Source organism: Polyodon spathula, chromosome 11, assembly GCF_017654505.1.
Source record: "Polyodon spathula isolate WHYD16114869_AA chromosome 11, ASM1765450v1, whole genome shotgun sequence".
NCBI classification, from domain to species: Eukaryota; Metazoa; Chordata; class Actinopteri; order Acipenseriformes; family Polyodontidae; genus Polyodon; species Polyodon spathula.
This window is the reverse complement of record NC_054544.1, coordinates 37,094,031-37,359,030: the sequence shown is the minus strand read 5'-3', so window position 1 is coordinate 37,359,030 and position 265,000 is coordinate 37,094,031. Positions and strand designations below refer to the sequence as shown.

The following is a 265,000-nucleotide window of genomic DNA, read 5'->3' as shown; positions in this document are numbered from 1 at the left end:
AATTTTGTATACTGTAGTTTCTCGTAAAGTGTATTCAGTGCATTCGTAATCTAGTTTTACATGTCTGGCCAGAAAATGCATATTGCTAGACAGAATACAGTTACTCCAACAAAAATCTGTTAAACAACAACAACATATTATTATTATTATCTTTCTAGCTGATGTTAAGCATTTTTACACAGGAAGCATGCAGTGTAAACCTGCCTGTATGTTCTTTTTGTCGCTATTTTTTAAAGTATTCGTCTGTTGGACAAGTAATTCATACATTTTAGAAAGGCTTGAGAATGTTACTTACTCAATATTTTAAGCAACAGTGCAGGTTGGTTTAAAAATAAATGTCATTGCCTGTTTGTGAAAATGATTTATTTTGTGCTCAGTTTCAATATGATCATGAATCTCCATTAAATTAAATAACACTATAGAAAACATAACTAACTCAGTGACTCTCTTAAACTACTATATGCTAACACAAACCAAGAGCAATTGTTGAAACGTTCCCATGGTTTCTGGAATTCAAATCCTTCAGTGTTTTATGTTACAGTCCACTCTGTTTCAGTCTAATACTAGTTACTGGATGTGTCTCTGTCAAGCTATCAGCATCTGTGAATGCTAGTTATCTTCACTGACAGAACTACTCCAGTCTAAATTGCAGGTTACCGAGATGAATGGACTTGGGAGAACCCAGCGCATCAGCCAACAACTCTTTCCCAGCCAAGTCTGTTAGATTTAATAAAGTGCTTTGAGTAGACTAAAGGCAGCTTCATATTGCAGCGAAAAGCAAATACATATGGGAGTTTCCAAAGCATCACACATCACTATATGTTGTGTAGTGGTTACGTAAAGCATTTTACTTGGTGCCGCAGAAGTTGTGCATGCAGCATCTGTCATCCTCAAATTACGACTAAAACTTGATCAAAAAAACATTACAATCAATAAATTATGATCACTTTAGTCTGCTCCTAAAATCATATTGGCTTCAGGGTAACCTTGTTTATTGTTTTATTAGGCCACTTTACAACAGACAGCCACATGAGGGACAAATTGCATATTTATTGTGGCTAAGAAGCCATGTGAACATTTTAGAAAATTAACTAAATCATATCAACAAATCAGGGAGCAGCGCATCCAGTAAAGGCACTCTGCCCAGAGTGCAGGATGCGCCCTATAGCTTGGAGATCGCTGATTGGAATCTAAGCTGTGCCACTGCTGACCACGGACATGAGTTCCCAGGGGACGGCGCACAATTGGCCAAACGCTGCCTGGGCAGGGTAGGGGTTCGGTCAGCTGGGAAGTCCTTGGTTCACCGCACACCAGTGACCCCTGTGGCTGGACGGCCGCCTGCAGGCTGGTCTGTACCCAATTCGGAACTGTGTGGTCCCACGACTCTAAGTTCTGAATATGGCTTGCAAAGCGAAAAAAGTGGACGGCCGATGGGGCTCGTTTCAGAGGACACAAGTGCTCGTCTTTGTCTCTCCCGAGTTAGTTCAGGGTTTGCAGCGGTGAGCCAGGTTGAATAACAATTCGACATTCCAAAATTGGGAGACAAATTGGAAAATAAAAAATAATTGTTAAAAAAATAAATAAATCAGGGTGCAAATTTATTTCGGTGGATTTACAACAAAAGGGTACTACTGGATCAGTAAGATCACAGTTTAGATAAAACTGTTTTCTGATAGGCTGACATCAGTACAATGTCAGTGCAAAGGAAAGGTAATATTGATAGGTTTATAAGGAAGCCTGGTTCACAGATCTAAACTTCAAAATACAGAACAACGATACATGCAGTTTGATGCAGCATTATTAAACTGGTGGGACACTCAGTGATAATGTGGTTTGCTGAGAGCTGAGCGCTGTCAGATACTGTAAGATCAGATAAGCCCAGCAGTCAGGTAAGCCCATAACATTAGATTGTCCTTCCTAACAGTGTGTGTCTGTTCAGGCTGCTAATGCAATTTGAAGTGTGTAAAAAAAGTTTGTTTATATTGTTAGATACCCAGCAGCTTAACACACAGTTAGATATAGATGTTTTTTTTTTTTTTTACCCCTACAGAGAAGACGCTAACCAAAACAGTGCAGAGCTACAGTACATCAGTTAAGTGGGTGTTGGAGTGTACAACATTTTTGGTAAACTCATGTAATCATGAAGCTAACCATGAGTAGCTATCCATGATCGCAACACAATACAAACCAGTACTTCATCAGGGAACCTTTCTTAAGCAGATTGGATTGTATACAGTAACAGTATAATGTTTAACGTTTACAGTGCTTTCACTAGGAGCTTTACCATGGTTCATCCTGTTTTGTTACCATGCGTTACTATAAATCATACACCTTGTGTTCCTGTACATTGCCATACTCATTTTATGCTTTACTTCACTGTGCTGTGCTTTTAATATGACACACTATAGGAAACAAGATCTAATTGTGATTATGTGGATTTTGTGGTGTTCAGTTTGCAATAGGAAATATATAGAACTTAAACTAGCTCACTCAACCCTGTATTTCATTTAAATTGGTTTTTAAAACAGCAATGTTTTCTCCTCCTTTTCACTTTGTAGCGATGTAGATCTGCAGCACTTCATCCATCCTCAGTGTTATCTTCGGACAGTGACTTGTAAATTGCAAGCAACACTATCAATCATGGAGAAACAGCTTGTGATTGTTAGTAAGTCATTTCCATTAAACAGCCTCAAGAGAACAACCTACAACTGGAAGCCCTTAAGCCTCAAATCCTGTCATCCACACCACACCCCCACCAACAAAAGAAAAAAAGAAAATAAATAAATAAAGCTTATAAGTTTGATTTATTAAAATATTCTGCATTATTTTTTTCTGAAAAATAACACTAAAAACTAAAATAAACTCAGGATTACATTTTAAATGTCAGATCTTCTAATGCAATACAAATTCCTATGTCACATCTCCAAAAGCTCTTTAAAAAAAACAAAAACAAAAAAAAAAAAACACTATAATGTTTATAACCCTGTTGTCTGCCTTTATCAAAGCTTGACTATATTTCAATTTTACATACAGTACAAAAATGCAAGCAGTATGTGGCTTGTTCAACTTGACTCAAATCTATAAGTTAAACCAAGACATTCAAGTGCCATACAAAAATGATAAGAACATAGACTGAACTGCAGCTTCCTATAGACTCAACTATAAAACACTGAACACCAGTTTTTTTTTTTTTCCCCAGTCGGCTCTGTCATGTGACCAAATAAGGTAATAGATTAAAGGAATTCTGCAATTTTCCAGAACCTTCTTATACCAATCAATAGATGGAAAAAGGTGTACTACATAGATTGACACTTTCAAATACTGAATACAAAGTGCAATTTATATTGCAATACATTATAGTTCCAAAATGAACTACCTATTTCTTTTACAAACACATTTTCTTATATTGTATCTTTGGCACTGACTTTTCCATTTGTGTCTCTATTAAATAGTAACCACAAATATGTATTTCTTGATCACACAAAAGAAAGACACAGCATGAACAGTTGAAACATATCACTGAATCATATTTCTTGAATCCAATGCAACATAATTTTACTGCGACAGCCTTCAGGTGCTGAATTTGTGCCACAGAATCCCATGAGCACATTTGCAGCATGTTTATTGGCTGCTGTAAAACAGTTTCCTAGCAACAACCATGACAACTATAAAATTTCAGCTTCTGTTTTGGTATTTTCTGTTGGATGTGTATATAAAAGCACAAACATTATTTCCATTAAAAAACATTTTGGCCTTGAAAGGAGCCCCATAAAACGGTTATGTTTTAAAGCACAATGTGAACACAGAACCTATTTGCCTTGTGCAAATACTGAAATACACAGTACTCCACCCTTAACATATAAATAAGCAAAGAGATGGTTCCAACAGTTTCCCCAGTACTGTTTTTTTTTTAATCTCTGTTGAGTTCAGAATGCATAACCTACATTGAGGTGTACAGAGCCCCTGGATTTTCTAAGCTTTTGATGTTCAAACCTTGGCTTGGCTTTCAATATAGCTCATAAACCCCTGGGCACACTCAGAACAGTGGGACATGCTCACAAATACTGAAGCCAAAGCTTTTTTTTTTTTTTTTTTTTTTTTTTGGAGAGCTGATATGGTAAATAATGAAATATAAGAATGCATATGATATGATGAGAGTACTCAAGTCACACGCGATTTTGTAGTAACTTTGCATGCACAGGATTATATCAGAGGTGTCAAACACTGAGCTCAGTGGTCAAATCCGTCCATCCTTTCTTCAGAGGTCAACATTACTAGCTGGGCTCCAGAACATCCTAAATGGTTGAAGGGATTGATGTAATTGAAGTTTTCTAAATGTAATTGTTTTCATGTTGGAGAGTGCAAACTTGGTCCAGATAAACTGTATTGTCTTTCTATTGGACCCTCTATATTACTGTATAAAAGAAATTCTAATTTTCAAAAACCGTTCAGAATGTGAAGAGGGGCAATTGTTTAATATATTTCTTATTCTTTTTTTATATTATTTTACCAAGTGAGCAACACATAAACCTCTAAAACATACCAACTAATAAATACAATAAACAAAGACATGTTTTTCTCGTTGTTTCTTTTCATTTCGTTTAACCAACATGTCAAAACAGTGTGGGTGTGTGCTCTTCTCTTTAAAAGTAAATGACAGGTTTGTTCCTAAATTAATATTTAAAAATGGTGGCTGTAATTACATCCGCCATTCATTAATTGAAGGGATCCCCTTGTTTAGCTGAACTGCCTCCTCAACCCCTAAGAAGTCCTTCGTGAAAAGAAAGAAACAGAAAAGGTTACAAGAACTCTTGCTAGACTACTCTGTCAACCAAATAAGCACAAACATACAACAGAGCAATATATTACAGATAATACAGATAATAGTTCAATGCAGTACTTAAGCATAGATGTTATCTATTCAAAAAAGCATGGTGACAGGCCTGGGTAGGACACAGTTTATAGTGATAGGAAATGTCCCTAATGATTAGAAGTGCTTTATAAGCTTGTAATTGATGCAGGCTTTTCTATTAACCTCTTATGCTCCAAAAGAGACTAATTGGAGGATACCTAGCTCAAACAGCCTAGCATAATAATGATTACCATTTATGAGGGACATCATGCCAATAACATTACATTATTCATCAGAGATTTGAGCTTTATCATGCATATTTGCATTTGTTTTCCTTAGCCAGACCTAATTGCACTTTTTTTTAAATCAATATCACACTACATTCACAACCAAAATAATCATTGTCTAGATTTACTTGTTCCTTCTTTCACATAGGCTGAGCCTTACATTTAAATCTGAAGTGCATTTTGGAATTCTGTAAACCCATGGGCCTGACGGCCATTTTAACAGTACCTGACAAGAACAGGATTCCCTAGCATGGTATCTAAAACATAAGCTATATCAAAAGCACACAAAACTGCTACTATGATGTTTTCAGAACCAAACAGAAAGCAGGATATTATACCATCAGTTAGGGTTATTTTTTAAATGTTCAATTCCTGTCTAATAGCCAAAAGTGTCTTTTACTAGCTTTGTCTTTACCCTGTACCCCCTGGAGCAACATGGGAATGGCTTGAATGTAGGTAATTACAGTGCAAAAGGTGTTTTGTTTGTTCAGATTCTGATTCTAAGTAGAATCTTACTTGATGTGAATGGGTAGTTTTTAAAAAGCCAAAAGAAATGCCTCACAAATTTTGTCCTGGCCATTGCAACAGAACAAATATTTACCAAAACAGTAACACTACCAAGTTAAATTAGGCCAGTTTTAATACAACTAAATGACACATCTTGAATAAGCAGCCACCTATGTTAAGGTCCACAAACGCTTAAAAACAAAAAGGCACATATGTGTTTATATCTTAGAGTATACTGAATGCTTTGGGAATGTTTAGTCACAATGTTATAGATTACAAATTGAACACAAACTGTAGTATCTGCAGAGTTATCTTCTTACTGTAAAAGCACAGGATACTTGTCATTTTTGAGGGGAAAAGAATTATATCATAGTGCTTGCAGCTTGGTGCAAAACATGGGCTAACAAGATAATTAACTATCCCTTATAAACCTCTAATTCAGCTCGTGACCTGCATTTAAAGTATAACTGCTTTCATAGATTTGAAGCACCTTTAATTTGTAAAATGAGTATAATGCTGAGTAAGCATTTGCATTTTGACTTTTTAATTGCCATCAGTGTGCTCTTCCCAGGAGCATGATGCCCCTGACCGAACCCCTTCATTGAAATGTAATACATTTTTAAACAACGATTCAACCTCCAAATTCTTCTGCATAATTGGCACTCTTACACATTTGTACTTTGCTCAAAACCTCGGCAGATCATTAGGTTTAATATTTGGCATAAGGCCAAAAGAAGACTTAGCAGACCTGTAAAGTGCATTTCATTAAACAGTTGAACGTAAACATCCTATTCTGTTTAAGGCTATGCAGACAATACTCCTTAAAGTTTTAGGAAAACATGCATCTTAATATACCATCATTATCTATAAATGTATGTCCTCTTAAGCAATTGCGGCAACATATACATAGACTTCACAAAACTTTCCTGAGACTGAAATCTATTAGCTCTGTAAATTCTGATTCTAGAACAACCACATCAAAGGACATTGGTATATTACTAATGTTAACATATTTCTAGAGCTACTCTGGCCAGCATGTGTTAAAGGTTAACAGTTCCAAAGCTCTACCATGGTCCTTATCTATAAACCAACAGAAGCAGCATAAATAATACCCCAGTAGACCTGGCTGGCTAGTCTAGTGCGATTCCTAGTGGACTTTTTAAACACCTCCAAAGCCTTTGAATTACACTCTGCTGGGTTGTTTACCAATTAGATGCCAAGAAAGGCAGACTTGGACAGATGAATTATTAAAATAAAGAAGGGAAGGCATATCTGGTATTAAAAAGACTCCAAGGAAGATAATTATTGTACTCACTGCATTTTAAATGTGCACTATACAGCACATGTGCATCAGTATTCTTTTTGCTTGCACCTGTGTGCCTGCCTTAAAGCTCTCTTATAAACAATCAATAAAGCATCTATAAATTATCATTTTTAGGACACTATGACATGCACCAGCAATGCATTGCAAAAATGGAATTGCAAAAAACTTAAGTGATAAGGCTTTTATACTGTCTAGGAACAGTTGCCTCCAAGTACGTTTGATGTGTTCTAAATATATAGCTTTTACATGACACATGTTTTGGTCTTTCCTTTAAGATTGCTGTTTTTTTATAAATCAGAATCAGCCATTTGGCTTGGTACTCTGCAGTGTTGTGCTCTTGCAGGATACAAGGGATCCCATTAAAAGTGCCTGGCAGAAAGGTCCCACCTGTCATATAATCCTTGTAAAAAAAACCTTTAAAAACACATTTATAAAGGGTTCTTAAACTGAATGTACCATACCTGATACTTTGTGCATCATGCTCACATTAGCGTGTAGTCAATATCTTTTGCCAAAAAAGATCTGTTTCCTCCATGTGTCAGAGGTAATAATACAACCCTACATGAGCCTTATACTTGGGTTCTTACAATCCACTGAGATAAACAGTAAATACAGTTACAACAGCAGGACTTTAGGCACAATATTTATTTTCCTTTGAAGGAGTGAACACTGACATTTACTAACTACAGTAACCTATAAATGAAAATGTATCCATCATTTTACTGTAGCCAATTAAATTCACAAACCTCCCTGCAACCTCATGTTGGGATTCAAAACATGCCTACACAAGTTCTTGTTCCCTTAGTACATTAACCATCATATTAACAAATGGAAATGCTTGTATGTACTAGTACATTCTGCAAATAAAACAAGTTTTTTTATTTATTTTTGTCATACCTAAATAAATGACAAAATCCGAATATATTCTCATTAGTGCTGTGCCATCAGGACCTTTGGGTATTTTCTGCTGACTAGCTGAACATGAGCAAGTGGGATGAGCATTTATTCCCTTCTTTAATCAGACGCAAATACACATGGCAGGTACAGTAGCTTACTCTACTCTCTTAAATTGAGAAAGTGATTCATTTTCCCTGAGGTCTGGTGATACTTTAACCCTTCAAGGTGCAAGGGACACATGTGACCCACAAATATAATGATGTTAACTATTTTTGCAATGAGATGCACCAAACAGGATTGGAAATGTACTGACAAGCTAGACCTTATGATACTTGAGTATGATACAACTGTATCATAAGAAGAAACTGTTAAGGCGCTCCACGTGGAGTGCAGGATGCTCCCTATAGCATGGAGATTGCAGATTCAAATCCAGGCTATGACATTACCGACTGTGACCGGGGCTTCCTAGGGGGTAGCACACAACTGGGGAGGACTTAGGTCAGCAGGGCAGTTCACCGCGCACCAGCAACCCCTGTGGCTGATAGGGCATCTGCAGTGGAGCCATTCAGATCTGTGTTGTCCTCTGGAACTATAGGTCTAGTGGCTTAGCTGTGGCTCTGCAGTACGAAAAATGACAGACTGGCAGGAACACGTTTTGGAGGACAAGTGTTTCAGCCTTCATTTCCCAAGTCGCCATGGGGGTTACAGCGGTGAACCAGGATAAAAATAATAATTGGGCATTCCAAATTGGGGAGAAGACAGGGGTAAAAACCATTGGCGACTAAAAAAAAAAAAAAAAAAAAACAGTTTGAACAACCGCTCAATTCTTTGTGCACCTTAAGGAGTTGATGGGCAAGAAATAAACCAGAGTAATCTATCTTAGAGTAACTTTTTGTTCAAATCATTTTTCAAGTTTTTATTTAAAAATCAGTCAAATGGGCTTGAAATGGGACAGGCATTTTTTAAAATGATGTCAATACACTTTGAAGTCCCAGGTGTCACGCCATAAACATTAATTATCATGTGAAAAACTAATTTTCAATACATTAAGCCTGTGCCAAGGTGATCAACACAGGTTTCACGTTATTTTTTGAGTTGCTGTAAACCAGGTAAAAGCTTACACCTATTGTCATCCTGTGCATTGGAAAATCACGTTCAGCCATCTGAGTTTCATGAGCTGTTCCTAACCACAATTCTCAAAAAGGTTCAAGGTGCACACAAAAGGAGGAATCTCTCACGTATGTCCATTAAAATCTATAGACAGAGTGCTACAGCCATGGAAATTGCACTTGATTAATTGTACATGCTTTTTTGAATCGCTGTAAAGGTTATCATATATACGCACAAAAAAACCTGCTTCGGGGCTTCTTGCATGATGTGATCTATGGCCACCAACAACTTATAAAAAATAATAATAATAATTTGCCAAAAGCAATACTGTACTGTTGGATAATTACTACATTGAGTTCAACCTTGAGAAACTCGAAAATAGTCTATAAAATCAAGGGTAGTTTCACAACATGCAATATATAGTAATCAATATATAGTAATTAAAGATCAACGTTTATGTAATTGGTTTTAACCAAGTAAGACTTAGTCATTTTAGATTTTTTTGTTGTTGTATAAAATGTTGATTTACTGTGGATATTCATTTCTCATTTGTCTCACTAGAATGATAAATGCTACTAATGAGTAGCATAATACTGTAGGTGGAAGTAGGTTAACAATGCTAGATTCCTTACAGCTGCTGCCATCTTATACAGCAGAGAACATTTGATATAGGGAGAACATCATGGAAATATAAAAAGGCTTTGGGGCAAATAAATCCACTTCATTTTTGTACAAGATTGAGGCTAGTGCGAGATTCCTTTTGCCTTAGAAAAACAGTGCGGAAGAAAATTTTTGTTCCTTGGTTTTTTCATCTTAGTAACTCTGATATCAAACATTAAGAGTAAAGATCTTAAAAACTGTAATTTTTTTTTTCTAAAATAAAGTTGCTTTTTTCTGTTGTACAGTCCATTGAGTTTTATGTTGCAGACCTGGGCCACCATTCAATTACATGTGTTAACCATTCTCTTTTGTGTAGAAGTTATATGACAGCAATTAAGTTGGAGGTGTTGTCTATATAATCCTGCAAATATGAACTCTGCATCTGGGATGGTTTCTGAAGTATAAGGTATTGAAAAAGTGGCTCTAGATTTAATACCACACATCTCTATTGGTATTGTTTAATGAGTAAGCTATTGCAGGTGGACAGCTAAACCCAAAGTTATCCTCTGCAAATGGTATATGATTACTGAGGTGATATTTGTTAATTTTAGAATAGGCCTGTTGCAGCATCACTCAATTGTTTTGCCCTTGTGGGGAAATGTAGATCAACAAGCCAAGCAAGTGTTCACTCAGCAAGATGTATGGGAGGTAAAAGTAACACAAATTAAATAATGAAAGCAAGTATCAAATATTGCATTTTAGCATCAAATAATAAATACTAGCATTAAATGTTAAAATTCATGTATCAAATGTTAAAGTTTAACATCAAATAATAAATTCATGATTGAATATTAAATGCAAGTATTGAATGTTAAATACTACCATGGAATGTTAACAACTAGCATCAAACATTAAATATGAGCTTTATAGATTCCATGTGCCTTTTATCCATTGGATATATGCTTTACTTTTTTTAACAGTCCAGTTTGTTTACATGGAACACTCTCTAAAACTGTAAGCCAACATAGGCCTGCTACATAAATGACTTAATATTCATTCTAGCCTTGGAAGTAACCACATTCTGAAAGAAAAAAAACATCTTTTTTTTTTTTTTTAAAATAGCAGCTTAAGGTAAACCACCATCCTAAATACATAAAAAAACTATTAAACTACTTCCTTTTATTAAAAAAAAAAAAAACAATACATATTTATTTACATGTGTGAATGCATGCAATGCATTTGTGGGGAGATGCACTCTGGTGTAACTAGACTGCTGCCTTTCAGAACATTTGATGAACATTCTACTTATTGCTAGAGTTTTGCACTTTGAAAGGGTAGATTGCTGCAAGCATTAACCCTGTCACACAAACAGCAGTAATATCTTTTAGTAACTGATCTAACCTCCATTTCCATTTCAGTCTATGGTACGTTTCTTTCCTCAAACAGAGGTTTGTCCTATATTACATTCCCGGACAGTAAATCATCTAGGCATCTCATTTTTCAAAATAAAACCTCTTAAGAGAGCTCAGTTTGCTGTGTTGAATGTCACAGCCCCTCAAACTGGAATGAATGTCAGAAGTCAGCTTTAAGCTTTTGTGAACAAAAGGAAACCTCGTGTGCTAAATGCTGATATGAAATAAAAGATGCATTCAAGAAGCCATCGACAGTCCACCTACTGTAACAGCTTCCATTAGGCAAAATTAATTTTTAAATGACAAAAAGATGCAAATTATTTTAATAAATGAAGAGCCTCCAATCACAAACACAAAGCTTCAACTGCACAGCTACAGTACGGAATATATACAATATAATTAAAATTGCAATTTTTAGATGGTACCTTCATTGGTTATAGCTTATACCCAGCAGTTTGTTGCAACTGTATGTTTCTTTAGCAACAGTGTGGTAGTTATTTTTATTCAGTACACGTTAATTGTAATAGATGTTGGTAAAATATACTGTATATGTCTAGTTATTGTGTTATTTTATTTTATCTTATATATCCTTAGAATTTATCACAAATTTGGTGAATTACACAGTAAACGTTTTCACTTTGGCATACAAACAATACATACTGTAAATTCCATTCCATATTCATGAAAACTTAGGGCATATTTTCAAAGCATTCACTCCAGTCTCTAGAACCAAACAACCAAGTAATATAATGCAAGTGGCAGGATTTTCAAAAGTTAGTAAATGATAACTCCAGTGTTAATCAAGAAATCAATATGTAGCATCAATTTTGGCATTTTCAAGCGGTCATTATGCCTATTTCGTTGTTAAATAATCATTCTAATGTGATTACTGAAATAATGTTTCCATCTTAACAAGCAGGGCTTCTTGCAACTATTTATTCTGCTTGTGTGGGAATTTAAAAGCAAATCCGTGTTAATTGTCATAATTTATCAGGAGTTAATCTGCACTTGAAAAAAGAGGGTTTTAATTAACGAAAGAGTATATAACTCAACTTGAAAAAGACATTTAACAAACCACGTCTGTGATGCCGACCATACAGAGAGTGTACAGCACCAGGGTTAATTTCTTAGACTACCTTGACAATATTTGCAGTTATGAAAATATTTTAGCCTTTTCTATACTTATGGTTATGAATTATACTTATTCACTTATATTAACCATTTGTAACCTTACAGAGCATTTGTAGTATTGCTAAAATAACATACTGTTATTTGCAACCAGTGAGTACCAAGAAATTATCAAAGCAACTGTAGCCTATTTGAATTCTGCACACATACATTATATGACAGCAGACCTCTACTGTTGATTTTAATTATACATCTGAAATCTTGATATAGAAAATGGCATATTCGATATTACAATAAAAGTTTCCTTAGGTGACTGCGCATTTGCTTTTAACACCTGTGTCTTATCCACAGAAGAACGAAGAACAGGCATCAAGGACACACAGTGATGCACTAGCAAGTGATCGAGATCATTGACATGGATTTTGCCTAGACGTGTTTGTAATGTTGTCAGACTCCCCCCAGACTATATGTACAATGTACATTTCCACCTTCACACGTTTGTACCCAAAATCGACTTATAATACTGTAAATGTTCAGTGGCTAATCATGTTGAGTTTATTTATCGCGGAGGCCAAACAGTAACAGAGAAAACGCATAGAGGATTTCACTGAAAAATGAATTTTAAACAAATTGTGTATTCAGTTAGGGAGTTCTATTGTAATTTTAAAAGCTTAATAAATATACAACGATGTGTTACATACAGGGTATACATGTATAATAACTAACAACTACAAACACCAATGGCTCAAAACATATGTATTTATATACGTAAATGGGTAACAGTAGTTTTCTTTTTAGCCAAAATAAAATTGCAAAGTGCACATTAAAATAGTAATATAGTAATCTGTTGCAAAATATCCCCCCAAATGAGGGTAAATGACTAAAAGGTTTTAAATTACTATATTTTTTTAATCAGTGTTACTCGATTTTTACCCACATGCAAGATAATTGTAAATCAGCATTTCATATGTGAAGGGTTATAAATAAATGTACATTCTGCTTGACAACCTCACAATTTTAAATTAAATTAAAATAGATATTCCCATCATTTTTTATTCCCATTTGGCTGCTGCTTGTTGGTGCGAAAGCCGTCTCCCTGTTCGTCGCTAGTAGTTTCCCTAACAGCGAATTATGCTTCCATTCATTTTTCTTGATTTTTCTTCATTAACATGCATGTTGATTAACAAGTTCCCTTTATCAAGTCACTGAGACAGGAAGGGATGTATATGACAAATGCGTTCATTAACGGCCTCAGACTCAATTTCAAAGCGTTAACAGATTGATTTAATTAACATATTTCATTTGAAACTCACTTGTTTGATACAATAACACTTATTTTTGAAAATCCTGCCCAAGGCAGCTTAAGCACTCTCAAAAGGTGTGTTTCACATTTAGTAATTTTTTTTTTTTTTTTTTTTTTTTTTTTTTTTTTAAATCTGTAAAAAAAAAAAAAAAAAAAAAAAATCCATGTGCTGAAAATTGCATTCTATTTTACGAAATATAAAATGGCAAGTTTACTGTCCATGAAGACAAGTACACTTCAGAAACATGCAGGTGCTTCAAGGCTTGAAACATTGCCTAAATGCCATTTAAGATCCATTGGCAATCAATTACATTTGGAAAGAAAAAAAAAAAAATCTCTACTTCTATTTATGGTATGCAAGATTCAGACAGGCAACTCAAACCCCATCAAGCTGCTTTTCACCACACAAAATGCAATCTGTCTCTTGAGATTCAATTTGAGCCCTGCAGCCACTGTACTGTGCAGTACAAGACTTCACTACCTGTCGGACCAGTGGAGGTACACACTTGGATATTCCACTGACTTGAGAGGATTAGCGAGGAACTGCTGCCAGTATCAGAGGAACAGCAAGTAGCAGACAGTTCATTTTACAAAAATTTAATGGAGCGAATGGCTCTAGCTGTTTAATACGAGTACCGTCAAGGTATCTAAGCAAAAAGTCTCAGCTGTCATTGGTGACAGGCTGAGCAGAATTATTGGTCATGCTAGGCTAGATAAAGGACTGGTGGAGTGGCGTCTGGTGTTTCTACCTGTAGACTTGGCACTTCAGCTAAAATGTCATATGAATACTAATGCTAAGGTAACCTTTGTCACTTAGATTACTGGAGTGATGAATTGGCTTGTCATACTTTAAAAAAAAAACTCAATTATTTACAAATTTAAACTAGTAGTTTAAAAGAAAGACAAGGAACACATCAAGCATACTCAGTAGCAAATAATAGATTATTATACTGCTGGCTAGCTTTCAAAAGTTATGATGTACACGTTAAAGTGTTACAGAGCACCCAGCAATGTTTACAAGAAGCACATTACATTACCTTTGCTGTGTCCCGTGTTGACTGTATATATTGACAACTCTTTTGACATGTTTATTCACTTATCATGGGTAACAAATCAACTGGACAATATTTTCAATATTTAGTCAGGAGCTTTTGCCAGGAAAGTAAAGCAAAACATGTTTTGTAAGTATCGCAGTGTATCCAGCTCATGCTGCCCCAATGCTGGTTTTCTGTTCCCACAATATACCACTCGTTTATATCAGAGCACCAGTACAGTTACAGAAGGGATCATGAACTGGTCACACTAACATATAGAAGAAAATATCACTTGGCTTGGGGTATATTCAGATATGCTATGGTTTATTCACTGTAGCTGACCTAGATGTCTGAATGTTGACAGTGGTGCAGGACAACAGAACACAATGCAATAATCATGGCTCATACGGAATTAGCAGATTACAGTTACATTTTAGTTTTCATATAAACTGTGTTAAGCAAAAGTTTCAGATTGATGCTATGGAAACTTAAAATTACACCTGAAAGACATGCATGGAAACCATATTAATTAAATAATTAGCACATAATACATTTGAACATTAATAATAAAGCCAGACGAAACATTTTTACAGTGAACACGTCCAGTTTTTTAATAAAACAATGAGCCTCATTTATGAAAAGGCACTAGATTTGGAGCTAGCGCGCATGTAAAGTAGTGAGCCTTAACGTGCATGATAAATCTAAGTTTACCACCCTATTTATTAACAGAGAACGCATTAATTTATGTGGACAGTATTTGGATAATTTACTTCGATGTGCACAATAATGTCAGAGACTTACTCGTGACCAAAGTGATATCAAAAGCCCCAGCAGTCCTGGCGTATCTTTTGGTCGGTAGCTTATTGTGAAGGTGGAGGTGGCTTACACTGACCGAAAATGACCAATGAACAGACACAGCACTCAGCAGCAGGCGACAGACAGAGGCAACGTAAAGTGAAACTTTACTGCTTACCTTTTAATTTTCATGTGTTGAAATATCAAGATAAGATGTAATATGTGCATTTTGTAATACAGAATTTTTTGAACGTTATGCAAGTACAGTTTGTACTTGCATAATGTTCAGTAGCTGCTTTACAACAGAAAAAAAGCAGCCATACCTTTGTCTCATTGCCAATCCTTTTTTTTCTCCTACACAATAGATAACATTACCATCATGCAAAAACTACCAATTTGTTTTAAAAAATATAAGCAGTATTTCTACAGATAAATAAATGAAATTTAACAGCTATGTCAAATATTGAAGCAGGTTAAATATTTATAGTCTGCTGGTAATTTAAAGTTTGCAACAACAATGCTACTACACTACTAACTATGATGACTATAACTAATAATAACAATAATGAGCTTGTTATCTGCATGTTGTGTAGTGAGTGGTATCCCACAACATCGTTTAAGTTACTTCAAAAGAATTAAAAATGTTTGTTTTATAAAATAAACAAAAAAGAATATGACCATGTACACCATTCACACTGATAAAGAATATATTAATAAGGAATATCAAAACAGCTATCTACAAAGTATTTGCTTAGGTTTATAGCCTAAAAGTTAACTTTTGTTATTTTTTAAGTTGTAGTTATTTAATATGAAAAAAAACTAGTTTCCAGCAAGTGTACTCAAACTTTTGAGCGGTACTGTATTTTTCTGTCAAATGTATCAGCTTGAAAAAGGCAATCCATGTTTCTACAGTTCTTTCTGTTTGGATCCAGCATCTAGGAAAATGTTTCAGTTGGACATATTTAACCTTCAATTGCTGCATGTAGTGGCACAGGAAAATGTGAGTTCAGAAGGGGAGGTTGAGAACAGAAACCAAAATAATTATATTTTACAGAAGAACTGAACAGAAATATGAGACAGAGTACACTGGACCTTTAACTGTAGACCACGCACAGTGATTGACACAGACTTCATTATGAAATAAATAATCCCTGAAAACAAAACCTACAGATCAATTTTGAAAAAGACAGGCCATCATCTATCATTGATTATAATTTGTGTGCAGTCATCTCTCATTTCTGTTGAACAGCTCAAACAACTGACTATTTACTTTTTATCTCACAGACATCTTTATGACTTTCTGTGTCATGTTGATGTCCTTCAATTTGCCTCTTAATCTTATCCTAAGCACCAATGCAAAGTGAATGACATTATAGCAAACCTTTCCTGAAAAGTGAAAGGCTATACCTTACACTTGAATGTGTTATACATGCTGGGATTGCAAGTGACCCAATAGACTTGAGGTTCATAGTGGAATATTATAACTGAGGATTACCCTACCTCCGACCTCACTTACTTTAACAACGAGCTACTTGGGTTATATTTTAATTATCCACAATGAAGTCCAAGCCGAAGTGGATACTTGGGATCCCACCCCTAGTTGATTGGATCTTCAGGACATTGAACAATTTTTATAACGTTATAAGTCAAAATATTTCATTTCCATCCTTACACTGCAGGTTTCTCTTTCAATACATTATTAAGTAATGTTTTTGGTAAGCTTCACACACCAGCTAGTTTAAAACAAAAAATTGGGTTTTAACTTTTCATAGCTGTTGTTGTTTTGAAGCCATGGCATGCAAAATATGATCAAAGCAGCGTTTTTAAAGTTATACACATTGTTCACAAAATCTAAAGTCATGTGTTCCAGAAAAACATTTGTTGGTGTAACTTGTTAGGTTTAACCAATACCTTTATGGTTGTGGGAACTGCCTGGAGAAATGCATGAGTCAGCCTGTGTGAATTCAACATTAGCCTTACTTCAGCACGAAGTCAAAAGAAATCAACTCACCACTGAGTTAATATGTGGTGACAATGTAGCAAAAATCTCTCTGTCCAGTCTAATATAATTTACAGCATCTACTACCGTGAGAATAACAGAGACACTCCTTTGGGGTGTGGTGGTGGGGAGGGGGTAATATCATATGAAAGTTAGGACCAACCAAACCATATTACTATGGACAGTGGATTTTACTTCATGATTGTTCAACAGCGGTTAAAAATTACATAGAATTTCGTGCAAGCAAATAAAAAAGAGAAATATTACCATTTTATATTTTGTACATCCCTATAACTGAAACGTTACACTCTCCATACTCTAGTCTTATTTAAAACATAGACACAATGGCAAATTACCACTAGTCTAGTACAGCTCTTTGAATGCTTCCATTATACATTGGTATTACAGGAAAATTTATACTGTTCCAAAGTGAATACAAAAGCGTGATACTAACAACTGTATAGTATAGAAGTATAGAATTAAACTAAAATCTGTTTTGGAATGGTCAATAAAGTATGTAGGTACTTTTTATTTGCTTTTTTTTTTTTTGAAGCTGCAATGTCAGGTCATCTTAAGCCTGTTTAAAGCTTGGCTGGAACAGCACTGTGCATTATTGTGGCTTTCCTTTTTTTTTCTTCTTTAGCCTACAAAAGGCGGCAGATGTTAAACCAGGTTTTCCAGCATCTCTTTCAATACGGGTTGCTTTAGTTTCCTTGGTGAATGCTATGCTGTAAGTGTACAGGCGACATTCAGGGCATTTCTCAGACACCAAAGTGCATTCAGCCCTTAATTTCCCCCTCATTGTGGCCTTCAGAAGTATTTTTGACCTTCATCATTAAGCTTTAGGACATGCATTTACAGAGGAAATGGATATTTTAGCCCTAAATAATTCAGACACACTTCTGCAGTGCTGGAAGATGCCTACTGTACTATGGCAGATTCATATCCTCATATTAGGCAGATCAGAAGTTTCTACCCTTTTGAAGTTTCACTGACTTAGTTATTCAAGTTATTGTGTTGGCAGAGTTTTAAAAAAGTTTGTAATCAGTTTTACAACACAGTATGCAACAACTATTGAATTACAATATAATACATGTAATTCTATATCTACAATTTCATAAATACAAAGAAAATTGGGTTGGGTAAATCAGAAATCAAAAAGCTAGATGAACTACATAAGTGAATAATAGCTGTGTTGTGGCTGCTGTATTTATAATTTGACAACATTAAGTGGGTAATAGCTTTTTGAAACTAAAGTAGAAATTATTATGTTTTTTATCATAATAGATTTGAGACAGTATGCAATTTATGATTATTTCCTTTATGTTTTGTGTGCCGAAGCAAATACTTAGTGGGCTCTGAAATATCTACATTGCACAAATTATAAATCTGCTTCTCAGCACATAAAATAGCATAACTAATACAACCTGAGCTTCCTAACAGCATCCAATTGTCAACAGACAAAACTCATTGCTTAATAATGTATTTACATCATATTAAAGGGATGTTCAAATTCTTCATAATCTTCAAATTCCTAATATTTAATGTCTTAGCCATTGGGTATCGTATTATGTGTTTTCCTTGTGATTCTCTATTGACATTTTAGCTCATATCATTATTTGCCATGATTACAAATTATTCTAGCAAACTTAAGTTTCATTGCTCTGTGGTGTGTACTTTTATCCATGAACAGGTAAAGATTCCTTGTACAGTAGCTGTATTTTACAAGTATCCCCATTGGCGTCCAATAAATTTGATTAAAACCTGATGTGGAGGGACCACAGTGTGGTATATTGATTCAAAGGTATATTCTTCTACTTTTTCTAAATCCTGGGCCACCCCATGGCAATATAATGTGTAAAATAAGTGGCTGACCCCCTTTGTTGAATGGATGAGTTGCAATACCAAGCCTATGGGCCAGGAGTAGAGCTTAGAGAAGACATTTAATCATGCATGGTGAGGTCAGTTACCTCTAAAATGGCGTAAGGGCCTGGCCTGAGGTGATCGTTGTAGGAGGATGTTTAAAAGATGTTATCAAAAACCCTTTACCCCCACCCCCCCTCCCCTTGGATTGGTTCGTGTCACCTATGTTGAGAACCACTGGGTAAATGTGATGGATTATCTACTACAACACTTCATATTAGCAGTTCATGTATCGTTTACTACAGCTGTTGTGATCACAAGTTTTTCAAGGTTCTGATCAATGTGAATTAAAGATTGCTAAATGACAGGCTTGGTTTCTTCTCACCCAAACTAAGCTGTATTAATAACCGTCAAAGTTGTTATAATAGTGGAACACACCAGTGGAGGCTTTGAGTAAATTGTTGATGCTCATAACATCGATATATATTTCAACTCCTGAGTGTGTCTAAGACTTTTGCTCAGCAGTGTGTGTGTGTGTGTGTGTGTGTGTGTGTGTGTGTGTGTGTGTGTGTGTGTGTGTGTGTGTGTATATATATATATATATATATATAATTATAAGAGAGAAAGATAAAACAACATCTGTGCACTACAACGCTTAACCCTGATGAGGTTCCGACCATATAAGGCAATTATATATTAAAACAAAAGAAAGTCTGTATGGGCTTATGCTCACTTCTCAAATCGATCCACCAACCTTGATTTATAGATTGAAGATCAAAAGACCAATTATAATAATGCAAAACTATAATACAAATTTCTCCTTCAGCAAATAGAGGGTAGAATAGACTTATTCTGAGATACTGGCTCAAATTGAATGTTTTATTTAGTCCATAAGGTTCCATAGTTTTTAAGTGTAAAAATCCAAAATGATTCTCTTAGCAATTGTTTATTTACATTACGACCTCTAATAGGAGCTGAAACTCACACATCGATAATTCCCATGTAATTCTCTCGTTAGCCAATTTTCATTTGGTGCTGATGGTTTGTACATTGAAGAGACTACTGCATCTTTAATATTTGTACCTCGTTTAAAAGCTAGGTGGAAAAGTAATACACGTTTGTAATTGTGGACCACATTCCAATAGTTTCCAATCTACATAAATAAAGGTTTGCATTGTTACCCTTGTTGTACTTTTTATTGTAATAGATTCCTTATTGTATACGGTTGACAGTAAAAGTGGGTTATAGCATCCTCTTTTCATAAATCAACAAATTCATATAATGTATGTGTAAAACCTTAATATTTAACAATAACAATCACAGTTAATTTTAGGAACCTACTATCAAAGAAACCACAGGATACATATTAGCCAGATATTTTTTTTCATAATGTCTGTTATTAAGAGCAATATAAGCACGGGTCAGGCAGTGAAATACATCACTAAAAGATGCAGAATGCAAATGTCAAATAAGCAACTGGGTTTAACAAACTTACTGCTTGCATTAAATTACAGTAAGTGCAAAAGCATATTCTTTTCTAAAGAATACAATCCAGAGATGGAATTATGAACACTTACTACTGTAAATTTTGCTGTGTGTATGTTTGGTACATATTTTTGAAAATATTGTTTTCAGTAAAGTAAAAACAACAGTTATTTGTGCTATCTAAACATTAGCTCTCAGTCATGTTGAAATAAACCTGGAGTATTATAATCTTTCAATTCATGGCTGATTTATTCAACTTTAAGTTGGGCAAAGAACACCCTGTAAAACTAGACATTCCGCTGAACAATAGACCTGTGAATGCAGTGCAACCTGCTGTGCAAATTTTCAAGGGGTTAGCACTCCCAGGTTATGTAACCTGTGTAACAACAATAAATCAATAGGGCCCTTTGGGTTATAGGTACTAATGTAGCAATCCTGAAGTTCTATTGTCGGAACTATTACAGTAACGCGCCACTACAATATTTATTTACACAGGAACTTAAATAATATGCATACTATGGAAAAAGAAAGCAGTTTCTTTAACTACTACACACATACCCAGCAGGGAGATCAGGATCTATACATGGCCTAAAGGGTTAAAGCCTTCTTAAGCTCGTTTTACATGAAAGTACTGTCTGCACGCTACACCACGCCATTTTTTTTTTTCTGATTAGGAGAATAACGGTTGCTGAAGAAATAACAAAACCATTACAACAATATTAATGAAAGGTCATTGTCAGTGGGGCTTACCCTGGGTCAAATAGAAAAGGCCGAAACCCGTCAAAAATTATCGACCACGTCCGACAGCTAGACCTGAAAGAGACAGAACAACAAAGACAGTTTGTGACAAAGCTGACACGCTGTACTCTTGGAGGAGTGAAATCAATTGTGACATTTTTCATTTATTTGTAAATGCCTCTTTGGCGGTACACTCACTCGAAACGACAGTTTAGCTCTTACAGAATAAGCGAGGTGATGGTAAAATAGAAGAATCCTGGCAGTTGCTTTAATGAGATTCCGCATTAGGGTCCCCCTCTTACACTTTCCCCTCGACAAGGAGCGCGCCCTTCACTTTCAATCTTACATCCCAGTAATTTAGAAAATGTTAACCCAATGAAAAACTAAACTAACCCTTCTTTATTCTGCATCACTCTGCCATGTTTCTTCTCCCAGATTTGATTAGTTCAGAAGGACCAGGCAGCTCCTTTTCCTATAAAATCACATGCAAATTTCAGAAAATATAAAAGTACCTCACAACCAAGACTTCCGAGCCGTTGCTTTTACAAAACACAACATAGTGAACATAAAAAACAATGCATTTCACTCAGGTGTTTCTCCCCTGCCCTCCTTCAAACTGCAATATTACACAGAGTAGATCACCAATGTAAAGCAAACAGATATTGCAGTGAAATGATACACTTCAGCCAATGTTACACACAGAGGTCAGAAGTAAAACTCTACTTGGTGCAAAACAGAATAATGGGATTGACATCCACGGTTCATCCTCTAACTTCATTAATAATAATTTAACCATATCATTGCCTATTCAAACATAAATCATACAGTGTGTTGGTATAAGGTATAGTATACATTTGTCAATGAAATATAGCTGAAAGTTCATGTTCAGTGTTTTTAATGATGCCAAAATGTTTGACTTATGTGAAAGAAATGTACAGTATGTCAATGTTTTATATACATATGCTATTGCATATGATGGGCTTTCTTAACTCTAAAATCTAAAATAATTACTATGTGGAAATTAGTGTGTATTTTACTAAGAAATGGTCACTCAAGGTCATGTGAGTGTGCATAGGTAAGGTAGGGTTGCAGACCATACTTTTTCTCTGCACTGTTTACTAATAGAGCAACTACACAGAGAGACAGAGTGCACATTCCATACAGACAACAATACTGTACAGTTAGTTTCCATGCAACCATTTTTTCTATATATAAAAAAAAACTAATTATAAGAATGCATTATCTTAAAATCTACATTTTGTATTTATTTTTTGGTCTGCAGCAACACAACCACAATATAGTCTTACTAGTTCAAATACCACTTTGAAAGCATAAAAATATTATTTTAAAAATACTGAAAAAAACTTTGCCAAATCACTTACCTGCTACCCACCTGCTTCTGTAAGATGTAGACGGCATCAATAAAACTGTTACTGTCAAAAGTAAAAGAGGGACAGTATTTAGTCATCTGCCCATTTCCGCATCCCATTAACAGTGTCTCTTCCAAAATAATACATGAAGAATGTAGGTGATGTTGTAAATTACAAGAACAATCTAAGAAAGCCTTTCAGTCTTTCCTGATACATACAGTGCTGTGAAAAAGTATTTGCCTCCTGTCTGATTATCTGCATTTTTGCACATTTTTCCCATTGAATTTGGTCAGATCTTTTTCTGGGCTGTAGTAATATATAGAGGAGTCTGAAAGAAAAAAATGACACCAAAGTTTGGTTCTTCTTTCATTTGTTTGGTGTGCAAGGTAATCAAACATGCAATTTCAGGTGTGAAAAAGTTACGAACGACTTGCCATCATTGAAGAAACCATGAATTCTGCTCTGTAGCAGAGAACTCTACAGGAGAATGTGGCCATCCGTCCGTGAGCTGAAATGAAGCACAGCTTGATCATGCAGCAAGACAATGATCCAAAACACACAAGCAAGTCTACATCAGAATGGTTGAAGAACAAGAAATTTAAAGTTTTGGAATGGCCTAGTCAAAGTCTAGACCATAACCCCATTGAGATGTTGTGGCAGGACCTGAAACGAGCAGTTTATGCTCGAAAACTCACAAATGTCACTGAGTTGAAGCAGTTCTACGTGAAGGAGTGGGCTAAAATTCCTCCATGGCGCTATGAGAGACTGATCAATAACTACAGGAAGCGTTTGGTCGCAGTTATTGCTGCTAAAGATGGCGTAACCAGTTATTGAGTCTAAGGGGACGATTACTTTTTCTCACGGGGGCATTGGGTGTTGCATAACTTTCTTTAATAAATAAATGAAATAACTAACAAAATGCTGTGTTATTTGTTCACTCACGGTCCCTTTTATCTAATATTAGATTTTGTTTGAAGATCTGATCAAATTCAGTGTCAAAAATGCAGAAAATCAGACAGGGGGCAAATACTTTTTCACAGTACTGTACCTAATAATTGGACACTAAAGGGCTGATGTAAGGATAGGCATAGTGCAAACAATTGCGGCTGCAAAATCTAAATTGGCTAGTGCCCAGGCAATTATTTTGCACTGCGGCCTATGTAGGCTTTAGAGCAATGCAAAATAATCAACATCCACAAATAATGAGCTCCAATCATGACAATGAGGGTTACAATGAGTGCCGCCTGTGCATCAGGCTATTTTGAGTGCAGCAGGCGCTGTATGAGATTTGTGGGGCACGACAATCCAACCATACAAAAAAATATGTCAGAGGAAGGGCAGCAAAGTCATCTTGACACACAGAAAAGAAAATATGTTTTCTGAGGAGGAGCTGAGAGTCCTTATGGCTGAGGTCACTCAGCTTGAAATTTTGTTATTTGGAACATCAGTTATGTTACCAAAGTGGCCATATGGTCCTGTATAGTGGAAAAAGTCAATGCTGTCAGTGTTACCAGGAAGACAGTCAACCAGATGATGAAAAGGTGAAATTCAGCTTCAGGTATAGGAATACCTGTGGAGTAAGATGATACCACCTTATCACCACATCCTCCGGCATCCCAAACAAATTTACCCTGGGTTTGAATCGGCAGGGTCTTCTCTGTCTTGCCCTTCTTCTCCAAAGGTTTTCCTGCCTGATCTCAACAAGAACCAAGTGTCGCCGCATTAGGAAGTGTACCTCTCAGCCATCATGAGGCCAATGACAGGTCTCTGAAGGTGTGTGGTTTTATGTAGCTCTTAATTACTTGCTTCCTCAATGGTTTTCACTTTGTAAGAGGAGGTGCAAAGTTGTTGGAGGGTCAGCAATTGTCCAAGTGCAAGGCAAATGTTTGCACCAGCTTAGTATTCTAGAAACCCACCCAATTTCATGCTGTTTCTCTTCATTTGAATACATTTCAATACCATTTAAATGGATAAATGATGGCAAAGTGCTAATTTGATAATGGGTGTGGAATGCCAGGTGAAACCCATTCTTTACATATGGTGCATTTTTAGTGGCCGCTAAAGTCCCACATTATGGCCGTTAAACACTGTTTTTGCATGCAAAATGCAAATTTTGGCCTCAATATGTTTTTGCAGCCACAAATCATTTTGCACGTACCCTTATATTAGCCCCTAAATGATAAGTATTTATTTCTTTATTTTTTTCAAAAGCTTCTGGGTTGCAAACAGTATAAAGGTATGGTTAAGCTAGTGATCCTTGCTGTGAAAAAAAAAAAAAATTACAAAAGGATCTGCTCACGGTGGATACTGCCATCTGGCACAGAAGCAACTATCATATTTTCTGGTGAACTCATGTAAGCTATGTTTTTTGGCTGTAAAATGTAAAAATGTACACGTATCAATGTATGCGATGATGGATAACCAGCTGTCACTATACACTTTGGTTGGCAATTCTGCAATGTGAAATTCTGATCTGATCCTTCATCTGCACATTACTAGAGGAATCCTCATTAAATGCACAAGATCCCAGGGACCTCAGGGCTCACAAAATCGCTAGCTCAATGTTCCAGCACAACCAAAAAAATCTGTCAGACAATGTGGTTTTTTTTGGCTACCTCCTCAACACGCAATCTGATTTTTTTACTCTGTAACAAGATAACGTTCTGTGCTTTAATCAAACAGCAGTTTCTCAATTGAGATTCCGCTCACAGATCATCCTGGTAAAACACGTTTAGAGGGATCAATGTTTTTCATTGGTAATGCTTGACTGATTTCCGGGGTGACGTACATGGAAACATTGCTTGTGACCAAATCCCGCAAGGATTGCCCCATGTAACACCTGACAACTCAAGCAATCTTATCTAGTCAGCGCACTGGTGGTATATGTAACAAGACTGTCTGCTCCAGTGGCACGAAGTGTAAAACGGACACTACGACAGCCAAAGTATATACATTTATATTGAAGGCTATGATTTTTTAAACAAAGTTACAGATTGGAATTACAAGCTACTGTACTCTGCTCACCAAGATTCACATGTTGGTATCTTACTGTTACCTTTATTAAATCATTAACGTTATTTCCCAAACCAGGAAAAAAAAAATAAAAAAAAAATCGAATACGGTAGTTATTATCACTCACTCAGACTTAGCACTTGTTCACATCGCTTTTTTAATTTCTTTAATATGATTAATAAAATGTACCAGTAATTTTATTTAAAATGTACTGGACAATACAGTTGCATCTATTTTGACAAGGTAAGGTCAAATTGACAAATAAAATATTGAAACATTTAAATGTTGTGGTACTATTTGTGAAGCAGGACAGAAAAGAGTGTTTGGAATAGCTGCAAATTTTACCAAACAAGATTCTGATGCAGCAAAGACGGACAATGCAGCAAGTACACTGCATATTTTGAAAAGTGCAGTATCTGTGCGATTTGTACCAGCATGTAGACTTTGTAAACAACCATAAATTAAACTGTGACAGGATGTTGCTCGTGTCACGTGTATGGGTAGTCACTGATTAAGCATACAGAAAGACACAATGGGGGTAGAGTTGAAAACGCCGGCACATGCGTGCAGGTTTTATTAATAAACAAAAAGAAAGTAAATAAAGGTGGTCATGTGACGTTACCAGCGATGGCAACGGACCGAGGACACATATAGCAAGCTGTACAAAAATGCAAAACAAAACACAGTAGAAAAACACAAATAAAAGGTGTCGTAAAAACGGCTAGCGCTACTCCTACTCCTGAGTACTCCCGCTGGAATACTCTATACTGTAGACTGTTGTTGCCTGAAACTAAGCTCGGTTCCTACCCTGCCCCAGTATACACACGACTGCCGGCAGCTGCAGTTTCTTCTTGAGTGAATGCTGGAACTGTGACCCTGGTTAACCCATGTAGTAGTCAGCAGCCTCCAGAGGGATTCCAGACCTCCGTAGAGCCGAGTCTCTTGGCCTTGCAGCAGACCCAAGCCATCTCCTGCTGACGTTTTTAAACTGACAGGCACTCGGTCAAGACCCACCCACCTGCTGATTGAGGACCAGCACAGCCAAACACTTGCTGCCCCTCCCCTCAAACAAGCCTAGCAGGCAGCAAGTCTCAGTCGAGCATCCGTCTATAAACAATAATTCAATCAAACTAATCAACTCCAAAACGATACGCAATAAACCCATTCCCACATACAAATTATACCAACACTAATTACCTATCGTGCAGGGCAATCGCCCTGCCACAGAAGCCCATTCTGTTCAAATGTTTATTTATTCATTTTGATTACAGTATGACTGTACATATAGCTTCGGTTGCACTTTATGTAGGCAATATAAACCCATTTATTTAAAAAAATATATATACTTGTTTACATCGTTTCAGTTGTACAGTTTTATATGTACATGGTATAACTGTATATACACAAATTTATTTTCAAATGTGTATTACATTTTTTTACCATTTTTTGAGAATGTGCGTCATGTAATATGTCTGTATATTAAACACATTTCTGTTCAAATATCCGTTCATTTACAATGTTTCGGTTGTGTAAATGCTTTATACGACGTTCCTGAATATCCCTACGACTTATATTCAATTGTTTGTCCTTTCATTATAATAATTACGTTGTTTTTAATATACCGGTCTAATTGACCGGCCATGGTTGTTCTAGGTAAGCCTTTAAAATGCGGTCGTTCTAGTGTTAATTTCTAACAAAAAATAAAAGATGAAAACACAAAAATAAGAAATGTCTAAATTGAAATTGAAATGACCAGTGGGGGACTTGAAACCAAAATTATTTCATAAAATGATGGTCCGTGCGGTTTCCATGATATATACCACGCCTGGGGTGGTTTAACCACCCTAGAAGTGGTATATATCATCGGAACGACACAGCCCGAAGTGGTTTATATCGCTTATAACACGGCAACCTGTCATTTCTGGGAAGAAAAATATTAACAAATAATTAAAACACATTGAAATTAAGACAAAACCAGAAACCTGTATTGTGTATATATCCGCAGTGGAATATAGTCCCAAATGTTACTTAATTTAATTCATTGTTCGCTTATTAAAAACAAATTGCACATGTTCGTTTATTGTAAATTTCTGCATAGAAAGTGCCATCTCAATAGAAACTAGAGGGCTGAGTACAACTGGATGATGGTCGGAGTTTCAAATTACACTAAGGATGTAAGGAGAGCAGCTGATAGAGACTGAAGCCGGATCTTGAAGTGAGTTTGTTAACTCGTCATGTGCAAGCATTTAGTTTAAAGTTTACACATATTCTAGTACGTTTCCATTCTTTTAGATCTGTTTTTGTTATTTGTCAGACACCCTCGCGTCCAAGTCGTGCCAGATTAAGTTGACGATCAAACCAGCCTTTACGCACCAATTTGACCGCGGTGTCAGGGGACAATACCTCAGTTTCTCGCAGATGTTTAAAAGCCAGGCTGGTAATTCGGGCGGTCTTGTCTGGCCTTGTTGTTACCTGCTTTTCTAAGAGTTTTCCTGACTGACATGAATATATTACTGCTGGTTTTAAACTCGCTGTCAGCAGAGATGTTAAAACTTCTACTGTTAAAATATGTGTTTAGTCCAGTTCAGCGTTATAAAACTGGAGACTGAATACTGGTCCTCAGTTTAACTTCATGCACTGGCATAAAATTCCATTATGATATTGAGATTTTTTTGGATTTATTTCCATAAAATGAATGTCCGTAATTTTTAACCAGTCCATACTGTAGTTTGTGTGTGTGTGTGTGTGTGTGTTTTCAATCTTTGTTTTCTTCTATTTCATTTAGCTGTTCCCCATCAACTGTTGTGTCTGTTCTTGCTGGTGCACTTATTTTATTTATTTATTTATTCAGATGGACTGCTGTCTTCACTCAGAAAGTTGGTATTGTACAAGTTATATGGACTTTCACCCCCAAATATATTAAAGGAAATACGTGAAGTGCCTTTTTAACTAATAACAAATAAAATGGCAGTTTGTCATGGAATTTAGAATGCAGTGGTGCACAGTGATTTATTCAGTGTGAAGTGGCTCATTAGTAAGCAAGCCACAGTCTACACTATATATACGCATGGTCATGTGATGTTGTTTAACCAATCTGAGGTGGTTATTTTTCCAAGCCGTGTTCTAAATAGATATATTTACCAAAATGATCAAAAAAAGAAAAAAGGATATTTTAGGTACTTAAAAAGGTAGAATAATTGATTACAAATCAGGATGTCTTGGCTGAAAATCTGTTTTTGTGGTACTGAATGGGACCAACACTTTCAAGTGCTGCAGAAAAAGAGGTGCTGTATTCATCGGAGCACTCACACAAAAATGTCTCCAGCAGCATTTCACTGAACTTGGGTCTGAGGGCGCTGTCTGATGAATTGTCAATGAGCTCTTCTAACAGCTTTGATCGGACAGAGGGTGGCAGTTTAGCTTCAGTGTAGCAGCTTCTTCCATCGTGAGTTCAGGGAAGTAAGTATTAAATTTGCTGAGAAGACCAAACAGATGTGCTGCCAGCTGTGGTTTGATTACGCCAAAGTCAATGTTTCGTTCCTGAATGAAAGAATGTAAGAGCTCAAACATGTCAGTAGTCCCCCCCACAGGCACAAACTTTCCAGAGTTCTAGTTTCCTTTTGAGTGCTTTTGAGTGTTGACGTTCCAGTACTTTTGGATTTAGGACTACATCACTGATGATGACAATACAAGCTGTTTATCCGCGGTAGTTGTGGATTTCATTACGGCTTTAGTACCAAGCAGTTCCTTAGCCTTTCACTCAAAAAATGAATGTTGCTTGTTTTTATATATTTCATGCTTGATAATTAAATGTCTCTGTAATTTGGAGGGTTTCAAACATTCATTGGACAGAATTACACACTGTGGTTGAGATATATCTCCACTTCCAGTAAAAATAAAAACAAAATTCAAGTAGCTGTCTTCGTATTTCCTCCTCGCTGTTCTTCAGCCCTTATGGTTGAACTTGTTGAAGAATGTGTTGCGTAACCTGAGAATGTGTTAATTTCTAGCAAATACCACATTACAGGCAATGTAGATATCTAAACCAAGAGATGTCCAGACTGTACATAAAGTGTTTGCAAATACATTCTTAACACTTATAAATCACAATAAATCAACTGGGGGGAAGCTACTGAAGTCATCACCAGGTGTACTGTTTTGGTGGATATCTCAATTTTGCAGCCCTCCGACACTACAATAACTTTAATCCATACAAGAAAAAAAAACTAATGGTACAACACTGCCCCACTTGAGATGCTTAGCGTGTCATTTGCATTGTGTAGGGGTCAAGTAGGTTATTTTACTGAATGAAAGACTACGGTAGACAATTTAGCCAATTTCACGATGACAAGAAAGATCATGATTTAAATATCTCATTCATCTGCACGTTTATGAAACTCTTTTACTTCAACCCAACTACCCCATTAATCAGAACAATGAACAATGTGCTACATAAGGGGCCTAAACAGTGAATGCTGCCTGTAAACTCTTAAACATTAAGAATTATAATAGGGCCAATACTCGCAGATCCATGTGCAAAATGAAACACTCTGTGCTCCTGCATTTTACATATGATCCTAAAATAGCCCAGGCCTCCGATTTGCTTATTACGTGTGAAGGAACTCCAGAATGTTAAATCAAAGCTATCATTTCCATGATTTAAGTTAACCATGAAATAAAACATAAAGTGCCTTCACCTGCAAATTGCTAAGAATAATCAGCTCCAAGGAGTGACCTTGGTTGGAGCTGTGTTAAATTGGCCAGCAATTTTTTTTTTGCAAGATATCACTGTTATTAACCCACAATTTTTCCATTTTACTGTGTCATTGATGCTTGACAGGTTATAATTTCCATTTTCTCCCTTGGGTAAACCTCACTGAAATAAAGATTATGGAGATAGAGGTGGTGAATTTTTACAAAGTGTTTCCTTTTTATTCCTCTAATGTGTGGATATAAATAAAAACAGATGCCTTTATGAACCAGTTTAGCAGTGAGGCAGAATAATGCACAATGTGCTTCAGTGCAGTCTAATTTATGACTGTGCCTATTAAAAATAATTTAAATCTTACATTTCAATTCAGTTGTGTTTAATTTGATGATTAAGGTGGCACACCCTTGAAAACAAAATAAAAAACAAGGAGCTTTTTATTTTATTGTTTGTGCTTGATCAATATCATTTTTCTTTTAAAGAAAAATGATATTGATCAAGCACAAAAAATAAAATAAAAAGTTAAGTGAATATTGCATCAGTCATAAAAGTATATGAAAAGTATGTACCCAGTGTAAACTTGTAATTTAGCTTAGCACACTCCCAAGTAAGCTTAGGAATGAAATGGGGGTCCAAGTCAGCCTGCAGAGTTAAATCCAATATAATGCACCCAAGTTCACATCAAACTATGTACCTTAACTATGTATCTTAATTGAATGAACAATATGTTATGTTACAGCTGTTTAGAGCAGCTAGACCCAAGGATAATGTAATTCAAACATATGTAATGGCTCTGGTCATACCCTAGATTTGCCAAAAAGTTTGGTCTGGTAGCTATAGTGTTTATCCACTCTTATCTAACTTTGCTAGAGCCATCACCAGTACTGTGACTGAATTAATTGAATTTTGTGAACCTTGGAACACGTATTTGCTATCCATTATTGTCACATCCTAGCATTATGCATCACTTCTCTCAAATAAACTTTTAAACATATCTCTGCTCAGGATCTACAATACAGGGTAGTAGTTTAGTGTTTTTATGCGTAAACTGCAGAGGTACAAGTTAAATAACAGTAAACATATGATATAAAAATGGCCAAGCAAAACTTGGCACAATCAGTCTACATTTTAAAACATGGAAGTATGTTAGAAAGGGGGTCAAGTTGGGGACCAACAGATGAACTCATCAAGTGGGAATCTTCTAAAGGGTGTTGAAGGAGTTAGCATTGATGTAATTTAGTTCTATCATGCAAACTTGAATCCACTGTTCCCTGCAAAATGTGTGTCACCGGCTGTCATTTCCCAACAAAGCACATAGCTCTCGCAGCCAGCCAGCATCCCTCCAAAGCCTGAAAGTCACTTCTGCCGCATGGTCCAAGAGAAAATCGATGCAATGCAAAAATCTGGAGAAGAGTCCTAAGAGATACAAAGGACTCATGACTTTGGGATTATCTGTACTGTAGATGTAACTTTCATATGCCATCTTTTTTAGATGTGTTTGGCAGTTTTAATTTACATTATGAGTAAGAGCTGGCAAGTACACACAGCTCTATTAGTTTTCACTCATTTGCTTTCCTTCCCCAAGATTGTGGATAAGGAAAAGTATGATTCCTGATTTGACTTGACAATAATAATGTGCATACATTGAAAAACAGATCGTCTTCAAAGTGCGTAACTTTGCCTGGATAAATTTTTTGTATTTAAAATAAAAACTAAAACAATAATTGTATGCAAGGTATCAAGGTCCTCTCCTCTTAAAACTGGACCACATGTGGATGCAAACAGGCCACATGCTGTTTCTAATTTCACAACCAAATGGCAAGGTCAGTGCTGACAGGCCCTTATATTGTTAAGGGACCTTTGCCTGCAGGGTTCCCACAGTTATTCCTTAGTTGCATTGCTGGGGTTATTTATTAGGTGTTTAGATATTGAACGAAAGTGAAAGGATCTGATATGAGATATACCCAAGAGCATCTCAATAAAACAAAATAAGGACACCCAGCCAGCTTTTCAGGGAGATTCGAAAGCCAACACTACTTTTCTTCATGTTGGACATCCTAGATAATCATTCCAACTTCAAACACATAAGATTTAAATGAACAATCAATCTCCACAAATGCAAATATTTTCCTGAAATGATGACTGCCAAGACTGGTACAGTAGAACATCCAAATAAAATGAAAAAATAAAGCCCTTCCAGTAGTTCTGCTTCGCTGGAAAATAGCTCCTCCTGCATTTGTGGGGTGTGACACTTACAAAAATCTGTATTTTAATGGGGGAATATCAGGGTATTTAAATAAAGGGTTTGATTTGTTTCAAACTGCTTCTACTATGTAAACAGCATAAGTAGTCCAAAAGTTGGGCTGTAAATTACTGGTATTTAAAAAAGCACCATGTCCAATAAAACAACTTCATTATAAAAATCTTATTGCTGAAAACAAACTATTCACCCTGAGCATCAACTTTAAATAGCCTACAGGCTATTAAACCAATATTTTAATTGTGAATTAAACATAAATTCTGATAAAAGCTGTCACTTTTAAAAAGCTACCAACTTCCAAAGGAGGTGCAGTCCGTCACTTATATACAGGCTACATTACAGTTAGCAGTGATTTTAACCGGATAATCTAGTGGACACCATTAGGCTGCACCATGAATTATGTAAATACCACTAGAAAGTGGATTATTTCTAGTAATCCACCAGTCCTGGGTAATGTCTCCCATGTATTCCACACACAGGTTCAACTGCCAGTCTTGCAGTTTAATCAAATACATTAATCTCTCCCTTCACTCTGACTAGTTGAGATATTTACCCTGTATATCAGAGTATACTATAAAAAGCTTATTAATTAATTTAAAAAAAAAAGTTAAGTTACATAGCTTCTATTTTTAAAAATATGTTTTGTTTTTAATTTACTCCAAAAAATGTGTAAAGACTGTCCATGCCAAGTTTCCTTCAATTTGATGCAGCTGGTTAATGTGGAAATCACTGGGTGTGTATGGCTCTCCCCCCTCTGAGAGTATAGGGTAGCAAAATGATTGTGCTTTCCATTTGTCACCCTGTATTTCCTGGATGTACAAACACTACTGTGGTTTTGTTTGTTTGTGTGTTTAAGATTATCTTCAGGCTGTACCATCTCTGAGCTGGGGCCTTTGTAAACTTCTGAGTTTACAGTGTAGAACGTGGCAGTTACTGTATAACCCATGTTATCTATATTTTAGCACATACTACATGTATTTGTTGCCTTTATGTTTACAATACAGGACATTTACAAACATGTAAATAATGTAAACTACTCCAGGAAATGTTTTTTTTAGTGCCTTGAAAGAAAACATTGTAAGGTTGAAACGGCACAACAGAAAGGTTTAAATTAGTAGTCGCTTTAATCACGACATTACTGCATATTCAGAAGTCAGAAACATCATGAAAGTGGGTGGACTTATCCCGACGAGCAAAAGTTCAAAAATGCACTCCGGCCGTAATGTAATTCAACTCCAGGCACAACAAACAACTCTAATGTCAACAAAAGATCTACTGGTACAAACGTTTTTGCAAGCCGATTTACATTTCTTTCGTTATGCAACAAGTCTCACTCGGAATGTTTAACAGAAATATGAACATGCAAAACGAACACACGTTAAAATGTTAAACCCACCCTGGCGAACTGTGATACTGTACTATTAAGGAAGGCAAACATTTGAAGTAACGATACACCGTTTCTATTAATATGTGTTTGGAAGCGGTACTGTTAAACTGTTCTTACCTTGTTCTACACAACTTGTCCCATTGTTGTACTCATCATGGTTCTTCCTGAGTTTCGCTCTGAGTGCAGTACTAAGACACACCCCGCTAAAGCTGTCAACTCAGCTCAACTCAGCTTTTTCTTTTTTTATTTATTTATTTGAGCTTCACAGCTGGTACTACCTTATTTACACATATATGCATGCGTTTTTACTTTATCTTTACACCTCTTCCTGGGCAATGTAGGGGATTAGTAGCTGTAGACTCATTTGGTCTAGCAGCAGACAGCTGATAGGGGTTGCATCCTCTCTCTCCCACAGTAGAAATAAATATACATTATAAAATGGCTTGGATAAATTAAGTTATGACATCATAGACCTATTCACTTACGTGATCTATTAATATTACTACACCTTAATAATAATAATTAAACATGAGTGACTTTCCACAAGTTAACTTTGACCTTTCAGTACGTTACACAAACCACTCAATCCACAGCATTGCTGTCCACGTAGTATCTAATGCTGGTTTCCAGGGAAATTATTTCGGTTACCGGTCATCGGTGTGCAAACAGCCTCCAAGCTTATTGGTCAGCTTGTCTTGAAAACCGCAAAACGATAGGTTACGGATATAACCCTGGTTTCCTGAAAGAGAAGACGACCACCAGCCAATACTTTTGGGATATGCCACCACAGGTCAGGATTCACTAAGCATTTTGTATCAAAGTTGCCGATAGCCCCCTCCGTGGAGTGAAGTCCTCGGTCCCGTCTCACCAAGGTAATAAATAGTCACTACACAGAGAAATCATTCTCTTTTACATCGAACCCGCGAATGCGAGTGATGCAACCTCACAAGGTTTGGTGGTTGTCTACTCTTTCAGGGATCGTTCCCTTTCAATTCGAAGACAAACACCAACCAATACTTTTGGGAAAGTATACCCAAGCCACCACGAGGGAGTATGAGTGGACAGTATATGAGGGAAGTCTCGTTACTGCCAACTAGTGTTGGTGGTGTGAGCGTGTAACCTCATTAAGGTTAACCACATTAAGCCGGTAGAACATGGTGAATGTATGCAGAGTAGGCCAGCTAGCCGCATTACAAACAACAGTAAATGAGTTGTTAGCCACACCTCTGGTAGAGTGCACGGCCACACTTCCAGGTAGGGGTAGGCCGGCATTAGTGTACGCAGTCGAGACTGTGTCCACAATCCAAGGGGGCAGTTGCTGCTTAGAGAGGGCTTGACTTTGGGTCCTTTCACTATGACAGACAAAGAGCTGGTCGTCCAATCCACATAACCTCTCAATGCCCGAACATGGCAGAGGGAACTCAATCTCCGGTCTTTCACCTACAAAAAAGGAGGGGGGTGGAAAGCCTCTAGTTCCACCGCTTGATTCAAGTAAAAAAACAATAATCACCTTAGGGAGGAAAGCAGGGTTCGTGCGCAATGATACCCTGTTTCCATTGTCCCCCATATACACATACAGCAACTGTGCGCTGACAGAGCCTGTAGCTCATTGCCCGCTTAGCTGAGGTGATGGGAAATAGAAAGGCTGTCTTCATAGAGAGATATCTCTATGAAATGTATAGGCTTAAACGGGGCCTTAGTGAGAGCTTGAGGTACCACGTCTGACTCCATTCAGGGAGGACGTCCTTCTTAGGAGGATGTAACCACCAAGCACCCTTCAGAAAACGGGTCACTAGTATATGAGCCAATGAGGACATGGCATGCAGGTATGGCTGCTAGGTACACTTTCAATGTAAATTACCCTGCTGTACTTTTTTGGCACCAAAAAGTAGAACCCCTATTCTTGAGAGGTGTGTTCTACGAGACAGATGGCTTGTTTGAAAAGTAGTGTGTCTACTTTTTGCCTGAGGGCCAAGACATTCGTTCACTGATGTAACCGTGATCCCTCAAAAGGGAGGAGGTCCTGCACGGAACGACAGTTGGTAACCGTTGTGTACGGTGACGAGCACCCAAGAGTCCAAGGTGCAGTTGTGCCAGTATTGCAGCTGGTGTTGTGTGATTGGGTAGGTCTGAGGCTGCAAGCCTTCAGGGCCTCGCTGTACTGCTGAGGTTGAGGCAAAGCCTGTCTTCGAGGCTGCCTGGGGCGGTTCTGTTGGAACTCTTCCTGAGCGCTAATGTTCTGGGGCCCCACGTCTGGCATTTTCCCTGTAATGCCTCAGGTCACCTCGTGGCGCAGCGGGGATTGGAACTGTCAGGGTTACCGTAGTAACTGCCGGACGCCATCGCCTCCCCTCTCTCATACTGGAGCACGGGAGGGGAGCATCTCGGCCACCTATCGAGATGCCTCCTATTCTTGGTGGAAGCGTTGCAATATCTCCTCTACCGCTGGCCTGAAGGTATGGCCAGGGGAGATAGGTGTGTCCAATAATTTCATGTATCTATAAGGATACTTTATGTTTCAAACTACTGTTAAAAAAAGTACTCTGTTCAAGTACATTGACATTTACTAGTCCTGAATTAGTTCTTGAATATGCTGATAAAAGTGATAGTTACGTAAAGATTTAAACAGCAATTACATTCAAAGCATTAGTAAAGGCTGCAAGCTGATTGATAGGCTCTCTGTGTACCTTCACATCTGGTTCAATGTACATTGAATAGGCTATTCTGGTCTCTGTTTTTTTGCCAAAGAAACTGGCCCATATGCCTGATGGATACAAAACGCTTCTATTTAAAGAACTTATTGTTTAAAACAGCATTTTGTTTTTTGCAGTGGAAAATGCATTTGATGTAAATAATTAATTGCTGACAGGCTTTCATATAAAATGCATACAGGTTTTGTTTTTGTTTTTTGTTTTTTTTTCTGTCACAGCCTGCAACCTTGTTCTTATTTCTGTTTTCATTTTTCTCTTTATCACTGTGAATTCCAGTCTTGATAGACTATTTTGATCAGTTTAACACAATTTTGTGGTTCAATTCCCATTACCATTTTGTGCAGTCAACAAAATATAATCAAGTGCAGAAAATACCTTTTTACTGACGAGGTCAGCCAATTGGAGCTGGGGTTAGCCATCCCTTTAAAAACTATTATTCTGGAATATTTCTATCAAAAGCCTGCAGTGGTCGATTACATCAACTCCTTTTAAGATATAAGGTGGGGAAAAGCCTAGCAATCCACTGTCCAGTAGTGCTACAGTCAGGTCATATTAATGGCTTCAACATTATATCCCCTCATGATTGACTATATGTACAATTCTAAGTTCTGTTCTTTGGCATAGATGGAGAACTCTTCACAGCTGTATAAGCGTTGTATGTCCTTTTTACAAGGTTACAGTGAGGATAGCTGAGTAACACATAGAATTGTGCTGTGTGTGTGTGCGTCCGATGTTTCTAATGACTTGGATTACATTATAGTATACAGTAATTTAAATAAAATTAAGTATTAAAATAAAACATTGGTGTGGCAAATTCAACAGCAAATTAATTATAGACAATGTTTAAGTTTTGCTGTACTGTACTATACATATCAAAGAAAATGTAATTGTAGGTATTCAACATAATTTTTAGTTAGGTGTCAATACTCAATGCTAACAGTTAGCTGTACTATAATCCAGCTGCTTTTAGTTAGTTAAATCTCCACAAAGAGATCAGGGTGGAAGGGATAGGACCTTGCTGAGTAATTCCATCAAGGCACACCGACAGCCTATTTTTAGTTTAGCAGAGTGAAAGAAGTTTTTTTTTTTTTTTTTTTTTTTTTTTTTTAATTAAATCCCCGAAGATGAATATGCCTACATTAATCTGCAACAGAAAGGTAATCCTTCAACTTGAATTTAAGGCACAGGTGTTTTATTTATTTATTTATTTATTTATTTATTTATGTATGTATGTATTTAATTATATATTTATGTTTGTATTTATTTTCATGTCAACAATGGTTTTTAGACAAACACAGGAGAATAGAGAAATGCATAGAATTGTGGGTCAGTCATTGTTATGCAATGGCATCCTCAGATTACTTTACCATGTTTAGGTGCAATGATGTTCGCAAAGGTTCAGAGTAATTTGAAAGAGCTGTAATATGTTAAATGTCCAGCTGGTGGCCTTAGTGTGTGTGCATATATATATATATATATATATATATATATATATATATATATATATATATATATATACACACACATTACCAGAGTCCTATTAATGTTCTAGAACTCTTTTGTGCCAATATAAGAAACCTGTTAAACAGCACTGTTTGCATTTCCCTTTATTCTGTAGGGACAGAACGACGGATTCTGCATTTAGTGCAGTTTTCTCCACATACGGAAGGAACTTAAAGGTCATAGTACTTTTAAATTGTATTGCTTAGTAACTCAATGCTGTTACAAGAAATCATGAGGAACAAATGATGAATGGGTCTTCTTTACTGTTAGAGTGGGTGCACAATGACACAGGAAACTAAAGTGAGCTCTGGCTAATATTTATCAAAGTGAAATAACTTGTGTCACTACCACCCTTGCTAAACAACTGGCCACTGGAGAGGTGATTTTTGAAGACCAAATGCAAAGAAGTGTGTCATTGTACCAAGAGAAGGATAACCCTGCAAAAACATGTGCTAGCCATTTATTCCACAGCATTGCAGATAATTGAATTACTTATTTTTTGGTCTATAGTCGTTTTGCCCTGGAAACGCCGGATAAAAATATATTTAATTATCACTGTGGAAAGCAACAGGAGTACCTGCTAGACTGAAAAGCAGCCTAGTTAATTGTGGAAAAGCATCTTATGTGTTTCTTGCTCATTAAGTGCTCAGTCTCTCCTTTCAAAACTTGGGCATTCAAGCTACCATTGTGAGTGCTAATTAACTGCTAACTTGGAATTGCATGATAACATTAGGCAGAAAAACAAAACATTTTTAATTTGATTGTTTTTCATGGTTTTAGAGTGGTTTCTCTTAAGAGGCATACATCAAACATGTACATACAATACTGGTTTATATGAAGCAAGAAATTGGTACTTTTATAATAAAGAATACATTAGCACAGTTGTTGAGCTTATGCAATTAAGAAAGGACGAGATTCTAATGTACTGAAGAGCTACACTAATCAGCAGAGGCAAAACAGTTCTAAAACACTGGCCAGCTGCTACTGGTATCTTAGTAACGCTATTTTTTGTAATGCTAGGTTTCTGGCTAATATGCAATAATAAAGCATATAATGATAGAAGAAGCTGACCTCATTCCAGCCATTTCAGCATGTGCAGATATACTGTAGGAGCTGAGACAGATTGAATATCAACTGGCAAAGGTTAAAGAAACACAATCAGCTCCACATACAGAATTGTGTGTATTCAGTTGTTTGATTGGTGGTTTTAAATTGTATACTTACCTGTATTTCTGAGCTCTGTTTGGAGGTGAAGTCCAGAGAGCTAAAAGAATGGGTTCTTACACTAGCTAGTTTTTCAGCTGGTACACTATAGCAATTAGTTGCTATGGGAACCCAGAAGCTTATCATTTTTTTTCTGTCTGAATGTTACCTTTCTCCAGAAAGGTGGCAGCACAAAATAATTTATTACCACAATTGATATTTTTCAATATATATATATATATATATATATATATATATATATATATATATATATATATATATATATATATATATAAAAAGATTTTCTGTATTAAACATGTTCATGAAACATCGTCTCCCACAGGGAAGCCATTGTCAAACTTGTGAATAAAGCTGAGGAGCTCAGACTTGTACTTTTCTCCTTTTTTTAGTATCAATATTTAATACTGGCATCTGGATAATAATTACTATCACTCAGAAGTAGCTTCGCACAATGTTGTTTTCTAAAGATGTTTTTCACAGAAAAAAAGAAATACCACCTGCAGAATTCAACTTTTTTTAAAAAAATGATTTCTAAATGTGTATGTATGGTTCGATATGGATTTAACCCTTTGTTGCATTTCATCCAGTATGCTGGACCGGCAATGAAAACGATTGTCTGTAAGATGTGCTTTTTCATGTTAATCATCTTTTGTGACAAAAAGATTTTGGGGTTTTTACCAATTGTAATCAGGTTAGCTGTTTTGGTTTAGCAACATATGTTTCTAAATAGTTTTCACATATTTAACATGTGACAAACCCATAGAATTTCAGATATATATTAAAGGTATTAAGACAACAATAGAATTAATGTGTCAAAATATTTTTTATTTTATTTATTTATTAACAAGAATATTTACATATTGAGACCGAGGCCTCATTTACAAGGGGATCCTGGAATCTAATTATTGTAACCTTAGAATGTGGTTCAGGGGGTAAGAGCTAGCCCTGGATTTCTCTCAATTTTTCTGATTCTCCTGATATCCTTTTTTTGTTTCCCTTGGGAGAACATACAGTATTTTCCATTGAAACAGCTGATGATGAAATAATATTTAAAACATGTGTGTGTTTATAACAGGAGTGCCACTTCTGTATCTGTATGTGTATGTCTGACCTTTCTTTTCCTGGCATTTGCTCATGCTATGTATGTGTGTGTGTGTTTGTGCGTGTGTGTGCGTGTGTGTGTGTTTGTAATGAGCAACTGCAAACGAGTTAACTGCTGTGTAAACTTGACACAATGTATTTGCTTTGTTATCGTGATTGAAATAAGTCACTACTATTGGCAGATCTGAAACAAGATATCGGTTTGGTTGCCTGAGAATGTACAAGCTTATCTAGTTTTAAACATTATAACAAATTGAAGTACTTGACTGAATGGCGTAAGAAATGATTCAGAACACTGTCAGCACTAGTTTATGAAAACCTTTTTATTTTCTTTATAGTAATTTGTGAATCTAAAACGGGGAATGTAACGCCTGTCGTTTTATAGCAATGCAACTTACTTAATGTGTTTAAAATCGGAGACCTTCTCTGTGGAAGTCCAGAGTTGCACTTGGAAATAAGGTTGATCGACACATTTGTCTTTTGGAGTTTTTCTTATTTGAAGTTTAAAGTTTTACTTAAGTGTACTTTTATGTAATGTACTAATTGATTCTGAAACAGAAAAACCAAACTTGTAAGAAATGGGCTTACTTAAAAAATCTGTAGAACAAACTATTGCTTTAAAATATCTTGGCTTTTTTTTTTTTTCTTTAGATGAGCGTTGGTTGGGATTCATGGCTGTCATTTGAGAATTTAAGCCCTGGATATATCTAATATAACTCCACAATCTGGACAATTTTTAAATAGTACAATCCATAAGTTCCTCTCATGTTAGCCATTTGTATTAGCTCTTGTTTGATGTATGAAATATGGGTTTAGATCCTATCTCATCCAATAAATCTCCTTACCTTTTTTCTGGGCCAATAAGTCAGTAAAATGAGCAAAAATGTGTACTGCTTTGACACAATACTGAAATACATACTGAGGCTGCAGCAACTTCCACTCCCCAATCTTTATTACATGGTAAATTGTTACATCAATAAAATGCAGTTCTCCAATACCATATGGTTCATATCGTCCCACAAGATAACTTATAGAGCTCTTATGGTTTCCTGTCATATACAAAACCTTTGATTTAAGACTCATCCTTCCAAACAAATCCATCCCAAGGCTTTCCCCAAATGAGCTCTATCAAAGCTCAAAAGACCTTGATGTTGCAGAAATGACACCCCTCTGTTTTAAGGTGTTTTGTTTCTTACAGTTTTAGAAACCCAATATGCAATAAATTACAATACAATACAATACTGTTTGCTTTCATATACCGGTAGCACACTTCATGCAGAGCATCCCAGGGTGCTTTTCAATAAAATCTCAAAAAAGCCATTGACCAATCAAGCCATCTTAAAAATAAGGTCACTCAAACAAATATGTTTTTAAATTTTATTTAAAAGATTTGACTGTGACAACATTCCTGCTATGACTTAGAACAGAGTTCCAAAGGCAAAGAGCAGAACAACTAAATGCACTTGCCCTAACCCTAACCCTAACACTAACCCTAACCCTAACCCACTTGCCCCTCCTGAGTTTAGATGACTTCTAGGAACTCCAAAAAGTTCAGCATTCATGATCTCAAGGTGCGACTCGGAGCATAAGATGCCATAAAGAGCCTCATAAGTAGTAAACAGAATGGTAAAATAAATCCTGAATTTAACAGGAAGCCCGTGCAGTAATTTAAGAACCAGAGTAATATGATGTGAATGACGTGTGGGAGTAACACTCTGGCTGCAGCATTTTGAACCAGTTGAATACAGTAACCTAACCGATAAATACTAAAAGCATGAACCCACATCTCAGCATCTTTATAGAACAGATCTCAATTTGGCAATGATAAAATGAGGCCATTATAACAGTGCTAATGTGGCTATCCAAAAACAGTTCTGAAACCATAGTAATTCCCAAGTTTTTTCACAGTACTAGATGGAGTCCAAAGGAGATATCAATATAGAGGGATTTAGCTAAACTGTGCCCGGAGCCCACTAATAGCACCTATGTCTTATGAGGATTTATTTGTAGGCAATTTACAACCACCAATGCCTGAATTCCACTCAGGCACTGAGATATGACAAAGACTGCCATCTCCAGTTTAGTAGGAAAATAACACTATATTTGAGTATTATCTGTATAACAGTGAAATCCAAGGTTACATTTGTTAATAACTGGTCCAACGGAAGCACATAGACACTGAAGAGTAGGGGACCAAGGATTGAATCCCAGGGAATTCCATACTTCACACCACCTGTCTCAGGTGAGTACTGACCCAAAGAGAGAAACTGGCATTGATGTAATAAATAGGAACAAACCATTTCATAGCAATGCCTGTAATGCCAATGGAATTCTGTAGTGTCACCAATAAGATCCCATGGTTAACAATGACAAAAGCAGCAGAATTATCAAGCAACACTAAAACAGAAAATTGTCCAGTTTCAGCAATCTGGAGATAGATCCTCAATAAGGCGATCTCAGTACTATGACCTGAGTGAAAGTCAGACTAAAACATTTCCAATAACCAATTTTTATTAAACTGATCCTGAAGCTGAGTTGCCACAACTTTTTCAATCAATTTTGCACCAGTGTTTTAGAAGAACAAAACATTTCTTGTTTAACACTTGGTTACACAATGTATCCTGCCTAGGTATCAGTACTGATATTTTCTTCTTAAGATTGTTCTTTCTAGGCCATGGTGTATTTTTTCAGTTCCATTGAGTCTCGATCAATCTTGTATTAGTTGGCTCCCTGGACGCATATTTTTTTTTCTTCTGTCAACCAACTGCAGTACCGCAATCTAGCAGTGCAGCACTTACTCAAACAGGACACTTCAATAAACATGCCTTCTGCTGCAGTATCAAGCTTCCTTTATCCTCAACCACCTTGGCTATTTTCTCTTCAGGTTGTATTAAATGACTGGGAGATAAGCTTCCATCTTCTGAGTTATCTTGTGGGCATGCTTTTCATTTCAAAATATACATTAAGACGTATCTCCTGGTGTATTTTTCTTTTTTTTCAGTACCATGGTGCCTTAGCTAATGGAAAACATATAAAATTGATGTTTTGATTTGATACATGGACTGTGTGTGAGGTGGTTCTTTCTTTTATTATTTATAGTACATATGCTTAGTTCGCTCCCCATCAATATCCATTACTGCTGCTCTTTAACCTGGCACCCAGAGGGCCTTTTACTCATTACATTTATATAAAAAAAAAAACGCATGTGAAAGTAAAACTACATGTCACCACTTAAATGCATTTATTGCAACTGTCGCTAACTCTTGCCTGTGTTTTACAACCTGGCCTAGAACAATTCCTTAAACATAGTGATTCAGAACTGTCAATCCTTACTGATTACCTGTAAGTGTTATAGGTTCATACAATGTCACAGATCCTACAGCTGTAAAACACAAACCTTATGGGTTTTAAGCAACAGCGTTTATTTTTATTTTATAAATTTAGTTGTCACCAATTTTTTACCCTGGTTTTTCTCCCCAATTTGATATGCCCAATTAGTATCTGTATCCTTGGCTCACCGCTCGCAACCCCCCTGCTGACTCGGGGAATGGAGGCTGGAGCATGCGTCCTCTGAAATGTGCTCCTGCCAATCTGTCATTTTACACGCTGCAGATCCACAGCGAAGCTTCCAGACCTATAGTGTTGAAGGACTACACAGATCTGGAGGCTCCACTGCAGAACAACAGGCGCCCTATTGGCCATGGGGGGTGCTGCTGCATGGTGAGCTGTGGACCTAAGCTCTCCCTACCTGGGCAGTGCTTGGCCAATTGTGTGCTGCCCCCTAGGAACACCTGGTCACGTTCAGCTGTGACATAGCCTGAATTCGAACCTGTGATCCCCAGGAGCGCCTTTGCTGGATGCGCCACTCGGGAGCCCCCCAGTGTTTATTTTTTTAATTATCGAGGCAAAGTCATCTTAGGCGTGTTTTCTGGATCTGCTTGTAAGCACGCGAGAATCTCACGTTAAATGAGATTTAAGTATGAAGCACGTAATCAAAGTTTCTGGGAGTTATTCTGTAATCATATTGAAAACTGGAACCCGAAGAGCACACTTGGTGCCTTGTATGCAATTGCAGTATGAATGTTGCTGCCAGTGGTCACTTAGATTTAAAAGATCACTTTACTATAACAGGCATACATAAAAATAATAAAAAAAAAAAAAAAGCAAACGCGCACACCCCAATACTTAATGTTTTGAAGACAAGCCTATTTGCAGTGGTGGAACAGCAGCAGCTGTCTTTTGTGGGGTGGAGAAGACATTGAGTTAAACAAAATAAAAGAAAAAATCATTAATAAAAAATTTAGTATCTGCATTTGATTTTAAATATTCAGAACTATAAACACCCTACACAGATGCTAGAAGGTTACAAAATATATTACATTAAATATAACTGAACATTGTGTTATGTTCTACTTTTTTTTTTTTAAAGCCCTGTTACTTTTTAAATATGTTTTGTAACTTAATGTACTGTGTTTATATTACAATTGTATAAACTGTACTTTATGTTGCATTGGATTAAGGCATCAGGCAAATACCTTAATAGTAATGATAATAAAACATAACATTCACTGGTGTTGCTGTTGACTAATCAATACATTAATGTTTGTTGTATGGAAAAGTATTTCAAATGCATTTTGAATATTTAGTCAGGTATGTCCATTTGTATTTAGTTTTGGTAGTAGAAGTATTCAGATTTGCATTTAGTTTTTCAATACAAAGCAAAAATAGATTTGAATGTTGAATCTATTAAACAGTTTCAATGTTAATTTCTTAAACAGTTTGTTAACTGATAGATTAATTGAAACTGATTTTGCAGGCATTTTGCTTTTTCTAAAGGGTTTTGAATGAATGGGTTTGAAAAGTAAAATATACAGATGACCATCAAAATGAGTTGACAGGTATGGTGATTTTATGGTTCTTTTATGTTTTTGCAGATGAGAAGCTAATGGACAGCATAGCACAGTATACACGCAATGGTATACACGCAATGGCCCACTAGCTCCAGTGGCTTTTCTAAAGCTTTAATTAATGCAATGTACAAGGCTTGAAAACAACCACAACACACAAAGGTACAAGATTATAGAAATATATTAGATTTAGGAAATTAATAAAATATAACCACTGCATACGTTTTAGAAAGCCATGTTTTCACTTACCTGTATTACTGTGTTTAAGAAGCAGCGATAAAAAAAAAAAAAAAGTCATCTAATATCAACCTGGTTTAAAGTTCAAATCAGTAGTGTTGCTTACATTGCTGTACTATGGGGCTGCAGCCCAACAACTTCAGGAAAAAAAAAAAAAAAGTAATATAATATCAGTGTGTAAAATGTATTTATAAATACAATAATTATGTTGAAAGATACACACTGTTATAACATTTATAGCCGCAAGCTTTATAAATACTTAAAAGCTAGATTGTGCAGATTTACTGTGGGGTTTAATAACTTTGTTTTCCGGCACTCTCACACTGCCCCTGGTACAAACGCAGGCTGAGAAAGTGCAATTACAATACATGAACTGCATGTATAACTTGCTTTTGAAACAAAAAATATCCATTCCTCAGCAGTAATATCCATTATCTTGACAGGGTCTTAAAATGTAATTAGAAATGTCATATGGAAAGTAATAATACCCTTTTCTTCTTGAAAATATGCTTCAGGTTCTGGTGATCCAGTGGTTAGAGAAAGGGGCTAACCAGGAGATTCCCAGTTCAATCCCAGCTCAGCCACTGACTCATTGTGTGACCCAGAGCAAATCACTTAACCTCCTTGTGCTCCGTGAAAATGAGATGTAAAACCTTATTGTAAATGACTCTGCAGCAGCAGTTATGAAGCATAGTTCACCTCTAGTCTCTGTAAGTCGCTTTGGATAAAAGCACCTGCTAAACGACTAATTCATTTGTCATGAAAATGTCTAATGTTACTAAACACTCCATTGTTCTTATTATATTTAAAAATGTATTGAAAATATGGTAAAATGGTTCTTTAGAATGTTAGAAAAACACTTTAGAACCGTTTTGCTGAATAGGTAAAAGAATAAAATGGGGAAAATATGACTACATTTGAATCAGTACATAATTAAATCATAGAGAGGATCTATTATACAATAAAGCACATTTACATTTAAAATGATAGCACTCTTTAATACTGTAAAAGTTATTAACTTTTTTGGACAGAATTACAGCATATGGTTCAATATAAGCAGTGATTCAATACTTTGCAATGAGGAATAGTTCATAATCTGCAGAACAGATGGATTTACAATAACTAGGATGTTGTAATTAGTCACAAAAGGCTTGTTTGTTAAGCAGCTGTATTATCTAGTGTAGAAAATTATAGCTTTGGGTGTCTCCACATGGCAATATTCAGAAGCTTCATGCAGTTTTTTTCATGGACCACCTGGAATTCACTCCTGGAGCACAGGTCATGTACAAGTATATCTGCTGTAAATTGGCAAGGAGTTCCCTTCAAAGGTGTTAAGGTGTTGGGACAGAGATCATTTGTTACTGTTGTGACAATTACAGTACAATTATACCTTTTGAATCAGACCCTCGGTGTCTGCCTGCATGAGCAAAAAAACAAAAACAAAAGTAGAATAAGTTAATTGGGAAGCTAGACCCTTGTTGACAGGGGAGTTTTCTAATCTACCATCTACCTACCTATATGTAATCTGACAGGGTAAATCAACTGGATCAATTTTTGATCATAACCACTTACAATACTATATAAGCCTTGACAGTTTGTTTTTCCAATTATCTGCTGCCAGTGCTTATATGGTAAAGCATAGTACATCTCAGCACTAGTTCCATGATGGTTAAATATATATATATATATACCAGTAGTGGACAAAAAAATGGGAATACCTGGGTAAATGAGGGACACCAAGTATATTGAAAGCAAGGGCTTCCACACAGGTGTGGCTCATGCGTTAATTAAGTAAATAATATTCCAGCATGCTTAGGGTCATGTATAAAAATGCTGGACAGGCCTGGTTATGGCTAGCATGGCTGCAAGAGGAGACCTTAGTGACTTTGAAAGAGGGGCAATTGTTGAGGCGCGTTTGGCAGGAGCTTCAGTGACCAAGACAGCTCAACTTACTGATGTTTCACAAGCAACGATATCTAAGGTGATGTCGGCATGGAACTCCAAGGGAAAGACATCATCAGCAAAGGGCAACAGTGGGCGAAAGCGCATACCCCAGGATCGTGATATCCATGCATTAATTCAAAGTGCAAAGCAAAACAGGTGAACAACTGCAGACCAATTGACTGAAAATTTCAACAGTCCACCAAGAACTCCATAGAGCGGGATACCATAGTCTGGTTGCAGTGCACAAACCGTTCATCACACCTAGCAATGCACGTTTGCGAGTCCAATTGTGAAAAGAGCACAGGCAATTGACTACCGAGCAGTGGAGAAATGTGATATGTTCAAATCAATCATCCTTCAACATGTTCTCGACAAATGGATGAGTGCACGTGCGGCACCCACCTAAACTAGAACTCTACAGCCCGGAGTGCTTGGTTCCAACAGTGAAGGGTTCTGGTGGTTCCGTAATGTTGTGGGGTGCATTTTCCTGGCATGGTTTTGGTGTACTCATTCCCCTAGAAGACAAGGTCAATGCTAATCGCTACATAATGGTACTGAGTGAGAATCTTCTCCCAATGCTGCAGCATTTTTTTCCTGCTGGGGGGGGGGGGGGGGGGGGGGGGGCGTGTCTTCCAGGATGACAATGCCCCCATCCATTGAGAATGTGTGATCACCCGATGGTTTGACGAGCATGACACTGATGTTGTGACCTTCTCAGTCACCACATCAAGCATTTACAGGATATTCTGGAATGACGCCTGAGACAGTGTTTTCCACCTCCATCGACCAGGCATGAGTTGATTAACTTTCTCTTGGAAGAATGTGCCGCATCCCTCCTGCAGAATTCCAGAGGCTGGTAGACCCTATGCCACGGTGCATACAGGCCGTACTGGCCACACGTGGTGGCCCAATGCCCTATTTAGCTTTTTCAATGCTCTTGACACTCCATTTGGAAAACAAAACTATTTTATACTCTGTTGATTTGGTTTGTGGGTCTATATAAAAAACCCACCTTTGTGGTTTTCTTCACAGTTAATGGATCTCAACCGTTATTACACCAGTCAACAGACAGAAAATAAACTTTGCTATGTATTGTTCTTTAATTCTGGTTAACAACAACTACTTTTGTCTATATTAGAGTACAGTATGTGCATTTTGTTTTATAACTTATCACAAGGTATAGAAAAAGTAGCAAATAAGTCATCTTGGGAAATCTCACTTGTACAGGTTATTATCACAGTGTAGTAACATACCTGCATTTTGAAATATGCATTTAACAACACAATTATCAAGTTTTGCAATGTATATACTTATGATTAATCTACAGTTATGTTGCTACAGGGTTTTTAAAGAAATTGTATGCCATGATTCCCTAAAAGGTGTAATTGTTGCTGGTGAAGGTCACTGGTCTAGTGACCATTGCTGGCAACACTTGTTCTAAGTGCCATGCTGCTACAGATTTAATAGCAGTTAATTAAGGGGTTCATTATTTTTAATAAGTACTTACAAGTCACAGGTCAATGATGTGGGCCCTTGATTTTGAACCAAGTAAAAAGGCAAAGGCAAGGAACAAATCAATTTTATTAGTAGCAACTACACACAAAAAAATATATATATTTACTGATCCTAATTACAACTGTTATTTGTTAGCACTACATCTTTAAAAGCATTATTTTAAAAAATTCCTTTGGCTAAGTGTGACGGGGTACTCTCCGCCCCTGTGCATTTGCATTTAGTTTTTCTTGTATTATTGTTTGGCAGGACAAGTGAGGTGTTGTCCCGCCAGTATTCGTTTTGTATTTAGAATACCTTGTTAGAAAGCGTGACTGCTCAGCTACTGAGTATATAATTAGCTGACAGTCACGCATCCTTATTAGACCCGTGCAAAATGAGACTGAGGAGTAATCAGATAATTGATAGCCAGTTAATCCCTCGGTCACCACTACAAAAGACCTGCAGCTTTGGCTGCAATGGGTAGAGAATGGGAGTAGAGAGAGGAGGTAAAAAGAATGATCTATAGAGTAAACAATTGCTACATGTGCTAATTTAAAGTAGCACAGTACTTGTTTGTTCCGTGTTCTGTTTGTTTGTTTTGGCCCTCGTGCCTTTTATTTTGTAGAGTCTTTGTTTTGTTAAATCTTTTTGATTAATAAAGGCCATTATGACCCAGTTTTGCCCTGCAACTGCCTGTGTGTAGTGCATTCATTTCCTGGACTGACATCACCACCAAAGCCACCTGTTTACACTAGGCAATTGCTTCAAAATCAGGCCCTTTGACTGGAGCAGCCCCTTTTCTTAAAGGTTACAAGTGTAGTGTCCCATAGCTTGAAGAAAAGACAGTCCATCTGTACAAGATGCATATTATTTTGCAACTGCTGTGAAAGTGACTGCTATTTGTGTTAATTTGAATAATTTGAAGGTTTACCCCTGAAGACCCCTTCGCCCTCAACACAGGGTAGCTCTGAATCCTCTTCTCTTACCGTGCTCTCTATGAGTGCAGTTCAATAAGTTGGTATTCAGCCTGTGGTACACTGCTGTATGAAAAGGAAGACAAGTATATAAAAACTGTTTTGAAAGACAATAGCTGAAGCAAGTTAAAAAATATGACAATATTTATTAATTATATTAATACCTTTCATGAAAGCAATGGATGCCCAAACACAAACTGAGTCACTGAAGGCAAACAGGCCTTACATACAAATAAAATGAGGGCTGCTTGTTCTTCAATTAAAATGAAAAGGAAAAAAGAGAAGTCAGAACAAGACTAATAACAATGACAAAATTATTAGACATGTTGGCCAAAATCTACAAATACTTAATTGATATGGAATTATATTTCTGTCTGTGAAATGCCCTTTAAAAAGAACAACTCATATTTCAAATGAATTTCTCAGCTGAGCTTTTCTTAGTAACCAGTAGTATAAACCTTAATGCTCATTTAAATTAACTTAACTTTCTGCTGGGAAAAGAACAAAATCGAACCTGCAGTTTGCATGTGTGTGCGTGTGTGTGACCAGGATTTTTATTCATTGAACAAAATATGGGTTTGCAGTTCATAAAACAAGATATTTCAACCATTATTATTTTATTGTATTTCATTTTATTTATAAAACAGATTGAATATACAGCAATTCATTAAGGCTATAAAATGCTTGCAAAAAAAAAAAAAAAAAAAAAAAAAAAAAAAAAAAAAAAAAAAAAATTCCCGGGAAGTAGTCATAATTTCATAATGTTGGTCGAAATTTCTTTAACCTTGAAAACTTTTGTGTATGTTGTTTTATTCCGTTTGGTAATAGTTTGACTTAGCAAATCGTATAGTATATATATATATATATATAATTATATATATATATATATATATAATATATATAATATATATCTATAATCTTGTGTAATTTTTTTGAACACATTCAAACAACGACATTAATGTCGACAAATTTCTTAATTTAAAAAGTATAATTTTGTATTAGATTACATCTCTATTTCAAAACCAACGTCCAAAGTGTTTCACAAAAGTTCTGTTTTGGGTGTGTATGTGTGTGTATATATATATATATATATATATATACACACACACACAAACACACACATATACAAAGAATAATAATTACTAAATAATTCATGGAAATTAATTCACTAAATGTTACATGGAAAGTAACAAAAGCACAGCCGTGAAATGCATATTAATCAAACTATTTTGGAGCACATTTTCCACAAGAATAATTAAATCTATTTTGTTGTTTGCAGAAAAAAAAAAGTGACATCCTATAACAACTCAATACTGGAAAATTTAAAAAAAGCTAATTACTTTAAACAAATAGCACAGATGAAAAACAATTTTTACAAGCATCAAAGAGCTGTCACTGCACACAACAGCCTCTGTGACTACACGTTTCATGTTTTATCCATAAACAAAAACAGAAAAGAAAAAAAATTCTAGAGAAATTCTGGAATTCACATTGCTTAAAAGCTGTAATAAAACCCATTAGCATATGGCTGTTTTATTTTGTAATTAAAAAAGAATCACAAAAACGATAAAAAACAGTATTTTCACAGGCAAAGCTAAGAGCACAACTTCCATTATGAAAATGCTATGAAGATAAGTTGTAAAAGTTGTTTTATTTCTTTTCTTTTTTTCTTTTAAGAAAAGGCTTTTATTACAGCTCTAAAGACTAGCTGTCTTGCAAATCAACATTAACATTCTGTTTACATTTGGCACGTTGTATGATACCTTATAAAATGCAGCAGCAAAAATGACGGGGTACCATTAAATCTATATTAGTAGGCTGTAAAACATCCACAGAAATTCACAAAAATTGCACCAACTGGCATTTTAAATAATGCAAAGGGACTGTTTATTTTATTTTGCTTTTGTCTTGTTTTTTTTGTTCTTATTAGGTTTGCAACAAGAACAGTTTTTTTTCAAAGATGGTCAAAAAAGTATTTGTCAGTTGACATGCTTAATTTTCTGGCATTTGACATTCTGCTTCACAGCAAATTGTACTATGAAAATTTAAATATCTGACAATTGATATACACTGCAAGATACTGGGTACTATACAACAATACAAGGAAGAGGACATGTTTCCCACTGATTTGCAGCCTCACTTGTTACACTGTTCATCCAATGTTTTGGTACATCCATTTCATAGTAATAGCTAGCTCCACTGAAGAACAGAGTAAAGCATAAGAGGGGAAAGAAATTCCAAGTTTCACTTTATACCTTATATCACCAGTAAAGTGAAAGACACAGTTTCGTGAGCTTTGCACAACTGCCAGCATTACAGCTAATGATTTGAATAAGATTCCTCTTTGTTAATGCAACAGCTCACATAAAGCCATTATATATTCATTTGAAATGTACTTAGACACATCCATAAGTTTAAACGTTGAACACTTTGTTGCTATTCAGAAAGTTGAGCCACGTTTAATTGTACCAGTCCTGTTCAAGACTGTCTGTCATGGCCATTTTCTTCTTTTGTAGGAATTCATTATTGTGGGGGGATTAAAATGCTTTTAGTATCAATGACAAAGCATTGTGAATCATCGAATGTAAAAGGAATGCCAACTCTGCTGTAAAGTCCCATATGTTTCGCATTTTGCATTGTCTCACTTGTAAAGACAGGGATATTCAGGAAGGAAAAAGCACAGTAATAAAATGAATTAACTGGTGCAGCTTATCTATCCCTTTTCTGTACAGTATATATGAAAACAAATATATACATTTCATTAAAGACTGGACCTTTACAGGATATAAAAACAAACTCAACTTGTATGCCTTCCCTGATAGAATGAACTGAATGTGACAGTAGTAGCCTGATTTCGTTTCACACAGAGTAAGGCTCTTGTCTCAAATGGAGGGCTCTTTTAATTAAAACTGGGCACAAATGTGGCCACCCCTTTTTGGAAAACCATTAAAAAAACTTGAAATCAATTAAGGGGACCGGTTTGCTAAATAAACAAAATATACCAGAGCGGGATAGAATATTCTTTTATGGAAAACAAGTGAATAAAGCAACAGTGGAAAGGAATTAATTACACAACCAATAATCCAAATTAAAAAATAAAAATAAAAATAAAATAGAAGCTTGGAAAGCTTGAATACCACATAACCAGGCAGAAGGACAGCTGATGAAATAATAACGCAACAGGCATGATACTGTGCTCTGTTTAAACCAAAATATGACACTCATTGCATTGCATTGATCACTCAGCACTGAATTGATTGGCTTTCATTTGGCTAGATGGTTAGGCAGCAGGCTTTCAGCAAAACTCCTATCCTACCACTCTCCTATACTGCCCAATTAATAATTAAGGATTTGACTGTCACAAACAAATGTCAGATAGCCAAGTGGATCTTGCAGCTGACCTTCTGAACACCTTGTTAGTTTTGTAATGAGTGATCATCCACCAGTAGTTGCCTTGTCCTGCACAGAAACTTGGAGCAGCTTACACCTGCAGGACTGGCTGTCAAACACCAACCATACCTCTACGGGAATCAACGACCAGCATATGCCAATTCCCTTGTTTGTTTTATTACAGGTTGTCAGGGATTTCATTACTTCTTTGGGATCAGTTTGTCTTAGTAACCTACATTTAGTCAATATGTATTTCCAATTCTCATACTGTTAGTACTTTCATTCTAAATCCACCCCAAAAAAAAAAAAAAATTGGAGGAAAATAGTAAAGCACTGAAGCACTGTTTTTTTGACCCTGTGTAAAACAGTGTCATGGCATTAAATCCTTAAACTGGATGCTAGCCAGGAATATGTAGTAAGCCAGGAGGTACTTTGAGTTTTCAGATCTTAGTCTTGAACAGTGTTGGACACATGGGTGTATTTTCTCTCACTAAAAGGGTTCACTGTGTCCCTCTGGGAAGAATCAAATAGATGAAGGTAATTAATGTATCAAATATACATTCAGCCACTTACTGGCTGTATATTAACAATGGGTACTATTAAGCAATCCAGCCTTATGATCTCCATGAACGATACTATACAATATGGACATTTCAGGTGTGGTTTTGCACATGCAAGAGTACCACTTTCTTTTTTTTTATTTTTATGCTTTTACTAATTATTCTTCACTGTACATTCTTTTCTACTCAACACACTTCTACAGGAAAAAAAAATAAAAGTTTGTTATATGATCATCAGTGGTACAGATTGACAATTGATTCAAACCATGATTTAGCAAAGCAGGAGTAGAAATGGTTACTTCTATAATCCAATTGCAAAAAATTACACAAAGCAAAATCATTTAATATGGTAGGAAATAATCGCCTGGAAAATATCCTTCAAATTGATTATGACACATGTATTTTGAAATGTACCATTGTATGACCATTATATGATTACTTCTTCAATAAGCCAGAAATATTGCCTCAATAAATGGCAAAGCATAAAGTCCGTAAAAATGGTAAAATTTAATGGGGACTGTGTCTTATTCTGTACTCAGAAAGGTGCTGTACTTTCTCCTTACACTAAGCAGTGAAAGCTGTGAAACTATCCAAAATAGAAATCATTTGCATTCATCTTAAAATAATCATACAGAACATACCTCATAAAAACCAATGTAACCAATCAATGAAACACTGAAATGGCAGATCTAGCATTTCCCTGCATATGAAAAAAAATACTTTATAGCCTTGGGCAGACATAATCTTGACTAACTGCATGAAAAACAAATTGCTTTGCTACAGAAAGGTGGTCATGATTAATAGCAAAAGAGGCTATAAAAAAATTAGATGGAAAATTGGAAAGAATGTTTGGGATTTATAACAGCGAGTGTTCACCACGTCGTACCAACACACATTGTACAAAACGAGTTATTTTTAACCATGTTCACTGAAGCTATTGTGAATTACTGTAATTACTGTATTATTTTTTTAGACCCCAACACCCCCTCCCCTTTACCACCAACAACCCACCAAAACCTCTTTGTAGGTTTGAGGCAATAGACGAAGTATATTTCTTCAAAGAAATCCAATGGGGATGAAAATTACTTTAATTACGACTTAATCAGCAGAATAGCCACCAATCAGATAAATTGTCATGCGCATCGTGCTAAAAATATCCAATTCCCCTGTCCACTGGCTCTCAGTATAGACAGCACTTATGTGATGAAGCTGTATCTGCTAGAATGTCATTATCCCCTTTGTTTCGCTGGCAGATTGCAGAATTTGTGCCCAGCCAAGGCTTAAACAGCATTGGTGCTTTGTGTACATATCTAGATATGTAAATATGTTCTATACAATAACACTGTTCCAAAAAATATATTGGTGAAAAGAATCCAAGACATCTTGTGAATGTCTCCCTTGTGCATATTTTTCGACAGTTTCCTTTTTTTCAGCTTACAATTCTCTCTTTACTTGCGTCACACATGCCTAGTTTCTAAAGTTGCATTAGTTCTTGGCTTCAGAAAGTGTAGTTTACAATTCCAAGCCTCAGTAGAACATTCTTTTCATTTCACATTCAAATCACTTCAAGCAACTATTATTAGTATACTTGACAAGTGATAATGTCCACTGGAAAAGTTGGAAAAATCCTGTTCTGTTTTTCAAGTGTACCACATTAAGTATCCAGCAATTATAACAAAATATCATTCCCTTAATCTTCTTTTCGACAGTACGAAAAATCGCAGAGTTTGAAAATATCCACCAGAGGAGTAGTGCTCTTGTAGGTCTTTTTGTCTTGGCTATACCCTGGTTGTTGAATGTGAGTGGGGGTGAGGGTGAGGCAGGGTGTTGTTTTGTCCACCAGTAAAAGTGTTAAATGTATGCAGGGACTGAATCCCAGGTATGGTGTTAGGGATCATTGTGATGGTTTTGGGGGTCATTAAGGGAATATCATCTGGTGACCTTCTCATGGCCAACGTGTAGTCTGGAGGACAGGCAGTTCTCAGAACCACCTCATGTGGATGGATGGAGTCACACTCATGATCCAGATCTGTATGCTTCATTTGCAAGGACATTATCTCTTCTTCTTGTGTGTGGATGAGATCATTGGTGGGGTTGCGCTGGGGACTACATCTCCTGTGTACGTCGTGCCTCCTTTTGTCCTTTTTGTAGTACAACGCTGCAAAAGCCAGGATGTTTAAAAACAACAAAGATGCTCCAACGGCAATGGTCACACTCAGTTCCGTTGAGTAGTCCCTTTGGTCCACCAAGAAAGGACCTTCCAATTGATTCTGGCTACCTTGACTCTCTGTAGGAAAGGGTGTAGTCACAGGCCGCTTAGTTACAGGGATTTTACTTGGGGTCCTGGGTGTCACATCTGGTGGGACTTTCGTAGTGGTTGAAGTGAACTGGGTTACTTCATTCAGACTGTGTAGGTGAGGAACCAGCTCTAACCACAAGTTGACCTTGTTTGCTCTGTAGTGTTCCTTAACCCGGGGCTTAAGACCAATGTGGAGGTACAACTGGTCTTTCTGTGTATACCTGGTCCACGCAACCTCTTCAAAACGATTTGGCTTTGTGTGAATGAATTTTGTATCCTGAGGTACTGGCTGATTGGGGTCACTGGAAATTAAAAGATAGTATTGATTTAATACTTTTAATTATTAAAAACAGGTCAATTACAGTTTATTGTATAGTGCTTATAATCCCTACCCTCCTTTCACTAGGCTTTTTGTTCCTTGGGGGTGTATTGTATTGACTACACTTAAGACTGACAGACTCAATTTCCTCTCTTTGCTGTCCCTTGCCATGCTGTTTTATGATACTACATCAACACTGCTCAACGGACACCACCTTTTCAGTTGGGGGCAAAATGGTCTTATGATCCACCATGCTTTCTCAGTCAAGAGCCTTCTGTAACTGTAAACACTACAAAGCTTCAAAGTACTCTGACTGAACAATGAAAGCTGCTTCTTGGCAACTTTCCAACCCAATATGGCTTTTGCAAGACTGGCTCGAATGATATGTTTAACATACTGTATAACAATGAATATGTTGATTGCAGTAAATGAATGGCCATCATTTATTAAATTTAATGTCGGGGCAACAAGATCCAAGTAATAACTGCATGAAATGCAATAAATATAACATATTCACTGTAACTAATTCAGTTTGGATTGTAATAATGTACACTCTCATCTCACAATAAAATATAATAAAAATACAAAAACACAGCCATACCTGATAATACATATCTATAATATTAAATAATCCATTACTTTTGTCATCCTTTGTTAATGTCATGGGTTTCTGTCCCTTTTTTGACATTGTAAATATTATAAATTCAAAAAATAAATAAAAAAATAAAGTCCATTGAATAATTAAAGTTAGATTAACACATATGTGGATAATAAAATAAACACGACTGCATGAGGCCCTCTGTTACTCTGTTCTGCACATAAACAATAAACAAAATATATATGTACAGCATGATCCAACAAAACCTGCAGTTTTCAACTCACCCAGTTTTTGCAAAGTTGGTCCAGTATGTCATCACCACGGCACTCAACATGATGTCATTTTTCGAGAAATTGCAGGGAAACAGCTCTGTAGGACCAATCATTGGAAGCCCAAACACATATGGGATTTCATCTCCGTGAGCTGCGTCAGCCCAAGTGGGCACCTGATCCGTCTGGCAGTGATGGTAGAAGGCATAAAAGTAGGTAGGAGATCCAAAGCTTGAGTGAAGGTCAGCTGTTGCCACTGCTGGTGCCACCCACTGGTGGTCTGTAAACAAAGCCAACAACGTCTTCCTTCGAGTCTCTGGATTGTGCCTATCAGCCCAGTCAGTGTACATGAACTTAATGGTCTCCCTTAAGACATCTTTGCCATCAGGATACCCATACAAATCATCGACAAAACTGGAAACAGCATAGTCAAAATCCATTGCCCGAACTCCATTCTCATTGTCCACTATGAACTCTACAAACTTTAATCCCTCGCCTTGGTTGACGCCCAGCATGATGTCGTAGTTGAGAAACTCTCCTTGCTCCATCAGGATCTGGGGGTCATCTGGTATGACATCACCATCTATAACAGGGCCAAAGGCTATGTGGTATCTGGCCGGCTGGATGTCCTGGTCCACCAGTTCCTTGTAGGGCTTCTTTTGGAGACATTCCACCAAATCAACGGTGTCCATGAGGTTGCAACCCACCTTGGTGGCCAACATCCTGGCATATTTGGCCGGCTGGAAGCTGACTGCCCAGCTAGAGAGAGCAGAACCACTCTGCGCAATAGCTCTTTGAAAAAGACCTGTAGGTAAACATTGTAAGCATACGTTTCTTAAACAGTTTTGTTTAAAGCCTTTACTAAATATGACAATTACAGAACATGAAATGGCCTTTTGGGGAACACTGTGAGTATCACATGCCTAACACACTTTTAGAAAAGCAAACACATAAAATACACAAGCAAGCGATAGAGGAGGCTTTTTTAAACTGTAGCAGCACATAACAGTGGAAATACATTAAATATAGAGTATATAAGGGATGAGTTTGTGAAGTTATGGATATACTTGGGGAAAAAAAGCACTGAAACTTGGCAGGTATATATTAGACCAGTGGTTCCCAACCTTTTTCAATGCTGGCACCACCTTGGTTTTTGGATTTTATCCATGGGCCACTTGCCACTCACAACAGCATTTTGAAACAAATGTTATATGTATAAGTACATGTTGAAAGTATTTATATAAAAAACCTAACTTAATGAGAATCCCTGGGCTTGAATCTTCACCACCAGTTCATAAAGGAATGTATTCAATGTTGTTATTATATGCAGCTAATTTCTCCAAAAACTTATAATATGGAAATAATAGGGATATTCTTATATCCCTGGCAACGATGTAGCACATATTTTATATTGTTAAAAATGAAAAGTACTAAAACTGTCATTTTAAAGTTTTTTGTTTGTTTGTTTGTTTGTTTATTTTAGTCCTTCCAAATGTTTTTGCGAAGCGAAAAGGTTGGGTCAGCCAGACGGTTTTATTTTTTTTCCTGAAGCGTGAACACAAGCAGTTGAATGACCATGGATTAGAAAGACATGCATTTGTATGAACTCTAGCTGTATTTATTATTTTAATAATGCTGGCTAAAAAAGTAGAAGTCTGTAATTTTGACAAGACAAATGTGCCTTCATAATGTGTAACACTTATTTAGTTAGTAGGCCATTTGTTTCACATTAAAAAGCTGTTTCAGTTAATGGCGGCTTTGAAGGCAGTGCTTGGTATTGCATCAAAGGGAGGGGGATGTTAATAAAATAAAACAGATAAAGGGGAATAATGCAGACTACATACATATCTTACAGTTATATATAATGTGGTTAAAGCTGTTTGTTGTGTTTGTTAGTAATATATATTGTAGTTGCACAATGTGTGATAATGGAGGAGTACTGTTTTGTAAGAATTGTGTTACCGAATTTTGGGAGTTGTTTGTGGGCCACCTGGAGTTTACTCACGGATCACAGGTTGGGAACCACTGCAGTAGACCATAAGAGTATGAAAACATATCCGTTTCCCCTGGTAAATCCATGAACTGGACAAATACAGTGACTTTTGAATCACTGGTATATACAGTATATACAGTACATAATGAAAAATGCACACATTCGAATATGCTTGCATAAATTACATTATCTCATTACTCTACTTTAATAAATAAATATGTGTGTGCTATATGCATAAGCAATAATAAAGAAGATACTTAAAAAAAAATACATGTCTATTTTTTTTTCCTGTAACAAATATAAATTGCACTGCCATAAATAAATGATATATTAATTTCAAAAATACATGTAAGCCTGTGGTTTTGTAAATAAATAAAAAAACAAATACTGTAGTGCTGACTTTAAGTTGAACTTACTCCCCTATTAGAAAACATTGCATCACACAGTTAATGTATTCTATTGTAATAAAGGGCAAAAACAAACAAAGCGCATTGGCATGCTCTGAAACGTCTTGACACCTGGAGATGATCAACCTTACATTGTATGACCTCTACATATAATTACAGACAAAATACAGCAGATTTACAGCACAAATCCTTGACTCTTATTTTTCCAGTGCAAACCTATCGATCTCCATATGACAGCCCTCTTCATGAACCTTTAACAGAAACTATTTCAACGATTTAAATGAAAGCATTCTCTGATTTAACTTTTTAGAGATATTTATATGTGAAACTTTTACTTAAGTCCATATAAAACAGTCTTCTACATGAACTAAGACGACATTTCCCACAGAGGGCCGATACTGATACAGTATAAAACGTTATTTGTCATTTAATTTTCAATATTGCCAGAAAATTGCTAAGCCGTTTCAAGTAATACACCAACACTGTTCCTCTATAAAGTGGTAATTTAAACAAAAAACAAGATGTGGAAAAACTAATAATGTATGTGACAGACAAACAATGACCATGCAAACATTGGGGGGTGGGGTGCAAAAAAACAAGTTCCGAAACCCCAGAATCCACAATCCCACAATTATCTAAGGCTAACCTACTTTAAAGAGGGTGATGTGAGAAATAAAGGGGGAGGAAACAGATACTGACACAAAAAAATAATAAATACAAAGATCTGCTTGTGACCTCAATGCTTTGACAATTTTGGATCATGCATGCAAAACATCTCTTTGATGACAACAAGCGACTTCCATTCAGTTTCAGAGAAAAGATTTCTGAACCAGGCACTTGGGATTGTTTCTTCTAGAAGGTGATTAGCTTTGGAATTGAAATCTGTTGTATTATACACACATGTAGGCCTTAATGACAGTGTGTTTTCATTTTTTAGGACCACCAATGGATCTCACACCTTTTGTAACAAAGGTCCCGCTAAAGAGGGAAGGAATAATATTAGGGGCGTTCTATGCGTGTGCAGTTCAGAAGTCCACTGTAAAATATTTCTAGAAAGATCTACAGGAGAGAGCGAGAGAGAAAGAAAAAAGAAAGTTTTGCCACCCAAATGTAAACATGCAAAAACAGTAAGAAAAAAGAAAGAAAAGCAAAAATCTGGTATTATAAACCTTATCCAAATAATGTTGCTTTTTTCTGTTTTTAAATCAGCATTTAAAGATATATAAAGAGGAAATATACAGTGAGAGTGTCACATTTAACACTAATGGCAGGGGCATGCAGACACCAAAATTGTCAAAATTTGCAACCTGCATTATACCTTTGGTTGAATTGCTCCAACGGTTACCTTCAGAATAATGGGACAAAGTCAAGAGATTGACACAAGAGGCACCTGCCCCAGATCCGAAAACAGTTATTCGCAATGGGTCACCACCAAAGAATGCAATGTTTTCACTTATCCAGCGCAGAGCTTGGATTTGATCAAGAAGTCCATAGTTTCCTTTAGCAGCTTGGTCACCAGTGCTTAAAAAACCTGTAATTAAAAAAAAAAAAAAAAAAAAAAAGAAAAAACGATATGTTAAAGCAACGTCTTATTATTTCCTTTTTATATTCCTCCAAGAGATGAATAACTTCTGAATGCAATCTATGCACCGGACTGGAACTTCAATTGGAATTGGCCTCAGCTGGGTTTGGAAGTTAAAGATACAATCATCAAGATCAGTTAAGATTGGCATTCCGGTACTATCAGTTTGATGCAACTTTAGAAAGGGTATATTTGAAAAAACCTACTTACAGAAACCAATCTACATACGGTGTGCTGCAAAGATTCTAAATTAGTCTTTCATATAAGCATCTGGGTAACAATACTTCATGCTGGATGAGTCATATACCAACACAAGTATATGACAACAACCCAGAAGAATACAGTATTTGAGCAGATCCTTTTTATTTAAAATGTACCACTACTTCTATGGGCATGCCGAAATGTTTCGGGTTTCAACTGAGCTCAAAAAATTTGTGTGGAAGCAAAAATCCACTTTCAAATCGAAGGGGGTATGTGAAAACTATATAGAAATGTTTTAATGGAATAATATCTTTAAGAATTTGTTTATTATCACTATTCTTTCTTAAGAGACAATTTGAGGATATCAAAACGTAAATGTCTGAGGTCAATCAATTTGATTAAACCAGACGTTAAAACTATTCACCATAATGCTCAATGATCAGCTGCTCTGCCCTTTCTTTTGAAAACCGCACATTTTAAAACCTTTTTGAAACTTGCGTGTACAAAACACAGTGCAGTCTTTAGTTTAATATGCAAAACCAACAAGCTTGTGCTTTTAATATTTGTTTGTAATAAAACAGAAGTTATTACTTTATAAAGTAATTTTTTGTTAAGCTATGTGCTATATAATTCATGAAATCTAATTTAAGCACAGACAACTTCAGAGCTATAGCTTATGAAAAATGTTCATAGACAAAAATAAATAAAAAGGCAATCGTGTATGAATAGCATAATAAGAGTTTCTACAAAATCTCCAAATTTGTAATAGAGTTTTGCCCATTTAGTGAAAACAAATACTGGTTTTATTTATCCTTTGCAATGCCTTCGGCAACAGGGACGCATTCCATTTCTGAAAATCTCCTAATTGCAAACAGACATCACAAAAATTAATATATTTCATGTGTGTGGGTGGCATGATTGTTTTTAACCAAACATATCTAAAATGTTCTACTCCCATTACAAACAGTATTCCATTAGCCAGACTCAGAACTTAACATTAAGGGTGCTATGGGTGTAAAAGGAAAGTCATGTGTTCCCACTGATCTGTGTTCCCACTGATCAGAAAGGCAATAGTCGAGAGGTTTATAAGAAACATCTGCAGTGCCTTGAAATAATAATAATAATACAAAAAATGAAACCCAAGTATATTAGCTTGTATGAGTTATTAAGAATACACACAGGCTTTCACAGATTTTAAAGTGGTGAACATGCATCAAGGTGCAAGCCTGGTTTCTGATTACAGATAAGTAAAAAAACTGCAATAATCAGATTTACAGAAGACAGAGAAGGAAACACCTACAAATAAACTTTAGGAACAAAAATACATGGACTAACAAAATCTTACATAGGTGATTTAAGACTGGATACAATCCAATGAAGGGTGTACTGGCCTCAGCACACATATGAGGAGCTCAGCAATGAGAAATCGTGTCCAGGTATCGTCTCGACTGAGACATTCTGACTCATCTATGTCACCTGCTGCATGATGACCTGGCCAGAACAAACCTGCGCAGTCATGCCTTATCTGAGAAATTGGTAGTGTCTGTCTGTATGTGTATCCTGGCTACCGGGACCTTCAGGAAGGTAGCAGGTGATACAGTGGGGATCACCCTGTCAGCAGTTTTTATGAGGTCGCGCACCTGCCGCGCATGGTAGGTGCAATTGACTGTACCCATCTTGCTATCCGGACACCTGTTCCAGTTGTCCTGTTCTATCGGGATTCCAGTTGTATGCAGAATAGTGGGAAATTTGAATAGCTATTCCATGCCATGTAAACAGAGTATTGCGAATGAATCCATCCGTATTCTGGATCCAGTAATCCAAAAAAGTGATACCAAATACCCACTTAGTATTAGGATACTGTCGGAATACTAGCCCTTCTAGATACCTCATTCAGAAAACCAGTTTTTTTCTAGACACACGAGTCATCGTTTTATAATCTATAATATATAAGTCGAGGGCTTGTGTGCCCAACAAAGCCTTTGCAAAAACTGCACAAATATATTAGTACTTGTATGACCCCAAACTGGTTGCCGACTATGCAATATCTTCCTATTTTTTTTATTTAAGTTTTTTAGTAGATCTATATATATAAAAAAATGTATTTATTATCAATTATTTAGTTTATTTTTTATTTTAGTCACATTGAGATTAAAACGTCTTTTACGAGTGTACAAGTGAGACCTAGCCAAGCAGGCAGCAGCAAGCCAATCTGACAACAAGAACAAATACACAATAAAATACAATTAAGACATCACATTTAAACCAATATATCACATTTAAAAGTAAATACACAAAAGTAGTCAACTATTTAAAACAATTACAACTCTCAGTCACGAAATCATGCAGTTTACTCTTAAATTACAATAAAGATATCTGGGTCTGCAGCTTTAGTTTGGACTAGAACTCATTCCAGGACCATGGGGCATAATAAGCAAAGGATCCTTTACCAGCCTCAGTACGCGCATTTGGGATTTTAAAATGAATGAATGGTTACTATGGGAATCTATAAGGTATTAATTTAAATAAGTATATTCATATAATTTACAATGAATAGCCTTATATACCAGAATATACCAGTGCTTCAACCTGCGTAAAGCTAAAAAAGTCCAGCCTACCAAATGGTATAATATACAATAATGAGTATTAAATCTTGTATTTGTAACGTACCTCAATGCTGCATGATATAGTGAGTCCAGTTTACCTAAAGTTGATGGTGATGCAAACCAAAATACTGCATCACCATAATCAATATGCGGCAAAAACATACAAGCAATAAGCATCTTTCTTTGTTTCCATAATAACATAGATAACATGTTAATATCATAGTGACATTTATAGCATATCCCCATGCCCAACAGGCAAGTGTGGAAACATGCACTCACCTCTGTCCACCACAATGCCTTCCTTCTGCTCCTTTAATATGGTCCTATTAGCATATGGTAGTGCATCGGTAATTAGAAACGTGTGCACATTGCACAGAGCGCAATCAAATTTGAATTGGGCAAAAGCCCTAATTTATCTGAATATACCAATATCTGCGAGATAATATTGGTAGTTAATATTGTCGCACCGCTGGCTCATATAGTGTCGGAGTAACAGTCCACTTTGGAGTTGGGTACAATAGTACAAACGTACAATAGTACAGAACCCCAATCCCCCCTCCCTCCATCTGCACACACTGGATGGGCGGATCAGTTATGTGTTTTATAACTGTATTCATATGATGGACAGTGGTAGTGTGCTTACATATACAGTTATATGTGTTCTTCACTGCTCCACAGGCATATTGGCATCCAACGTGTACCATCAAAGTATGGAAATGAAGATTGACAGAAGGATGAAGAGGGGAGAGGGGTCCTGCCTGTTATCTGTGTGGGTGTTGACACACATCTGTAAATTAATTGTATAAATATGTCATACACCCATCTTGTGGACCATTGCTTTATTTGGCTATTCCATAGGCTGCTGTGCATTACGGGTGAGGGGTGGGAAGCTGCAGTTCGGAGAGCCAAACACCGACAGGGCACTCTTGCTGTGAAAGGCATGCTAACGTTTTCCTAAAGCCAGACCAGTGATACGATCAACCAATCAAAGACCTCTATTTTCTCTGCAGCAGTCCAAATCATAAGTTAGCTAAGGCGGGACAAACAATTCTGTAAACTGTAATTTCTGACCGTTTTTATGCAGCTGTCCAGTCTGCTGAATGTCGATGTCACTAATTGTACAGAGACTGTTCATTTATTGAGAAATCATAGTAGGCTACAATTAACATTTTAGGAGCGCATTTAGAATTAATTATTCTTCTTACAAAAAAAATCCATTCCGGCGACACTCAAAACCTTACAAACTGGGCCTAATCATGATGTTCAAATGGATGAGTAGAATGAATAACATAACACATTTCTCTGTATTGTGTATATAAAAATGCTTTTTTGATGTTTACTTTGTAGGTAAATTAACTTATTACATTTACAAATCAGAGCATGTGCTACCACAGTTGACTTTGTCATGGCACGACTTAGATATATATATAAAAAAATCATTCAGCAAAATAAAGACAGTATCCAAAGCCTTTTTTTTAATTTTACTTAAAAAACATACAGCTATGTCGGATCAGCTGGCCTTTAAAGAAACCTATATCGTATTTCCCCGTGATACAATACTGTAAGTATTCAATAAAACAGTGGCGTTATCAGTTCATTAATTTGAAAACTCGGCGCATGGTCATGTCGGCTGTCATATCAGTACATACTGTGGCGACACCAATGATAGCAGCTTGTCGAGGTAATGCCATTACTAATGGTGACTGTCCATCATTCTGCATTCCCGCTTGGCTGTTGTGTGCAGTTGCTATATTGGTAGTGAATGCGCAGGCGGTTTTGCAAGGCACAAACAGATTTCCGAATTGTTCAAAAAACTGTTATATTCCAATGTCTCACAACTGCTTTGTGCCATTTTGGAATATCTCTCATTTTGTGCCAAAGCACTATTTTTTTGCCAGGCACAAATTTAGCGAGGGGATTGCACGAAGATTGAAGATCAGGCCCATGAAGTGTATATCTCAAAGAGGCAGCAGCATTATATTTACAGCATAGCTCATACAGCATAAGTTTCACCGGCATGCAGATGCCATGATGTAGTCAACTCATCACTAACTACACGGAATTTATTTTTGCTGATAGGAACTAAATTCGTTTTTGTGCAGTGTCATGAAAGCCAGCTACAAACATATTTTTAAAGGCTAAATAACCAATTTAAAGGTCTCCCAGCCACAGAAACTTCAATCCATACACTGCTACACTTGTTCAATAGTTCACAGTTGTATAAATGGATACTGTACGATGGTATCCACAGCGTAGCAGCATGTAACACTGTAACGCAAAGATCCCTGCTTATAAATTAAACTATTACCAGCTCCCCTTGCCTTGTGGGTAATGAGTTTTAACATTACTCTACAGGAAATTGCATGTCACTGCAAAGCTGTTTGTGACTCACTAAATAGTAGGCAAGAAAATAACAAATACAGTTTATGTTTAAGAAACCTGCAAGCCACCTCAGTTAATTGCAAACAGGATCATGCCAGCTCCATCTTAAGCAATTCCACATTGGTGCTCTTCAATTAGGAAATAATAAGACTGCAAAGTAATTTATACTCATAGATTAGATGTCGTCTGTGAAAAATTACTGATTAACTCAAAGTGGGCCTCTGGAGCACCAGCAGAGACATTTAATGGCAGTCCCTATTCCCCTCAACCCTGATTTCCATTATAAAAAGGCCATTACTTTAGAATTCACCTTCTAAATCAGAAGCATGCATGTATGCGTGCGCTTACACATTTTTAAGGCCGTCTTTCAAATGGCTTGTTTTGTTGCTAACTGCAGTCTTGCTGATAATGACACTATCTAAAACGAATCAGTCATTAGTAGGAGTGCATATGGTCAGTTAAAAGCAGTTCTGCATCAATGCTACACTCAGTTACAAAAAAAGCTGTGCTGTGGAGGACAAAGCAACACATTACCTTGAGGCAAACAACTACAGCTGCAAGTAGTTCTTTTTTAAGAACAATTTGTAATCTTGTTTCTGAAATTTCATTTGTGCACAGGAAATAAATTATACAAAATTTTAGCATTGGTTATTTGAATGAATTGTATACAAATTGGCAGCTGATATCCTCTTAGTGTGAATGCCTTAATGAGTCACAGAACTATAGACTAAAACAAAACCAATATATATATATATATATATATATATATATATATATATATATGCGCGATATATCTAACATTATGTAAATCAAAGAAACTACAAAATTATATCACACACGTCTACCAGAAGCCATAATAGTAGTACAATATTTCATGTTAGAGTTTGAAATGAACACAACTCTGCTAAGAAATCTGTATTGTATCACTGCAATAAGAATAAAATAAAACATTGTTACCCTAACCCCCCCCCCCCCCCCCCCAAAATCCATGATGAAAATAAACTATGCATTGATATTTTGTTTTGTTCTGTTGCTCTAAACTAGCGTTGTCAGAAAGTATTTCAGTTATTTAAATAAACAGTGCAACGAGTGGCTTGGTTCTGTAAAAATGTGAAATGTAATATGGAAGTGTTTACCTCATGTTTTATTTTCTTACCCCTATACTGTGAATACAGCTTATTTGCAGGGAAAAAAAAAAAAAAAAAAAAATTACTAAAAGTATATTAATCATACAAGCACACTAAATACTGGCTATCATCCACCACTTGTTATTTACCTATAACTTAACCTTTTACAATGACTTGCCACCAAGAGGAATAGAAACAGTTCTACTTTTATTTCAAAGCAAGACATAAGTGCCCTTATAAGCTTTCCTATAAATAATAAAGGTGACCGTGAAGTATATACTCTACAGTACATTAGAATTGTTTTCAAAATAAAATACAATCACAAAGCTGTTTAAAAAAATCACAAAGCTGTTTACTTAATGATGAGACAAAAATAATGCACTTTCATATTTGCCAATATTTAGTTCTTTGAAAATGGAAAGTTGTTGTCCAGGCTGAATCACAAAGGCAAGAATATTTTTAGTGTGGGCTGCTCACAAATTACTTGTTTTTTTAAAAAAAAATCTAACATGCAGCTACTTGGAACACAGCCCTGAAAATAAAAGAAGTACTATTGCACGGTTATTAGCTTTGTGTTTGCTAGGTTCTGAACTTTGGAAATAAATTGCTGGTGCACAGTTGTTATCAGTTACCTATGACCTTTGAATTGCTGTATAGACAAAGACAAAACTTAATGACTACATCGCTTATTTTTATATTACTACATCAAGTTTCATATATGCATACAACTGTAGACATTAGATTTTGGTAGCATTTTAAAGAACAAAAAAATCTACATTTGTATTCACTTCCAAACAAGCTTGTTGTTTGATGATAAAATTCGTTTAAGCAATATTTTATATATATATATATATATATATATATATATATATATATATATATATATATATATATATATATATATATATACACACACACATATATATCATAATCTGCACTTAATGCTGGTGGTATGCATTCATAATCATTTAGCTTAGAGCTTGACATGAATGGTTATCCCAGAATTCCGCTTAGAGTCTGGCAACATTAAATACAATCCACGACAACATTCAATTCTCACTTCTCTTCAACAAGCTGCTATCTTATGCCTCAATAGGTAGAAAACACAGCGAGAAATTACAAGAAAAGGTCATTAATTGTTGAATAACAAGCATCTAATTTGCTAATTTACAGCCAATTAAAAACGACTAATTTACTGTTCATCTACAAGGAAACGCAAAGCATGGTTATAATGGTGACACCAGCCCTTTTTTTTATAGTTTTACTGTACTAGCGTATAAGCCCTATTTAAAAAGCGGTTCCTGTTAGTTTTATGTTGCCATCACGGCCTGCCTTTTCTAGTACATGAGAATTGGTGCTGGAAAGCAGTCTGCCAAATAAAGGTGTTTTTATGCAAATACATTTCAAAACAAACCTGTACAGGCTTAAACAAACTGAAAAACAAAAACAGCTCCTTTCAATGAAAACAAAATGCTGGTTTTGGTTAGAATTAATTTCACCCTAGTCATAGTACTAAAATTAAACATACATTAGAAGCATTTGATGTAAACTTCTTTGTCAGAAAGAATGGTAAAAAGTCAATTTGTCAAAATTATATAAAACTGTGGGTGTGATGGTAGGGTCTGAGTGCAAGGAAGGCAAATAATGGACATTATCTTATTAAAAGACTATTATAAATTAAATATTAATAATGGTCTAAGAAACAAAGATACCTTATTTATACCAAACTGGTAACGTGAATAACTAGCTCCTGCTGGCAACTTCCCCTCTGACGAATTCAAATCCTTCTTTAATGAACCCCTGTGGTTCGGAAAATGTTGTCCACAGGCAGGTATTCTGGACAGATTCACAGGGTCCCAAAAAATAATATGTTTGAAGATACATTCATCTGCATTTTAATACTTTAGCAGCAGCAGAAAGGTCAGATCATTGGAGAGTAAGTGGGAGGAAAATGCATGGAAGCTCTGTTTAAGATAGCTTTCAGAATTAATTAAGATTTACTACATTTCCTGGGTTATATTTAATGAAAACAATTCATCATACAGGTATTCATATTGTATTCTTTACCAAGGTCTCACATTTAATCAATATCACATTTGAAAAATTGTAGGATCTTGTTTTAATGATTGCAAATTTATGCTTGTAAAATGTGTGGGTACAGATAGCCCTGTGGTTACAATAAACAATTCCCTTTAATTTCATATATTTTCCAACCCTACTATACATAGAATGTATGAGTACTGGTTGACTAGCCAAATGGTCAGACCAATTTAATTACCTCAAAGGACGTCTATTATGATGATATGGTCTACAGTGCTGTAAATCATTTTGCTTAAAGTGAGGGAGGTGGGTGGTGTAGTTCATTAATTATCTTGCTTAATATAATGGGTCTGTTACCACTGAGCTCTGGGTTTGAGGGGCATTACAGGTATTTGCATAAAAGCTCCAGTTTGCCTTAATCAATCAATCAATCAAATATATTTTGTAAAGCACCTTTCATCCCAAAGCACTTCATATTACAATATTATAATATAATATACAACAAAATATCAAAAAACATCCACAAACAAATAGGGAAAAAAACCAAACACATTAACAAAAATAAGCCATCCCAATCTACAAAAAGGCCTCTGAGTGTAGATGTGTTTCAAGCTTTGATTTAAATGCATTTATTGAGTCATCTTTATGGATTTCAATGGGAAGATTGGTCCAGAATACAGGTGCATAATGACTAAAAGCTCTTCCACCACAAGAAATCAATGGGCAGGGCACTTCTGGTGGTCCAGCATGATTGGATGAAAGGAAAAGCAGCTCATGGAAAATGTCTGTCTGTACTGTCTGAGCTTATACTTGTTTTCTCCAGTCTGCTGGAGCCAATTATACTATACCAGGTGCCAGTGCCAATCAAAGTCTTTATTTCCCTTTAAATCTGCAATCTACATCTAGCAACTGTACCTGTAAGCTCCGTGAGCATCAAATTGACAGTATCATTCTGTGGTCAAATTTGGTATGACAGTCTCCGGATTTATGCAAGACTGGATACATTCAAACAGTGTACAGTCAGCAGTGATAATATTTTGACACAAACTGAATATGTATGCAGACTTCCTATTTGTACTCATATGTTACTGGTTTTAATGCCTACTCTACCAACCAACTTTAAAGGATATGTGACTAATACCACCTATGGCTTATAAAGTATATAAAGTATATGTATTGTATATGGGTAAAAAATAAAGGGAGATCAATAATCTTATAGTTGTGTACTGTACCAACACATTTGGTGGTTATTATGGTTTCACAGTGTATGAATATGACATGTCTCATTCACACACACATACTTTAATGTGGGTAATGTAACTGACAAATATATGGTAGGAATGACATTTTGAATATGTCAAAGTTGTTTTTATGTTTACCTTCAAATACTGTTCTTTCCTTTGTGTTATGCAATGTATCTGTAAATGTGTTAGACAGCAACAACAACAAAAACAACAAAAACAGCTTCACTGTATGGATGTCTTTTTTGCTTGCAGGTAAAGCACGAGCTGAAAATGAAGAATACGTACTGCGTAAGGCATTTGACTGTTGTTTTTACAGTTAATTTGCATGTGTAAGTTACATGTACTGGAACGCAATAACGCAAATGTTATTGTTTGATATATTGCATTAGGGTATTAGAGTAATCCATGATAGGATTCACTAATGTGTAGTAAATTAGAATCTTCATCAAATAATATAGAAAACCGCTATCCTAATGAAGATTATTGCCCAAGACACGGAGATATACAAATTAGGAAATAAATTAGCTAGGGGATTGGCATGACTATCTCATTTATAAGTTTATTTGTCAATATGATCTCTTTACAGGCTTTCTCAGAAAGCTTATAAACATTAACAGTCACTAGGTTCTTAATTGCATTATTTTGCACAAGTGATAATGGGGCCCTAGGGAAACAGTAAGATGAGATTCAGTACAACAAACAACGCTGAGTTTGTAAGATGCATCAGACACAAAGTCTGTGAGTGACAGATCAACATGTTATTAGGCAGTGGCCCACTTTGGGATTTAGTTTTCTGTATTCATAAAACACTTTTTTTTTTGCATTATACACTAAAAAAACCTGACTTTATTAGAAGTACTGTATACCTTTTTAAGGGAAACTGGTGACATGTTATATGTAGCTATTTTGTTAAATAATAAAATTATTTGAACACCACCTCACAGTGCATTCAATGACCAAAAAGACAGCAACAGTACAGTCACCATTTAAATGCTGTGAACAGATAGCATGAACAGAAGGTTTTATATAATGTATTTATTCATGGAAGCCTGATTCAAGTGCCCCTGACAGCAAAAGGCATTATTTATATCGTTTTATCACTTACTAAGTACTTTCAAGACGTGACACTTTTCCACAAACACAAAAAAAGCAGCATTCTTTTCGCATGAGCTGTAGTCTGAAGGCTTTGCAAATTGAAGACTACACAGCTTGCTATATTTTAAAAATGTTATCAGAAAACTAGACAGCATTCAGTGCAGATTGCCTGTTTATGTGTCTTTTTCTGTACCATTTTTCCATTGTCATTTAAAAGGGAAAGAAACATTATTTTATTTTATTTTTTTAAAGGACGCCCCTCTTTACTGGGACAAGAAACCAGGACAGCACAACTAAAAGAGCATTTTTAGTTATTATCTGCTACAGAATAGCAAGGATGAAGCCTCAGCAACCTTGTCTTAATTTTACCAAAGCACCAAAAATTCACACCATCAAGGGTCTTACCTCAAAGGCTGAAGGCTTACTGGAAAATTCAAAAACACTGCAGGCTGCTTAAAAATGTAAACAAAGCGAAACCCTGTTCAGGGACCAGCTGTCAAACTTGTCTTAATATGGTGAGATGTACAAACAGTGTGCACTGCAGTGCACAGAAAGCCACAGCTATAAAAGGGAAACACAGCATTTTTGTTATTGCTATTCTTACCATAACCACAAAAGTGGGATGCACCTTCTACAAAATACCTTTGTATTATCTGTCATAGAAATACATTCTGACCTCCAAAACAAATGCCAGCCCATAGCAAATCATTTCAGTACTGCACAAAATGTATAGCATAGCCAATCCAATTTAATCTTTCATATTCTCATCAGATAGCTGATAGTTCTTTACCTTTGATGAGACCAACCCAAATCATACTGTGTTTGCACTGTATTTGAAACTTGAATGGGCCATCTGACTTCAAGATTGGTTCTTTTGGTAAAAAAAACATAACTTTGAGCTGAGCTTTTTTTTTCCATTAATAAAAAATGATTTTTGTGTGGTTTCTGAAGAACCACAAAAAAGTCCTAAATAACCCTATATTGATAACTTGCAATATACTGTAGGAACCAAAGAAACTGCTGGAAGGATTTGGTGCCAACACAAATGATGCCAAACAAGGAAGTGTAATGAGGGTGTATTTAGCAGACGGTGTCAGATTCAGCCTGAAGTTTTCATTGAGCGTAACTGTGGAGACCTGCTAGAGCTGTTAAAACATCAAGGGTGAAGTTGTAACCTGATCATTTGCTGACGCTGCTGTGTGGTTGGAGCCTTATTTCAGCCCCCTTCTTTTATATGTGTCAATTATTTTCTCAGTGTAAGTGCACTCTGGGGACACTTAGCAAAACCACAACTACATGCTGAATATGAAAATGGAGAGATGAAGGCTATCCACAGTAGGCTAATTAACACATGTGTACTTCACATCTGAACAAACAAGTCAGCCAAGGGAAAAGCATGCAGTACGGGGCACATTGAGCAAGACGAGATGGAAAGGCAGGTTTCTATTGATCTGTAATTGATTCATGTAGCTCAGTGAATTGCAAATTAAATCCTGAACAATCACTTTTTTTTTTTTCCCTCATTTGCTGCATTGATGTGTGCATATTACCAAATCAATGCTTCTGTGGCCCTAAAGTTGAAATGAAGAAATACTGAAAGCCATTGCCCTGTCCTTATCATTTTGGTGCTGAATGTTGCATTGTACTTTTCAAGACCTAATACAATTCTTTCCTTACTCATAATTTGCTGTAAATTAGCCATTCAAGCAAATGAAAACAGGCTAATTTCTCACGAGACAGCCTAGATGGACGGTGTTACTTACGCAACATTGGCATGGTGCACAACAAAAGGCTCTGTACAAAACATTTTCGAAATGTTAATCCACATAGCATGAATAAAGTTTCAAAAATAATAATAAAATATCAATTTTGAAGTGCTTTAATATGTTCAGTAAATTACAAACATTGCTTTTTTATGTATCATAAGTAATTCTTCAGTACATATTGCCAAGGATGGCAAATTGCTTGTAGATACAAATACATGTTAACTTTAAAGTGGGGTTCAGGGGCAGGAGCAGGACCTGCTCTCCCCCTATTCTCCTGCCTATCAAAGCAATCTGCCTGTTTAAGCCACATCACAATCTATGTTCATTTTCTTGGGTTTGCTTTTTTGCCTGTATAGAGAGAAAGAGAGAGAAACAGAGAAAAAAAATTTAAAATAATTATTGTGAACGAAACTTTGTCTGTCTGACTTCCCTGATTGCAATTTCGACTACTGAACCTGTTTGACTACCCAATCCAGCTTTCAACCTTTTTTATACAACTTCCCGATTTGGCTTTGACCTAGTTTCAGCATGACTACCCGATTTGATTAATAAACAAAGGCTGGACCCCGACACCGAACATGGATTTACATACGTCGTCTTCATCCAAACCTGAGCATTCACGGAACATTTTGATACCTCCAGCGCCAGTGCCTTTGTTGCAGTCCCTGACCCAGAACTTTCCCAGCTGCGCCACTCAAAAAGGAAACGCTGTGAGAACCCCAACCCCGAGCGAATTTTCTTCAAAGACTGGTCGATATCCAAACTGCTCAAAGCCCTTTCCTACAAGGGAATCCAAATTGCATCTACTTCGAGTAGAATTGATCTATTTAATTTGCTCTGTGAGTCTCTTTCAGCCGAGCCTGCTTTTCCACCTCGTACTGCCCACTCTCGCGCTACAGCACTAACTGGACCTCAAACTGCCAGCTCTGCTCACATCATCACTCCAGCTCTGCCTGAAGCCTCAGACTCAGATCATCAGCTGCCAGTTGCTGAAGCAGCCATGTCAGAACTGCAGTCAAAAATCTTCCAGGACGTTAAACAATTTATGCAACTTTTCATAAGATTCTTTGTCAGCTATAAGCATCCGGCTGGACAACATAGATAGCTGATTTGCTTCGGGAGGAAAATCAGTTGCTGCTGCAGTTTTTTCTGTATCCACCCCTCCTTCCTCCTCAAGCATTTCAGTCTCCACCCCTCCCTGCCATAACAACACAGCAAGCCTCTGATTCAACCATCAACATACCAGAATTCAGCCTCGCATCAGCTTCTCCTCAGTCTGCAGCAGCTACTCATCGCCATGCTCTTTCCCCTCAATTACGTGGTCAAATAATTGAAGGTAAGGATGTCAATTTCGTTGTCATTCTTATTGCATCATCAGAATTCATTGATCATAGAGTTGTTGATTGTGCAGATTTATCAGTCACATTAAAATCCCAGAGCCCCCCCCCCCTCCCCCCCTTTAGCGCCTCTACCGCTCACTCAACAGCTCTGTGCCCAAAAACAGCGGTCATCCATTCATCCTCCAGACCTCCAGCTACCCTTCCCAGATTCAGAGACCACATAGTGGCCCATATTCATTCTCTTCTTCCCATCAGCAGATCCCATTAAAAAGGTGTTTACGGTCACCCCATCAATTTTTCAGGATCCAAACAAATTTGCAATCATTGTAATACTACTTCTTATACACCCTCAATGCAAATTCCACCACTCATGCAGCCACTGTCAGGATGCACACTCAAAGTCTATTTGTCCAGTCATCCCCAAATGACAATCAAAACTATTGTTAGTTTCCACCCCCATCTGTATCCCAGCTCTTGCCAACGCACTCCAGCAGCATCCCGATAAACAACTCGTCACCTATCTTATTAATGGCCTCCAGTACGGATTTTCTACAGCATCCCATCTATCTCTCATTCATCTAAAAACCTTCAATCAGCGGCTCTAGAGCCTCAAGTCGCCTTGTCCTTAATCCGAGCCGAAGTGGACAAAGGTTTCATGGTCAGCCCCTTCTCCGCTCCACCCTTTTCTTCCTTTAGAATCAATCCTATTGGAATTGTCACCCGAAAATAGCATTTAATTCTGCTGGCAGGACAAATTCTACTTCACCACTCAACTCATCTTCGGCTGCCGCAGCAGCCCAGAGATTTTCACTTCTCCGAAGTGCTCTGCTGTATTCTTCTTAACTCATATTGGGTCCCCTTCCTGTTCTATCTCCTTGACGATTTTCTCCTTATATCCCTCCCCCTCAGACCCTCTAGCTCAAGCAATTTCCAGTCTTCGAACCCTATTTTCTTCTCTAGGAGTCCCTCTTTCAGAAGATAAAACCACTGGTCCACTTTCCCAACTCAAATTTATTGGAATCACTTTAGATACAGTTAAATTCGAAACCAGCCTTCCTTCTGATAAAATCGCACGCATCTGCCATCTCATCAATAAATTTGAAGCAGCAAAATCAATCTCCAAGCACAACCTTCTATCTCTACTGGGCCATTTCAACTACGCAAACCAATCCCAAGGACTCAACAGCAACAAACCTGGGTTCCCATGTAAAAATCTCCCCAGAAGCCAGAAAAGAATCAAAATGTTGTCTACCCTATAGCAACACTGGAACAGTGTGTCACTTTTTTACCCCTCATGATTTATGTCTGTATACCGATGCTTCTTCCCTAGGATATGGAGGTGTCCAGCTCTCCTTGAAATCTACCCTATAGTCACAGCAGCACACCTGTGGGGCACTCCTGGCCTAGGAAATCAATTTTATATTTCAGCGATAATCAATCTGCTGTGCATATCATCAATAAAACAAATCCTCCTCCTCCCTCATCATGCAACTTCTCCGCCATCTCATATGTATTTCAGTGTCTTACAACTTCATAATTCAAGCTCGTCATCTCTCAGGTATTTTCAGTAATGCAGCTGATGCTTTATTTCATTTACAGATCACCAAGTTTCACAGTCTGGTTCCTTCAGCAGCTCCAATCCCAACACACGTTCCCAGTTCCATCATCTCATATTCAATTAAACGTATCGCTTTCCAATCTACTATAATCTGCAAGAGAATACATGTCATCAGCCCTCTCTCCATCTAACAGGTCCTCCCACACTACTGGCTGGTCGTCAATCTCCTCATTCTGCACCCAGAACCGAAAATCCCCCACCCCATTCAATGAAAATTGTTTTATAGCATTCATCGTCTACGCACGAGACATTCTGAATCTTTCGCCAGCATTCATAAAATCCTACATCTCAGGTATCCAATTTCATTATCGTAGCTTATCCATCCCCTTGCCAACAATTCTCTCTATCCCAGCAGTGCACCTGAGAGGAATTTCCAAGAACCTTCCCCTGTCATCTCCATCCACACTACCAATATCTACAGACATCCTTTCCCAATTAATTTCAATTTCAAGATCCCCATTTTACTGATTGTTCCTGTAATGTCATTACAAGACACTGGTTCACAACTCACCTTTCTTCTCTTATCTCCAGAACAGGTCTATCTCCCCAGTTCTATACCCTCATTGGCAGCAAAAGCCAATGTTAGTCATCACCTTATAAAGACTATGGGTCACTGGTCCTACATTCATTCTCTTCCTACAGACATCTCAGCAGCTCACCAATCAATTGCTAGTATGCCCGGAATGGGGGCACCCTTCCCACCAGGTTTCCTCCTAACACAGGGTGTTTTTAATCTCCACCGAGCGGAGGGTTGAACATAGTCCACCTTACTAACAATCTCTCTCTTTGTCCTTGTTTGTCCTTCTTTCCAGTTTTTTGTTGCACATTGGTACACTGTCTTTTGTTTGTCTTCACAGGTGTGGTCCTTGCTAGGAGCCTGTGGTCAATGCTTCTGGGGGGAGAGTGAGTCTCACTTCCCCGGCCTCGAGTCAGTCGCAGCTACTCATGCCTTCGTTCAAAGGGGGGTCCTCGCCGCAGCGAGTCAGAGGAGACCACCGGCCACACTGTTCTTTCGCAGCTTATGCGCTATTTTCTTGTCTCACTCAGAGACTATTGTTTCTCTCTCACTGTACCAGTAACAGCTGTAGTAATCTACAATCCTTAAATACTAAAAACCAAATACTAACAAACTATCTTTCAGATACCCCTGTGAGCGCACTCCAGTGTCTGGCCATGGTCTGAGGACGGCTCCTGGAGACAGGGATTCTCTTTCCTTCCTTCTTTCCAGGTTATGAACCGTTCCATCCTCTGGGGGCATAGCCCGATCGACGAGGCAGCGCCTCCAAGGCAGTGTCAGAGGATTTCTATGTTTTCAGTGGGTCCCAGAGGCCTATGGGGCCAACCTCTGCAGTACAAGGTTCTCGCGCAGGCCACTAACAGTTCAAAACAACCACTCCAGGCTACAGGCTAAGCCTCTAAATACTAACCCATATTCTTCACACAGCCCTAGCTCCCACCCCTGAGCTGAGGTTGATTGGTTTTGATCTGCCTGATAAGTTGCACAGAATCATAGCCAGGTTTGCTGCTAGCTGTGTGTTCCATTCTGGGCTACATGAACTTGGCAGTGCTGGTTCTGAATGTTGTCCCAGTGAACACCATACAATTACAAACAATCAATTAGGAATCACCAAGGAGACAACGTAACCACGACTTTATGGATAACAGGAGCCTAACTAAAATAAGTCAATGTTTACCTTGCTGCATATATAAGAATATACGTTTTTTCTATATCCAACCGCCAGTTTAAAGTCAATAGTCAATTCACTGCAATATTTTAAAGACACTTCAGCAATGCTCTTCCAGTCCTGTTCCTTATTCTCTAAGAAATGCTTGATCTGAGATCACAGACACAAAGAGCAAGGGGATTGACATTTACAAAATTGCCAAATGACTGATTAAAAAAAAGACTATTGATAAAAGGGACATTTTGAGCTCATCTGGTGTGTCATGAACGGTTCATGTGAAGAGCAGTTCATTATTAATGTAGGCTGGAGGGATGGGCATTTGAGGCATTCTGTGTTTAGGTAGGAATGCATGTTGACTAAACTATTCTGATAAGTGCTCCCTCACTCTTGCTTCCAAGCAGTTTCTGACTCACTCCTTCATTAAGAAGTGCTTGTTTTAATTTGGTGCACCAGGTGTCAAGAAACAGAGATTTTAATTATCCCCTGCAAGAGACACTTGCCACCGGTGCATCCTGTCAACAATAAAGCAGAGGCAGTCTTCCGTCATTTTGGAAGAATTATTTTGGCACAATGAAGGGACTTCATATAAGAAGTAGTGTACTTACAGTATGTTGAACCCTAATGCAATATTATATATACCTAGCTAAAACACCTTCTGTTGTTTTTGTAAATAAATCATTTGCCCGTATATACAGACAATTTTGTATTTCGCAACAGAATGGACTTCAACCAATATAGCCAGCCCTGGGACCAATATTAAATCTCAGCTTTAGCCATTGCTGGCAAATATGAAAAAGTTCTTGCTTTTGTCTATACTCTTTCAGTGTGTATTGCTTGTACATATATATTGAAAAAGAGCAGCCCTGCTTGTTCAAAATTGCAGCCAACCTCTGTTTTAAGATCAGGCTATAAAATGGCCTCCTTCCATTCCTATCATCCAGGCCTATTAGTGATTTTGAAAGGAATAACATCAAGAGACATTTCTAATTCCACTATCCACCGGATCACTGGTGGGCAAATTGCATTGTCTCTGTTTGGAGTGCACATACACCTGCTCTGAGGTTTACCGTAATAAACTTACTGTGCATTTAATGGTCTAAAGAACCTGACCAATTTAATTAATGACACTAGAAATTAAAAAAAAAGAAAGAAAAATAAGAAAGTGTGTAAAACTGCTTGATAATACGATCACAGCTATTTACATTTAATAAAATATGACCATAAAGGATTATACAGTAAACAGGTTGCATTTATGCATAGACAGGCTCCTTAATTAGGACCTCTGATTTTCGGTTTTAACCAATAAAAAACAATAAAACATCCCCAATACAAAAAAAAAAAATTGAAATTGGTGTATAGCCAATAAACACCTGAAAAACAATGGATACGGTTACTTCAATGCTTTCCAATTAAACAAAAAAATCTACTACAAAAAAACAAAAACACACTACCTTTCCAAGTGCAGTTAGGCAATGTCCCTCCTTCTGGACTTGTATCTATCATTGATTCGTTCTAAATACAGTAGATGCCGGTTATTAGCAACCCTGACAAAGACAACTTTCGGTTATTAACAACATTTTCCCAGGAACCAATCCCGTCCCATAGACTTTAATGACTTTAAGCAACCGTATGCCGCTTATTGACAACTTTATTACTAGTTGCCAGTGCTACAGAGCGCACTTGCATGATTTATGCCTATACTTCATGCAGCTTTTATAACACACTGACTTCGCAACTCCAGGCCTATTAGTGATTTTGAAAGGAATAACATCAAGAGACATTTCTAATTCCACTATCCACCGGCGTATTTTTGGCAGACTGAGGCAGAATCGTGGCTTTGAAACTGACTACGAAGCTGCACGCAAAACTGAGACGGCTTTACAGCGGGAGGTGGTACATTGTAAAAAGCATTGGCCAATTTCTTACTTTAAAATTGTGTTCTTTAGAATTGATTGTAAGTACAACACACATTTTTTTATGTTTTGCTTTACTCATTGTACAGTAAACAGGTTGCTGTATGCATAGACAGGCTCCTTATTTTAGTTTTACTCATTGTAAGGACAACTGTAGTACATCATTGTGTAGTACTATTAAGCCTACTCCTTTTTGTTTTACACACGCGTGAAGTAAACAATTCTATGCTTGCTTATTTTGTGTTTCTCGTGTTCATTTTTTAACACATTTGTAACATTTAAAACATAAACCTTTATAAATACTATATATATTATTATATATATATATATATATATATATATATATATATATATATATATCAGATATATAATTATATTATTGTTGTTCCATATAAATACACTTTAAAACAGGGGATTTTCACTTATTGGCAACTTTCAGTTAATGATAACTTTTTGCTGGGAACCGAGAGGTTGTTAATAAACGGCATCTATTGTACTTTAAACCCACCACAACTACTTACTGAGTGGCAACAAATTTCTTCCACTGGAGACTCTGCTTTTGCGAGATTTAAAACAAGATTACAATTAGACAGGATTATACAGTACAGGTTGCATTTATGCAAAGGCTGGTTTGTGGGATTTAAAATATATTGCAGTTAGATAGGGATCATCTGAAACAGAAAAATCCCAGAAAAATGAGCACGTGACCATAAGGATTTCAAAAGCAAGTACAACTTAAGTGTACAAGTAATGTCAAGTTACTATACATATTTTGACCGAAAAAAAACCAACCAAAATATTTTGGAAAGTAACCGAAAACAATAATTTCATACAGTATATAAAAAGCAAAAGCCTCGGAAAAAAACAAAAGATTTACATAAAACTTGAAAATTGCTAAAAATAAGCACTGAAAATGAAATCAATAAAAACAGAAACAAAGAAGATATAGACCAGTTATACATGTTCGCAAATATGTTTCAAGAGATTATTATGATAAAGGATGTTTGTACTGTGTGTGGTTTCTGCATATATATGTGGGTGTTTTTGAGTGTCAACGGTTCTTATATTATCTGTCTCTCTGGGATGGTGTAACCCTAATGACACAGCTGTTTCTTGGGCTGAGCCCCTAGCAGAACTTTAAATTTGTTTTTGTATGAAAACGATGGCTGATGACTTTTTAAAATCACTTTGCTTCTGTTCATTTGTTCAGCCTCACGGGTCACCCTTTCTTGGCCTGAAACACACCATGCCAATATTTTAAAGCATGCCAACAGCAATCTGAATACTGGAAGATTTGGAATTGAAATCTTTCAATGTGCCACCACCTGCTAATGGATTCCTAAGCAGGCACACCTGACACCACTATATTCCAAGCTTTTTGCTGAAGAATATATATATATATATATATATATATATATATATATATATATATATATATATAATGAACTAATTTGTCTTTTGCGAGGAATGCATTGTGGATTCATCATTTAAATTACAGAAAACTGTGCACACGCACATTTTAAAGCTGTAGTAGTCTGTAGTAAAAAGCCTTGACATTATTGCCAAATATCCCTTTAAATGCTAATCTTTACAGTACAGGTTTAGATTATGCCTGCATTTTCATCAGACTGAAGTTTCTAACTAAGAATTTCAGAAGTTCTTCCAAATATTCCAAAGAAATGACATTCCTTCCCTCTGATGCACTAACCTCAGTAATCAACACTGTAATGAGAAAAAAAACTTAATGGCTCACAAGCTGCTGAAAAAAAAGAACCTGAAGACCTGAGTGGTGTGTAATGACAGGAGAAGGGTCAGGTGTCGTGTATTTAGAAAATGTACACTCAAGCGCAGTGTCCTGTTAAAGGCCAATCTATTTGCAATGGTGCGGGTGGTTGGTTCCCTCATTCGCTTCTCAAGTGAAAATCTCTGGATCAGGGCCAGTTTCTGTAGTACACATCTGTTCTGGGGTCTTATTGGATAATTGCCAGTATTTACCAGATCGGCTAGTCACAAGATAAAACCACCCAAACCATTGCACTCATCATTTACTATAGAGCATACAGACTACTTAAGCCAAAGCCCACTATTATCAGAAGTGAGTGGCACTCATTCATATTTGCATCCAGTGCTCAAACATAATATGTCTCAGTTTACAAATTCAACAAGATGAGTAATCCAATTATATTCTCCACATATATTTTAAAGAACAGTCTGCAAGTGTTTTGGCTATTTATCAAGATCTTTTTTATTTGTGTATTTAAATAAAGAGGCTACAGCCTTTTTGCAAAACTGCATTGTCATTAACTTTTCTCTGAAGCCAACTGCTTCAGGGATGAAGGGGTATAATTTAGAATGCATTAGTTTGTCGGTACTGCACACTAGATTTGTAAGTTATATGCACAGCTATGACAACAAACTAAGATCGAGGCCTTCATCTTTGTGTATAAAATGTAAATTGGAAGTCATCAAAAAAAGAAGATAGAAATCAACAACTGTCATTGCATTTCACATCACTAAAATATTCTGCAGGCTTTGTTTGTTCGCCTTGCAGATAAGGACAGCAAACCTTTGTGGAATATATTGCAAAATGTATGTGTTTGTGCACAGAGATGCAAGCATGTTAGGGACTGCATTACAGGGATTGTAGTGTTGAAAACACACACAAACACACACTCAAAACACCCAAGATGTTCAGAAAGATGAGTCTCAGCAGCTCTAATGATTAGGAAGTTAGCCAAGCAGAGCACAATCATTACCACACAGCACACACCACCAGCATTGTCCATGACAGCAATGCTTTCAATTATCTCATCCAACATCCAGTAGGATCAAATTTCCTTGACTCAAGCTGGTGTACTAACTTGACATCAACATCCTTCAGTACACACACACACACACACATTTAAAATATTTGATTTGACAACTGCTGTACTATGAGAAGAGGCATCACAAGGGATCCCTTCTGGTAGAGGGTCATGTAAACCTCAAACTCCAGCGAAACCTCTGGATACATAAAAATGTGATCAGTCCCCAGGTCAATGTAACCTTTTGTTTATATTTGATTTACACAGAGGAGAGCAGGCCTCTGCCTTCCCAAATGCTCTTGCTTTATGCAGATTGGGCACACCTGGGAATGGCAAATGTATTTCAATGTTTTGTAAAAGGTAAACCTGTGCTTATTGCACAAAAACGAAGATGTTTAATTAGCTATAGCAAAAGCCAAAACAGATTCAGAATACAAGGGATAAAAATGCTGGGCTTATATTACAGCAGGCCAAATTCAAACTTGAAGGACCGTGTGAGACGCATGAAAAGCGTACGAGAAATATTTGTGAGTGTTTTGTTTGTTTGTTTGTTTTGTTTGTGTCTGTTTAAGTAACTGTCTGTGTTTGTTAAATCACCAGATGGCTAAACACGAATCTGGAGCTGTCGCCACAGGCCAGCACAAAACTGGATCAACACTGCACTAAGTCATGATTAACATTGTTGTCACAACTTGTTCACAAAAACAGCACATATTATATTGTAATCCACCACAAGCACTGAGAGCACTCACTTTGGACTTGTGATCGTGTGTGTGCCTAACTGTGTTTGTTTAGAACTGGTCATCAGACCATTGGATTAATAACCATTAAACAAACCATCTGACCCGTACTTTGTTGTCTGTTTGTTCTTGGGATTACTGCACCAGCACCACACCTGCTATACACCTGCTACTAATTGCCACTTTGCCACGCATGGTCAACATTTTGAACCTCCGTCGACAGATACAGGTTAACCGGTCTGAGGTCAAGGTCTGGTCTGAGGCCACCATCCTGCTTGGGCACCATGAAGAACTTGGAGTAAAACCCTTCCTTCAGGTGGAGAGTATCGTGGTGTATCATGCAAATATCACTTTTCAGCAGGACTGCCACCTCCTGAGACAATACCGCAGCATCTTGCGGGTCCGTGACTAACACTGTAATCACGCACAGAAAGGGAGGGGGACCGTGCTTGAACTGCAGAGAATAGCCGGTGTAAACAGTAGTAAGCACGGTGGTGCAGTGATGCCAATACTCCAGATGGCTTCCTGAAAAGGGGCCCTGGGCCTGTGGCAGCAAGCTGCTAGGGCTGCTGCTGGGCTTGTGGCTTAGCCTGAGGTTTTTACCTCTGCGTCCGGCAGCAGAACTTGTTTAAGATCCTGCGGCATACAGCCATGGGCCGGTTGGAAAACCACCACTGGCTGCTGCTGGGGCCTTGGGCACCAGTTTTCTGCTGGTTTGCACTCTGGTGGTGGCCTCTTGGGAAGCAGACGCACCAGCTCCTTTGTGGACTCCCATGCACGGTGAGAGAGCTGTAGCCTCTCATCTACCGCAGGATCAAAGATATGCCCTGGTGTAATGGGGGCATCTAACAGCGATGCTTTATCCACATCAGGCACGCGTGTGCCTGGGAAAAGCACAAAGAAACGGGCAAGTTGTTGAGGACCATAGACGCAGTGGTCAGCCAAGGAAACTTACTGCAGCAGATGAAAGATTTTTATAACTGTCATATACATTTTTTACAATAATTTAATATCTGCAACTTTTGTATCTCGTAAAAATTCAATTTAAATATAATTGCAAGAGCAGTATGGAAAAAGATAACTGAGTCATTAACAAGGACAAGGCTTAGTCTGCTTAGAATGCAGGATACAGTTTCCAAAAGATAACTGAGTGGTTAACAAGGACACATCATGCTTACTTCCCTTTGCAATCGGAAGATGTCCAGCAATGCCATCAGCTCAGAATTGGCAGAAAACAGTGGGACCCTGGTACACCCATCTACTGTCTGGAGAAGTCTGGTCAGAAGTGGCCTTCATGGAAGACTTTCTGCCAAAAAGCCATACCTCCAACGTGGAAACAAGGCCAAGCGACTCAACTATGCATGAAAACACAGGAACTGGGGTGCAGAAAAATGGCAGCAGGTGCTCTGGACTGATGAGTCAAAATTTGAAATATTTGGCTGTAGCAGAAGGCAGTTTGTTCGCCGAAGGGCTGGAGAGCGGTACACGAATGAGTGTCTGCAGGCAACAGTGAAGCATGGTGGAGGTTCCTTGCAAGTTTGGGGCTGCATTTCTGCAAATGGAGTTGGGGATTTGGTCAGAATTAATGGTCTCCTCAATGCTGAGAAGTACAGGCAGATACTTATCCATCATGCAATACCATCAGGGAGGCATCTGATTGGCCCCAAATTTATTCTGCAGCATGACAACGACCCCAAACATACAGCGAAAGTCATTAAGAACTATCTTCAGCGTAAAGAAGAACAAGGAGTCCTGGAAGTGATGGTATGGCCCCCACAGAGCCCTGATCTCAACATCATCGAGTCTGTCTGGGATTACATGAAGAGAGAGAAGCAACTGAGGCTGCCTAAATCCACAGAAGAACTGTGGTTAGTTCTCCAAGATGTTTGGGCCAGCCTACCTGCCGAGTTCCTTCAAAAACTGTGTGCAAGTGTACCTAGAAGAATTGATGCTGTTTTGAAGGCAAAGGGTGGTCACACCAAATATTGATTTGATGTAGATTTTTCTTCTGTTCACTCACTTTGCATTTTGTTAATTGATAAATATAAACTATTAACATGTCTATTTTTGAAAGCATTCTTACTTTACAGCATTTTTTCACACCTGCCTAAAACTTTTGCACAGTACTGTGTGTGTGTATATATATATATATATATATATATATATTATTATATAATCTATATATATATATATAATATTTGTTGCTAAACGATTTAAAAGCATACTAAAGCATATTAAAGCCTATACATAATTTACTTACACGTATGTGTTCTCTGAATTAATATTGAAAAAAAAAATCCTTTTAAAATTGTGTTATACATATTCACAGAGATAAATCAGAGTAAGGGCTAAATAAATGTCAGTTGCCATCTGGAGCGTTCTGTTTATTATGGATGTTTGTTTTTTACTGCCTTCAGTAACTCCATCCACAGTAATTTCTGAATGTTTTCATTTCAAACGGTGAAGCACTGAACTTGTGTTTTTGTACAGCAGTTTGGCATAATTATTTGCATACCAGGGTTTTCTAGTCCGGTTCCTCAAAATAGTTCCAAAAGTGGTTTTGCTTCATTCCTTTGTTTATTAAAAATACGTAACAAATTTCTGAAAAAAATGCTTGTCATTAACTTTATAATATCGTAGCGTTGGTACAATACCACGCCAGATCAACCGAGAATAAAACCCGCCTCGGTGTCAATATTTCTGTTGCACCAATTAGAAAAGCTACTTGGAGACAATAGCAAAACTCCTTCCTTTTTATAATATCCGCCCTTACTCTTGCTCCACAGCAATTGGATATACAACGGACTGATTGTATATAATAATAAATTAAGAAAAATATATACTGTGGGATAGTAAGGGTAGTTACTGACACGGGAGACAGAAAGATCTAATTGACAACACCACACAGGTGCCCAGTTCCCTTAAAATTAGAAAATAACCACCAAGGATGGGATATCGCCCCCAGGTGGTAGGATTTAACTGAGCTTATGTCAAAGCTGCCGATAGGCTGGTGCATGCACTGACGTCTAAGCCCGCCCCCTTGTCGGCTTAGAATACCCAGTGCACGCAGCATCACTTTCTCCTTTGCTTTCAGCCAGGTAGGTATAAGCATATAAGTATTTTTCTCTCTAAGACTCACTTACACCCTTGTATTACACTGTTGTACTCATTTTAGCTTTAAGTTTGGGAAGCTGGCTACTGCCCCTTCCCTGAGTTGATTCAGTGTTAGCTTGCTGAGCGATTAAAACTACATTATTTGCACTTTTCAACGCGTGCTCTTTCTAGCGTTTCTATCCGAAGTGTTGGCCTTCGTCCGCCTGTCTTTTTTACATATTAATATTTATTAATATTGTATATATTTTGGTTGTTGTTGTGTTTTTTGATCTGTTTAAAAAAAAAAAAAAAAAAGATCTTAGCAGGGGTACGCTGCGCATCCTGCCGACTAGGCCACACATTGCAGCCTCAGTCTTGGGGGGCTCCGGCCTCTTCTCCTGCCACATCGCAAAAAGCTTCTGCTTTTTCGGCAATGCAAAGGGCGGACGCAGTTGGGTTGGCGTCTTTTCCACCAGTAGAAGTTGCTTTCGCCACTCTGGTGAAGGCGCTGACACTATCAGGGTTGACAAAGGATCCTACATGCCCTAACAGGCAATGCAGTACTACAGAGGTGCACCTCAAGAAGGACTATTTGGTGGCAACAGAGGCAGTCAGGCTATCTAATGTGGCCAGCCTGTTAACTGTGTATCAGGTGGCAATTATTAAGGACCTACCAGAATGACCCTTTCGCAAGCAAGAGTTCAAAAGCCTGACAAGGTTCCCCTGTTAGATGCCCCTATTACACCGGGGCACACGTTTGGCCCAGCGGTGGAGGACATGCTCCAATGATCTGCTAAGGCCTGGGAGGCTTCTAAGCAGATGGAACAAATGTGGCCACATCAAGGTTTTCAGCCAAAACACCCACAACAACAGCAGCAGTGGCGTAGGACACCATCACACCAGCCGGCCTGCCCAAGAGGTAGAAAGCCCTCACCTGATAATACTGCAACGCACAGTCAGCCTGTTTTCACCAGACCGCAGCGGGGAGGTTGGCATCCTAGAGAAGGCGGTAGACCACATCCTCGTGGCCCCGTGCTGACCTCTCAGGACCGGCCACAGGTCAAAAAGCCCTGAGACAGCCAGGCAGCCTCCAACCCACCCCTACACCCCTCCACGGCTCCAATTCTGGCAACTATGTACCGACGACATCTGGGTACACAACCCCCCCCCCCCCCCCCCCTTTCGGGGAGTATTGGTGACTGCAATGAAGGACTTCAACCAGTTTTCAGCCCTGGGTATGGAAATTCAAGCCTTGCTGAGCAAGCACGCTATCCAGCCAGTAGACGATGCTTCGATCGAGCAAGGGTTTTACTCAAAGTACTTCCTGGTGCCCGAGAAGGACGACGGGTTCTGCCCTATCTTGGATCTGAGGCTACTGAACAAATACCTTCGGGTGTTACCATTCAGGATGCTCACATAGCCCACCATGGACTTGAAGGATGCATATTTTCTTGTCCCCATCTGTCCCGGTCAGAGGAAGTACCTGCGTTTCGCCTTTCAAGGCAAGGCATACGAGTTTCGTGTCCTTCCATTCGGCCTGTCACTCGCTCCTCTGACCTTTTTGAAGTGTATGGACGCCATTCTGGCCCCTTTGCGGGTACAGGGCATCCGACTGCTGAACTATCTGGATGACTGGCTCGTCTGTGCACAGTCAAGGGAGCAGTTGTTGGAGCACAAAGTGTGGGTCACAGACCACATTCAGCGACTGGGTCTGAAGGTGAACTCAGACAAGTCGCCTCGTGCCGAGCCAACAGACCGAGTCAGCTCACATCAATGCTCTGGAGCTCAGAGCGGTGGACCTCGCCTTGCGTGATTTCTTGCCGGTGCTTCGAGGGAAGCACGTGTTTGTGCAGTCAGACAACACAGCGGTTGTGGTGTATATCAACCGCCAGGTTGGGTTGCGGTCCCAGGGGCTTCACCAGATGGTAGCAAGGTTATTGCTGTGGGCACAACCTCGTCTAACCTCCCTCCGGGCAGTCTATTTGCCGGGCCAAGCCAATCATGCAGCGGATCTCCTCTCCAGAGGAGGTCCCCTTGCAGGCAAATGGTGCCTTTACCCTCAAGTGGTAGCGCGCATTTGGGAATGGTTCGGTAGAGCGCAGGTGGATCTCTTTGCGTCGTGAGCATCCACGCACCTGCCCGCTGTGGTTCTCAGTGAAGGACAGCACTCTAAGAGTCGACGCACTGGCGCACGAGTGGCCGCCAGGGCTCCTGTATGCCCTTCCCCCGATAACGATGCTCCACGCCTTCCAGGAGAAGGTCAGGAGTGAGTGACAGTGATTCTGGTTGCCCCTCGGTGGCCTCAGAGAATATGGTTTTCGAAACTGGTACAGCTCTTGCATGGTGGCCTCAGGGAAGTCCCTCTGCGAGCGGTCCTCTTATCCCAAGCTCAGGGGCGGCTGTGGCATCCAAGCCCCGAGCTGTTGCAGTTACAGGTATGGCACCTGAACGGGAACACCTGTCTGCCTTTGGACTGTCGACAGCGGTTATTTCGACCATTCAGAGTACGAGAGCACCCTCTACTAGGTCCCAGTATATGTACAAGTGGCAATTGTTTCAAGATTGGTGTCTGGCGGGGGGCTATGACCTAATATCGTGCTATATGGCAGTAATACTGCAGTTCCTTCAGAAGCTTTTTTTGCCACGTACGTATTGATGGGTTGTCACCAGGATGCCATTTTTTGGCATCTCAGTTCTTGAGGGGCGCAAGGGGTTTGCGACCTCCAAAACTGACCAGCTTACCATCGTGGAGCCTTGATGTGGTGCTGGAAGCCCTTACCAAGACCCCATTTGAGCCTCTCCACAATGTGGAGTTGAAGCTCCTATCTGTAAAAACCGCATTTTACTAGCTGTGGTTTCAGCTAAGAGGGTGAGTGAGTTACATGCACTATCAGTGTATCCCTCTTGTACTTGCTTCACAGGAGACTGGTCTAGGGTCTCCATGCATCCTAATCCTGCTTTCTTGCTGAAGGTTATATCCCTGTCCCATGTCAACTAGTCAGTGGAGTTGATGGCGTTCCATCCTCCCCCTTTCTTTCCCTAGAGGAAGAATTGTTACACACGCTCTGCACAGTGTTATATTGATCATACACGAGGCGTGAGGCAGACACAGAAGTTATTTGTGTGTCATAGTTCTAAGACCTTGGGGCAGGCGTTATCAAAGCAACGTCTTTCTCATTGGATAGTGGATGCTATTAAGTTAGCATATAAATCTGTAGTACACTCCGTATGGTATGTGAACCGGAGCAGTACTGGGATGGTAAGTGGTCAGTTCTCTACCGGTTTGGTGCTTTGCACAAACTGGTGTGGTAACCTTGTTCTCTGTTCGGTACAGGTACCGGGTCGGGAACGAAGGGGGTTGGTGACCTATAGGTTTACTTGGTTTGCATTACCGCAAGAAGTAGTATACAAGGATTCCGACCTGTATAAGCTTCTGGCAAAACCACACACAGGCGCTGCGAATATGACTGGGGGATGTCTGCTTATTAGAGCCCTAACAGCCTTTGTAATGGTGCTGCAAGCAGTTCCCAAGACGGCAATGTGACACTTTGGGAGAAACTGCAAGCAGTCTGACCTGAGGCACGTATCTCGGTCAACGCAGACTACTGAGCTAATATCGTTTACAAAAACAAACTTTGTAATGTTAATTTTTAACTCCAGCAGGAGCTAAACAGCCTGTGAGGACAGGACAAGTCAGCCGACTCGAGTTGCTTGGTCCCTGGGAAGGGTGCGACATGAGCCACTGGTTTCACACAGAGCACATAACAAACAAGAAGCTGTGTGCAAAAAATTAAGTGTAATTAGAAAACTAAATACAAGGTCAATATTATCACATTAATTAGTGTTAATACACAATTTCATCTGAATATGCAGATAAAAATAACAAGTACTCATCTGTCTATGTCTCTCCTGTTAGGTTTCAGTCCTCTGAAAGGAAAAATGATGCTGTGATCTGTGCGGGCAGTCGTTATATGCCCTCATAGGTGGGCATGACTGTGTCACAGGCACTGCATGCACCTTTGATGTAATTTTATTTTGGTTCAGGGTCTTTAACAAGTAAACACTCATACGGTAATGGTTACATTACATACTTGATAGAGAAGCACAGTAGCCTTCTAGTTCTGAGCAAAGGACCTAGATTAGATGTTTGACAGCAGATTGTTTTGACAGCAAAACTATCATTTTCTGTAATTCAGGCATTAGTGTCTACCCAAACTGCACAGACACATAACTGTACAATACACAATTACAGGTAAAGGGCAAGTGTCTATAGTTCTTACAGTACTTCTTTGTTATGCTATGGAACTAGTTATAATGTGGTACGGTCATCCCTTTTGCTCTGTAATGGTCTTCATAAGCATGTTAGAAGTCTTAATAAGCATGTTCTGAGGTTAAACTGTGCTTTAAAATGAGAATATACTTCTACCCTTCTCTAAACCAGTTGAATAAAATTAAATAATCAAAATAGGCTTTAATAAAATATTCCTTCATGTTTTGTGAAAAAGACTGTAATTCCACATCCCTGCCAAAAATAATAATAAAAAAAACACATTAAACATCTATCAGTAATTGACTTTTTAAAAACAACTCCATTACAATATTGAATGTCAATACTGTAAATGCAACATTGTGCCAGATAAAGTTATTCCAAAGCATCAGTTAGGCAAACATTTCAACAAAATCAGGTCTATTCAAGTGGGTTTAATTACTGCGGTTTAAATAATCTAAGAAGACCCATTATGTTTCAGCAACAATGCACATTGTGACACACTGCTGACACATTTCAATATCACACAGGAGACCAGTGAAATACTTGAACCTTTCTGAAGTTTTTGTTTTATGAGACTATAAAGTCTCAAGGACATTTTAAAAAGTCTGCAGCATCATTTAAAGGAGGAATGTCAGAAAGAGCAGAACACTGGATCATGGCAATGAAGGTTGATGTGTGTGTATATGTGTGTATGTGTGTGTGTGTGTGTGTGTGTGTGTGTGTGTGTGTGTGTGTGTGTGTGTGTGTGTGTATAGAAGTATTCACCCCCCTGCAAAGTTGGCACCCGAGCGTACGCCACAATGCTTTCAAATTAGCCTTTACATGTAGAATCTACACAAACTACTCCACTTTGATAAAGTTAAAAAATGCATATAGAATATAAATATATAAATAACAGAGAGAAACCGATTAATCTCAGTTGCATAAGTATTCAACCCCTTTGCTACTGTAGCCCTAAATCAGCTCAGGTGCAAATAATTTGTCTGAAAGGTCACAAAATTAGTGAAATAGTTTCAGCCTGTGTGTACTCAAAGTGATTTAACTTGTAGACAATTTCCCTCAGGTATATAAAGACTTTAAAGCTGCAACTCACATAGTGATCCAACAAAGCAACCATTAAGACCAAGGAGCTTTCGAAACAAGTCAGGGATAAAGTGGTAGAGAGGCACAGAGCAGGAAAAGGGTACAGAGCAGGAAAATTTCAAAGGCACTGATTATCCCTCTCAGCACCGTGAAGTCCATCATTAAGAAATGGAAGATGCATCAATTGAATCCAATTGGAAATTTATGGCGAGACTTGAAGATTGCAGTCCATTGACGATCCCCAACAAACAAATCAGAACTGGAATAATTTTCCCATGAATAGGCAAAAATTTCACCATCCTACTGTACAAAACTAGTAGAGACCTACCCAAAAAGACTCATAGTAGTAATTGCTGCAAAAGGTGCTTCTACCAAAGTACTGACTTGAGGGGCTGAATCCTTATGCAACCAGTACATTTAATTTTGTACATTTTCTTTGCAAGTTTTGCTGACATTTAACCTTCTTCTCAAATAAGTGTTCAGTTTAACCACTACAGCTTTGAATAAAAAAAGTTTGTTTGAAAGACTGTGTGCACATTATTTGTAATTCAACAAAATGTGACATTATTGGTAGGGGGTGAATACTTATATATTATATATATATATATATATATATATATATATATATATATATATATATATATATATATATATATATATATATATATAGTACCAGTCAAAAGTTTGAGTACACCTGCTTGAAACCAGGTTTTTCATGATTATGATCATTGCTTTTAACTGCATAAACTTGTCTATAAACACTTAATATTTCATTATATGATATGTGTACTTATATAAGCTGATAATCATAAGTGAATTGCATTCAAAAATTGAATTGTAAAAATTCAAAATGTAATTCTTGTCAATTTCAATGAAATGGACACCCAAAGCAAGGGATTTCAGTCTGAAGTCTAAGGCAGTTGAATGTCTGAAATGTGAAACACTGGCCTAAGTATAAAAGTTCTTTGTTAGATGTTCTCTGAGTTAGCTAGCATGTTACCTAATTAACCTTTTGTCACCAATTATTGTTAACAGGTGAGGGTCCATGATTACTATAAATATAGGTAGCATAGACACAAGTTTGTCATTCCTGAATGTAAGGGAGCAGAAAATGGCAAAATGCTCTCAGTTAATCTTTACGACAAATCTCAAGAACTTTGCAAGTGTCTGTAACTGCTGTGGCCAAGACCATCAAACGATTTGAAGAAACTGGTGCTCATGAGGACCAAACAAGGTCAGACAGGCCAAGGGTGACCTCAGAATCAGAGAACAAGTTCATTCGAGTCACAAGTCTGCGAAACCGGCGATTAACTGCCCCTGAAATACAAGTTCAGCTAAATGCTACCAGAAGTACAGATGTTTCAACATCAACTGCTCAGAGGAGATTGCGTGACGCTGGCCTAACTGGAAGAATTGCTGCAAAGAAACCATTGTTAAGAGTGCAGAACAAGAGGAAGAGACTTGCCTGGGCCAAAAAACACTGAAACTGGACATTTCAGGAGTGGAAGTTGGTCTTATGGACCGATCAGTCAAAATTTGAAATATTTGGGTCCAATTTGAGTATTTATAAGATGCAGAGAGGGTGAGCACATGAGTTCTGCATGTGTGGTTCCCACTGTTAAGCATGGAGGAGGCAGTGTTATGGTCTGGGGTTGCTTTGCTGGTTGGTGATCTTTACCAAGTCCACGGCAAGCTCAACCAGCATGGCTATCACACTTCAGAGCATTCCATCAAGAATATGGCTAGTTGGGCAGTCCTTCATTTTTCAGCAAGATAATGACCCGAAACACACCTCAAAGTTGTACAATAACTATCTGGCAAAGAAGGAAAGTGGAGGACAACTCAATCTAATGACCTGGCCTGCCCAGTCTCCAGACCTCAATCCCATAGTTTTGTACACTCAGTGTGTGTATATATATATATATATATATATATATATATATATATATATATATATATATATATATATATATATATATATATATATATATACACACACACACACCCACACTGAGTGTACAAAACATTAGGAACACCTGCTCTTTCCATGAAATAGACTGACGAGGTGAATCCAGGTGAAAGCTATGATCCCTTATTGATGTAACCTGTTAAATCCACTTAAATCAGTGTTGATGAAGGGGAGACAGGTTAAAGAAGGATTTTTAAGCCTTGACACAACTGAGACAATTGACTGTTTGTGTATGTGAGCCATTCAGAGGGTAAATGGGCAAGACAAAAGATTAAAGTGCCTTTGAACAGGATATGGTATTAGGTGCCAGACGCGCCGGTTTGAGTGTGTCAAGAACTGCAAAGCTGCTGGGCTTTTCACGCTCAACAGTTTCCTGTGTGTATCAAGGATGCTCCACCACCCAAAGGACATCCAGCCAATGACAGGCCAGTGGTCGAAAATGGCTCATTGATGAAAGAGGCCAAAGGAGGCTGACATGAATTGTGCAGAGCAACAAACAGGCTACAGTTAGTCAACTGACAGTCCAGTACAACATTGGTGCCAAAAGACCCATAAAAGAATGCACAACTCACTGTACCTTGACACGAATGGGGTATGGCAGCTGATGACCTAACAGAGTTCCACATCTTTCAGCAAAACACAAAAAACTGCAGTTTCAGTGGTCTAAGGAACGAAAACACTGGACATTGGAGGATTGGAAAAACATTGCCTGGTCTGAGGAATCCCGGTTCCTGCAGTTTCACGCTGATGGGAGGATTAGGGTATGGAAAAAACCACATGAGTACATGCAACCATCATGCTGCGTGTCAACATTGCAGGCAGGTGGTGGTGGTGTGATGGTGTGGGGTTTTCATGGCACGCATTGGGCCCCTTGATAAAAGTGGAGCAACGTTTGAATGCCACAGTATATCTGAACATCATTGCCAATCAGGTGCATCCCTTCATGGCAGCAGTGTATCCATCTGCTAATGGATTTTTTCAGCAGGATAATGCCCCATGCCACAAGGCTAGGATTGTCCAGGAATGGTTCCACGAACATGACTGTGAATTCAGCTTACTGCAGAGGCCTGCCCAGTCACCAGACCTCCATCGAATTAAGCATTTGTGGGATGAGATGGAATGAGCTATTCGGAGTAAAGATCCACTACCAGCCAACTTGACACAATTGTGGGAATCACTGGAGTCAACACGGGCCAGAATCCTGGTGGAACGCTTTCGACACCTTGTAGAGTCCATGCCCCGACGAATTGAGGCTGTTCTGAGGGGAAAAGGGGGTGCAACTCAATATTAGGAAGGTGTTCCTAATGTTTTGTACACTCAGTGTATACAGTCATGTATTTGTCCTCATTACAGTGTAATTCTGCAAATGTTGTGTTTTATATCTTTAATGCTTTTAATTGCTACTTGATTAGTCTTTAACCCACACTGTGCCATAAAAATCACACAATTGATATTATTCCACAGAACTGGTTCTTTTCTACAAATGTAATAACCAGAATCAAGACAAATGCATTACTCTTTCATAATAGCATTTTTTTGTGAGGCAGGCTTTTGGAGGTACTGATGTAATGTAAGCACAAAAACCTGTTAGAACTGTCCTTTTTTGTTCAAAATGATGGAAAAGAAACTAAACTTGATTGGGTTTGAGGAATTATCTAAAATGAGGCATACATATAGTTTACATCTGACTGCCCTCACCAAATTACACTTGTTCTGGTCTCAGATTTTGTCTTAGGCATCAAAAGTCCATTAAGAAAGAATTAAGTCATTATTCTTATGCAAAGGCATGTGCTTTCCAGGCTGAACCCACTGAACCCAGGGCTGAAAAAAGTGTCAAACCAAAACTAAAAAAGGCAGATCATAACTGTTCTTGTAAGGCCCGATGTCTTAATGGGTTTTGGTCAACCTGATTAGGCTGTGATCCTGCTAGATTTGTACCTGTCAATCTGGCAAGCCCCCTGATGCATGAAAAAAGCCAACTTAGAAATCTCAACCCAAGATCCTCTTAAAAATCACTCCAACTTGTTATTAGTGTGGCAGCTAAAGAAATACATTAAACATCAAGAAGTGCTGGTTCACGCCTAACAATCTCACACAACGAGGGCCAATTGAAAAACCGCAGGGGTATTTTCAGGCACAGCAAGGGAAGTCCAAAGTAACAGTGAGGCCTAAACAGGTTGTCATCCTTTCATCACTTTGTATAGGTGTGAGCAATGTTACTTTTAACATTAAAAAAGGCTGTATTACATAGTGACCCAGCTGACATTGAACAAATTGCAAAGGAATACAAAAAACAGGAAGGTCAAGTGCACCCTCCACAGTCCCTCTTGTATTCTGCAACAGTAATAAATTACAAGAAGAAAAGGTTCCACAATCAGCCAATTAACTCAGAAACCCTGAAAGGCTAACACAATTCCATCTCTGCAGTACTGCAGAGCCTCAGCAAGGATGTTTATTACATCACTGCTTTTCAAATGCAATGGTCTGATTCGAAAGCAGAAGCAAGTTATTTAACGATTCTGGAAGAAGACCACATTTAATTACAATGTCAAAAAACAGAAGCTCATTGCTGTATGTACAGTTTGAATTGCTTTTATCGAATATCGTCTCCACCAATATTTCAGTCCAAACAGTGTTACATGCATAATAATTTTTGTGAATGTTTTATGTCAACCAGACAATAAATACAATCATTAGAAGTAACTTTATATTATTTATTTATTTGCATTACCCCAAAACTAATTTACATTTGTGTACAGACAGAAATAATTGTGTTACCCTAACCCAGTTATTTATTAACAGAAAACAGAGAAAGGTTTGATAATTACCTCATTAATTACTCTGTATCTCCAAACAATTATTGTCTTGTTACTATTGGGGTATGCATCATACACATGGGAGGTGTCATACGCAAAAAACACTCATTATCATATAATAGACGTATCCCCCCCCAACTCAACATGACACGACCATCATGACAGTAAAAATAGACATAATGAAGAGTTCTTAACTTTGTATAAGTTAGTGATCAGCAGATGTGTCAGCCGCACGAAGAGCACAGTGTTTGGTTTTCAATAACTCTACTGTGCAGAATAAATTATTATTTTTTTTATAGGTAAATATCAGGACTTTCTTCCTATGCATCGGGACGCGGGACATTTGCTAGGAAATGGGGACTGTCCCGACAATATAGGGACTGTTGGCATGTATGCTTGGTAAAGAGCATGGAGTCAAGGCGTTGGTTGGATTTATGTCCCTGGTACAAATATTCGCTTCTGGCTTTTACTTTCTTTGACAAATTGCCTGCTGTAACTTATAAAGACGAGACTTGAAACACAACCTGAAAAGCAGCCTTGCTTTTAGCACCGGCTTTTTCCAGACCAAGACGGTTCGCAAATAAACAAGATTACAATGTAATTGACAAAAACTAGATTACAACAGTAGTTGCCTTTGCATTTTTCATGTGTTTTGAAATCTTCTCAGGTTTATCTTAGTCAAATTAGACAGTGATAAATTACTAAAAGGAGTAGATGACAAAGAAGAGGTTGAATAATATTGTACCCTCCACATGGGGATGGGCAGGTAATTTGTTAACGTTTTTCACAAGTAGGCCTGGAACTGAGAAAAAGATTATCTTTTTACCATGCATGATAAATACAGTGCAGGTCAAGAAATGGATACCAAATGTTTGGCAAGGCAAGAATAGCCATTATACTGTAATCATTGGGTAATTACCACAAGTCCCTACTCTTACAAAGACACTACTATGCAATTACATGGCAATAGCCTTGAAAAGATGTTGGTACCTACTGTAATTACGCCAACACACTCCAATGGTCTAACAGTGATGTTAATAAAGCTAATAGGAGGTAAGAAAATGGATATTCAAGCATTAGTAAACACTCCTTTTAAGAACCACCGTCTCAACCACCACCAAAAATGATTGGCATAATCATTCTAGTATTGTGTGTTGAGGGTATTGCTGGGATTAATTATCAGCAAATCTATGGAATGTGTATTGTATTTGAGGTTGTGTACTGGGGCAATGTCTTCTTTACTCTCCAGTGTGTAGGGGTATTACCTCTAGCTTCTGGTGATGAGGTTTATGGCAGGTTACCAAGAATAAACCAATCGGCTTGAGTCTTTTCAGGCCATTTTCATAGCAGTATAAGTATTTTAATAGATACTGCGAGCTTACTGCTCTCTCTGCTTCTCTTTATATTGTATAGCAGAAGACACTGAGACCAGCTTGAACAGCACAGAAGATCAACTATTACTTATAGGTTAGCTTTCAAATAACTTGTCTATTGAACTTGCATAAATGGAAACCAGACTCCTAAGTATTTGAGAGCCGACACACGAGAATGTCCTACTATAAGTATACATAGGGTGAAGAGAGGTTTTATTGTTTTCTGTTAGAGACGTAAAATTGTCACAATAACACTCTAACGAATGCTAGCTAGATGTAAAACTTCGGAACACATAAGTTCCAGACAAAATAAATAATTTTACAGCACTATTGGGACTTGGAGCTCTGTCACCGCACTGCTCTAAACAGGGAATTAAATTCAAATCAACAAAAAAAAAGATAATTTTTACAGCCCTGAGAGCCATATTTTTCACTGCAGATATCCATAGGCATGGATTTCTAATTACTTGAAATCTTTCAACTCTTGATGAACAGAACATATGTTTTGGTATTATTTACTTCCCGTGCTCCTAACAACAATGCATCAATAATTCTGTCAGAACCTTACTGAATTTTATGAGGTCACATTCCTATTTACAACCTTGTGAACTGTGAAAGCAACTCATATTTTTAATTATCCAGATAACATTTTTCTTCTTTTTTTTATTTCTAAACTGCTTGAAATTCTCAGTTATTTGTTCCTTGGGATTAGAGGTTTGAGTTTACCAGGACTGATGCTGATTGGTTCTTTAGGGCATCCTTCTTCTTGGTTATGGGGGGGAGACCGTTTTGGCTGGGTGGATGTGTATGTGTTTCTACATCCTATGAATGTGTTGTTGGGGTCTGAGAAACTGATTGGCTAAGCTGTACTTAGCTGTAAGTCTGTGTGAAATGCATTGAACCTCATGATATGAAAGGTGCTCAACAAATAAAGATTATTATTATTATTATTATTATTATTATTATTATTATTATTATTATTATTATTATTATTATTATTATTATAATTATATAGTAAGGGATTTAAAGGGTGGAGGTGGTTTGGGTCAGGCTTGGCAGAGGTAGCTGTAGGGCATTCTGCTGCATTATACCAAGGCCAAAGATTAATACATCCTAATTTTGGTTGTTTGCCTCCAACAACCCCAACCCCCCACCCCCCCTCTCAACTATGATATTTTACGATAGTTTGCTTTTTCTTGCGTGTTGCCAGTTGTGCTAAATGCATTTTTGAGGCGAATACCCAAGTACATTTTTGGTTTACCCAATGTGTTGGCAACAATAGGCTACATACGCCTCCTCATTCTGAGCATCTGTATAGTACCTTGATCTACTTTGTGTCAGTTGTCTAGGCTACTAAGTAGTCCAATTTAAAAATAAAAAAATTTAATAAAAAACGCTAAAATAATTTTTTAAATTTCAAATAATCTTTTATTCGTATTGTTCACCAATGTGTGCCGTGCAGCAGCAGCACGATTCATTTTGTGTTACCAGTAGGCTAAAGTAAAATGAAAGTATGCTAGGTTTTCATTTAGTTTTGCTGCTGTACTGTATACTGTGTAGGCTGACTGTACAGATTTTTATTTTTTACATAATGTAATGTGTAGCCTACCCGAAACACATTAGTCTTATTTCAGCGCAAAGATTTACATTTAAAATGCACTGAGCACTATAAATGCATGTGTGTGTGATTTTATTGTATTGTTTTTAAACCTGACACCTCCTTATGTCAAACAAACATGTTCGGTTTAGCGAGGGGCTACTGTATGATTATGAAAAGCTTTTTGGGGGTGAAGGTGGGGGCCCCACTATAGAATCTGATATATATATATATAATATATATATATATATATATATATATATACACCCCACAACTTCCAAATGTAAAAAATATTCTACTAATTTGTAGAAAATTAATTAAAAATAAAAACTGAAATATCTTGGTTGGAAAAGTGTCCACCCCCCTTGTAATAGCAATCCTAAAAAAGTGCATTTCAAAGCAAAGACTCAACCATGGGCACCAAGCCGCTTTCAAAAGAACTCTGGGTCAAAGTTGTTGAAAGGCACAGATGAGGGGATGGGTATAAAAAAAATATCAAAGGACTTGAATATCCTGTGGAGCACAGTCAAGACAAATATTAAGAAGTGGAAGGTGTTTCACACCACCAAGACCCTGCCTAGATCAGGCCATCCCTCCAAACTGGATAACCAAGCAAGAAGGAGACTGATCAGAGAGGCTATCAAGAGGCCAATGGCAACTTTGGAAGAGCTACAGGCTTTTATGGCCAAGACTGGTCAAAGTGTGCATGTGACAACAATATCACAAGCACTCCATACATCTGGCCTGTATGGTAGGGTGGCAAGAAGAAAGCCATTACTCAAGAAAGCCCACCTTGAATCCCTTTTAAAGTATGCAAAAAAAAACACTCAGGAGATTCTGTAGCCATGTGGCAAAGAGTTTTGTGGTCTAATGAAACTAAAATGGAACTTTTTGGCCAAAATGCAAAGCGTTATGTTTGGCGCAAACCGAACACAGCACATCACCCAAAGAACACCATTCCTACTGTGAAGCATGGTGGTGGCAGCAACATGTTATGGGGATGTTTCTCATCGGTAGGGACTGGGGCACTTGTCAGGATAGAAGGGAAAATGAATGGAGCTAAGTACAGAGAAGTCCTTGAGGAAAACCTGCTGCCCTCTGTAAGAAAGCTGAAACTGGGACGGAAGTTCACCTTTCAGCATGACAACAATCCAAAGCACACAGTCAAAGCTACACTGGAGTGGCTAAGGAACAAAAAGGTAAATGTCCTTAAGTGGCCCAGTCAGAGTTAAATCCAATCAAAAATATGTGGCATGACTTAAAGATTGCTGTCCATCAACACTCCCCAAGCAACTTGACAGAGCCTGAACAGTTTTGTAAAGAAGAATAGTCAAATATTGTCAAATCTAGGTGTGCAAAGTTGGTAGAGACTTATCCCAACAGATTCACAGTTGTAATTGCTGCCAAAGGTGCTTCCACCAAGTATTCAGGGGGAGTAACTCGGGGGGGTGGAGAATTATCCAATTATGATCTTATTTTGATTCTTGCACCCTTGTATGTATAAATGTCATCCTTTGGGCACTCTCTGCTGCAGCAAACCACAACTCAACTCTCGTTATTTATTTGAACAAAGTTGCACCACTCACAATGTATAATGCTAGCGATCTCGCTAAGAAGATGCAACAACTGTTAAAATTAGTATATTGCGGCTCTCTTCATTAACGTATTTTCTCTTAGAACTAAAATAAAATGTTTACTTTGCGAGGTGTCTCAATGACAATGTAAATTGCGGTATGTTTGTGCTGTGACTGCCCCATCTTATTACACATACCACTAAATGTTTGTCCATTACCCATGGAAAGTCCATTAGCAATGTCCCTGCCTAAACAAATATGTTAAATGAGGTGAAATATCTGAAACAAATAATCCAATTGTTATTTTTAGAGTCCGACTATAAACGTGCAAGCGCCCAGTAGTGCAGACATCAGCAGTGTACCCAGCTGTAACTGGCATTTTGCCATGGCACTGTACAGTATACCTTGGCAGCCTCTTGTACACGAGAAAACCCCCACAGCCTGCTGCATAGAATAAAAGAATGGTTATTGTTAATTTAAAATTCCACTAAATCGAGCAGAATGTATGTTTAAACAAAGTTTCTATTTCTGGAACATGGCATAATGGTTATGAATCACTGATATTTTACTAAATATACTTTAGTTTTACAGTAGCCTATACAGCAATGATGCTGTGACATCTGTGTCAAACTCTCTCTCTACTGGGAAATGTGGTGAGAACAGTGTATCAGGGCTAGTGTCTGGCCCATTTCTTCTAGATCAAGGTCTCAATTTAATTGCATATAAATTCATCACTTTACATACTGGTTCTTCAGTATATTTTAAAAAGTGTACCACATACAGATAAATTAGGGACTGTCATCACATTTGCTCCAATTGTGCACCATTAACAGAAAATGGACTAATGTAACTTTTGTATTACACATTTCAATAAAACTAATACCAGTACATAACATTCTCCTCTGAAATCATAGCTGACACCTACAAAGGCATTAACCATGGCTTTAGCTAATGTAACAGCTTCCAAATTCTTAAAACACATGCATGGTTTGCATGTATTGATACCCCTAGTAACATGCAACTTACATTTCTTTCTTGTTGCAGAAAAGGTCCACATGACACTATTTCTAACTAATCAAGGTTACTTTTACCATGTGCTCGCAGCCAGTTTACATTAGAACAAAGGAGCCCAGGCCAGGAATCCAACCCTAGGCCTCTTTGTGAAAAGCATGGTAGCTGTCTAACCAGTGGGCTCACAGCCATTGAAAATTAATTAGTACTGTAATGAGGAAACTGTTTTGAATTCACTACAGTGAAAAACACAAATAAAACAAACAAAAAAAAATGAAAAAACAAAAAAATCGGCATTCTTGCAGGCAGCTTGTTCAGCTGCCATCTGTGGGTGCCTATTACAAGTGACTACCATAACCAATTTATTGTTTCTGGGCTTTTTAATATCCTTGTCAGACAAGCTTAAAAAAACCTACTCCTGAAACAAGAATGCAAATGCAGAGCAATCTGTGCCCTGTCACTTCTCTTGTTGAGAGTCTGGAATGCCAGGGCTGGACTTGACCTTCGTGCTGTCAGCATCGTGCAGCAGTCAACAGCAGAAGCTGTAATGGACACATGGTTTTCTATTAACAGTCTTAGGCACAGTACAAGGTGAGATTAAACAATATCTGTCCCTGTTCAATATGGAAGGGATGCTCTCTCTTTTTTAAACAGTTCCCTTTTTGAAAATCCTTTCAGAGAAATCATTTTGAATGCTTAACGCTGGCGCTATACCTCAAGCTATGAGAGATTTATGCCAACCCCCAATACTGAATGTGTTTTGTAGCTGCCATATAAGATTTGTTTTAAATTGTTATTTCTAGAAAGAGGGCTGCACTGATAAAGAGGTTTAATTGTCTGTCAGCATGCCTTATGGTGTGGTGGCTTCATTTACTCCTGGCCCCCACTCCTCATTACCATTGCAATCCTCCAGGCTCTTCTGCATCTCAAGACGGGTGCTTAATTAGCAAAGCCTGGCAGAGCAGGCGAGAAAGTCAGTAAGCTTCCCTCTCCTTCTCTCTCACTGCCACCCTGACGAGTCTAATAGACTATTGATTTTCTATCTTCAAAGAGATCAGGCTCCACTTTTACCATTCAATCATGATATTAGCTGTCCATTAACTCGCACTCCCCAGCCTAACAGTTTGTTGACACCATATCATCCTGCCTCCCAGCCAATCAACACACAGGTAAAAAAAAGACTGCAATTATGTATCTCTTGGAAAAAACCCAGCCAATTATTTTCTTCTTTTTCTTTTGCAAGAAATATAAAAGATGTTTCAAGGACCTTGCTGTATCACAACAGATATTCTGAATACAGTATCATATCTTCTGTGGATTTTGAAAACCAAAGGAAGAAGACTGCATTGTTTTAACTGTTCCAGACAAAAAAAAAGTATATTTTAAAGTGCTTCTGAAATTGTAACCCTGATAAAGACTGCTTGGTGATCATGTGGTACAGTATTAAAGGGAAGAAAGGCTTTTTGACACCTGAAATCAGATGTCATGCTTCATTTTATAGCCCTGTGGCAGGCTGGCGAGTGGATAGAGGCCCAGAGACAGACTGCAGTTCAAAAAAATAACTATTTTATTATAAATAAACACAAAATGAAAGGGCACAAGGGCCAAAACAAAACAATTTAAACACAAAGAAAGACAAAAAGCAAAATTTACAAAAATAACAATCTCCAGGCTGGGCAATGCCTTCACTGGATTCAAGCTCTCCAAACAACCAAAAAAAAACCCAACCTGCTTCCTCAGCTCCCTCTCCCCAAATGAGAAGCAGAGGCCTCCTTTTATATCAGGTGGCTGGGCGCTGATTGATCGTTAATCAACCTAATCAACTAATCAACCCCAGCCACCTGAACATAATAAACCCAGGCAGGTAGGGGAATTTAACCCCATCCCTGCCAATTTAAAAAGGGCAGAGCTTTGCTCTGCCACACACCTCCCCCCATGTACAATGTACACCGGCCGCAATCGGCCAACTCCCCCCTTCCCCCCACCCCCCTCCCCCCAAGAGTCCAATTATGTCCCTTGGGTGGGCTGTTATGGTGGGTGGTGGTGGGCGGGGTTGATGTCGGAGCCCCCAAGCCTTCTTTGGTTGAGGGGGCCCCGAATCTCCAAGGTAGCACGGCGACGGCGGCCCGGCTCCCTCTGGTGGCGGAGGCGGCGGCGGCGGCGGCCCGGCTCCCTCTGGTGGCGGAGGCGAGGACGGCGGCCCGGCTCCCTCTGGTGGCGGAGGCCCGGCTCCCTCTGGTGGCGGAGGCGGCGGCGGCGGCCCGGCTCCCTCTGGTGGCGGAGGCGGCCCGGCTCCCTCTGGTGGCGGAGGCGGCGGCCCGGCTCCCTCTGGTGGCGGAGGCGGCCTCCTCCCTCTCGGGCTCTGAGCGGCGGCGGCGGCTCCTCCCTCTCGGGCTCTGAGAGCGGCGGCGGACGTTGGCTGGCTCCTCCCTCTCTGGCTCTGAGAGCGGCGACGGTGGCTCCTCCCTCTCGGGCTCTGAGAGCGGCGGCGGCTCCTCCCTCTCTGGCTCTGAGAGCGGCGGCGGCTCCTCACCCCTCTCTGGCTCTGGGAGCGACGGCGGATCCTCCTCCCTCTCTGGCTCTGGGAGCGACGCAGGCTCCTCACCCCTCTCTGGCTCTGGGAGCGACGGCGGCTCCTCCCTCTCTGGCTCTGAGAGCGGCGGCGGCTCCTCCCTCTCTGGCTCTGAGAGCGGCGGCAGCTCCTCACCCCTCTCTGGCTCTGGGAGCGACGGCGGCTCCTCCTCCCTCTCTGGCTCTGGGAGCGACGGCGGCTCCTCACCCCTCTCTGGCTCTGGGAGCGACGGCAGCTCCTCACCCCTCTCTGGCTCTGGGAGCGACGGCAGCTCCTCACCCCTCTCTGGCTCTGGGGACGACGGCAGCTCCTCACCCCTCTCTGGCTCTGGGGACGACGGCAGCTCCTCACCCCTCTCTGGCTCTGGGAGCGACGGCGGCTCCTCACCCCTCTCTGGCTCTGGGAGCGACGGCGGCTCCTCACCCCTCTCTGGCTCTGGGAGCGACGGCAGCTCCTCACCCCTCTCTGGCTCTGGGAGCGACGGCAGATCCTCCTCCCTCTCTGGCTCTGGGAGCGACGGAGGCTCCTCACCCCTCTCTGGCTCTGGGAGCGACGGCAGATCCTCCTCCCTCTCTGGCTCTGGGAGCGACGGCAGCTCCTCCTCCCTCTCTGGCTCTGGGAGCGACGGCAGCTCCTCACCCCTCTCTGGCTCTGGGAGCGACGGCAGCTCCTCACCCCTCTCTGGCTCTGGGAGCGACGGCAGCTCCTCACCCCTCTCTGGCTCTGGGAGCGACGGAGGCTCCTCACCCCTCTCTGGCTCTGGGAGCGACGGCAGCTCCTCACCCCTCTCTGGCTCTGGGAGCGACGGAGGCTCCTCACCCCTCTCTGGCTCTGGGGACGACGGCAGATCCTCACCCCTCTCTGGCTCTCGGGAAGACGGCTCACCCCTCTTTATTGGAGTGACCGGGGCATCTCCCATGTCTACCGCCAGGTAATTAACCACCATGAGGGCAACCTCTGGGAAGGACGCCGGGTGGTGTTGTTCCTCCCACTGTTCCCACCTCTCCCCATCTCGACGCCACAGCGTGTTGATAACTATGGGGAGATCGTGGACGAGGTCTGCCTCAGGGTGCATCAACCAGTCCCAGATCTCCTGGGACGGTGGTGAAGGTGGTGGTGCTGGAGGTAGTGGGGTGGCCCCTGATGCCCGGGGTGAACACTGCACCTCTTCCTGGGCCTGGTTGTAGGGGCATCCTGCCCAGTTGTGGCCGTCCTCCTCACACCGGCCACACCAGTTTGCCGGTGGCACGTCTGGGCAGGACCGGCAACGATGGTCCTCCTTCCCACACCAGGAACACCAGGGGAAGAGGCTGGCCGGGTCCTCCAGCGGTGGCTGCAGCAGCTTACATTTCTTCAGCTGCTGCTGCTTTCCTGCCTTTGCCGCTGTCTGCTCTTCTTTCCCATTTTTTTTTTTTTTTCAAAAAAAAAAAAAATTATCCCAAAAATTCCACAAAAAAAAACAAAAAATACTGCTCTGAGCCTCTAGGTGGCGCTATCCCACTGCTGACACCAAATGTGGCAGGCTGGCGAGTGGATAGAGGCCCAGAGACAGACTGCAGTTCAAAAAAATAACTATTTTATTATAAATAAACACAAAATGAAAGGGCACAAGGGCCAAAACAAAACAATTTAAACACAAAGAAAGACAAAAAGCAAAATTTACAAAAATAACAATCTCCAGGCTGGGCAATGCCTTCACTGGATTCAAGCTCTCCAAACAACCAAAAAAAAACCCAACCTGCTTCCTCAGCTCCCTCTCCCCAAATGAGAAGCAGAGGCCTCCTTTTATATCAGGTGGCTGGGCGCTGATTGATCGTTAATCAACCTAATCAACTAATCAACCCCAGCCACCTGAACATAATAAACCCAGGCAGGCAGGGGAAGTTAACCCCATCCCTGCCAATTTAAAAGGGCAGAGCTTTGCTCTTCCACAAGCCCATTTTCTGGTTTCGCTTTCATAAATATAGAGCGGTCATAGCTGTTTTTTTCCTATCATGACAATATAATTCAATTTCATTATATCAGTGTTTCTCAACCTTTTTGATGCCACATACTGGCCTGCTGTCTTCCTAAACTACTGCGGACCGCTTTAAGGACCAGGCCGTTTGCCTGTTTTTTTCTGTTTAGATTTGTGCATGTAACTTTTTAATTATAAGGGTTACATGTAAATGTAACAGAGAGCATGGTCATTTTTTTATACACATTAATAATCAGAATTTGTACATTAGAAAAAAAAAAAAAAAAGAGATGGATTCACTCACCAAACTCTCAAGAGATTTCTGTGCCTGCCTAGTAGACACAAGTTTTTCAATCCTGGGATGAATTTCAGACAAGGAAATTGAGCATCTTTCCAATGCTCAGCCTATTTTGGTATTTAGTTTTAGTTGCAGTCATTACTGAAAATTCACTTTTGCACAGGTAAGTACATGAAATGGGAGTAAGATTTTGACTGCCAGTTTACCGAGTTGTGGGTATTCTGTATTGACTTTGATCCAGAAAACAGGTATGTTTTTGAAGTTGTAACTTCAGACCCTCATCACCTGACAATTCCAGCAACTTTTCCTCCAACGATGGCAACAATGAGGTCTCTGTGTCTAGAGATGAGAATGGGTCACAAACCCATTGCTTTCCTCTCTGTGGATCAGAGTTGGAGGGGAAATACTGTCATCAATAGCCATAAATGCAAAAGATGGGAACATGTCAAAACAATCACACTCTACTCTTTCTTTCCAGACTTTGAGCTTCTTTTTAAAAGCTGTGATCTTGTCAACCATTTCAAAACACACTGGATACATTGCCCTGCATAGAAAGATTCAGCTGATTGAAGTGATCAAATATATCTGCCAGATATGCAAGCCTGGCCAGCCATTGTAAATCCTTAAAGTGTTTTGCCAGAGGAGATTTCTTTTGGGACAGAAAGGCTTCAAGTTCACATCGCAGTTTGTACACTAGGATTAATACTTTACCACGTGACAACCACCACACTTCCACGTGAAAGTGACAGTGGTCAGCCCCCATTTCTTCACACAGACCAGCAAAGATGCGAGAATTAAGTGCATCTGCTTCCACAAAATTCATAAATTTAAACTACTATACAGAGGACATCAATAATTTCTTGGCTGCCAATACATCTCTATGAATGAAGCAATGTGTTGCTTGAGCAGCCGGTGCGATTTCCCTCACTCTCGCTGCTACACCTGAATGTCTGCCTGTCATTGCAGCTGCTCCGTCAGTGCAAATTCCAGTGCAGTGGTCCCACTGGAGCCCACGTCCTGTCACATACACGCTTAGAACTCAAAATATGTCAGCACCAGTTGTATTTTGTGGCAATTCTTCACAGCACAGTACATCTTCGTGAAATGCCCCTTCACGGCACTGGAAATGTGCGTCAACTCATCCAATTGAATTGCAAACCAGCCTGACGCTTTCACCCTCTCTATCAACTGTGACTCAATATCTTCTGCAATGTCAGTAATTCTACATGAGACAGTATCATTTGAAATCCCACTGACTTTTTTGGCAGCTGTAACACCCAAGACTTCATGACAGGCATCTACTATTGAAGGCATTATTAATTCTTCACCGATTGTAAATGGTGACTTGCATTGGGCTATACAAAGGGCCAGCAGATAGGATGCTTTTAACATACCTTAATTTGCTGTTGTTGTGACGACATGCAGTAGTTTCTGTTGAGACTTCATTTAATCTTGCTTTCGTTGGAAAAATTTGACTGGCTTTACTTTTAAGTTTGGGTGTTTGGTTTCCAGGTGACAAATCATTTCTGAAGGTTTCACAGCTTTGTTGCTCAGAATCACACCACTCACATTGAGGTTTCTGGCATTCTTCATACCCACTTGGAATAAACCCATACTTTAGATAAGCGACATCATATTTTCTGTTTAAGGCCGAGTGTTTCCTCGTCTTTCCTCATCTTTTCCAACCCTTCTTCCCTTTCTTCACATTCTTTATCACATTCCTAATCTCGATTGTTTCCCTGAACTTTTACTAGTTCCGAAAAACTGATCCAAAGGCACTTGCTTTGACATATCTGAGCAAATAAAAAAATATATTTCACTTGCCGCTCCCTACTACAGTACTGTACTCAAATTCTGTTGAAAGCTTGTGCACCAACGTTTGCTAAATAAAAGACCCAGAGCAGAGCTAATGGAGTGGAACGGAAGTTTGCTATGAACAGTGAGTAACTCTATGAAATTCGGCTCACACTTATTAAATATAAATATTCTGTGTCATATATATATATATATATATATATATATATATATATATATATATATATATATATATATATATATATATATATATATTTATTTTACCTGACTGTCGTTAGCTTTCCTAAAATTTACATTAAAAAAACTCACTAACAAGGGCAAGGGTAATATCCCAGGATGCATACTGTGCAAAGAATTTGGGAAAGAGGGTGCTGACTTCATGTTTGTTAACAGTGTCAATGGGTTGTCAAGTTAGTACTATAGGTGCTCAGTGTATCCCTTTTTTGTTTCCACAATGATTTTGGATAATGTCCACAGGAATGACAATCATTGCATAGCCTTCCTCTGGGGTTGGTGTCATATCTAAGATGTTTGTCATTGTGGACACAAATAATGGACATATTAAACTCCCATAGATGTGCAGTGAGATACTTCAGCTCCCACGGGACCTGCTTCTTTATTTATTTGCCCTTTCAGAAATGTATAAATATTTGTGCCCTCTAAGACAGAAAAAATCCACATATTTTACATTTTCAGGCCACACAGTATGGATTCACAGGCTTCCTTAAATGTATTATGTATCCCCTTCATCATGATAGAGCTCCACAGCTACACTTGGTGTGCCTCCAGGGAGCAACTGCCCTTCATGTCAATGAAGAAGATGACCCACAATCCAGGGAGACGGGACACTGAGGGAAAATAGCCCCATACTCATCTAAATTTTCAAAGGATCACAGCTATGCTGACAGCCAACTCAGACCAACATTTTCAGTGCAATGAATTCCAATAAAAGCCCATTCCTTTTCAGTCTTCGTAACACCATGGATTACAAATGAATTATTCTTCAACGCGTCTCACAGTTTCAGTCGCATCATTGTTCTGTTGACAGTCTGCTGTAGATTATTCATGTTTGCCTAGTTAGGTGACCTGTAAGATCAGGTCATGGGTTACACAACTAACCTTGAATCATTACTATCCATCAGATAGCCTATTCACAATTCAAAGTCTAAAGGCTTTTTTTTTTTATTTTTAGAAAAAATTTAAAAAATGTGTTGATGTGATACTGTCAGCCAAAATAAAGGTGGATTTTTCTATATTTTTTTAACTCCTGTTTACCCACACAACTTTGCAATTTTAATGACCGTATTTCAAAAAATATGTTTTTTAAATCTATAAAAAGTAAACAATATATATTATTACTGTTTATAAACAACCAATTACTCCCACCTACACATTATCAATCTATCCATGCCAATAAAAATAGTGATTCCATTTTTCCCCCACTGCAATAGGTTGCTTTCAAAATGGATTCCTAGCCTTTATTAATGTCAGCTCAGCACATGCCTCAAGCGTTAAGCCATATTGATTTTTAAAGACAACATCCTTTTTTTCATGGACTGCTCCCATCCATTGACAACTGCCATAAAGTATGACCCTTTGGTATTGCAGTTTACAGGACAACTTAACCATAATCCAACAATATAGCTGAATGACTGACACAAATTATGTTGCATTCTAACTGGCAGAATGCATTAAATCAAGTTATGTAACAGGGGTAATTTTTCACGGTATAGATTTAGTGTGATTTTGGTCCCTGCTAGCTTACCAAGGTGGCCCATTTTATCCTAGAAGAATTTGACTGATTTTCATCTCTACAACGAACCAAACTAAAACAGTATACAATATCTTGATATACACAGGCACCTTTAATATGTAGGGTTTAACAAGATTAGATGAATATTAAAATCAATCATTCACTTTTAAAATGAACACATTCATCGTTACTGTGGAACTGTTTGTCAGGGTCATGATCTTTTTGATGGAATAATGGCTCTATTTATAATGAAGGTGATTACTTGGAAGTAGGGACACACAGGCTGTTATTAAGCAGACCGATATGTATGTCATGGAAAATGAGGAGTGCTGAGACAGTTTACTTTATTTGACTTCCTTTGGGTACAACACCAACCAAGGTCGACAATTTTCTTTTAATATATGGCAGGGAACCTTTGTGTTTGTTAACAGTTTGACATTACTTGTAGTCTATGTTCAAATCCCAGAATCGTAATAGTACAGATAACGAATCATATTTGATGACAGCACATTATGGGATCTGAAGTTTTAATTCCAGTGTTGCCAATCACTAAGCTTTTAATCATAATGGAAAACTTTTGAAAAAAAGTACAAAGGGGTGAGTCAATACATCAGTGACCTGAATCAATATATCAGTGGCGGCTTACAATGAGAAATACTTCAGAACTCAGAAATCATATGGAAAAAAACAACATCTCTCCAGACAATATATAAGAGGTAGTAACACTTTAAAACAATGGCTGAAAATTCATAATGAATTCCATCTGAATACCACAGAAATAATAGCTGAATATCTTATGCACTTCCTCTGAGTTCTGAAGTCATTCTCATTTTGAATTCAGACCTGTTAATTCATGTGGATTTCATTACCCATATTCATAATATAATTAATGCATGAATGCATGCCTTTTACACGTGATAAACATAATTTGTTACAAAGGAACATGGAATGAATACGAGTAATTAAATTCACATGAATTACCAGGACTGAATTCAAAATTAATTACTTCAGAACTCAGAGGAAGTGCATTAGATATTCAGGTGTTATTCTTGTGGTAATCAGCTGGAATTCATTATACATTTGTAGCCATTATTTTAGGAGTTACAGAAGAGGTAAGGAGTGGGATAAATTTATGAAATCAATATATCATTTTAAACTTCTCCTGCAGTATCAGCCCTATTTAGCTTGTTGAGAGACAGGCACAGAGTTCAGAAGGCAGGACAAGAGAAATAAGACACCTGTTAAGTATCTGTCCCCTACCTTGGGGAACAGAGGACACTTGTGACAAAAAAACAAACAAACAAACTGCTCAATTGGAGTGGAACAAAATCTGAATCCTTGTCCTGAATCAAATATGTTTATGAACCATGTGCTGGCCCTTCCAGTCTCTCTTTTTTTTCTACACTTTGCATGGTGAAAATATTCTTCAACCTCGCTTCACCTGAAATGTGGGATTCTGGGAGCCTCCTGCTTGTAAATACAAGCCTAAGTATTTTTTTAAGTGTTTTGCAGGACAAAAAACAATTTATGGATATAATCAGCAAGTTTACAGCTCAGCACTCTGGTTGAAAAGATAGGGTTATCACCTCTATATCAAAAGGTTGTGTGGATGCAATACAATCATATCAAAGCAACCAACAAGGCCTTGGTTATGAGATTCACAGGACAGTTGTAAATGTTCAACAGCTTTTCAGACAAGGGCAGACTACCATTTAAATTCACCTCTCAAGCTACAGTTTATGTGGACCTTGTCTAACTACAACAAAAGCCATTTTATTGGTTTTAAACTGCCCAGCTCATTTAGGAAAAATGATGGAAAGTAACTGAAAGAAACACCTTGTTTTATGTGTCTTTAAACCTTTGGGTAGCAGGACATTTTACTGTTTGAAGTAATGTTTAATTTATTCTACATTTGGGACTGTGAAATATGTACTTCTTCGAAACAGAGTAGTTACAATACATAACCTATCAGGAGACAATTAAAGCAGCTTTTGAAGGGCACACAGTTATTTAAAGTGTGTTGCTTTTTTGTAGTGGTGTTAAAACAACATTTTGTAATAAATGTAGACACATGTAAGAGAATTACATTATTAAGTGGTTTGGTTAGTATATCTAATGACTGGTGGCTGGTTTTACAATCCTGATTATCAGGTAGACTAAGGAAATCCAAGAAAGGTCAAGATCTGTAGACTCTCCCTAATACAAACTCAGGTAACATGCAGTCTGCACCACGCTACAGTAATGAACTGCATCCGGATAGCAGCTGTAGAAACCGATTTTCAACACAGGTGAACTGAAATATTACTGCAAACAATGACCTGCACATGTATAGTGGAGTGCAGGTCATCATTACAAAGTAACTTGGCTAAGAGCATATTTAAGTTACAAAAAACATTTTCCGTTTAAAACCTAAAACTTGAAAAGGCAATTGTTAGTATGGTACAGACAGAATATCAGTACTCCAAACACATTACTGGGCTAAGCTCAGTCCAGTCCCAAGTGATTTGGATTAGCGAGAGACTGTACAATGCATGAGATGACCTTATCTAAAAATGCATAGGCCTCCTCCTATCAGAACTATCATATGGTCCACTTGGAAAGTCTTCATTACCTCCTTGCTTTCACTCTAGGCTTGCTGTAAACACCATTGCTACAAACTCTAAAAGCACAATGGCCAGTCTGTTACCTATGTGAACATTGAGAATAGCACACTGATATTACAAAAGAGCTGAGTAGGCCTTGCTAATCTACTTTTGATAATAACATGTTTATCAATGGTGCTTTCTGAGAAATATGTTAAAACAAATTAATATGAAAATCCATATGGTCTTTTTTCTGCAATAACACAGACAGCATCCATACATTCTGTCTTTCTCTTATGCATCATGAATGAGGGTCGCTACACTTACAAATATCAATGGATAAATAATGCAACAGCATGGTGCCTTACAGCTGTATTTATCTACATAATATTATCAAAAATTGATGCCTGGTATCTCAACGAGATGTCTTTGTAATTATGTTGGCTACTGTAATGAAATGCCTTCAATAAAAAGCTTTCAGTGAAATTGTATTGTATAATAAATATCAAAGAACCTGCAAAAAAAATATATATCTATATATATATATATATATATATATATATATATACACACACACACACACACACACACACACACACACACACACACACACACACACACACACATATATATATATATTTTTTTTTCTATTTACCAACTATGTTTCTGAACCTTTAACATACAGTACAAAACTTTCCCTCCATAATTATTTGGTTTTGTTTTCTAGACCTTACTTTTACTGTGAATTGGAGCTGCCACGACACTGCATTAGGAACAGGTAATAGGAACCTAACTGAAATGTGTGTTGAACTTGAAACTTTAGGTGGTACCTGAACACATGGAGTGAATGTACTGCACAATGGTGTTGCAAGACCAAAATACAAATGCACATCAACCAAGAAATAAAGTAAGCATCTTCAAAAAATGACAGGCATTACTCAAAAGTTGTTGATGCTAAAACAAGGTAAAAAAAAGCCTTTGTTATAATTTCCCCTTTAACATTAAATGTAATGCCATTTTAAAGCATCTATATGCATAAAGGTTACTACCAAAATAAAGCCCCTTTCACATTGGCACACCTGGCTACCTGGGTCATAATCCTACATAGTGTGAAACTACATACCTGGGTCGTACTCGACTTAATCCAGGTCCCAGTTTCCCACCTCATGATGTGGGTCACCACGCTTTGACCGTGAAAGAACCAGTCGTAAATGCATGACAGCCGACGAAATAACAAACAGCCACGTCTGTGTGAATTCACTTCCGCAGGGAACGTTTTTATTTATTCTGTTTAGCCATATTTTTGTTGCTTGAGACACACCATGAGCCAGATTACAGCAGGGATGAAGATGAAGAGGTTCTAATCAACATTTGGGCCGACGGTTCAATCCAGAGAAGCTTGGATGGAAGCATCGGTAACAAGCTGCTTCCTGGGCATTGATACGTGCATTGTTTACTTCCATCTGTCACCCAAGTCAACCCTGCTTTATCAAAAGCAGTGTGAAATCGCGTAGCCTACCTGGTTAGAGCATGCCAGCGTGAAAGGGGCTTAAGATGCTTAGCATACTGTATCATCTCCGTTATAGATAAATACATAGATTTACAAGGTTTATGATGCTTTTATGACACATTTGATGTGATTACTAAAAGTTTTCACTTAGTATTATTTGGTATACAGCACAAGCGCTTTCATCACTTTTCACATAAAATAATACTGAAGATTGGAAAGTTAGGCATAAAATAAACTTAGTGGCTTTATTTACTGTCAGTTTAAAATAATTCATGCAACAAATAAATACGTGGCATGCATTAAAGAGAACATGGGATTTCCTGGGGCAGCCTACAGAGGTCAACATATTGTGTCTTCTCAGTGACTCATTGAGTACCCAACATTCTCAGCGACTACACAACACACTTGTGTTGAAAAACGATTCACACCTCGGTCATCCCTGCAAAGCAGCCACATTTTTAAAGGTTGCTAGTTTGACTCTTATTAGGTGTTGTTTAACTTTAAGCATAAACTTAAAACAAAGACTAGGCAAGTCATTTTTAGTACAGTACACCCTCACTACAACAAACCTGTTGGGGTCCAAGCCTTTTGTTTGTTATATTGAGGTGCTTGTTATAACGGAAGGAAAATCTAAATGAACAATAAACTGTTGGAGTAAATGAGATGAGGTTGTGAATAAAAGTAGAATTACACGTACCTATTCATCTATGCAATATTCTGCCTTTGCTTAATCCTATTCGTTAAAGAATTAAAATGCAGTACAAAAAGCAAAAATCCTGAATTGAAGCTGAACTTTATTCAAAATCAATCTGACATGAATCGTTTTAAAGTGCATCAAATCTTAATCCAACATGCATGAATCCCAAACTGAGCTTTTACTCCAAATTAACCCGAAAGAAAGTTTGACATGAAAAGTTAATCAGATCCTCATGATTTTTTTTTTTTTTTTTTAATAAGTTTTGGTTTGCCGCATGGTTGCTGAACAAGCCAAAAAACAGAGTGCTTTTTTCAACCTACTGTATATTCATGACAGAGATATGCCTGCATTACTGCTACAACTTTCAGACAATCAATATAGTTTCCAGCGTTGTTGCAACATAAAATTATTTTTGTTTTTGTTTTTTTTGTTTTAGCTGACTTTCTTACACTCTAGAAAAATATACTCCCACAAATCAAGAAACAGCAGACAGACTAAATGGTAGAGACGAGTTACATTTTGTTGTTAACCTGATGATTACTGCGCTGGAAAGCCCACAGCTTTAATATAATGAATCCCTCAAGCATGAATTCTCTTCCCAGTCTCATTGGCTCTCAACTTTCTGCTTGACCTTTTATAATCCGTGCACTGCAGAACTTTATTACTAGATTTTGGTACAAGCAGTACTTGTAACACATGAAGATGTGTTACAAGCTCGAAATACATCACCAGGACAAAGGCATAAAATATGGAATGTGTGGTGGCTTCTTAATAAACAAATGTACCACTTCAGAGTTTGTAGTCTAGGTTGCTTATACATTACGACGCATCATCCAGTTACTGTGCTTTGCATATTAGTTCAACTTCTTATTTCATATAGAATAATTCCAGGCATATAGACTTTTCAAACTTCAGAAACAATAAGTTTTACCTACATCCATGGCAGTGAAATGAGTGGAAAATCCTTCCATTGTACAGCAATATGTTCAACAACAATAACTCCATACAGCTTTATACAAACAATCTTCAGTTTAACGTTAGGTTATTACTATAACCCTGGTTCCCTGAAAGAGAATGACGACCATTACCGAATGGGAAGAGCCTTCTCTGATTGTCAATCACTGAGCATATATAAAAAAGCTGCCCAATCAGTACCGGTGTAACGCCTCTGTACCAGTGGTGGAGAAGGGGTCACTATGGCGGGGGGTGGGGCGGGGTGAGGGCCCTGGACCACGGATCTCATTCTCCCCTAGCCCAAGGAGAGAGACTCCGTTGGGGAGAGGGCTGCTCTCCTGCGTTTAGTTTGTTTAGAAAACTTTCTGCATGGAGAGCAGTCCAACTCACCCGCCAGTACTTTGGCCACATGATCTGGCCCCAAGCATCTGGCGCAGGATGAGTGTTCGTACTGCCTGGGAAGCTTCGCTGCGCACTGGTCGCACTGGTGGAACCCAGCGGAAGACCCAGTGGAGCGCACCGCCATGGGTGGGGCGTTGGTGCAGAGTTTGTCAAAAATAGTGCGGGCGGAGACAGACTGTCAAACGGCGCCGAATGTATCAGCGTCAGCGCGGAGGAAGCGCGGTCGGTGCCAAGCAGTCGATGCTGAGTCAATCGGTGTCGAGGTCGGTGCCGAGGTCGGTGCCGAGGAGAGCACTGTCGGAGCCGAGCAGTCAATCGGCACCGATAGGGAGCGTGGTCGGCGCTAAAGATGTTCTCACCGGTGCCGAGTCAATCGGATCTGGGTTCGGCATGCGAAGGGTGTCCCAAGCCGGTGCCGAATAATCAGTGTTGGCGTCGGCTCCAAAGACAAGCGCGGTCGACGTCAGGCTGGGGTAGCCGAGTCAGCTGCCGTCGCCGCGAGGGCAAGCGCAGCCTCGCTAGGACAGCCCGAGGCTTGAGAGGGGTGCGAGGCTCAAGCTGGAAGATTACTGAGGCCGAGTAAATCGGCATAGAGGACAATGCCGCAAGCCCGCGCCGTCACCCTATAGCACCACAACAGCTCAAATCACGGTAATAACTACGCAAGGTATTGGAAAAGAGAGGGCTCTTCCCATTCGGAAATCGTTGTCATTCCACTGAGGGAACTAGGACCTACATCCTATATCTGACAGAAGGGTTAAAAAAAGTTTCTCTTTGCAAAATGTTATTAAATGTTTCTTTGTCCTTGAAAATGATGTCTCCTTCTTGCTGCAGACAAGTCTCCTACATCACCTTGCCTTTTATAAAGCCTACTGTCTGATTGCGGCAAATTAACTCCTGCTTTTCAGAGTTCTTAAAATAATCAAGCAGATACAAGGCCGGCAATTACCAGCAGCTTTAACAAATTAGACTGAATATTTAATAGACCTCATTTGCAAAATCCCCTCCCGATTTTAACGGTTTTGTTCAGAAACGTCCCAGAATTATATATTCATCAAGGGCTAAATTGCACAGAGACATTGACCCCGCAAATCACGTGTTAATTGCATGTTTATGCCATTGCGTGTGTTTAATGAATTCAGAACCCTCTGCACCCGTTTTGCGCAATCCTTTTATAAATCTGCTGCTTATCGCATTTAGAAAGACAATTCAGTCAATGAAGAAATTATGGTATACATAACGGTACACTGAGGCCATGGAAAAATTTAATTACATGTGAAAAAAAGAATACTGTATTTAATGGCTAAAAAAAAAAAAAGAAGATTTAATATTTTTAAATTCCCAAGGCTCAATCCAACCTTTTTCAGCAACATCAATGATTGTACTACTGTTGAGCCTCACATACATTTTACAATGTCTTCACAATTAAATAGCTTTAACAAGCATCATCCCTACTGAAAAGTAAGAGTCTTAATGTTTCTGATATTTCTTGAGTGTGAATTTCTATCCACTGGCGCACAGTGCAAATTGTTCCTAATTGTGATTTTGTGCTGAGATTCAAACATTTGAAAGGCCAGTAATACAATATTACAACTGGAGATTGAAAGAGGGTCTTTATCTGGATGCATATGAAACAGCAGCTGCCAAGGACAAACCAAGAGAATAACCCTTATACAAAAGGGTTTGTTTTAAATGATTTGTTAGGAAAACAAAACAAAAAAAAAACATATCAACAAATAAACAATATTCTCTCTGTTAAATATTTTCCTCCTTGTCAACTATGACATGACTTTATGCATTCGTTCTTTTCATATTTCCACTTAATCATCATTCTCTGTTTTGTTTTTTCAATGATTTTTTTTTTTAATTATTATTTAAAAAGGGTGAAAATAGTTTCAAAATCACCCCTAAATATTTCCTTCAAGTAGATCTTTAGCAAAGCTCATTTTTCAAACACTCTAAGATGAGAACTCGGTGTGAAATTACTTAATTGACTTCAAATTGTAGCCAATGACAAAATAAGTATTTGTAATTATGACAGTTGCGTTGGTGGGGGAAAGATAATAGCAGCATTTGGTAGGAATGTATTAAAGCATTAATATTTTCTTCACGGTAGAGTCTTATAATTTAAAAAACATAAAAAAAAACATGATTAGGGCTTTAATTTCCATCACATTTAATCAACTGGTAATACATATTATACACAATCCCCAACAATGTAATGCTATGTGTTGCTGATTAACTTCTATCTAGCATATGCAATTCTAGATTAGCACACAACCCAAAATAAACAAACGCACATATTGAAATCAGTAATTTATTAGTTATCAAACTCGATATTGGACAATGGTGTTGACTCGTGTGATCAGTCACACCCCTAATTGAGAATTGGAAATGTAAGAAAAATGTACTAAAGACAACTGACAGACAGTACGAAACAGCTTCAGTAATCAGATACACTTTGAAAAGAAGAAAAGAAGGACATGGTCAAACAGGAAACTAAAAACCTAAACTGCTGATTAAAAAGATAATTTCATTTTATCAGAGAAGGTAATGAAACACAGAAAAAAAACAGTACAACAGAATGGCAATAGAGGACAAATGGTGACAATGGAGCCATTCATCACCAGCACTTACACTAATCACCCGTGATCGATCTGAGCTTCGGCCAAAGACTTTAATAATACCAATCCCCAGCGATTAAATTTGATTTATTTATGTATTTGATTGGATTTGATTATTAACGTCTCTAAAGCACCACAGATTTGGAAAAGATCTGTTCAGTTATCTTGCCGAAAAATACTGAAACAGAAGCCAACTTAACAAGTTATTTTCTTTCCAAATCAAAACTGAAAATTGCTCCTTTTCTAATCACATAAAAGGAATAACTAAATAGAGTAATATATTACCGAGTGTGTCCTTGGAATAAAAAAAACTATAGGAAATTAGATCACTATCAAAGGCTTTTAATTTCTTTTAATAATAAAATATTGTTTACTAGACACAATCAGCTTTATTGTAATACTTTTTTTTTATTATTTTGTTACCCCACTAAACTGTAAACATGTATTTGAAACCCATGAAATCCATGAACACCACTTGATGTATCATTGAACTCAGTCAAATCAGATCTTAAAAGTGTTGTGATTTGCATAAATATGAAGATATTAGTCTTTCCCCACTCTCCATAATTGTTTACTGAGTCCAATACTTAGGTAATTAAATTCTGAGATTTTAATAAGGCTCCAAATTACAAACACCTAAGAAATGCATTAGAGCATCAATGCACAGTCACACATCTATTCGATGGTGCGGTCATCAAATTACAGAAGGATAACAAAATGATTGGACATAATTAGATGGGAGGGAAATGGGCTCGGCCAAAAATGTCAGTCAGCGACTGTTTAATCTTGATGGATGAAAATGAAAAGATTGCAGTTTTAAAAAAGACAGATTAATCACCATCCCAGAGGAACTAAATTGATAAATTGAAGGCCCTTTTCAAATTAATTGGATAAATTGAATGTTCACCGTAATGAGTACAAAGGTTGTTGGGGTTATTCAAATACCTTTAATTATAATCAAGATTTTGAGTACACTTGTGTACACAGCTTGAGCATCCCTAAACTTCTAAAAATATCAAGAAGTATGGCTCTTCAATGTCTGCTGCAATAAGGTGTTTAATTACTGAATCTTGGCAATAAAAAAACAAGTGTATTTTCAGCAACGTATTGTAAGCCTCTTTCACACTGGCATGCTCTAGCCGGGTCAGACCCTAAGTCATGTGAACAGCTGCGTGATTTCACACTGCTTTTTGAAGAAGCAACCTGGGTGACAGAAATAAAGTAAATATGTTTATCAATGCCCCGGAAGCAGTTTGTTACAGACACTTCCATCCAAGCTTCTCTGGATTGAATTGTCAGCCCAAATGTTGATTAGAGCAAATATTTCTTCCCCTGCTGCAATCTGGCTCATGGTGTGTCTCAATTAACAAAAATATGGCTATATAGAATAAACAGAAATGTTGCTACGAAAGTGAAACCTTCACCCAGGTACAAGCCAGGTACATGGTTTCACACTAGGCTGGATTGCGACCCGAGTAACCAGAACCCGGGTTGGGTGCCAGGTAGGAGTGCCAATGTGAAAGGGGCTATGGTAGTATGGTGCCCATGATATTGCTAATTGTTACCATCATTTGTATCCTGCATCATGTGTGTAACACACTGAATCATTGTATATTTTGCTTTTGCGAATTTCCAGGAATGTTTACTTGCTTGTATATTTTGTACAGTCAATTCCCTTTCAATTTTGTGGTTATACAAAAAAACCCATCATTAAACCACCAGAACAATATAATACAACAAATATTGATTTATTCTCTTTTGCCAAGAATCAGCGCTGTACACAAACAACCTTAGATAAGCTCTACATCTATGGCCAAAAGTTTTGCATCACCTATAATTAAGATTTGAGACATAATAAAATATATGTAATAACATAATTTAGATTTTTTTTTTTTAGCATCATGCAATCAAAGAAAGTACAAAATGATATTGCAAAAGTCTACCGGAAGCCATAATAGTAGTACAGTATTTCATGTTAGATTTTGAAAAGTCACATCTTTAAATTTCTGTCAGTTTTTCTTTAAGTATATGGAAAACTACAAAGCAGTATATAATTCAGTATGTTAACGTAACATTATTCAACAGGTTTCATTCGATTGTATGAAGCAACATTAGTAAATTCTATGCATTGATGCAAAGCTTTTGGCCACAGGTTCCCACAAACAGGAATAACATGTTAGAACGTTGTAGATCTAACTTCAATTGTTAGTATTGTAGCCAGGTTTAGGGAGGTAATTTGAGGCTACATGAAATTCTTAATGAACCATGCCAACAACTGCAAGCTATGGAAGAAAAACAGCTCTGGCCTGCTGTTACATTTCTGATCACTAACAAGGAAAATAGTTATAGCCTCCCACAAAACAAACTTAAACAGTGTAATGGTTCATTCCCATCACATTATACCTCTACCTCTACAAGTCCTGTTGAATTCAGCATGTAGCCGGAGGCGCTGGAACAGTTTTTATAGTCGGGGTGCTGAAACCCATTGAATAAAACTGTATCCCCTGTATTTGATGGAATCCATGCAAAGCCAGGTGTGTTGCCGCAACTCCAGCTCCCCAAGTTCTAGCACCCTGCATGTAGCCTAATGCTGCTGAGTTGAATACACACTGTAAATATTTTATTTGGCATTTGCTGTATTATATTTTATGATGCATTACCTACTTGTTACTTCTTCCCGCAGACATGCATCATGAACCAATAGATTTTTTTTTTTAAAGTGACAATTCAATAGTCCAATGCAACTACTAACTTTGTTTAATGATAAATCTACTGAGGCAGTCGCTTTAATTTGCAAGAAACAACCTATATGCCAGGCAGAAAAAAAGCACACGTGAGAGAACCAACAATGTGTGTTTTTGTAAACAGCAATAACACATGACATAGCAAAGTCATTTTGACTTGTATTCACTGAATCTGGGGTAACAAATGTCGAGAAATTGTAACTTAATTTGAGGGAGTGGTTTTCAAGATACACAGTAGTGTTTAGCTAATCAGAATCAAAGTCTCCATTTCCTTCAGTCACAGTGTATAAAACACCAGCTGTGTATCAAAGCTGAAGCCAGTGTCTGACTGCATTTGGTCTCCTAAACCAAAATGGATGGCATAATATTTTTGTTTTGCGTAAAACAGTTTTAATGTAACAGCATTGTGATAGTATGGTTAAGACATCCCTTGTATAGTACCATTGGAATAATCATTTTAATAATATTACTAATAGATTTTAACTTTAATCTTTAAACAATACTCATTTTACTTCTCAAGTATAGGTCAGTGTTTCTACAGGCTCTGTTGTTCATTCCAACAGTGCCTCCCAGAGGTCCTATCAAACTCCAAAGCCTCAAAAAGCTGCCTAGTCTTTTTTTTCACTTCAGCTACTTCTGCTAAATCCCTACCACAAAGTCAGGGCTTTGTGATCCGTAATTACAGTTAAAAAAAGACCACTGAAAAAAATCTATAATGTGAACCCAATACCAGAATGTCAGTAATTACACTGACATTAAACAAGGAGGTTCCCCTAAAAGAATTTAGTCCAGTGGACTATTTGATAGCTTACTGCTGCTACCAGCTGTAAAAGATAGTTCTAGTGGATTAGACAAGGCAAAGCAAATAACTCTGGAGAAAGCTGATTCAGCATTGGACCTCCAGAATGAAAGCAATACAATTTCAAAAAGGTGAATTCAGGAGATGGAATAGTCTTTAGGTTGTTTAATACATATATCCAACCTTTATTATCCACTTGCTGTGCCCATTACTGATTGTTTTTGCCAAAACACAGACTATGACAAAGCACTAGATATTTAATAAAAGCTGCACCATAACATACTGCAGCTAGAACTTCCTAGCGGCCCAATTAAATCTGCAGTTTGCAGTTCATGTTTTCAGAGACTCCACTGTGTAATAGAATTTCTAATAGAATCATGGACTTTAATGAACATGGCAGAAAAAACAGAGTAACTTTGCATTAGACATGGCTATTATAAATTATGCAGATAATCGTCTTTGTTTTTAATTTTAAATGTCTCCAATTTTGCTCACCCAGCCATGTTAAAATACGTTCACAACAATACGATTATGGCGGCCGATTGTGATTAAGGTTCAAAGCCACTGTACCAGAACACATTCACAGCCATTTAAAAGTAGCTCAAGCATTAAAATTTGCATTTGCGTTGTAGAAGGTTGCGTCTGTTAATATAAAATTAATCCTTTACAAATTTATATAGACTTCTCCAAACTGTGATACAGTAATAGGCTCCTTTATGAAAGCTCATTCAATTAGATCTTTCTGGCAAGAATTCGATGTCTAGTTTGGAATAAATTATTCGGAATTACATTTGCTTTAAAGAGCAGTGAAGACGGGAAGAAAACAAAAGGCCCACACAAAATTTGCATGTCTATCCGGCCACAGACAAAGGTAGCTGTTGCTGCTTCATCAATGAAAAAAATATAAGAATGGTTCCCTGGCATTAGCTGGGGCTTTTCTCTTTTAAGTTTTAACACAAATCATGTGCACACAGACCAGCTAGTTCTGGGCAGCCTGTTCATTTTATTCATGCAGGTGTATCACCAAACACAAACAACCCTCTGTCAGTACGTACTCAGATAGGTTACAAACATGCGGCCCAATAACTCTCAGGACATGTAAAATCATCTTTGTTGTTTGTTGAGAAATCCTGATTGTATGCGTCACTTTATGTAACATGATAGCAAATATCCCTATTGTTTTTAATCAATTGCATGTGCTTTCTATAATTGCACCTTGCATCTGTCACCTGGCTACGAGAACAGCTACTAGCCGAAAAACAATCACGAAAATGAATTGTAAACTGACAATGGGAGCACTTCCGATTAACTGGCGGCAATTCAAATGGAATTATATATTGTATGGGGTTTTCTATTGAAGTCACTTGAAGAAAACATCAATTCATGCCTTAGTCATGAAGAATCATATAGTAAATGTTGCAGTAAATCCAATTAATTTAACAATTGATTAAGTAATGCCAAGATGGTGTCGATTCTTTATTAACGTGGGCCCATATTCGGGATTTAAGTTATTAAAAAAAAAAAAAAAAAAGTCTAATATTTATGAAATTAAAAGACTGCTGTAAACCTTTTAATGGTATAACACAAGCATGAAGCACTTGCGGTTAGGAGCTGGTATATTAATTGTCTTCAGGAATTTCTTCTAGTTAAAACTGTTCAATTGTTTTATTCCTTAGAGAAAATATGCCTTTGCCGTTGACATTGCTGAATAAGGCCCAGAATTTTGGAAAGAAAGCAGCATCCCAGCATGCTTTGAAACTCCCTTTTATTCACATGTCGGTTTACACCAATGAACCCAGCAGCAGTGGTAGTGAGCTACCGGCCCCTGGATGATAAAGACCAGGTGGGAAGCGACACACTTCCTAACGTTTTTGATCCCCAGCAAAGATCTGCAACTTGGCACAGCCAGGATACAAATCTGTGCTCCAAAGTGTATGATTCTGCACACCACCAAGTCCAGAAGAAAAATTATTTGGAAAAAATGAGTTTTTATGTCATTTATTTGTCACCTCTGCTGTTTCTGTGCACCAGATACAGTTGCTCTACAACAGTACACAACAGGTTTACTTTTATAATCTTGGATATAGAATGAGATGTGTTCATTAAACTGCTGTAATTGTCAAGATTTTCAGTGCTGAGACTTAAACCTTTAATTTGCTCATTAAGTCATACAGCAATTTAAGGAACCTTCATTGAGAACCTACAATTACAGCATACATTATAAATCCTTTCTTTTTCAACTGTTCTGACAACTATTAATACGTGTGTATATAGCAAGATACAGAGATACAAACATCAAGCAGTATTTCTGGCATCTCTCTTCAGATAAGTATTTCACTATCATTAGCTACTGAACAGGCACTTGCTATGTGCTTTGTACAAAGCACATAACATTTTCAAAGCTTTCTTGTCAAAGGATTCTATTCCACCTTTAATAGATTCTTTTGTTTTCAGGTCATGAATGGTATCAGATTTAAAAGTATAAAGAAAAAAAAGATAATTGTGTTGAGTATTACAACTGCAGATGCCAAAGTTCTATTGTTGTTCTTGACAGACACTTTTAGCGTCAGAAGAAAAGCAACTGAGTTATTTTATGTGTTACAAAAACTGTGTTCAAGAGTTTTCAGCAAGGCACCATTTCAGCTTTGAAGGTTATATAAGCCAGCCCAGAAAATCGTACATATGGGTAATATTATTATGAAAGAAAACATAGCAGTACATGTATTGACCTTGTGAATGTGCATATATACAGTACAGTCAGTACATAGTATCAAGAAAAAAATAACTTTTCATTTTTTCCATTCTAGTACACTGCAGTTATACCTCCTTTTAAACGCTTATTATGTTATATCTAGGGTCATTTTGCACATGTGTAAGCCAGTCTAATATTAAAACACCCTGTTAAGCGTGCATTTAGAAATGTGCCCATAGATTATGATGGCCAAACCCACTGTCCTTCATTCCTCTGGCCTTGAAACTGTATTTCTCTGTGACAAATCTATAATTACTGTGTGGTACTCTCCCTCACAGTGTAGGTCACTCGCTACAACGCTGTGAACATATCCATTGTGATACAATCAGCTAATGAAATATGACTGTGGGGGACTGTGCTTATTTACATATTTTAACTAAATAAAAGCTTGGTAAAGATAACCTTGGAGATACACTTATCAACATGGATTGAAGACCCAATTGTTCCATAAGCCATTCATTTGAAAGACGTAACATTTGCTGTACAAATAACAGAACCATGAGACACAAGCAAGCTAAAAAAATAAATAATGCAAATCATATAGACTATACCTTTACATGGTATTGAATCCAGGTTTAGATTTAAAAAGCATATCATTTACTGTGTGTACATGAATTTACAATAGCTGCATGAGGTATGCTGCATTTATCAAGGATATTAATACTGGAAGTACTCATGGATTATTGGGCTCAATATCTATTCTTCATGTGAGGGCAGATATATAAACAAGCAAAAACAATATCCTTCAGTGCTGTTTGTTCTCCAGAGTTCAAGAGAACAACAATAAAAATGATAAACAATAGCAGCTATCCGGCAATAGGTTATTGTTTATGTGAATTTGCTAGAAGAATTTCTTAGCTACTGCTTGTAGTGGAGGTTCACTTTGCTTAAAGGGACTTTATATATTTTACTAACTCACTGTAATCTTTATTTTCTTACCTGTTCAACATACTATTTTTAATTCAGTGAAAGTCTGTATTGTCTTTTCTTTTGCTTCGATCATTATTTTACATGCTTGTTAACTACTGCCTCAGAAAAGACTCCTTGAGGCTGTAAGGAAAGTGCATAAATAAATGACTTTTTTTACAAGGCTATTTTTTGTTTAAAGTGAGGTAGGGAAGCATAATTATCATAGTAGAAACAATAATAGAGATTCAAACAGAACACATACAGTTGTAAGATCAGCCAAGACATATTATTAGAAAAATGTTTTGCAAGCATCATTTTTCTAATTATTGTTTTGTTTCATTATGTTGTGCCCTGATATCTCTCTCTCTCTCTCTCTCTCTCTCTCTCTCTCTCTCTCTCTCTCTCTCGGAGGATTGTGGGAAGGGCTTGCAGAGAGGTGGAACGCCGGTGCGGTAGGACCGGGAAATTTAAAACTTTATTTATTTATCTATTTATTTATTTATTTATTTATTTATTTATTTATTTATTTTGTTTGTTTGTTTGATAGTTACTTAGTTGTTCTTTTTGTGTGTTTGTTTGTTCGTAGGTTAGTGGTGTGTGTGTGTTTGTTTGTTTGTTTGGAGGGTGTTTGGAGATCCCGTTATGGGGTCTCGTTCAGGAGGGCTGGGGGCTCTCACCCGCCGACACGGGGTCCGTTGCCTGCCTGACCCCGGGGTTTCGGTGGAGGAGTGCCTGCTGGCAGTAGGAGAGGTGGTGGGGTTTGAAAATATTATGTCGGCGTCAAGAATGAATAAAGCGCTAGTAATATTTTTAGTGGAGGTGTCTCTGGTACACAAGCTGGTAGAGGAAGGATTTACAGTGAAAGGTGAATTTGTTCAGGTTTCCCCTCTAGTAACCCCGGTTACGAAAGTTATTATTTCTAATGTGCCTCCGTTTTTAAAAAATGAGCAATTAGAAAAGAATTTAGCTCGTTTTGGTAAACTGGTGTCCCCGATTAAGGGAATCCCGCTGGGGTGCAAAAATAACAGTGTTAGGCACGTCATGTCGTTTAGAAGGCAGGCGTTTGTCTTACTAAATGATCCTAACCAAGTCATTAATGTTGCCTGGAATTTTAACGTGGAAGGGATGAATTGTGTAGTTTTTGTCAGTTCCGAAACGATGAGATGTTTTTACTGTGGAGAACAGGGACACCAGAGGAAAGCCTGCCCGAGAAAGGAGGCTAGAGCGGAGACAGGGCAGGATCAGGGCGATGCTGGCGGGGAGGAAGTCGGGGGTGTTGGGGGTGAGCGGGAGGAAGAGTCGGCTCCCCCAGCGCAGCCGCAGAGCGAGCCCGTGCTGACCGAGGAGGGGGCGATCCAGAGGGAAACCGGAGCAGAACCACCAACACCACGGCCTCGCACAAAGAGACCCAGCCGCAGCCTGTCACTGACGGGTTCGGAGGATAATACCGCTACTACTGAGAATGGTGAAGAATCATTCAAGGTAGTAGCGAAAAAGACACGAATTCAGCGGAAGGCTGCAGAGCTGCCGGATGGCAGAGCGCAGCCAGTGCAGAACTCCGAACCCGTGCAGACAGGGAGACTGCGGGCTCCAGGCGGGGCGTCAGTCCCTCCCAACGCGGAGGAAGAGAGCACAGCGCAGGGTGAGCCGGGCGCGGTGCAAGACTCTCCGCTAGCTGAATCTCAGCCGCCTGAAATAGTGCCGGCTGTAGCAGAGACCGGTGTCGGGGAGTCGGAGGGAGCTGCGGAGGAACGGATTCTCGGGGGCGAGCGAGAGGACAGCGCGGATGAGATGGAGGGGGAGCTCTCTGACTCCTCGCTTATCTCAGACATCCCTGATAGCCAACCCGTCAGTAAGAAAAAGTTATACACACTTGAGCAGGTAAATGATTTTATGATAGAAACAAAAGGGAAAAGGGGAGTAGAAATAGAGAGTTTTTTCCCTGATCTAAGGTTATTTCTCCACTCCGCTCACGTTATAACAAGGAAAGCCACAATAGAAGAATTTGATCAGCCAAAACGTTATAGATTAAAAAAAATTGTTCAGAAAATTAAAAAGGATCTTAAAAGTGGTTCAAAATCTCTTGTTTAAAAATGGCTGTGTTTTATGAAACTTCTTTTATTACTTGTTTTAGTGTGTTAGTTTTTTTAGCTATGATGGAAAGGTGCGTTTTTATTTCTTTTAATCTAAACGGCTGCAGACAGTCTTTTAAGAGGGCGCAGCTAGTCGGGTTTTTAGAGCAGAAGCAGGCGGGGGTGGTGTTTCTGCAGGAAACGCACTCGGATCAGGAGAATGAGGAGGCGTGGCGAGCGGAGTGGAAGGGGCTGTGCGTGATGAGTCACGGCGCTAGTACCAGTGCAGGAGTAGCCGTGCTTTTTAAACCCAGCCTGGGGGCAGTTTTACTAGATATAGATGAAATCGAGAAAGGGAGGATTTTAAAAGTAAGAGCTAGGCTGGGCAGTACAGTGTATGTTTTTATTAATATTTATGCCCCCAATAGAGGGGGCGAACGAATTTTATTTTTTAAGAAATTAAAGCAAGCTCTTTTTAATATTAATAATAATGATGTGGTGGTAGTAGGAGGAGATTTTAATTGTACTGTTAATTTTAATATTGATAGAAATAATGATGAACCACACCCTCAGTCCTCCAGAGAGTTGGCTGCATTGTTAGAGTCCAGTGACCTGGTTGACATATGGAGATGCCTGCACCCCAGTTCAAGACAATACACCTGGTCTCAGTATCACACAGACTGTGTATATAGAGCAAGACTAGACCGGTTTTATACTTCAAAAAACGATTTAAATAAATTTATCAAAGCAAGAATCATCCCCAGTAGTCTCTCTGACCACCACTGTCTATTAATTACAGTATTAATTCAATCAGAACCCCACAGAGCATCTTACTGGCATTTCAATGTAAAATTATTACAAGATGTAAAATTTAAGCAACAATTCAAACTTTTTTGGATAATTTGGAAAAAAGAAAAAGCACAATATAAAGATTTAAGACAGTGGTGGGACATTGGCAAAATACAAATTAAATGTTTTTGTCAACAATATACTATAAATGCAACCAGGTCACTGAACACAGCCGTGAGAGAACTGGAGTCCAAAATCCTCCTCCTAGAGGAAAGTTTAAATTCAGAATTTAAAGAACAGACCCTGGAGAACCTAAAGGAGCAGAAAATCGCGCTGGGGAGCTTGCTGAAGGAAAGAGTGAAGGGGGCGATTGTGCGTTCCAGATTCATGGAGTTGAGAGACATGGATGCCCCCACTAGTTTCTTCTTCAACCTGGAGAGGAAGAGAGCGGACAGTAGACAGCTGTGTTGTATCAGGACTCCTGGTGGGAAAGAACTGCACACCCGGGAGGAAATCAGCAGAGAGGCGGTGCGTTTTTACAAGGAACTTTATAATAAAGAACTGTGCAACATAGAGGACACTGAGCGGCTGCTCCAGGGGTTACCCAGCCTCAGTGAGAAGGAGCAGATTCAGCTGGACGCACCGCTGACCCACCAGGAGATGACCGCCGCTGTCAAGCAGCTCTCCAGCGGAAAGGTTCCCGGGATCGATGGACTGCCAGCAGAATTTTATAATAATTTCTGGGATATAATGGGGGAGGATTTGCTCCAGGTTCTGAGAGAGAGCCTCAGCCACAGGGAGCTGCCTCTTAGCTGCCGTAGGGCAGTGGTTACACTGCTGCCCAAGAAGGGAGACCTATGCCAGCTTAAAAATTGGAGACCTGTGTCAATTTTATGTTCTGATTTAAAGATTTTATCCAAAACAATCGCTAATAGATTAAAAAGTGTTATTGGAACTGTAATACATATGGATCAAACATATTGTATACCGGGTCGCTCTATTTTTGATAACTTGTTTTTTATTCGAGATTTTTTAACTGTAAGTGATATTTGTGATTTTAATGTAGGAATGGTCTCCCTGGATCAAGAGAAGGCTTTCGACAGAGTCGACCACACCTACCTCTTTCATACACTGGAAGCCTTCGGGTTCGGTCCTGGTTTTATTTCTTATATTCGGCTTTTATATTCCAACATTTTTAGTATTTTAAAGATCAACAATGGGCTGAGTCAGCCCTTCCCAGTGTGCAGGGGTATAAGGCAGGGCTGTGCCCTGTCTGGTATGCTGTATTCACTGGTTATAGAGCCCCTGCTGCACCTGCTGAGGGTCAGGCTAGCTGGATGGACAGTGCCCTCCTCGCCCTCCACACCCTCCTCTGCCACAGTGAAGGTGTCTGCCTACGCAGACGATGTGACTGTGTTTGTGAGGGGGGATGCAGATGTCCAAGCGCTGCAGCAGACTCTAAATGAGTTCCAGAGAGCATCTTCTGCCAGAGTAAACTGGGCAAAATGTGACACCTTCCTGTCAGGCGGCTGGGATGAGGGCACCCCACCTGTTAAACCTTGAGCTCTCCTGCTGGCTAACTGCCTCCCAGCTAACTGCACAGCTAGGCTGGCACTCAGAGAGGCTTGCAGAAAGACTGATGGGTGAGTTGAGGGGCAGCCTCTCCCCGCGGCTCAAGGCAGTCCTGAGGGAGGAGTTGTCCAGAGGCACAGAGCAGAGACAGCTTTCCTTATTTCCAGGGATGATCGTGTCACCAGAATGGAAATGAATGGAAAACAGATATACAAATTGTGTGTTAAAGCCACAGAGTATAGTAGGCTAAGGGGTCTGGTAGACTCTAAGTGGCGAGCTTACTTGGCTGTAGAGGAGGGGCACAGGCCGGTGTGGAGGGTGCTGTACAAACCGCCTCTCGCCAAGAGAGTGGGGGACCTGCAGTGGAAGATTCTACACTGCATTGTGTCCACAGGCAGGTTTCTCCATAGAGTGGACCCCAGCATCAGTGAGCAGTGCGCTTTTTGCTCAGCAGAGGAAACTCTCTTTCATGCCTACAGTGAGTGTGAGAGGCTGCGGCCACTTTTTAATTTACTGCAGGGAATCCTGAATAATTTAGGAGTCGTTTTTAGTAAGGAGCTTTTTATTTTTGGGGTTCTATACAATTTTAAAATGAAAAACAGGTGTGTTCTTATTAATTTTTTATTTGGACAGGCAAAATTGGCTATTTTAAAGACAAGGAAAAATCAACTCTCTGGTTCTGGACTGACTAGTTTAGTGGTTCAGTTCAGGGTGCTCGTGGTCAGCCAGATCAGAGTAGAGTTTGAGTATTTTAAACTGGTCAGTAACCTGGAGGACTTTCAGGAGAGGTGGTGTGTGGGAGACGCCTTGTGTGCTGTGAGTGAGGAGGGGGAGCTCCAGTTTTTGTTCTAATTTTATTTAATTTTTGTTTTACAGTGTTTTATTTTTGGCTTTTATCTGTTTTCAACAAAGAAAAAAAAAACACTGTTTAATATTGATTTTTTAATGATCCTTTTATTTTGTTTAAAATCTGTTTTTAAGGAGAACACGATATATTTTAGGATTTTTTAAATTTTGCTCAGGCAGTAGGAATCTTAACTTTTGTTGTGTTTTACCTTTATTTGAATTTTAATGGATTTTATTTGGAATATTTAAATAAAGGACCTTAAAAGTCTCTCTCTCTCTCTCTCTCTCTCTCTCTCTCTCTCTCTCTCTCTCTCTCTCTCGACAGAAGTATGATTCAGACAGTTAAACCACTTCATGTTATATGAAGCAGGTTTAGTGTATTTTTGTTTACCACTGTTTTTTGCCCACCTAAATCTCACAGTTCACTTCACTGTTAACATGTTTTTTACAAGAAATCCAACCAAGCACGCTTTGATGTTAAGATCAAATGAGAAAAAGCATTTAAGCAGTATGTTACGTATAATGCCCTCATGAAATCAAGTGAACTCCCACACATGGTGCTTATGAGCACTCCCCCCTCTTTAAGGAAAAATTGTTTTTCTTAGTTAATGGTGTAACACCATATACAGGATTTAGATTAATATGTGAATATGCTGCAGAAAAGTCTGTCTTAATGCTCCCTGGGCTAAAAGATCCCCATAAATTATTTTGACACAAGTACCAAGCTATTAGGATCAAAACTCAACGCAGCTACCATAGCTTTTAACCCACTTGGATCAGTGTTCTATCTCTTGTGTTCTTGAAAAGATGCTTTTTAACAGCAACTAGAAAAACAGTGACAGTGTATATTCCTGCCGAGTTTGTCATGTGTCAAGACCTAACTTGTAAGGCAAGCACCATTCTATAATCCTTTTGACAACTCTGAATATAATTTTAAAGCCAATTAAATAATTAAATCTCACAAGAAACATGTAAATAATATATACTGTGTCCTAGTAACTGTTCTCTTGGTGTAAGAGACATACATGTGTGAGCATAGCTTTTAATCTCATACTTGAATAAAAATTCCTGTTTGTTTGTTTTTTTTTGGGGGGGGGAGGTTGGGGGGGGGGTGCTGTTGGGTAATGGCTGTCAATAAAAAGAAACAAGAAAAGTGTAAATAATATATACTGTGTCCTAGTAACTGATCCCTGTGGTAACCAGGAAGAGACATACAAGTTATATACATAAAGGATGAACGTTCATAGAGTACTTCAGTTATTCCATGAATGAGGATAGCTGAATAACACATAATAATACAAAGGACTTAGAGCAGAGGTGAAAGCAAGCTGGTATGGCCTGGTACTACATAAAACATCTGTTGCTGGTATATTGTTAGAAAGTGGTACCTTGTTAGAATGCGGTACACATACAAAAACTTGACTCATGTAATGTCAGAAAGTGGTACAGTGTCAGATGTTGGTACAGGTGCAATCAATTTTGATCTGATGGGTGTTTTCCTACTGTCAAACAAAGGTACATTTACCATTAAGTTATACATCATTTTTTGAAAACTTAATCCGGAAACAATCAATTTCTCTAAAAAAAAAAAAAAAAAATCAATTCACGACGAACAAGACAAAATGAGAAGTACACCGCAAAGTTGCACAAGTAAAAAATATACAAGATGTATTGCATATGATAAATATTTGCAAACTATTTTCATAATGGTGGAACACTATGATAAATTCAATCAAAATGACTGGAAAATATGATACATTCAAAAAAAAGATGTAAAAGGCTGAAAAAAAGCATAGCGTACCATATTTGAATGGGCCCTTCCCTGCTTTCTTAGCGGAAGTTGTTAAGGCATGCGCGAGCACTGTGTACCACATTTCACCACGTATCTGAAAATAACACCACATCAAGGTAATTTTATATTTTGACTTATCAAAACAATTATTTAGGCTACATCATTTCTTCTTTGTATTTTAAGTCCTTTCCTGCCTCCCGGCTTCTTGGTTGCGGGTTCCTATTGATGTTTTTATATAATAACTTAAAGCCACTCAGGTCCCGTTCATGTGACTTAGGATGACAGAGCGATGCTCACCATGGTAACTATCGCTCTTGCAGCAAGCAACAACGAAAATAAAGGTGCTTTTAAAAAGTGAAATCTTAGTGGCCTGGATTGAAGTGAATACCTTCTAAGACAAAGGCATACGATTATTCCACTTTATTATTTGGTAGATTGATAGACTGTGATACACTGTTCCATCTAATTGCTTTTAAAAAGGAAAAATATCAAAAAGAAAAACAACCAAATGCTTCACAATCAATCACTATACAAAGTAACACCACTTTGAGTAAAAATTTCACGCATAGTTTAGTTCATATTCTGTGGAAACAAGTAGAGCAAAAACAGCCTTAATTTTTTGTCCCGGTCAGAAAAATGGTAATAGTAACAGCTGATCTCATTTTAAACAATTATAGAGTACTGCTAAAAAAATTAAGTTACTTAGACCTCTGATTGAGAAGGTTGTTAAGCTATTGAGAGAAATAACCACAACAATCCATGTACGTTAGTGGAACATTCTGTGCACATAATGTATGCAAAAGAACACATGTTTAACCCTATTTAACAGCTGAATTTGTAGAGTTACTTTAATTAGATCAATCACAGCAATTCTGCTTAGCAATGCAATTTAATTTGGAACAACGTTACTCCCGATCATTCTACTGTTGGAGCTGAATGAAAGCAAGCCACAAATATTTCAGCAACATTGAAAATAAACTCCTAACACTTCTGATATAACACAAAAGTCCTTAATTTAAATTAAGTTTTAAACTTGTAATATGTCATAAAGTGTTATCTTTCTCAATAACAACAAAAATGTGTCATGGTCTTTTTCAGCACTTCATTCCTACAGCCAAAATGAAAGTTGTTGGGCTGAGTCAGGGAAGGTCTCAGTTTCCATGGATACCTCGTTGCAGCAGAATCAGAAGATGAGAACGTGGGAGTAAGAAAAATGAGAAGAGAAAGTGTAACTGAATCTCGGGAGGCGACTTGTCACAATAATCTGCATAAGGGCGTTTCTTACTGAAGTTCAGACCATTATACAGTATAGTATATTACAGCATATTCCAGATTGTTTTTTCTATCATCAGAAAAGTAGGACACATACAAAGTTTTACAGCTTTTTCCCCAGATTCCCGAGTCTTCTAATAACCTGCAGTAAAAAATGTTGTAACCAGGTTTTTAGCACAACTGGATAAACAGTTCTGAAGAAATAATTAAAAAAATTAAGTAAAAATGCAAGTGCGACATATGTAAGTATGTTAATGTAAAACTTTGCAAACTTCTCAGTAAATAATGTTTATTATTTATTTTCTTTTTTGTGTATATAATGGGGCCTCAGGTTACCCCCAGATTCTTCCAGGTGAAAGAACTGAGAAAAACTACTTACATCATTTAAAACCCTTTTTTTCTTTTTAAAACACAGTAAGGTACGTTAAGTACGCAATTAAACACAAAAAATGCCATGTTATATGTTAAATAACCTTTTAATCCTGTTGTTAAAAAAACCTACTGGATGTTTCACTGCTGTACTGATACAATATGAACTGAGACACGACCGCTGGCCTCCTGAACTCCAGAGTCAACAGGGAATCCCAAGGGAGGGTTTACACCAGTTACAAATGTAACCAGCTTTTCAGTCTGTCATACTTAAGTGTAGAGTTGTCTAAAGGTTTAAATCAACTACTGAAGGCAAAGTAACAAGGAATACATATTAAATGGCTCTTATTTTCCTGATTGTCCACCACAAATAAATATTTAAAAAAATTATTTGCATCTTAAAAAAGCATTTGCATTTCATATTTTACCATACCACAAATGAATGCTGCAATATCAATTTGCATGAATAACTAACTATAGATAAACCCATTTCACACTACAACAGCTGTGCATAGTTTACTAATTTCCATTTTCAATCATAATGACACATATTCATATATTTGCACTTAGTTCCACCTTAAACTGGAATTAATCACATTTTCTTTGGACTAAACATGTGCACTGTCCTCAACAACCACAATTAATCTTGAAGGATAATTTTGCCCCTCTGAGGTAAGTCTCTAATTTACACTTCAAAAGATATTTTTCAGGAGGATGTTAGGCTCAAACCAACCACTACAGAAAAAAAGTATTTTTGAATGTGTAGTGTTCCCTTGGTCAAACAAACAGCATTGATGGAACTGGCCAATCCTTAACATATGTGAAGAAAGCATCGCTTTGACTAAAAGATGTTTACAGGTACTCTGTGCAGGTTTACTTTTGCTTTGCTTACCTGCGTTTTGTGAATGTTTCCCCTTTCCTCGGATTTAATGCTTAGTTTTTGATAAGAGATACAGGCATTGATAGTGTATGTCACTGTGGCAGAGCAAGAGGTCTGCTTGCAAATAGTGTGTGTGTGTGTGTGTGTGTGTGTGTGTGTGTGTGTGTGTGTGTGTGTGTTTTGGTGGTGGTTGGCAGGGATGGGGTTAATCCCTGTCCCTGCCAAAAACATGTGTTAATGTGGGCTGTTCCAAATAGAATAATTGGTGTTAATTAGGAATAGCCACATCCTTTTAAAAAGAAAGCCCAAAGCTCCATTACAGAGATGAGTTTTCTTGTGACAGACAGACAGACAGACACTATTATAGAGTAATGTATTTAAAGCTATTTTAAAGTAGCACTTTGATTTAGTGATATTCTTATATATACATATATTATATATATATATATATATATAGAGAGAGAGAGAGAGAGAGAGAGAGAGAGAGAGAGAGAGAGAGAGAGAGAGAGAGAGAGAGAGAGAGAGAGAGAGATTGGTTACGACGCTAAACTGCAGTCAGGTCAAGACCCTGGTGAGCATAACAAGCACGCAGATGAGCTTCCCTGAGACGGTTTCTGACAGTTTGTGCAGAAATTCTTCAGTTGTGCAAACCCACAGTTTTAGCTGTCTGTGTGGCTGGTCTCAGAGGATCCCGCAAGTGAAGAAGACGGACCTGGGCTGGCGTGGTTACATGTGGTCTGCGGTTGTGAGGCCGGTTGGACGTGCTGCCAAGTTCTCTAAAACAACGTTGGAGGCGGCTTATGGTAGAGAAATGAACATTCAATTCCCTGGCAACAGTTCTGATGGACATTCCTGCAGTCAGCATGGCAAGGTGCACCTGTGTAATGATCATGCTGTTTAATCAGCTTCTTGATATGCCACACCTGTCAGGTGGATGGATTATCCTGGCAATGGAGAAATGCTCACTAACAGGGATGTAAACAATTTTGAGCATAAAGTTTGAGAGAAAAGCTTTTTGTGCGTATGGAAAATTTCTGGGATCTTTTATTTCAGCTCATGAAACATGGGACCAACACTTTACATGTTGCATTTATATTTTTGTTCAGTGTAGATAGATATAGTGTGATTTTTACTTCATTATTTGTAGATGGTAGAATTTATTGTTCCTTGCAACAAGCTACAAAAGTGGTTCAATTTATTTATAAACTACATTGTAGTTTATAATGATGATTATTTTTAATATGTAGTTTTGTTTTGGTCCAGCTTTCATCCACTCCCTCTGGCCATTGGCATCCACAGTCATATGCATGTTACACACTGTGCGTACCATTGGTTCTTAATATTACAGTAATCTTGTGCGATCCTCAAATGGATATTGTATATATGAAGCAACCCGGTGTTTTGCTCTATAGCGTCTTTACGTTGTCTGTTTGTTTACGTTCTGAATGTTTCGCAGGGCTAGAGAAGGGAGAAGGGAAGACACTGCCATCAATCTGTCTGGGTCCACCAATTCTGGTCAGGCACTCAGCCACCTGATTTTACTTAGGGGGCGGGGTTTAGCTAATACCTGCCCGAGGGTTGTTGAATGCTGACAGGGGCTAAGATGAGAGGATATATAGAGAAGGGGAGTGACTACTTTGACTGAGTGTTGGCCAGGGTTGCCAGATTAGGGGGAAATGTTTTTCAAACAGGGGGCTTCAGCCTAAAATGGGGGATTTTATGTCCTCTGTAGTGAGCGCCTTAGTACTTTCCTATAGTGCTCTCATGATCTTTAAAAAATATTAATCTTGCCTTCTGACAGTGATGGCCTACTGCAATAGTCAATAGTACATGCCATAAGTCCCACCTTACGCTTGACGACTCCACCATCCACATATGCACACTCCTCCATAGCACTGAATATAGTAGAGAGATAACATGTAGATTTTGTATGGCTCTTGATTTACGGAAAATATTTTCAGAGAAATTCAGCACTATGTTATGTAGCATTTATATTATTATTATTATAAATTAATTTTGGTAGCGAAGCATTGGGATTTAAAAGAACATCCAAACAAACTTTTTTTTTTTTTTTAACAAATCAAAAAACATACAGCAGTTGCTTCATTTAAAAAAAAAATGAAATTCTACTGCATTTATGGTTTAGTTAAATTTAATAATGTCTCATAAACAATGATACAGTTTTTTCAACTACCTAAAAACAATGACAAAGTACACAAGATATACAGGAGTCATAAACGCTTTAATCATCCTTGTCTATGCTTTCTCAAGCTTGTCAGTCAGTGAAGTCAGTTTAAATATGGCTCGCAGTGGAGGGGACAACATTGCAGGAGCTTTCAGCAAACCACACATACACTCCAGAAACTCACAAGCCACATTTACAACATTTCTAGCAGTGAGGACTACCTAGAAAACGTTCTTAGTGATGCCTAATATTTTAGTTAATTACAGCAACACCAGAATTATGTTTGAATTCTAGGACGGTAAATATTCTATATGCAACTCCCCCTTTCCAATACGGGTGTTGTGTAAATAGGGGGGTCTGAAAATGGGGGGAAATTTGTTCACCAATAGGGGGATTTTATGAGTAGCATCTGTGTTGGCATATGGAGAAAAAGAGCTGATCGATAGCCCTTATGGAACAAATATATATTTTTAATATACGGTAGAAAAGTATGATCTTTATATTTTTCGTATATAGAAATTGGCCCCTTTTTTATATATTTAAAATATATGGGATATGTTCAGGTAAAAAATGACATTGACAATCTTTCCAGGACTTGTTGGTAGCATTGACTTAGGAGAGGCTACACAAGTGACAACGTTCTGAGAAGGATTGTTATTATTTTGTATTATGAATGTTATTTTAATCGTATTTATTATTAGGATTAGGGATGGGAATTTCGATTAGTTTCCTATTTGAATACACAGGCTGCAACATTTTTGTGTATTCGACTACCTAAGCGCTCATCCCTTAGGCTCACAAGAATAAAAGGCAGATGTGTGTGCACCAGCAGACAGCATAACAGTGTAAGCCGGTAAAGTTTAGCCGGGTTCAAAAAGTATATAAACAGTGTCCAAGACGAGATTTATTTGTTCAATACCCTATTTCTTTAGGCACAAGTGTTGCCTTTTCTTTACGGAATTAAAATACAGGGCGCAATGAGCAGCAATGTCACAGCGCATATTAATTCCAATTAAAGCAACAGTAGCATAATATTGCACAAACCACGAAATAATATTTTTTGCTGTCATATATTCAGAATAAAATAACACCTATCATATAGCAACCTAAATATTCTACATCTGTTTAATTCTAACAAATATATATATATATATAACCTGGCCAAAACAAAAGAAAGTACATTCCAACATTACACTAGTTTAACATTACTAACTATAACTTGCTGTCAAGTACTGACATCAGATGAATCTAAGTCAAGTTCCTTTGTTTATTCAATAACTTGTAAATAATTAAAAACAAAGTTACCTGGTTGTTTGGATTACTTTAGCACTTGCTATATAAATTATTTAATTTCAGTTCACACACTCAAAGTTCGCCGGTGCCGTGCTCCCGCAAGCTATTTCTCGACTGGCTAGCAACAGCTGCAGAAGCTGCTGTGTACAGTCATTGCAGAGGAACTCATGCATGGATCTATCTGCTAACATTAGCTGAAAACAAGGCAATAGAATTGGCAACATTTTCAAACAGAATATGATTACTATAGAATGTTGCTTTTACAAGCATTGCATAATTAATTAGGATCCTTACGTTTAATAGGCAAATAATGGGTTTAAGTCACATTTGCTTCTACTAGTAGCTAATGTATAAGGTTTTTTGTGTACTCGAACATGTAATATGCTATTCCATTTTTTTTCGTGTAATCGTGTATTTGACTAGACTGACCCACCCTTAATTAGGATTATTATAATTCAGTTTTAGCATTGCTGTGACCGTATAGTAGCGTGTTTGCTTGTGAAAGAGTCATTTGTACACATACATTTTCAAATCTTGAATACAGTATTTTCATTTTCTGACAAGCACACAAACGTGTGCATGTTTAATGGTTGAAGTAATATTGCAAGGCTTTGTTTAGCCACTTTCTTTTGAAACGTGGGCTCTCTTTGGTTACCATACACAGTTAGAAACACTGAAAATAAAAACCGTCATGAAGAAAATATATAAATATATTGGGCCAGATAAAGTTGCAACCGGGCCACACTAGCTCAGTGGCCCAAGGGGCCAGTAGTTAAAAATCTAAACGTAGAGCCTTGAAACGGCAATGAAATTCACTGGAGACTAGGAAAATGTGCACGCAATGATAGTAAACTTTTGTTGTTACTATAAATATTGCCTTTAAGATGATGTATTGCAAGAAAAGAAAAGCAGGGCCCTCAAAACAATATTTATCTCATGATGCGCAAGTACTATATTTGCTATTACATCCACATTGCTTTGCTAAGACATGAAAATGCAAATATATTCCCGCCATAATGCTTGCAGCAAAGAAACCCCATGACAATGCCACAAGTACCATCGCACGTGATTTAGCTATCTCCATAATGTGCAATCTCATTACCGTAAATTCCATGGATGATTAGAATATTGTAGACATCACCAAATGAACCACTGGAAAAGCAAAAACCATGGACCAATAAGCAGTAAAAACAAATGTATTAATGTGCAGCAGTATAGCCGAATATCTCCATGTACTGTCGGTCAATGGGGCACCGATGCTGCAAAATTGATAAAATATGAATTGTTCCAAAACTGCTGTGTCAGCAACTTGTTAATAATCCTGTTTCATTTGCAAAAGGCTTTAATCTGACACACACTCACAAACACACATATTATATTGTATATGTGTGTGTTTTACGGTTCACATGTAAAATCAGTAAATCTATAAATTAACCAGTAAATGTGTAGATTTATCAGCTCCTCAGTCAAGCTATAAAATAACCGATATATGTGTCTATTTATCAGCTCAGTAGTCAATGTGTAAAATAACTGGTATATGTGGAGATTTGAATTGCGTTTTTGACAATGTATCACTGATTAACCTTCATAATTAGTGAATGTCCCTGCTCACAGCAGCACTGGCAGTGTTAGATTCAACAAACACAGTTTGCATTAATTTAATCAATAGTGTTTATGCCAGCAATGTATCAGATGTGTTGCTTTAGGCTGCTCACAGTTGTAATTGCAATGTTTTTCATCAATCCGGTGGTGTTTTCTAAATGTGCTCTTTAAAAAGGTCCTGGTCAATCAATCATCAAGCTAACCCATCAAACCAATTACTAGTGGCTTTCAGCTTCTCAGGATGCAGTCATTAGACTTTGAAATGTGTAATAAAACAAACATGTGTCTCTTACTGGTATCAGAAAACACGAACAGATGCAAATGGACAACAACTAAAAGAAATCAATGTAAGTTGAAATTTTTTTAAAAACATTTTTTTACAAATTTTGATATGGTAACTGATAGGAAGCTGCTCTTATGCACCACCATACTTGATGCAGTTTCTTAGCAACAGTTACTTCCCATGAAATACACAAAGAGGCATACAAGAACTTCAAATGGCACCAAAATGGACATTTACAGCTTAATGGTACAGTCTTGGTACCTCATTGAACAAGCTCAATTGATCTCATTGATTCTGCGACAGTTTATAAAACTGAAAAAAATCACTATTTCTTCTCAAAAGAGTTGGTTCTACATAACAGCTTCCTGAAATAATGCAGATCCCCTCTGTGATAAGTTCAGACATCATGGGCTTGCTGACAACAGCTCAGTTGTTACTCTCCCTGTAGGCTGACAATTCAGGTTGTAGCCCTGCATCACTTTCTGATCCATTTTAAGTGATAACCAAGTATATGTAAACTTGATCTCAATCCTAACGCATGTAAAAAAAAAAAAAGAATGCAACAAAAACTACGGACCAATAATAAACTATATCATTTGTGATTTAGATACATTTGTCAATATTTCAATTATCTTCCTAAGCTACTGTTTAATCGAGGCACGGAGATACACATATATTGTACAGTACCTTTTTTATTTATGGTGTCATGAAATAAAATGTAAAATGCATTCCCCTTTTAGTATTTTAACTTTGCCTTGATAAATTGTCATCAGATTTCAATTGTCTTTTTACTTCATTCTAAACGCTTTATCCTTAACTTTGTTTATTTAAGATGTGTCTGCATAAATGAATTACATTCAATTTAAATTTTGCTGCCAGTCGACTGCCACGGCGGCTCTTCTTTGTGGAAAGCCCTCGATGTGTAAACTATTACACCCAATTGCTACCAAATAGGAATACTGTATTAAATCTAGATTAGTAAGGCTCCATTAATTTCAATGAACAGTGTGACCTTGTAAGGAATGTAGCCCACTGAAGCTACAGATAGATAAGACTACATGTATTGTAATGACTTCTAAAAAAAAAAAAAAAAAAAAAAAAAAAAAAAAAAAAAAAAAACACTTTAGATGCACAAACAGTTTGACTCAAAACACTGTGTAAAAGGCATTACATATTGTGCCAGCTGTCACTCAAGAAAAAAAAAAAGCTTAAAAAAAAAATGTTTGGATGGAATTAAGTTGAAAACACTAAGGGATGTATTCAATCTCAAAAATATATCTGGCTTTATTTCTGTGTTAAGTGGCAAGGTGACTTTTATTCAATCTAATTTTGCAATTTGTTTATAATTAGTTTTTCTAATGCATTGGCATTTCCAGGTCTCTCAGACTGATTGAATAGCACCATAGAACAGAGTATCAGCAACCCTAAAGGGTGAATTCAAACACAGTGTCTTTTTACAGTCAGAGTTGTATATCCTGTTATATAATGACTGTACAGATTTTGAATTACAGCTTATCTGACATATGTATTGGGGGAGGGGGTTAGATGCGTTTGACTAAAGAGTGTCATAGACCAGGGAAATAATGCGCTTTTATTTATTTATTTTTTTACTGTCTCCACACCTTTTCTGGGTGAGTTGTGATATTAATAAAATATAGTTTCATGTGACAAGTGCTTGACGAATCTTCATGGCCTAATGCAGGGTGATTTTAAAAGCTGCGAAGGGCTCAGTCTATTATATAGTTATATAAACAGTATGCCCAGCTATCCTTACAGTGAGTATTGGGCAGTGACAGAGACTTTTAGATATCTTGTTCCCTTTACTCAACACAAAATGCACATCTTCACTGGTTTTGAGGTAAAACATCAATTACAAACAAAATCTGGGGAAGCCCAGGTTGTTCTCTTTCTATCTCTACGACATGTCAAATGTAACATCATGGAGTGCTGCTGTAAATTATTAATGAAAGTTTGCTGTAAAAATGTACCCACAGTGGTGGCTTTCGAGCCAGCGGTTCAAAACATGTCCTCTGGCTATAAAACAAGATCTACTTGGAGCTTACTTATGGCACTTTGGTTACACTTCACACACACACATGCTGGAAAACACAGCCCGGGCCTCTGTGCTGAGAGAAAGCAGCAATATCAAAAGGAGGTCCAAAACAGTGAAGTTCAGATTGATATTTTTGATGACACTTGGCTAAAAACGGCAATACAAACACTAAGAAGTGACTTGGAGGCAACCCAACAACAATGTGATACTTAACAGCTTCCTGAAATAATGCAGATCCCCTCTGTGATCAGTTCAGACATCATGGGCTTGCTGACAACAGCTCAGTTGTTACTCTCCCTGTAGGCTGACAATTCAGGTTGTAGCCCTGCATCACTTTCTGATCCATTTTAAGTGATAACCAAGTATATGTAAACTTGATCTCAATCCTAATGCATGTAAAAAGAAAAGTATGCAACAAAAACTACGGACCAATAATAAACTATATCATTTGCAATTTAGATACATTTGTCAATATTTCAATTATCTTCCTAAGCTACTGTTTAATCATAAAGACGTAAGACAATAAAGCAAAATGATTGACATTCACTGTCATCATTTCTCATTGCAAAACTAATTTAAGTTCCTTGTGCAATTATTTTATCAGTAGCTCCAGTCTATATATATTTATTTCAACTCTAGCGTTGCTGCCAGAGTGGGTCCTGTCTGTCCCGCAGCTCATGCATGCTCCTGATCATCATTCAGGCAAGTAGTCGGCTGACAGGATTTCCGATGCTTTTCTGAAAGAGAGCCATTAACCCCTATCACATACCCGGCAGAACTGAGGTCAGGAAACTCGCAGCCCTCCAAGAATGTGTTAACAGGCAGTGCTGAGATCTGAACCCAAACGTTTCAGATACAGACGATAAGTATGTATAGTCACAGCATTTTCAGCCTGTTATTTCACCGTGCATGTTTTCCTTTCACAGCAAACCACATGGGACATACTGTAATGAGAATAAAAGGTTTTAACAGACGTAGGTGAATAGCAGCAGTGAGCTATCAAAAAATAAAGACATAAAAAATGGTGTAGACACAAACCTGGACACCAGCTAAAGAGATAAGGCTTTTGGGCAATTTCTGATCTGATGCTCTGCTCTGATAACAAACATTTACAGTATCTCTGTTTTCAGTCTGTACTACTAATAAAATAATCTCCATATCAACCCTGCCCCCAGGCCTACTGTAGGCTATTTTTTTTATTGAAGATGATGTTGATTTTGCTTTGATTTAACTTCACACTAATGCAGACTGATAAACGTGGACGTTCGTCAACTGGAAATCAATGCAACAACCCAGACTGTAGAAATTATAATACACTAAATATAACATGTGTAAAATTACAGTACCATTCTAGTTAATTCCTAAGCACAGTCGTTATTTAACACTAGAAGCCCCCCGCCAGTTATTTTGGCGATTTTTGGTTTTAAAATGTAATTTTCACCAGTCGTGTAACACATATGGGGCTGTGCAGAAAGTCTGCATGGAGAAGTGCATTATCTGTGTTGATTGTGATTAGCCTTAGACTCAAGGTAAAGGAATAGCCTTTTGTCAAATAAAAGAAAGACTTTTTTTTATAACTTCTGGTGCTGTGCGCGTCTTTAAAATATTTTTTCTAAGTTTATCTAAGTTGTTCAGCTAGGTTGTTTTGCTCATCTGATAATAAACGGATTGCTGTTGAAAAGTAAAAAATGTATTGCTATTGTTTCAGTTTAATAAATACCTATGTTGTAAAACCGCTGTATGTTCAGATATTTATTTACATTTTCTTGTTTTGATTTGTAAAATAAATGTTCATTATATGCTTCGGTTGTTCAGATCTTTATGTGACGCACTCAAAAAATAAATAAAAAACCTAATTATATCAGACTGGTTTTCCTTTTGCTACACTATTTACAGTGTTTTGAATATAGCCGACAGAAAGACTGCTGTGGGGCTTCTAGGTATGAGTATATCTCAGTAGTGAGCCACAATTACACAACAACACAACACAATATATATATAGATATATATATAATTATATATAATATGAATAATAGGTATATAATAGATATATATATATAATATATTAGTGATAGTTTGCCCTCTGGTCACCAGTGCGCGTTTTTTCTTTCTCCGAATAAATACTTCTTGGGCCCTATCTAAACAAATGTTGTTACTAACTAATAAACAAGGCAGGCTAAGCCTGTTACCTTGTCTCCAAAAACCAAATCTCAATCCAAATCGTAATCCCAGATACCTTTCCAATAGTTTGTTGTCCCCTTTTCCACAATATAAACAATAACCCGCTTGCTTTCCAACTTCCCAACCAAACTCCTACCATCACCCCCATGAAACACTGACACTCACATCCTTTTAAACATTATTTATTAATCTGCTAAATTAGTTAATTAAATTAAACTGGAGTTGGTCCCGACTCCTGTAACCACTACTGGGTCCTAATGCCGCCCCTGTATATATATATCTCACTGGGTTAATTTGAAAAGACTGAAAGGGCCAGACAATTACATTTCCACTTTGAAGACTATAATTTTCACTACAGAATTGAATTCTTAAAGGGCCTTCTGTACAGTTACCAGTGCAGCAGTTCTCAAACTTTTTCTGCCGCGCCACCTCATTTTTTTTTAGCACAAACCGCCACCGATCCATCATAAGAAGAGCAAACAAACACTGCAAATTACATTTAACCATTGTGAAAAACAAAGAAGGCCTTCTAATCACTTACAGTATTTATCATTCTTATATGGACCTTAATTTTAACAAATAGTAAACTTTTATAATAAATACTTGCTGTCTCTCAGTCTACAGTTCACAACATAAATGGTGGAACTATCAGTACTACCATGCAGTAGGGCAGTATTGCCACATGTGAAATCTTTAACAATGAAGCCCAAACGAAAATGCTTTTATTTGCTTTGAAATCATTTCAAACTGGTTAATAGACTAGCAAGCACTGGCAAAATCAACTCAGTTTTATAAGGTGCAAAACATTTTAACGTTTTGTTTTGTTTCTGGACTTTGCAATACCTGCACGATGTCTGCATTAATAGTCGTATCTACAAGGCTACAAAGTTAACAATAACAATTAACCATTTTGTTACAGATTTTCAACAAGTCTGACAAAAAATTTTGGCAATTACATAATTAAATCATTCTAAAAAAGAACACAAAAATGCTTAATATAAAAAAAAAAAAAAAAAAAAAAAAAAAAAAACAGTCTTACTAGCACCGCCTCTGCAGTTCTGATCGCATCATCAATTCCACGTTTTTTAAATCCATTGATGGAAATGTCCGGTCTAGTTTTAATGTTTTCAAGAATATTGACTCATCACTGCCATTCTCATATCTACTTAGATATCTGACACATTATTTCTCTTGTCCAGCGCTTCTTTAACCTGTGGTACTGACAGAGGGTGGGGTCGCTACGAGTACTGTATGCAACCCACTGATTGGTGGAAGTATTATTGGCACCCTAAACAAAATAGCCAATAACGACAACCAAAATTAAACCAGCTACTGAAATGTATATGCACCTGCTGCATTTTCAACTTACTGTTTCATTCATATTACAAAAAATGTAATGTGTTTGCACTTCAAAGGAGTGTTATATGAAGTCCACACTTGCAAAAAATACAAGCTTTCAAACTCTTTAGGTTGAAAGAAGTGAGGAGATGCATAATTTTTCATACTATAAGGTGTTGGGTACACAGTCTATTTTTCTTGTTCATTTTTAGCGTTTATTTTCGGAATGTATCTATTCACCCTTCATTTATAATGTGTTACTCATATACCATTACGTTGTTGTTAACAGAACCTGGCAGTGAACTACCAGCTTCATAGTTCTGGAGCGAGCGTTTCAACCACTGTACAAAACCACTGATCACCCTGGACAAGTGTATTTTTCAAGCACAAAGCCCTTCGGGTGTAAACAGATGTACATTTGGCAGTGAATGGGTTCATTCTGTCCCTGCCAATAATCACAGGTGTGCCATTCTCTAATTAAATAATTTAGTGCTAATTGGGGGAATAGCCAAACAGAAAACCCTTTTGTATGAATTAGTTTGGGGATGAGTGTTTGACCTGTGTTTTGAAAAGTCTAGCGAAGACTTGGCCCAGGCTGAACAATATGAAACATTTATTTAGGACTTTATGTATTTGTTTTGTTTGAACCTTTGTTTCTTTGTTTTGTTTGTAATTGTTTAATAAATGTGTGCAGACAGAGCTTCACAGCAATTTCCCTGTTTCATCTTGGGCCACAGCCCTATCCTGCCTCAATCCTATTGATGCCTTGTGTCCAGCATCATGATGCTGACAATGACATGATGTGGCCAATGGCTTCATTGTGGAGATGCACTGCTGTGGTTATTTAATTTCATTATTACTCTGCTGAGCTGATCCACATTTTGATAATATGCATAATAACAACATAAAATCCATACATGCAATGCATACACAGGCTTTAGAACAGATTGACTTTAACATGGCATTGATGTAAAATAACAAAAATAAGTGGAGAGTAAGAAACTTTCACTATTAACTCTACATTTTTTCTTAGCTGCCAAATGCTGTTCAACCAAGTTCTATTGCAGTTCTATTTTAAAACACTCGTATAATCAAGTAAAAGCCCACTAGGGAAATACTTGGGGAGTGTTTTTTTTATATAGAAGACTAAAATAATAAATGTACCCACAGCACAAATACCAACAGCTGTAGTACATGGGGAATGCATAAAATCTTTGGACTGCTTTATTGCCCAAACTGGAGCATTCATTATGAGCTTGCTAACAGACTACAATAAATTAGAATAATTTAATTAAGGAAGATGCTCACCATTTTCAACTTAATGCATGAAGTATTCGTTATCTATTTCTCCAATATCCGACTTGAAGGAATTCATATTTCATAAATGTACAGAATAGTAAGGAAATAAAAAAAGCTAAAGTGAATAAATCAGCATGACTTAAAACAAGAATAATGTAACAACATATATTTGAAAAATGTGTTTAAAATGTATTAGTTGTATTACACAGTGGGTGCATGTGATAGAGAGAGAAAGAGTCAATGTTGTAAATCTCCCTCCCGACCAGAAAGGGCGCTGTGTAAGGACGGTGGTATGCTGCCTCCTAGATGGACCACCTTGATAGTAGATGGAAACTGGAAGGTGACCATATTAGGAGGGGTGCTTATTACCCGGAACGACTCCATTGCAGTGTTTAAAATGTGTTATTTGTATTACACAGTGGGTGCATGTGATAGAGAGAGAAAGAGTCAATGTTGTAAATCTCCCTCCTGACCAGAAAGGGCGCTGTGTAAGGATGGTGGTATGCTGCCTCCTAGATGGACCACCTTGATAGTAGATGGAAACTGGAAGGTGACCATATTAGGAGGGGTGCTTATTACCCGGAACGACTCCATTGCAGTGTTTAAAATGTGTTATTTGTATTACACAGTGGGTGCATGTGATAGAGAGAGAAAGAGTCAATGTTGTAAATCTCCCTCCTGACCAGAAAGGGCGCTGTGTAAGGACGGTGGTATGCTGCCTCCTAGATGGACCACCTTGATAGTAGATGGAAACTGGAAGGAAACTGGAAGGTGACCATATTAGGATGGGTGCTTATTACCCGGAACGAATCCATTGCAGGCAGCCCTCTATTGGAGAAACCATGGCGACGGGTTGTTTGCAGGGAGTGTGTGAGTGTATGAGTACAAAGGGGAAGCAGCCACATCAGTACGCTGCCTTGCGCTGAAAAGTAAAACTGATTTGTTTTGAAACTCCAAAGAAGCGCAGACTATATATAGTCAGTTTTCTCCAATGTGCACAATTTATTTACATGTTGTTTGCCAGGGATACAAGCTTGTCGACCTGCTCTGGATCCAAGGTGGCGTGCTTTTTGTTTACATCGAATACACAGAGAGCGCCTGCTTACAAAGTATTTTCAAAACTGATTCGCTGGTAGTCTGGATGGGACCAGAAAATCAGATGCTAGCTAACACTTAATCAGGAAAAGAAGAGCACAGCCACTGCTTGTCTTTGGCAGAAATAGTGTTTTTGGCAAGGCAGGGCAGTTTGGTGCAGTTTCATTGACAAGCTTAAATAATGCATGGTACAAATGTATAATTATGTAATTGATTATCCAGTATTATCTTGATTATATATAATGAGGAATGGAATCGACTGTATATTACCTGGGAGAAGAGAACAATATCAAAGCTCATCACTCAAACTACCAGTCTGTCCTCTAATCCAGTCCCAAATATCTTCAATGCAAGGCAGGATGTTTTTGCTCTTCGTTACACTTAATAACCAGACAGGTCAGACACAATTTCACATCTCTGCAGATAAAATCCTCAATAAGCAGACGGCCAATATCCTTCAACAGTAGGGAGGCACAATTTATTAGACTTCCCTTGGACAGCACTCTGGATCGGGTAATTAATGCAGCAGCGCAGAGTGTTATTAATGTCATCACCATGGTTAATTCAAAACGTATTCAGTGGTCTGAAAAGTTCAGAAATTGATTCTATAGATTTTAAAGGGCATTCAATTGACGTCACAGGCTGAGCCCAAGTATAAGTTAATAGTCTTTCAATTACTCTGCTAGAGATAAGTTTAATGCACTTTAGGATTTCTATTTTGTCTTCAAAGATGTACCAGGGAGACATGCTTAGGCGCATCATAGAACTGTCTCAAGTGATAACTCTATGGGTCATTCTGGAGAAGCAGCATCACTGCAGGATTTCACCTCCCTGCTTCCCTAGCATGACATACGATAAACACGCTTCTAAAGATTGATGGACAGACTTGGGTTCTATCAGTAACTTGTTATAACTAATGTACCAAGGTTTCTTTATGTCTTATTTACATATTTTATGCCACACAAGGCTGTACACATCCTTTATAAGACATTTATAGATCTGTAATTAATTATTTTCTATACTGTAACGTGTTTCAAGCCTTTTGGATGATTGCAAAACCTTTAACGAATTTAATTAAGGGCTTCAAATGTTCAAGGATGTATTCACAGTTTGTGCTTTCGAGAAAATTGCTTTTTGATTAACACCAGTCTGTAGTCTGCCGAATATGCAACAACACTGGACAACCCTCCCCATTATTCAGCTGTTGAATAATAATGTACCATGTTGGTCCCCTAATGTAAATCTTAATTGGCATGCCCAGAGATTATCATGGTATCGCTTGGCTTATCTGAAGGTTCTTGTGTTGAATAAAATTGGAAGCGCTGGGTGTCACCATTTATCTTTCAGTGCATCTACTTGAAATGATTGGCTTTGCTTTACAGCCCTGGCATACTTTGCAAGGTGTCATATTCCCCTAAATTAACTTCTATGCACAGGCTATCCTCCAGAAGCAACACATTATCTTCCTGTTGTTATGCAATGGCCATTCTGCATGATTGTATATTCTGTTAGCCTATGTGCTCTCTTATCTAATTTGTGTTTAATAACAGCTTGTTATGCAGCATTTACTGTAGCATACAGATTTTTTCCAGTGATATCTCAAAAACCTTTTGCTGTGACCCACCATCATCTTTCTGGATTTAATTTCCATTGAAGATGATTAGCACAACCGTCATTCCTAAACACATACAGATGCCTGGAGCAAATTTAGGCATATCAGCTCTGCACCTTGTTTCATACAGACAAAGGCTTTTGTCGCTTTGATAAGGCTTTTAAACAGGGTTTAAAATTAATTCCTAATTTCTTATCCACTCTGAATGAAATGTCACTCTGTGTGTCAGAAGATGCAAGCAAGCAGCATGAGCCTATTAATTGGACAGGGATTTTGACAGGCTGGGTTAGTGCAATGCCTGAGAAGAAATCACAATTATTTCAGTTAATCAGCACTTCTAATGGTAAAAGAGTCAGCAGTGCATAGGTCAGGCCAAATACATTTCCACTTCATGGGGCTAAAATCATCTCATAACCAGCTTGTGTGGTTGGATTGTTATACATTTCATCTTGTATTCACGTTAAGGATTTCTCATTGCAGAAAAACCCCAATGGTAGCCTGTTGCCCTCCTTTGAACAGTTTAGCTCCTGAGGTGCATAGAAAATGATGCCTGTAAGAAGCATCATGGGCGGGATGCTTGATAATCTCAGGTGTATATCTTCTACAATGTTCAATCGCATTTCATATCAAGAGGTTCCTGTTCACTTTAAGATTGAATATGCAGCTAGGCTATAGGCTGCTGGGGTGATAATTTATTTCCTTTCATTCTGTTTTTACCTGCTTAGTCACATGTGTGATTCTAGCCTTATTTCAAAGATGCTAACAGACCATTAATATCATAATATTAAGGACTGAGCCACTGCACAAAACACATACTGGACAGTTTAGTGCAGTACTCATGTACATGATCACATTTTCCATCTGTTCAAAATGCATTTCAGCTAAGAGGCAGGACTAACCAACTTAACCCATTTAGCGATAGAGGGTGGCACACCAGCTACATTTGGCACACGCCTTTTCTCCTGTTGAATTTTCCTGTTGAGTTTACAAAAACTGTACTTCAATGTATAATAATTGGTTCCTAGAGGTACTGTAATTGAGAAAATGAATGCTCAAAAGTGTGCAGTATAGTAATGTTTGCTTTATGCAATATTTTAATTTTCATCTAATTAGTGACTGACCAAAAAAGCACTTGTTCACAGTAAACACTAGAGCTTACCAGCAGTGCCACTGTGCTGCACTCAAAAAGGGTCCTTTCACTTATTTTTTTTTACCTATTGCATGAGAAGGTTGAATAGGGAACAATGTATTAAAGGATGGGGACCTTTTTGGACTGCACCATGTCATGATATTCTCTGCTTTATTGACTAGTCACTAATTCGATACAAAAAAAAAAAAAATAATAATAATAAGTCAGCTTAATAAAAAAAAAGAACTGGGTGTCTTAAAAATGGTCACTCCTCACTCTAATCGTATCGGTTTACCCTAAATAAAAACCTCTTTTAAAAACTAATTTCATTAGGATACTGACAGGATTAGATTGCGAGTATAATGCTTTTGTGTTGGAAGAGGAAAGAGTAACTGTTATCAGGAATTCAACCTCAGAAAATCAAGCTCCCCTCTCTCAAGGCTAGAGTAATATCACAGTACAGCAGAGGACAACACTGCCATACACTTTCGCCCCACAGGAATACAGGAATGACAGACGCAGTTGTGTTATTCCCAGAGGCGCAAAGCCGAGGACATTATTGCACAATAAAGGTCATTTCTAAACTCAAGGGGGCACATATTTAAAACAGAATTGCTGAAGAAACAGAAATTAGAAAAAAAAAAAAGTATAACAGATTATTTTTCATTCACCGAGCTGCAACATATGCCAGCTGTGACTTCTGATCAGTGTATAAAGAACACTAGCCCTAATCACTTTTGGTCCATGAAGTTACTTACACCTTCTACTAAACCTGTCATGATGAAAACACTCAAGTTTAGATATCCATTATAAGTGGTTATATACAATCAAAAAACTTTTTTATTTATGTTATTAATGGTTATACATTATGATTGTTTATCAATATACTTTGGAAATAGTTTTTGCTATAACATGTTATAAGATTGTTATAAATTACACATACTGTATTATTACATAGTGCTGGGACGAATGTGGAATTTTCAGGCAAGTATTCAAATATTCGTTCACTTGCAAAACGTTACCAAAGCCACTATAGGAAACACTGTTGAAAAATATCCCAGAAGTAAAAGCAGCTTGTGAAGGCCCTACTGAATTGTAGCTAATTAACCACAAAAACAAAAGGTACCATACGGTAGTTATGGTTATAAAAACAAAACAAAAAAATGCATTTCAGGTAAAAACTGTACATGAAAGTAGGCAACATGCTTGTAACCTTTTAAATTGAACTGCATTTCAATAAAATAAGTGTGGAAAAAGAGGTGTTGTATATTTATTCACTGTTTTATTCTCCTATTATATTCCACATAACTCAAACTAGGATCTCAACACAAAAGATAAACAAAACACTGATTTTTATGTATAGAAATCACACATGCTAATTTAGAAACTGTCAGACAAATTCCGGTAAATCAGTATAAGGCAAAACACATATTTCTCATTTCTATGAATTGCATGATTTCAGGCAGACATAGTTTAATATGAATGAATAAATACATAAAAAATTAGTTTACTGTATTTGTTAACACTTACCATAAACTGGAAATCTCTGAATCTTTTAGTTTATTTAATTTCTAGATAACTACTTAAATTCATGAAACCTTACACCCTACATATATATATATATATATATATATATATATATATATATATATATATATATATATATATATATATATATATATATATATAAATAATAATCCTGATCTTAAATCTCATATCTCGATTGTTTTTGCTTAAGGTAAATTACTTTTTTTTTATGTGCATTCCTCCCTTCAATAAATGTTTTATATTTTGACTTCCTAGGAAGCAAAGCTCACTGAATAGTTAAAACAAGCCTACAGTTCCTTTTCAGTTTGACACCTCTTTCAAGCAGACCAGAAGCCAACACTTCTATTTTTTGTTGGAAGAGTAATTCATGTCTCAGTCTTCAAATTAAGGAAATGGTTATGCCAATTTTGTAGCACTCAATTACTGATATCCTGTAGCAACATTTATTATATTTGATTCAATTCTATTGCACCCAGCTGTGTATTTATGCTATAATTTCATGAATTTTAATCCAAGGACAGATATGATATGCCTTACACCACTAGAGGCAGAGTATCATAGGGGGCAGGTTAATGATTCCCACTTGGTGTACCTGATGTACTTTTAGTTCTGACAGGATCTGAACAGCTCCTGTGCATAATTTTATGTTTTACGTGGGGAGCTGTTGATGTGTATGTATTGGTGCACAGGGTATAATGTGGGGTAAGTAGCATGAGTGATATAAAATGTATATTTGTAGTTAGGCACAGGGATTGCACAAACACTTCACATGGAGGTAAAATCTGTATTAGTATAGGGCACGGGGAGTGCACAAAGTAGTTCAGTGCAGACTGTGCAGAGATTCAATTGAATGATTGATTAGTAATCAAGTTTCAGTACAGTTGCATAAGAGAGTCAGTGTTTCACGCACACAGGGTAGAGTGTTTGCAGTGGAGAACGGGGAAGAGAGAGAGAGAGAGAGAGAGAGAGAGAGAGAGAGAGAGAGAGAGAGAGAGAGAGAGAGAGAGAGAGAGAAAGAAAGAAATAATTAAACACCAAAGTAATAACAATTGCTACTCGTGCGGATGTCCCGCACGATACTTGTTTGGGTTTGTTTGTCTGTTTGTTTTTGCCAGCGTGCCGTTTGTTTTGTTCAGTGCTTTGTTAAATCTTTTTATTTATTGTTAAATCGGCGCATTTCATATCCCAGCACTGTTGTCTGTCTACTTCCTGGCCTGACATCACCACAAAACCATCTTGCCACAGTCTGAAATACAAATAATTGTAAACAAGAAGAATGCATTAGTAAAGATGACTGTGAAATTCTCAGCCTGTTCCAAGTTGCCCTATAAACTCTCAATTTAAACAATAGTTAGTATATTTGGCCTCCAGCTGCGTACTGTACTACGCAAATCCAAATGCTGCCCATGATATAAACCGCATTGTCAGGGTCCTACTCATCACCTAGGCTTGCTTTCTAACTGATGCTGCGGCTGCCATCAGTCTTAGAGTTTTTAATCTTGTGCCTTTCCAGCATTGTCTACAACAATCTTGTCTGAATGTTTGCCAATGTGGCTTTACTGAAGTTCCTAGATCCTTGTTCCTTGATCCCCCCCCCCCGGCAATCACTTGGAAACCTCATCTCGTTCGGTCCTTATTTACAAGAATTTAATATGCAAACAGGGTTTCAATAATTCTCTTTCAGATTCTATTAAGCCCTAAAAGTTTGTATAATTATTGCAGACAAAATAAGTTAATAACCGGTCTTAGAAATAAATACAGTCCACTGCAGTCAATTCTAGTTAGAGGAAGGGTCATAAACTTGCTGAGCTTGTCATTACTAATAGATAGGGATCTATATAGCATAAGGTTTATCCACATATATATCCAACATGCCTTTGTTGCCCCTGTCCTAAGACCTCAATATCAATAAAAAAAGGACTAGACAATCTAATATGCAGCAGCTGTAGCTATATGCCTAGATCACATGCAGCTGGATATACGTTATGCCATAAACCATAACAACAAAAAACAAGCCACGCACACAATAGCAGCAGACCTATGGAACATAAAGTGCTAGAGCAAATTAGTATCTTTCCTTAGCACTGCTGCAAATGGTGTCAGATGTCTGCTAAGCACAAGCTGCTGACATAAGTTAGACACCTTGGTGTAACTAAAAGTAAAGTAATGGTACTGCAAAATTCAGCAGCTGTGTCTTGGAATGCAAGATCAAAAAGATTGTTGTATTAAACTCTATCAATCATATAGTGCATACAAACTTTAGCATTGGGGCTACTTTTAGATACAAATGCTTTATTATAGAAAGAGCACTGCATTAATTCAATGTAAATTTGCTGAGGCATTCATTTTAGTACCATGTACCATGCATCACAGAACATGCAGAAAAATACACTGGAATTCTGGCTTAACCAGAGTTTTAACTGACCCATGCATAAAAAGACCTCAAGCTACAAGCATGTGTAAGGCATGAAGCCAGTTTGTTGCCAACAAAGAGAATATTGCGGTTTGTGTCTGAGCTATCATTAATGTAATTTACATTCACCTGCAGTTAATATAAAAACACAAAACTAAAGTCAGTAAATATCAGGCCCTTCTTATGCCCAAAATTAGTGGGTTTTCCTGAGCAGAATCAAAACAAATGTCATTTAGACACAGAGGTGCTTTCACAGCTGGAGCTACTGTCTATTATTAAGCCTTTACAACATGTATCAATGCTCCTCTCTTCCTTATTCCACAGTAAAACACAGAAACCTTTTCTGAAGAGACAGTCAGTCAAAACCAGTCAACAGAAACTGCTTTGGGTCACATGATCAGCAAGAACTCCTGTTGCCGTGGCAACAGGACTATGATAAATTAGCCTGTCTGTGCTTAAGCATTCTGCTCACACAGACGTCCTGCAAGGTGCCAGCTTTTTTTCAATTTTGCACCAATTCCTGATGGAACTTATTTGTTGGGCTCTCTGACACGTAATGTCTTTTAGAGAGAACCGGCAGCATATTATTACCCCTGTAAGGTTGGTTTAAGTGCTTTTTGCAATTTAATTAAGATTTGTCAATATATCTTGCGGGAGATTCATATTATTCATACTGGCAATACATACTCTTGTCACCCTACCTCATACCTGCAGGTCACTAAGATTAGACCACAGTAAAATAGGCTACAATGGGGAAGCAAAATAAGCATGCAAGCTGGCAAAAGGAAGTTAAATGCCTTATAAGCCTGACCGGTTCTAATTTGTGTATTGTAGTTAATGATCTGGATAAAATTGGCAAATATTGGTTTTGCTGTGAAAAAGCAGATGTCTGCCTAATAAACAAGGTTAGCATTTTCCATGCTATTTAAACTTAATTTCAGTCCACATTACTAAAATGCAACTTTCCTGTTAAAGCATTTTTGTAATTGTCATTAATGCAACTCAACCGTGTTAGCATATTTGTGCCACAAATACAAATTCATATTTACATTAAACATCATTAACACTTCCTGTAATGATGCAGCAACTCATGTCTATTATACTTCACTATACCCCTGTGTGGCAGAGCAAAGCTCTGCCCTTTTTAAATTGGCAGGGATGGGGTTAACTTCCCCTGCCTGCCTGGGTTTACATGTTCAGGTGGCTGGGGATGATTAGTTGATTAGGTTAATTAACGATCAATCAGCGTCCAGCCACCTGACATAAAAGGAGGCCTCTGCTTCTCATTTGAGAGGAGGGAGCTGAGGAAGCAGGTTAGTGGTTTTTGGTGTGTAGTGAAGGCACTGTCCAGCCTGGAAATTGTTATTTTTGTTAGTTTTGTTTTTTTGTCTTTCTTTTTGTGTTTAAATTGCTTTGTTTTGGCCCTTGTGCCCTTTTATTTTTGTGTATTTATAATAAAATAATTAACTACTAACAAAAATAACAATTTCCAGGCTGGGCAATGCCTTCACTGGATTTATCAAAATTCAAAAATCACACACCAAAAACCACCAACCTGCTTCCTCAGCTCCCTCCTCTCAAATGAGAAGCAGAGGCCTCCTTTTATGTCAGGTGGCTGGGTGCTGATTGATCGTTAATTAACCTAATCAACTAATCAACCCCAGCCACCTGAACATAATAAACCCAGGCAGGTAGGGGAAATTAACCCCATCCCTGCCAATTTAAAAAGGGCAGAGCTTTGCTCTGCCACACCCCGGAACACTCAATTCAGCACAGTTTTGTGTTTTTGCTTTTAATCATAAGGATAAATAAGTACCCATCCAAACAAATCCAATACTTTAGACCTTAAACTTCAATTAAGGTCAAGGCTGTAGGCCTCAGCAGAGTTACATATATAATATATAATTTTAAATATGTTACAGTTTTCTATACAGTGTGACAAAGTCTTTCCTGAGTAGGTGGACTTTAACACAGTTCTGTACGGGAGACAACACAAGAGTCACACACAGCAAGTCCTTTTCAAACAGGGCAGTACCTGCTTGTTTATTTTGGCACTGTTTCCAGTGAGCAGTGTCAGATAATCAAAATACAGTTCTTTGTCCACAAATCAGGTTCTCATACACAAACAGGGTTAGGGTTTCACAGTCGGCAAGGTAGTCAAAATGGTCCGAAATCACACACAAACAATATCGCTGTTTTCATGCAATTTTCTACCAGACAATTACACAGCACCAACATTTTTTTTCTCCTTCTCCTCCTTTATAGGCATTTTGTTGTGAACTGGCCCCTTTTATCCAGACCGGCCACACCCTGTGCAGGTATGCTGACCACATCCTGTGTGCTTATCCTGGATTCTGGTAAGTGTAGTCTTTTTGGGTGGACATATGGTCTCTTGTAGTCCTCCTCACTGCTACCATTTTGCGGGAGGACAGAACCCCATTAAAACCTCTGTCCTTATGTACCTCCTATTTATCACTCTGCCCCTTGGTTTGTCACAATAGGAAAAACTCACTTTTGGTTCACCACAGAAAACGAGGACTGTGCCTTACATTGTTGTTGGTGTTTTTGCATTGTAAGTCTCAAATTTTTCTTTTCATTGTTAACATCCTGACAGCTTTGTATAACTTTAAAGTCTGTCAAAGCTATTTTCACAATATCCACTCTAGGTTTAAAAAAAAAAAAAAAAAAAAAAAAAAAGTGCTCTGGCTTCTCTTTGCCATACCACATGATATTGCTGTGTTAGCTGTTTGACAATGTAGGCAATAATCCTTATACTATCAGTGCACTAGAGCTGCCATTTTGAAAAAGAGCTTTGAAACAGACCTTAATGTATAAGTGTAAAAAGTTGTCAGGATGTTAACAATGAAAAGAAAAATTACAGGTACATTATTTAAACAGTTGTAGCAACACATGGGGAAGCGTAACGCTGTACTTTTCGGAACACCACTACTTACACTTTAAGTTCTAAAAAGCCCACTTCTTTGGGAAAATAAATACCCACCATAACTGAGGTAATTAGTAGAGTTTACCTCTTATTGAATCAGCATAAAGTTTCACATTTATTAGCTTTGCGATTACAAAATCCCTTCTTAACAACAGTATTAAAGTGTCATTAGCAAAGTTTAATTCACCTGCTCATTTTGGAAATTGGTCCCCAAACTAACAATTAAGTAAAAGGCTGTTCTCATCATTCTAAAAAAAAAAAAAAAAAAAACTTACTTGTCTCTGCATTGCAAGCAAAACAAAACAGCAAGAGTTGTGCATGTATTGAGATTAACAGATTAACATGCATGGGTAGTAACTAGTACTTTAACAAATTCAAAAAGATGAAACCATTTTCAAAACCAGAAAAGAAGAAAATGATGCATGCATTGCACTGTTACATCATGTAGAAGTACAACACAAGCTATACAAAGGAAAAAAAAAACTGTATAGTGTAAACAAATAAAAACTAAAATAGCTTGTGATTTACCTGTAGAAAAGGTACAGCAGATGCAGGAATGATGGCATTGCATTTGACTGATTCTGCACAGTGTCAACTGTGTCAAATATAATTAAGAGTTAAGGAGTTAATACCCATAAGTCAGGCTTCAAACAAATACTAACCAGAAAATGTCTCTGAATACAGCAATCAGAAAGTTACTGCCCCCAATAACGAGCAAGCAGTTTAAACACACCAACAAGAATGGAGTGGACTATTCTAATCTTATTAATTCATAGAAAAGGGGAGTGCAGTCCAACTTGTGGCTCTAAATCATAATATAGCTGCTATTGAATTGTACCTTACAGCCTCAGTGGGAGCAGAGTACTGCCGTCTTCTGCTGTGCAGGGCTGGCCATGTGTTGTTTCACGGCCATAAGAGCAAGGAGGTACATATAGTACAGCACTACAGAAAGACGCATCACTGAAATTCAGGGAATATATTGTTCAATCCTTTAAATACAAGGTTTGCTATGTGTACTCTCATGTTAAAATCCTTTAGTTGTTTTTAACTTGATTTCAGTGTCCCCAGGATAACCTGCAAAGGTGTCTCTGATTGAATACCTGTGGCAGCTTTTTCTACACGCTCCAGGGAAGGAGTCAGAAATACAGATACGGTATACAATAGCGAAGCGCATACATTGCTGAGTGCTTAATTTGTTATGTTGATTTTCAATGGGTAATTAAAATGTGCCCCTTTTATGTTTGTATTTTATATAACTGTAACTTAAACATTACATATAGAAATGCACAGCTATCCTGTCACGGATGCTGTTAACACCAGCTATTAAATGGCACCGTTTGTTTTCTATTCTATACAACCATAACACACTATTGTACCCTAAATTGAAGGTGTGATTTGAATACTAAGAGCACATATTAGGGTTTTGTCCTATGTGATATAACCCCCAAATGTGTCTGTTCTCTTGCCTTATAATTCACAAGATTTTAGTCGTAGTTCAACAAAAGAATTGGTTCCTGAACACAGGCTTAAGGTCTTATAAACGGTAAAGTGTAGCTGTGTTCCTTCACATTCCCTTGAAAAACTCAATGTTGTAAGTTCTAACATGACAAGAGAACTAACCCTGTCAAACAGCTCTGCTGAGTTTGACCCAGAAGAAGGACGAATCTAATGGGTCTCGTTTTGCTTTCGGTACACTTATATCATTGAGCTCTTCATTTTCCATTACTACCTAAGAAAAGGCTGTGTCAGTGAAAAACACAGTATATAAATCCCCACCAAATCCCTTTTCTTAGAAGAAATACTCTTCTGTAATGTACTCATACTCTATTACATTGGAAAATGACAGTAGCTTTCCATTCTCTCCCCACCAAGCTTGTCAGAGCTCAGTGGAAATAAGGATCCTCAATATTATGTATACAAAACAGAAATCATATTGATCTTTATGCAAAAGATTCTATGCTTAGTTTCTTTAAACTGTATATATCATTAAAAAAAAAAAAACTCTGACCAACATTGCCAATGTTTCTGAAATAACAACAGGTTTCAGATTCCCTGCAGGGAGCCATTTATTCTTCTCAAGTTTGCTTTTTTAAATTATTTTTTGGTTTATTCCATATTTTGGCTTTTGAGAAGATTGCAGGCATCTGGCTGATGACTGCGGTGATGCATAGAGCAAGGTCAGAGGTCCACGATGGCTGCTGTGATAGGTGATGCACCTGACAGCAGCGAGCTATCTGTTTTCCCCCCCAACAACCCTCTTGTCAGGCTGCCAGCAGGCGCAGGGCTTCTCACTGATACTGCATGCTGTAAATTACCGCACCTATTACTTTTCAGCTCCTCTTCCCCTTGGCCTACTTGTTCACCGCAGAAACTAATGGCTCTGGGAGGCAAACGTTTACAGTGATGGGGGAATTTATGAAGTGTGGAAATGACGGATGAGCCCTCAATCAACAGCTACCCCTCTCCCTCGGGGTATTTGCTAATTCTTCACTAATCATTATGACATACATGTCAACGTTTGTAGTATTCAATGTTCTCCACTCTGTGCAGAGGAACCACTATCCCTGGCAACAATGTGTTTGACAGCAGGGATTACATGATGAGATATGTGACATACCAAGTTTATAACAGTTCTCTGAAACTTCTGAGCTTCAGCGCCTGATTCTAAATTGGGGTCTTATTAGAGGTATGGTATCCAAAGGTTACTCATTAGAAAAGTTTTTTTTTTTTTAAATGAACAGCCTTCTGGGAAACGTCTTCCCCTTGTAAGGGCACCTATTTTCTACACCTTTCAAAATGGTCATGACTAACTGAATGTTTCCTCAGAAGTAGCTGATGACATTTCGTTTGTAATGACAGTAAGACCATTTTCTAAAGTCTACCGTTTAACGTTTATTAAAGAGTAAGCAGCTTCAAATGGTAGAGTTGAAAGGTCACATTGTTATGATTTGAATGGAATAAGGATGGTTGTTCAGTCCCATCACCACTGGTGTAGTGGAGCTAGAACGCTGTTCCGTTCCTTTTTTTTTATATGGAATAATCTTGACTTCAGAATTAATTTAAGAATCTGTACAAATTTGTTATGTTAAATTCCTCTAATTTCGGTGCCCAGCAATCTATTTTCCTTGCTGTGTCACGGCAATAATAAGCCATGGGGAAATAAAATTAGTTTTTCTGCGCCTTACCATTTAATAAGGCTAGACACCAGGAACAAAAAAATCTGTGCCCCCTTCACAATCCAAATCTCTGAAAAGGTGCTATTTTAAATGTCACACATCTCCCACACAATTGTCTTATTCTGTCAGTCGTCCTTCTAAAGCAATGAACAGAACATTAGCAAATTCTTCTATTACTAAGTACTACTTTAAGAAGGCTAAAACATTTTGTAGTGAAAATGCTGACGAAGAAGACAGCAAAATTACATCGACTACGACTGTGGCCACAAACACAAATGAAGCTCCTCCCAGAAAAGCATGCAGTGAAGCGGCTACTCCAGTGACAGCGAACTGGGGAGATAACTCTTCAAACAAGATGTGTCTCCTTCTGAACAACAGCCAAATACCAACTGGGCTGAAGTTGTCTGATAAATGGACAACGAAGAAGAGGGATTATCCTTGGTTGTCCTGTCGTGATGGTAAGCTTGGATGTGTTATCCGTTCAAAAAAATACTTGCAGAAAGTAGATGCATGTGTAACGGGTGTGAATAGCATTGTTATTATTAGCAGTAGTCACATTGTTCTGTTTATTTAAAAAAAAAAAAAATTATATGATGTTCACGTGTTTTCTCTTGATGTTAATTACACTGATGTTAATTTTGTTAATTACCCGCTACTACTATTTAAAGCAGAGTTGCAATATTTATCAGTGCAGAGACCCTACCTGGCCTAGTATGGACATTGTAAATTTGCATGGAAACAAAGTGAATGTTAAGCTTTGATTTTGTGGCAGATCAATAAGGTACCGGTGAGCTGGGACAGGAAAAATGTGTTTCCATGTTATCCCTGTGTCTCTGATTTAGCTGCAGCAAGTTAATCAAGGAGTATTAATCAAGTCGCATTACTGTATTTGTTTTGGGAGTAGCCTTTAAGTACACATGCATTACCTGTTAATGTATTACCTCACATTCACTGTACAAATAAAACATGAATTTATAAAACATACTCATTTTTGTTCAAGAAAATCTATATTTTATTGGAGTTCCGGTACTTTAGAACTACATCACTGCCCATCACACAAAAGCTAAAAACAGCTCAAAGCCAGGTAAAGGCAGATTTTGAGGAAAAACGAGTTTTGCTCAGTACTGGTGGAATTGAACAAAGAATCAAAACACCATAAAATAGTAAGGAAAATGTACAAAAAAAATTAATACATTTTAAGTTACTTTCTTTGTAATTTCATTTGATTATTTCAATTGTGAGGCAAAGAGTGGGAAGGATCAGTATAATTACAAGTACAGCACTTTAGACACAAAATATTACATAATTTATGTTATTATTTTCCAATCAGCCTACAGTACAGTTGGCTGTTAATTTTGAAGTCTAAAATCCCTTATTGCTGAAAGAATATTACCAGCCAATTGCTAGCAAATAATAAGAACTTTTAAATGAATTATTATGTGTTCCACCCACAAATTGAAAAAAAAAAAAACAAACAAACAAAAAAACTTAACACTGACGATACCAAATAAAGAACATATTGCATGGATGGTACGTATGGCTGCATCACTGCCTACACAATTATAGATTATAGAATTATATGTATATAATTATAATGTAATTCAATATTCTGATGGCTGAGCAGTAAGTGGTCACTTTTGCTGTCAATTCAATTACAGCTTCATTAGTTACTCAAATGGAAACTTTTCTTTTATACTGAACTTTTCCTAATTCAATATTAACTAAAAATACTATTTGCAATGCAACTTGTGGAATAATGCACATTTCCTAAGAGTTGTAACAGTCGAAAAGAACGTTTCTTACTAAAGTAGGCTCATACCATTAAAATTATTACATTCCTCTCTGAAAATCTACTTTTGTGTTTGCTTTAAATTAGAGAACATTGCTGTTGTAATTCTCCATATTTTTTATGCATTCATTAAAAAAAAAAGAAAATAATTCCATTGAATTGGTGTAAGTGAATAACATATATCATATGCTATTAATTTACTGAATCTGTTATTCTAAATCTATCATTTTTAACAACTTATTTTCTATTTTTATAAAACAGATATAGTAATTAAAGCATTTCGACCACAAAGCAGCCAACCTTGGGTTTTATGAGACATAAACAGTGGTGGCTTGCCCTTCTATTTTATAGAAAGTCTTTGTTTTAAAGGAAGCTTGCCAAGTTGTGGCTGTTTGTTTCAGACAAACCGCATTTCAAGCATCTATGTGACACTGGCCTCTAAATTGAATGTCTTCCTTACACCTGGCATGTAGAACATTTTTGCCTTGTCACAAAATGTGAAGTGCTGGACAAGGTGATGAAAAACAACTTGTCTCTAGAAAAGGGGAAGACATTTGTGAAGAACAGACAGTGAGTATGTGGAGAGTCACTGGAGTACAAATTCACTAACCCTCATCACTGAGACACCTTTAAGGTGTGTACCTTTACACAAGAGATATTTAGCCATGTACAATGGACGACTGCAATGCATCCTGTGAAAAAACTGGCATGTCAAAGGAATGAAGGCAAAACTGTCCCAATATTGCAATATATTGGAAGCCCACCATTTTGCAATGTTAACCAATGGATTAATCTTACAATGCAGAGTCGAAGAGGTTCAAGTAGTCTCAGTTATGGCTAGACTTTATTTATCATTCTCTTATATTTGAAGTACAGTTGCAAGCCACAATAAATCAACCAGCAGACAGACAAAACCCTCCATCACTGCACAACTGACAAGAAATTTAACAAAGCAAATCAATTTGGGAAAAAGAACTTGGGCCTCCTACCAGTGAGACAGAGTCCATGACAACAGGTTTGAACATGTAAATGAACACGATGGAAGAGCGTGTGATGGTTCATAAATTCTAAGCTGTTTTTCCATCTGAAAAATGGCTGCTCATCACAGCCAATGGCTCTTGCTCATTTATAAGTACATGCTTTTGATGCCTATTTATAAACGTTTACATTTTGAAAATATATAAATGAGCTCCCCCGCCTTTGCAATCGCTGGTAGGCACATTCCCATCAGGAGAAGATTTTTACATTAAATTAAATCTGAGTCTGCTTCCCAGTGCCTTAGGTTTAAGTTGAATGTTTCCTTGAGTTCTCCATTTTACACTTTTAAAACATAAGGATGCTCTTAGGCCTAACAGTTTACGGGACATTACATTATTGGCTGTAAATATTTGGATTTGTTTTGTTTTTATTGGAAAAAACTGTTGCCAAATGAAACATACAGATGATGGACAAAATGCTGATTGCGGTTTTCTATATAAGATATAACCTAACCTTCAAGCACAGCATCTCTATCAAGCAGTATGCAAGCTTTTTGTGAAGTTTGAAGCACAGCTCCTAAGTGCCATAATGAAAATGTAGAATTTACAAGCTCATATCAATTCTTAGACATTTACATACGCTCAGTAAAAGTGACAATGTTTTCATCCTTTTTTTTCCCTGTTGAGTGTCACACAAGCCAGTCATCTATAAATAGGGATAATGTGCATTCTTTTAGCTGTTTGACAGGCTGCAATTACAGTTTTTCATAAAGAGCTCTCATGCTAGTCTTATAATAACTGAAGATATTTTTAACTGGAAATAATATAATAATTTCTGAGGCTAGCATTAAACAAAGGTTTTCAGGATCCACAATGGTCTAGAGATTGTAATAATAAGCATTCTTTAAATGAACTCTGCAGAAGACAATTGTTGTGTTACGTTAATTATGCTGGGGTTAATTTGTTCAAATTAATTTTCTTGTTTTAGGCTTAACATGAAAAAAGGTGAACCGAGACTTGTTTTCTTAGAGTGTGATTGCATTCTTTTTTTCCCTTTCACCTCATTAGGGTCATAATTAATCTTTAAGGTCTTGTGGCAGTGTGCCCTGCCACTGTGTGCATTTTATGCTTATATGTTACGTGTGGTGTATTAATGTTGGTGTATATGTATTGGTGCATGGCATATAATGTGGGGTTATGTAGCATGAGCGTTTTAAAATGTACATTTGTATTTAGACACTAGGATGGCACAGTCACGTCAGGTGCAGATTAAAAGGGGTATTTGTATGGAAGCACGGGAAGTGCACAAAATAGTTCACGTGCTGATGTACCGAGATTCCAATTGAATGACTGATTAGTAATCGAGTCTCTGTACATCTGCATAAAAGGGTGAATGTTTCACTCACTCAGGGTTGTGTGTTCAGGGCAAAAGAACGGGAGAGAGAGAGGAGAAAATAAATAAGTAAACATGAACAATTTCTATGAGTGCTGGAGGCCAAGCACAATACTTGTTTGTGGAGTGTCCGTCCCCTATTTGTTAGTGTCTGTTCATTTTGTTTGTCTGTTTTGGCTACTGTGCTGTTTTTATTTTACAAAGTGTTTTTGTTTTGTTCAACCTTTGATTTATAATAAACCGGCACAACAGCAAAATTCAATCCACTTACCACTCTGTTTTGGTTTAATTTCCTAGTCTGACGTCACCCCTGCAGCCATCTTATTCACAGGCCCTTATTATACCTGCAGACTTTGTGATTGCTTTAACGACTTAATTCAATTTCGTTAATGTTTCAAAAACCCACTGATCTGAGCTGAAACAAAACAGATTAGTTCCCCCAATGGAAGAGTAAGTAATGAAACATCAAAAGCGGAATCAGTAAGTTGCAGAGATTCACTGCCAAGTCTGAAGGGATCTGGGGCTAGACTGATGTCTCCATGCAGTCTGTTAAGAAAGGATCCATTCTTAAAAGTAGTGCATCCTCTGTGTTGAGAGTTGAACATTTAGATAGAGAGCGTGAGCAAAATATGTTTCACCTTGAAATCAATGAGAAAAACTGTCCATCACTTTGGAGAGTTAAAAATATACTTTCAATCGCTAGGGTAATAAACAGGGAATGTCACCTAATGAAGACAGATGCTTGTGCTGTCTGGGCTCCAAAGACTGCTGCCCCACTCCTTTTACAATGTAGCTGCGGAGAGTTTGTCTCCCTCTAGGCTTGGCCTATGGGCTGCCTTAATCTCAGAGGGAAATAGGTTTTCCACATTATTTTAGACCTGTTTCTAATGCTAATGAAATCATAAGCGATATAACCAAACCTTGAAAATAGTGGCACTGATGAGTCAAGATTTTTTTTCTTCATTAATTGAACTGTGCCACTAAGCATAATGTAACCCAACTGAACACTTTTCAGACCTATGGTCTATTTACACTACTTGCAATACACAGTTAGTTGTAGAACACAAATACATTATAATTTTCCATTCCATTCATTGAAATGATATAAACGCCAGAAGGCAGCAGGGTAAATCAATTATTCTTAATATTTCTTCTTTGATATATATATATTTTTTTTTTTAACTGGAAATGGAAAATGTTGTCAGTTCAAGTATGTAGGCCACCTCAGGCCACTTCAGCCCACATGTTAATGCTGGACAGTTTATAGAACATTCTCAAAAAGACTAGAAAAGAAGCCAGCAAGGGCCACAAAAAACACAAGGATCAGCCAACTAATATTGTTAACAAGATGGTGGTAAAAATATTCACCTTATGGTTTGAGAAAGATACAAAGACAAGCTTAAAACAGACAAGCTCAAGGCAGTTCAAAGCCAGGTAAAGGCAGATTTAGAGATAAATGATAATAGTTCAGTATTGGAGCAATTGAACCAAGATCCAAACACCACAAAATAATGAAGCAAAATATTACTGAAAGTTTTGAGATTTAAAATGCGTAGCAAAAGAGCTTGTGGGTTCCCGAGTGGAGCATCCGGTAAAAGCACTCATTCGAGTATAGGTTATTCTACTGGTGACCGTGGATGGGAGTTCCCAGGGTGCAGCACATAACTGGCCGAACGCCTCCTGGGGGAGGGGGGGGTGGGGGTGGCGGCGCTTAGGTGCGCCGAGCCTAAAATACAACTGGCTATTTCAAATTGGGAATAAAACATGGTAAAATCAATTGGTGATTACTAAATTTGGAGGCAAACAGTTTTGAGCATTCCCATCAACTGACAACATCTGCGTGTGAACATTTTTTAATTAACTCATTAAGGTATATTGCTGCAACAAAATTTGTCCCATCGCTCTCATTTCGTACCCAATACATGCTACTGCTATTTAATGGTTGTAGTAACATTGTTAGTGTCCTAGCCTGACTTGTAAATAATTTAAAAAAGGGTTTTACATCACCATAAAAGGCTCTATTAGAACCTTTTCTGACTCATTAATAACAATGCATAGATTCTGAACCTTTACAATAAACAACTGTAAAAAAAAAAAAAAAAATACATACTGTATAGCCTCATAAGAAGATAAGAAACTTTATGAACAAGGCCACTCAGCCCATCTGAGCTTATTCAGATCCTAGTACTGTAGCTAAAGGATCCTCTTAATTCTTCCTCAACAACATGACTAGGTAACCCAATCCATAACCTCACCACTCTCTGTGTGGTGAAGTGCCTCCTTCCCTTTGTAGCTTATTCCTTCAAGCTCTGGGATTAGTCTGGTTGCTCTTCATTGGATTCTTTCCAGGGCCACAATGTCCCTTTGGAACAGTGGTGACCAGAATTGGACAAAGTACTCTAAAATCTCGTTTCCATGGACAGCCTACTGGAGTGTGCTTGAATTGGCCTCAGTTCTCCCAGAACTCAAGCTGATGGACAACTCGGCTTGGTGAAAAGTTCCTTGTTTTTTCCGAGTTACCCAAGTGATGTAATTTCCACCCAGCTTGAATTCAGACTTTAGAATTCAGGCCAGTCCAAGGAGTGAAGTTGGACCAGAGAATTCGTCCCTTCTGCCCAAATTGGGCGCCAACTCGAGTAATTTAAAACCATGGAAACAAAAGTGGGGGGGGGGGGGGGAGGGGGGGGGGGGAGGGGGGGAGGACTGGGACGGGGACGGGACTTGGGCACGTACCTGAGTTCTGTGGTTCATGGAAACATGGTACAAGTGTGGTCTCACTAGTGCATTATACAACCTCATCATAGCCTCCCTGGATTTGTTCTATACACATTTAGCTATATACCCAAGCATTCTGCTTGTCTCTGATAGCTTCACTACACTGGGAAGACCTTGACTCTTCAGGACTAGAGATAAAGCCAAATAATAGTAAAGGCCAACTAATTGATACAATGTGATAAAAATAATGAAACATTTTTTTCCTTATACAAGATCATGTAACCATCTACAATCAATTACCCTCCAGAATAAATTAAGGTTGGAGCAATACACCATATACTTTACAGTAGTACTGTGTCAAACAAGTCTAGCCTTCAATCACTTTGATGGCTTCTAAAAGAGCTGCCATCTCAGTTAATCACTGTTCTCATTGCCTGTTTTGTAATTAAAGAGTTTGCTAATGGTAATTGATCAAGCCTGCTAACAATACACTTGCACAGCACACCAAAGAAGATAAAATCATTGTTATGAAAGGGACTGTAAATGGTCTCCTACTAAGAAAAACTGTCAATAATGTAATTGAAACAACCACATCAATAAACTCCAAACACACTTTGAAGTTGTGCTCGTACTTCGTTTGAAAGACTCAGCCTCTCTCTTCTGCAGCGCTGAATGCACCTTGTTGATGAACTACATTCGTGAACAAGAAAGTGATTCTGTAAAAACACGGTTTAGATTTAATTACAGGCTGTTTGTTTTTGTAACGGTTTCATAATAAGCCCATCGCTTAACATAAATATCACATGTTTAAGCTAATACATTACAGCAATTATATTATCAAACAAATGGTTTAAAATAATGCACCACACAGGGAGCACACCAGCTTTTTTTTTGTGAAACTACCATTTTATTGTTGATTACATTATGTAACAAAATTTTTTGTTCCTGGGTAGTAAGTGTTATTTCCTAATTGCTTATGCCTCAAAAATGACTACAAAAGATTTAGAAGTGAGTAGTTTTTCGAGATTTACGATTATACTGTAAATACAGTATAATCGTAAATCTCAAAAAACTACTCACTTCCAAATCTTTTGTAGTCATTTTTGTATTACTTTAGTATAAATACATGTTAATTTGGATTCATATGTTGTTTTTTTCTGACTTTATGTGAACGAAAAGAAACACATTTGCCCGTTTTCCCATTGGAAATAGTGATATTTTGAAATATCACTGTCCTGGTCACAAAAGCAAAGTTTGTGGGGAATAATAGCCATTTTCTATACTTTTGAGGCATAAGCAATTAGGAAATAACACTTACTACCCAGGAACAAAAAAAAAAAAAAAAAAATTGTTACACAGTGTTATTAGTTGTACAGAGAACTCATTTTAACAACAGGTTTAATATTGAATTTAATTTCAGGTTTCTACAGCATATACAGAAAAGTCCTGCTGTGAAGGAATTTCAGTACTCAGAGAGGCTAAATGTGCATACATATGATTTCAAATCACCTTGTTTACAATCATTTGCGTGGAGAATGGCACTTATTATAAACTGTTATATATAACTGTTATGTGTTTCTCCCACATGAAAGAGGAAATGCTGGTATATGCCTACTGGACCAGATTAATATAACCCTAATCCGGTATGATATTTTGTATTATATTTCAAACACACACAAATGTGCTTATCATATCCACACAGAGTGTACTGGGCTTTTGCAATTCCACCTCAGGGTTTTAAAACCATCATGTCACCTGGGTGGTATCTTTCAATGCTCACTTGGAGTGTCTGACTTATTTTAAGAGTTCAAAAGGTCCCCACAATAAATGAGTCGAAAAATTCCATGTTATACTGTATGCATTGAACCCAGACCGCTAAACACATTTAGCATTTAAATGTTTTGCCTTTATCATTTACTATGTACTTATTGTTGGGGTTTTTTGGCACATAATGCTCTTATTTATATAAATTTTAAAATATTCAAAACTAACAACAACTGAAAACAAAACAGGATTGCTTTTAGATAAGAATGGGAGAAAAGCAAGAAAAGAGTCGTACTTGATGTGGTGTAGCGGGACAGTGTATTATGCTTTGCGATGTGATTTTTCAGTCCCATTGGGCAGCGTATTATGTTTTGTGATGTGATTTTTCAGTCCCATCAGGCAGTGTATTATGCTTTGCGATGTGATTTTTCAGTCCCATCAGGCAGTCTGTTATGCTTTGTGATGTGATTTTTCAGTCCCATTAGGCAGTGTATTATGCTTTGTGATGTGATTTTTCAGTCCTGCCGGACAGCTTATTATGCTTTGCGATTCTATTTTACAGGATCGGACGATCGATTTCAGTCGGCTCGCAAAGTTTAAACATGTTTAATATTTTGCGACACGAATCCGGGCTTAACACAATGTAAAAAAAGTTAAAAGAACAAATAGTACCTGAGTCAATGATCTGTGCAAAAAAACCCTGCAGAAGCCCAACAGACAAAACAGTTTTAAGTCTGGCAAGTAGCCCTAAAAACAAAGAAAATTCCTGTTTTGTATGACCTTTTTGTTCTTATGTTATTATGTGGTATTATGAGTTACTACAGTAGTTTCAGAACAAAGTATGAGACTGAGCCCACTCCAGCTTTAATTAAAAGCCATACATGTTATATAATGCACAGTGCTTTGTAGATTAGATTTGCACATTTGTAATCTACTGCAGTTACAAAAACTATGAAATCCAATAAGTCACAAAAACTTACGAAAAGTGAAGATACAAAAGAAAAATCAATGATACATAGATCTGTGTGTGTGTGTGTGTGTGTGTTTAACCACTTCAATGCAATTTAACAACAATAAGGAATAACAATTATAACAAACAGTCCCGTTTCAGAATTCATCTGGCTTTGTACTAAAGGTTAATGGCTAACATTTTTAAATAGAGTCACAACCAAGAATCTGTATGCTTGGGGATTAGCTGGAGACCAACATATCCTACCAAATAACAGCTTCTCCGCTTAGCACATAATTATCACAAAAAGCAATCATAGCTCAGTTTATTAAGGAAGTTATTGACAAGTGCCTTTCTGTGCAACAATTCCCAGAAAGAAAATAACCATCCTATTACCGCAAGTAATATGCTGTCAGAAGTACATATTAAAATCCTTTTTACATGATACCTACATACAGTGATACACTGAGCCTCCTGCGAAAATAATTCTCTGAACCTTCAAGTAAATAAAACTTAAGAGTAAGTGGCGGGGTTCTGAAAAATATAGCATTACATGTCCCCATGTGTTGCTACAACTGTTTAAATAAAGTACCTGTAATTTTTCTTTTCATTGTTAATAATCAGACAACTTTTTTTACACTTACACCTTTAAAGCCTGTTTTAAAGCTCTTTTCAAAATGTCTGCTCTAGTGCACTGGGATTGATAGCTGTCCTCTAAATCACTGCAGGTAGTCATTAAAGAATGTTCTGTACCACATCATGGCTTGTTATTGTTGTGTTAGCTGTTTGACAATGTGGGCAATAATCCTTACACTATCAGTGCACTACAGCAGACATTTTGAAAAGTGTTTTTAAACAGACTTTAAAGGTATAACTGTAAAAAGTTGTCAGGGTGTTAACAATGAAAATAAAAATTACAGGTACAACACAGTTGTAGCAACACATGGGGATGTGTAACATTATATTTTTGCACCTTGACTCAAGGGAAACACAGAAACACATATGATGTGGTCAAGAAATTAAGTAAGTCAGTCATAATTTTTCAGGATTAAGAACATAAGAACATAAGAACATAAGAAAGTTTATAAACGAGAGGAGGCCATTCGGCCCATCTTGCTCGTTTGGTTGTTAGTAGCTTATTGATCCCAGAATCTCATCAAGCAGCTTCTTGAAGGATCCCAGGGTGTCAGCTTCAACAACATTACTGGGGAGTTGATTCCACACCCTCACGATTCTCTGTGTAAAAAAGTGCCTCCTATTTTCTGTTCTGAATGCCCCTTTGTTTAATCTCCATTTGTGACCCCTGGTCCTTGTTTCTTTTTTCAGGTCAAAAAAGTCCCTTGGGTCGTCATTGTCAATACCTTTTAGAATTTTGAATGCTTGAATTAGGTCGCAGCGTAGTCTTCTTTGTTCAAGACTGAACAGATTCAATTCTTTTAGCCTGTCTGCATATGACATGCCTTTTAACCCGGAATAATTCTGGTCGCTCTTCTTTGCAATCTTTCTAGAGCAAAAATACATTTTTTATAGCGAGGTGACCAGAACTGAAAACAATATTCAAGATGAGGTCTTACTAGTGCATTGTACAGTTTTAACATTACTTCCCTTGATTTAAATTCAACACTTTTCACAATGTATCCGAGCATCTTGTTAGCTTTTTCACAGATTCCTTCTCCAATTTCAGTATCTCCCATATGATATTTATAATGTACCTTTTTATTTCCGTCGTGCAGTACCTTACACTTTTCTCTATTAAATGTCATTTACAATGTGTCTGCCCAGTTCTGAATCTTGTCTAGATCATTTTGAATGACCTTTGCTGCTGCAACAATATTTGCCACTCCTCCTATTTTTGTGTCGTCTGCAAATTTAACAAGTTTGCTTACTATACCAGAATCTAAATCATTAATGTAGATTAGGAATAGAAGAGGACCTAATACTGATCCTTGTGGTACACCACTGGTTACCACAAACCATTCTGAGGTTTTTCCTCTAATCAGTACTTTCTGTTTTCTACACGTTAACCACTCCCTAATCCATGTACATGTGTTTCCTTGAATCCCTGCTGCATTGATAGGGACGATGAAAGGTACTATACGAGTTATAGTGGTGTATGTGTGATAACACCCCACAAATGTACTGAACCCAGACATAGCGGTAAGCAACAGTAGGCATTAACTACAAAATTATTTCAGTTTCCTACCAATTTCCCTGGGTAGTAAATGTTTTGAACAGAGCACACACACTTAAAGTATTTCAGAATAAGAGCTGCTAAACTACTGCTTTCGCTTCTGTTGCATTGCCAAACAGGCACTTTTTTTAGAATGATCTGCACCTACCTGAGTCATATGATATAATGGCAATGATTGGGCATTCCATGAACTCCCGCCCCGTTACACGCCAACTGTGCAATCTATTGGCTACATCATTTTTCTGGTTTGAGACATTGGAAAACATGATAGTCTGACAGGAGAAAGAACCAATAAAATGAGTGCCCGTTAGATTTTGAAATGACCAATCAATTTAGTTGTTGTCTTCACGTGATTAGAAATGCCATGCATTTTCCTGTGCTCAATGCAGTCGTGTGTGGTAGAGGACTGAATAAGAGGTTTTGCTGATCAGTGTGTCCCTCAATTAAATACATATCATTGGCAGTACTATATTGGTTTAAAGGTTTTATTAAAAGTGTTGGACATTGAGAAACTAACTGGTTGTAGACATATCAGTGAAATGGAAAATAAATAAATACATTTAGGCATGCATGATCACGGAAGGGTCTGTAAGGGAAACCTAGTCACGTGACCTGGCGTCTCTTACTATCGGCTTGTTTTAAAACTAATTTTCATCTTGTCTTTATTCCATTTTATTTTCAACTCAAAATATATTTATTCCCCCAAACCGTTTATGTGCAAGTGCTTTCTCCCAATAATTTCATTTGTAAACCAACTATTCTGGTGGTAAGATAACAAGTTACAGAAATATACAACATTTCAGTAAAAAAAAAGCACATTCACACATTTCAGGTTTTAATACAAGCTTGATGCCACAGTGTATAACAAGCTCAGTGTCTTATTATTAAACACAGTAAAACCAGGAATGGATCAAACTGCTATGTAATGGGAGTCTTATTTCCACCCCTGGGAGATGTTACTCAGCTGAATCCCAGCACCAATCCTTCATGTTCTTTCACTGAAAGATCAATCTTTCTGACCTTGGCTCAAAAGAAAGTGGTCCTCAGCTAACATGTGTCTGGTCATGTATAAAATGAACACTGCCTTATTTCCAGATACATAACAATACACCATTTAGTTTGCCTAAGCAGCCCTTAGACCCCTACATATAATTTGCCTACTTCAGATATTCAATTGCTTACTATTCCTGTGAATCCTATGTCCACCGCTGATTGATCCATATGTGTATATTCAACAACAACAAAAAAAAATAATGCAATTTGAGTTGGAAAACTGAAATAAATGCAACAAAAGCAATAACATATACTCCACAACCACTTTTAATGGCATTAATCTAAAATGCATAGGAAACAACAATTTGTTTCAATTCAATTCTTCATTATTTTAGCAGAACAATAACCCATTGTAATGTTTATATTATTTCTCAGAGGGGGGGTGGTGGCAGCACACACTCACAGTTATAGCAGTAGCACACAACAAATATGTGCAGTTGAGAAGCAAAAATTTAAAAGCAAGCTTTCAGTTAGAGGGCTTCTTATTCCTTATTTAAATGTTGCTTGTGGCATACAGCCCTTTCCAAGTATGAGGGAATGCAAAAGCTTAAAGCCTTGAGCTTTTAGCCAAGGGACTGTTTGAGAAAATAAGTAAATCTTATAGTAGAGTTTAGCATACACACAGTATCATGTGAGAACCCATGCTTATTATCATGAAGGCCTGCAGCTTATTAATTAAAACTGCATGGTCAACCGTCCTAGGCCTTGAATATGTCAACATAAACGGCCCAGTATACCGATTCGATCCAAGGCCAAGGCAATGAAATTTGAACCACTAAATGATGAAACCTTTTAAAAGCTAAAGCAATTTGCAGAGCATTTGACATTTGTTTTCTTGTTATTTCCTAAATCTCAATCGCGTACGTTAGGGCCCATGTTTTTACCTGTAGTGTCTGAATTTATGTTATCAAAGCCATCCGTCTGGGGAATCAATGGAACCGTAGAGAACGCCAGCACTTTCAAAATTCCACAAGATTGAAACATGAACCCACAATCACCAGACTGAAAAAGTATTATACCTGACTAAACTGGATTCAACTTTGTTTCATGTTTCAGCTGCAAAACCAAAGAGACCAAGGAGAAAGAATATAGTTCCTTGAAATACAGCCACAAAGTGAGGCGCTAGCTTTTCATAAATTTTGCCCTGATGATATTTAAAATATTAAAAAAATATTTTTAACAAGACAGGAAATAATCTCATATTCCCATCCATATGGAATTGTATCCATAGTTTTACCCCTCCCATCTCCTCCCTTGCAAGGGATGTGAGTCAGTCACAAAAAAAAAAAAAAAAATGAAAGGGGGAGATTTTGTCGGCATTGTATTATTTGACATTCTCTAGGGATCCCTGTCACAAGCACAATCAAAAAGCACTTTTCCTGATGAGAATAGAAGAGCTCAATCACAAAGCAGCAGCAATTTACAACTGGGCTGCTGGCACACCAGCAAGGTTACGGGGAGTAAAGGGCTGAGATATTGCGCCCGTCTAACCCATCAAGATTGTAATAATAGTGGCAGTGACCACTAGCATTTAAAATAAATAAATAAATCTTTTTTAAAGAATTGACTCATTTGCTGTGGGTAGCTTTTTCTTTGTATGTCCTTTAAAAAGAAGTGAGAAGGAGACACATCAATATGAACACGTCTTTTATATCCTTACATACAAACACAATAATGCCAACAAAAAGTTATCTGAGCAACTAACATATTGCATCACAGAAAGCTGAAAAATAGATCAAAGAACATAAACTATACCACATAAACTATACTGTTCTCACCACTAGAATTTTAGCAGTGTAAATAAACACCTGCTGTGAATATGTCCCTACATGCATGACTGAATGGATGAATGCTAATACAGTGGCATGTTTGATGCCTCTGTATTACAAAATTTAAGCTGTATTTGTTTTTATTTTTTTTTATTTTAGAATCTCCAATTATTTTAAATTTTCCCCCAATTTGGAATGCCCAATTATTATTATTTTTCTCCTTCACTGCAGCAATTTCCCAAACAGCTCAGGGACCCAAGGCTCAGTGGGTGTCCTCCAATCGCACAAGTCAGTTGGCGTCTTTTTACACGCAGGAACTTGAGAGTGGATATCCGCAAGTTAACAGCCTCTGGAGGACCAAACCAGCCCAGCAAATCGCCGGCCTGTAGAGGTCGCTGCAGAAAGGTGATGAGAAACAGACGAAGCTGGGTCCCACCTCCACAACCCCGGGAGAGCCAGAGCCAATGCTTTCCGCTACCTGCAGAGTCTCTGCGAAGACCGGCTGCCTCGCACAACCAGGATTCGACCTTGAGATCTCTGGTTTTATGACTCACGCTGCACGCCGTGCCACAATGCTTTTACCGGGTGAGCCATTCGGGGACAAGTAAGCTATATTTAAATATGTAATATGCTGTAAACACTAAGCTTGTCATTGACTGCTTAACATTTTTTAACTGTTTATCCAAAGAACAAAGCAGCCAGATGGCATTTCTATTGTTACAGTTCACCAATGGCACGCAGCATAAAACATGTGGTATGTAGTTAAAAGCTATGCTAAGGAGTCACTCAACTGCCTATAATGCTTCACCATTGGCAACAGTTTAAGACAATGTCATACAAGAAAGCAGCAGCTGCACAGAAAAAAAAGATGCATTCAATATTGTATTACCAAAAAAAACCTCTAAATGAACTCAGACAGCCTATATTTTTAAGCTATAATTTTTATTGATTGCCATAAATATCTCCCTTGTTGCAAACTACCATTGATCCCTCAGGCACATCCAGTCAATAGCTTAGTTAGGGATTCTGTTTTTCTGTTTTTAATAATTTAATTTTCGAGTTTGCGTTCTAGTAAATCGTTTTTTTTTTTTTGTTGGGGGCTTTAGCTTTTTATACACTGTATGAAATTACTGTTTTCGGTTAATTTCCAAAATTCTTGGTTGTTGTTTTCTGTGTCACAATATGTATAGTAACTTGACTGTACTTGCATATTTGTATCTTCTTTCCTTTTCTGTATTTCACAACAAAAACCTTATGGTCACAGGCATATTCTTCTGGAGTTTTTTGTGTGTTTAGGCATTAAATCAACCATATCGAACTGAAATATAGCTTTAAGTCTCAGGATCAAGAACAATGCTTCGTATTAAACTGATATCGTTTTTCTCGCAAGCAGGTTCAATCATCCAATAGAAATTTAGGAATTTGCTGCCACTCAGGAGTTGGGGGTGGGTTTAAAGTGTTCAGTATTCACTACACTGGTTATTCTTTTTTTGTAGGTTTTTTTTTTTTTTCCATGGGAAATGGGGTCAAGTCAATGTGAATGGAGTAACCCTTTCCAATGTTTTTTCCTGTGTTTATTGGATAAACACCGATTTCATTTTTTTTGGTATTGGGGTTGTTGTTATCATAGCACCAATTCAGGCACCGCAATCTTCTTTTCTCTTTCCATTTCACTGGAGCTGATGCCGCTCCCTGCAGCTAGAACAATATCACACTGAAAATCCACTTTGGTGCCATAAGGTACAGTGGTCAAAGGGAACCTCATACTAATCCTATTACCTGATCTATGAAATTAGAAGACACTTAATCTAGAAGAAGAGCTACGGCAGTTCCCAGTCACATCAGGCTTGCTTCTGACAAGTGTAAGACAGGATGTAAGGCCCTTACTGATACACCTTTGGGAACTGTGAGTAAACTTAATTAAAGTGAGTGCACTGTCATGTCTAGGAGCCAGCCTGCCTCAACCTTCAGAAAACAAAAAGAATCCAGTAATAAATAGTTGATTTGGCAGTTTAAGGACAGTAAAGTCACCCACCGCTGTCCAGAATGACACAAATAAAGCTGCAATATAATAACTCTGCAAGCTGTAAATCATGTCATTTTCAATGTGGATTGGGGGAACATGTTTTTGATCCCTATCTAGACACAGAAGATGGGTAAATGCTAGTTTGACTTAAAAGATATGTATTTATAACGGGTTAGTGGTTCAATCCCAATGAAACTCCCAAACTCCCCAGTGAGTCACTATGCTGTTGAGCAGCATGTGAATAGCGAGAGATTATTATTATTATTGAATACATTATGCATTTTTTGTTGTTGCACTAGTGGGATTAGTGTTTTTCTCTTTTTAATTTGAAAGAGGTCATTTGTCTTCTAAGATTCTTCAGCCGATGAATATTAAGGGTCAGCATAGCTATCATAATCGGCTTACAGCTGCATTTCATTTTCATTGCTTAAAAAATCTGTAATGAATCTCTCCCTTGACTGCTTGCACTCATTTTATAGCACAGTGTACAGTACAATTAATACCAAGAACACTCTTTCCCCTGTGGTCTGCTGCTGCTAAAGGACCTGCCAAGTTCCACTGATCAGTTGTGATTGTTTTTCCTCAATTAAACAATCACAAGATACACTGTAATAATAATTTGCAAAAAAGTCTTTGTTAGAAATGGGCAGTTCATCAAAACTATGCAAAGTGTATGAAAGCAACATCACATTTTGTGTGTTTTTAAACCTTTGGATCCCTTTGTTATGTGGTTTATGTCTCTTTTTACACAATTAGGTAGGTACTTGGCAGTTTTGGCTCTTATTGGTGTCCCTATTATTAGATTACACATGGGTGAGTTGTAAGAAGCATACTGCTTTTTAAGATTTGTTTTTCTTCTTTTACTTTTACATCTCGTTAGACTTTCAGACTGGTAGATGACAGGAATATAATTCAGAATGAATGAGAGGTTTTGATTGCTGTCGACCTCTACAGTAAAGGATTATGTGGTTGCACCCATTACATTTAAGACTACTGGGGCGTAGCCAGAGAACAGCATTCCAGACACACTTAGACTTAAACTTTCTTTTTGTGCACTTGTGAAAAACTTAGTGGATCAATAAAATATACACTTCAAAAATTGGTATGTTCTTTTGCATTTCAACCTAAATTAAATGCTGTTCGCTTAGTTATGTGATTTGATTGGATGGTAGTGTATATGTATAGTAAATACATATGTGAATGTGACAGAGAGCGAGAAGATCTGAACTGTAAATCTCCCTCCCGACCCAAGAGGGTGCTAAGCAGAGGTACTTGCACGCCTGTACTGAGACGGGCCGGCTTGGAGAGAGGGGTGGAAAAGCAAGTTGGCCATCTTGGTGCAGGGTGGAATGACCATATTAAGGGACAAGATTACTGTGATCAGCTGTGCTGCATCAGACAACTGGCAGGTGTGCTGAGTTGCGCTGATCATGGGGTGGAGTCTCCTGGTATATAAGGGCTGTCATTTTGCAAGTGCAGGGCTTTTGGAGGTAACACTGAACCTGGGTTGCTGAACCATTTGTTTGTTTGCTACGTGTTTTTGATTTGTTTGTTGTCAGGACCAGGGTCAGAGTGAGTCGTTACGACAAGGAGCTGCCGCTCTACTGCCAACACTTTCACCTTGGACACCACACACCCCGTTAACTGAACTGGAAACGTCAGCACCTGAGCACCTGCTCTTTCCACCACCCTGCAAGTGCACAATAGAGCTGAGAGGGACTCGCTCTATTGGGACATATGATTTGTATTGTTTTGTTGCTTTGGACTGCATTCCTGTAAATAAAACACACCCTCTACCATTGCTGGTATTAGGGTTATTTGCACCTGGACTAGTGACTCTGTGACGTCTGTTTCATCACCACACGCACCACACCGTAACAGTTTATTACTCTAGTATTTTCTTACTCTTTTTTATTATTTATTCTGAACATGTAATGGTATTTATCCAACTATCAGATGTTGGCCGACTTTAACCTGGCTTCCAATTTATTGCTGCTTAAAATGACCTACATTATAGTGCTCCCCTCATTACAAAACATTAAGCTCTTGGATCTCAGGGTCATTGTTATAATTAGAGTGTGCCTATAATTGCTGTTTTTCTTGCTTTACCATACTACTGCTTGCACAGCAGCTCAGAGGTTATCCCAAATACTCGATGTATCTCTACAACAAAGTAGGATCTTTACCTGACAGCTACAGCAAGGGATTTCTGAAGAAGTAGAAGAGGACAAGATAAATTAAGAACATAAGAACATAAGAAAATTTACAAACGAGAGGAGGCCATTCGGCCTGTCTTGCTCGTTTGGTTGTTAGTAGCTTATTGATCCCAGAATCTCATCAAGCAGCTTCTCCAAGGATCCCAGGGTGTCAGCTTCAATAACATTATTGGGTAGTTGGTTCCAGACCCTCACAATTCTCTGTGTAAAAAAGTGCCTCCTATTTTCTGTTTTAAATGCCCTTTTGTCTAATCTCCATTTGTGACCCCTGGTCCTTGTTTCTTTTTTAAGGTCGAAAAAGTCCCTTGGGTCGACATTGTCAATACCTTTTAGAATTTTGTATGCTTGAATCAGGTCGCCTCGTAGTCTTTGTTCAAGACTGAATATATTCAATTCGTCTAGCCTGTCTGCATATGATATGCCTTTTAAACCTGGAATAATTCTGGTCGCTCAAATTGTTTTGCTGAGCCCCCAACACCAGCCTACCAGTAGTATACTTAGTCACACACTGTATTTGCTGGTACAATGATAGACAAAAGGGACAGATTTTCAAATATTTACAAACACTAAGCTTTGGCTACCAAGACATTTATTAGTGTGTCCAATTATTATTTTTCTCCAAATGTTCTCCCAATTTGTAATGCCCAATCGCTTTTCCCCACCGCAGAAATTTCCAACACAGCTCAGGAGACCCGAAGGATCAGTGGGCATCCTACAATCCCATGACCAAGCCAGCTTCCATTTTTCACCCAGGAACTCAAGAGCAGATGTCAGCAAGCTACCAATCTCAGGAAGACAAAGCCAAGCCCTACAGTTGTACGCTCTGAGCTCACTGGGTGCCTGGCCAGTAGGGTTTGCTTAGCACAATGAGGAGAAACAGCCCCTGCTGGTTTTGCCCGCTAACCCACAGGAGCACCAGAGCCAATGCAACACTCCTTTAGGAGTTCCCAGCGAAGACTGGCCTACTTTGCACAGCCAGGATGCAAACTGAGCTCCTTCCAGGTAAGCCACTCTGGGACCCCACTACGATATTTATTACAAACTGTATAATTACTTAATAACCAGCCATAAAGCTTTACACAAGTAAAGGGTACACATTTTTACACTGGTTCCCAAACTTTTTTGCTTCAAGACCCCCCATGACATTAGGCATCCTGACTGAGGATCCCCACTCGAAATTTTGATTATGCAACCTTTAGTGAAAGAGGTTGTTTGTTTTTGGTAGAAGACCTCTGCTTTCATTATGTTCACTGTCATTCCTCAGACATTTGAGAAACTGCTCCATAATTACTGCGCAAAGTTGGACAATCACCTCCTTTTGTTGTATAATGGTACATGGTAATGGTCAGCTGATGTAAATGTTGCATTTGAAATAACGCCAAGCACCTAACAGCAAAGTTTGTGTAACTTGGTTGATTAATGGTCTGGGCAACACTGCTTTGTCAGGTCATTTGGGAGAGAACATTTTTGCATGTGCTATGGGCCCCCATTTGGGAACCACTGAATTATTATTAACCACTGAATTATTATTCCTAGAACCCTGAAAAAAGATCCAACTCACTTCAGTATAGTGTTGTATTCTTATAGTATGCCTCCCAGCTGCAAGTTATCATTACATTCCTTGCTTCAAATAAATATCTATAGGTGGATATGCAAGTTTACGATATAGAGTTTGCTGATGCTGTGTTTTTTTTATTGTTTTGTTTCACTTTAAATGACTTTGTCTTAAAAGCACTTGTAAACATCCTGAGTACCTTTTGATTGGAGGTGATAATCTAGAAGTGCTCTTTTGGCACTGAACCGGGGCCCGTACAGGCTTTTTACAAACGCTGAGGTTACTGTGAAATGCATGCGTTGGTCATTGCTAGTTTGTGCAATCAACGGCAAAACTGTATGCAGTCCAAGGGTAGGAATGATGAGCAATTAAGCATATTTGGTATTGTTAAATCTGTACTGATTTACTGTGCAAAGGTTTAGAGTCAATTGCTCGATACCTCTCTTCAAGTCAGAAACAGGACACTAACAACAAGCATTTAAAAATATTCATTAATGAGGCTTTAAGACGTTCTCACTTAAATGGAAAGACAATACAGATTCAGTTATAAAGATTATGTAACGGCAACATGATACCTCTCAGTTGGCAGCAACAAGAGATTGGATGCAAAGTATGCAGTTGTCTGATTCACTTTTCTCACAATACCAGAGGGTAAAATGTGGTTCCTGTAAAAGAATATGTTGTTTGATGCAGGGCTTTGAAATACTTCTCTGCATGTCACATGCTGTGACTTTCTAGACATACTGTGAACAGATGACTTGGTTTGAGGGTAAATTAACTACACTTACATCGCTGAAGGAACAGAAAGCCAAAGTCTGAGTTCATTTGCGCTGCAGCAAAAGGAAAGCCCAGCAGTGCTGTAAGTAGAGAGATTCAGTCCCCTGTTCTGACAGCTCCTCAACTTCCATAAGCACAGAATCACAAGTGAGGAGTGACCGCACTTTGCCAAGTCTTTTATGTATGGGGTTGTTGCCAATGCATTCAGATCAAGTACCTGGCAACGTATGATGTAGTGTATGTAAAGACGCGCTGATCCCGGGTAGTTAAACCAATGCCCACCTGTCAGTCGGTTCCCCAGTTTAGATTTTCAGACTTTTTTATGCATGAACAGATCACTTGAGAAAGATATTTTGCATTGCTCCACTGTGTAACCAAGCTCCTTGGCTACAAAACTGCACACTATGCTATTCTCGGATAATCTTAATCTGGTACTTCACTCAGCATTTGACTTGCAACTCAATTTCCAACTTTCCGCATTCATACATGAAAAGAAAATGCCTAAATTGCATCCTTTACTACTCACTGTCAATTTCTCTTCACTTGTTTAACCACCTGCTAAACCTTTCTATAGTGATTAAGTAAACACAGGAGCAGTATTCATAACACTGTAATAAAGGCTCTATAACATGGATCTAGCACTTCTCCTTATTTAACTGTGCTAAAAAGGTGTTCTTCATAAAAAGGTGTGATTTTTGTATTGTTTTTTAGCTCAGCCATACCTTATCATTACAACACGCTGGGAATGTTCCTTTTGTTGAATTATTTCGCTGAATGTGTGTCCTGTATGAATATCTATGGTTGATTCTCTTTAGATCATTGTGTAACTCCTCATGATCGATTCTGTGATACAAGGTGGGGAAGCACAGCCTGTGCAAGTATTCATGAATTATAAATGTTATGGTATAACATGTTATGATCATTTAATAAAGCCTTAACAAATATATTATGAATGCCTTGGTTGTGCTACCCTTGAATAAAAGTAAAACCTTAATATCTGTTTGTGACGGGGTGCCTGCCCATTTCTTAATGTATATATTATTTTGTTGTTATTGTTATGATTTATATATATATATATATATATATATATATATATATATATATATATATATATATATATATATATATATATATATATTATTATGATTTTGCTATTGTTTGTTTTGGATAGGCAGGGAGGGGGTTAAATTCCTCCCTGCCATTGAGGCCATGTGTGCTGCAAACAAGTACTATGTACTGTACACCACAATGTGAGCAAGATGTTGCATACACAGGTGCAGCTGCTGTTTAGAAAAGCATGCCATTGGTTCTTTAAAAAAAAGGATGTCAATGTACATAAATATTGTGGCCACAGATACAGTCAGAAGGTCAGGGAATCAGTCAAATTAATGCCCTGTTCACACTAGCATTTTTATACCGGTAGAGTTGTGGAACCGTACCAAAACCATATCGAAACATCTGTCCAGACTGGAGTTCTTCATACCAATACAACTGCATCTGTATGAAACTAAAAAAATAAGAGCAGGTTTCGTACAGGTACTGTTTCAATACGAGTTGGAATAGCTTAAATGGGGACATGTAAACCGCCACGGTATTGATACAGTTAAGTATCAGTTACAGTTTAAATACTTCAAACAGCTTTACATTTTATGGTGAGCTGCAGTAGCCAAAAATGCCAAAATAAGTGACAAAATAATCTCCACAAAATTAGTGATGATGACTATGAGGTAAAGCATACTGCAGAGCAGTGCTGCTCTAAAAAAAAATCCCTTATGAGGGAATCTCAAGAAGCAAAAAAAACAGAGCATGCATTCCCAAAGCCGTGATGCAACCTTGTGATTTTAAAGACGGCTAATTGCTTTCGCCTTTTTGCTCATCTCATCCTTTCACGTTCTGCTCGTCTCTTAATAATGATTGAACACCAAAACAAAATACTGTACATGGACAGGACAGCAAAACATGCTGTATTATATAACAGTGGATCCATTTCTAACAGATGTGACAGCGGTCGGTCGGTCGTCATAGAAACGAGTTCAGAACCCCAACACTGTCGATTTAAACATACATGAATGTGGACAGGTATATTGCAACTGTATTGGTACTGTAGCGGTATTGAAAAGTGAGTTAGGACAGAAAGTGGTTTATTTTATACCGAAACAAACTGTACTGGTATCGTACCGATACAGGTGGGAACAGGGCTTAAAACGATGAGATAGAATGCACACAAAAGCAAAAACAAACAAAAAACTTGGAGAACCTTAGAAACAATCCCTAGCAACAAATGTTCAACACAAGAGACCGATTGGACATCTGCAGATACCGTCCAGTTAGCTCAGATCTAATTTCTACTTTTGTTAAAGAACTGACACACTGCAATACTGAAAAAAAAGCATTGCGTGGTTACCAAAGATATGCAAAAAGTTGGTCAACTCGTGACAAAAAAAAATAAAACACTGGAAATTATTCTTTGCAAGATTGGAATATTTTATTGATTTAATTCTGTCTACTACAGTACCAGTGCGCGGCTTGAACTGTGCTTTATAAAGCCTATATGGTAATGCCTTGGTCAAAAGCAACCATTTTTCAAACAATGAAAACACTTCTAAGAAGTAACCTTTTTTATTGGGTCCATTGTGAAGAACCCTTTCTTTAAAAAAAAAAAAAAAAAAAAAAAAGACTAACCTTAGCACAACCTTTCACAAGAAGCCGAGTGGCAGATTCAATAACAAAAGCATATCTTCTGATGTGTGTTATCTTTTGAAAATCAATAAAAAAAAAAAAATAGTTCTACAAAAAAAAAAAAAAAAAATAAGAAGAAGCATATCAATGGATCCTGTTCAAAAGCAACCTTGAAAGGTCAGATCACATTTACCCTTTGCAAACACTACTCCAGCCAGAATAGCATTTACACTGAATCCACTACTTTGGACTGACACATAATAAACATCCAATGTTGCCAAACTCACAAAGCAAAAGTATGTCTTCCTACGTTGTTGAGCCATTATTATTGTTCAGGCCTCCCCTCTTTCTGGAGATCTATTCCTGTTTGCATGTGAATTGGCAGTGGATAAAGATTTATCAGCTCTCATGAGGCTGAAGCTTAGCTGTTGTTATTAATTCTTGGTTTTTTTTTCTCAGTAGCGAACTTGCATTCATAATACATGCGCAAGAATGGCCAGTGATTGATTGATTGGCTGTGGAAGCTGCAGGCATGCTATGTGTCTTGATAATCTGAAGGCATGAACAGGCTCCTCCACAGAAGTGTGTACAACTGAATAACATGAATCACTAATGTGGGGTGTCTGGCGCATAGCAAACAGCCATCAAGTGTGTTTGGTTGTTTGTCTCCCCCTGCATGTCACAGATCCCATCTTTAGCCAAAGGGGTGATGATTCTGTTCACAACATCCACAGTCACTGCACAGTGACTGAATGCTCTCCAGCAGGACACTAACTGGGCTGTAATAACTCTTTTCACTCAGCTCCTCTTACTCGTCCTAATACCAAGAGACAGACTCCGGGAGACAGAGTGAGAGAAGGCAGGTGCTGATAATTATGCATCCTGTTGGTTCCCTTCTTCACTTTTTTTTAAATTTCCCTTTTGTTCACAGCAAGCCAAATTATTAATAATTATAGTAATTAATATTTATGATCAAATATAGTAATTAATGATAAATATACTAATTACAACCTGAGGATGCAATTTGTTTGCATTTGTTTTTACAAAAACAAAATGCCCATATCCCCCCTCCCAGATTTTGCATCCATCAACATAACAAATGAGGTTCGTTAGTAATCGAAGGTTATACAAACAGTCTCTGTCTGGGGAGTGATGAGTAAATATGTTTTTCATTAGCCTGCCATTTTAGGCTTTTATGGTTTTTATCCCCACCCCCCCCTCCCAAATCTACCTCTACAACACCTGTAGCAGGACGGGTGAATATTTATATTCAACAAAGCAGCGGCTAGCAATACAATACTTCTGTACTAAGGCAAAGGTAAAATGACAAAAACCACAAATATATCAATTAGGCAGAATGGTATCACAGTGAAAACCATCTGATATTTTTGACATAACAATGGTATCTCACAAGCATGAACCATATGCTCATTAACAATACAGTGCAGTACTAAAGGTGCCACATCAGTAGTGTTCTACTGCATCAGGACCACCGTGTTCCGTGTGTCCCAGTTGTTTTTAAAGCCAGTCTTTAAATAATTCAGTGTATATTCTTTACAAAATAAATATAGGAAATACTGCATAGGATTGTTATTTTCGGGATATATTGTATGCAGAGGGCCCTCTTCACAAAAAAAATTAAATAATTAAAAAACAGTAGCTGTCTTCCTTCCAAGCAGAAAACATAATATTTTCAAGACTTGAATAAATGTAGCCAAGGTGGAAAAATCAGGCCACCTATCTGCTTAATAGTCTTGCTAAGTGGAGTGGAAAGCCATAGCTGTGTCATGTCAATTAACTCCGACTTGCAGAAGCACGTCTTGAACACGCCAGTAGAACTGTTTATAAAGTATAGTCCCCCAAAATTACTTTATGGCAAGATGGTTTAAAAAGATAGCACTACCACATATATGCCAACAGTCCTTATATGGTAGGGACAGTCCCCATTTCCTAGCAAATGTCCCGCGTCATGATGCATAGGAAGAAAGTCCCAATATTTACCCATAGAAAAAAAATAATCTATTGTGCACAGTAGAGTTAGTGAAAACCACATGCTGTGCTCTTCGTGCAGCTGACACATCTGCTGATCACTAACTTATACAAAGGTGTGTCTATTTTTCCTGTCATGATGGTCCTGTCGTGTTGAGTTGTACAGTAATTGGCAAACCAATTCCACAAAGACCACAAGAGACAGTCATTGATAATGATTTATAACTGAGCTTGTTTTGGGGGGATGGGGGGGCGACGGACTCTTCTGGCGATTTCAAGCACCTGGTATCTTGAGAAGTCTGCAACGCAGTTTCACCTGTCACCTTCACTCTGTAACAGGTAAATTAATTTACAGGGAAAGGGGTAGGCTTGAAGCTGGTGGCTAGAGGAATATATCTTTATCTGTTCTCCTGCTGCACTTTTTACTAACCATATTTGTGAAGAATTTACAGCAGTGGGTCTGCTTTAAAATACGCACATAAATGAGTCATTAGGGAACAGTATTGGACCAAGACTTAAATAAACTGTGGCCCGGTTCCAATGCACACTATAAATAATCTTCAAGAAACAAAATTTCATCATGCCTCCTGGCTATCTAATCTTGACAAAGTATGATTGTATGGAGATTTCATATCATGTTTTGTTAATAACAGGTGCATAACAACACATTAAAAATGTGAATACAGTTGTGTTTCTCTTTTTAGTTTTAGTATCTGCTTCGTGAACAGGAGGAGTGAATCATTTGGTTATAGCGGCATAGTAAAAATGTTAATATTTTTGATACCCACTTACCATCTGTTATGAAAACTCACCCACTGGAAATCACTGACCTGCAACAGCAGTGACTCATTCCGGAGAAAAAAAAACAAAAAACACTGGTCTACAAAAATTGTGTTGCGCCAAGCTAGGAAACGGTTTAATTGTGACAGCGAAAAAATATTCTTACTTGTTTATAGAAAAGTAAACTCAATAACAGCATGAAGTAAATATATTTTTACCCATGAAGAAAATCATTTCTAAGTGGTTCCTTGCAATCTGACTGTTTCTTATGTTTAGACATCCATGTATTAAATGTTAATTTAGATAAAGTATTTGTAGAAAGGTAACAACATTCTGGTTATATCACCCCTGTATGGTTTACCAGGTGTTACAAAAAAAATGGTTTCTGTGCATGGACACTCTGGGATGACACGCTACCCTTTACTTATTCATGTCTACAGTACTAATATCGAACAACCACAAAATAACAAGTCTTCTTGATTCTCACATTCTCATTTTACAGCTTGCACCAGGACCAGCAAAATGGTTGAACACAATTTGCCCTCAAACAAGTAAAACAAGGATACATCTCAGCTATTATTCTAGGGGCAAGTACAACGAATAAGACTGAGAAGCCGCCGCAATGCATTGTGTGAATTCTCTTTCTAAAATAATTGTATTTCTCTGGGGTGAATTGCAAGATGTCCAATTGCATAATAACCCGGACACCAGTAACTAATTATTTTAAATGTTTTTGTTTTCAACAAAACGCAAGTATTTGAAGGACGCATTTTAAAGTCATACGATTACTACTTCTTATTGATTAACTGCAGGTCATTGCTTAAGAGCATACCACTGAACAGATGTCCTGTTTATATCTTGAATAACAGTATCACAAAAGAGAACCATTTCCACATGCATAGGCCTCCCTGTGTTGAGGGATAAACACAATGCTACCTTTAAGACTAAAATGAGTCTCTGATGCTCACTGATGGTTCTCTGAAGATTTGGTTTCTTAAAAAAATGGCTAACAGGCTGCTCTGGGATAGTAGATAATTAATATAATGTGCATTTAAACTTGTATTTCTTCACTTGACATAGCTTATGAATAAACAGTGCTAATCCTGTTAGTTACATAACCTTTTAAGTAATGCAGCAGAAGGTGAAGAGGCATAAATTGTAATGCATAATTTCGAAGCATTATCTGCTATTATGCATTTGCCCTCTGCTTTTTACCACAAAACCAAACTCCTGAAGTTCCTTGGCTGATTGATTGTTCTTTAAAGTCTTGAAAGACACAGTGTCCTGCAACACAGCCAACTAAGCATTTCAATGCTTTGTCTTTCTTTAACTTGATACGACTTTCAATGTTAATGTTTGAACAATGTACACACTTTGGCAGAATGTAAAATTACAGAACCCTGAATCTATAGCTATCATATTAACTGTGACTCCAACAAATACGGCTATAATAACATGCAGGAAGGGGATCCAGTATTGACAACTTACCTGATCACTGCATCAATATCCATTGATCTTCAAATTTTTAAATGCAGGTGTATTCAACCAAAACAAAAACAGATCTACTTTATGACCTGCATTATAATCCTGTTCTGTGCAATTCCAAACCAGCAAAAAGTTTCAACTTGCCCTTGTCTGTAAATTACTTCAGTGAAATCCCAACAAAAATGTGAAGGTCATAACTTCTAAGGTACAAATATAAGAAACCAAGTTAAGTAGACTCAAGAACTAAGTCAACTACTGTACACGGAAATTACCTGTGCCATGCCGAGAGCAACAGTTGTAATTACCAAGTTAATTAATCCATAATTGCATGGCTATACATGCCCTATAATGTAAAGAGTAACCACAATTTGCTACAGTATCTGTATTGCATGATTAAAATTTCCAGTACAGATCAGAACTGAAAATAAATAAAAATGCCCCCTATAGATTAAATGCAGATATACATCAGTTAAATAAAGTTGCATTGTTTTTGTTGATGATTGACTCCACCCCTAAGTCAATTAAAAATTAGAAACATCTTTCAATGTTGTAAATTAACTAAAATATGTTTGGGTAATATGATAATTCACTAGGACCAGATATCCAAGTGGAAGTCAACTTTTATGTATATGGGATTTGCTATATACAGAGCCTATAGAAAGTCTACACCCCCTAGAATTTTTTGCATATTTTATTGTGTCAGTGCCTTAGAGTTTCATGCATTTAAATGAGGATTTTTTCCACTTATCTACACATCATACTCCACACTGTTAAGGGAAAAAAGTTTTATTGAGAAAAAAAGTATATATTACAAATACAAAACTAAAAGATCATAATTGGATAAGTCTCCACCCCCCTGAGTTAATACTTGGTGGAAGCACCTTTGGCAGCAATTACATTTAAGAGTCTGTTGGGATAGGTCTCTACCAATTTTGCACACCTAGATTGGGCAATATTTGACCATTCTTCTTTACAAAACTGTTCAAGCTCTGTCAAGTTCCTTGGGAAGCACTGATGGACAGCAATCTTCAAGTCATGCCTCAAATTTTCGATTGGATTTAGGACAGGGCTCTGACTGGGCCACTCAAGGACATTTACCTTTTTTTTCCTTAGCCACTCCAGTGTAGCTTTGGCTGTGTGCTTTGGGTCGTTGTCATGATAAAAGGTGAATTTCTGTCCCAGTTTCAGCTTTCTTGCAGAGGGCAGCAGGTTTTCCTCAAGGACTTCTCTGTACTTTGCTCCATTCATTTTCCCTTCTATCCAAGTGCCCCAGTCCCTGCCGATGAGAAACATCCCCATAACATGATGCTGCCACCACCATGCTTCATAGTAGGGATGGTGTTGCATTTAGGCCAAAAAGTTCCATTTTAGTTTCGTCAGACCACAAAACTTTTTGCCACATGGCTACAAAATATCCTGAGTGTTTTTTTGCATACTTCAAACGAGATTCAAGGTTCTTGCCACCCTACCATACAGGCCAGATTTGTGGAGTACTTGGGATATTGTTGTCACGTGCACACTTTGACTAGTCTTGACCATAAAAGCCTGTAGCTCCTGCAAAGTTGCCATTGGCCTCTTGATAGCCTCTCTGATCAGTCTCCTTTTTGCTCGGTCATCCAGTTTGGAGGGACGGCCTTGGTGTTGCCATACACCTTCCACTTCTTAACAATCGTCTTGACGTGCTACAAGGGATATTCAAGGCCTTTGATATTTTTTTATACCCATCCCCTGATCTGTGCCTTTCAACAACTTTGTTCCAGAGTTCTTCTGAAAGCACCTTGGTGCTCATGGCTGAGTCTTTGCTTTGAAATGCACTACCTAGCAGAGTCTACAGGAACTGCTGAATTTATCCTGAAATCATGTGAATCACTGATCAATAAGATAATCAATAAATATATTTTAATGCATTTTAATTCCAGGCTATAAGGCAACAAAGGGTGAAAATTTTGAAAGGGGGTGTAGACTTTATATAGGCACTGTAGGTGTATTAACTGGCAATTAAATATTAACCATTTTTTACATCTCTATATATTTTCACTTGGATATGTATCATGTTAAGAAAGATGTATGCTCTGAAAGAAAATGACAGTGTACATTTTGTTACTAAAAGCATGGATACATTTCAGTCTAAACTGTATCGAATTGTTTTATGTACAACAATTGACACCTTGCAGATATCAAAGTTAAGGTTATGAATGTCTTACCTAAAACACCAAGCCGGTAGTTAACAGTGATGACTATGACATTCCCATAACTCGCCAAGATGCTTCCGTCAAACATATTTCCAGTGCCTTCCATGTATGACCCTCCGTGGATAAACACCATCACTGGCTTTGGGCTGCCGCCTTCACGAATGTCTAAAAGGGAAAGAAAATTATTGAAAAAGCAAATTAAATCTGACAGGCAGTATTGAACTCTGAACTGTGCGACCTTGACCATTTGTGTAACAGTGGTTAAAGACAAATGTAACTTTAGATGTTGGTTGGTTTCTTAAGCAACATATATGCCATGCTCCTGGTTTTGGTAAAACATTAAGGGTAACTTTTAGTGTCAAGAAATTTGTTCTGCATTGTACCATACTTTTTTTATTTATTAATTCACTTGCAAAATATATAGACAGACAATTTTACAATTAACAAAATAACAAAAGGTGGTGAAATATAAGCCAAACATTTCTTTAAGTGCCATTAATTTAGTGTAGTATCACTATAACTTTGCAGGTTACTATTTAAATAGAGTAGTAATGGTATTTGTGAACAAAAAGAAAAAAATTAAAAAAGAAACTTGAATGTTGGTATTTGTAAATGTAAATAATGTACGCAGGAGCAGAAAAAGAAACTTACTCATGTGTAATATACAACAACAACAACAATAATAATAATAATAATAATAATAATAATAATAATAATAATAATAATAATTATTATTTTTAAAAAATCAAGTGGCTCATGCCTCTGTGGGGAAGAAAAGACAAGACAAACAACTAGAATGATCCTTGTAAAAGTGACAGCCTTGCATAGTCAGCAATTGAGAAATATATACTGAAAACACAACAGAAATCAGAACCTCCAAGATCACTGCTGTTGCAAGTCAAAAAAACAATCTCTCTCTCTCGCTCTTTCTCTCTCTAATTTGGTCATTATGGATGATAGAATAAAAGCTCGATTTTACCTTTCAGTTTTGAATGTGTTTTGCACTGCAGTAGGCAGTTGAATCAATAATGCTTGTGTTATTTTTAAAAGAGACGTTTCATGACCCATCTTATTGTCCTACTCTGTAGCGAAATTCAATCACAATTTAGGATGGGTGTTTTTACATTTGTGGTCTTAGGAAGCATGGCCACATAAATGTTGCATATTTGCTAACGCAAGGACGTGTTAGGGCTTATCCTTCAATGTCTAGAGGCATTCCTTAAGCTTGTAAAAAGATGCTCTTCTGTGTGCATCACACAATTGAAGGCCTTCCTTTTCAAAATGATGCTTTCTCCTTTTGAAAATGTTTTTCCTCCTTTTAAAAGTGTTACTCTGAGCTAAGCGAATTCAACATCCATGTCAAGAACATGGCTGAAATTGAGGAGCACTCATCCCTTTAATCTTTATGTCCTTCCTTTCATAAAGACACATAACTAGGTTTACAAAAGCACTTTATAAAACAGGTTTGGTCTGTTTCTATAGCAAGATATTACACAAATACAAGTGCAATTAGATGTTCAATAGTCTTAATTCTGAATTCATAGTCTTAAGAATAAAACAACCAGCCACATATATTAACAATGGCATTAAAGTTGTATAAGGGTATGAGCACCCTAATATATACAAATAAAGGGTAAATATAAACATTTTGTTTAGGAAAAATGCAAGCAAAAAGGAAATATTAAAAATAATGAATGCTAATTTAGTACAGTACTGAAAAGGATTTATGATTCAATAGTTTATTATTAACACCCTACCTCAATCAACCCTAAGCCATGCTTGCTGTCATCGTGGTTACTTTAACATGAATGTGACAATTTGTGTTAAATCATTCATTGATTGTATTTATCCCTTGTTTGTATGCAGTGTTTTCTTAATTACTTGGTACCTTGTGTTGAGATATGGAAGCAGTAATCCATTATAAATTAAATTTGGTGTAAATGCTTTGTTTAATGATGATTACTTATGCAGAAGTGCTGAAAATATTATACTTTAAAACAAGCCTTTTTTCAGTTAACATTTTACAATTACTAGTTAAGGGCTTTCAGGGCATGTATTTATTCATGTATTTTTTTTTTTTTTTCATTTAATTTTTTTGCTGGATAAACAACTGTTTAAAGACTAAATATTTGTCAGCTGCAAATAAGGCAATTTACAACCAAGCAATTGGGCTAATGTTGGTTATACTTTATTTTAGTTAACTAATGATGTTCTCCCTTTACAAAAAACAACACCAATTTGATCATTCCCAACTTTATACATATAATTGTATTCAAAATGCAATGTACAATGTTTGGATTGCTTTGTTTTTTAATTGTGTCAAGAAGCCTTATTTGTCACTGCTGCTGAGTAAACTCAGTATAAGGTGGTGGATTCATGTAGAGGAGGGTAGAGGTTTGAATCCAGCTTCCGCCACACAAGAGTAGCATTTATGAACATTTAAAAAACAAGTGAAAGTAATGTAAGTATTGTTTATAATCCCCAAAATGAAGTGATGTCAAAGTAAGGTAAGTGTTTTTAGGACTTGGGCACCTACAGGAACATGAACATAATTATTGTTGCCTTAGAAACATAAAAAAAGGGTTTTTTCACTATGCAAGAGGTGAGCTTGATGTCAGTAAAATTTGTTGTGCACTTTATAAAAAGGGATTGGTAAACCATGCAAAAAGGTGTTATATGTTGGGTAGTTAGTCATTGTTATTCATCAAAAAATTTACATTGTAGGTGGGATGCAATGTGTAAAGAAAAAAAAAAGTCAAGCAAAAACCTTAGAAAGAGATACGATAAAGTATTCTATATGACGGGTAACAATAAAACATACTTCAAAAAAAGAAAAGTGTAGGGTAACATTAAGCAAAAAAAAGACAGAACACATCCATCAAAAATGAGGTAGAAAAAAATCTTCATGTTCAAAAAAAGGACAAGAATTTTGTTTTAAAAATAAAGAAGAAAACAATTATTTGAAGGGTTCCTTGTCATGCATAGCAGTTTGGCATCAAAAAATACCTTCGTCTTCAGCCCCGTCATTATCACCTAAATCATCGTTCTGTTTCTTTGTAAGGGGACCTAGGATTAAGAACGGAGAAAATGAAGGAAACAGAGGATTCAAGAACAAACAAGACTGAAGAAGAACAGTCAAAATAGACAGAAAAGTTTTTTATAAGAAAAAAAAGAAGGAATTGTGAGATAGTCTTCCTAATTTGGCCTGATTGAGACATATTTTAGGAAACAGACAATATATTTAAATAAAAGACAAAATAACAACTAAAAATACTGTGTGAACTTTTTAAAAGCATACCCATCACACACACAAAAAAAAAAAAACCTCCTAGAGGAACCCCTACTACCTAGTTTGATATGAGTTCGAACATTGAGATTTAAGAATTTAAAATGCTGTCAGCTTTTGATTGAAAGGAAAATGGAAAGTAATTTGGAATGGTACACCATACCATTTCTCTTTGCAGCAAAGCAATCACAATTTTATACATTGTCACTCGTCCATTTTAAATTACACTGAGTTATAACTTTCCAATAACCTTTGACTACCTACTGCCATATTAAATCCATCCAGAATAAAACAGCCAAAAAAAAGAAAGAGAGGTTGTTTTTAAAATTGTACCTGGGAATAAACTATAAAAGAGCTTATTACCAGCTGTGTTGTGGCTTCAATGCATGTTCTCATTCAGTTAAATTTCAACTAATTGTTAGAAAGGTAGGCTGAACACAAATTGGAGAAATCTAGTCTTTATTCTCATTGCTTTACCTGAATAATAATAAAGAAAAACGCACATGGCCCCAACACTTTGCTTCTCAAAAGCCTGTATAATTACCATTCTGAATGTAATTGGTAGATAGATGTAATTGGTAGACAAATTGCAATGAATAAATAAATAAATAAAAGTTTTTCCCAGGCTTAGACTCCAATATGAACAAAGCAGTTGCATTAGTGACTTATTAGTGGCATGGGGTTAGGTATTTACATTTTTAATAATAATAATAATAATAATAATAATAATAATAATAATAATAATAATAATAATAATAATATAGCAGGGAGTAAGTCAAAGGTCGTGGTGAAAGATCATTGCTAATGAAACAAGATTAATTCTAAAAGATGAAGCTCAACTCATAGAGATTAAAGGTATATAATCTGCATGCAAAGGCTTTTGGGTACATTCCAGAGTAAAAGACCGTGAGACAACCAGACACACATATAAATATTGATATATTTATATATTTACTACCAGTGTGATACATGTGGTAATGTTAGTGTCTGAACAGTAATAAACATTAAAAAAAACATGCATGCACCAATAATGAAGCACAAACATGAAAAATTGGGCTCCATTCACAAAGCTTCAAAAAAGCTTATTTTATGTTATTCATGAAGTGTTCTTAATGTTCAAGAAGCCAATAACTTTAATGAATATCAACCTGCACTTTATTCTGTAAAACAGGTTTTGAAAAAGAAAAACATTCTTTAAAACAACTCAGGAGTTAACCCTTGAGAACAGGGCCCATTTGAAACACAAAAGGTGGACAAATATGAATGACAGAAGCTTTTAAAGCAGAACATGCAATTTTGTATTCAGGTTTGATTTTCAATCTGTTCCCATTGATTTAACTGCAAGCTTAACTGCCTCTAGGCTGTGCAACTACCTACAACAATCAAGTACAGACAAAACATAATTAAACTGGACATATAATAATATATTAGTAATGATCCCAACTGCAATTAACCAATTGTATTTTTTTTTTTTTCTGGGTAATAAAAAAGTACATCATTTTGGTAGCTACAACAGTGTACTGTGCTAGAAAGTTCATTGTATCAGTTCCCAAACTTATTTTGTAATTAAAGAGCTTTGAAACATTAAAATATATACCGGCACAAATTATGGAAACAAAAAATGATTTGCAGTAAGACTAGGGGTGGGGGTTGTATTGTTCATTTTTCCTTACTCTGTCCCCTTACTTACTAAACACCCTGGTATCTCTGAATAGATAATCTTATTAAAATGCTACATATTTTAATAAAATAATTTTATCAATTCAGGGATACCAAGATATTTATTGAGCAAGTAACTTGAGCGAGGTTATCCGGCAACAAACCTACCATTTCAGGCACCATTCTGCTTCTCAGATGTTCATTAAAGTATTTTGCATATGATTATATATTCAGGGATACCAAGTTATTTACTAAGTAAAGGGTCTAAGAAAGGAAAAAATAGGCACTAATATGACCACCCCCAAATTGCTCTGTAAATCATTTGTTGTTTACAAAATTTGTGTCAGTACTTTATATTTAAAAAATCCAAAACAAAATAAAGCTTCTGGTTTTGCACAGCACTACCTACTCTAAGGGTGTGCTGAAAATAACATGTCCTTTAGTATGGTGAAATAACCAAAAAAGAAATGTTTTATCTTTATTATAAACCTTTTTGCAGATCCTTTATCATTCTTCTGTAATTGCTTTAATTTTCCAACTTTATTTTCACTTTAAATCAACTGAACCTGCCATCACACTGTGCACTAGACTCACTGCTTGTGCAACAGGTATTTTGACCCTACCTGGAACATTAAACTCCCTTTGCTGTGTTGTAGGGTTGGATCCTATACCAGTGGCACTGTAGGGGAGAATGGTGTGCTAACAAAGGACAAGCCTTGATGGGCCAAACAGCTGTTTCTCATTATTATGTTCTTGTGTTCACAGCGTTGTGACGTAATAAATGGCTACCAAATTCAAAGTGAAAACAAAGTAAACAGAACATCAAGGTACTGTACTTGCATGGAGCTAATGTTCAGAAATGTTTTTAAAGCCTTCGTTATTTCTCCTTTGACATTCTATTTATACTCTAAATGGGATTTTTGCATTTACACATTGTAATGAGGTTACTAAATGTGCATTTGCAGCCAGGATCTTAAGGGAAAACATAAAATCCAATTTTTCCACAAGCCCCTACCCGTATTAATCCAATCAATGAATGTAACATAAGCTTTCAAAAAGAACTTGCATTATTTCAACTATGATTACAGATCTTATGAAGTAAAAATCTATTTTTTTAAACCTTTACCTTATTTAATTATAAAGTGGCACTTTATTCACAATATAGCAGTAATGATGAGGATTTCCTGCAGCACACATAAAGTACAGAATAAAATGTAATCACATGGATGGACAGCTGAAACTTCAAGGTGTGAGGCAACTGGGAATAATAAATTGTGATCAATAAACGTACTGAATTAATTAATCACTGAGAAAAAATATATCTGAGGATTTCTTACTATAAAAAAATACGTCTAGGGAGAAATTTCTGTAACACTTTTATTTATTTTATTTTTTTTTTTCAATTTTCATGACTTTGTGAACACCCTTGTCCAATTGCATCAATACAGATTATTCTTCCTGGGCACACACTGACTCCCACCCAGAGAAGGCAACATGAACACACTGTCATGATCTGTATATAGCCAGTTACAGGTACATTACTTTTCTGAGTACATCAATCTAAGGATGGACGAGTTTATACCAGGTAAAACTCCAACATCTCTGCCTTCTGATAAGATTATCTTTTCTCATTACTGCCTTTATGGAAACATCAAGCTACAGTTCAGAGGCCTGAAAACATGTATAAAAGAAATGAAGAGAAAGACAGGGCCATGCCTTTTCCACAGCTCTGCTATTATGAGACAAGAACTGAAGGCCCAGACACGTATAATACACTCTGGGCAATAAAGTACCACCTATCACGCTGTATTCAAACACAGCCGTGCAGTAGCTGTTTAATATCGTTTAAATTCATTCACACTTGGGGTGTTTGTAAAGTCACATTAGCTACTATACATGTGTGCTTATAGTATAATGATTAACACTTAGCTTACTAGGCTCTTTCAAATTTACATATGACCTTTTTTTCTCTCACAGACCTAAAACTGTACCTCTTTGTGTGGGAGAAGGTTTTTCATGTGTGGCAGAAACATCACAACAATTCTCTGCAGGTTTTTTTTTTTTTTAAATTGTGTGTATGTCAATGCCACAGTACACAACATGTAGATAAACACAGACATCCACTTGCTTGTACTGTGCAACAACAACAGTAGATTGGCTTATACAGCTGCACTTTTCCTATCTATCTATATATATATATATATATATAGATAGATAATAATATATATATATATATATATATATAGATATATATATATATAAACAACACACGCAAACATTATTTTGGTAATTCAATAAGAAATGATTTACAGAGCAATTGGGGGAGTGGCCATTTTATTGCCCATTTTACCTCTCTCAGACCCTTACTTAGTAAATAACTTTGTATCCTAGAATAGATAAATATATGCAAAATACTTTAATGAATGTCTGACAAGCAGAATGGTAACTTGAAATGGTACCTTTTTTCTAGGAAAGCAGTACAACTGAAGATAGGGTGTTTCTTGCCAGATAACCTCACTCAGGCCACTCAGGCTCCGTGCTCACTAAATATTTTGTATCCCTAAATAGATCAAATAATTTTATTAAAATATGCAGCAATATTTTTAAAGAGGAGACGATTATCTTTTCAGAGATACCAGGGTATTTAGTAATAAACTAACCAACCCCCAGCTTTCATTTTAATTTGAGGTTTATAACTACAGTTACAGAGTTGTATTAATGCAATTTAACACCTTGCTCTTCCTCCAAAGAACACCAACACTATTTCATGTAGAACAAGTTTTTTCCTTGGAGGCACCTCATCCAAATATTAAACCAACACCTTGCTGAGATCTGACCAGATCCGTCAATAAGGTAGTATGGCTTGCTGTGTTGAGTTTATTAATGATGCTTTTTTAAATTATATTGTACATTTCTACTTGATTTTACTTCACATTTCAGTACGGATAATAAAAGGTGATGGCAAAGGTCCTTGCTTGAATAATTCAGCAACATTGAACAGTTACGCGAAATTACCCCAAATGGTTGCTATTAAAGTCTTTGGTTGATAATTTTAATGATAAAATAGAAGCCAGACCTATAAAAAAAAAAAAAAAAAAAAAAACTATGTATTTGACATTTTCTGGTTGGGAGTCATACAAGGAGGGAGAACAGCGAGCGAATAATGCCTCAAGCTGTTATCAAATACCAATACTGAATGTCATATCAGGAAGGTTACTTTCTGAAAATCCTTTAGGAAACAAAATGTCACTGCAGTTTCTTATTTTACCTAGGTGCTCATTAGGGTGAGGGCTGACAGGTTTTGGACAATGTAACATTCCTGGGTCTTTAATTAGAGATTGCTTCCAATCTCATCTGGCTGAAAGGAGAATGTCATATGAACAGTTCACTCCTGCTTCAATGATTCACAAATGATCAGTTGGAAATGTGACGGATATAAAAGTAGATTTTACTGGAAAGTTCAGACAAGGCACTGATCTCTGAGGTAGCTTGTTTTGCTCAAAATGGTACAATGGTAGTTGTGTCTTGTATTAGACTCAAAATTACCCCTGATGTCCCATGTTTCATGACCATGATACCACAAGTATAACTATTCTCTTTATATTAAGTGAATCCTATTATTATCCAAACTAGGGTGTAGTCATACATTCAATTTAGTTCAAATGCATGTTCTACAGCTTGTGTATTATTCTTAAGTATTTTTTTTTAAGATTCCTGTGGAACTTGGATGATTCAACACTGGTAAGACCGCACTTTGAGTACTGTGTTCAATTAATAAATCACTACAAAATAGATATTGTGACTTTGGGTAGTCCAGCGAAGAACAACTAGACTTGTGATACTCCTGGGCAAAAAAGAGTTATAAAGAGGGAAACATGTTCCAATACCTATGTAATGCCTATTTTCTCAATGTCAACTATATTGGACACTGGGCAGCAAAGAGTTAATTTTTAAAGGCACAAAAAGGTCAGTCAGCTACTAGGAACCAGACTAGCAATGATGGGCATCCTCTCGTTCGTAATATTTCTTATGCTTTTACATTACAGGCTGTGGTTTGATGAAAAGCTGCACTAAACTTTATTAACATTATGTTACGTTAATGGAAAAGACAGATACTTTACTATAGTTGTTGCCCAGTTGCTTATATTTAAAAAGCCATACAGTACTGTAGTTATCATTTAAAGTGCTTTTAGACTCAGTCTCTTTGTAATGTGATGCTAGCAGATCAGACAGTAGGTTTCATTCATCCATTACTTATTCTTTCAAGTCATTCTCAGCACCATGCTGACATACAACTGTTATGTGAAAGCTGGAATTGGATTATTCAGAATGAGAAGACTGCATCACTGAGACAATGAACATTACCTTACCCTTGCCAAAACATGCATTAAGGAATGCATATAGATGAATGAAAACCTACACTACTAGAATCTTATCACAGTCATACTTGTTACACAAAATAAGGGATGATATACAGTTAGAACTGCATTTCCCACATAGGGGTTGTTTTAAGAAAGTATGCATTTATGTCATAGCCTTTGTTGAACTACAGTACTTTGAATTGTTTGATGGAACAGGTACATTTTTGGCCATATAACAGAAGTTTTGCATACAGGAGCAGACTTGGTGGCCAATAATCACTTAATCGGGGTTGGGGGGGGGAGAGTCTAGGTTGGCCAGGGTGTCCTCAGCTCACCATGCACCACCGACCCCTGTAGTCTGGCCGGGTGCCTGTGGGCTTGCCTGTTAGCTGCCTGGGAGCTGCGTTGTCCTCCTAAGCTGTAGCTCCTGGCAAACTTGCAGAGTGTAAAGAAGTGGGCAGCTGACGGCACATGCTTCAGAGGACAGCATGTGTTCATCTTCGCCACTCCTGAGTCAGCACAGGGGTGGTAGTGGTGAGCTGAGCCTAAATAACAATTGGGCATTTCAAATTGGGAGAAAACAGCAAAAAAATAATTGGCAACGACTAAATTAAAAAAAAAAAAAAAAATAAAAAAAAAAAAAAAACCCAAAGTCAATTTTGATTAAAATTTAAAAAAATTAATTTTGATCTACATTTTTACTTGCATGATGATATTTTAATAGAGGAATTTCAAAGACTTGACAATAGATCGGGTATGATCAGAACTAAGAAATGGTTCTAAACTTCAAAACCTTCCTGATAGGGAATGCAAGGAGCTGCATTTCTTTTTTTTTTTTATTATAGATTGGATGTCACATGAGTTACTGATCATATACCACAGAATGATTTAGAAAGCAACAGGGAAAAGATTATGTTCTGATTCTTTGGGCGGGGGGATTATATTAAACAAGATGTGCATTCTCAAGACACCGCTGTGATTCTGACAAGCTCTAAGGTACTGTACATTACACTTATATGCCCCAGCTTGAAATTCAGGTCAGGCTGGATGAAGTGAAAATCAATCTAAGGCAAAAGGCTTGTAATTGTCACTAATGTCTTGAGTTCTGGAGATCTGTGCCCGACTGTTTCTATACAACACAAAGCTACTTTGTAAAGGTAATCAATTCTTTATCAGGCCATTCAATTACATTGTCAGCCAAGCCAGGATAATAATTGATTGCTGTCGTTGTGAAAGTTAATGAGCATATCTCTACATTTTAAGGTTTGGGCGATTTTTTTTTTTTAAAGCAATTTTTCTTCTTTAACAGTCAACTAAACCTTTTTAGTTTAGTTTTCCAGTATGCAGCTACAGCTATGGCAAAAAAGTTTTGCATCACCCTATAGAATTAACTCGTTTTACTTCATAATGTGGAATGAAACCTGGTGAGTAATGTTATGTTAACATATTTAAATCCATTGAAATTGTAGTTTTCAATCTACTTAACAAAAAAGTCACAAAAACTGAAAAAATGACATTTAAAAATCTAACATCAAATACTGTACACTATTATGGCTTCCGGTAGACTTTTGTGATAATATTTTGTAGTTTCTTTAATTACACGATGTTAAACAAAATATATAAATTACGGTCATATGTTTGTTTGGTTTTATTTTTTTTGTATTATGTCGTAATTCTAAAATTCTAGGTGATGCAAAACTTTTGGCCAGAGCTGTAATATAGAAAAGAGTGGACTCCTTTGTAGAGCATTATTGGCACTATGCTTTAGTGCGAGAGGTCCCGGGTTCGCACCCACCCTCCGCCTGTGTGTGGATTGCCTCGCCCTGTGTGATGCGCCTGCCAGCATTAACCTATTTTATTACATTGGTGTTAACAGAGGGATGCAGGTACCCCGGCATGCACTTGTCAGACTGTAGCCTGGTGAGCAAGTCCAGGGCAGACTTGAGGCTGGCAGGGGAGAGTGTAGCGTGCACGGGGGTAGGCAGCAGCAGGGCTGGTAGGTGACATAATCACACACAGGGACATAACCCCAATATACGCCCCTTGCAGAGGACCTGGCTCCTTTGTACAGCAGTATCAGCGTTATGATTTAATGCGAGAGGTCCCGGGTTCACGCCCACTCAACGTCTGTGTGAGGATTGCCTCGCCCTGTGTGCCTGTGTTAACCTATTTTGCTACATTCTGTACAAAGGAGCCAGGTCCTCTACAAGCAGTGTATATCGGCTTATGTCCCTGTGTGTGATTAAGTCACCTACCAGCTCTGCTGCTGCCTACCCCCGTGCACGCTACAATATGAATAAAATGTGAACGCACATTGTGCCTCATATCACTGTAGCTGCCTCATGCTAACACTTCATTGCTAATGAAGAGCAGATACAGCACTTTACACAGGGGCTGGACAACTGTTTTCTGCTAATTGAATTGCTGAATATATAGCAGTTGCATCTCCCTTATAAATAATTTAGTTTGGCAGTAATAAAGGATTAATGCTCAGACACACTGTAATACAGATTATTCCACAACAACTAGCAAACAAAACCAAAGCTGAGGAAACCCATACAAATCAGCATACAAAATCCTGGTAAACTCATCTAAAAAACGAGGTGTTTCAGTAAACTCTTACATGTACATACTGTTACAAGGGAAAGCTAATGAACTTGTGTAAGCCACACATGCCTTAATTGGTATCAAAGTATAGCTAAAGTAAAACCATGAATCTGTTGTCTTCTGCCTTTTATGACTGAAAATCGCATTAGGGCCTAATAAAAAAAGACCAAATGAAAAAATGCTATAGATTTTTGCTGTTCAGTAAGCAAGTGAAACTTACTCTTTCATCAGGTAAAAATATAGAATTCTTCCTGAAAAAGCATTGACCAGCCCCATAGATACATTTAAAGTGTGACATAAAATCATTTAGCATACAGTATTGTATATTATAGATTATAGTGAAGAACACAAGGGTGACTGATCATCGATACAGGGAACATGTATGCAAAATAATTGCAACTGCAGGCTAACATAAGTCTCTGTAATGGGTGTACTGGACAGTTAGAATATGGGGAATACTGTAATGTGACACTAAACTCCTATTAACCAATAAAATGCCATAAATATGGAATCTTTAGACTAGAATTGCCTTGATTGGAAATGTCATGCTCCATTCTGCAAGCCTAAGTTAAGCAAAAAGAGGCAGTGCTTTGAAATTATTATTTCTTTGTCAGTTCACAGAGGTCTAATTGATTTTGCTCTCAACAGCGCACCCTACTGCCTGAACTTAGGTATTTTACCCTTTAACCAGTTCCTATAAAAAGACCAAGCATTTATCAGGCTGTACATTGAATAAGATACAGAAGATAATCCTTTTCTGTACACCTTTAAAAATATGGGAAACAAAATAGAATGCGTTACTAAATGCAATTATTTGAGATTGTTCTTAAAATAATTTTAAAACAATTCCAGATTGAAACTGGGATTGCTGTACCTTGCTTTACTAAACTGAATTTAAAAAGGCACAACATTATATGTGCCACACTAGTTCGTCATTTAATTTTGTTAAATTCAGATTTCATTTGTTTATTTTTCTTGAATACTGTACCTCAGGTTTAGAAGACTTGTGTGTAGATGTTTAGGTAGCACTGCGGGTACTCTAACCTTTGCGCAAAAGGTCAAAGAATGTAACACTTAGTGACGTTTTAAACCCAACAGGGCTGATTCTCTGATGGGTAACATCGATACTACCTATTTGCAGGATTCTGGTCTGACACCAGGCTAGGTTTGTTAAATGTCGAGCGCTCTGGGGTAGCCAGACTCTGGCCGAAGGCTAAATAAAATATTTGAACTCCTAAAACAAAAAGTCCCGAGAAGTTAGATATTGTGTTTGGTTTAAAAGCTTGTGTAAATGGGTGATGATTTGGAAAAGTCAACTGAGCCCATGAAAGAACCCATAGGAAACTAAAACCACATACTTTGTTCAAACAGTGTGAGACCTTTAAAATCTGTGTACTTTTTTTCCAACCATATCAAACACTCATTACTTTCACACTCTCCACTCAAAGACAGGTAAGCTCAGCGTTGCCATGCAACCCACACATTATTTTGCACAAGGCCTAATGGAATGAGCAGATGGACGCCGCATGCAGCTGTCACTCCTAAACTCTATGTCTATACCCTTACATTTTATTTTAAATAATACAAGACTTTGTGAAAATCAAGACAAATGAGTACTGTACAAAGACCAGTGGGATCAATGTGTGTCACTGTGGTTATCCTGATTCCAGTCATTCCAATTCAGTGCTTTTTAATTTCACATTAGGTACTGCAGGCTTTAGTGTCGTCCTGTATGCCAATATGTATATTTGTAACTCTTGACGAGAACAAAAATGCTTCAAGACAGGGAAGGTGTAGTATAAACTTAATTATATAAGAGGGATATCCCCGTTGAGGAAAAGTACTCACGATGAACTCTACAATAAAAAAAGAAAAAAGAGACAGAACTATTATAATGGAATAAGGCCCCCAATCTGTATAACAATTGTAATGAAACACCAACCAAATTGATTACTAGATGGTTAGAACAGCATGTGAATTGTGAGTATGTGAATTTCAACTTAAAACCAAGTCAAAATACTATGGCGATTTATGCTGGATCAACAGCCTCACAGAAGAAGTGCAATCACAGGATCAAAGAAGGTTACAATTACACTATATGAAATCTAAGCCGGTGTCTTAAATGTTGTTTTTGTTAATATTTACAGTAATAGTGTATTTTTAAAACAGAGACATTTTAATCACCCATGTGGTCTGAACAGAGCTCTTAAGTACTCCAGCGTGTAACAATCCATAACTGTAAAACATACTGTGCACCAGTAAAAAAAATAGCTCATAGAACTACTATTTCATTATGATACCAAGTTGCTCTTTAATAATACAGCAATTGTCGGCCATTATTTATGAGCTTTCTATCTATTGAATCCATGCCAAAAGCAGATACAATAGCAGTAATGCAATTGGCATTTTTCATCTCAGTTCCAGTATGTATGTGGCCACCCATACATAGTCCTCTCATCCAGAATTTTCAAATTGCCCACATTAAAAAAATAAACAGCAGTTTTCAGTATCGCCGCGGGGACTGAATACAGCAACACCTGCTTGTAAATACTGATATATTCAGGTGCCTGAATCATAGCATGAATGCAACGATCTTCTATGACAGTGGCATCACTGCTGGGCAACACTGGGCTTCATTTTGGCTATTTTACTGGATACAGCTACAGCAGTAGATGAGGTTCACAGCCCTGACCTAAATTTCATGTGATTTTAATTAATCTTGTTTTAGTTCAACTCTGAGAAAATATGAGTTTGGTGTCAGGCCAAATCACAGAAATTTAGGGCCCTAGGCCAGCTCCATACTACAGGCCCTAAATACTAAAATTGATCAAAAGATTAATGTGTACATTACTTCTCAAAGAAATGTCCAACTACAAGTTAATGTCATGACCTATAAATTAAAAACGTTTTTTATAGATATTTGTTTTATTACTTCTATTTGACTTTTTTCCATTTATTTATTTGTTATTTTATTCATTCCCAAACATTACATTCACAGGACCCTACAAAGTCATGTCCCTGGAATGTTTCTCTTTAGTAGCACTGCATGCATCTGGGATAAGCTTTTAATATATAAAACCAACTACAACTCTAGGGATCTCCAGGATAGAAAAGTGGGTGATACTAAATTGTAGCTTCAGATCCCTTTATTGCACTCAGAGCACCACTTTCAGCTCCTTGAATTACAATACAGTATATTACACAGTAATACCAAAAGTAATTAATAGGCATTGTATTGCAGTCTCATAAGGTAATATACACATACTGTAGCAGTGCTATAACATTGACCATATAATAAATAATGCCTAAATTTCATAGTAAATATCCAGTGAATATTTTATAATAATGATGTAACTCACTTTTAAAATAAACATTTCTTAACAGGATCAACCACCATGGGGTAACTCATGTATACCGGCTTCAGAGAGCTATAAAACAATTTGCACATCCTAGTTTCAGCCTTGTTCTTCTCTCATCCTTAATAAATAATTAATTTACTTTAGAAATTGCTAAGCTTTTTAGTGGTTTTTGGTCAACTTTGTATTTCTGCTATGACGTGTGTCTACTTTAATATTTATCCATGTATTTTACAGCTTTCAGGATGAACAGCCAGCAACCAGTACAAACAGCTTTCAGGATGAACAGCCAGCAACCAGCGCAAACAGCTTTCAGAATGAACAGCCAGCAACCAGCGCAAACAGCTTTCAGGATGAACAGCCAGCAACCAGCGCAAACAGCTTTCAGGATGAACAGCCAGCAACCATCGCAAACAGCTTTCAGGATGAACAGCCAGCAACCATCGCAAACAGCTTTCAGGATGAACAGCCAGCAACCAGTACAAACAGCTTTCAGGATGAACAGCCAGAGACCAGAGCAAACAGCTTTCAGGATGAACAGCCAGCAACCATCGCAAACAGCTTTCAGGATGAACAGCCAGAAACCAGCGCAAACAGCTTTCAGAATGAACAGCCAGCAACCAGCGCAAACAGCTTTCAGGATGAACAGCCAGCAACCAGCGCAAACAGCTTTCAGGATGAACAGCCAGCAACCAGCGCAAACAGCTTTCAGGATGAACAGCCAGCAACCAGCGCAAACAGCTTTCAGGATGAACAGCCAGAAACCAGCGCAAACAGCTTTCAGGATGAACAGCCAGCAACCAGCGCAAACAGCTTTCAGGATGAACAGCCAGCAACCAGCGCAAACAGCTTTCAGGATGAACAGCCAGAAACCAGCGCAAACAGCTTTCAGGATGAACAGCCAGCGACCAGTACAAACAGCTTTCAGGATGAACAGCCAGCGACCAGCGCAAACAGCTTTCAGGATGAACAGCCAGAAACCAGCGCAAACAGCTTTCAGGATGAACAGCCAGAAACCAGCGCAAACAGCTTTCAGGATGAACAGCCAGAAACCATCGCAAACAGCTTTCAGGATGAACAGCCAGCAACCAGCGCAAACAGCTTTCAGAATGAACAGCCAGCGACCAGTACAAACAGCTTTCAGGATGAACAGCCAGTGACCAGAGCAAACAGCTTTCAGGATGAACAGCCAGCAACCAGTACAAACAGCTTTCAGGATGAACAGCCAGCAACCAGCGCAAACAGCTTTCAGGATGAACAGCCAGCAACCAGAGCAAACAGCTTTCAGGATGAACAGCCAGTGACCACAGCAAACAGCTTTCAGAATGAACAGCCAGTGACCAGAGCAAACAGCTTTCAGGGCGCTACAGCTACAACTCCCCCACAGCCAGACGCCATTAATAACAGGGATGGATATAATATATCTGTTTGACAAAGCTGTCTTATACTTTTATATTGTAAATTGCGTATCACTACTTATGCATATTGTAAAACCTGTAAGTAACGAGGTCCCAGGACTGATATCACTTGCTTAGCCAAGGCAATCAAGTAATGGTTAAATCACCACAGTGTTAAATCTACAACATGCTATGAATGGGAAAAGGGAAAGATTTAGTTCAGCAGGAAACCCCTCTTTTAGTTGTTTCACTGTTGAGGAAGGATGCACCAGGTACAATAAAGCAAACATGAACAACACCTTTATAAATGGCTCTGCTTTGTAACCCTGCTACTATGACTCTTCTCTCTGAAACAGATGACATGACCTATTCTATTACTGTGGTAGCTGAAGAAGTTTGCAAAAACATTGACGGGAGTTACCAAATGTGTTGTTTCAACAGCCCTGGAAGTCTTAATTAATGTTATTAATTTATTATATTGTGTACTACAGATGTTCACTTAACAGTCAACAGTACAATCATTTAGTTTGTAAACCAAAATAATATACAGGATGGTAGAAGGAAAACTTTGTATCCTTGGCAAAATGAAACGTTATCTAAATCCTGGCTTGCACAGTGACTGCACTCTTTCATAGAGCATCTGTTTGTTAGGATCCCAAGATGAAAAACGACCTCATCAGCTTGGGGTTAAATTACTTTTTGAGATAGCTGAGGTACCTGATTTCAAAGGAAGCGGTTTGCATATCTCTATTGCTATCCACAGCATGGCGCAAGCAAAGAAGATATGTCGGCAATATTCCATAATAGTAAGCATTTTATGTGTGATTTTTATGAATTATTTCTCTGTAATTCTCTGAACTAGTGGAATTAAATGCAATTTATAATTGATGCTAATTTAACAGCATTGTTAATCGGTAACAATTCTTAATTTTTTTTTATTTTCTGTGGCAAGGGGGCGATGACTAAGCTCAGCTGATCCTTTGGGGGCGTCGTTACGAAACAGGTTGAGAAACACTGGTTTAAAGCAATCTGCTCCTCAGCAGTCGTTTCATAAAAGTAACGTGTAATGGTTGCTGGAGGGGAAATCAAATACCAGAAATGAATTCTGGCTCCAACGATCAAAGCTGCAGTTTCATTGGTTAATGACTTGAGCTAACCACTGGACTGCAAACCCTTCATTCATTGTTGCTGCGTTACGGTTGTTATGATATCTTCCTAAAGATTTGCAGCATTACTCATCCAAGATGGGCCGACAATAACAGGCCAACCAGCCAACAGGGGAAAGCAGTCCTAATTAAAAAAAGAGAATCATTTTCTAAATCGTGTAAACCGATAGGCAAACGAAGAATGAACACATTCGTATTTCTTTCCTTTTTTTCAGTGAATCTAATTATACAGTCACCTCCTTTGTAAGGTATACATTTGTTATGTTTAATTTTTTTTATGTCTCATGGCTGACACACAGAGCAGATAGAAATTGGCTGTTTTTTTTATATTAAATGAAGTGGGTTTTTTTACAGGTTTAGGTTTTGTTGTTAAAAAAATATCAAGCAACAATGTCTGAAATAGCAATTTCCAAATGAAATTGTTGGAATGTCTGAACAATTGTATGATTTTACTTCAGCTTTGAGGAAACGCTGAGCCAATTTGTCTTTTAACAACATGTTAACAAAGACCGTAAAATGTTCTTTGGAAGCTGTGTGGTCCAGTGGTTAAAGAAACAGGCTTGTAATCAGGAGGTACTCAGTTCAAATTCCAGCTCAGCCACTGACTCACTGTGTGACCCTGAGCAAGTCACTTAACCTCCTTGTGCTCCGTCTTTCGGGTGAGATGTTCTTTTAAGTGACTCTGCAGCTGATGCATCGTTCACACACCCTAGTCTCATTTCTTGTAAAGCGCTTTGTGATGGTGATCCACTATGAAAACTTATTATTATTGAATACTAATAACTTCTACAAAAACATAATGTTACTACATGCGGAGTTGCGTTGGAGAGTTATTCATTTCCTAATTCATTATTTTGCTTATCTTGCTGAAGCTAATCCCTAGAGAACCAGAATGGTTTAATCTACAGTAAGTTTCTTGAACATCAAATTACACCAGGGCTAGTTAGTATTTATTGCTTAACTTTACGTTATTTCCTTCAGTTTTCCCTTTAGCACAAGCTATAAAGAAGTACCTCTTAGAGTTGAGGGGACCGCATTCGACAGCCCCACTGACTGTGACCACCCCAAGCAAGCAGTCTGAATATAGTAAATACACTGCTGAAGATGCCAACCCCCTGTTGCTTTAATGTACTGTTCATGTGTACAGTGGTTCCAGTCTGAGCAGTGAGTAGTGTGTGTTGTACTGGTTGGTTTGTGGGAGTGGTATGATTGTAACAACCTCCTGCCAAGAATTCTGGGAAAAATGATTTCACCTTTAATATTAGGTTGTAGCATCATTTTATATTGTTAATGCTTAATTTAAGGTTAAACCAGTGTTAGTATCACAGCCTTCCAATTCAAATATAATCTTTGCTAACATTTAAGTGTGTTTACTCTTCACAGCTGACTTACACCATACTGTTTTTTAATCACCACAAGTTATTACATTCACAAAGTGTTATTTTATTTGTGTCAGCGACCTCATAAAATAAGGTAATGTTTTTTTTTTGTTCCCACCAATATTTTATTAGCAGATTACAAGTAAGGTAATAGCACCATCAAGATTGATTGACTTGATTCAGGATTGACTCCTGAAATTGCTATTCCCATATTAATACACCTCCCTTCCCCCAGTACGTGGCAAAGTATCACAATACTTTTTCACAGAACTGTCTTTTACGTGAAGTGCTGGAACAGATGATACTCCTGGGGTATACCTAGAAACTCAGCTTGTGTCAAAACTACTAGATGAAATTAGCTTTATTCTGTATATTTAGCTGATGGATCTTAAGAACGGTCAGAATCCATTTCAGTGACATTTCTAGGGTTAAATAATATTTTGTTTTGTCACAAAGGTTTTTTTTTTGTTACCCCAGGCTATCTCTATGACATATGCTGTCCTGCATACCAGCATTACATATAAATCTTAGCAACGCCACGTAAACTAATTGCTCTTTGTACATTTCACACACACGCACACTCCCTAGAGCATAAATAAATAAATAAATGTAATCAGTTAAACTGAAACATTTTCAGGGTCTCTAGATTATGCTAAAACCGCCTGCCAAAATGTATCATTTATCAAGTTTTTTTTTTTTTTGGTTTCTGAACAGTTATTTTCCCTGTCATAATTAATTAAAAACATACTTGCTCAACTTGCTGTAATCAATGTGTTATATTAAAGTCGTTATTTTTACAAACGGCTTACAAATTATAAACAATTATTCCCAATATTGCTTTATTTGCGGATACAGATGATGTGTTTAAACTACAAGCTTTTCCCATCTCTGTTTTCAAAATAAAAAAGGGTGACATACTGGGGTGTATTTTAATGAAATACACAGCAGCGGTTTTAAATCTTACCACACATTAACTATATTAATCCTGCTGGTATTTTCCCCTAGGGTTGAATTGCTGACCTATTTGTGATATTACTAAATACTGTAAAAAAAATACAAGGAAATTAGATTTGCAGAAAATTAGATCTATATATTTTAGGAGATAAGGAGAACTTACAGAAGTAATTATGTATGTGCACACTCCTCTAGTCTGTATATACCACGGTTGTTTATGCTTCCTCCGCAGGGGATAATAAACAAAAATGGTCTCCAGATTTTAGAATTTCTCATAGGACAACTAATCATTAAAAAAAAAACCCATCAAAACCAAATGAAACCGACACCAAAACAAACATGAATATTATGTTGCCATGCAATGCCTTATAACATGCAGTTGGGGTATACAGTATTCCTATTATAAATGTTTTTGATGTGTATCATTATTGAAACTCTCCATCTATAATGAGATAAATATCCCCTATGTACCAAAAAGCTACTATAATGCAATTTTTAAAATGATTTGAGCCATTGTAACATTAAGGATAAGTAAGGATAGGAGCATGGTAGAAGATTGATAGAAAAAAAATGCTTAAAATTAAAAACACAACACTGCTTTATTAGGTCCAGCAGTCAGATACCACTTGTCAAACATTTCTATTTATACCACCAAAATAGCAATGACTATAATTAATAATCAGGCTAGGAAAGAATGACCACACAGTCAACTAGATTACCTATCTCCAGATCAATATATCAGTAAACAAATCAATCGTTACCTCATTTTTTTTAATTTTCAAATATGTTAACAGATTTCGATATCACTGATACTTCTGTATCGTTAAAGGCAATTTGCATACACTATGTGAAAGACATTTTACAGGACTCTGTAAGGACTCCTATTTATGTTTCGTTGTTTTTTTTTTTGTTTTTTTTGGGTGGCACCGGGTTTTACTCCTGAGATACAATGAATCTGCTACAGGCTGGGGTTATACGTACTGCACCAGAAGAATCTCCCTGTTTTCTAACTGTATGTGCAGGCTTCTCAGCCCGCACAGCTTTTTAAACCAGGTTTTAATACAGCAATTGATCTCAACTCAGACTTTATTATAATAGGGAAGCAAGGGTTTAAAAAGAAACTACTTTGTAAATAAAGGAATACAATTTTGATTTTGATATTTCCGCCACCACATTGACTAAAATGAGAAATTAAACAGATTTTTTATTTTCTTTCTTTCTTTCTTTATTTGAATTCTCTAGATGTGCTTTGGGAAACAAAAGCTGCAGTTCAGCTAATTGCCTTCAGAATACCAGCTGGAAAAAAATATATAAGAATCTGAACAAAAGGCACAGCACAGGTAATGCTATAAAACCTAATTAGACCTCACAAAAGCAGACTGTTTCATATAAAACAAAAGAAACCATGTGACATACAGCCCATTCCATTAACAATTAGTCTCCTCTGCACCTAATTAGACTAAGGAGATAAAAAGGTTCTAAATGTAATTGTGAATTCCTTATCTCTTCTAAAGCTCAATATTCACTACTAATAACATCTAAAGACCACAAGCTCTGAGGACCACTTAAACCACAGAGAAAATGGACCATTTGGGTAATTATACTACCTACATTTAATAAATATTAAACTCCATGGCCAAATCAAATTCAAAATAGGTTGCTTACTAGGACTGTAATCTAGCCAAGTGCTAATATTGTGAAGCAGTTTTTCAATCTGTGCAATTGTTGGTGTACCAGCCACACTGTAACAGACATCATCTATAAACTGTAGTTCACCACTGGCCTTTATATATGTTTGCCACTCTTTAAGCTTAAAAACCATATACAGCATTAAAATGGGTTATATGTTCACGTGTTGAAAAAAATAACATCTCTAAAGACCTTTTATTGTAAAATAATATCATTATAAAATAAATTGCATTTGGAAAAAAAAAGTGTGTTACAAAATTAACTTAAATTAACTCTGCTACAGAAGAATATATTTCTAACTCATTAACTGAAGTCTTTATGTGTAACTGTTTGAGTTAAAATAGATATTTAGACAGTTTGCAGTTCCACTAAAAAAAAAAATAATCTATGCATATAGAGCAATATATTATAAATACAGTACCCCCCTAATAATGCCACATTAATGAACCATATTTAAGAGACCTTGCTAATTGTGTGTCTACTGTGTTTACAATGAGAATGCAAGTGCCAGTGGAATGTCACTTTGGGATAAATGAGAACCATGACCATACAACCTTACAACTGATTTCATGATACTAAATGGTCTTATAAATGAGGAATGCTGCATCATAATAGCTGTATTAAAAAAGATTGTGGTTTCAGGAGACTGCATGGCACACCAGGGGAGATGAGGTTTGCTGCAGTAAAGTTTCCTTAAACTAGGTCTCCCCCAGTCACCTGAAACCAGGTTTCAAGCCACTGTTCCTGAAAAAGTAGCTTTGTGTTCTGTCAGCTTTAGTGCCATTTATTTGCAGAGTTTTTTAAACTCCACCACTTTAAAGGCAGTGATTCTCAAAGTTGTATCTGGATTTAATCCCACTAAAAACCATTAGGGTGCTTTATTAAGTTAATCACAGATTTCAAGAAAGTGAAATCTGTCATTAGAATGTTCTTTCAACCCCTCACCTCCAAGAGGGAAACCTGATCTATCAAAACCACCAACTTCTAAATATAATTTTTCACATTTTTCTAATTTTATCAAATTCTCCAGGTATGACTGTGGTTCGCAGCAATATCTGAACAGTCGTTTCTCCTTTTTCTTTCAAACATAGCTCCTTTGTTTAATGGCTACATTAACTTGGTTATCGAGAGTCAATTCCACAACTACTGTGAAATACAGTACTTATAATAATTAATCATTATTTATTCAATTTTTGTTTTACAACGGAGAACACTAAAACAGCCAGCATGTGTAGCAGACGCTGATTACGAAATTAAACCAAAATGTGAGTCACAACTCACACAGGATACAAAAAATAAATAAAAGATGGTGTGGATAGACAGTTTCCCCGAGGTCTGATTCAGATTCAGTTTTGTTCCACTAAACTCACTTATCACAAATAAAACCACATATTACAGAAATAATCCTTTCCCGGTGTCAAGCTGCCTGAGGGGAGATGGCTACAAGATGGCAACTTAAGGGTTTTAGGGTGCAGATTAGATTATGGGTTGGGGTTATTGATGGGTTTATATGGATTTACTTTGAGAGATAAATGCTTGTGATAGACCAAACTGATTGTAGACCTATCAGCCTGCAGCATTACCAACATAAGCCCTTCATCTCCTGCACAGAATACAAAGGGCAATACAAGAACGTTTTAAATCTTGTTCGTATTGCTGTGTTTCTTGTTTCTTCATGCATGCTCCAACAATAATGCACACGTATGTAATACAGAACACCCCAACATGGTTCTAAATACAACATTAGATAGTAATATCATTAATAAAAAGTAGTTCACCATGACATGCAACCACCTTGACATAATGTACAGGTTCCACTATACATCCCAAAACTCTGATACTCACAATATATTGTACATGCTTTTTTAGACACAAATAAAACTGTAATGTCTGAGAAATGTAAGGGTGACTTCACTGATCAGGGTCTTGTAGTGTCCCTACCCCTCACAGTGCCAGCAGACACAGTCTCCTGCACAACTATATATCATCTCAGTAAGATAATAATACTCACTCATTAGCTCATTCACTGTTTGCAAATATAGTCATGTTGGGACTTAAACAAAAAAACAAACATCTGGGTCATTGAATATTTTGTAGAGGTTCCACCTCCGTCCAGCATTGAATGGCATGATTTTCTCTGATGGTGTTCAGCCTTTGCCACAAATTGTCTACGAAATTGTCATGTAAATTTGAAAATGGCAGGCAGAGGCAGCATATATATTTATTATAAGTACTTCTACAACAGATGTGTTTTCTACAGGAGTAGTGTGACATAACTGAATATATCTTTATTGATTGATTTAGACTATCATGTCTTGAAATGGTGTGGTTTTTAAAAAAAGGCATTCTGTAAGCAAGTGAACTGTGATATACATCACTTAGTTGAGTATATACAGTATATACTGGTTGATTCATCACCTAAAATGTACAAGTGTCTCATAAATGTTACTGTTTCATGCATTGCACTTCCGTCAAATAAGCCAACTGATTTATCATGGCTCTGTGCTTACATCTCCAAGGGTTTCAAAGAAGAGCTACAGCAGTTATTATCTGCCAAGAATTCATTGCTATCTCTGAATCTATTGTCACATTAACAACAACTCATTCTAATTGACTCTTGACTGAGATCATCACTTGAGACCTGCTAATTATCTTCTAATGTATGCACATGGCGGGCTATTAAAATAGCCCGAGCTAGAAAAGTTGGGCCTAGAGAGTTTAAATGCAATGAGCAACATGGCTTTCTTAATGATACAGGGCACAGAATCATCAGGGATTGGCTACAGCAAGGCAAAATGGCCATAGACAACAGCAGGCTTCATAGTTCTGTGGATAGGGTTCAGAAGCTGAAAGTATGTATTAATGTTCTGGCCAACTGTTACACTAAAAGTTTAAGATCTGATAGTTTTAACTAGATTTTGAGACATGAAAACACTGGACCAGTTGATAGACAAATGTCCCCTAGACTCACAAGGTCTATTTCAAAACTTACAAGGAGAAAGTGGTGTCTGTTACTAGCTGCCTTTTTAAAGTTTAATTTATACTCCCTAATTTATAACCCTCAAATTAATTCAAGACGCTGGTTACTAATTAAAATATTTTTTAGTATGATCACGAAAGGAAGACCAATAAAACATACATGCATTTCTAACTAGGGATGACAACACTTATACCCAATGCAGACGCCGGTGATTTTAATGAGAATGTGTGACAGTGTGCCTCACCCCTGTGTGTATCTTTGTGTTTCATGTCTGAAATATGGATATAGTGGTGCACGGGATATAAATTGGCTGTATTTATGTATTTAGGCACAGGGATTGCACAATTACTTCACGTGCAGATAAAGTATGTAATAGTATGTGAGCACGGGGAATGCACAAATTAGTTCACATGCTGGGATTCAAGTAAATAATTCATTGGTAATTGAATCCCAGCACAACTGTATCTATAGATGCACGAGTCACTCACTCGGGGTTGTGTGTTCGAGACCAGCACGATACTTGTGTGTCCATCACACTGTTTGTTTAGTGTTAGTGCATTTTGTTTGTCTATTTCTTTGGGCTCAAAGTGCCGTGTGCTGCTTTGTTCAACGGTTGTATTTTCTGTGTATTATTAAAGCGCGCAAACAATGCATTTCACCATATCACCTCACAGTGCTGTGTTTCTTTCTGGTCTGACCACACACGTCATGCTTTTCACAGAATGCAAAGACGCTTTTATACATTAACGGTATCTTTTGCAGAATAGTATTAAATAATACATAAATATACTGGTAAATTTGAATATTTGTGTAATCTATGCAAACCCTATAGTGCACAGGTTTTACGTGCGTTACACTTGAAAACAGCTAGGTCATTTTAAGATTTCGTTATGCAAGGCCATTAAATAGGGTAAACTAGGGTACTGAATAATGAATTAATAAAGACAGACCAAGCCTGAACACTTGCAGGAGGAACCTCATCATGTTTCTTACTATTTTAAGTGTATTTTATATGAATCCCCCTGTATGCAGTAAATACCGTAATTAAACTGAATCGCTCAGTGGGGCCTTTCATGGCTACACTAACATATATTTTACTAAATTAAATCACTCCACACCGCTGCACGTTTCAGCACAGCACAATTTCAAGCTCACACACTGCTTCCCAACACCTGTAAATACAATTACAGTCATCTTCTTTGTTATTATAACATCAAAAATGTACGGCTAAAAAGGACAATGATGTACAAATTAAGTTTATTGTGACCTGTACAATGTAGCATCATGAGTTTGAATTTGATATACTGTACAGTTATTTCATGCAGTGTTTCACAAAGACTAATGCAGTCCACCTGCTGATATATGCTCAAATGTAATTTCCCAGCTAAAACAAGTTTCACATAAAACAGAAATATAATAGATACTTTGGTAAGTAGGAGGTAGGTATTTCTAAAGCCATTAGAAGTCTGATTTAGAGAGACACTGACGTAATAGCATTGCAAATTCTTCCTGCCATTTGAAAACAACTCGCTACGCTGAAATGTCAGAAAGAAGGTTCTAGAGTCAACGGTTATCCATCATAACATCAATCTCTTTTCATTCTCTTACAGACCAAACATACATGGAATTTCAGCTTTACTCAGCCAGGAGCAGCAATCTGGCAGGTCAGCCGACAAGCTTCTGGTGTCAAACTTGCTTGAAAATTACACATTTCTTAAAGTTATTTTTCTTTCAACAGAAGGCTGTGTTGTCAAAAAAAAGGTCTACTCATCACTTTGCAGTTTTAAAAGACTTCTTCAGAAGCTTTTTGCAAAAAAGTAAAAGTAAAAAAAAAACAAAAAAACATAAAAAGCCCTCTGGAGCATCCTACTGTACATATCATTTCACCTTTGCCTACCTGCACAACTCCTGCTTTCCAATGACCTTTCCAATTTGTCCTTAGACAGTTTCTCCCCTTCTAATGTATTAATCTTGTTTTTCATTCTAATAATTAGAGCACCCATAGATGATTTATACAACATCTATTTATTTTTTTATTTTTTATTGCATCCACAATTTCAGCCATGTCATGGTAGCTGGTTATCAAATCTATCAGATCACCAATAAACTTCAAATAGCCTCTTCTGCACAAAAGCAGAGCAACAGAAGGAGTATAGTGTACCACTGCCCAGCAAACACCACAGGAGCTGTGCAAGAAATTAAACAACGGCTATGTGGGAATACATTCACTGCAGAATAGTCTTATTCCTTGACATTTCTTATTTTGTATTTTTTTTTTTCTAGCAAATGTAAGAACTAACTCTCAGGGCGTAAATTTGGATAAGATAACAGATATACTGTATAGAGACACAGGGGATTGATTTATATTCAGACTAACATGACAAACCGAACTGGAGACAAGGAAGATGTTCAGTAGTGACTGTGTAGATGCAGCTCTGTTGTGCATGTGAATTTGCTTGTGAAGTGACTGATGACACTTAGAGAGTGTGAAGCTCTTTCGGAATCTAATACCAAGAACACACCAATTAACCTGACTTCCTCATGAGTGGCGACTCAAGCATCCTAAACACTGTATATCAAATGTACTGAATCAAATTTAAATGTGTGCCGCTGTGTAGCAAGCTTGATAAGAAAAGTGTTCTGGGCAATAAATCTCAGGGCAGACACAAGTGCCAAAATCCAATGACAAAGAGTTGATGAGGACGTTCATTCACGAGTGGGCTTGGCAAGTTTAGATCTGCAAAGCATAATATTTACAGTACAGTACGTAAGGAATACACAGCAAAACATACTGGAATATTATAACCAAGTGGTTGCCTTCTAGCAAAAGAACAGCACAAAAACATTGAGTTTCTTGCAAGATTCAGTTAAAATGGCTGTTCGTCTTAAATTAAATTTTTATTATTATTACATATTTGTAATTGATTGTCTTTCATTCAATTATGTGAGCAGTCAGATGAAATTGATTTTTGTTGGCCCATTGTTAGTGATTTATTGTACAAAACCAGAGATACATTGTATATTTAATCCTTTAAAAGATTAATAGAGGAAGCAATAAAAAGCTTTTAATTACATGTATTACGCTTTTGCCCAGCGGAGCCAGTTTAACGGATGTTTCTCATGAGAATGTGTACATGAAAACAAACAGTGGAGGTTTCTGTTGGCATTGACAACCATCATTCTATTACTGACATGCTTGCCTCTCTTCAGCTGGTACAGTATCAGAGTATCACCATTAACCTGGACCACAGCAATACTCTGCCTCTTGTGGATGTAAACAATACACATCTGTTCTATGTGGGGAAGTGGGTTTGGGGGGGGGGGTTTGAGAGGTTTGAGAGCCTGTCTGAGGCCCCAGTGGTGCATTAAACTTCTGGGTTTAAAAAACAAACAAACAAAAAAAAACAGGATACAATGAATGAAAAAGAAAAAAAATCTACAAAGGGACACTAAACAATGACAAGAACGGATTAGGTAAGATATTTCAAACCTGTACCAAGTTACACTTCAGTGTGAGTGCTTATCCTCACTGAATCAGAAACTGGTATTATTAATCACAGGAAGTTGTGGGTTTGATGCCATCCAGAAAAGTTCAAGTAAAGGCCAATCAAGAAATGGTCAGAATTTCCGACAGCCAGAGGCTTGACCACATTGGCCTGACCAGTAGAGCTTGACTGCAGACTAAAAGGCAGTTGCTTGCAATACAAAGCTATTTTTATAAACCCCATCCCCCAGCGACATTTTTCCAGTGGTTGTCATTTCATATGAGCACAGTGAAAGCACTGTAAAGAATAGCGAGATATGATAAAGCACATTAATAAACATAGAAACCAGGGTAAACTATGGTAAATGCATACAACCTTGGGAAAAGCCTAGCAAAAACAAAAAGTGCTGTGCAAAAATACCGTGGTAAACTTTTATGGATAAGTACCAAAAGCACTATACTAAACTAAACTCACATTTTAAATGTATATGTAAAGCAAGAACTTCTTTACGTTTTGTTTTTGTGACCCAACAAACCTCATTGAAACTTGTGTTGTTCCCTTTGTGCCAAATATAAGATTTGCATATGTTGTTCTTTTGGAAGACTATACTCTGTCAGTTATGTTCATGGCCTCATCATTCTTTACCTGTGGCCATTGTTTAACCAAAGAAGGCTTATGAGGAACGTTTCAGTTTGGACATATGGAATTTGAACCTCAATCTAACATGTTTGGTTATATAATTCTACTGGCTACATCTCAAAGAAACATAAATTCTAATAATGGTAAAAAAGAATAGCATACAGTGCCCACTGTGCCTGCTGCTTAACATAGCTTTTCATTTTAATATACTAAAACCCCAATACAGTTTAGAATATATTGTATTCTCTTGAAATAAATAACAGCGTAATTGTATTGGCTGTTGACAGTTAGGTAAAGAAGTTTTACTACAATTTTAAGATGCATTCGTTTTTTTTTTTTGTTTTTTTTTTTTTAAATAAACAAAAACATCAGTCCTGACGATCATTTTGCGGAAAACCAAGTGCAAAAACCTGTCAACTGCCAATTCTCAAGATATCAAAAACCTGCTCTTATCAACCGTCCCAATTTCCAAACCAAGTACTTGCAGATAAGAAGCTGGCACGTCAGCGGGAGCTGTTAATGGAAGATTATGTAGCGGTTCTTTTATGCAATCGTTAGGCAGAGGCCAGAGGATGTGAAAGCCTCTAAAAATAGGTCAGGATGAAACTGAACAGCAGATCAATTGAGATACTTCTGCTGTGTACATTTCAGCTAATGCACCTATTTCAGTAGGTTTTCTGAACTGACAATCACCCATCGCATCTTTAAAGTAGTTTAATTGTGATCCAAGGTAACAGCATTTTATTCTTGCCACTTGCCACAAAAGGCATCTTAAATCATGATCAACATTGATGCGAATTAAATGCATTCCAAACGTAAGATCATATATCCAGTCTTTGCTATTTATTTTCTGTTATAGCATAACGGCAAGCTTTCATAATAAGCATCACTGATATTGATCGTGGCTTTACTGTTGCAGGTGGGGTAGCTCTTGGGACAAGCAATTTCACATCTGCAGAGAAAAATAACAAGAATAGCAGAAGAGTGATCCTGGTGTTTGCTTTACAGTGAAAGTCTGACTATCAATAACAACAGGCAGGGAGGGAGACAAAAAGCTTGTTCCTTAACCACAAATAAAGACTCTATAAAGAACAAAGAATTGTAACAATGAAATCAAACAGAAATAGCAATTCGGAAATCATTCTTCATAAAACTGATTTACAAACAGTTTCACATTGTATCCATTTGACTTCTCATTTTGAAATGACTAGTAATTCTCCAATAGAAGGAGACTATAAAAGGACAATGCCTTCAAGATATTCTAGAGCATGAAGATAAAGAAAAGCCGTAAGATAGTACATGTTCATTATTGTTACCTGCAGAGGAGTTCTGAAAGCTTGCACTGCTAGACCACTTAGCAATATAAACACAGCTATGTCAGGCTTAATGATGGACATTATGAGTTTTTGGCAGGAGTAATATAATTAAAAATTAATAGGCGTCTGGCTACCTCAACAACTGAAACTGTTACAAAGAGCGCTATCGATCTGCTGCCGTGAGCAGAATATCTGCACCACAGGTAGGGAAGGAAAGGAAGAGGGTTTGCTGAGCTCCAGAAAATTAATTACCACTTAAACAATTGTTTTCTGTGATTGGCAAAAACCTTAACTGACAATTAGTCAAGCTTCAAATGACCAGATAAACAAATTACTATACTTAAAATGGAGCAGGTATTGAAATGTTAGATTCAAAAGCAGGAGGTAAAAGAGTTTGGATAATGGGGTAATGATGAGTAAGGATAAAAAGTTAAAAGGATTAGCCATTGAACTATATAGTATTAAAAAGGGTGATACCATATGATGAGAAGGCAAAAGATCCAAATCTCTTTCTGTGTTCTATTCTGCTCCTTTCCGAAAAAGCCCCCTCATAACCTTCATTTATCATGTGAAAATCACCAGACATCCCCAAAATAAATGATTAAAATCTTAGCTAATTGCAGCCAGCAAGCCAGCAGCAATCAACCTACAGGCAACTATAATTAATAAAAGCCTACTCTTGTCTGATAAGCAGGAACTCACATGTTAATAAAATGTTTAAAGGGACAGCTCCTGTTTTTTTTTTTTTTTTTTTTTTTTTTTTTTTTTAAATCAAAACATTAAGGGAATAATAAATGCTTAAAAAAATCATTGCTAAATCCTTATACAACTATCTTATTATACTTAAAAAGAGGAGAGGTCCTATTGAGAAATGCATTCAAGAGCCACCGCTGTTTATTGGTCCTTAAACAATTTGCACTTCTGTGCTCCTTCAATGCCTGTCAAACGACTGCTGAGATTTTGAGCTAAGTCCTAGCTTAAAGGTTAAATAGAATTTGAAAAAAGGGTGATCAGTGAAAATCAAGTCAGACAGAGGGTTCTCATTAATGTCTCTAGGTGAGGCTGAAGTTTTCTGAAACAATGACTCTGAAACAACTTGACATTATTTGTTGTTTATTTTATGAGAAAATGTCATGTTTGTCTGGGCAGGATGCCAGGTGGTACAGCTACAGTATGCAGAATCGAATGGACTTGTATTTAGTATAAATTGTAATCAAGGTGACTTGGTAGCCTGTGTAGACCTACATTTTAAACACAGAAAGAAACAGCATGACAGAAATATACCAACTGACAGATGCAGCCACCCAGCTGGTCCTAATTAGCAGTACCAGTTGTTGGCCACCCATCAACGAATCAGCCTAGGTGTAAGTTTTTAAAGAATACTTGCATTTCCCTTTACAGTTTCAGTGCATTTTTCAGCTGAAAAGGGATTTTAATTACCGGTATGATCCCTATTATGGACAGAAGACATAAAAATGTATGTGAAGTGTCTAGTACTATTAAATCTCAAGTCAATGTGCATTAAAGAACTCATTCTATACAATAAAAATGATTTACCAATGCTGGCTCAGTTGGAATCTGCTTTCGCTGTGTCGAACAGTCAAGTGAAGTGAGGCAGAAGGAGGGAAAGTGGCTTGCCCTAGGGTGGTGCGAGTCAGCGGCTGTGCTGGGAATGAAAAGTTGAATATCACATGTACTGTGTGTCAGGTCTCGCATTTCTGGAACTTGCAATGCAGCAACTTGACTCCCCTCCAATACAGGATCATAATTGGATGCATTTTGATTAAAGAGCAAATGCATTTGAAAGGCGCAATGTCCCATAAGGCTGTTTTTTTTTTTTTTTTTAACATACTGGCATTTCATGAGGTTGTCACCACATGATCCCTCAGAGATTGGTATGACTATAAGACAGGTAGGAAAACAAATTTACAGTACAACAACAAAAAAAAAAATTGTATATTTATCATTGCCAGTTCATCCTAGTAAGTTCATCCTAATTTTGAAATTAGAAGTGAGATTTGGGATACCCCATTTCAGTGCACTGTTATTTCGTTTAGGAGCTCGACAGCTAGATTTGAGAACAAATCGGAATCTTTCTTTGGAGGATGTAAACAAACTAGGCAGTCATTGTAGCAATAAAAGGACAATTTAACTCTTCTATTTTGTATTTTGTTAGAAAACGATTCTTACATTGCAAAAAAGGCAAGGTGTGAAAATACGTTGAAAAATAGATGGCCGTGATGACTGATCTGCTCCTTCCAACCCCAGATGGTGGTCACTGAAGGACAGAGGTATTCCCACATGTATACATGTTAAAATACGTGTTCTGAGAATAAACAAAAGGCATTTTTTTTGTATGAATTACTTAAGTGTACATTTCAAGTGAGCCACTCACTAACTCACTAAGTATTTTGCTTCAAAGCCAAGACTGGAGTTATGAAGTTCACTGCACAAAGATCTATGTCCCTGCTGTTTGTTTTAAACTTGGCTCAGATTCATGTAACGCCAGTCTCCAATTTGGCAAGGAGGCTTAGAAGTGAATATTTTCACCATTGTAACAGAGATTCTATTCAGCTATGTAATCAGAACTCCAAGACAGAGGCACTGAAATGCAAACGAATGCAGGGAAGCAGAAAAGAGCATCTCTGACCAAAGTCTTATTCAGAAAGATGCAGAGACAGGTTAGCTTTAGCCGGCCTCAGTCTCTAGCAATTCATTAAAAAAAGTGAGTTCAATGCAAAAGCTAATATGATGGAAATTATGGTAAAAACTCTATGGTTTGCCACTTTACAATAAGAGATCATTTTCTACTTTTTATTAGCTAGCTGCATGCTTTAAATATTTATGAGTTCTTGCAATATGCAGCATACTACGATCACCACAATCTCGATGGAATAAACATTATAGAGCAATATTGTATTTCTCTTTGGTATTTAATTATTCCTCCCAGCCAAACCAAGGAGAGGCGTAGACAGAACATGGAAAAAAGGCACATTTGGCTCACTCTTCATATTGTATTGGGGTGGCATTTATAAATGTTTTATATGTTATTCATAAAGGAGTAATTGATTATAACATTCCTGCCATAAATATTACATGCATCCACATATCATGTATATATTAATTATGCATTATGAAATATTAATAAAGCATTGTTTTTAACAGATGAATACAGCAATACAATATAATATAAAAAACACAATACATTTTCTCTAAAGAGTACTGCCACCCAAGAAAATACTATGCCGTCTGCTGTCCAAATGCAATCATATTGTGATTTATTTTCTCCCCATTTAGTAATCCCTTAACAGTCTAGGGGTCAAGACTGTTTCAGCACATACAGAAATATAGTTTTACTTGGGAGCTAGTTATTCCTGCTCTACCTGTACAGATACTTCAGTGCCATCGGTTTGCAAGCATTTCTGTAGTGTGGTTAATAATAATACTGAATATGGCAAATGTGGAAAAGGAGAGAAGACTCAAGAGGTGTTTTGAAAGCTTCTCAAAACTAAACTGCTTAAAAAAAAAAAAACATTTCTACAGCAAATGCTATTTCTGATAAACCTGTTCAATGCCACAGTGAATTGGTCAGTAAATTTATCATTTAAGTGTTAACTCTTATTTATGTGTGCTTTCTCATTGTGAAAAAAACATTGATAAAAGCCAAGTTCCTGGTGGTCAGTGGCTCAATATTGTGAAACATAGATCACAAACTGTAGACTTAAGTCATCAAGATATAAGTGCTCCTCTAAGAGACAGTACAGGAAGACGTCATAAGCAAAATACATGACTGCAGACCAGTGAGAGCAAACAGAAAGAAAAAAAAAAACTACAAGCAAATTACATTTTATTTTCATCTAAAAAAGTAATAATATCCAACAGTTTTTACAGTCCATTTCCCTGGGGAGGTTCATTCGTTAGAAACGTATTGAAGCTGTAAAATCTATTTCAACTTATATGTGCACATCACAGACATGGCACGTCTCAAAGGATAACCTTTAACTATTAAAAAAGTAGGCCACTGTTTTCAAATTTTAGGGAGGCAAACTCAGTGTCATTACTGACAACTGGCTTTCAATTCATCCCTTTAGACCTGCCCATGACTCCTCACACAGTGCTCTAATAAACAATGCAATCCACATTCACCTGAGGGCTGAGGGCTACCGTTTTAAAACCTACAGTGTGCACACCTTGACCTTTGCTGTGCTGATGTCCTAGTTTTTCCTTGTCCTAGTCTAGTCCGAGTCTAGGCCATTGAGTAAACAAGAATGCCAAAAACTGCAAACTTAACATTCACTACACTTTTCTTTTGAAACACAGTATATATGCAGTTTGACAATGTTGCCAAGGAAAATATCATGGGATGCTGTATTTTTTATTTGATTTTATTTAACAAAAGTTGCCTAGAACTGCCTTCAGAGAAAATACACTAACAAAGAGCAGAAAGTGTATTGTCTCTAATGTATAATTGAGAGTTTAAAGGTATAGGTGAAAGTGGGAAAGATTGAACAATTAAAAAAAAAATTAAAATAGAAGTTCTCCATGAGAAGCGGGATATACAGTACAGTTAACCTAAATGAATATTTGAAGACAACTTTAAATGTACTGGTAATGCCACATTGAGAAACCTTGGAGTAAGTAAGTTACAATATGAGTAAGTCATGAACACAAAGTACTACATTAAAACAGTAATATCAGCCTACCAGCCAGATCTTTGCTAAAGTGCATGCTTTATCCATGTTTAATACAGTTCTGTATTTCCTTCCCTTCTGACCCAGCACCACTCCCTTTTAAGAGTTTACCATCACAGTTTTTTCAAGAGGAGTTTCCTGCCAACAGTATCTGAATAAAATAAACTGTTTAGAAGACTTAGCTTTAAAATGAGCTACAAAAAAGACAAATTTAAGTTCAAGGATTTCATTGGCCTGCACTGGTTGTATGAGTAGGTCGCTCATTTTTTTATTGAAAAAGAAAATGTTTTCCCTCAGGAACCACCTACATTAATTCTATTTTTTTCTAGAAATAATTATATAAACTAATAATCAAACAAGATTTTCCTAAAATGCGGGCATATTGTAGTAGATAGTATATAAATAGGCAGGGTAGTGGTCCACAATCCCAAAATTGGCATTGTGAAATGCAGCATAGAATGATGCATAAGATTGCTCACTATCAATTGTTCAGTGTTAGGGGTGGGTCTTTGCATGTGGGAGTGGCTGGGGAGGGGTGGGCAGGGATGAGGGGAAGGAGTTAGCTACTCACCTCTGTGATAGAGTGAGGCAGTAAAAACAGAGGTAAAGTCTGCAGAGGCACTGTGTAGCTACTCCAGTCCCAGCCTACCCCTGCATAGTCACTGCTGGCAAAGGTGTTTGGACCACCTCCTAATGGGAATTCTGGGAAATTACAGGGGATAAAAATCAAGGCAAAATTGTAATTTAAAGGAATGGTGATGCGACCAGCTAACACATGAAAAGGCTGCTATTAATACATTGTGTGACATGGACTCACAGGAGGCACTGTGCCAGACAGCATTATTCTTTGCAAGCTGCGTATTGTAATGAGACTGGACCCTTTATGGATATTTTCACCATATTTTAGCAGCTCATTTAGGGTTACTCAATGGACTTAGCCAATGTTTGGAATGGTAAAAGGTTAAGTATGATATATAGGTTACTGTAAAAAACTCAATTAACAAAAGTAAGATAAATACAATGAGACATGTACTTATTTTTCACAGTTAAAAGCCAGCCAAAGTAGTTACATTAGCAGAATATATCTCTTCAGGGTTCCTGTCAATGAGATCCCACTGCATATTGCTAGACAGTTACGTTTCTTTGGCTTACTGCCCTGGAAGGACATTATCTTGATGAAATCATGATCAATACAACTAGTGTAAGCCAATGGAACAGCGATACCATCCGTTTTAATTGAGGTTAGGCTTTGCAAGCTGCAACGTCCTCAAATCTAATTTAAAGTCTTTCCCCTTCTAACTAACTCTCAGAGACGTCATCAATTACAGGAAATGTTCTGACCTTCAACCTCACAGTATATCAGCATCCCATCTCTTGCTGTCGATATACCAGCTCTTCTGTGGCACAGCTTCTTATTTTGTTTTTATACATACCTCCTTTTCTACATATTTTCTTGCCGGGTTTCCTGGCACATTCCTTGGATATTCTTTTTACTGCAAAATGAATAGAAGACTAAAAAATAACATGGAGCTCCATCACAGACAGTAGGAGCATGCAATACCACTCTTTAAAAAATCTTCTTCTTGATTATTTACTATTAAGCTGTCAGATCTCATGTATTATCCCAACTCATTGTGCCAATGGACAAATGATGCACCTTTGCAGTCAGTGTGAGAAGGAGGGGAAAGAAGGAACCAATTTCAACCTGAATGGACGTGCCGTGGCAGACAAATAAAATGAGCGTGGACAGGAAGTTAGGAAACAGGTACACACTCACGCACCCACACACACGCACACGTACACACAGTAAGCAGCGGCATGCAGATAGACTACCAAGGGCATGCTTCGGGTGATTTTATATATATATATATATATATATATATATATATATATATATATATATATATATATATATATATATATATATATATATCTTTTAAGAAGAGGAAAGAAAGAAAGTAAATATATCCCTGTTTCTCCAGCTGTTAACTCACCATCCTCTGTTGGAACATACATGTTTAAGAAAAGGCAGTCTTCACTCTGGTCTTGAACATATGTTGAAACTATGTCCAAGCTATTAGTAAACCACACTGGAAGCATGACCTCTGGTAGCCTTCCTTCTACAACAGTCTGGGGACACACTGGTGGAAACTGTGTGGCGTTGCGGATTTCAGACCAAGATGATGGCGGCTCGGGAGGCTGAAAGCGTCGTTCACCAGTAGGGGGAGCTGCATATGGTACACCAAGGAACTGAATTACAGGACCCAGAATTTCATTGCCGAGTTCCTTTTTAAATCCCCGCACCTTGCCGTAAGTGGTGCTTACCACCGGGTCCGAGTCATCCAGTTTTTGAGAGGAGATCACGACTGCTTGTAGCGTAAATCCAAGTATCCAGAGTATAAAGGTGACATCCACCCCCAAATGCAGCTGCACCCTCATTACTCTCCACAAACAGCTCAATCGGGTAGATTTTTGAAGTGACATGGTCCACAATTATTTCTGTGTAGCTGCACTAAAAGCAACCCTATTTATATCCACTTGCAAAGCAGTGCAATCAAAGGAAAGGCATCAAATCTCCTAAACGCAATGCTGTCAAAATCTCAAAGGCTTTTCACATGCCAAGTATTTCCCATTGATTTCACACTTATTGAAGCAACATCTTCACTTGGCGAAATTTATCAGGCCACATCCTATTGACAATTCTTGTTTCCATTCTGGCAATATGAAGAGCATGGCCATTTAATGCAGATCTTCTTCTCGTAAATCAAATCCAGTTAGCTGAGGGTCTATATCCTGCAGGAAATAAAAATAAGTCATTAGCATGAGAGAGAAAATAAGGGCAGAGTGGGGTTTCATTAGCTTTTACTATCTTTTCTATTGATGACAAGTTGACCGTTTAGAAATTGCAGCCTGCCTATGACATCAATGTGCATCAATCATTCAAAGGCACAAGAATGTTTATGAATTTATAGAAAGCACATTTCTTTGGTGCAATGTGAGGGCTGTGCGGGGTGTATTTTAATAAGACAATCAAATGGCATTTACAATGAAACACTTACAGCCTTTGTCTCTGAAATACTTTCACTTGGTTTGGTGGAAGATACATTTTGATTTAAACCAGAACTGGGGGTTTTGGTGAACAAAAACAAAGCATTCCCAGGGGCATAATTTAAAAGGAACGGCATATCTGATTAAATAATTTAAATATGAAATAAAATGCATATTAAAAAAGATCATTGATATGGCCTGAGGAATAAAAGGCTACAAGAAAACAGTTGTGTGACAACTCTACAACACTGTATATAGCAAATGACAGCAAATTACTGTCAGGAGCAAAATACATTGACAGTACAGAGCATCAGGTGTTCCAATACTGTCCCAGTATCTGGTGTTCTGCATTTTCCTTTTTATCTTTAAAAATTTTATCTTTATTTTACATACATTAAAATAGGAATAAAATCAGTCAAAAATAGTTTTTAATTGAAATGTCGGTAAAAATCAGAAGGAAAAAATCTCAGTATACAAACTTTATATGTGGAATATGGTGCGTAGCAGTTCCGGTTTCTGATTAAGTCTCTGGCATGTATGATGAAGTAGAATGTGCAAGTCGAAGCCACATTTTCCCAAGTTAGCTGATACTTTGCTAACGTTAGGGCAATCGCTGTGGTGACGGAAACAGTATCTACAGAAGGTATGAATATGACATCAGCACAAAACCAGCCAGGTTTATTCACCTTGAAATCATAAAAAGAAAAGAAAATTGAAAGAACTGGGAGGTGCAAGCCATCGGGAGACGCATCAAAAATCACACTGGCCATTTCCATCAATGCGTTCTATAAGTTTACCAACTAAAGTATCATCATTTTCTGTCAAACATTTACGATTAAGATTATCGGAGTTAGGCGGTGTTTTAGCTGATGGACAGTACTGTCACAGTGGCTGTCCAGCAAAGCACAGCACTCTGACAAACTTATTAACACAGTCATTCCGCATGCTCTTTTATTAAAGTGTGTGTAAAATCCACATAAACAGATTGCTGGTCTTTTATTGTCTGCGTGAACATGTACCTCAGTGCAGCAGTATTTGCAACACTGTCCTCTGCCTCATCTGACCCACTTCTGCTATTTTTGTTTTTGTATACTTCGAAACATTAGTTTTCTTTTGAATTTTCAGAAAATGATTTACGTTTTCTCCCTATTCCTCATCCTCTAAAAATATTTGTATATTTCAATTTATTTTTTGATCAAACCAGTAGTTATTACGTCCAGGAATTGCCACAGTAATCAGACTTTACCTGTCCAACATAATCATGTGATGATGTGTTTGTGACGTGACAGAGAACCACGTCTGAACGTTATTTCATCCTCTGATGTCTAAACATACCAGCTGTATCCCAGGATACAGTGTAGGACTGCTTATTACAATGTTGGTCAAAGTAAAACAGCATTTTAATCAAAATATTGTGCATTTCTTAGAAAATAGTACTGGATAAATATTGAATAATAGACAATAATCTGTAAAAACTGACGTCCAGTTAAAAAAAAAAAAATCTTGTAATTTTTTGGTAAAATTCAGAATAAATCGGAAACGTGGAACACTACTTATGTCCCATATTGTTTTAAATTTAACAAAACATTTAACAAAATAGTTAAATTACACAACGTTGCCTTATCTACAAGTATGAAGAAATTGTATTTATTAGAAAAACAATAGAAGGTACAGTCAGGTAGTACTGCAGCAAAATGTTTTCAAAATTCCAAAGCTACTTGCTGAAGAGCATATGATATCTGAAACAAAAACACATTGGAAACATGAAAAAATGCCAAGATATCAAAAGTGCCCAGCCATTTAAAGTAGAGATATCAAAAACACAAGCCAAGTTTCAAGAAAAACATTGGGGCAACCTTGCCCAGCACAAAGCTGCAAACTAAAAAAAAAAAAAAAAACTGTAAAACCGATGGGGGCCAAGGTTGCCTCTCTCTCTGGGGCTCTGGCAGTGCGAGGCTCCGTATCTGGGGCTATGGAGATGATGGGCTCCCTCTCTGGGCCTCTAGTGGTGCGGGGCTCTTTGTCTGGGGCTCTGGCGGCGTGAGGCTCTCTGTTTGGGGATCTGGAGGCACGGGGCTCTCTGTCTAGGGCTCTGGCAGGCGGTGGTCTCTCTCTGGGGCTCTGCCAGCATGGCGGCATGAGGTACTCTCTCTCTGGTAGTGAAGGTCTCTTCCGGGCGATGGGAGGTACTGTTTCGCTGGTGTCGCTGTGCAGTCTCTCACTGGCGGCGGTGGGCATGCTCTTACAGTGTGGGGCACTTTCTCTTGCGTGGTGCGGGACACTCTCTCCCAGGTAGCGCAGGACACACTCAGGACAGAGCTCTCAGGCTCTGATTCGGCGGGTGGTAAGAAGACAAATAGGAAAGAAAGATCTGCCGAATTTAAAGGCATATCTTTTGGTCTTCATTTTGCCACATAAGTGTTTTTAAACTAGTATTGGGGTTTTAGGGGAGTGCTGTATTGGTTTTATTGGTTTTTGAGGTATTGAGCTGCACTGCCCTTTAGTTTTAAATTGTAATTCTGTGTTTAGTTATTGTTTTAATTAATGGGCAGTGCAAACCCAAAGATCTGACCTGTTTGTTAAGCATAGTTTACCCCTGCATTTAATAAAACAATGTTAATTGCCAGACTTAGTAGTGTGGTCTAGTTTATATTTTCCTTCTGGTATTCTGCCTGGCTGATCCCACCCCGATCAGAAAGAACGAGTGCCCCTACCGGGTGTTACATATCTTCAGCAGCAATCTGTGTCATTCAGATCAACTACAATGCAATGTAAACCCTGCGTGGGAATCAAACCCAAGACATGCTTCTAATGCAGCTTGCAGTGCAGGCACTTTAGCTTGCACACCACGAAATAGCATGCAAGTAGTAGTACATCAGTAAAGTTACAGTTTTTATAACAAGTAACGAGGTGAACAAGGTTTTGTAAATAATGACTATATTACCCCGATTGTATTGAAAGTTTTCATCTAATTTTGCAAACTATCAAAATAAGTTTGATCTGCTCATTTAGTATATTGTAACGTGTTCATGTTTAGGAATTAGTACTCAGAGTGGGGCTGCCACTTTTTCCACAGATCAAACCCTTTCTCAGTCAGCCTTGGTCTATCAAAACTGCAGTATACTTTAAAATACAGTTTAACACAATTAAGCGGGTTGGCGATTCCCAATCCTAACATAAACTATGCCTTTACTGTTAACAGAATGATTTATGTTACATTTATTATTTACTGAACTAATATGAAATCACAGAAACATCATTATTTATAACATATTTAAAAGCACAATAATTGCGAACAGCATCTAAATTTTAAGCAACTTGAAAACTGACAATAATCATTATGCATGTACTTTACATATTGTTCATGCTGTGCTTCTTTTTGCACAGAATAGTCCTATTAGTACAGTCTCCGTTCAGCTGTCACTCGCTGAAGCTGATTTTACCAGAAATATACAGATTCTAGTCACTGACGCTTCGTAGAACAAGCTTTTTTCTTTTTTTTTTTAATTTCCTGTACAAAGTTATGGTACTCTTATACCAAATATGTCATTCACATTGTTTTAACTGTAAGTCTATTTAATGAAAGATGTTAATTTATGTTTATATATTTTTTTTCTTAATAACAGGTACTGGTAAGTACGTTTTCTTAAAATAAATAAATAATCTTGGTCTAATCATGTCAAAGTGTGCTCACTTACTGCTGGTGCACAGTAGGGGTCATAAATTCCAAGTACCTGGCACATCATAAATTATATCTTTCTAATTCCTGTGACTGAAGGTATAAGAAGTATGCTCTGTGGTTGCAAAATACCGACAGTGTGTAGCCTGCTGGAGTACATGAGTGCAACCTCTCGCTTGGATTGTTTACACCACTTGGTTATGTTTGTTGTCTTCAGCATTATTATTCAAACGCTGGGCACAAAGTAGAATGTACAGAACAGTACTAAACAGTACATTTTTCTAATAAGATAGTGGAAATCGTTTAAACAACTAAGGTATGTCAAAGAAAATATTATAGGAAGGCTGGTGTTTCTTATGCATTTCACTTAAAAAACCAGGGCATCCAGGCTTGTTAATTCCTGCCACCCAGACACAGTCCCGGACTGTCCAGTCAAACCCGGACAAGTGGTAACCCTAACTCAGGGAGACGGTGTTGAATTCTCAAATGCTCTGCAACCCCTGTAAACAAGAAGCACACATTCTCCCCATTCACTAACGGCGTGATCCGTCCCATTCCCCTTACAATACATGTAGCATATATAAAAGACAGATGAGACTAACTGAACAGGCATCAAGTCCTGCAACAAAGCAATTGTTGTTACAATATATATTTTAATTTGAAAGTAAAAATATACTTGCATTCCACTCGGTTGGTATTATCACCAAACTCTTGCATGGTTCCCAATGCATAGACATTAAAACACAATCTAATCCAAGATAATGAGATGTGGGAGTAGATTTGCAGTACAAAATCCAGTGGATTTCAAATACTTCAAACAGAAACATTATCAAGTAGAATTACCCTTGTGTATAATTACAGGTTGAACAGGAAAATATGTGTTTTTTTTTATTAGGGTTTCAGTGAGTTTTAGTGTTTATATAGTTTACAAAGCTAGGTACTTCAGATTTGTATATACTTCCTGTAAAACACTGCCAGAATAACAAAACCACCATCTCAACCATAACATGTATTTGGGATTTTTTTGTGTTTTTTTTTTTTTTTTTTCAGTCTTGCATCCTGAGGTTACCATTTTACCTTCCTACCTTTCTAGTCACTGGGGCATGTCTATATAGGGTTAAACAGGTTTCATGAGGCGGAAGGAAACAAACAACTACCTTGGGGAACATAAACAAAACAGCACTGCAAGGACAAGGCCTGCTTTTCAACAATGTGCAGACCTGCACAGAAAGCCAAACAATGGAAGCAAACAGACACCAAGGAATTATATGTTTGTGTAAAACTAAACATGGTTGTGAGACACACAGCTTTATTTGCTACTTTTGTTGTTGCTCTGACCGTCATCTGACGATTAACTGCGGTGACCGTTAGCAGTTACAAGTCAAAGGAGAGGACAAGTAACAAAAGATAAAGACAATTATCTACTGTAGAAGGTTAGGAATGACCAGTGCAGAGGATATTTATAAATATTATAAAACGAGGGAATGGTTTTGAGTATGGAGAGATTTCTTTCAGTGAGGAACTCTTAGACAGCTTGAAATTTCCGTTGCAATTTAAAACAAGTTTAAATGATAATGATTGCTCAATTCAGAACCTAAGTGGCAAAGACAATCTGTCTTACATGCTCATACAAACCTTTGGCATTTTTACTGCACATATAAATGTATTACCATACAGGCAAATCAGGAAAAAATAAATCAGTAAACAGCCCAAATTTCAACCCACCTTTACTATTCAACATCAACTACCAATGACTAGTTTGGAGACATTAAACTTTAAAGGAAACCATACAGGACTATATTGCCCATTACACATCAGGATCCCAGTAAGAAAAAACACTAAGAGGTAACAAGTAAGAGGCACTGAAGTGATATTCAGTCTGCATTGCAGTACTTACTTTATATGCTGCAAACTGGCAAACTGTATTGCATACAATGTATGCGTGCCTTGGCCTGTACTATATACCACTTTACCGCTCATGTTTTGTAATGGATATCAATATTTTGTTAATATCAGTAAACCTGAAACTAGTCAATCAATAGCATACTACAGTTCTGCATACCATCTTAATACACTCTCCTTTTAATAAACCTAATAATACCGCCAGTGTTTTCACTTTTGACTGCCCCTATAATGCCTCCAATGGTGTGTGAATCATTTTTAAAAAAATCTGTGTGGCAGTCGCAAGAGACTGGAGACATGGAAGAATTAGCAAGCACAAAAATATATTTATTAGTCCCATTCAGTCAAGGTAAGTGTTTTTTTTTCCCTGTAAGCTCCAAGCCTATTATTTTCAGGAACACGCATAGAGACCACACTCCGGAACTGGAGCAAGTTAACACATTTCCTACAGCAGGTTTATCCCTGCCAGCACCGGAAAACCAACCATGTAAGGCTGTATTGTAATAAGCTCAAAGGATAAAGTCTTAGCCTTTATCTTTATCTGAATCACTGTTAGAAAACGGTAAACTCAGTTTCCCTGAAAATGAGTTTTTTTTCTAAACTTTTTTTGGGGGGAGGAGTTTTTGCCTAGTGCTGTGTACTAAGGTAACAGCTATGTCATCTTCAGATAGATTGTTAGTATAAAATGTACTTATCATTTTAACACTTTAGAGACAAACTCCCAATTAAGAATAACCCATCTGGCTGTCCCTAAAGAGCTAAAATATTATTATATTAAAAAGATAATTTACTCAATTATAAAAAGCCCAGATTTCAGGAACGATTTGCCATTCTTTGTGCTAGCCCTATTGTGATTTAGTACAGTACAAAAAATATTGTGCAAAGTACAATGACTTTTGGAATAGTACAGTACTTTTACATATGCCAGATTCTATATGCAGAACAAGCCCCTTTGAATTGTATCTTAGGCACGAACACTTTGACAAACAAATGCACATTAGTAATCCTCATTACTCTCTTACACAGTTCCTGTTCTGCGTTTTTGATAACACATGGCTAGTAGTGAGTGTATAGGCAAGCTTATACACAATGACTGCTGTAATCTGCTATAAGACATATGCAAAATTAAGGGATATTAGGGCTGTTGCAAAGAAAAAATATTATAATAATTGCTTAATCCCTGTCACCGTACTTATCTTACATGCTTACAAAAAATGCTTCAATAGATAAACAAAATATTTTATTCAAAACTACTGTACACTGGCAAAGGTGGACACTTAAATAGAAGTGGCATGTGTCATAGAAACAAAACCACAGCGCACACATAGTGAGGGTCCTCATAATCCCATAATAGTCGCACATTACCAGAAAAATTAAGATTGTTTGTATAAAATTGAGAGTTGATAAGATTATAGCCAAATGTCTAGAGAATGCTATGAGTGTCAGTTTTATAGTTACCGTGTTTAGTGTGTAGAGACAGGCAGACAAAACAGACACAATCAGGATATAACGATTCCTGTTTTTAATAATAGAAAATGGATATTCAGATAACCTTTAGCTGCAATACAAGGATCGCATTTGTATTTAATGCTGTCAGTTATACCACTTTAATATCTGACTAGTGGGGTGTTCAGGGGAAAGATTCTTGGATAACCTGTGGGATCTAAGGGAACCATATTTATCAGCAACACCCTTCAGGATATTTTTAAATGCCATGCAATTTTACTAGCGCATTTTGAAATACAGACCTATATCACCTTTGCTTTAGAAAGAGCTGACATGACTGTAGAAGCCAGTAGTGCAAACCAGATATATGATCATGGTCAGTCAACAGACTAAACATTCCATCACTATATAGTTTACTTCAATGCACGCTCTGACTGACCTTAATGATCTCATTTCACCTCCAATAATACTTTTGCTAAATTTACAGGCCCATACTTAAGAACATCTCAGGCAATATGCTTAGCTTGCAATCCGTACTACACAAGTTCAAGAGAAACTCCTGGGAATCTGATGTAGGGGGGGTTACATCTAAGCAGAACCCTGATATTCAACACAAACTTGTAAAATATTAATCTTGACTTGTTTTAAAACAAATCTACGATACAAAGTTATTTTCTGCTTAACCTTTTTTTATGTAATGCTTTCCACTTTCAGTTCATATTATTTGGTTGTCAGCCACCTTGCCCCCACATTCCTTTGGAATGTTTCAAGTCACTTACACTCAAAACTTGACTGCAGGTCAACTGCAGGCCTTTTAACTTTTGATCGATTGTCTTGTAACTCATTTCTAGTGCTTGATGTTGTCTTCTTACACAGTTCACAAAGTAGAACACTAAAAAGATGTGTAAAAGATCTCAAAGGCATAGCATACGGCACAGTTTGTAATGGATCATCATCCATGAACTTCAGAAATAGCCTGAAACCGGAGGAAAAAATAAATGAACAAAGTCCCAATCGCCACTGAGATGGCAGGAATGAAAAAGACCCACTAAAATGTAACCCCTGGGTAGGTCGTTGTCACCGTTTTAATCTGTTCACCAGAATGAACGCCAAGATCCAAAGCCATTTCTAATAATATTTTTTCTGCCTTTGCTTCTTTTCCTTGTTCCACTTAACATTTATATTTGCCATGTACTTCTGTGCCCTTGATAACGGTTCACTATTTAACAAATGATCTTGAACTGGCTTCCAAATTTTTTGACTGCTTCACCATACAATAAGGTGCATCCAACTAAAACACTGACATGTAATAATTCAAGTATAATCGGTCATATAAAAGTGTGCAAAAACCTCTGTGGAAACATGCAGTGAATGAAAAGTTCACTGTTAAAAAAATAAACATGATCTGAATTACCATCTGTGACCCAGAATTAAATGCAAGTGACATGCATAAGCCGTTAGTTTGCTCAATAAGATGGAATACATGACAAGGTGTTCCCTACAGCTGCATTGCTGCAGCTTCATTAATGAGCCAGACAGCCTTACTAATAAGCATTTTACTGTACACTGCTGTTTCCAGAATGTTGAAAAATGAATTTCATGCTTAACAAGTTTAACTTAAACTTTCAATGGCAACCCCAATGTGTTTGGTATTACGATGGATTACTCCTGTGCATGCTTGTCTGTCAGAACCTGATCTCTAGTAAATACTACACTGGGGCGCTATTATGGTTATGCCTTCTGCATTATATCAAGCAGCAATTATTTTTTCTTACACTTTTGAAAGATCCTGGTTGTCTGAATTTTTTATAGACTAAATAATACCATAAAAAGCACACAATATAAAGGGAGAGCGCACATGGGGGTACTTGACATTTCCAAATTTCCAACTTGGGGTGCAGATCTTTGAAGAAAGTACAAGACTGCCCCCATTGTTTTCTGAAATAACACACACCAACTTTATAAGGCCATTTAAAACTATACAACTGTTGTTTCTTGTGAATTGTTTAAAACTGTTTTAATTAATTTTATAACAAATTACAGTAAACTGCCCTTTGGTGAGATTAATCAAACCCCACTGAAATCTAAAACATTTCTGAAAAAGGAAAATAATTTGTTACATGTTAGTAACAAACAACTTTTGAGCCCATAGATGCATACTTTTGACTTATAATACTTTTTTAGCATTGAGTTTTATTTCACCTTTACAAAAATGTTCCAAACAGCCAAATGAACACACTAAAGATGAGCTGTCATAGCAGACTATGTTCTTTCTTTACATCATACGTACTAAATGTATCTATATCTTATCACTGCTATTGGTTTTATTTTTGATCATTATTTATTATAATTTGGTCCTGCATAGGGAACATAAGGAATTAAAAACAATGAGAATGGCTATATCCATCAGCCAACGATGCACAGTAAACATTAGTTTAGTTATAAACCAACCTTTCAAACTAGATGAAACGCTAGTACTCAACTACTTGAGTTTTATTTAACAAAGTGAGCAACAGGTATCAGCATTAAACTCAGAACATACTATTAACTTTTTTTTTTTTTTTTTTTTTTTTTTTTAAATCAGTGGCTCTCAGCCTGTATTTACAAAGCCTAACTGGCAGTAATCAACAAAATCCTTGCTAATAAAATCCCAACTCACACTTTAAACATACTGTCCCTAAAGGCAGCTGCCCAGTTTCAAAATGGTTCTACTTAATGCAATGTATTACTTAGGTATCCTGAAAAAGCAGATTACTCCCACGCTTAACTGTATGTACTATTGTGAATCATGGCTGACAAAAAGGCGACAGTGCTTAGATTTGATACATGAAGGAACAGAGCCCAGATTTAAATCACACAAACCATTACTAATATCAAAGTGAAGACCCAAGTGGGATTGTTGTGTATTGACATCATAACTGACTCTACTGTAAGCAGGCCCAGGTACAGTGCTGCTACCACTAACGATGTCACATGACCAGGAAAGCCAACCAAAATATAACCCATGTTAAATTGCATTGACTGTCATAGGTGTGCAGTGGAGAGTTTTCTTGCTCTGTGGTGAAATGTGGGTTGTAATATTCAAATTATTTTTTAATGCAAGACAGACAAGCAATCCCATTATGTACTTTAATCAAGCTTTCTAGGATAATACAAGTTCCGGAAAGTTAAGACATCTGAACCTATTGCATGAAATCCCATTAATATGGTTTTCTATATAACTAGCACACAACACAACGAGTTCCCAAGGCTACTGTAACAAAGAGTGTCCAACACTGATGAAGGTCATCTTCGGGACTCTGAACGAGTGAAGAAGGAAGGGAATGCAATAGTGACTAGGCTTTGCGTGGGGGTATTCAGCAGGAAGCAATCATGTTTGTAACCAAACCACTAAACTGTCAGCTGATTTTGTTAAACATGAAAGACCAAGTAAAGGTTGCTCTTAAACTACAGTAGAGCAACATCTATCTGTTTATCTGTCTATATGCAATCTTATACAATACTGCAAATATGAATAAAATATATTAGCATTGGTCGTGTTTTGTCTAATAACCTGTTTCCTCTTGAACTATAAATACTGTAATTATTAAGTATATGTTACATGATAAAGTCATGTACAAATAAATGTTAATATTTATTCTTTGCTTTACTTTAAATCCGTGTTTTTGATACAATAACAAACCACTGAATTGAATTAGCGGCAGCTAACGCATTTGTTTCATTAATGATGAACCCGTGGCTCCCTCACCTGTGTAGACACTGTAAGGTCGGGAGGCGTGTGGCCAGTGTTCTACGTGATAACCCTGGACCTGTTTACTAAATATAAATTCATTGCTCCACTCTCACGGTCTCTAACGGATATGAGTTAAAATTGTGTTTCACTTTAATGACTACTAGACAGGCGTCTATTTGCTTACACTACAGAAGATTGCTCCTCGAGAAATTCCAGAGATTTCCATGATGAAACTAGATTGACCTTGCAGTTACAAAAGAAAGCAATACATACATTTTTTTTTTTTTTTTTCAGCAGGGAGATGTATCCCGTAAATTCTGCTGTATTAGACATATATTCTGATCCGTTCTGAAGGTGAAATGCAACCAATTCTAATAAGGCCTTGACTTACCATAATTGACACCGTGTTTTAAAAGCTCACCATGCACACTTCTGTATTACAATTTAACAATCGAAAGGTGACCATTTAGAAGAAATACAGCATGTGACCTAGTTATGTCAGAACTCCAGATATACCGTACCGTACTAGAAAAACTGATACAGCGAATTTAGTGTGTGTGTGTGTGTGTGTGTGTGTGTGTGTGTGTGTGTGTGTGTATATATATATATATATATATATATATATATATATATATATATATATATATATATATATATATATATAGATATATCACCTTATAATAATAGTATACCAGTAGAACAATTACTGTACATAATAGATTATGTAAAGGCTGATTTTTGTTTTTCATTTAGTAATAATGACACGACTAAGTATGCGTATGCAACCTCAATATAATATACCAAAAAAAAAGATGATTTATATTTAAAGCAGGTATGTGTACTGTTCACGCATGCATATGAAAATGGTAACTAGAGTGGCAACGTTGGCTTTGCTAGTACTGAACTGGAAAAATGCCCACGTATGCAACAGCAGTACTAACAAAACCGTGATGATTAATAACAGCAGATTCGATCGTTGAATAACACAGAACAGTGCGCCCTTTTACATGTAAAGTTGCACAACTGTACTGATTGATCTTTCGGCATGATTATCTCGGTTATATTAAACATTTTATATTAACGTACAGGCGTAACCCAAACACGCCTGCTTTCGCAATTGGGTTTACATATTCTAGACAAACTTATTCTGCTTGGAAAATAAAACGCCTGCTTTTCTTCTTTTAGCAGTAATCACAATTATGAGTAGTTATTACCAATTAAACCAACCTAATACCGCTAATTATTACTTATAAGACTTATCAAAATTGTAGATTAAAAAAAAAAAAGTATCGTATTTGTATAATAATGATATCAATTAATGTGGTCGCTCAAATAAGTAATTATGCGTGCTTAAAACAATCATTTAATTAGATTTTCCATAATTCTTCCAAACCATATGCACCTTCAAATGATATGAGAGCAAGCTATCTACTGCTTCTCTGGCGGCTTCTAGCCTTAATTATAAGTCAATTACTATCAAGTAATTTGTCTGATTAATTTTAATTAAAGCTGCTGAAAATTGATTTTCCTTCACCAAGTGAGGACGATGTTCTATTCCAATTTACACAGGAACCAAATCTTCATAACAATAAGATTACTGGGTATGTCTCTTTGTTACTGCAGGTGGAATACGTGGTTCATTGTGCTTCTAGATTTAAGGTAACGCACTCTGCATTACAGAATTGCAAAGCCATACACAATGATACATCTAAAAGTATACGGTACACACCACATATAAAGACATGTATTATACCGCTTAGCTACTCTGAGACACAAAAACGGTAAAGTAGTATTAAGGACATTTTAATTCTAAATGGTTTCGTTGCTTATTAAGACTCAGGTATAAACGCTGCCGGATAATAAATAAATAAATAAATAACCAATGACCTTAACAGGTCCATATATGATCTTGAGTAGTCATCAAAAGATTATGGACCTGTAATTACATTAGTCGCATCAGTCTAAATTTGTGCGAACACCACATGAGAGTCACACACACTATATAATGCCAACTATATATAATGTATATATATATATATATATATATATATATATATATATATATATATATATATATATATATATATATACAATAGTTATCGGCTTCCCTTATTTAAAAGCTCTGAAAAAAAATATAAATACAACCCTATTGACAAATACTTTGAAATTTTCCTCATCAGACTATTTACCAGTAATAAAAAGGAAGAAAAACGTTTAACATCCCATGGTAATTTATTCATTTAACCCAGAGAACATGATTTGTGCCCATCAGCAAACAGATTTAAAAAATTGAGGAGAAAAGCGTTCAATATTTACCATCAACTTGAATAGTAAAACTTGACAAAAATAAATGTTTACGGTTCGCTTTTGCTATAAAAAGACGGAGTCCCTTTTCAGATGGCATTGCAGGCAATTCTAAAAACACCGTTGTTTGTTGTTTTTAGCGTGTAAAAATAAAAATAAAAAACTCCTAGCTAAATGTTACATCCACTCATCTTTCACAGTTTACCACCATACAGATCCAGCAATCTTGCAGAAGCCACACAATCAAGCGTTTTTATCTATAAAAATGTATAAATCAGAGAATAGTGCTAATCCAATAGGCTTTTTCTTCTTCACTGGGAATCGCTTCGGGCTCAATTTCTTGAATATGCCACTCCGAGATCTCAATGTTAAAGGTCTAAATTATTTTTTTCTCTCTCTTTTTTTTCTCTGGGTGCCTGGTTTGGTAAAATGCCGATATCTCTTCTTGTCCCTAACACATAGGATGAACTCAGTGGATAAAAGCTGAAGAAAAAATGGAGCAAAGGTACATCTAGTGGCTTCCTGGTGTACTACAACAAAACAGCCAATCACATTTTTAAAGAGACAGACCAGTCATTTTTACACGATGCCTTAAAAAACTATATGCTGTACATACACCCTCTCTGAAAGTTAATCAATTCCGTTTTAATGTCACATCTTGACATGCTGTCTGAGTAGATTGTAATGATGTAATTTAGTACGACATACAGTGCATTCCAGTTTTTAGGATCGTCTCCATTGTTAATAAGATAACTACTTTTCAATTGATCTGCCAGTACTGGTAATCAATTACGTTCTGTAAGATATATGATTATATCATAAAACACTTGAGTGCACCTCTATAGCAAATATTGTAGAACCTGTCTAACTTTAAAAATAACTTACAGCATAAAATCTTAAAACCCATACCAATACATTTGTACTGTTTGCCATACCTGTACTAGTAGTTAATACACATTTTAAAACCAATAACATCATGCACATTTTGGCACATTGACTGAGCTGTTAGTTATTGTAGCAGGGCAAACCACCAGGTACACAGGTGGTCATATTGCTATAACTAATCTGTCTACAGCTGAATTATGTCAATAATTGAACTGAAAATACATCTAAATAATGGACTTTATGGAAGATAATGGCCAGTGATAAGAACAGATGTTGGCGATTATATCTGGCCTCACTAGATGAATACCAGTCTTTTTGGTCTTTGAATATAGTCACAGTACTTTTCTCAAATTAATATTTCTGGGTCACTATATCAAGTCCAATAGATACTGTGTTCTTAGTTCACTCTCACACTTTCAGCTTTACCCTAGCTCTTATGGTTTGTCAGCATGGAAATACACTCTTAAGGGCTGCATCCAGATACAGTTAAACTACCTGTACCAGGTTATTGTGCCAAGGTGCCTTGTAAACATTCTGCAAATAAAAACTGGTCCTTTTATAATGGATTAGATAATATGGCAGTGCCACCATCTTACAGTTGCAGTACAACAAAACAACCCCCCCCCCCCCCTTTTTTTTGTTTTTTGATAATTCAGATGACACCCTCAATCCCACTCATTGACTGATTTTTAAAAGTTGATAATGGGGGGGTATGAAGGTTTGGAGCTCAAAACTATTGTTCCTATTATCTGTTCTTCAGTGCAAAATAGCTTTTTATGAATAATTCTGTTTTTAGACTAGAAAAAGCATAATTTGGAGGGAAACAGATTCATCAAACAAATTATGGAAATGCAGAGTAATAGTATTAGACTAAATAAAAACATAAATATTAATATAAATGTTTAAATGCTGGTGTTATTTTGCAGAAATTGGCTTCATAATCACTGCAAAGCTGTATTCTAGGACTCTCTAGGACCTAACCTTTTGTCATATCGACGATTTTGCATATATCTTGTTTACTTAACGTTATAAACCATATTATCCCCCAGGGATGTTTGTTTGTGTTCACACAACATTTCCTTTTCAGGACATGGCAGACACTGTTGGGAGATATAAATTCCATATAAGGAGGCTGTAACACATTGGCTGCTTTGACAACCACATGCTGGTGTAATAATTGCAGCTTTGCTCTATTCAGGGGCAACACACACTTGGCTTGGAATTCACTGAAAATGCATTGTCTTCTTCAGAAACTAGTGCAGGCAGCAAGTCCACTCCAAGAACAACCAATACATATTAAGAATGTTCAAATATATTCATTCCACTTGCTCTCCTGTATGACAAATGCCAGTGCAGTTTACATGGAGTGAATGCAAAGCAAAACTGCCCTCCAAATTGTGCTTTTTAAGTTGTGCTGTTTAAGTTCTCCCGTTGTGAAGTGAACTTGGTAAATTTGCAGTTTTGTCTTGTTTTGTGTATGGTTATGCAATATATTTTCCTGTTTGTATGGTTTTTACCATGCTTTACCAAAGCTCTCTAATGCCCCTTTCACACTGGCATTCTCCACCCGGGTCAGAACCTACCTTGGTCAGGAACCGGTGTCATGCAGGTCGGCTATGCAATTTCACACTGCTTTTGATAAAGCAGGGTTGACCTGGATGATTTACTATGATTGCACTGTGATTTGCTACACTTTGTGATGCTTATACTCCACACCCCTGTTCTAGCTAACAAATCTTTGCAAAGAAGTGGAAATCTGAAAATTAAGGATTATTTGGCCATTTAAAATTTGAGTTTCAAATGAAACTGAGGCCTTATTACTAAGCAGGACAAGCAGAAAATAGTATATAAATTGTCAAGAAAAAAACTAAATGGTTGTACTGCTGCACATATTAAGGAAAACTGAATAAAGGCTTTGCATTATCCACCATAACAAAGGTGTCTCTAATATGTAGGTCTTAAATGTATGCAAACCAACTGAGAGTAATATTAGAAGCTATTCACGAAACCTTAAGGATTGTTATAAGGGATATTTTACTAGACGCTCTCTTGAAGATCTGTTGAATTGAGCAGTGCTTTGATAAAGCAGGATAAACTTTTAACCCTATCCACAAAAGGTTTCATGACCTACAAATGTGATTTAATTATTGAAAATGAGCTTTAAAAAAAGTTCTTAGCAAATTAGCCTTACAGCAGCATTGACTTAACATTTAAATTAACTGAATTTTATCGTTTTGTCATCAAACAGAACAGGGCAGAGAAAACATTGTTGTTTACAAGTATATAAAATATTGCGATACTCATTTTATGTTCTGGCCTTTGTGAAAAAACATGATACAGTTCACCAAACTAATGGAACGTAAGCCTATATCAGAATAAAATCCTTTAGTCTTCATTTCTGTATTTTGTGTAAGAGCTATGTCTTCTGACCTGGGATCTCACTGAAATAAGACCCTGTTGTCTCGGTAATAAGTAAAATAAATAAAAACTATTTCAAAGGCTCGGATTTCAATCTTGGAACCTCGGAGCAAGTGGAAACCACATTAGCTTTTTGACCTGGAGTCTTAAATTGCCTGATGAGTGTTGAGTGCCAGCTACTTCCAGTGTAGCTCAGTCCCTCTGATGCTACACACACATCACTCTCAACCACAAGAATGGAGTGCCTCTCAGCATCCAAGTAGTGTACTGTAAATTCTAGATGCACAAGAAGGAAAGACTTCATTGGTTCAAATATCTGTTTTCTGTTTCAGAGGGTCCCCCAGTTATGCCTGGAAACAGCCATTGAAATCCCTATCAGATACACTCTCTCTCTCTCTCTCTCTCTCTCTCTCTCTCTCTCTCTCTCTCTCTCTCTCTCTCTCCTCTCTCTCTCTCTCTCTCTATATATATATATATATATATATATATATATATAGTGTGTGTGTTGCAAGATTGCTATTGTTCAGTTAAAAAGACAATGAAAATATCTAAAAAGACAATCATCTTTGTGGGTTAGTTAAGCAAGGACCTTCCCAACATTCAGTTTCTAAAATGTTGATGCAGCGTAGAGATATTGATCAATTGATATCTTTCACATGATATCGCACATTGGGGTGCTATTCATAAAAATGTAACTTACTGTAGCCGCCTTTTTTTCTGAATAGGGTCACATAAGTGAGGTGAGCTTGGCGATCTCTATCCAGCCCCCCAATGAAAGCACAAAACCACTACAAAGCTTGCCCATTGGCAGTCTGTGTGAGATAGGACTGAGACACAGGTGAAGTTACAGAAAAAAAAGAAAATAATATATTGAGTCAAAAAGTTTGTTGTACTGTTTTCAAAAATGTTTCATACTTTCTCAACGGATAAAACTACCAAGTATAGATTCATAAATGCGTCTTTCTGCTTAAATGGGAGTAGATAGACAAGACATGAAGGCATCCAGGCCTTCATAGGTACTGTTTGAAATGTATCAATTTTCTAATGCACTAAAATATAGGACATACATCAAATCTAATATATACCCCCCTCCCCCAAGCTTACAGTCTTTCTAAGTTGATAGTGTCTAGAAAAAAGATTGAATACATATCATCTTCCATTTATCCATTCTTGCAAACATGGCATGATGGACGCTGGGAATGAATTGCTACCTTATAGCTCCCAGGAAATTGTCTTGACCACTGTACAAAAGTATTGTCTCACATCATCTGTAACGGCTGTGAACTGAACAACACCGCCTGTCCTTTTGATTGTTAAAATCTCTTTAAAAAGGAATAATTTTCATTAGAAAGCTTCCTAAAATCTGAATACCACACAATGCTTTACCGCATTATTCAGTTAAACACAGTGAAAATCTACCACTTCAAGTACTTCATGTACATTATGGGTTTCACCTTCAAATGTTCTATTAAGCTTTTAAGATTAATGTATTTGGAACCTTGATATACAGTACATCCAACATATTTCTTCACAATAATGAATCAAGGAGATGTCTTGCATGCATTAGAACATTTTATATATTACTATTTATTTTTAATCAGAATTTTAATGGTTCAGCAATAAGTCAAAGGGGCAGAAAAAAAGATTTTTTAGGATGCCCTTAAAATTCTTCTGAACAGTGCTGTACGAATTATTCAATTATGGAAAGAAGAATCCCATTGGGTAGAAGTTACAGACAAGCTTAGGTGTCTACAGTAACTAATCTTATAATAAAACCTTAAACATTCAAACCACTATCCTTCCTTTCATCCCTGTTTAAAATACATTTGGCAAAAACTAGTATTAATATAAGTTCCAGGCTGCACTAACCTTGAATACATTTTAACTTGCGCAGTGATGTCCTGAATACATTTCAATCCAAGTTTAATTACCAGCAACTTTAATTCCTTAACACAAACCTTGATTAGGATTTAAATTAAATTCATTTAAGGATCAGCCTTTCATTTATTTGTATCTTTTTCCAACGTTGGCTTTTAACCACTTGGTTATTCAATATTAAACACATATGTCAAAAGAGATGACAATGTCCAATTTGACAAGCACTGATACGGCCTACTGTTAAGGACAATATGTTTAATTAGTTGTAATAAGTAACCCCTACTGAACACTAAGCCATAATGACTGAGACTATTAGTTATTTTAAATCCAAAACACATTAGCGTACATACGATCGGTGTAACAGAAGTTGTTATGAAATGGCTTGAAAATGTACTGCATCCTGATTGGCTGCTAACATTCCAATGAATGTCTTCAACACACCTAACCCACGCCTTCTTGGGTGTTTTTGCTTACTTAAAGCTTAATTTTCATTTTGTGACATCCGTATTTTCTGAAAGTCAGCTATATTATTATTTAGGCTGCCCCAAGTCGTACAGTGTGGAATTGTTTGCTGCTATTGTTTTAATTGAAATATGCAAGGTTCTGCCTGCTTATAGGTGGAATCTGAATGCTGTTTCAAATATTGGCAATGTTCCCAAAAAAGGTTTGCAATGTCCTTTGGGTACACACTACGACAGCAAAGCTACTTGACAAATCTGAATTATCATAGAAAATGCTATCATCTTCAAATGGATGTGCCAGGCTTACTGAAAAGGTAATGATATGCTGAGAGGCACTTCCAGAAACAAGCACAGAATCATAAGCTCTCCGTTAGTTGATCCAACTTGTAAAATGTCCATGAGATAGCTAAGAAATAGAAGGTCATCCAAACGTTTTGGTAGTGTTTGGATTTTTACATAGGTCTTGTCCAATCAAAGCGCTCAGTTGGTCCAAGTTCTTAAAGGTAACATAGTCATAGACTGCTCTGGATTATAATGCAAAACTTTTAAAGTAATGTATAACTATTTTATCTGCAGTGCACGTAAATGTGCTGTAATTGTGTGCTAGTGTCATTCCCAGCACTGCTACACTCAAATATCACACAAGGTCATTTGAGTGTACAACCGCCAGTCCACCTTTTGTCACCTTTGCTGTCACCTTCGGATTTAAAATAGGTGATAACAATACAGAAACTGAATTAAGTCAATGAGGGTGCAGAATAACCACTTACAGAAGTTTAAAAGGTGGAAATGTGCAGTGACACAAAATGTTTCAGAAGCTGGCATAAGTAAGACAATTGCCATCCTTATACACTTCCATAGAATGACTCCTATTCCACCACTGCCTAATGAAAACATTAGCACCTACACCAGTTTCATTCTTTATGCTTCCATCTACAGCAAATACAGCTCTTGTGTTTTCAAGATGGACGAACATAGGAGAGCAACAATATAATGTCTGTGTTAGAGCATGGCCATTTTTGGGGACCATCGTCAATGGTTTTAGAATGTACTTCCTTGTGGAATACACAAAAAAAACAAATGTTTAAGAGATATCTAATCTCATACAAAATACTCAGGTGAAAGTGAAGAAAAGTTCTTTCCATTGACCAGATATACAAGACAAGGACTCAAAGAAGTTAAGAGGCCTTCTAAAACCCTTCTAGCTTAGAAGGCAACCATACACCCTAGCAGTTAAGAAAGCAAAGCACTTCTAAACCTCCAGTTTTAAACTAATATTAAGATATAACTGATATATTGCAGTAATCAAAGCCTCGCATAAAAAACTGTACTCACAGGTCGAGTAGGAAATGCCTCTGGTAGCTGAACACATCACTTGATAACCAGGGACACAGAAAATTATTGCCATGCTACTGGCATAGCAGAAATGTGCATCGACCACCCATTAGATCTCTGAGGGGATTTTCTGTCCACACCTAGATAGTTGCACAACTAAAGGCGGGAAAATAGTTTTTCCTCAAAACATTAAATAAATACATAAAGTCTGAATTTGCTGTGGCAAAAAGTACATGTAATGGCAAGCAGTCACTTGTGCCTTTAGCATTTGTGACCTGCCAGGTCTTTCTCAACGTGTGACATGAACATTGTTATGAATTTATATGTAGGCCATGTAGTTTTAGGCAGCCAGGGTTATACCGTTGGGCCCAGTCAAATGGTAAACATTGGATTTGGTGGGTTTACTGTATGATCCTAAGAAAATATGAAAGCTTCAGTTCATACCCAAACCAATAACTGATGTACAGTGTAGCAAATATATATAATCGTTCAAATTCTCAGACAAAATCTGATGCTGAAACTATAAGAAATTTAGTCAAGTAGGCAAACGTTTGGCCATCTTCAACAATGGTTACCATGTTTTTAGCAATGTGCTTGCACATGCTTTAACATGCATTCACTATAGTTTACTACACTTTACTATACTTGTACATTAGTTTACTGCAGTAAAAGTATAATAACGGCAAGAGGTGTTAAATATTTTCAGAACCGTCGCATGTACTTCTTATAATCCCCTGGTGGTCGAGTAAGAGGGTATGAACTGAAGTACAAACAGTAAATTCATTATAAACGGGTGGAAGGGAAAGGGAAACATAAATGCTTTTAAATCATGATTAAAAAACAAGTCTGAATTCAAAATAAATTACTTCAGAACTCAGAGGAAGTGCATAAGATATTCAGGTGTTATTTCTGTGGTATTCAGATGGAATTCATTACGAATTTGTGGCCATTATTTTAAACTCTCTCGCTCTCTGTAAAGCACTTCACAAGGGCTTGAATATAAACAATAACAAGTAGTTGTCATGCCATCAAATATATATATATATATATATATATATATATATATATATATATATATATATAGATATATTTATATATAATATATATTTATATCCAATAAGGATCCATATATAGATTTCATCCCATAAAATATTTATACTCATAATATAGATATATATCTATATATATATCTATATATCTATATATATATATAATAGATATATAAATTATAGGTATGTGCAAAAAGTAGGTCTTTTAAAAATGAGTTACACTTCAATGCCTAAAGCCAATCAGGCTGAAAATTACACATGTTTGGGGGAAAAGGCAGTATTTCACTTAGCTTCAGGCATGCCATTTGTAGAAATTTAATTTAACCAACCTTGCCTCATTTATTGTTCTGTTGGGAAGATACTAATATTGGATTGATTTGATCTTATTCATTTCATCTAGAGGGTAGAGTTACTACTGTACAGCCCCCGAATCCCTCTCTCCGTCAATGTAGAATGATGGTAATCTGAGTTTATCCCGGTATTTTGTTAAATTATCTTAAGGCATTGTTGTGTCACAATAAATGTGTGTTAAAGGTCATTCAATAAACATGATTTTTGTTACTCGGTGTCTAAGTGGCGTTTTATAATGAAACACAACAGATAGACTTCTCAATGTATTTACCTCAAAGTGAAATTAATGACATTTTTTGTAAAATGAAAAATAAAATCCATAATGTTAACTACTGTGGTATTATAAAGCTGAAGGAATGGTGTTATACAGTGGCAGCAGGTTGCAGGACTGTCTGACAGTAACTTTCTTTTATAGACTGTGAATGTATACAAAAAGCCTCATCGCTTTTATTAAAGAGCAGATAGTTTCACATGTGACAAGGCCACAAGTTATTGTGTTGAGGTTAATGGAGGGGAGTTCCTGACGCAGCATATCTTTAAAACAAAATGCTCTTTGTTGAATGCAATTCCATTTCTTAACATCAGTACAGACCAAATCCAACTTATTGCAAGCTATCCTTTGTCTATTATGGTCAAAACAGAAAAAGACACATTTCACCAGTGACTTTGAACTGAAACGCCAATCGTTTACTACTGATGCCCAAGACATTTGCAAAGAATATATAAACCTAAAGATATTAATATATTCAATATGTATTAATAGTTAGGCATTAGACACTGTCTCACATGTATCATCACAAGCCATTTTTTTTGACAATTAAAAGCTATAGGTAGCAAGAGAATTCCTGTTTATTGAGTGACCTGGAAGTTTGCAGTGCCTGTAATTGAAGCTGCATTTAGCAGATACAAACAAACTAGAGAGCCAACATGTCTGTTTTTGATGTAGTGGAGTGAACAGAAGGGTGGCTTATGAAAGAACACAGGTAGACAATCACAAAAGAATCATTTAAAACGGAACGGGATTGTGGGACACTGCAGCTTTCACTCCTGGACTATATCTTCACCTCAGGCTAAGCCTCGGGCCACAGCTGTCACACCTGGGCCAACCCTAGAACTGCAAATATATTATTCTAAAACTGTAAATATAGAGGTTAGGGGCGAGATACCACAATTATATTTAAAAACAAAATAGCTATAAAATGTACACATTTTTCAATATTAAATCAATTAATTCAGGGATTATTTTACTTTTATTTTCATCAGACTATGCTTTGATGCAGATTAATTTTGAACACTCATTGGGGCCTCTTTGCAACCATCTTTTTAGACAGAACCTTGAGCTCAGTCTGTCAATTTCATCAGTACATCTGTCGGTGATATATAGGAGTTATCATTCTTAAAACACTGCGTTTATTATAAATGTATAAACTATATAAACCTGTTCTCAATATCACTCTCTGAAAACAACAGCAGATCTATGCGTTACAACAACTAAAAAATGAATTACTGAGAACATCTACACACCACTGGATTGGAATGTAAGCAAAGAAACATTCGAAATTAGTCCCAGTATCCCATGCTAGATATATCCATGCCTGTGGTATAAATACACTATACACCTGTAACAAAGTGCCCGCCCCTTTGTGTATTTTCTGTATATGTTGCGTATGGTGTGTTAAATGTTGGTGTATAGCCATTGGTACACAGGATATAAACGGGTCTGTGTTTCACATGTGTTTAAAAATTGTATTTAGTCATGGGATTGTACATCACTTCACGTGCATTTAAAGTAGTTTATATGTGAGCACGAGATTGCACATAATTAATTCACATGCTCGGATTCAAGTGAATTATTAATTGGTAATTGAATCCCAGCACAACAGTATATATAGATGCACATTTTACTCACTTGGGGTTGGGTGTTCGGTGAGTAGGGAACGGAAGAGAGAGTAGGAGGAATAGAGTTTTGAAATCAATTGCTATTGCGTGTTGGTGGGACCAGCACGATACTTGTTTATTTAAAACTCACCGCGTTTGTGTGTTGATCTGCTCACCGTTTGTAAAGTGTTAGTCCGTTTTTGTCTTTTTACTTTGGCGAATGTGCCATGTCCTTCCTTTTGTCTGTGTAAACCTTTTATTTACAATAAACCGGCGCAAGCAAGCGTACTCACCATTTCACTTTATCTGTCTTGTCTCGGTGTATTCCTTTCCTGGTTCTGACGTCAACCACTCCGGCCATCTTTGTGACAATACCATATAGCTCACATTGCACAGATTATTTAATAAAATTTTCGTATTGGTAAAACATTTTGGCGTACACATATGTACAAATGCAACATGCAACAATTTCAAAGATTTTATTGAGTTACAGTTCATATACAGAAATCAGTCAATTGAAATAAATTCATTAGGCCCTAATCTATAGATTTCACATGACTGGGAATACAGATACCTTAAAAAAAGGTAGGGGCATGGATCAGAAAACCAGTCAGTATCTGGTGTGACCACCACTTGGGTGACATGTCTGGTGAGTATGCAGATCATGAAAGAACTGGGACATTTTCAGCTTCCATTAATTGTGTACAGATCGTTGCGACATGGGGCCGTGCATTATCATGCTGAAACATGATAATGCACGTGATGGCGGCAGATGAATGGTACGACAATGGGCCTCAGGATCTTGTCACGGTATATTCAAATTGCCACGGATAAAATGCAATTGTGTTCATTGTCCATAGCTTATGCCTGCCCATACCATAACCCCACCGCCGCCATGGGGCACTCTGTTCACATCAGCAAACTGCTCACCCACACGACGCCATGCACGCTGTCTGCCATCTGCCCGGTCCAGTTGAAACTGGGATTCATCTGTGAAGAGTACACTTCTCCAGCATGCCAGTGGCCATTGAAGGTGATCTTTTGCCCACTGAAGTCGGTTACGATGCCGAACTGCAGTCAGGTCAAGACCCTGGTGAAGATAAAGAGCACGCAATGAGCTTCCCTGAGACGGTTTCTGACAGTTTGTGCAGAAATTCTTTGGTTGTGCAAACCCACAGTTTCATCAGCTGTCAGAGTGGCTGGTCTCAGATGATCCCGCAGGTGAAGAAGCCGGATGTGGAGGTCCTGGGCTGGAGTGGTTACACGTGGTTTGCGGTTGTGAGGCCGGTTGGATGTACTGCCAAATTCTCTAAAACGACGTTAGAGGCGGCTTATGGTAGAGAAATGAACATTCAATTCTCTGGCAACAGCTCTGGTGGACATTCCTGCAGTCAGCATGCCAATTGCAGGCTCCCTCAAAACTTGAGACATCTGTGGCATTGTGTTGTGTGACAAAACATTTTATGATTTTATGTGCACATTTTAGAGTGGCCTTTTATTGTCCCCAGCACAAGGTGCACCTGTGTAATGATCATGCTGTTTAATCAGCTTCTTGATATGCAACACCTGTCAGGTGGATGAATTATCTTGGCAAAAGAGAAATGCTCACTAACAGGGATGTAAACAAATTTGTGCACAAAATTTGAGAGAAATAAGCTTTTTGTGCATATGGAAAATTTCTGGTATCTTTTATTTCAGCTCATGAAACATGGGACCAACACTTTACATGTTGTGTTTATATTTTTGTTCAGTGTATTTCTGGCACTGATTCAGTGTGTTTAATATGAACTTGATAGGATACAGGAATGACTCTTCCCCTTGAGGGCTTGTGGGATGTGTTTCAATAAAGCTGAGTACCTGGAAAGCTATATATTTACTCACATTTTGCACTCTGCTGTCAGTGTTCACTGCCATCATGGAAGCTGTGTAATGTTAGACACAGCAGGAATTGCACTGCAGTCACATCAATTGGCAGGCCACTGTTTTTACCATTGACGTGTACATTCTGACTTCATTAAAGCACACTGTTTCAAGTAGAATTCAGACCTATTCCATTGTTGTGTTAAGAGTCAGTTTGAAAACAAGATTCAAAGTAGCCTCCTATAACCAAAGTAGCTTCCTATAACCTCTGTTCCTCCAACTTGACACTTCTCAGACAGCCTTAACTTAACAAACTAATGAAACTCTCCACCTCCAATGCGTTTGTAGCCAACCTTTGACAGCAAAAAATGTTTTTGATTCATTTGTCTGTGCTTTCTGTGGAGATTACTGAAGCATTGGTATTAGCTTTCTTCCATTGCCCTTTCTACAATAAATACAAAGCAAGAAAAGTATTTTTAGAGAGCTTACCCTATGAAGAAAAAGCCGTGTAAATTGTTAAATGATTCCAAATAAATACAGCAGTCTCCCTCAAACTTCATGATTACTACTATTTGTTACTGTGTTTAGAAGCATCCCTTATAAACCATCCCTACGTCATAGCAACCCACCAGCAAGCACATTGTGAACCTCAAATACATCCTTTACTGCGCCCAGGGACAATTCTTTTGACTTGACACAGCAGCATCTACATCCTTAGACTAACAAAGTAATGTACACACATACTTCTTCCAGCACCGTTGCATTGCTCTTTTCTGACAACATAGTAATGAGGTTTAGAGTTTATGAACATTCACCTTGGTTGTAGTGACTAGAGAAGATCCCTCCAGCTCTCTATGGATTTTACTTCTTGATACAATATGAAGTACTGTAGCTGTGCCTTCGATATTGCTGTCAGGGCCAGATTCCTTAATCTGGATAATCTGTTAAAGTTTGTCTCTAATTAAACCCAATCTTTTTGTCCTTAACCTCTATTTCTTTGGTGGTTAACTAAAAAGTTTCCTTTCACTTATGGTCAAATAACATTGAAATGTAAGTATAATTAGAATGATGTTTCTAATATTGATTGATCATATTTTTTTTTCTCTGTTATTACCTGGCTCTGAACTTCTTTTCAGTGTCTGATGAAGCATAGTGCAGCCATCCTTATTCCGTACAAATCATGTGACAATGTGACCTTTCAGTTCTGCCAGCCCCACCTGCTCTTTGTATACACATCTAACTGTAGCGCGGGTGGGGCTTTCAGAGTTGAATGCTAAGTTGTGCAACTGACAATCTAGTCTTTGGCATCATCAACCCCTTCTCTGCTGATTCCCACTCCCAACTCTGCCAAAGCAATTAAAGCTAGAACAGTTTTGAAAAAAAAAATGACTTGACAGATTTTTCTAATTCTAAACCTCTGCATTTAATGTATAAATATATTCTAAATATTCTCTGTCAGTTTTACAGCGTGCTGGGTCTGCAGTGCACATCCAAGGTCTAATCATCCATCCAAATTCTACTTCTGTGATTCAGTGGCAGCAGTTATTATTAAAAAAAAAAAAAAAGCTAGCCTGAATTTCACTTCTTAATTTGAGACACAGGCTTGCAGTCCTTGTAAGTGGGTGTCAATATCTCGAATGCATTAAAGAGTTCTAACGAATAAATCGTGGCAGGCACAGCCCTCTTTTTTGTTATTGTTTTGTAAGTTCAAACAAAACATACCAAAACACATTTTTTACACTTCACACCCAGTTCTCAAGGTTTGTTCTATGGTTTAAAAGTCTCCTTTTTTTCTTTTTTTCTATAACTTTAAATGCTATTACCTGATAACAAACAAATGTTCTAATTCTGACACTCAGAGTAGAAACTAACAACCCCAGTGTGAAGTGCACACAGCTGACAATCCATTTCAATCCTACTGGAAAAGTAAACAAGTCACCCAAGGTGGTTGAATCACAGGTCTTTGCTCTCAACCTTATCCTCTTTGAGAATAATTCTGCATCACATTGTAATGCACTCTCTCTGGTAGCTGACTAAGTTGAGTAATGTAAAAGCAGTTGTTTGTGTCTAATGGAGCAATACTGTTTAACTGCAGCAACAGTATGTTGGCCTTTGAACCTAAAGTGCAGGGTTCAATCTTTCCACAATGTTAAACAGTATATTATATATGCATATTATTATATATATATATGATAAATATAATATTATAATCTATATATATAATATATATAATATATATATATATAGTGTCAGACAGGGGGGAGGGAGAAAAAGCGTAGTCCAAGGGGGAGCTGCAGGACTACAAATCCCAGAATGCCACGGGTTTATTATCACCTGCCTGTAATTATAACCTGCAGAAATGTTTGTTCTCTAGTCTGTGTGAAACAAAGCCGTCACAGTGAAGAGTGAGAAAAAAAAGGTACTGTGTGAACCTTTTATTGTTTTGTTCGTGTTTGTATTTATTTTGTGTTGTGATACTGTTAAGCAGCTTAGCTGCCCAGTTTGTGAGCTAGGTTTTTCTTCTTTTATTATTGTAAGTAATAAAAGTGTGCAATTGTGCTAAAGCCATCTACATTGTCTCGGTCTGTAACTTTAAAGGGCAAAATGAACCTGAGCCACAAGGCATTAAACAAGCATATTTTCTCTCTTACGAGAAGGGAGCTTGCAAAGTGGCTGATCTTATAGCATCTGCGCAAGGCATTTGTCACAGCATTCACCACCACTAAGCATGTGCTGTGAGCCTTCTTTGTCTTTCTACCATTCTTGTGTTGTCTCGTGTGTGTAGCGGTTGTCAGTTGCTTCTGCTATCTCTTCTTTACCTATTAAGTGCTTTTTTATTTGTTTTATATTTAATATTCTCTTACTTTTCTTTTTCATAACTGTGCATTATTTATTGTTAGCGTTTTTACAACTTAACTTATATTTACTATAACGTATGTTTTCTAACACTATGATAAGCGCATGAAAGAAAATTGTGTCAGCCTCAGTCTTTATTTGTGGGGGACTCATGCATGCCGCAAGAGATTGTGTATTTGTCATTTACTTAAGAACTTTAGGCTAATTTCTTTAATAATTGATATAGAATTTCAGTGATTTCATATTTAGATACCATTCTGTCCTATATTAAGAGGAATTTTGGGTGTTGAAGAGGAAATTTTTGGGGCTCTGAAACCAATCGAAGATTATAACATTGGAACCAATGGGGATTTCATTTCTGTTGTACGAGATTTTGCCAAACGAGCTAAAACAGCAGTTTTCAAGGAACGAATTACGCTTGTATATATTGCTCCCTACTGTGTGTGTGTGTGTGTGTGGTGTGTGTGTGTGTGTGTGTGTGTATATATATATATATATATATATATATATATATATCCATCTAGTGCACAGTCAGTGTATTGCTAACAAAACAAAGGAAACTTGATCCAGACTGGCAGACATTTAGATAACACAGGCACCAGGCCATTTTGCTAATGTAGCTTATGTTAGAAATAAACAGGCAAGTAAAACTGCACCCTTACAGGTCTTGTGGCCCTTTAACAGAGAATCATAACATTTGTTTTTAAACATAGTCATTTGACTACAGTTATTGTGTGGAGTTCTGCTGAGTTCATACAGGGAGAATTTCATGTAGTCAAATACATAAACTGTTCTTGGTTCAGAATAGCAAACTGCAAATGAAGAAAAGACACACCTTGGAGCCAGTTTACAGAATGTATACACAGGACATTTTACACCTAAATGCATACATAGTCACATTTGAAACCCAGTACAAGCACTTTATTTTGAGGGACTGCAGGGCACTGGAGAGGTTGACAAGAAGTCTAATGAAAATATCAAGCCCATGTAAAACAGGACTTGAACTGAACTGGTTTTGACGAGACTCACTTTTGACATTAAATCGCTTCTTTTTTTTTTTTTTTTTTTTTTGGCCATTATGCCAAATGGTAAAACGTAGATCCTTTTTTGATAATTTAGGAATTAAGCTCCAGTCACAGTTAGGTTTCAAAGATTTTAAACTGAGCAGGCATTTACCACAGGAATAGTTCTTCTTGGAACTATTAGATGATAAAAACTATATTTCTTCTATGTGCTATCTCTTACTGATATATTCCTTCCATACACTAGAGGCAGAGTCTTGCAGGGGGAAAAGTCAACTCTCTGTACAAGAAGCACTAGCAGGTTAGCAATGATTCTGAAAGCTCTGTTATTTTTGATAAATAGTAAAAGGTGTTGAATCTTTTACACCACAAGTGCAAACACTCAAGCATGCCCAAGGTTAGAATTACGCCTTGCTATCTGGTTTTGGCACAGTAATTACAGTTAAAGTACGTTTTAAAGGAAAGGGACATCTTTTTACATGTGTGCTGCCCGTCTGTAATATAAGGAAATATAATTTCTTTCCAAATCTGCCAAAATGAATACAACAAAGCTAAGAATATGTAATGATATGGCAGAGATTTTCAATTTGTTTGCTTCCTGAAGTCAAAGAAGGGTCAGGAACAACTTTCCTCTTGATTGTTGGTGTTATCTAACCCCTTTGGCAATATTATTACACAGCCAAATAATTGAAAAAAATCTGAACTCTCTACACATCTCCCGCCAAACAATGGGCCTGTACTACACAAAATATCAATACACACATACAAACAGCGGCACATAATCTAATTATTGTTTAAGCATCTTTTTTTGGCTCCTTACCAGCTTTACCTAAAGTTTATCAGTTGCTTTAATGAAGTAAAAACCCAGCTCTGAAAATAACAATTATGTGATATTTTAAGAAGTCGCTACTTAGAATTCAAATTGCGGTATTGAGCTGAATCCTAGAAACATCATAATATCATAATGCATTTATCATAGAGCTTATAATCTATTATATAAACATATACTATTAAAAAGCTGGAGGTTGCTAACATTGGTTACACTTTAACACACTGCTAGAAGCTGTTTAAAGCAACGTAGCATAATTCTTCATAAGTAGCTTAGCTAGCATGGTTTATTTTTTGACAATTTTTCTTAAGGAAGGCTGAGGTATCGGGTGCCCCGAAAAGATGAGTTTGGGTTAAAATAGACTTCAGTTATTCAAGGATTGGTGTTTCATTTGCCAATAGAATATAAATCTGCTTTGGTGCCACAATGTTTACCATGACGGTACTGGGAATGTACTGGTTGGCTTAGTTTAAACAAAGCTCAGAGTCCGTCACATGAGATTAATTGACTAACTGAATTCTACAACATTACAAGGATTGTCTCAAACAAAGTGTAACACTTCCATATAAACAGTCTTTCACATTTAAAAGCAAGTATGTTAGTACACACTGTACAACCCCCACCATGTATAACACATTGATATTGACTTCACCTGGAAATCAACATTTAGTTTAAATTAGGCTACTTACACACTTACTAGTTCACTTTGATGAGGTTTGTCAGAAAAAAGACTTCAGGAGCCCATAATTGACAAAAGATGGATCGATACCAAGTAGGCACTTGGTTGTGCTGGCTCCCAGTGAGATTCACAAGGCCACATGCCCACAATCAATAGCTCCTGACCACTGATGAAATGTTTTTATGTAACGTAGCTGAACAGTTGAAGTAAATCGTTATTGTAGGAGCAATAGAAAGTTTAGCATAGGAAGCATACAGCTCTGTCCTTTGTACCTCTAAAATACTGAGAAATTGGTTCACAATTGCTAAGGCAATGTAGCTAGGGTATTCTCCAAGCCTAGTCCATAATGCTATACCCACACCACGTTAAAACATTTTTATTTTTCAACGTTATCTTAACTAAACTCTAGGCGTTGGGCATTATAACACATGTATCTTCCTATACCAGCATCCAATTCTTTGAAAATTAAGAATTACACTAAGTGTTGTTTTAATTTGTTCTGCATATGAAATCAAACCACTGTAAGAAAATAGGCAAATTGGTGATTGTCTAATTTAATTCCCACGCAATTCATTTAAAAAGCAAGAGAAAATTAAACATAGCCACGCATGGTAAAATGCATAAGACTTCTTAGAAGCTGTTAAAAATGTCCAATTAACGCACAAAGTGGCCTAGCATTTTCACGCTTGAGTGCCTATAAATTATAAAAATTACAAAACTTGAACAGTTCTAATATATTTGCACACTATTGTATGACTTATGATGATGATTAGGGTTGGTTCATATACTGCACATTAATATGTTTATTGTCGCATCATAAAAGTGGAATTATCTCAAAATAACCCAATAATTGAACCACGTTACTTAAAAATACTTTTCTGCAGTTCCAAAAGCACTGTTCTCAGGGCAACAGTTACTCAAGTTCTAAAAACACTTGGCAGTTTTCTAGAGTAATTTTCTAAGGACAAGTACACTTCTTGGCAGTGTTCAAAATAACATATTTTGCATGGTGACATCCAGAAATACAGGCTCAGTAATTACTGTATTTAAAATTAAACAGAATTTTAAAAATGGGAATCAGGAATCATACCAATCAAATTCATAGGCGCAGACCAGCAATGGCAATACAACTGATGTGGAACAAAAACTGCATAGTAATCCCGATACGGTAGCGCACTAGTCCTCATTTTATGGTAGTGAGTCTCTACTGTCTAATTGATTTACGTGTGGTGTATTACACACACAGCTTCTGCTGCTAAAACGGCTATGAGATTTAGTTGCCAAAAAAAGGACCAGCAGGCTGAGGCAAATTAAAGACCTTTATTATTCAGACCACCAAAACCTTAGATGGAGCATTGAGTTCTTTAAATTGTTGCAGTTAAACAAATTAAAACAGTCGCCTCATTTTGATTCTTCTTCTATTTCGTCAGTAAGGGCTGGAGGTCCTGTCTGGAGGTCCTTGCACATTATTACAATGCCTTAACAGCAAGTACCAAAGTATAGAAACGTTTTACTGAATGTTTTAAGTTTAATGATTCCTAAAGTTCTGTAATGTGTCAAAGTTGTAGTGAATTGTATTCTTTGATAATTTTCAAAGTTTGGTATATGGTATGTTTAATTACAGTATTTCAATACCTTAACTGTAAGTGTTAAAGTTTTACTGAACTGCATTAATTTAACGATTTCTAAAGCTTTGTAATTTTGTATGTTAAATGTCATAGATAGGTTACAAGCTATCATCAGTAGGTACTTGTGTATGTTATATTCTATACATTATTAAAGGTACAGTAATTGTTATTAATACCTGTTCGGTTACCCAGACAAATCGATTACGCAAACTAATATCAGTCCCTATTAGTTTGGATAATTGACTCTCTACTGTATTGGATCACAACATTGTGATACTACTGACACATAAAAGACTCTGTATTGTCCCTTTATTGTTATTGAAGAGCATTACTTAAAAGGTTATAAAAGTGAGTACAAAAACATCCAGCCTAGTCATTTATATATTAAACAACAGAAACAATTAAGTGTCCTTTTAAACAAACAACGCCTGGAGAGTTTTTTAGGACGTGTCTACGCAATTGTTGGACCCCTGGTCCGTGGGTCCCTTGATTACTTTGAATGCTGTAGTTTGCTAGTATTGTAGTTTACTAGCATTGCTGAGGATCAAATTCATCCAATAGTGCTGCATTTCTACCATGACGGAGACGGCTACTTTCAAGATGGTAATGCACTCATCCACCAATACCAGAACTCTGTACTTGAGCCTATGCCACGTCATGTCAAGGCTGTGATTATGACAGATGGCAACCGTGGTCCAACCAAATATTCTGTACAGGTCTCAGTAAAGCCAGTCAGAGTATATTGCCTTTGCTCCAGCTTAAAATGTAGTTTAAAAATGGTTTAAAGGCAACGACAAGCACCAAACTTGTTTCTTATTAGTTTCATAACAGCTTTTTTTTTTTTTTTGGAAGGTATAAATTTAATGCTGGAGAAACAGCTTAGTAAATCAGGACCAATGGCTTTAGAGGGGGTCCTAAAAACATATGTAGAAGAGGCAGATTGTTACGCACTCACTGTAATTAACTTAAGCACACACTTCACTACACACTTTCCTACTGCTGCTTATTTTTTATTGTGAGGGTAGATTGATTTTATTTTAAGACCTTAATTAAACTGGCACAGACAGGTTAAGGGCTTGCTGAGGTACTGCATGCACCCAGAGAGCCATAAAGGAGAAGAAAATGAATCAGTGGATGGTGCTACATTGCCCCTGTGAGTCTGTCCAAGCCTTGCTCTTAAGGGACCACCCTATTACTGGGGTAAAGAGCATATTCAAAGGTGCCCTGTATTCTTTGTGCCACATTTGATTCTATATTGGACTTCTTTAAAAGTTTAAAAATGTATTAGGAATAAAAAAAAAAAAAGTAAAACTGTAATGAACAATAGGAACTCTGAATCCAAAGTCAACAAAGCTGAGACTATAGGCAAATACCAGAACTGAATTATTTCTATCTATCTATCTATCTATCTATCTATCTATCTATCTATCTATCTATCTATCTATCTATCTATC

At 37.4% G+C, this 265,000-nt stretch overlaps 2 protein-coding genes and 1 long non-coding RNA gene across 3 annotated transcripts; all 3 read right to left on the bottom strand.

Moving 5' to 3' along the window:
- Nucleotides 1–21,335: 21,335 nt before the first annotated feature.
- LOC121322828 lies at nucleotides 21,336–34,380 on the bottom strand. Its single transcript, XR_005951097.1, has 4 exons — nucleotides 34,189–34,380; nucleotides 22,717–22,767; nucleotides 21,728–21,806; nucleotides 21,336–21,409 (listed from the first exon to the last, which is right to left on the bottom strand). It is a non-coding gene; the product is annotated as an uncharacterized LOC121322828 (long non-coding RNA).
- Nucleotides 34,381–53,183: 18,803 nt separating this feature from the next.
- On the bottom strand, nucleotides 53,184–77,235 carry LOC121323478 (neuroligin-1-like). The gene is made up of 4 exons (XM_041264562.1): nucleotides 77,088–77,235; nucleotides 61,320–61,532; nucleotides 57,617–58,406; nucleotides 53,184–56,717 (listed from the first exon to the last, which is right to left on the bottom strand). The coding sequence occupies exons 1-4, from the start codon at nucleotides 77,233–77,235 to the stop codon at nucleotides 55,895–55,897; spliced, it is 1,974 nt and encodes a 657-aa protein (XP_041120496.1). The 3' UTR covers nucleotides 53,184–55,894.
- A 40,658-nt stretch (nucleotides 77,236–117,893) lies between these two features.
- LOC121323477 (neuroligin-1-like) lies at nucleotides 117,894–231,092 on the bottom strand. Its single transcript, XM_041264561.1, has 3 exons — nucleotides 230,300–231,092; nucleotides 193,353–193,505; nucleotides 117,894–118,039 (listed from the first exon to the last, which is right to left on the bottom strand). The coding sequence occupies exons 1-3, from the start codon at nucleotides 230,787–230,789 to the stop codon at nucleotides 117,894–117,896; spliced, it is 789 nt and encodes a 262-aa protein (XP_041120495.1). The 5' UTR covers nucleotides 230,790–231,092.
- Between the last annotated feature and the right edge of the window lie 33,908 nt (nucleotides 231,093–265,000).

Excerpts from the sequence above, each read along its gene's own strand:
- LOC121323477 (XM_041264561.1), bottom strand. The coding sequence starts at position 230,789 with ATGTCACTTCAAAAATCTACCCGATTGAGCTGTTTGTGGAGAGTAATG. Across the intron at positions 193,506-230,299 it reads GTATGTTCCAACAGAGGATG|ACATTCGTGAAGGCGGCAGC; the intron begins GTGAGTTAACAG and ends TTTCCCTTTTAG. Across the intron at positions 118,040-193,352 it reads CTACCGGCTTGGTGTTTTAG|TAATCTTCCAGCTTGAGCCT; the intron begins GTAAGACATTCA and ends ACTCGGCCTCAG.
- LOC121323478 (XM_041264562.1), bottom strand. The coding sequence starts at position 77,235 with ATGAATGCTATAAAACAATTTTCATTGAATGGGGTGGGGGATTTTCGG. Across the intron at positions 61,533-77,087 it reads GTATTCTCTTGCAGATTATA|GTTTTTTAAGCACTGGTGAC; the intron begins GTAGATTGGAAA and ends TTTTAATTACAG. Across the intron at positions 58,407-61,319 it reads TTGGAGCAATTCAACCAAAG|GTCTTTTTCAAAGAGCTATT; the intron begins GTATAATGCAGG and ends GTTTACCTACAG.